General features: G+C 36.2%; 1 protein-coding gene across 1 annotated transcript; it reads right to left on the reverse strand.

The window, feature by feature from the left end:
• Positions 1–78,809: 78,809 nt before the first annotated feature.
• BMP5 (bone morphogenetic protein 5) lies at positions 78,810–196,091 on the reverse strand. The gene is made up of 7 exons (XM_060021356.1): positions 195,391–196,091; positions 140,024–140,216; positions 116,024–116,172; positions 95,899–96,093; positions 84,243–84,319; positions 82,828–82,938; positions 78,810–79,079 (listed from the first exon to the last, which is right to left on the reverse strand). Exons 1-7 carry the CDS (start codon positions 195,878–195,880, stop codon positions 78,930–78,932), a joined length of 1,365 nt encoding a protein of 454 aa, XP_059877339.1. The 5' UTR covers positions 195,881–196,091; the 3' UTR covers positions 78,810–78,929.
• Positions 196,092–268,851: the final 72,760 nt, after the last annotated feature.

Here is a 268,851-nt window from a genome sequence, read left to right on the forward strand (position 1 = left end):
AAGGTGCTACACTGCAGCTACTATAAAGTACTGGCAATACAGAGGTGTAGCAAATGCTCTTTCAATTCTTTTCTTCTTCTTTTGTAAGAAAAGCAAAACGGTGTGAATATTCAAACAAGATGCCTTCCAAAATTTTGACACTAGTAAAAATCTGTAAATGCTAAGTTCGTTAAATAGCCTTGCACTGAGGAAGTGCTGATGGCAACAGGGTAGCCTAAATGTCTGACTTTTCCTCACCCCTTCTGCATGGCCCATTTCCAAACATTTCCTTCACTCACTCTACACATTTGCCCAAACTTAATAACGTCAGTGCAGGCCCAGCATGAGACCGAATGTGGAGACTAATCTTTATAGCACCTGAAATATCCAAAGTTATTATAATCCTCATACACTTTCTCTCAAAAAATGCTTCAGACAAACATGTGTACTAGAACTCTCCAGTTTGCAAAATGTTTAAGTTGTCCACTGTTTTCATGTAAGAACCACAAGTGAAAGCTTGTTTTTAAGAATATAAATAGTTTCTTAACAAAGGAAATCGAGAAACAATTTAAACTGCCTATCTTGATTGAAATTAAGTTCATAAGAGATGGTTCCCATATGCAGGGAAAAATGTTATGTCTGCTTTTGTATTTGCTTAACACTTGGGGCTTATTTATGACTTCATATACTTGGACACAGTGGCAGTTAGCACATAGTTACAATGGTGGAGAGAGGTGGTATTATGGTAGATATAATCTGAGTGTTAGCAAATGTCATCTAATTGTTATTTCCTAGGCTTTATCAAGCCCGGATAACAGAAAAAGTCAATGATATGACTTTACAAAATATGTCCTGTATAATACTTTAACAGTCTGAGGTATACTGTAAGGAGAAATTTACCCCTTTAAAACTCACACATCTAAACCCAAGACAGTTTTTCTTACAATACTAAAATCTACTAATACCTACTGGCTGCTATTTTATTTTATTTTATTTTATTTTTAACATCTTTATTGGAGTATAATTGCTTTACAATGGTGTGTTAGTTTCTGCTGTATAACAAAGTGAATCAGCTATACATATACATACATCCTCATATCTCCTCCCTCTTGCGTCTCCCTTCCACCCTTCCTATCCCACCCCTCTAGGTGGTCACAAAGCACCAAGCTGATCTCCCTGTGTTATGTGGCTGCTTCCCACTAGCTATCTATTTTACGTTTGGTAGTGTATATATGTCCATGCCACTCTCTCACTTCGTCCCAGCTTACCCTTCCCCCTCCCCATGTCCTCAAGTCCATCCTCTACGTCTGCGTCTTTATTCCTGTCCTGCCCCCAGATTCTTCGGAACATTTTTTTCTTCTTTTTTTTAGATTCCATATATATGTGTTAGCATACAGTATTTGTCTTTCTCTTTCTGACTTACTTCACTCTGTATGATAGTCTCTAGATCCACCCACCTCATTACAAATAACTCAATTTCGTTTCATTTTATGGCTGAGTAATATTCCATTGTATATATGTGACTGGCTGCTATTTTAGATTCGAAAGGATTTTTGAGATTTCTCTGGTTGGGCATTCCGTTACAGTCATTCTTCAATTAAAATATGTCTTAAATGTGTCACAGAATGCTATAATCCTACTTCAGACTATCCCTGCTATCAAATGATTACATAAAGAGGTATTTATTTTGCCAAATAACCTAATCACATCTATTTACAGCTCAATCTTTAGTAATTGAGAGTAAGTGTGAAGCAACCTTCAAATGATAATATCACAGTGGCAATGCTCTCTTTCCATGGCTGTTCACATGCATCTTGTCTCATTCTCACATTTATCCCATAAGTAATGATAGGAAGCATATATTTTAGGCATCTTGGCTGACTCAGTTCTTCCACCTGTCATGTGAAAGATCCTAATATTAGGGTCTGACAATGATGGTGGTATTGATGATGATGATGACTTATCTGCAGGCACCTAGTGAGACTGTGTCCTTGTACCACAGACTAGACTCAAGGACACACCGCAGCCCCCAGAATCTTCCTACAACACCATGCTGAAAACACCTACATGGTATGTTAACAGCCAGAAAGCTACCTCATGTGAAGAATTATTAACCTCTCTGGGTCAGGACATCACCTCATGGATGGCTGGTATTTTGAAAGGCAAGAGCTATGGCTGAGATAATGTTACTGACATTATCCTGATGCACAGTGAGGCCAAACAAACCAAAACGTCCGAGTTTGGAGCAGAAAAATGTTTAGGCAGGGCCATGCAACGAGACGGTGGCTTGTGCTCAAAAACCCCTAACTCTCAGAAGGGTTTCAACAAAGTCCTTTTAAAGGCAAGGTGAGGGAGGGGCATGGCTGGTTGTTACAAACTTTCTGGAGTCAAAATCCTTTCTTCTGGCAGCTGTCCCCATAGGTCAGGTCATGATATTCCTGTAAACCTCCAACAAGAGGAATGTTATACTCTGTTCTGCAACTTTTTATCTCTATATGAATGGACTCTTAAAGGTCAGAGCCCTGAGAACAGGCTATCCTGTATATTTCAGACTATAGGCAACATTCTTTTACAAAAGGTGCAGAGCCAGCATGACTAAGCACAGGCAACAAAGCACAGGGTTAAAATAAAAGGAACAGATCTAATATAAAGCCAGATTTGTTTTTCCCTATTACAATAATATTAAGTAGGGATTTAAATATTTGGCATGGGCCAATATATTTACTCTGGAAGGGTCATTCCAGGTCTATCCTTGCCTTTCTCTTCTAAATCCTTTATCATTATTCTTCACCTAGATTAAAAATGGAGATATAGCTGCAAAGACTTTTGAATTTACCAAGGACAGGAAAAGACCAATGGCACAAGCTGTAGAGCCCCATTGCATATTATTATACACACCAGAAAAATGGCATGTGGAATAAAAGAAAACACAGGGGATAAATACAAAATTTATTTATGATTTATGGTCTTAAGGGGACCAACTAGAAGGACTAGAAGTGAAGTAATAATAAAACGGACCTGCATTGTCAGGTATAGAGCTTGTGACATCCGACCTGCCTAGTGATACTGAGCAAAAAAGGAGAAGCCACAAAGAGAAGGTGGCTGTTTTGATGGGATGTGATCTCATTCACTGCCATTTAGTTTAAAAAAAAAACTAGTTTTCTATCATTTAGAAAAACAATCATCTTATTGACGTTTCAGTTTGCTCCTGTCCTTGGAAAGTACAGAGTCTGAAAAAAGACACAAGGCTTCGCCAGAATTCTCTGTATTAACTAGTTAGGAAACAAATGAGATGGGGGAAAAGGAGAAAAGGAAGAGAGTGGACAGATCCCCAACACATAAGTATTATTAAATATTTATTTGTATTTTGTATGATAAGTTGGGTGTAGTTTCTCCTATGAATACCCACATGCACAGTGCACACCCATGTACCTCACTCGCTGGGCTTAGGTGCCTCGTGTGTTCTCTACGGTGTTGCTATTACACTCTAATTGGCTCTGGGTCATGTGGGCATCACGTTAACATGCAGGCTCTGATTTAGGAGGCTTGGGCTGCAATGAGGTACCCATGTTGCTTGTGCAGAGATCACACTGTGATTAACACTGCTTCTTACTCCACATTAGCTTAAAACTGAAGGTCTTAATAGCACCTGCTTTCCTTTCACAGAATAGATTGTAATAAAGAGGTTACATATTTTCCCTTACTAAATTTCTAATGAGGACTTGTATCTCCAAAGACTAATTTCCCACTCTAAGCAGATAATAGCCAAAATGAAACGCTATAATAAGGAGCAGTGCTGCAATATCTTCAAGATAGATATTAAGCAGGTGGTTTCATAATGAAATCTTCCAATAAAAATGGTGAAATAATGGAACTGAAGACTGTCTACTTACACACTCCAGGGTCTACAGAGTTGCAATTCTTTTCAAGTGAGTTTTAGCAGCAGTTGTATTGTTTTTCAAATAAAACCCCTCATACCTCTGTAGTCAATATCCAAACATATGAAACAAATCAATGGGAAAGAGAATGCCTTTCTTTGGACGGTGTCCTTGTGTAATGATGCTAGAAAGGTTGTAAGTACCACTGGGAAAGTCCTCTGGTGTGAAAACAACTTTTCCAGGAAAAATGCCCTGTTGCATTAAACCAAGCCTGAAACTAGAGTCTCACACATAAAGCAAAACACAAATGAGTCTTTGCTCGTCAAGACTTGTTTTCAGCTCAATTAACTCTGTCCCTTTCAGTCCATTGACCACAATGCCAACAGTGATTTTACTTAAAGATCACATTTATGATGTTGCTCTCCTATCCAATGAAACCTTCAGTGCTTTCCACTGCTTTAGAAAAACTGCACGTTTTTATTAATACAATGCTCAAGATTTGGAATTAAGCATGCCTTTTAATTTACCCTATGACACAAATCTCTTGACTACCCTGTTTTATGTTCTCCAGCTCCAAAATAAGGACATGCAATTCAGCTGAAAGAAATTTATAAGAAACTATTTAATTAGATAAGGTTTTTTGGCAAAATGATTATTTGGTAAGAAATGAATCCCACAAAGTACTTCCTTTGAAACATCACTGAGAATTTTTATTATCTCTTTTGACTTTTTATTCAGAATTTTTGTTGGTTTTGAAAGATTTTATACTTGTTTGATTTTTCAATTTCATTTTCATTCAAATATTATTGTTTTTCCCTATTTATATTAGTCATATTAATTTAGTTTATAAATCAATATGTATGTGTATGCTGGAGTAATAAGACATATAAACTCAGTAGAAATAAAATAAAATGAAAATTTATACATGTTCAAAATATTACACCTAAATATTACACCTAAAGCAAGTAGAGAAATAAGAACAAAAAACCCCCAAAGTTAGCAGAAGGAAAGAACTCATAAAGATCAGATCAGAAATAACTGAAAAAAAATGAAGGAAACCATAACAAAGATCAATAAAACGAAAAGCTGGTTCTTTGAGAAGGTAAACAAAATTGATCAACCATTAGCCAGACTGATCAAGAACAAAAGGGAGAAGACAAATCAATAGAATTAGAAATGAAAAAGAAGTAACAACTGACACTGCAGAAATACAAAGGACCATGGGAGATTACTACAAGCAACTATATGCCAATAAAATGGGCAATGTGGAAGAAATGGACAAATTATTACAAATGCACAACCTTCTGAGACTGAACCAGGAAGAAATAGAAAATATGAACAGACCAATCACAAGCACTGAAATTGAAACTGTGATTAAAATTCTTCCAACAAACAAAAGCCCAGGACCAGATGGCTTCACAGGCGAATTCTATCAAACATTTAGAGAAGAGCTAACATCTATCCTTCTCAAACTCTTCCAAAATATAGCAGAGGGAGGAACACTCCCAAACTCATTCTACGAAGCCACCATCACTCTGATACCAAAACCAGACAAAGATGTCACAAAGAAAGAAAACTAGAGATCAATATCATGGATGAACATAGATGCAAAAATCCTCAACAAAATACTAGCAAACAGAATCCAACAGCACATAAAAGGATCATACACTATGATCAAGTGGGGATTATCCAAAGAATGCAAGGATTCTTCAATATAAGCAAATCAATCAATGTGATACGCCATATTAACAAACTGAAGGAGAAAAACCATATGATCATCTCAGTAGATGCTGAGAAAGCTTTCAACAAAATTCAACACCCATTTATGATAAAAACCCTCCAGAAAGAAGATATAGAGGGAACTTTCCTCAACATAATAAATGCCGTATATGACAAACCCACAACCAACATCGTCCTCAATGGTGAAACATTGAAACCATTTCCACTAAGATCAAGAAAAAGACAAGGTTGCCCATTCTAACCACTATTATTCAACATAGTTTTGGCAGTTTTAGCCACAGCAATCAGAAAAGAAAAAGAAATAAAAGGAATCCAATTTGGAAAAGAAGAAGTAAACCTGTCACTGTTTGCAGATGACATGATACTATACCTAGAGAATCCTAAAGATGCTACCAGAAAATGACTAGAGCTAATCAATGAATTTGGTAAAGTAGCATGATACAAAATTAATGCACAAAAATCTCTTGCATTCCTATACACCAATGATGAGAAATCTGAAAGTGAAATTAAGAAAACACTCCTATTTACCATTGCAACAAAAATAATAAAATATCTAGGAATAAATCTACCTAAGAAGACAAAAGACCTATATGTAGAAAATTATGACACTGATGGAAGAAATTAAAGATGATACAAATAGATGGAGAGATATACCATGTTCTTGGATTGGAAGGATCAAAATTGTGCAAATGACTCTACTACCCAAAGTAATCTACAGATTCAATGCAACCCCTATCCAACTACCACTGACATTTTTCACAGAACTAGAACAAAAAAATTTACAATTTATATGGAAACATAAAAGACCCCGAATAGCCAAAGCAGTCTTGAGAAGGGGAAAGGAGCTGGAAGAATCAGGCTCCCTGACTTCAGACTATACTACAAAGCTACAGTAATCAAGACAATATGGTACTGGCACAAAAACAGAAATATAGATCAATGGAACAGGATAGAAAGCCCAGAGGTAAACCCACAAACATATGGTCACCTTATCTTTGATAAAGGAGGCAAGAATATGCAGTGGAGAAAAGACAGCCTCTTCAATATGTGGTGCTGGGAAAACTGGACAGCTACATGTAAAAGAATGAAATTAGAACACTCCCTAACACCATACACAAAAATAAGCTCAAAATGGATTAAAGACCTAAATGTAAGGCCAGATACTATCAAACTCTTAGAGGAAAACATAAGCGGAACACCCTATGACATAAATCACAGCAAGATCCTTTTTGACCCACCTCCTAGAGAAATGGAAATAAAATAAAAAATAAACAAATGGGACCTAATGAAACTTCAAAGCTTTTGCACAGCAAAGGAAACCGTAAACAACATGAAAAGGCAACCCTCAGAATGGGAGAAAGTATTTGCAAATGAAGCAACTGACAAAGGATTAATCTCTAAAACAGATAAGCAACTCATGCAGCTCAATATCAAAAAAACAAACAACCCAATCCAAAAATGGGCAGAAGACCTAAACTGACATTTCTCCAAAAGATATACAGATTGCCAACAAACACATGAAAGAATGCTCAACATCATTAATCATTAGAGAAATGCAAATCAAAACTACAATGAGATATCGTCTCACACCGGTCAGAATGGCCATCTTCAAAACATCTACAAACAATAAATGCTGGAGAGTTTGTGGAGAGAAGGGAACCCTCTTGCACTGTTGGTGGGAATGTAAATTTTTACAGCCAGTATGGAGAACAGTATGGAGGTTCCTTAAAACACTAAAAATAGAACTACCATACGACCCAGAAATCCCACTACTGGGCATATACCCTGAGAAAACCATAATTCAAAAAGAGTCGTGTACCAAAATGTTCATTGCAGGTCTTTTTACAATAGCCAGGATATGGAAGTAACCTAAGTGTCCATCAAGAGATGAACAGATAAAGAAGATGTGACACATATATACAATGGAATATTACTCAGCCATAAAAAGGAAAGAAATTGAGTTTTTTGTAATGAGGTGGATAGACCTAGAGTCTGTCATACAGAGTGAAGTAAGTCAGAAAGAGAAAAACAAATACTGTATGCTAACACATATATATGGAATCTAAGAAAATAAAAAATAATGGTCAGAAGAACCTAGGGGCAAGACGGGAATAAAGACACAGACCTACTAGAGAATGGACTTGAGGATACGGGGAGCGGGAAGGGCAAGCTGGGACAAAGTGAGAGAGTGGCATGGACATATATACACTACCAAACGTGAAATAGATAGCTAGTGGGAAGCAGCTGCATAGCACAGGGAGATCAGCTTGGTGCTTTGTCACCACCTAGAGGGGTAGGAGGGAGGGAGATGCATGAGGGAAGAGATATGGGAACATATGTATATGTATAACTGATTCACTTTGTTATAAAGCAGAAACTGACACACCATTGTAAAGCAATTATACTCTAATAAAGATGTTAAAAAATAAAAAAAATCATAGTATTCTATGGAATAAATATAAATAATAACATAACATTTTCAATTATATTAAAAATTTTTAAATTACCCCATTATAGGTAACCTTCAATGAGTTATCTTTGGAGAAAATGGCAGTGATTATTTTAAAAACAATGCTATCAACATATTTTAAAGGATTAAATTTATTACACCATGTTTCTATTAGAACACCTATGGTTGTTTAGGTCACAGATGACATTATTTAAAATCAAGGTCCAAGTAGGTTTAAATGCTGTGTGGAAATTCTGTCTTTTATCATCTATGAATTCTCGATCCATGATAAATGGCTTGTATATGGAAACCTATTGACACATTAGAAAACCTCAAAAAAGTGAAAGCTTTCCCTTATGAATTACTTGTTGTATCTTAAAAAATGTTGATTCAATTTAAATAATTGTACCTTATACCCAGAAAGATATATGCAAAATGTTTTAGGTAGCTTAAGAATCAGACATATTGTATTTTAACCTATAAGTACAGAAGTAAATATAAATTTGCCATTTTAATATGAAGCCTTCACTATTTAACAGAAACAATAAAGATGCATCCTATAAATAATGTCAGTACCTCTGACATTAGTGCTTGGTGTAAGACGTTGTTTCAATTTCTCATGGGCAATGGACCAAATCTACCTACATACATTCCCATTAGCTTTTCTGTTCTTAAAAGAATTTAAAAATCCACCCTTTGGCAAGTTCCTTTGATGACAGCGTCCGCTTTCTCATTGTGTTCTCAGTACACTCTGCACTGCAGTGTTATCAATCATCCTCTCACCTCTGTTGCTGCCTGCAATGTCTCCTCTCTGAAACCTGAAATGTCTTAGGTTTATAGAGGAATCCCATCACCACCTTTGCTGTCTGATCTTAACACACTCAAGTGACTTACTCTGTTGGCCAAATATATATATATATATATATATATATATATATATATATATATATATAAAAGCAATAAAATCGAAACATTTTATGGTTGTTAATATTGTCAAGATTTATATTTTTGGTCTAACACACTATTTGCAGATTAAAGTGAGGAGCATTATCTTCACAAAAGAACAAACTATCTGTTCATGATTTTAGGCAAGAAGACATTTATTTTTTCTTAATCCAGCCCATGGAAAAGCATTTCCTTTTATGTGGCCTCAATGAAGTAAAAACATCATACTCTAAGCAAAGAAATCATGGCAAGAACCCCTCACTCTTGTGAGCTGATGTTAATACAGAAAAGAGACTTCATGGCTGGAAGGCTTCCGTGGTATTAACCAGGCTAGGGGACTGGGAGGTGCTGAGAGGGGTCCTGCAGAGCAACAGGCCACAGGAATGCAAATCTCCCATGGAGCCAGGAGTGGAGCCAGCAGGTGGCCTTGCCCGCACATCTGATGTCAGCCCGCTGCTGGGCTTGGGCAGTGGAACATCTGGGAAGGCCTCTGGTGCTTCTCGTTAAGTAGAACACAGGCCACACAGTGTTCCTTCCTACGGGAAATCCACCATCAAAACAGGTATCTTCTGTACACTGAGGGTCATGCTCATGATACAAAGAAATGCGGGCATTTACCTTCAATTGTGTGGTAGTTTTAGCCTCACACATTTTCCATATGTTATTTCAGCATTTTATGAACTATATTTCTTTGGCTTTTTCATGACTGACCAACATGTTCATGAGGGAAGAAATGTGTTCTTTCAGTTCCTTATGATTAATGCTTTATTCTTTTGAGATGCTTCTATGTGAAGGAGTTTTGGAATAACCATAACACAACTTTTCAAAATGGAGTTATAGAAGATTAACCTACCACAGAAAGAAGTGTCATAGTATAGAATTAAGTTATTTTCTGAGGTCCGAATCTAAAGCCTTAATTATTTGAAACCGTAATTCTACCTGGAAGTGTGTGTGCGCGCATGCACACACACACACACACTGAATATATCAGGTTATGTAGAACAAAATACTGTCAAAAACTACTTCAATCACCACTCTTTTTTTTTAATTTTTAAAAGTTGCTGTGTAGCTTCTTTAATGTCATATAAAATAGATTTTTGAAATCAAAAAGTAGTATTAGTCATAGTTAATACACCAATCTTTAAGAGCCTAATAAGAATGAAATTTCTTAAAGATATTAATTATGCATAGTAAATATTTAAATTAGAAAGGCCAGCCAGGGTAGTAAGGGTTTTAAAGTTTCATTTAGAATTTCATGACAATGATCTTATGATTTAATCAGGTTAGTATTTTCCTCCTTAAAATATCTGTGAAAGGCAGAATTTTGCTTTCAGAAGTAAAAATGTTCAATGTCTTTGTGGGAAAATATGGATTTTTGCTGGAAATAGGTTATGCTTCCCTATACAAGTAATTGGTTGATATAAATTCTAAATTGTAAAGTAATGGTTCATTTTTTACTAAAAGTCTAGTAAAGTATTAAGAGAACCATACTAAGAACTTCCTGAAATCAGGGATTATTTATTTTATACCCACAGCCATACATCGGTGTCTAACCCATGATAGGTGCTCAAAATGTGTTTGTTAAATGAAGGAAGGATGGAAGGAAGGAGGGCACTTTTGATAAATGATAAAAAGAGTAACAATATAAAATACAAAAATGGCACATGCCAATATAATAAAATATATGCAATACACAGAGGACGATATAATTCCCTCCATTCAGAATCCAAACTTTTGAGCGAGTTGTTTAACATTCTTCAAAATCCAGTTCTATCTAGATTCTGGCTAACGTCCTATGATTCTTTCCTGATAATTCCACCTCTATCCCTATGTTTCTCACCTGTTTGAGTGCATCAAACACACCTGTAGAACTTCTTCTATATCCACATAATAGAGCCCACTCGAGACCCACTGATTCAGGCTATCTCAGTGAGGTCCTTCGCATATGCACCATATATGAGAACAGTAAGTGTTGTTCTCATGCCCAGCAAACATCGGTAAGCACTGCAGTAGTCACACCCAACAAAGTGCTTTTCTTTCAACATACATCTTCTTACTTCCACACTTTTGCTTATGCTCTTTTCCCCTTCTATTTCTAATTGACACTTACAGATTCCTTCTAAGTTTCATATCTCTCCCTCCCACACTTAAGTCCCTGGAAAAAATGAATTGTTCACTGCTGTCTCCTCAATCACTTCATCTGTCCATCTGTCATTCATGAGGTTGGATTATTCTAGAACAGTTTGCAGCACATTAACTTTGGTTGCAAGCCCTCAATTGCCAGCCAATCCCAATATAGACCATGACTAGAAAACTGCTGAGGTTATAAGGGACTTTCTTTTAGGGACTTAGATTGGGCAGACAAGCATCGTCTTCTCTTCACTGAGAAAGTCCTTCCACACTAAGAAGACGTCTTGAGCTCTGGGACCATAGCTGAGGGTGCAGCCTCCCCAGGCATTGGACACATCTATCCCTCCCACGGCCCTGAGAGGGAGGATCCCAGGTCTTGCCCTCCTGGATCAAGTACGTTCCACTTAATCAATTCCTGGCGTGAGTTTCTCAGTGGGCTTCAACCTCCAAGATACAACCTGTGTAGGGATTATCATCAAGGAATTTTGAGAAACACAAAGGAACTCTTGTTTTCCATCCCACTAAAAAGGAGCCTAGAATTCAGAACACAGGTCTATATAGACACCTTGGGGCTCTTCCAAGGGGCAAATGTACCTGGCATGCTTTTCTGTCTCCATGGCAACAAAAATAAACCACAAAACAACCTCTCAATATATTATCCCTCCACACAATTTTAAACTAGTTACATGGATAGATATCTGTTTTTCTCTCTAAAATGTCAATGATCTTGTTATAAGATTTATAATCATTCATTCAAAAATACATATTAAGCAACTACTCTAAATGTGCTAATGGTGTACACAATATGTACACTGTGTAATACACACTGTGCTAAATGCAGGTGACAAGAGAGAGAAAAGAACATCCCCACCTTCAGGATGCACATAATCTGAAGGAAAATTTGTGCAAGTAAACAGGTAATTACAATGTGGCATCCTGAATGCTGGACCAAGGACAGGAGGTTGGGAGTGTACTCGACAAGAGCTTTGCACCAAGGTTTCCTGCTTTAGAATCCAGTGCCTGTAGATTATTGGTGCTTATGAAATGTTCATTTTATGAACTCAATCATTTTTCGAAAGCTTAAATGAAAAGTTTACATTGTGCACCTCCCTCAACACCCATTCTTCAAGGTGGATGAACTCCTACCATGTGGGGGATAAGGATGAAGCAGTTAGAAAGATAATTTTCTTTCTTGATTATAGAATTAAACTCTGCTGCCGTGAGAATGAATACTTATCTTTAGGACAGGGGAGTGTGAAGAGGGTCTACAGTTATTTTCCAGACTATGTGGAGAATAAGCCACACCAGTGGAGAGCTGTCACTGGAATCAGAAGAATTCCAGGTCCCCTGGTGAGATGTAGAAGGACCAAGCCCAGCACTCCCAGTACCATTCAGGAGGACGTGAGTTTTAATGATGAATCATATGGGGCTTTGGAATCATTCGTCTCTTGATTGATTAAGGTGTAGTGATGAGAAGGTGATGAGTCCTCAGGCAAATCAATCCTGCCACTAAATTTGGAGAAAAGTCTGATAAAATTATAGGTTGAGTGGTGGTGATGTAGAGAAAGGGACAAGGTCGGAAATTGAAGACACGTTACCCCACAACAGATTCCCTGCTCCTTCTTCTGGGGAAGAGTAGTATGTATTTAGGGACCTGGGTCTGAAGACTCTAGGCAGTGACCAGTCATAAAGTAAAAAGTTTTCCATGATGCAGCTAAGAGCAGTATGGATGGGCCGATGAGACTAGGGTGTGGCTTAGCTCGGAAGAAAAATATAAGAGCCTCTCCCACCCACCCTCAATACACCCTAAAGGAAAGAAGGAGAGGTGGATGATTAGTTACTCTAATTTATTGTAAGCAAAATATACTTTTCTGTCTCTCTGCCTCCTATTTATTGTTACAAATGACCCTGTGTGACTCCTATGCTAGCTGTATTGGTAGGTCATATGTACTTCTGCAAGAGGATATCCATCAGGGGTATTAAGGAATATGTATAACAGATTTTGTTCTGAGTAAGTGTGACAATAAATAGCCTCAAATTTACTGTTACAGAAATAAAGTTGCTACTTCAGAATTCAGGTATTTATTCAGAAATACTTTCTAGCTATGTAACATACTGGTGGAATTGCTTTACTTCTGTTCACTGAAATTTGGCACTTACATCATTGTATTTACCAGTTCATATTAATACTGTTCAGACAGAATAAGAAAGATGGCACTCAACTACATCTTTAACTAGAAATTTATTTTGTGTGCTGAAAATTTATTATACTATTCAAAAGTGCTAACAAAAAATGTCTACACCAAGATAAGTGGAAGAGAATAGAGAAAATTTGACTCTTTCAAAAACTTTCAAAGAGTTTTTTGAAAAGGTATGATAGTATCTTCTGTTTGATATAGTTTTTAACTGGTGACTCAGACTCTGATGGGGAAAGGGAGTCTTTCAATACTCCCCCATCCTTGGGTTGTCTCCTGTATTTTGTCTGAATCTATTGAAGGACTGAGGGGCTTGGGTCATCTCAATGTGGTAGAGAAGCAAGCCCTGTGACCACGTAGTACCCTCTGAATGCGTGCTGAATTCTCTGCAGATTCACAAGTCTGATCTGGTTCCTGGACAATGACCACTTAGATGCAATTACACTGCGGTACCCAGAGGGAGCTGTTTCTGGAATTAAGTAATCATCTGGGAGAGGAACTGGGTTGAAGAGACTAAATGTAACATCGTCCTTTCATAGGAACAGGGACAAGACATCCATAGGAACAGAGGTTTGGCAGAGTGTTCCTTGTGATAGTTAGGGAACATGGATCCTCTGCCGATTACTTCTATTTCCTCAGTGAAATAGCAATCAAGGTCATCGCTGGTAGTTTGGAGGGGAGACGCATATTAACGGTTTAAGGAACTATAATATGACTGCGGCGAAAAGTCCCAGTTGAGGTTGGTGGTCATTGATTTATTGGGAAACCAGTCAACACAGCCATATTTTTCTCCCATCATATTGAGTCTTGTGGCCACAGTCTAGAGTTGAATCCAATCAAGAGGTTCTTTGAATAGGCCAAAGGTAGAATAAGAGGTCGAGGGAGGTTACAATGTATTCTGGGGAGTTATGGTCTTGATGAGCTTTTTGCTGGATAAGGAGGGAAATCAGGACTTGAAGGAGAGAGAAAGGTAAAGGGACTGGTGGAGAGAAAGTCCTGTAGAGAAGGAGAATTACTAGAGTTGGAGCATTAGAGGGAGTGAACTGGAAAGTTGTAAAGGGAAGTATGCTTGAAATTAGATCTGTTCAGGTACTGCAGTTATAATAATGTCTAAATTTGACAGTGGGTATTGGTGACTGTGGAAAATGGAAAATAAAAAAGTGATAATTTGACTACATATGAATCTGAAATTATTTTATATCAAAACATCACAAAATTACAATATAGAAACACATTAAAATTTTTGCCACATATATGATAAAGGGCTAATAAATTTTTTAAATAAATATAACTTTTAAATCAATAAAGAAAAGAAAAACATCCCATATTCATTGCAATCACGGACTTAGGCAATTCTCAAAATAAGATATAAAAATTGATAATAAACACATGAAGAATTATTTAAGCAAATTAAAGTATCTGTCAAGTTGGCAAAAATATTTGTGAATTATAACTCCCAATGTTGGCAGATTTATAGTAATAAAATCATTCTCATACAATGCTGGTGAAAGTTTAAATCAGAACAACTTCCTCAACTTTGGCAATCATTTTTACAGATCTCAAATATGTACATATCCTTTGACCCATGAATTCTGTTTCTAGGAATTTGTTCTAGGACACAATGAGAAATATTTTTGAGGTAAAATTGACATATAACATTATATTAGTATAGGGTGTATAACATCATGATTTGATATTTGTATACATTGTGACATAATCATCACAAAAAGTCTAGTTAACATCCATCACCATACAGTTACAGAATTTTTCTGTCTTTTTTTTTTGTGCGTGTAATGAAGACTTCTAAGATCAGCTCTTTTAGTGACTTTTTAATATGCAATACAGTATTGTTAACTACAGTCACCATGCTATACATTACATCCCCATGACATTTATTTTATAGCTGGAAATGTGTATCTGATTATTTTTATTTCAGCATTTATTTTGTATTATAATAATGAAACATTGAAATCATCTTAAATTTTGAAAGCACCTTGCAGGAAATGGTTATGTAAAGGTAGATGTAATGAATCACAGGGCAATCTTTGAACATCATTTTCAAATAAAATTTAAGAACCAGGGAATCTTCATAAAAAAGTCCTAAGTAACAAAAGCAAGCAACAAAACTGTAAATACCCAGTTTTCTCCCCAAATAACTATGTGTATTTGTGTGTGTGTGTGAGTGTGTGTGTGTGTGTGTGTGTGTGTGTGTGTGTGTTCAGGGGTGTTATGTATGCAAACAATTACATACATGAATCCTGGAAGGAAAGTCTTAGTAGTGCTTATCTTTGGATGCTGGATGACTTAAAAATACCTTTCAATAGTATTCATGCTCCACCCCATATAGGAACACTCAGCTACATTTTGAGAGAAGTCAATTTACAAGAAGCAAGGATGACAAAATTAGAACGAGTGTGTGTTGACATTATTTGGGTTTCTGGATCCAGTCATGCATAAATCCAGCTCCCCGTTTGCCTTTCCCGAAATTTTGTTAAATATACAAATATGTTACTCATACTTTGTTTTTTTGTTTTGTTTTCTTTTGCTTTTTCTTATGTAGATTTAGCTCCATTTTTATCAGTTGAATCACAGTGATAGAAAGAGATTAATATAATCGTTATTATGGATTAATAGCTATGAATTCTCGGTACATAAATCTTTGTCTTAATTTCTTCCAGTTTCCTTATTATAGATTCTTAGAAGGGACTGAGTGTGCCAAAATCTTACTGGCTGCTGTTGCAGTTAAAAGAACCATGACATTGTCATCCTGGATATAAGCAGGCTTTGAAAGGGTGACAATATGTGGGTGTGTGTTCACCATTTCAAGGTTTTGGCCCCCAGTTTTGAAAGTCAAGAAATTGAATTTTCATTAGTGAACACAAGATATAGAGAGAACAATATCATCTTTAGTAGGAATGCCAATTTATGGAATCAGGACTATTACTTTCAGGTCAAATGAAATATTCATGGCAGTTGATCAGTGCAACTCCCTACAGGGGAGCCAAATTCTTCTACCTCTCAGGACCATTTGGCAAAGTCTGAAGACATTTTTAATTGTCACAACTGAGGAGTACTACTGGCATCTAGTAAATTGAGACCAGGAATACAGCTAAGCATCCTACATTGCATAAGACGCAGCTCCCCACCCCCCGCCACCAGCCATGACAAAGTCCAAAAAGCCAAGATTTTAAAACCCTGCAATAAAGACAAACACTAGCCCAGTGATGCAAGGAATTCATCCCAACTGACCCTTTATCTTCTTTCACAGGAAGTACCAGAGGTACATTAATACTTTGTTTTAACCTTTATGTTCCCTGTTTCTAGCCTCCAAGCTGACCATCTATCATCTCTTAATTCAGAAGCCTCCAAACAGACTACAATACAGTTGATTAGATTTCAGCTTTCTTGGTTCCAAATACATTCCATTCCTGTCTCCCTAGGATTATAACAAAGTCAACTTAATTGGAGTTTTAAGGTATGGCCATCGTGCTTCACTCACATAGAAAAGCTGGATCATATGATGTGCGTATTTCAGCTTTCGTAGAAATTGCCAAGTTGATTGTATCAGTTTACTTTCCTTCCAACAGAGTTTTCTTCCTTAACCTAACAAATACTTGGCATTTTCAGATTTTAAATATGTGTTGATCTGGATGTAAAGTAGTATTTCATTATTGTATTAATAAGCATTTTCCTAAATTCTACGGCAGTTGAGAATTTTGTCAATAGTTTATTAACCATTCTGCTTTTTTCTTTGGCAATTTGCCTATAGTAGTCTTCTTTCACTTTACTATCAGCTTTTTTATTTTTTTTTTTAGTATTTCTTATTGACTTCCAGAAATCTTTATATTTCCTGGAATCTAATTATTTTTTCAGTTTTATATATTGTAAAACCATTCAATAACATTTCTTTAATGACAGCAGTCCTCATGATTGAAAAAACATTTCAGATCATTTTTAGTCTAAGAAAGTGTGTACCTGAGTGTTGTCTCCAAAAAAAAAAAAGAAAGCTACTCTCTAATAGTTTAGTTTACTAATCTCATAGAAGCAAAAATAATCATCAAATGTCATGTTTTAACATCCTTTCACTTTTAATAAATATTTTCAAACTATATAATTTTCTAGTTTTATATATATGTCAAGGCTCATTAATCTGTTTTTTATTTTATCTTTGAATTTCCTTTAAAATACAGATCTTCTGTAATAAGTTCATCAATTATTATTTATATTTATGTCATTTAAGGTAGTCATAAATGTTTCATCCAAGGATTTGGAAATAAACGGTGATGTTATTTGCTGGAGTTTATCTTTACTCTGAGAAAACTACAACAAAGATTTGTTTTATTTTATAAAGAGATGAATGGCATGTCTCATTTACTTTTTCAGCAAATATTTATTGCATTCCCACTGGGTGACGAGTGGTGTTCTAAGTACATGGAATACACTAGGATACAAAAAAACACATAATTCCTGCCCTTATGAAGCTGACCTCGTGGAGAGAGAGGCAAGCAATGAAGTGGATAAATACGTAAAATATGTTAGCTATTGCCTAGGACAAAAGTTAAGTCCAAAAAGTGAGTATATGTGTGGGAGGTGACGAAGGGGAGTCTGAGTTTCTATAGAATCTCCCAAAAAAAGCCTCACTGAAATGACATTCATGGAAAGATGGAAGGTTGTGGATATTTGGAAGAAGGGCATCTCAACTAAAAGGCAGATCGAGAACAAAGGTGCAGAAGCTTGAGGCTTTAGGCAGGAAGCAACGGTTGGAGGGGAGGGAGCCAGGGAAACAAGGGAGAGGATGTCAGAAACATAATGGAGGAGCCAGATAAGGTTCTCATTCTCCATAAAATGGGAATGTTTGTAGTAGAAAGCGACCACATCTGACTTCCATTTTAAATGGATCACTGTAGCTTCTGTCTTGAGGAAGGTCAGCCAGGAGACAAGGACATAGACAGGAGGAGCATTTAAGGATGGAAGTACCTACACTTGTCTCTCCCTCCCTCCCAGTTTCTTTTTAAGCCCACTCCAAACAAACATTTGCCCTCACCCTTTGTCCATTAAGAGTAAGCATGACCTCCACACAGATAAGTCCAGTGCTCAGTTCTATGTCCTCACCTTAATGGACCTCTTAGGACACTGATACCGAGTAGGACCCCCTGGGGATACTGGGCACAAAAGCCTTCCTGTGTCCCCTGTTTCTTGATTACAAGAAACAGGCTTTATTCAGCCTCCATGACCTTCCCTGAGTTCCAATGGAGCAGGTCCGAGCATTTATTAATTAGGGAAGGGAGGGGATGCAGAGACAAGGGAGGAATGAACAGTCAAGAGAAACAATAGTGCAGCCTTGGGAGTAGAGTTCTGGGTCCTCATCAATGGATATACACAACAATATCTTTGAGCTGTTTTGCAGATACTGAAACCCCCACCAGGTGGGAGAAGTTAACTGTATGCTGCCCACACGCACATAGCCCACAAACTGGTTGGAACCAGAAGGTTGATGATGCTGACTCCCGCTTACCTCACCATCAACCAATCAGAACCATTACTGTAAAATTCCTCACTACGCCCTCCAGGTTGGGACACACAATTTTGAGGGCATTAGCCCACTGTGGCCCCCTTTGTTTGGCAAAGCAATAAAGCTATTCTGTTCTACTTCACCCAAAACTCTGTCTCCGAGTTTTAATTTGGTATTGGGGTACAGAGGCCAGATTCAGCTTAATACGCTTTTTCACTTGGCTTCCAGGATGTCACAATCTCTTCATTTACCTCCTAATTTACCTGCTCTTCCTTCTCAGCTCCCTTTATTTGTTTCACCCCATATCCCCAGACACCGCGTGTGCAGAATCCCAAGGCTCATTCTTCATCTTCTTTTCTCTATCTGCACTGACTTCCTAGCTGATCTCAGCCAGTCTCCTGGCTATAAATACCATAGAAATGCTGACAGATCTCAATTTCTATTTCTACTGAGATTTGCTATTGAATTCAAACCTCATACATCTAATGATCTGTGATATTCATCCTCAGACAAAACCATTCTTCCAGTTGTTTAAGCTAAAAACTTTGGAATCTGAATTTAGGGCTAGAAAACTAGGCTACAGACATGAGGGTTATCACAGGTGATTTTCAAGGAATTTCCCTAAAAATTACATTTTTACTTGTCTCTAGAAGGATAGCCATGAAAGGAGTCCCTTCTATGTTTAAACAGCACCCTTCACCACAAATGTACTTCTTACCTACATCTTAACTACAACCTGTCATAACTGAGTGTTTGTTGCTCAGTCTGTCCATGTGATAGTCGAATTATTTGCTCAATTCAGTTTAAAATAAATCAATTCAGAAAACAATTTAAAATTTTCTATGTGTATTGAGATTCATTTGCACAGAAATGACAATAACTTTTACCAAAGTGACTTTTCCAGAGGATTTCCTTTCCCACCCACATAAATATATAAAGAGGAAGCCTCTGGGCCATTTTTTCCTACTGCAAAGTAGAAAGATGGCAGGTCTCCAATGCGTGTGAATAGTGTAAGTGGTAAGCCTGGATGATGTAGGGACAAAAACCAACTTTTTAAGTCATCATATTTCATGGCCTACACATCTTTCTGGCACTGTCACATCTTGATTTCATTTTAACCATTTTTTTCAGCCATTTACAAAATAAAAACGCAAGGCTTTTACAAAGAAAGATTGAGAAAAATAAATCCAGATATAAACAGTACGTCTGCAGGATTGTTAGAGCAGCTCCAATTATAATGAAAGCAATGCTTTCAAGCTTTCTTGCATTATGAACATAATGCTCCCAGTATTTCAGAAGCCAGGAGTCTATTTATAATGGTCTTGGCCTCACTATGCCAAATCCTTAGCATGCAAACTGAAGCCAGAAAATCAAGGTTCCAAATGACACCACATAGAATGCCAAGGCAAGTTTCTTTTCCATTTCCCAAAGCCTAAGAAGACTAAGAATTTAGAAAGCCCAGCTAAAAAATACACTTACCCTTCAACCTTCAAATGTGTGAAATAAAAAACTAGCATTTGATCTCTATTTCTTGATTTAAATCTACATAAAGCAGTAGTATATTAAAAGATGTAAGGATAAAAGTGCCGGAGAACAAAGTACTGTGATTATACCTGCCTTCTGTAAATCTCAGGTGGTGAAAGAACAAAATGGATAGATGATTGATGATAAACACTGAACAACCATGGTGTGTTACTGAGTAAAATTAGCTGAGAACCTTCCTTTCCACGTAAATCGTAATGAGAGTATTGGTTTTCATATCCACGTGGTATTAGGCCATTTCACAAACTGAATCTCCCAAAGTCTGGAACTGAAGCTATTTTTTTTCCTCTGCTTTCCATTTCAACTATTGAATTAGTACCAAACTTTCACTACTGTCTGTTTATTGCTACCCAGGTTAAAAGCTATGAAGCTCTGAACATTTCCTTTATAAAAATATCTTTCTTCCTAATAGTATTAAAGTTTCCTTAGCCTCGATAGTTCCAAAGTGTCTCCTAATACAAAACTGAATTCTACTCTTTAATTCCGTATCTATTGGAAACAATAAATTAATGAACATTCTGTTTAGCAGACATTGGCTTTTTAAAATTGCAATTCAAGGGAGATATCAATGTATACCTTCTTCTACTGAGGAGCCATAGGAATGATCGAATCTAACACCGCTCAGACTCAAGACCCTCTCCAGATTCCCCACACCTTGCAGCCAGGGAGAGCCTCATCCAAACCTCCAGGCAAGTGACTGGAACTAACATGATCCCCTTCAGAGCATGTCACCACTTCAGAATCTCTTGTGTTGCTCCAGGATCCTCTCCTTATCGAGAACTCTTAAAGGATTTTTTATGATTTGACAGTTTCTAAAGAGGGCAATGCTTAACAATAAGACATAAATTAGGAGTTTGGGATTAACAGATACAGACTACTATATATAAAACAGATAAACAGCAAGGACCTACTGTATAGCACAGGGAACTATATTCAATATCATGTAATAACCTATAACAGAAAAGAATGTGAAAAATAACTGAATCACTTTGCTGTGCACCTGAAACTAACACAACGTTGTAAATTAACTATACATCAATTTTTAAAAATGGTTAAAAAAAAGATAAGGGAAGGGGACCATAGCCAAGGAATTCAAGTGGCTTCTAGAAGCTATGAATGGCCAGCATGGAAATGGGAACCTTAGTCCTACAGCTGTAAGGAACTGAATTCTGTTAACATCCTGAATGATCAAGGAAATGGATCCTCCATCAGAGCCTCTAAAAAGAAATGCAGCCTTGCCAACAACACTTTTATTTTAGCTTAGTGAAACCCATGTTAGATTTATAACCTATAGAACAGCAAGATAATAACTTTGCGTTGTTTTAAGCCTCTAAAAAAAGAAGACATACATTGTATTGATGGCATTTCCAGCATGCACATTGCTTGTCACCTTCCATGGCTGGCTGTTCCTACTCCTGTGTAATAATGGAGATTACAAACCAGCCTTTCCTCTACCACAGTGCAATGAATTGGATTTAAAGATACTTAGGATCAGTTACTTAACCCAGAAATATATATATGACATGGAAATGCTGTCTTCTGGTGGATGGCCCTCATTCCTTATGGAAGCCTTCTTCTAAAGCTAGAACATTTAAATTCTTTCCTTCTTACACTTGGCTATTATCTACTTCCCTTGCCCTCAATAGAGTCCTTTCTCTACAATTCCATCCTGATCCTAATACTTAACCAAAAGCTCTCCTCTTTAAAGTTATTTTGTAGTTTTCACTAATCTAAAAGATCTTGTGAAATTATATTAGAAGACAATAGGCATTCTAATTCATAAAATGAGAATCTCACAGATTACTTATTTTAGAAGCAACCATAAACCATCTATCAAAATTCTCAGCCTTTTCTTATTATAGCACTTGACTTGGTTTAGCTTCAGTAAATTCAGAAAGCTCTTTCATGTGATCTAATATTTTCTCTCCACTTCAGCAGTATTACTCCTGATTACTAAGGTTTTTGATCTATTAAATAATCTGTTACCTTTTCAAACTTACCATTCTTTAAGTATTTTTGTAATACAACTCCATGTAATTCATTTCCACACAATTAAATAAAATTCAGTTTAACACTGTTTTTTTTTAATTGGAAATATTTTTCAATGTGTTTAAGAACAAAAACTCAGTCTAGATTTTCAAAATGAAGAGAGGATAAAAAAGAAAAGAAACACTAGTATTGTATCATACTTTTAAAACTTTGAAATGATTACCTGAGCAAGATGTGAGTAAAAAACTCACAGAACAAGAGACAGGGTTTTTCTTGTTATAAAAGTAGTAATAGAAGGGAACTTTTTCCACACGTTTTAATGGTCTACTTATGCATTTTATGTAGAATTTATGAAGTTCTACTGCAAGATGAATAGCATCAGAAAAACCATTGACACCATGTTCAAAGGAGTTGGAAAACATAACATGTGTGGATTACCCATCTTCTTTTCAGCAAGAAGGAGCATACATTGATTCTTTTGAAAAGTGCCACGATTAAAGGGCTTGTGGGAAGACTTTTCTGAATTTACATGTAGGTTCACATTCATAGGCCCTTCCACTGGCCCTTTCCAAATCCCCACAGTGTTGCCTTAACGTCAAACATCATACACTACCGTTCTGTTCAACAGCAATGATGGAGCCAAATTCATGTTTCTTATTTTGAAAACTGTGTATTTTTAAAGAGTTTGATCCATGCCTTCTACCCATGAGTCAGTGAGAAGTATTTTCCTGAGGCCAGTGAAAGGAATGAGGTAGGGGCAGGCAAGGCAGGAGAGTAAGACTGGGGGGAGGTGGAAGATGTGATACAAAAGGGAGAAAAGAGTGAGAAAGTGCTCCTTGGTACCACTCCCACTTTAGCCTTGAGTGACAGAGACACGTGCACTGCTGGGCTCCCCGAAGCTGAAACAAGAAGGCAAAGAGGCAATAAGATGGACTGGACTTGCGTGCTTTTATTTCCTAGAACCCTGTAGGTAGTTGTCAAGCTCACTTCACAATTACACACACACACACACACACACAGACACACAGACAAAATCAACAGAAGATTGTGAATTCACTTACATGCTGTTTGGTAAGATTTCTTAAGGATGGTTTTAATCTCCTTTGACATTAGGTTTAAAATTGATTCTGAGTTATGTAACTTTCTTTTTCTTTTCTTTTTTTTTTGCGGTAAACGGGTCTCTCACTGTTGTGGCCTCTCCCGTTGCGGAGCACAGGCTCCGGACGCACAGGCTCAGAGGCCATGGCTCACGGGACCAGCTGCTCCGCGGCATGTGGGGTCTTCCCGGATCAGGGCACGAACCCATGTCCCCTGCATCGGCAGGCGGACTCTCAACCACTGCGCCACCAGGGAAGCCCTGTAACTTTCTTTTAATGGCTCATCTTAGGTACAGGTACATTTCTCTAAGAAATATTCAACTTAAACTCATGAGTGCACATAAGCCTCAGGATACTTTTTAGTAGGTAGGTTGGTTTGTAACTAGACTTTTTTGTTTTTATTAAAAATGAGACAGTATCTTTCAAATTCCCTGATACTTAATTAGGGAACTATGCTTATTTTTCAGAAATGTAGGTAAACATTGGTCAGGAGGAAGTTTGAATAAGCTTCATAGATTGAAGTCTGGAGATAATAGTGAACTATCCATCTGAAAAGTACTTAACACACTTATGGAAAGACATGTTGTCAACTGTTTGAAAGCATTCATTAAATTTGCCAGGAACCATTGCCAATATTGGTCTGATGACATTTTTGGATCTGGAAGCCTGTGATATTAAAAACATTTGAAAACAACAAGGTCCTACTGTATAGCACAGGAAATTATATCTAATATCTTGTGATAAACTAGAATGGAAAAGAATATGAAAAAGTATACATATATATTATATATATATAAAAAACTGAGTCACAGTTTGCTGTACAGCAGAAATTAAACACAACACTGTAAATCAACTATACTTTAATAACCTTTGAAAAAATTTAATGAAAATATAAAATTTACCCCTGAAAAAAGATTGTACAAAAATAAACACTTTTGATTTTATCTTCCTTTAGACCATACATGTGATTTAAAATTTTAAATTGTGAAAATGTTGAGTAATCTTTTTGTCTAATGCCTGGGGATTCATTTGATTTTTTAAAAGAAATGCCAATTTTTTTGACCAATTTTATTTTGTCTTTCTTTCTTTGGAGTGTTTCTTTTTTCCCCCTTTGGAGTGCTGCAATGTATAGGAAATTTTGGCATTCATAGAGCTACTAAAGGAAGAGAGATTGGATCAAGATTGAAAGTAACAATGTATAGAATATACAAAATGTCTCATAGAGCTTCCTGCATATCACAAGCTCTCAGTAAATGATAATAGGTTAAAACTCTTAGTTGCTCTCATGTGCCTTTCTATGCTTTTACTTGTATAATCCTCACACTGTGAGGGAGATGGGGAGATCCTTATCCTCATTTTACAGACAGAGAACTGAAGTGCAGAGAAGTTAGGCAATTTGCCCAAGGACAGACAGCTGGTAGATGGTGGGTGGCGGGGGGTTGGGAGTGTGGGGGGGCTTGAATTCAGCCATCTGCTGGCTGGATAAATACAATGGATCAAAAGGGCAAGTTTGCCAACAGCAGAAAGTGACCACAACATGGTGCCAGATGGGCTGGAGAGCTGCGAAGGGAGCAGATCACAGGGATGTGTCAGCTGTTTGAAGGAGTTTTCTCTTAAGGACACTGGGACATCACTGAAAGATTTGAATCATGAAAGTACATGAACAAACATGACATATTATTACTTGACTGTGCTGTGGAAAACCAATAAGAAGCAAAGTGGATCTCAAGCAATTGGTTAGGATCCTTATATAGAATCTAGGAGAAGAGACGTTTTCCAAGTCCAGGAAGCTGGTGTGGGAGATAAAGAGATGCTTTGGGGAAGCATTTCATATTCTAAAAGTGTTCATTCTCCTCTAACTAAAATTCACATTCAAGAAAGTTCCATTACCTGCTGAGGCCACTTAAAGGAACTGAACACTGCAGTATAAACACCTAATTTAATCAGGTCAAAATTCAGCATAAATGCATCTTCCTTGAATGATGATCCTGAGTTAAGATGCCCTTGATAAATGCTCCAATCATCACCTCTCATAGCATTTTTAAATAGTGTCTTTATGTAATAGTCTTTTACTATCCAGTCTCCTCTTTGGAGCCATGAGCTCTTCAAAAGCCACATGCCATTTGCCCTTGGGTGCCCTGATTTGGCACGGTGCCCATCAGTCATTACTTAATTAATGTTTTGTGGCTTTGGAATGGAAAAGGAGAATGTAGCTGCATCCCAAAGTGGTTAATTAGCTCAAGCAAATTTGTACCTGGGAAAAATTGTAGTGTATATGCCTTTGGGTAAGGAGCTTTGTGGTGTGTGTGTGTGTGTGTGTGTGTGTGTGTGTGTGTGTGTGTGTGTGGCAGGAGGAAGGGAGATAAGATGTCCTTCCTTCTTTAGGAAGTTATCTCATACTACTTAATAAGTCATTACACTAGACAATGAATTCCGTAATATGCATTTTTTCTCTTGTGCAGCCTCACGTCTACCTAAATCCATGATCCCCTCTTGTCATAACCTACACAAACGCTTTCCACACTTTCACAAAAGATTCCATATTTCACTGGACTTAATAAAATCAAAGAAATCCTTATGGAGAAAAGTCCTGGGAAGAATGATGTAGATATGTGAATTACAGAGTGAACAATAGAATCTTGTGCCCATATATACTCATTCTCTGTCAGTAATTAGAAATAGTTCGTGAAAGAAGTCAAATGGTTTTCTACCTCCCTTGACCTCTTTCTAAAGTCAACTGGAATTTATAGTTTTGGGTAAACATTTGTTGAATTTATTGAGTGCCTGTTATATGCAATTTCTATAAGGGCTACAGAAATAAAATTTCTATTCAAAATAAAAGAATGTCCCTCCCAAGAAGATGAAATTTGTGTAGAAGCTTATATAAATAAAATTTATATTCTAATGACTTGAGGAAAAAATCTAGCCACCCAGGGAATTCTTATCCTTCTTGGAATGCTCCTAATCACAAATTAGTAATTACATCAAAACAAAGAAAAAAACTAAAGATTCACTGAAGAGCAGACTAGATTTTCTAATCCAGCATAACTATAGAAGTAAGCACTGAAATCATCATTTTGACTTTGCTAGAGACCATATTGTATGATTTATAAAGGATTTATTTTGAATCATAGCAGATATAGGTTCTAATCCTGTCCTTTACTTACCATTTGGGGGGGTCTCAATTCAGTTATCTATAAATAAGGACAATAATGCCCACTTTCAGTTGTAGGAACTGAAGGAAATAATGTATATTAAATGTCTAGCATCATGCCTACTTACCACACGATAGCAGTTAGCCATAATCAACAGACTGACAGGCAGATCCCAAACTAAATCTGTATTTGAGACCTGAGCTATGGATACTTCAGATTAAGCTCTGTAGCACATTAGTTGGATGGGGAATTTCAGGGAATAAGCCAGAAGTGGTAGAGAAACAAGAGTGGGGGAGAGGTGCTTAGTGTGGGCTGCATTTTTATGAGTGTGGTTCCCCAGTAGAGATGTCTTTCTTGGGTGGGAGGAAGAATGAGGGAGATAATGATATTCCCAATAAATCCAGAAAGACTGACCATACTGAATACACATAAGGGCTGAATACAACCAACTGACAAAAGTTTTGCTCTGTAATACACAGAGTCAATGACAGGCAATTTGGAAAGAGTTTGGACCTATGCACCCATGGTTAGTGGCTGATTTCCTCAGGCATGTGGTGATGCACATAACACCCAGGAAAACACAGCAGAGCCCTTGAGCTCCATCTCCTCTCTCCATGTCTCCTTAACTCCCCTGTGACTGGACATTTAGGAGACATGGAGAAAAGAGAAGCATCTCCTATATTTATCGTCATAGAGCATCTACTTGATAACATTTATGATGCTATGTCTGAGATGCTGATTCATCTCTGGAGGTGGAACATAGCCATGGAGAGAATGTAGGAGAGAAATCCAACAAAGGAAGAGCAGCTGTAGTGAAGACATAGTCACTCTGAAATATAAGTCACTGAAATCGTAAAATCCAATTGAAATATTTTTTGAGACTAACATGGTTATTAAGGGAGAAAAGGCAGGTTTATGAATCAAATTCTGGATTGCAGAATAGTTGTTATATTTAGTTAAGATCTGTTGCTAAGCTTCTCTGTCTGGAAAAGGACCAGTATATTTCAGATCCTCTGTAACAAGTCACACCAAGAGAAATGATGGAGCGAAACAAGCCACCTACATATATTCGTGACTTTCCATTCAAAGAAGGTGTTTCCATGCTGATATTTAAATAAATGCTACCCATTAAAATTTACATCACAGATTATAACTCTGGGATCTTCAATAACTTTACTACCAATAAGCAAAATGAGAAGGAAATCATGGGACCATGTCAAGCTTTCACAACAATTAAAAGCTGAAAATATTAGCAAGTATTTAAAAGATTTTCAATATCCTCTGCTTGAAAGAGAAAGAAAGAAAAAGAAAAAAAGAAAGAAAGAAGAAAGAAAGGAAGAAAGGAAGAAAGGGAGGAAAGAAGAAAAGGGGAGAGAGGAAGGGAGGCAGGAAGGAAGGAACGAAAACTCAAAGAAAAACAGATGCAAACTATATCTAAATGTCATTAATTCTTGAAAACTATTTAACTGTCCATTTAACTAGTAGCATTTTGCCAAAGAAGAGCCAAAAATGCCTGAAAGTAGCTAGAAATCCTTGTAACACTCTAAATCTCAGCCTTTCTTAGAGAAAATTTTATGGCTGAAATGGTGAACTCAGAGAATTAGCTGCTTTTCTCCCTACATATTTCATTGATAAATGACTTTTGAATTTAAATCATAAAGCTAGTAAGATGGATAAATTACTAATAGAGAGGAGAGGGCTTTTAGATTGGTTTTGTAACTTTAATAACATGAAGTAGGTGACAGCTCTAGCTAGCTACAATGCTGAGAAATACCCACTGTATGGGTTGTTACCATGGATATATTATGGACACCAAGATTAGTGCTGGCTGAGGGAGTGTTTTGTTTCAAAGAGATAGAGATTTAAAGAGAAATAAATACTATTGGTATCATTTCTGGGATAGTTAAATATAGATATTTTAAATACACACTTAGAGTATATTCACTACTGTGTGAAAGTAATTTTTAAATAAAATGCCGTGAAACTTTGGGGACAGTATATCGTCTATTTCCTTAGGGGTGACAAATTAAAATATTAATGCATTAAGGCAGTGTATCAAAATCAAAAAATCCCTGCTAAGTTTGGTATGTGCCCAAATCCATATGTTCTTTTCAGTGTGTACATAGGCTCCAACATTCCCGCTAAAGTTTAGAGGAGTTTGCTGCACCTGAAACTAACACAACATTGTAAATCAACTATATTCCAATAAAAATTTAAAATTTCAAAAAAAGAGGAGCTTACTGTATATATACAAAGTATACACTCTTAAAATTTAAATGTTTGTTCTTAGCCATAAATGATTTTCCTCTTGTGTATGATATATAAGGTTAAAATAATTTTTAAAGGTGTATGTATATCTTGAAAATATGCATGACATATATGTATGTTTATAAATGTGGCCTCAATACAGCAGGTCCTTGATAAATATTTTATTACTTCCCATCGTAGCATCCCCTGCAGGATGGTCTGGCTTGATATCAGAGAACAATGAAAATACAGAGTACATCACACAAACTGACTGCAAGGAGTAAGACTCTGCTTGATGAAAAAATAATACTGAACCCTTATTTTTTAAGATTTCTCATGAATTTATAAGGATAATTAGACTGTTCCCACTTGTGCAAGTTATGGAAAGTGAGTTTTCAATGTAAAACAATCCTAATGAGGAGAGGGTCAAAAAATGTTATGAATAAGAGCAAGGATACAGAGAGTAACACACTTTCTTTTAAAAGTGTGATATAGTTGCTGCAGATTTTCCTAACATTTGGGGTCAGGATGTGAGGCCAGGCAAAAGGGCAAAGATGATTCAAGACCAGTAGATTTATTTACTTTGAGCCAATTATAATGAATATAACATCAAGGCTGTTTACATTTCTGCTGTCATCCATATGCATTAGCGCCAGGTTAAGTGCAAGCCGTGAGCCCCACGATGACTTCATAAATCTCCACTGTCCTTAGATAGCAAAATCCAATGCCCTAGCCTTACTTCCTGGGAATAACCTTTGATCTTCAGATCAACAGTAAAAATAATTACTGGCTGTGGCCAGAGCGGGATTAGTCATTTTGGTTCTGAGTAGCTGCACAGCTGGAGACAGATGTGCAGATCTCCTGCACGGATCCTGAAGCATCTTCCCCAAGCGTTTATATCATGCTCGTCATTAGTTTATCAGAGGCCAAATGTTTCTCTTTGGTAAACGTGTGTAAAACATTCTCAGAATTTCAAACAATAACAAATCAGGGCTGAATGTGGCCAAAATGCAAAATGGAAATCTCCCATCTGTCCAAATCAAACTGCTGTATTATCAGAAGATGAAGGCTAAAAACAATACACACACACACACACACATTATTTTAATACAGATTTCAATAATTTATTCATGAAGAAAATAATATTCAGAGAAAATGCCAAAAGTTTAAATAAGAAGAAAATTACTTAAGATGTGCTAACTTATGACATTAATTTTTATAGTTAAATTGGTTTTTATTCTTTTCCTTCTTATTTCTCCATATAGTTATCAATATTATTTTTAGGAAAAATAATCTACATGAATACAGTACCCCATGCAAAAGTTTATATTTATTGTTGATAGCTTTATATGTCATTTATTCAGAGATTATTCATTCATTTATTCAGTAAGTATTATTTAGAGTCTAATAGGTGCTGGGTGCAGTTGTAGGCATTGGGGATACAAATGTTAACAAAACAGAATGTAACTCTACAGGCTCAGAGGGAAGACAAATTCTACTGACAAGAGACAAGCAGTAAATAAAGAAATAAACAAGCAACAAAACTGAGAAATAGGAGAGTGACAGAGGTGGGTGGGCAGCCTGCTGTAGATAAGGCACCTGTCAAGGTAGACCTCCCTGAAACTAGTGTCTCCTGGTGTAAGGTTCAATGATGGAAAAGAATCAATCATGAGAGAACTGGGGTTAAAAACTGTCTAGGCAAAATGAGCAGCAGGTGCAAAGGTCCTGTGGGGGAATGGATGTGATATGTTTTTTTTTTTTCTGATTTTTATTCCCCACCCCTTCTTTTACTGATAAAAGAATAGCAATAAAATGTCTATACACTTTCAAATGCTGAAAAGTTTATGTAACACATAACAATACTTCGTAATAATCTTTTTTCTTTTATAAATCTTTTCAAAGTCCATTCATCACAGCATAGAAATCGCCACTACAACATTTTGTCCCACTTTTTTCAAAAGTTTGATGAAACTCAGTTTTCACAGGATCTTTTCTTTCTCGTTACTTCTTCCTTCTTCTCAGATATGCTTTTTCTTCTTTTTTTTCTTTTCTTTTTTTAAAATTTTATATGTGTTTTTTTAAGGAACAGAAATCCAGCAAACCTGATCTCAGAGAACTTGCAGGCACTAATTTTCACAGGGCCTTAGAGGATATGGTAAGGAGATCTGACTTTATTTTACACATATTTGGGGTTTTCCTAAGCATATTTTGAATCTTTTCCCCCAAGGATCATGGATAGCATGGAAAGGCTAGAACTTTCTCTTTATAAGTTAATGAATAAGAAAGAAAAATAGGTACAGCGAGGCCTATGCTAACATTAAAAAAAAGAAAGTCACTTAACAGACTCTTCTTGTTCTGAAAAAGAAATATTTAATCCAGCCAAATTCTTTTCTATCTCCTTAGGCTGTTGTCAAAGACAAGGCAATAAGGGAAATTTCAGGTTAGATATCAAAACCTGTCAAAAACCTCTTGGGGCTGATTTTTACATTTTATTGAGTTTGGCTCCTGGATGGTCTGATTTGCCAGGACTGCCTTTACTTGGGTGTCACACAGACACAGACTAAATAAATTTGAAGTATTTCAGGAACTCTATTGTTTTGATTCTGGTTGTTCACTAGGGCTTATCCCACTTCTTCCTCACTTGAGAAATGACCATTCAGAGGTCACACCTTACTTGAAACTAGCTTAGGATTGACAAACTTTTTAACCTAAACAATAAGTTCCCAAAGAAGTGAATAGCATTTTACTAAAGAATTCATTAAATTAGTATTATTTTAATTTAGCTTCCCAAAGTTAATAACCTTATGCTGATTAAAATCCAATATGTGACTTGTAAAAACAATTAGAAAAGTACAAAGAAAATCTCATATATAATTCCATGACCTAGAGATAACCACAGTTAATATTTTTGTTTTTACCTCCCAGATATTAAACCTTTTTAAGTCTACCTACTTTCTTATTACCTGTTCGCTTTTTTTGTTTTTGTTTTTAACTTAATTTACAGGGTTGCATATTCTTCTAAGATACAGAATTATTGATGATAATTGATGAACCACAATTATATAACAAATACCCTACCACCAGACCTTAAAATGGTTCTAAATACTCCCTTTTATTTAAAAAAGTTTTCTGAAGCTATAAAACTCCTAGAAGAAAACATAGGGGGTAAGCTCATTGACACTGGTCTTGACAATGATTTTTTTGAATTTGACACAAAAAGCAAAGTAAACAAAGGCAAAAATAAATAAGTGGAACTACACCAAACCAAAAAGCTACTGTACAGCAAAGGAAACCTCAACAAAATGAAAAGGCAGTCTACAGAATGGAAGAAAATACTTGCAAATAATACATCTGATAAGGGGTTAATATCCTAAATATACAAAGAACTTATATTGAATAGCAAAAAAAAAAAAAAAAAACAATTAAAAATTAGGCACAGGACCTGAATACACATTTTTCCAAAGAAGACATACACATGGCCAGTAATTACATGAAAATGTGCTCAGCATCACTAACTATCAGAAAAGTGCAAATCAAAACCACAATGAAATATTACCTCATACCTGTCAGAATGGCTATTATTAAAAAGACAACAAAAAACAAATGCTGACAAAGATGCAGAGAAAAGGGAACCTTTGTGCACTGTTGGTGGGAATGTAAATTGGTGCAGCCACTATGGTAAGCAGTATGGAGATTCCTCAAAAATAGAACTACCAAATGATTCAGGAATTCTACTTCTGGGTATTTACCTGAAAGAAATGAAGACACTAACTTGAAAAGATATATGCAACCCTATGTTCACTGTAACATTATTTACAGTAGTCAAAATATTGGAACAGGGCTTCCCTGGTGGCACAGTGGTTGAGAGTCTGCCTGCCGATGCAGGGGACACGGGTTTGTGCCCTGGTCCGGGAAGATCCCACATGCCACGGAGCGGCTGTGCCCGTGAGCCATGGCCGCTGAGCCTGTGCGTCCGGAGCCTGTTGCTCCGAAACGGGAGAGGCCACAACAGTGAGTGGCCCGCGAACCGCAAAAAAAAAAAAAAAAAAAAAAAAAAAAAAAAAAAATATATATATATATATATATATATATAGGAACAACCTAAGTGTTCATTGATCAATAAATAGATAAAGAAAATGTGGTATATATATACAATGGAATATTATTCACTATAAAAAAGAAGGAAACTGCATTTGCAACAACATGGATAAACCTAGAGGGTATTATGCTAAGTGAAATAAGTCAGAGAAAGACAAATAACATATGATCTCACTGAATTATGAAATGCAAAACAAACAAGCAAAAATCTGAATTAGTAATTCTTAGATACAGAGAACAGATTCGTGGACAAAATAGGTGAAGGGGGTCAAAAGGTACAAACTGCCAACTATAAAATAAATAAGTCCTTGGGATGCAATATACAACATGGTGACTATAGTTAATAATATTGTGGTGTATACTTGAAAGTTCTGAGAGAGTAAATCTTAAAGGTTCTCATCACCAGGGAAAATATGTAACTATATGTGGTGATCATTTTGCAATATGTGTACATATTGAATCATTATGTTGTACACCTGCAACTAATACAATGTTATATGTCAATTTTATCTTAATTAAAAAAAGAAGGAGATTATCCAGCCCAAAACGTTGATAGCACAAAGGTTAAGAAATCCTGGCTTAGAGTAAGAAATAGATAATCTTTGGAATTGAATGAGATCTGTATTCTCTGTGGACTGGAGAGCAGCGGTAGTTGGTCTACAGAGCAAGAGAGGAAAGAAAGAGTTTCTCAAGAGAAGTACACACAAGAAAGCTAACAACTTCCTAGTCCTTGGTTTCTATAAGTTGATGGAATGACTACATTCTTACCTCTGGCTCCATGTGGTATGGAAGCATTACATAGTATCTTTGTATTAATTCCTACTTAAAATAGTCACAGTTGATGTCTGCTACTTGGTCTTTCTTTGGACTTTGCCTTAGGAAGTAGTTCCAAGAAAATGCACATTTGGTGCAGAATGTAAGTGAAGGATTAGTGATTAATACACAAGCAAAAAAAAAAAAAGAAGGAAGAAAAAAACTCACCTCAAGAACAAAATAATTCTACATTGGGAAGTGGAAAGAGCAATTAAATTAAATTATTAGTGAATACTAAATGTGAAAAAATGTATTTACAATAGGCTTAAACTTGTAAAGAGGGCAATAGAAATAAATTTAAATAAGTATATGGGGTGAAGTAAGTTCCCCTTTATTTTAGGCTAGCGTATTATATATCCTGAGTCCAATTTCCTCATATGCAAAACCAGGGTAATAAAAATGATATGATTTCAAAAATGATATGATATCCCCTTTCACTTGAAATGAAAGAAAACCAAACTCTGTTTTATGAGCAATTTATGGCACAATCTTGAATCAGAAGAGCTCCTAAATGTTAAATACGCCTAAAACCAGCCACTTGTTTGTTATCAGAACTCTCTTTCTTCTTCACTCCTACTCCCAAATCTCTCCCTCATTCATTTTTTAATAGCAGTTTTCTTGGGATATAATGTATATACCATAAAGTTCATCCTTTTACAGTGTATAATTCATGAGGTTGTGCAAACCTCTCCAATATCTAATTGCAGAACTTTTTCATTATCCCAAAACAAACCCCATACTTATTAGCAGTGACTCCCCATTCTCCCTGCCCCCAGCCCTAGTCACCCAATAATCCTCTTTCTGTCCCTACAGATTTGCCTATTCTGAACATTTCATATAAATGGAATGGCTTCTGGCTTCTTTCACTTAGCCTAATGTTTTCAAGGTTCATCCATGTTGTAGCATGTGTCACAGCTTCATTCCTTTTATCTTTATTGCTTCACTGCTTCATTTTTCTGATTATCTCTGGAGACCAAAGGCCTCAGCTTCTCTAGTCCACATGGCTGCCAAAAGATCTGGAGCTTAACTTTTTACAGATTCAGTCACTGAAGAGAGAATGGCTCCACTCTCTGGGACCCAGACACAGAGAGAGGAGCTCTGATTGGTTAAACTATGGCAAAGCTCATCTTTAGACCAATCAACAGGTTAATGTGTGAGTAGCCAACCTTGGGTTCCCCCTAGGTACCAATCAACTGTAGTCAGGGAAACAGTACCAGGTTATGAAAACGTCTGATTTGAGGAAGCCATGTGGAATAAAGATGGAATCATATATGGGAGTTACATTTCCCAGAATATTTGGGGATGGCTGAGTGAAGTGAAGAAATAAATTGTTCAGTGTAATTCATATGTCCAACTAGTGAATAAGAAAATAAATATTTTTAAAAATTAAGTATTTGCCAGTATAAACTTTGTCAATTGGTTTATCCAAGAAAAGGTTAAGCATTCTAGAGAAATAGTGAAAAAAAAAAAAAACTAGTTGCCAGGATTTTGATTAATAGAGATCTATAAGTAATGAACACTGGTAACAACTCTAGGTGATTTTTTTCTAGGAAAGTGTAGGGTTTTGTGGGATGGAGTAGAAATGAAGGCCAGATGAACAGATCAATGAAATGGACAAATAAGTCTGTGTATTTATGCAGTGGAACACTGTATAGCAGGCAGCAATAGATGAGAATCTCAAAAATGTACTGTTGAGTGAAAGAAGTCACAAATAAAATATATAGTATAGTTCTATTTATATAAAGGTCAAAAACAATGGAAACAAAGTAATTTATCAAGATTGTGTATACAGATATAAATATATATATATATTTATAAAAGCTGTGAGACTAGCAAGTGAATTCAGCATGTGGTTATTAACTGATGGGAATAAGGAATGACTCTGAAAGAGAGCTAGTAAAGTAGGAGATGAACTTCTAGAGTTAAGGTTCTTTCTTTCACTGTGACAGGGGCTATATGGACATATACTTCTTATTGTTTTTAAATTACACATGTACATTTTCATTCACTTTTGTGTATATGATATATTTCATAATTGTTTTAAAAATGTGTCCACCAAAACAAATAAGAAGGGAGGAGAGAGAGAAAAAAAGAATATGAGAATGAATTACAGTTTTGTTTTTGTTTTTTAGGAAGTCAAGTGTTCCAAACTTGCTGACCTTTTCTGAAGTGATAACTGGCTAACATTTATATGTTGCTAAAGGTGTATATGGAGTGGGTGGTGAAGAAAATGTTTTATGTGACCTTCAAGATAAAGATAATGTTTTTAAGAAGTACATGAGAGGATATTTTGAGAATTCATTTTAGAAAATGTTTTTATCATTCCAAGATTTGGTGGTCAAAAATAATGTGTATCATCTGTAAACTTTATGTACATACTTTGTAAACTTATGGGAAAAAGGTGTTTATGAAGTACTTTTAAAACAAGATTTTCAGTGAGAACTTAGTTTGCTAAAATCGTTAAAAGGTACAACTTCAAAATAGTTTGCAAGAAAAACTGATTGATATCAAAGAAGATAGAAATTTAATAACCAAATTACAGCAAAAATGTTGGATCAATGTATCATTTTGAATTGTTGTTTCTAGCTGCCAGCTTCAAAACCAAGCTTAAAAATAAAAATCTTGAAATCAGAACAGACCTTTAAATTTCTGTCACACATTATTAAACAAAGATTCTAAAAATAATTGTATAATTAATTCAATTACATTGCACTTACTGCAGTATTAGTATTGATAAATTGGTTTTTACCATTAATAAAGTAAATTAAAACTTTATTAAAATATTTACTTCAAATCTATAAATTTATGGGGCTTCCCTGGTAGCGCAGTGGTTGAGAGTCTGCCTGCTGATGCAGGGGACGCGGGTTCATGCCCCAGTCTGGAAAGATCTCACATGCCGCGGAGCGGCTGGGCCCGTGAGCCATGGCCGCTGAGCCTGCACGTCCAGAGCCCGTGCTCCGCAACGGGAGAAGCCACAGCAGTGAGAGGCCCGTGTACCGCAAGGGGAAAAAAAAAAAAAAAAAAAAATATATATATATATATATATATATATATATATATATATACACATATATAAATTTATTCCAAATTTATTTCAAAATCTTATTTATTTTAAAATTATAATTTTATCTCCTTTTAAATGTATATTTTGTGTACTGCATAATATTTATTGTCTGCTATTCCAGTGGTTTATGTGTATCATTTACATATGAATAAATATGCAATATTGTATTCATGCTACAAAATTTTAATAAAAGTTCATGATTTTTAGAAGTTTGGAGACCAATGGTCTAAAAATCTTCCTATCATCACATGAAATTTTAAATTTGGGTTTCTTGCCCTTAACCATGTGGTGAGTAAACCAATATCAGCCATCAGGTTAATTATACAAGTATTCAAGTTCCATGTCCCTTGTCATACAAATCTGTATTCTTACACCATCTTTGTGAGGTAATTGTTTTGAATGTTCATATAATTTGCTTCCCCTTTTTTTTTTTTTAGCCTTTAAATTTTTTAATACAAAAATACTCATACACGATCTTCCAAACACAACTTCTGACCTTAAATGCTATTTCCCCACAACCAGCAATTTTTAAATCTACATTTCAGTATCTTCCCCCAGAAGTGAATTTCAAGTTTTTAAGTCTGTCAAAACTGGCGGTAGCACCTGGTACCCCGAAGGCGGAGCCTGGCCTCATTCCGTGAGACACCAGTAGGCACATTAAGGTTTCTGTTTAATTTCACATCTCAACAGGGTGCGGTGGGCATGACGCCTGTGGACATAGCACTTTACTCATTCATCAAACGCTACGCGTCTCACAGGATCAAGAGTTTGGCAACTGACAGTCGTCTGTATTAACTTTCATAAAAGCAGGCTTATCTTTTCTTATTCCTGGATGCACGGACATACGGCAGTTCTAGAAGATGGCGCTGCTTGGTTCTTTCTTTAATCTGAGTTTCTAGTCACTTGCATAGAACTTGCAAATGTTTTCTGGCTTTTCACTATTCGAGGTACCAGTTATTAAATAGTATGTTATGTAGACTATATGTGACAGAATTTCTAAGCAGAAAGGAAATGAATTTAGGAGAATGGATACTTTTTTTCTTTTTAATTTTATTGAAGCATATTTGATTTACAATGTTGTGTTAATTTCTGCTATACAGCAAAGTGACTCAGTTATACATATATATACAAATTCTTTTTCATATTCTTTTCCATTATGGTTTATCACAGGATATTGAATAGAGTTCCTTATGCTATACAGTAGGACCTTGTTGTTTATCCATACTATATGTAATAGTTTTCATGTGCTAATCCCAAACTCCCAATCCTAGAAGGATGAACTATCTAATATTGTGTACATTTATGGTTTAAGGTCCTTTGTAGTTCTAAGCCTTGCAAAACATTTTATATTCGCCTACATGAAACATCTCTTTTTTCTGGCAAATAATTTGAGAGTCAGCAGATACACCAAGTATCATATGAAATTCCCCTTGTCTGCCTCAGCCAAACTCAGCCCAACTTTCTTCTGCTCTCTCCTTCTTGAGTAAGTTTCACTAGATTTTAAAATATTATTTTTTTATTAAAATTATTTTTTAAGAGTTTATGTTTGGCTTAATCAGTGAACTCTAAATCCTTGAGGACAGAGACTATGTCCTGTCATCTAAACTTGTCAGAGATAATCCAAGATTTATTTTTCAATAAATAAATTAGTTATACAGTCATTATTCCTTACATCAATGTTTCACAAAAGTGTTCAAAAGAATAGTACTACCTTGAAAGTCCCTATGGAAAAAGAGGTCCATTGCCAAATATTCTTTTGCAGTGTATATTTTCTTACTAGAAATTCAAAATGCACAATGGTCTATTAAAAGGTCCTGAGAATGCCTACAATAAATAAAACTGTTTAAATTTCTTTAACTCAGTATTTCCCAAATACATATGTCAAATCTCTTTTTTTTCCCCTAGAACACATATTAATGTCCTATGGATGTGGTTTTCCATGCAATATTCCTCTAAGAAACGGTATGTTATATTTCTGTTGTTAAATGTGCATGCAGAGAAAGCAATCAAGGGGAAGAGCTAAAATTATACTTATGTAATTCAGCAGGCTGTTTGCAGCTAAAGCAAAGGAAATGAATTCTAAATAGTTAAATTATTTACCCATGTAGAAAGATGTCATTGGTTTATATTAAAAGCACATGTTCTAAATTGAGAGGTAAATTCTATTCTGTATACACTGGTTGGGGGAGGGGGAGTTTTGTAGCTTGACTTGTCTAAAAATGATTATAATATAATAACCAAAAAAAGTTTTTAAGGCTCACTCTGCACTCCGTAGCCCTCCCTCCCCCTGCCTGAGTGAGCCAGAACCCCCGAATCAGCTGCTCCTTTAACCCTGTCCTGTCTGAGTGAAGAACAGATGCCCTCAGGTGACCTACACACAGAGGCAGGGCCAAATTCAAAGTTGAACCCCAGGAGCTGTGCGAACAAAGAAGAGAAAGGGAAATCTCTCCCAGCAGCCTCAGGAGCAGCGGATTAAGTCTCCACAATCAACTTGATGTACCCTGCATCTGTGGAATACCTGAATAGACAACGAATCAACCCAAATTTAAGAGGTAGACTTTGGGAGCAATTATATATATACATTTTTCTCTTATTATCTTTTTGTGAGTGTTTAAGTGTATGCTTCTATGTGCGATTTTGTCTGTATAGCTTTGCTTTTAACATTTGTCCTAGGGTTCTGTCTGTCTGGTTATTTTGTTTTTTTAGTATAGTTTTTAGCATTTGTTATCATTGGTGGATTTGGTTGCTCTCTTCTTTCTTTTTTTTAAATTACTTTTAAAAAAACTTATTTAATAATTATTTTTTATTTTAATAACTCCTTTATTTTGTTTTATTTTATCTTCTTCTTTCTTTCTTTCTTTCTTTCCTTCTTTCTTTCCTTCCTTCTTTCTTTCTTTCTTTCTTTTCTCCCTTTTATTCTGAGCTGTGTGGATGACAGGTTCTTGGTGCTGCACCCAGGCATAAGGGCTGTGCCTCTGAGGTGGGAGAACCAAGTTCAGGACATTGGTCCACAAGAGACCTCCAAGCTCCACGTAATATAAAATGGTGAAAATCTCCCAGAGAGCTCCTTCTCAGTGCCAAGACCCAGCTCTACTCAACGATCAGCAAGCTACAGTGTTGGACACCCTTTGCGAAACTAGTGAGACAGGAAAACAAACACACCCATTAGCAGAGAGGCAGCCTAAAATCATAATGAGGCCACAGACACCCCAAAACACACCACCAGACATGGACCTGCCCACCAGAAAGACAAGATCCAGCCTCATCCACCAGAACAGAGGCACTAATTGTCTCCACCAAGAAGCCTACACAACCCACTGAAACACCTTAGTCACTGGGGGGCAGACACCAAAAACAACAGGAACTACGAACCTGCAGGCTGTGAAAAGGAGACCCCAAACACAGTAAGTTAAGCAAAATGAGAAGACAGAGAAACACATAGCAGATGAAGGAACAAGGTAAAAACCCACCAGAGCTAACAAATGAGGAGGAAATAGGCAGTCTACCTGAAAAAGAATTAATAATAATGATAGCAAAGATGATCCAAAATCTTGGAAATAGAATGGAGAAAATACAAGAAACTTTAACAAGGACCTAGAAGAACTAAAGAGCAAACAAACAGTGATGAACAGCACAATAAATGAAATTAAAAATTCTCTAGAAGGGATCAATAGCAGAATAATTGAAGCAGAAGAACGGAGAAGTGACCTGGAAGATAAAACAGTGGAAATAACTACCACAGAGCACTATAAAGAAAAAAGAATGAAAAGAATTGAGGACAGTCTCAAAGACCTCTGGGACAATATTAAACACACCAACATTCAAATTATAAGGGTCCCAGAAGAAGAAGAGAAAAAGTAAGGGACTAAGAAAATATTTGAAGAGATTATAGTTGAAAACTTCCCTAATATGGGAAAGGAAATACTTAAACAAGTTCAGGAAGCACAGAGAGTCCCATACAGGATAAATCTAAGGAGAAACATGCAAAGACACATATTAATCAAACTATCAAAAATTAAATACAAAGAAAAAATATTAAAAGCCTCAAGGGAAACACAGTAAATAACATACAAGGGAATCCCCATGAGGTTAACAGCTGATCTTTCAGCAGAAACTCTGCAAACTAGAAGGGAGTGGAGGACATATTTAAAGTGATGAAGGGGAAGAACCTACAACCAAGATTACTCTACCCAGCAAGGATCTCATTCAGATTTGATGGAGAAATTAAAACCTTTACAGACAAGCAACAGCTAAGAGAATTCAGCACCACCAAACCAGCTTTACAACAAATGCTAGAGGAACTTCTCTAGTCAGGAAACACCAGAGAAGGAAAAGACCTACAATAAAAAATCCAAACCAATTAAGAAAATGATAATAGGAACATACATATCGATAATTACCTTAAATGTAACTGGATTAAACGCTCCAACCAAAAGACACAGACTGGCTGAATGGATACAAAAACAAGATGCATATATAGGCTGTCTACAAGCGACCCATTTCAGACTTAGGGACACATACAGACTGAAAGTCAGAGGATGGAAAAAGATATTCCATGCTAATGGAAATCAAAAGAAAGTGCAGTAGCAATTTTCATATCAGACAAAATAGACTTTAAAATAAAGACTATTACAAGAGACAAAGAAGCACACTACATAATGATCAAGGGATCAATCCAAGAAGAAGATATAACATTTGGCAATATTTATGCACCCAACATAGGAGCACCTCAGTACATAAGGCAAATGCTAACAGCCATAAAAGGGGAAATCAACAGTAACACTATAATAGTAGGGGACTCTAACATCCCACTTTCACCAATGGACAGATCATCCAAAATGAAAATAAATAAGGAAACACAAGCTTTAAATGATAAATTAAACAAGATGGACTTAATTGATATTTATAGGACATTCCATCCAAAAACAACAGAATACACTTTCTTCTCAAGTGCTCATGGAATATTCTCCAGGATAGATCATAACTTAGGTCACAAATCAAGCCTTGGTTTATTGAAGAAAGTTGAAATTGTATCAAGTATGTTTTCCAAGCACAACGTTATGAGACTAGATAACAATTACAGGAAAAATAATCTGTAAAAAATACAAACACATGGAGGCTAAAGAATACACTACTTAATAACCAAGAGATCACTGAAGAAATCAAAGAGGAAACATAAAATACCTAGAAACAAATGCAATGGAGATACCATTACCCAAAACCTATGGGATGCAGCAAAAGCAGTTGTAAGAGGGAAGTTTATAGCAATAAAATCTTACCTTAAGGAACAAGAAACCTCTCAAATAAACAATTTAATCTTACACCTAAAACAATTACAGAAAGAAGAACAAAAAAACCCCACAGTTAGCAGAAGGGAAGAAATCATAAATATCAGAACAGAAATAAATGAAAAGGAAATGAAGAAAATGATAGCAAAGATCAATGAAACAAAGCTGGTTCTTGGAGAAGATAAACAAAATTCATAAACTATTAGCCAGTCTCATCAAGAAAAAAAGGGAGAAGACTCAAATCAAAAGAATTAGAAATGAAAAAGGCGAAGTAACAACTGACACTGCAGGAATACAAAGGATCATGGGAGATTACTACAAGCAACTATATGCCAACAAAATGAACAACCTGGAAGAAATGGACAAATTCTTAGAAAAGCACAACTTTCTGAAACTGAACCAGGAAGAAAGAGAAAATATGAACATACCAATCACAAGCAGTGAAATTGAAACTGTGATTAAAAATCTTCCAACAAACAAAAGCCCAGGACCAGATGGCTTCACTGGTGAATTCTAGCAAACATTTAGAGAATAGCTAACACCTATCCTTCTCAAACTCTTCCAAAATATAGCAGAGGGAGGAGCACTCCCAAACCATTCTATGAGGCCACCATCACCCTGATACCAAAACCAGACAAAGATGTCACAAAGAAAGAAAACTACAGGTCAATATCACTGTGAACATAGATGCAAAAATCCTCAACAAAATACTAGCAAACAGAATCCAAGAGCACATTAAAAGGATCATGCACCGTGATCAAGTGGGGTTTATCCCAGGAATGCAAGGATTCTTCAATATAAGCAAATCAATCAATGTGATACACCATATTAAAAAATTGAAGGAGAAAAACTGTATGATCATCTCAATACACGCAGAGAAAGCTTTCCACAAAATTCAACACCCATCTATGATAAAAACCCTCCATAAAGTAGGAATAGAGGGAAATTACCTCAACATAATAAAGGCCATATATGGCAAACTCACAGCCAACATCATCCTCAATGGTGAAAAACTGAAATCATTTCCACTAAGAACCAGAACAAGACAAGATTGCCCACTCTCACCACTATTATTCAACACAGTTTTGGAAGTCTTAACCCCAGCAATCAGAGAAGAAAAAGAAATAAAAGAATCCAAACTGGGAAAGAAGAAGTATGTTCTCACTGTTTGCCAATGACATGATACTATACATAGAGAATCCTAAAGATGCCACCAGAAAACTACTAGAGCTAATCAATGAATTCGGTAAAGTAGCAGGATACAAAATTCATGCACAGAAATCTCTTGCATTCCTATACACTAATGATGAAAAATCTGAAAGTGAAATTAAGAAAACACTCTCATTTACCATTGCAAGAAAAAGAATAAAATATCTAGGAATAAACCTACCTATGGAGACAAAAGACCTGTATGCAGAAAATTATAAGACACTGATGAAAGAAATTAAAGATGATACAAATACATGGAGAGATATACCATGTTCTTCGATTGGAAGAATCAACATTGTGAAAATGACTATACTACCCAAAGCAATCTAAAGATTCAATGCAATCCCTACCAAACTACCAATGGCATTTTTCACAGGACTAGAACAAACAAGTTCACAATTTGTATGGAAACACAAAAGACCCCAAATAGCCAAAGCAATCTTGAGAAGGAAAAACAGAGCTGTAGGAATCAGGCTCCTGGACTTCAGACTATACTACAAAGCTACAGTAATCAAGACAGTACGGTACTGACAAAAAAACAGAAAGATAGATCAATAGAACAGGATAGAAAGTCCAGAGAAAAACCCAGGCACATATGTTTACCTTATTTTTGATAAAGGAGGCAAGAATACACAGTGGAGAAAGGACAGTCTCTTCAATAATTTGTGCTGGGAAACCTGGACAGCTACATGTAATAGAATGAAATTTGAATACTCCCTAACACCATACACAAAAATAAACACAAAATGTATTAGAGACATAAATGTAAGGCCAGACACTATCAAACTCTTAGAGGAAAATATAGGCAGAACACTCTATGACATAAATCACAGCAAGATCCTTTTTGACCCACCTCCTAGAAAAATGGAAATAAAAACAAAAATAAACAAATGGGACCTAATGAAACTTGAAAGCTTTTGCACAGCAAAGGAAACCATAAACAACACGAAAAGACAACCCTCAGAATGGGAGAAAATATTTGCAAATGAAGCAACTGACAAAGGATTAATCTCCAATATTTACAAGCAACACATGCAGCTCAATATCAAAAACACAAACAACCCATTCCAAAAATGGGCAGAAGACCTAAATAGACATTTCTTCAAAGAAGATATACAGATTGCCAACAAACACATGAAAGAATGCTCAACATCATTAATCATTAGAGAAATGCAAATCAAAACTACAGTGAGATATCATCTCACACCAGTCAGAATGGCCATCATCAAAAAATCTACAAACAATAAATGCTGGAGAGTGTGTGGAGAAAAGGGAACTCTCTTGCACTGTTGGTGGGAATGTAAATTTTTACAACCACTGTGGAGAACAGATGGAGGTTCCTTAAAAAACTACAAATAGAACTACCATATGACCCAGCAATCTTACTACTGGGCATATACCCTGAGAAAACCATAATTCAATAAGAGTCATGTACCACAATGTTCATTGCAGTACAATAGCCAGGACATGGAAGCAACCTAAGTGTCCATTGACAGATGAATGGATGAAGAAGATATGGCACATATATACAATGGAATATTACTCAGCCATAAAAAGGAAAGATACTGAGTTATTTGTAGTTAGGTGGATAGACCTAGAGTCTGTCATACAGAGTGAAGTAAGTCAGAAAGAGAAAAACAAATACCATATGCTAACACATATATATGGAATCTAAAGGAATAAAAAATAATGGTCAGAAGAACCTAGGGGCAAGACAGGAATAAAGACACAGACCTACTAGAGAATGGACTTGAGGGTATGGAGAGGGGGAAGAGTAAGCTGAGCCAAAGTGAGAGAGTGGATTGGACATATATACACTACCAAATGTAAAATAGATAGCTAGTGGTAAGCAACTGCATTGCACAGGGAAATTAGCTTGGTGCTTTGTGACTACCTAGAGGGGTTGGATACAGTGGGGGGCGCAGGAGGGAAGAGACATGGGGATATATGTATATGTATAACTGATTCACTTTGTTATAAAGCAGAAACTAACACACGATTGTAAAGCAATTATACCCCAATAAAGATGTTAAAAAATAATAATAATATAAAAATTACATTGTTTTAACATAATCAAATCAACAGAGCTCATAAATCCAGCACAATTGTCTGTTGCCCTCTGTAGTGTCAGCCTTAAGAATCTCCATATTTAACCTAGAGACTGTCATACAGAATGTAGTAAGTCAGAAAGAGAGAAACAAATACCGTATGCTAACACATATATATGAAATCTAAAAAAAAAAAAAAGGTTATGAAGAACCTAAGGGCAGGACAGGAATAAAGACTCAGACGTAGAGAATGGACTTGAGGACATGGGGAGGGGGAAGGGTAAGCTGGGACAAAGTGAGAGAGTGGCATGGACTTATATATATTACCAAATGTAAAACAGATAGCTAGTGGGAAGCAGCTGCATAGCACAGGGATATCAGCTAGGTGCTTTGTGACCACCTAGAAAGGTGGGATAGGAAAGGTAGGAGGGAGACCCAAAAGGTTGGAGATATGGGGATATATGTATATGTATAGCTGATTCACTTTATTATAAAACAAGAATTAACACACCGTTGTAAAGCAATTATATTCCAATAAAGATGTTAAAAAAAAAAACCTAAAAGATCTCCATATTTAATATCACTGGACTATGTAGGGATAGTTCACCAAACACAGTAAAATCATTGTCTCCTTTTAAATGTTGACCTCAAAGAGCATTATGAATTTAACCACCAATTTATGCTTCAAATTTAGATTTCAGTTCTCTTCTTCTTTTATTCTAAAGAAAATCTATTCTCAAAGGGTGTAATTTTTTAATTGCTGAAGTTACTGAAAAGGACTTCATTGGGTAAATGAATATTTTTAATTGATAACATTTGTCCTGAAATAAAAATTGACAATTAAAAATCGGTCTCATTCATAACCTATAATGGAAAAGAATCTGAAAAGAAATATATATATATATATATATATATATATATATAACTGAATCACTTTGCTGTACACCTGAAACTAACAGAATATTTTAAGTTAACTGTACTTCAATTTTAAAAAATTGTTAATTTAAAAAAATCCATTTTGGACTTCTGACCTCCAAAAGTGTAAAATAATAAATTTGTGTTGGATTAAGTCACTAAGTTTGTGACAATTTATTACAGCAATAATAGGAAACAAATACAGCTAAAGACAAATGATGTTGAACATTTTTTCATATATTTATTCACCTTTTCATCTTTGGTGAGCGGTCTGTTCAGATCATTTGCTCATTTATTAAATTAGGTTGTTTGTCTTATTGCTGAGTTTTACGAGTTCTTTGTATTTTTTGATACAAGTCCTTTATCAGATATCTTTTTTGCAAGTATTTTCCACCAGTCTGTGTCTGTCTTGTATATTCATTCCACAAATACCTTTGTAGAACAATTTTAATTTTAATAAAGTCTAACTTTTTCTTTCATGAAAAAATGTCAGTCTCATTCCTTTATATAGTTGCCATGGTGAGGATGATTCAATGTGAATTTAGCCATGAATATATTAATTATGTGTGATATTCCTAAGATTACATATTTTATTAACTCAAGGAGATTACTTAAAGAAAATACCTTTTAGATGAATAAATAAATTGCAAATAATTAGCTATATTTATGTATTCCTTCCAAAGTTATCAGTAATCTATATAACAAAGCAGAATGAACATCTGTGAAAGATTAATTCTTAGAGTATATGTGTGGATAGCAAACCAGCTTAAAAGTTTGACTTTTTTTAGTGCCAGAAAATATTACTTGATGGGTGTTTTTTCACATGGAAAAACAATGAGTTATTTCATTCAATCTCAACCAGGTGATTTATGGGAGATGAGGGGGGCAGAAATAAACACAAAAACATAAGAATCTAAGCCATAATGCTTTGGAATTCTTTATGCTACTGAGGGACCCAATCCAAATGCGTTAATATAGATTCTGCAAACTCTTAACTCTTTACTCCCATGGAAACCTTCAAAACTACAAAGGGAAGAAGTAAGTTTCAATTTTCTGTGTATTTTATTTTGTTTCTTGAGAGACAAGGTCAAAGGAAAGTATTCTTCCATTTAAAGAAGCCTCAGAACCAAGGGGAACATCTCTAATAATGAGAAAAGAATTACAATTTTCTGCCCTTCTAAATGATTAAATTACCTGAAATCAGTACAGATGTAATATGAATGACTATTAAATCGCCAAGAGTTAGGCGGAAGTGTCAGCACTCTTTTAATTTCAAACTATCTCTAAGGAACTCTCTGTAACAGATAAGGGAAGAAGGGGGTGGGAAAAGAGATGGGAAAAGAACAGAAAATAACCCGAACTTTGTACATATTTTTGGACCACACACTTGCTTTTTGAAAACTGCTTTCCACATAGCTTTCTTTCCTGTGCAAACGGTATTAATCATAATTATATGATTAGTATAAATATAGACTGGGACGAGAGTCAGGTATTTAACAAATGAAGTTTATAGGTGGAAAAAGGGGAAGATAACTTTATTTCTAAATGCTGAGGGATGCAATGCTTTTTTCAAACATGATGAATCCCACACATATTTTAATACTTAGTTTGCTGGCTTTTTTGAATTACTTATTAATGGCATCTACTCTGGTTGTAGTAAAATTCACAGCTACTTCTTATTTCTATATACACAGCATTATCACTGTGAACATTTCAACAATTTACAGATTTTGACCTAAATAACTTAGTTTTACATTTTTTAATTTGGAAGCCCAATGACTTGAAATAACACTATATATTCATTTCTACACATGTACACACAAAGAGTACTAAAATGTAGACTTGACTATAAATCATGCCAAGATAGAATGCCCTTCACTGTAGTGTCTGTGATCTATATAGTTGGGACTTTGTTTTTAAAAATGCCAGTTTCACAAAGGAAAACATAACCTGTGTGAGAAATAGTCTACTGACTTAAAATTTCACTCTATAATCTAGCTTTTGCTGTTTTTAACACTATCGGGTATAATCATAAAAGTGAAGCTTTAATCAAACTTGGTGTCTTGACCTAATATTCACATTTCAGTTCATTGGATCTCAGAGAATGGGCAGAGAAAGCAAGGGATTACCAAAAGCTGGGAAGGATATGGAAACAAGAGACATTTAAGAGGTCAAGAATGGAGTTGGAAGCAGAGTTTAGTAAGTTCTAGACGTGAGTCAGAATCAGGGGAGTAGAGGACATATCAGAACGTGAAGCACAGAAACCACAGCGGTAATGGAGATGGACTCAGAGCAGGGAGGGTTGTGAGTGGTCACCTAATGTGGGTGTTGTATTGTTGTCTCAGGCTGGCTTTAAGGAACTTACCAGGGATGACCTACAGAAAATCTGGCATGTACAGGACTATCAATTGGACTACCTCATTTTTATATTTCCTTTTCAGATGTACCTGTTTGTTTGTTTTTTTCAGCAAACTAAATTGTAAACAGTTTGAGTAAAGATACTACCTCTTCTAGTTCTTGTCCATTGAAAAGAATAAAATGAAGTGTTGATTTCAGTTTTCGTGTTTTTATTTATTTTTTATTGCTGCCATAACAAATTGCCACAAACTTAGCAGCTTAAAACAATACAAACTTATTAACTCTGAGTTCTGTAAATCAGTAGTCTCAGCTCGTTTCTCTTTTACACAGGCTGTAGTCAAAGTGTCAGCAGGATAGGCTCTTACTGGGATGCTCCAGGGAAGAATCTGCTTCCAAGGTCATTCAGGTTGTTCCTTGTGGGTGTAAGACTGAAGTTCCCATCTCCTTGCTGATTGTCAGCTGTGATTGTTCACAGCTTCTAAAGGCTGCCCACATTCTCTGGCTCATGCCCTCCTTCCTCATCTTCCAAGCCAGCAATGCCGGTCAAGGGCTCTCACCCTTTACCTTCCTCCTCCCGCTGCCCCTCCCCACTTTCCTCTTCTGCTATATCTCTCTGTGTGGCTCTTCTGTCTCCATCTTCTGCTTCTAAGTGTTCATGTGATTACACTGGACACACCCTGATAGTCCAAGATAATCTCCCTACTCTAAGGTCTCCTAACTAGCAATCTTAATTCCGTATGCAAAGTCCTTTAACAGCAGTGCCTAAATTAGTCTGTGATTAAATAACCCAGGCAAGGAAAGCTTGGGAGGAGAGGACACCTTTAGAATTCTTCCTATAACAGTTTTACTAGGAAAAAATTGTATGATCCTGAGCAAAGAAAGCACCTCCCCTTAGATACAGTTTCCAATTGCAAAATTAAGAAATTAGACCAAATAAATGATAACTTTCTTTCCAGCTCTGTGTTTATACCTAAAATCTCCTGACCTTTACAAAGGACAAGCATTCAGTTAGTGCCCAATGAATATTTGTTGTTTGAGATGAAATAAATGACCATGATTGTTGAAAACTGACCTTGTCTCATTTTTAGTTTTCTTTTATAAAACTATTTTATATTAATAAGTTTATGAAATTTATTGTATTCTGCTAGATATATATTCAAATAAAAATTCATATACAATTTTAAAAGAGTAATACAGGCAAAGTTAAAAAAGAAAATTCTACCACCCCATTCCCTACCCACAGATGCTCTCCCAGAATTGGCAAATTCTGCTGTTTACATTATCCAGTGTTATATTTATGATTTTAAATAATATTTCTCCGTTTTGATGTAGAATGTACCTATTGCTTAAACCACTGTAAAATATGAGAGATTTACCAAAATTGCACTTCATTGCCCTCCTCCACTTACATCCCAAGTGTGCTGCTGACTGTGGCAAATTTTATTTTCCAAGATAAGCTCTTTCACCCCTCATCTGACAGTGTGATTTTGCCTCTCCTCCCATTGTGATGTGGGGTGTTCATTCCCTTCCCTTGAACCTCACGTGCTTGTGAAAAGAGCAGAAGTAATGTAACCTGACTTTCGAGGGTAGGTCATAAAAGACAACACAGCTTTTTCATAGTTCTCTTGGGGTGTTCATTCTTGGAACTCAGCCACCAGGCTCTGAAGAAACCCAGATGACAAGGAGGGGCCATGTGTAGAGGTTCCAGCCAGCAGACCCAGCTGAGGTCCTAGCTGACTGCTGGGATCAACCTCCAGACATGTGAGGAAGTAATGGAGATGATGCTAAGCCCAGCCACAATCTGACTGTGGCCACTGAGAGACCCAGAGTAGTTGAGCCAAGTCAATACCTGAACCATGAGAGATAATAATAACATGATTGTTCTTTCAAGATACTAGGTTTTGGGTCAGCAATAGGTAACTTGGACAGTTATATCTACATTTTATATTAACTGTTATTATCACATGATTCTGGACAGAAATGCCATTATAGTTTTATTGGATTTGATGAATAGTTCATTTTATTTTGTTTTCTGATTTTATTTTTTTATATACAATTTTTAAAGGTTACACTCCATTTACAGTTATTACAAAATATTGGCTATATTCCCCATGTAGTACAATACATCCTTGAGCCTATCTTACACCCAGTAGTTTGTACCTCACACTGCTCCACCCTTATATATTGTCCTTCCCCTGCCCCCCTCTGGTAACCCCTAGTTTGTTCTCCATATATGTGACTCTGCTTCTTTTTTGTTATATTCACTAGTTTCTTGTATTTTTTAGATTCCACATGTAAGTGATATTATACAGCATTTGTTGTTGTCTGTCTGACTTATGTCACTTAACATAATGCCCTCCAAGTCCATCCATGTTGCTGTAAATGGCAAAATTTCATTCTTTTTATGTCTGAGTAATATTCCATTATATTATATTATACATTATTATTATTATATATTATCATTATATTATTATAATATTTCATTATATTATATTATTCCAGTATACTTAGGTTTCTTTCATATCTTGTCAATTGTAAGTAGTGCTGCTATGAACATTGGGGTGCATGTATCTCTTTGAATTAGTGGTTTTTGTTCTTTTGGGATATATATCCAGAGTGGAATTGCTAGGTCATATAGTAAGGATGCCTATTCTCACCACTTTTATTCAGTATAGGTTTGGAAGTACTAGCCACAGCAATAGGAGAAGAAAAAGAAATAAAAGGAATCCAAATTGGAAAGGAAGAAGTAAAACTGTCACTATTTGCAGATGACATGATACTATTCATTTTAATATATAAAGAATAAAACAAAAATGTAGTGTATTATAATTACATAAATATACTTTAATGCAGAATAAAGAAAGGGGATGAAGCCCCTAGAGAAGAAAATGCATTCCTATGTCACTAAGTCCCTGAAACCCACAGGAGAATGTCCCAGACACCAAGGTCTAACATGATCTCTACTAGGTTTTTCAGCTTTCTTTTTTTTTCATAGTCATAATCAGCTGTCACTCTTATCTGAAGACATCCTCTTCTTATTGTGCTCTCAATTTTGCTTGAGAAATTTTACCTTCATTAGAGACAAATGAGCAGGAAATATTCTGAGTTTTAAATGTCTTTACATTGTCCTCCTACTTTCTTGACAACATGATTTGGTATAGAATTCTAAGTTGAAAATATTTTTTGAAAGAAATTGAAAGCATTGCTCCATTGTTTCCTAGTGTCCAATGTTATCTTTGATCCATTGATTCATCTTTAACTCATTTGTGTATAATCAATTTCTTGTGTTTAATCAGTTTACCAAAGAGATTTTGGAATGTTTCTCTTCATTGAGATTGGAGACATACATGTGTAGACCTTTCCTAGTTCATTCCTTTGGGAAATTTTGGGTCCTTTCAATTTGAAGAACCATGTCTTGCTGCAGCTTGGGGAAATTTTCTTTTATTATCTATTTGATTGTTTTCTTCCATATTCTTGTCTCTTTCCTTCTGCTTCTGGACATGTTTTTAAATACCTCCATCTTCAATCTTCTCTCAGTTTTTTCTCATGTCATTTTCATATTTGTATTTAGCTCTGCATTATTCCATACTTTTAGATAGATCACTCATTTGGTTTTCTAGCCTGACCCATTTTATTCTTTGGTCTATTCATTTGATTTGTTTCAATTTGGGGAAAAATATATTTATATCTTATAATTTCTGTCTTGATTTCTAAATTGTTCATTCTTCAGGAGCAATCTATTCTTAATTTATTTCTATAATAGTCTCTCAAATCTCTGAATTCTCCCAGTGTTTCTCATGAATTAGCCTCCCAGGGGGCATTTGGCAACATTTGCTTGTCACAGTCATGAGGTTTGCTACTGATACCTAGTGGGTATAGGTCAGGGATGTTGCTAAATATCCTACAATTCACAGGAATACCCACTAGAAAAATTATCTGGTCCAAAACGTCAATAGTACCAAAGTTGAGGAGCCCAGGAATACACCTGTTAGAAATGTAAAATTCCCTTTGTTCCATATATCACTTTTAGTTCCTTTGGTGTTTTTAATTCCTTTGGTGTTAGTGGGTATACTTTCTTCCATCTATTTATGGTGTGTGTGTGTATGTGTGTGTGTGTGTGTGTGTGTGTGTTCCAAATATGTGTTAATCTTAGTTCCTAGTTCACAAAAAGTACAAAGTTATTTCATAGATTTTCTCTCTGGTTGTGTTGTCTATTTTCCCAAAAGCTTAAATCAGAGACCCAACTATTGGTTTCTGTTAGATAGTTGGGTCATATCAACAGGTCAATACACTGTAGAGTGCTTGATTATGGAGTAGGCAGACTACAGATCCCTTTAATTATCAAATTAAAGAGACTTTTACTCTGGGGATAAAGTGATTTACTATATTTCACTACCAGATTTAACTTTCTTTTTTCTTCTTTTCTTTCTCACTCTCACTTTTTTAGTGTTTTCTCAGTGTCTGATATAAAGGTCTGGAGTTATTTCAAAACCTTCTCTACTTCTCTCACAGGCCCAAATTCATTCTAGAATATCTCCCCAGACAGGTGTTAGGTTCTAGCCTTGAGGCAAATACAGCTGTTGTCAGTCATGTTATCCACAAATATGGCAAAGGAGGCAGGAGAGGGAATATGTCTCTTCAGACCCCACTATTACTAAAGCAGTCATTTAATTAATTAATGTCCCTGATGATTCCCAGGACCCTCTCCCAGTCTTTGTATTGTCTCTGATCTTAGAATTTCTCATGGGCACCATTAGGATTGATTTCTTTCACTTCTGGAATCTTGGCTTTGATTCTTCTGCTCTGTTTTCTCCATTAATTCTATCCCACCTGTTTTTTAGCTTCTAGGGTTTGTTTAAACTTTCTGGTCCACTGGTAGCTCTATTTCCTGTTTTCCAATACTATTGTGTTTGGGTTCTTCATTTAAAATGTTGGTTCCAATCATTTTCGTGAAACTATGGGTAGGAGGAGAGGTATTCATGCAAACCAGAAGCTTTCCTTAATCAATTACAGACCTTGGCTTTAATAGATATTCATCATTTTTTATTTCCAAATGCCCTGTATTTTGTCATGTTCCCCCAAAACATATCCTTAGACAATGATTCCAATGTAAGTGTTTTACTGAGGAAATCCTGCTTGGGGGGGAAACCAGCATGGGAGTTTCGATATCCCTCCCCCCAAAAAAACATATCACATTCCAATCTCTGGAACCTATGGATAAGTTATCTCAATGGCAATACGAACTTTACAGCTGTGATTAAGTTAAGGATCTTGAGATAGACAGATTACCTGGATTATCCAAATGGGCCAAAGGCAATCACAGGCACCCTGGAAAGTGAAAGAGGGAGACAGAAGTCAGACTGAGAGGGATTTGAAAATGCTGGAAGATGGCCTTGAAGATGGAAATGAATGAAGAGCCCACAAACTGAGAAATGGCATCTAGAATCTAGAAAAGACAAGGACACAATCTTCCTGCAGGGCCTCCTGCTCAATGACAGCACTGTTAACACTTTATTAGCCCAAAGGAGCCAATTTTGGACTCATGATATTCAGTTTATGTAATTTTAGCCAATGAGTTTGTGGTCATTTATTATAGTGGTAATAGGAAACTAATACATCGGCATGCTAAAACCTCAGGGAAATCCATCAGAGCATCTCTGATCTGGTCCCACAGGTGCACCCTGCAGGGCTAGAACTGCCTCACCTGGAAGGGGCCTGCAGCTTGGAGATGCATATGTGCGCCCGTTGACTCTTAGTTATAGGTAAACCCCCAGGTTCTTCTGGCTCTCTGCTTGAGGTGAAGAAAACACAAAACTGTAAAAAGGGTTCTTGGACTTCCCTGGTGGCACAGTGGTTAAGAATCCGCCTGCCAATGCAGGGGACACGGATTCGAGCCCTGCTCCGGGAAGATCCCACATGCCATGGAGCAACTAATCACGTGTGCCACAACTACTGAGCCTGTGCTCTAGAGCCCGCAAACCACAACTACTGAAGACTCTGTGCCCACAGCCTATGCTCCACAACAAGAGAAGCCACTTCAATGAGAAGCCCACACACCGCAACAAAGAGTAGCCCCCACTTGCAGCAACTAGAGAAAGCCCGCACACAACAATGAAGACCCAACACAGCTGAAAATAAAAATAAATAAATAAAATTTTTTTTAAAAAAGTGTTCTCGGATAAGCACTGACAACATTCACTCTACCTCTCTTCACCCCATCTTCCTTTTAGACACTCTGTCATTGTGCGTTCCGGATTTCAGAGATGTAACACCTCTCTAAATGTCCATTTTCCAACTCTCAATCTTGAGCAATCAATTGATTTTTCTATGGTGATAATTTCTAGTTTTCTATCTAGAACAGTCAGTTTTTTCTAAGATGTCAGTTTCTATTTCTTGCAACATAAGATTTGCACAACATGTCAGGAAAGAACCTTCAGAATATGTAGGGAATTTGGTATTGGCCATCTGACTGAAATAGGGAAGAAGGCAGCCAAATTCTCACTAATATTTCAAGATGGGACTCAAACAGCTCTTAACATGAAGTGATGGAACCTGATTAAAGGTATTTTCTAAGGTCATCTGTTATCAAGTGTCCTTTGGAGGTAAAGATCTGGGGTATTGTTAGTTTGGTACTAGGGAACCATGTAAATGGTATAAGGAAATCAAAGATTAAGAGGTGAGTAATTACTTTTGAATTTGCAAAGTTTACAGGAAAAAATAAAACCCCACAAATCTAAATACTAAATTATAAGCTCAAAGAAAAATTGAATAACACACATTCTTAAGTCTAGACCACTGTCCTTTACTTAAAAAGTGAAAAAACCTAAATGAGTTAGATGGTTCCATTCATTCTTTCTTTCATCAATTCATTGACACCTGAGCAATATCTATGATATATTGACACCTGGGTAGTTGCTAGAAATAACTGGGATAATTCAACACACACTCAAACAGTCTTTGCCTTCTGGAAGCTTACAGTCCCATACTGTAGGACAGATATAAAATCCTAAATATAAGATACATATATACTTAATAAATATAAAATATTTAATATATTTAATATATTAATTGAATACTTTGACCCTCATTAGGCTAATGTTGATAAAAATACAATTCTGGCAATTAAATCATTAAATTGGCTCAAGAGATACTGTGTTTGGTTAAGGAATTACCTTGAAACTATGGTACTGTCAAAATATCCAGGTACAAAAACTTAGGTACAAATTCCTTCCCACCAACCCACTCTTCTTGGTTCCACAAAACATTTCCAATCAGCTTTTGCAGAAAAATATTATGTCTCATCTTCACCATGTGAAAAAGTAATTACCTACTTCATTACATCAATGTGGTACTTAAACATGTAAAGATTTGACCAGCTGTTTACTATTTCACCCATCTTCCATTTCCTTCCTAGTAAATTAATATGGAATGTGGGTAATTGCATGATGGGAATTCAAAGCTCTCATTGATTCAGGAGATGAGGTTTGAAATTAATTTTTCATATTAACACTTTATATGATCTTAGATTTTAAATTGTTGATTCTAATCCCATTGGCAAAATAAAATTATTTTCTACCCTATAAAGTATACTCACTTATATTCCAACTAAAAAACAACCTCAAGTTGTAGCTATCTAGTGTGATTGAGTACTTAAAATTACATTTCTTTGATTATTAGGATTTTTCTTGAAGATATTCAAGGTTAAAATTTAAATCTAAAGCACTTAATTTTCCTGGAGTTTAAATTATATCCAAAGATTTTAGGGTAAGGTTGAGGTTTTAGTGTCCTAACAAAATGTTTATAAATCAACTCTATAGCTCCAGTTTTTCAATTCTGTTATATATGCTGAAATCCAGATGAGAGAAATTGTGATTAAATTAGCCAGAACTACAGGTCAAAATTTTAAAATTTTAGTACATTATTTGTAAAAGATCCTCATCTAAATTAAACTAATTGAGATGCTTGGTAAACTAGATATATGGGCCAATTATCAATTTCTTCTTGCTCTTTTTGTATTGATAAAAGCATATAACTTTTTTTTTCTCTGCTAATATAAAGACTGCCAAGGGCATTTATTTTTATTGAACTCCCTTTTCACTGGTTTTATATGGCATACAGAATTTTTAAGCAAGTCTCAATAGTTAATTATTTCTTCTACTATTTTGGAGGTTATTTATATTTTATTGTTGCTGCTAATGTTGTTTTTGTCCTAGAAAATGTCAGACAAAATACCATTTCTTGAACTTCTGTGAGATACAGTATAGCCAGGGGTCCCAGGCCAATGTTACAGAGCATAAGTCCTTGAGAGGTGAGCCCTGGACAAGAAAAGTACAGTATGTGGCAACATAAGACTCACCTATATAAAAGAATCTTCCTCTCTGAATAATTTCTGTAATTCCTATTACCAAACTACTTACGTTCAAATTGTAACTACAGTTTGTATCTACCAATGTAATCTTTAATCTGTTGAAACTGAAATACATTACTTGAGCTTGGATGAGACATTAAACTAGTGACACCACATTTATGATTTCCCAGACATAAATACAATAAGAACAGAACCAAACAAAACTGGTAACCATTAGTATATGGTATTTGGTTGCTCCAGCAGTGCAAGGAAGAGACAAAAGAGGATTCTGGCGGCAGGGACCCATGCAGGCATGTCTAAACTGAACTCTTGAAGGGTATAAGCCTTCCAGATACCTGGGAGAGAAGTAACCAGAATAGGTATGATATTCTAAGAAGGAAATATTCAAGAAGAGGAATGGGTACAGGTGAAGGGCAATGTAGTCTTTCTACTCTATCATATTTCTCAAGATCAACTAACATAACAGGGCAACTAGTTTTCTAATGTATTTTATTCATCATGGTATGCTCCTTTGGAAAAGTTTCCAGTTATAAGGATTTCTAAAATGAAACTATTTTATCATATGTCTCCCACCAGAGAATAAATAATTAACCATTTTTGTCAAAAATAACCTATGTTCATTAAAACATATAAGGAACAATGGCCAATAGTTATAAAGATATTCATAGAACAAAATATACCAGCTGATAGAAGACAATATCTAAGTATCAGGATCCTTCTACCATGTAATTAAACTACAAACTACCCCTGTTTTCTAAAAAAAAGAATTTTAACTTTAAAAAAATAAAATAGGGCTTCCCTGGTGGCGCAGTGGTTGAGAGTCCACCTGCCGATGCAGGGGACATGGGTTCGTGCCCCGGTCTGGGAAGATCCCACATGCCACGAAGCAGCTGGGCCCGTGAGCCCTGGCTGCTGAGACTGTGCGTCCGGAGCCTGTGCTCCACAATGGGAGAGGCCAGAGCAGTGAGAGGCCTGCGTACCACAAAAATAAATAAATTAATTAATTAAATAAAATAAAAGAATTGTGATTGTTAGTATTCTCTTGACACAAAATAAGGGGGAAAATTTTTATTACCCTTGGGAAATAACTCAACTTTCAGCTTCCTATAGTGACAATTTGGAATTTGGGAACTTTCAACAAAAATTCACCAGTTGTTCTTTATTGCCATGAGGACTAATGGGAAATAAAGTATGTGATATAGTACTATATATATATACTGGTTACAAAATTAAAGAAAAAGAAATTTTGAAACTAATTCCAACTGCAAGTAAATGCTGTTTGTTTAAATAATATAATAATAATTACCTTTGTGATTTGATAACCATATTGAAAATTATTTGACATGTAGAGCAAAAATCAACTTTGATTTCTTTTTTATCCTAATGGAATACAGGATGTGATTCTAAGAGTAGATCTTGAGTTTAATTCCCTTGGAAAAATAATAAACATATGAGAGATATTGGACATTGACATTCATTCTAGAAATAGCTGTATGAAACAGATCTCTGCACTTGTCCAAAACTAAAATTTTTGAGAAACCAGAGCATAGTGATACCCACAACTCAGGGCTAATCAAAAAGAGAAGAGAGACCTTGGAGCAAAACTCCACCCAATGTTTATAGCTCTGTATCAGTAAGCTAAATCCACAGTAATGCTGTGTAACAATCAACCCCAAACATCTCAGCAGTGTATGGAATAAACATTTATTTACTCACCTGTCTTCAAGTCACCTGTGGGTTAGCTGATCTAAGCTGAGCAAGACTTAGCAACTCTGTTGATCTTGCCTGGGCTCTTTCATGTTTGCATGGTTTCCTAGCTTCCAGAGTTTCTTATCTTTCTCCTGGAACAGCAAGCTAGCCTAAACATATCCTTATGGCATTGGTAGGGGCGCAATAGAGAAAGCCCAATTGTGCAAGTACTTTCCAATGATTTTTTCATATCACACCCATCAATCTTCCATTAGACAAAGTAAGTTATGGGCTCAAGTTCAAAGGCAAGAAGTGTGGAAACACACTTCACCTTTTAGTGAGAGGAACCTCACAGTCCAATGACAAGGAATGTGGATACAGGGGAAGGTGAATAAGTGGATCTATTAACACCATCTACCATAAACCTCACTTTAGCACATAAAAATCTGCTCCTCTGGCTTCCTTCCCTCTTCTCTAACTCCCTGTGCCTGGAGGAACTTCACATTTGTTATTGGTGGTTTTCATTTGCTTTTAGGCATACCTTGTATCACTTAAGCCATTCACAATTAATTTACATAGAATCAAACCCCTCTTGATCCATAAAGACACCACTGGGAAAGCAACTGTTCCAGAAAGCCTACTTAGGGAAGTGATTAAGGGGAAAGTGGTATCTGAGGTTATACACACGATCTCCTGGTGAACTTATGCCCACTGGCATGGAAACAAACCTGGGTTAGCCTGCTAACAACATGGGCCTGGCCACCCTATCACTCCTAGCTGACAGGAGCCTGCACCAACTGCCAGATGGGAATGAGGCTGCTTTAGAACATCTGGCCCCAGCAGATGCATCAGCTGACTGTAGCTTCAGGAGTGAGCCCAGGCAAGATCAGTAGAACAATCACAGCTGAGTCTAGTCCAAATGACGGATCCACAAAGTTGTGAGCTAATAAATCATTGTAGTATCCCACTAAGATGCAAGCCTATTCTTTTACACAGCAAAAGCTAACTGAAACACAATGTACATATATATTTTTAAAATATTATTGAACTCATCCACTTATGTTACCATTCATACTAAGAGATAATGTTATGGATAGCCCCATCCTTAATTAAAATCATTTTCCCATCCCTTTGTGATAATTATTTTCTTGAATTTTGACTTTTTGTTTTATCTTTGCTATACTTTTTTTAAAATGTATTTTTATTGAAGTATAGTTGAATTACAATGTTGTATTAATTACTGCTGTACAGCAAAGTGATTCAGTTATACATATATACACATATACATATGTTCTTTTCCATTATGGTTTATCACAGGATACTGAATATAGTTCCCTGTGTTATATAGCAGGACCTTGTTGATTATTCATTCTATATATGCTATCTTTGCTATTCTTTAATGTATGTACACCAGAAATATATTATTTGATTTTATTTTGAGGTTTATAAAATTTACATCATACCATATATAATGTTTTACAATATATTTTTTCAACATTATGCTTGTGAGATTTGTCTATAGAGTTGTGGCTGACTCATTTTCCCTACTGTACAATACGATCTGTCTATTTTCTATAGATAAACATCTCTGTCTTGTCCAGGTTTTTAGTTGTAACATACAGACATTTATTTGTTTGGTTGTTTATTATTGTCTGCTAAGGTAAACAGTTTTGGAAAGGCGGAGTCAAGATGGCAGACTAGGAGGATGCAGAATTCACATCTCTTCAAAACTAGGGCATCTACCAGGCATCAGTGGGGGACCATGGACACCTAAGGGGATGGGAGGAACCCCCAGCGACTGAGTAGGACGTGGTGTGTAGGGGGGAGTGAGGGGAGAGGAGAAGTGGAGGAGGGACACGACTGGCACCTTGAGGACTGGCTGGGGGAGGGGAAGGAATCCCCTGCCTTAAGGGGGAAATTGGAGGACCATTGGGAAGGCATAGGATCAAAAGGGAGCGTGCCCAGGTTTCCCCTGCCCACTTGGCCACTGGGATCCTGCTGAGATCCCAGGCCTGATCCTCTGCCCACCGAAGCCCCCTCCTGCCATGCAGGTCTTGAGGGAGTGGGAAGGAGGGAAGGGGGAGCAAAAGTAAGGCCAGACATCTGGGAATGGCACCCCTGAAGGGTGGCTGGGGAGGGGAGGAGTTCCTATACCCAGTGGGACCCACCCTCTGTTAGGGGTCCAGTGGGGACAGGGAAGACCCTGGGGGAGACCATGGGGGGGGGGACTGTGGAACGGAAGAGAATGCGGCCAGTGTTTTCCCTGTTCACTTAGGCACCGGGGAGCCTGTTGGGCTCCTGGGCCTAATCCTCTGCCCTTGAAGCCTCCCTCCTGCTGTGAAGAGCCCAAGCCCCGCCCCTACACCCCCACCCACGGCCCTACTGCTACATTTGGAGACCCCCGCTTAGAACCCCTCCAACTGTGCTGGGCCTAAACCCCACCAACACACCCTCATCCAGAGCCTTACCTCCCAACTCTGGAACTTCACACTCCAGAGGCGCCCCTTTGGACATGCTGCCTCTCCCCTTCCATGCAGGTCCTAAGCAGAGGCCCTGCCCCACACTTGAATGTTGCCCCACTTAGGCCTTGTCCAGCTGAGTTGGTCCTGAGCCTAAGCCCCATCCCACACTCAAACGTCATTGCCCCCCTCCCAGGTCCTGCACCACCCTAAACCCTGCCCCTGACTAAGTTCCATCCCTGCCTAAACAATGCCCCTATAGCCAAGGTTTTTTTTTTCCTTTGTTTTTCTTTTTTCCTCTTTTAGATTGGGGTTCTGTTTTAACTTGTTGTTGATTCATTTATATTTTTATTTTATCTAATAAATCTTTTATTTTTCTAATTTTATTTTATTCTTTATACTTTGTTATTGTTCTGCCCCTCTTGGCTTGATCCACCCACCCCCCCCCCTTTTTTTTTTCTGTTGTGGCTTTGTTTTACCTGGTTATAGTTGTTTCAATTATATCTTTATTTTTCCTAATACATTTTTTATTTCTAATTTTATTTTCTTTTTTATTCTTTGTTATTGTACTGCTCCTTTTTTCTTTTTCTTTTTTTTTTTTTTTTTTTTTTGCTGCACCACATGGCTTGCAGGATCTTGGTTCCCAGGCCAGAGGTCAGGCCCAAGCTCCTAAGGAGGGAGCTCCAAGTCTAAACTGCTGGACTAACAGAGAACCTCAGACTCCAGGGAACATTAATTGGAGTGAGGCCTCCTGGAGGTCCTCATCTTGGCACAAAGATCTGGCTCTATACAACTGCCTGCAAACACCAGTGCTGGACGCCTCAGACCAAACAACCAGTAAAACAGGAATACAGCCACACTCATCAAAAAAAAAAAAAAAAAAAAGAAAAGAAAAGGAAATGACAAAAAAATAGTTACAGACAAAGGAGCAAGATAAAAATCTACAAGACCAAATAAATGAAGACAAAATAGGCAACCTATCTGAAAAAGAATTCAGAGTAATGATAGTAAAGATGATCCAAAATCCCAGAAAGAGAATGCAGAAAATACAAGAAACATTTAACAAGGATCTAGAATAACTAAAGAGCAAACAAACAATGATGAACAACACAATAACTGAAATTAAAAATACTCTAGAAGGATTCAATAGCAGAATAACTGAGGCAGAAGAACGGATAAGTGAGCTGGAAGATAAAATGGTGGAAATAACTGCCAGGGAGCAGAATAAAGATAAAAGAATGAAAAGAATTGAGGACAGCTTCAAAGACATCTGGGACAACATTAAACACACCAACATTCGAATTATAGGGCTCCCAGAAGAAGAAGAGAAAAAGAAAGTGTCTGTGAAAATATTTGAAGAGATTATAGTCAAAAACTTCCCTAACATGGGAAAGGAAATAGTCAATCAAGTCCAGGAAGTAGAGTCCCATACAGGACAAACACAAGGAGAAATACGCTGAGACACATATTAATCAAATTATCAAAAATTAAATACAAAGAAAAAATATTAAAAGCAGCAAGGGAAAAGCAACAAATAACATACAATGGAATCCCCATAAGATTAACAGCTGATCTTTCAGCAGAAACTCTGCAAGCCAGAAGGGAGTGGCAGGACATATTTAAAGTGATGAAAGGGAAAAACCTACAACCAAGACTACTCTACCCAGCAAGGATCTCATTCAGATTTGATGGAGGAATCAAAAGTTTTACAGACAAGCAAAAACTACAAGAATTTAGCACCATCAAACTAGCTTTACAGCAAATGCTAAAGGAACTTCTCTAAGTGGGAAACACAAGAGAAGAAAAAGACCCACAAAAAAAACCCCAAATCAATTAAGAAAATGGTAATAGGAACATACATATCCATATCAATAATCACCTTGAATGTAAATGTATTAAATGCTTCATGCAAAAGACAAAGATGGGCTGAATGGATATAAAAACAAGACCCTTATATATGCTGTCTACAAGAAACCCACTTCAGACCAAGGGACACATACAGACTGAAAGTGAGGGGATGGAAAAAGATATGCCATGCAAATGGTAATCACAAGGAAGTTGGAGTAGCAATACTCATGTCAGATAAAATAGACTTTAAAATAAGACTGTTACAAGAGATAAGGAAGCACACTACATAATGATAAAGGGAACAATCCAAGAAGAAAACATAACAACTATAATTACTTATGCACCCAACATAGGAGCACCTCGATACATAAGGCAAACGTTAACAGCCATAAAAGGAGAAATCGACTGTAATGCAATAATAGTGGAGGACTTTAACACCCCATTTACACCAATAGACAGATCATCCAGACAGAAAATAAATAAGGAAACAAGCTTTAAATGACACAATAGACCAGATAGACTTAATTGATATTTTTAGAACATTCCACCTGAAAGACGAAGAATACACTTCCTTCTCAAGTGCACATGGAACATTCTCCAGAATAGATCACATCTTGGGTCACAAATCAAGACTTGGAAAATTTAAGAAAATTGAAATCATATCAAGCATGTTTTCTGACTACAACACTTTTGAGATTAGAAATCAATTACAGGAAGAAAGAGTAAAAACACAAATACATGGAGGCTAAACAATGCACTGCTAAATAACCAAGAGATAATTGAAGAAATCAAATAGGATATCAAAAAATACCTAGAAACAAATGACAATGAAAACATGATGATCCAAAACCTATGGGATGCAGCAAAAGCAGTTCTAAGAGGGAAGTTCATAGCAATTCAAGCTCACATCAAGAAACAAGAAAAATCTCAAATAAACAACCTAACCTTACACCTAAAGCAACTAGAAAAAGAACAAAGAAAACCCAAAGTTAGTAGAAGGAAAGAAATCATAAAGATCAGAACACAAATAAATGAAATAGAAACAAAGAAAACAATAGCAAAGGTCAATAAAACTAAAAGCTGGTTCTTTAAGAAGATAAACAAAATTGATAAACCTTTAGCCAGACTCATTAAGCAAAAAAGGGAGAGGACTCAAATCAATAAAATTAGAAATGCAAAAGGAGAGATTACAGCAGACACCGCAGAAATACAAAGCATCCTAAGAGACTACTACAAGCAACTATATGCCAATAAAATGGACAACCTGGAAGAAATGGACAAATTCTTGAAAAAGTACAACCTTCCAAGATTGAACCAGGGAGAATTAGAAAATACAAACAGACCAATCACAGGTAATGAAACTGAAACTGTAATTAAAAATCTTCCACAAACAAAAGCCCAGGACCAGATGGCTTCACAGGTGAATTCTATCAAACATTTAGAGAAGAGTTAACACCTATCCTCAAGCTCTTCCAAAAAATTGCAGAGGGTGGAATGCTCCCAAACTCATTCTATCAGGCTACCATCACCCTGATACCAAAACCAGAGAAAGATATCACAAAAAAAGAAAATTATAGACCAATATCACTGATGAACATAGACGCAGAAATCCTCAACAAAATACTAGCAAACAGAATCCAACAACACATTAACAGGATCACACACCAAAGGATCAAGTGGAATTTATCCCAGGAATGCAAGGATTCTTCAGTATATGCAAATCAATCAATGTGATACACCATATTAACAAATTAAAGAATAAAAACCATATGATCATCTCAATAGATGCAGAAAAATCTTTTGACAAAATTCAACACCTGTTTACAGTAAAAACTCTCCAGAAAGTGGGCATAGAGGGAACCTACCTCAACATAATAAAAGCCATATATGACAAACCCACAGCAAACATCATTCTCAATGGTGAAGGCATTTCCTCTAAGATCAGGAGCAACATGAGGATGTCCACTCTCGCCACTATTATTCAACATAGTACAGGAAGTCCTAGCCTCAGCAATCAGAGAAGAAAAAGAAATAAAAGGAATACACATTGGAAAAAAAGAATTTAAACTGTCACTGCTTGCCCATGACATGACCCTATACATAGAAAATCCTAAAGATGCCACCAGAAAATTACTAGAACTAATCAATGAATTTGGTAAGGTTGCAGGATACAAAATTAATGCACAGAAATCTCTTGTATTCCTGTACATTAACAACAAAAGATCAGAAAGGGAAATTAAGGAAACAATCCCATTTACCATAGCAACAAAAAGAATAAAATACCTAGGAATAAACCTACATAAGGAGGCAAAAGACTTGTACTCAGAAAACTATAAAACAGTGATGAAAGAAATCAAAGATAATATAAACAGATGAAGAGATATACCATGCTTTTGGATTGGAAGAATCAATATTGTGAAAATAACTATACTACCCAAAGCAATCTACAGGTTCAGTGCAATCCCTATCAAATTACCAATGGCATTTTTTACAGAAATAGAACAAGAAATTTTAAAACTTGTATGGAAACACAAAAGACCACAAATAACCAAAGCAATGTTAATAGAAACAGAGCTGGAGGAATCAGCTTCCCTGACTTCAGACTATACTATAAAGCTACAGTAATCAAGACAGTATGGTATTGGCACAAAAACAGAAATACAGATCAATGGAACAGGATAGAAAGCCCAGAGATAAACCCCCACACATATGGTCAGCTTATATTTGACAAAGGAGGCAAGAATACACAATGGAGAAAAGACAGCCTCTTCAATAAGTGGTGCTTGGAAAAATAGACAGCTACATGTAAAAGAAAGAAATTAGAACACACTGTAACTCCATACACAAAAATAAACTCAAAATGGATTAAAGACCTAAATGTAAGGCCAGAAACTATCAAACTCTTATAGGAAAACATAGGCAGAACACTCTATGACATAAATCACAGCAAGATCCTTTTTGACCCATCTCCTAGAGAAATGGGAATAAAAACAAAAATAAACAAATGGGATCTAATGAAACTTCAAAGCTTTTGCACAGCAAAGGAAACCATAAACAAGACAAAAGGACAACCCTCAGAATGGGAGAAAATATTTTCAAATGAAGCAACTGACAAAGGATTAATCTCCAAAATATACAAGCAGCTCATGCAGCTCAATATCACAAAAACAAAAAATGCAATCCAAAAATGGGGGGAAGACCTAAACAGACATTTCTCCAAAGAAGACATACAGATGGCCAACAAATACATGAAAGGATGCTCAACATCACTAATCATTAGAGAAAAGCAAATCAAAACCACAATGAGGTATCACCTCATACCAATCAGAGTGGGTGTCATCAAAAACTCTATAAACAGTAAATGCTGGAGAAGGTGTGGAGAAAAGAGAACCATCCTGCACTGTTGGTGGGAATGTAAATTGATACAACCACCATGGAGAACAGTAAGGAGGTTCCTTAAAAAAACTGAAAATAGAACTACCATATGACCCAGCAATCCCACTACTGGGCATACACCCTGAGAAAACCATAATTCAAAAAGATACATGTACCACAGTGTTCTTTGCAGCACTATATACAATAGTCAGGAGATGGAAATGACCTAAGTGTCCATCAACAGATGAATGGATAAAGATGTGCCACATATATACAATGGAATATTACTCAGCCGTAAAAAGGAACGAAACTGAGTTATTTGTAGTGAGGTGGATGGACTTAGAATCTGTCATACAGAGTGAAGTAAGTCAGAAAGAGAAAGAAAAATACCATATGTTAATGCATATATATGAGATTTTAAAAAGCGGTATGGATGAACCTAGTGGCAGGGAAGGAATAAGGACTTGAGGGCATGGGGAGGGGGAAGCGGAAGCTGGGATGAAGTGAGAGAGTAGCATTGACTATATACACTACCAGATGTAAAATGGATGGCTAGTGGGAAGCTGCTACATAGTATAGGGAGATCAGCTTGGTGCTTTGTGATGACCTAGAGGGATGGGATATGGAGAGTACGAGGGAGGCTCAAGAGGGAGGGGGTATGGGTATATATGCATACATATAGCCGATTCACTTTGTTATAGTGCAGAAACTAACACAAGATTGTAAAGCATTTATACTCCAATAAAGATGTGAAAAAAAAAAGGTAAACAGTTTTGTTATAAGCCTTCTTGTATTGTTTCCTAGTTCAGATCTCCAGAAGTGTTTCCATAGTGAATATTTAGAAAAGGAACCATTAGGTGGTAGAGTATATGTGAATATTCTTTACACGATTAAGCTAGATTGTTTTCAAAATTATTTTACCAACTTACACTCTTATTAGCAGCGTAATGATCCATATTCTCTCCCACACTCAATATTAAAACATTCCTTGATAAAATCTATTTGCCAATCTGGTGTGAAATGTTATCTCATTGTGGTCTCTGCTTTTTTATAAATGTTGTGAGGTTGAACATTGTCGCTTATATTACTTGGCCATAACTCTTTCTTTTTGGGGGAAATGCCAGTTCAAACTTTTACTAATTTTCTATTAGATTGTTCCTATACTTTTTTCTCAACAATTGTTTTAATTTGTATTGTCTTTAGAGTGTGTCTCATGTAATTTTAATAAGTAGGAATTTAAAATCTTTCACAAGGAAAGCTACTTTTCCTAGACCATCAAGAATGACACATGTGTCAATTTACACAGCTTTTTCAGGTCGAGCATCTTTCTAATTTCATTTTCTTTTTCACAAATAATATTAGAGTTAACTGGTTTAGCGTACTTATTTCCAAACAGAGGAAGCATTTGTCTTCCTGATGTGATTGTTTGGTCCTTTCCACATCTTTGTTAGTAGAGGCTTGAAAGGCAAAGTGAGAACACAGACTTCTTCAAAATGTTCATTCTAATTAAATATTCAGCAGACTCGGCTAAACTTTTCTGAATCAATTCCCACAATATCATGTACGATACAGCACTTCCTAAGAGAACTGTTAGAAACCTAGAATAATAAAACAAAGAAAACACAGAACATATTTTAAAGACTTCTCCAGGCTCTGAGGCAAAATTTGAGGCACTGATATTTAAAGTTAGTAAAAATTGAAATAAGAGCAACCAGCACAGATTCTAGAAAGGTATCAGAAAAAAAAAACCCATATGTTCTACTGTTATAAATAGTATTAACACGTGGTACATGATTATATCTAATGATAAATAACACATCTTAACCCAATAATAGTATTGTTCACCTACAGAATAGTTACACTAATACTGCAACATCTAGAAAATGTTGGACTAGTATTCATATTGTTTCCTTGTAATATAAATTATGTGGTGTTAGTGTGTGCAGTTCTCTAGAAAACAAACTTTCTTACCAAGTAAGTCCTAATGCAGAAAAAACTTCAGTTTTACAAACAGCAAATAGTTATACTTTAGCTCGAAGTAAAGCTATGTAAACCAAAGAAATTTTAATAATATGCAAAGGAACTTACAGCCAAGGAGTTCAGGCAGAATTGTATCTCGTCAAAGTTGAGAAATAGGGATGATGAAAAATCAACAGCACTTCAATAGAGTTTTTCAAAGTATTTTCTTGGAGAGCCATTTCAATGTTCAGTAGTATTTTAAATGCTTCCCTTATGTCTCTCCTAAAACTTTAATGCTATCATTAAGGCTCTTACCCCCCCCCACCCCATTACACATATAGAATTGATAAAAGATAATGCATGACTTAAAAAAATGTTTTTATTGAACTATAGTTGATTTATAATGTGATAATTTCTGCTGCACAGCAAAGTGACTCAGTTATACATATATATACATTCTTTTTTAATATTCTTTTCATTATGGTTTATCACAGATTATTGAATATAGTTCCCTGTGCTATACAGGAGGACTTTGTTGTTTATCCATTCTATATATAATAGTTTGCATCTGCTAATCCCAAACACCCAATCCATCCCTCTCCCTCACCCCCTCCCCCTTGGCAACCACCAGTCTGTTCTCTATATCCCTGAGTCTGTTTATGTTTTGTAGATAGGTTCATTTGTGGCAAAATGCATTACTTTTTAATTTGTTCTTTATTAAGGACTCATATGCATATAACATTTATATCAATGACATTTCATACAAACAGTTCCCAGATATTTAGTTTCATCTATCTGTTTTATCTCACTGCCCTATTCACATTCCAGAAGCTCCTTGGACTCTTTTAAATGCACAGCAAAAATTATTATGACAAAAGTTATATAAATATGTTTAGTACATTAATACCTACATTTTATTTTCTGCATAAATTATAGGGAGTTCTAATTGACTTTTCTCAGTAAACAGAGATAAGGTGATTCATAAAGCCCCCTGGCAGATGGGAGCAGAACCATGATTGTCTTCATGTCAATACCTGTTTCTCACAGGTAGACCTCGTCGTGAATGAGCTGTGGGTGAGAAAGTGAGGAAGGGTTGTCATTCACTGCAGTATCTCTATCTGCAGTGGTGACCTCACTGATCATGTGGTTTTAAACACCATCACATGTTGATGACTTACGGATTTATATGTCTGGCCAGGACCTCTCCTGTAATCTCAGGACGCCTGTTTCTAACCGGTCTCTGGACCTTTCCTTCAGAAATTAACATGTCCCAAATCAAACTCTCAACGACTTGGTGCAATCCAGCCTCGGCTGAAGCTCAGTAAGTGGTCCCCCCTTCCTTCCCCTTATCCAGGCCATGTTCATAGGAGAAAGACCCTGGACTGCTCTTCCCAAAGATGCTGCAGAAATCACTTCTCTTGTCTCTGTGCTCCCTTCTGTTTTTTCTCTATAGGAACGAGGCAGCGGCACTTCCTTCCTTACAGAGGCTTTTTTCCTCCTATAATTGAGAAGTAATCATCCTGTGGGCCCCATTATGCTCCTTGTTTTATCCAGAGTAGAATTAGAGATTCCGGTTCAATACCATGATGGGTAAGATCCTGAATTCACCTCCTCCCAGGGGCGCACTGAATCTACAGCTATATAGGAAAAATGTCCTCTGAAAAAGACATAAAAACTGGTGAAGAGACCCCTTCACATGGGACAAACGAGAGGGAAACCCCCCGGAAGGGAGTAGGAAAGGCTGGGACAGTCTCTCTGTGAATCCACCCCAGATGCAGGGACCCGCAATTGGCAGGGAGCTCACGCCCGGGCTTCCCCAGGAGCAAAGCATCCTTCCCCACGTCCGGTACCTGAGAGAGGAGCCCGCAGAACATGCGCTTTAGAAACTAAGTGGTTCCTGCACAAAACCCGTGGCCTGTCATGAGCTGAAGACGCCTCCTCCAGTCTGCGCAAGGCTTGCCGCCCAGCAGAGGAGGCCCTAGAAAACCGCCCGGGACTTGATGCAAGAGACACCCGTTTGCTCATTTTAAAGCACTGGTCTGAGGACTGGGGACCGCTGAGACCCTCCAGGATGGAGGCCAGGGGGCACATCTTCCCGCTACCCCTCCCCCCTCTGCCTGGATTAGCCAGCAGGGGCCATCTCTCGCTCGTTTTTTTTCTTTAAATTTTTTTTCTTTTACCTATTTTTCTCCGTTTTTCTTCCTTTTTTATTCTTTTTCTTTCTTTTTCTTCTTCCTTTTACTTTTTTTCCCCTTTTTTCATTGAGGGCCATCTTCCCACTCTGCCTCTGCCTCCCTCCAATGGACATCCCCTCCACATCCTCCAGAGGACCAGTATCTCCCATGTCTGGTGCCCCAGTTTTTATATCTGGTGACCGGTGTCTGTGGCTGCCACCCAGGGGATGCCCTTTCATCACCTGGCTCTGGAAGCCATGGGGGGGCTTGCTTTCCTGGGTCCCATGGGACTGTGACGATGAAGAGACAGTTCTTGGCTGGCTGCCATCCCAGGGCACTGCACAGACAACAGCCTGAGACATTGTCATCTTATCATCATAGCTGCAACCTGAGGGGCAGGCTTCTAATGAAACACACATCTAAAGGCTGACAGTAAACATTTCCTGAGAACTCGGAGGGTGGGTACCAATTTTACATAGGCTGCCCTGCTTCAGAGCACCAGCGTCTCTTGGAGGGGAGCTTGTGTATGTCTGCTGCCCTGAATTTTGCAGCTGCCCCCAGGGGACATGTCTGCATCATCTGGCTCTGGTGCCCAGGGGGCCTTGTGTTCCTGAGTCCCACAGGGCTGTAACAATCAGGACAGGGTTCTTGGCCAACTACCACCCCAGGGCACTGCACAGACAGCAGCCTGAAACACACCCCTAGCCTTTGTCTGAAAGAGGATGACTTGCTTGTCCTGGAGTTTAACCCGAGGGGCAAGCTTCAGGTTCAACACACATCTAGAGGCTACAGGGTGCCCTCAGTGAAGGTGGGCTGGGGAACGCCAGCTTTGCAGTCTCCCTCTGCCTCAGTGCAGCTCACTCCCAGAAAGGAGCTTACACATTCCTATGGAGCCCCGATTTTTGCAACAGTCGCCAGGGGACACCTCTAGATCTCCTGACCCTGAGCACGGTTTATGCTTCTGGTCCCACAGGACCTTGTATATTTGCATCACTTAAAAGCTGCTGCCTGAGGGTCAAGCTGCCAATCAGCCTGAATCTAGGTGCTGACTGAGATCCTCCCCTTTGGAACACTGACTGTCTTGGCACACCTTCAACTATTGGGAGCTATTCAAGTAAAGTAGGCTGCTTGGACAATCACAAAAGTTTGAGAGCTGGCCAAGAGCTAGGGCAGGGCTGAACAATGAGGTTCATCATCTTCTCAAGGCCAACCCTACAAGACTGAGAGAGGGGGGCTGTTTCATCTAATGCATAAAAACCAACACAGCAAGTCAAGCAAAATGAAGAAATAGAGGAATATGTTCCAAACAAAAGAACAAGATAAAACCTCAGGAAAAACAAACAAACAAAAACAAAAACCTTAATGAAATGGAGATTAGAATGGAATGCCCTAAAAGTGAAAGATATTTGGGGGACATTCATTTTAAAATAAGGAATCTCGAGACTTCCCTGGCCATCCAGTGGTTAAGACCCCATGCTCCCACTGCAGAAGGCATGGATTTGATCCCTGGTCAGGGACCTAAAAACCCTGATGCTGCTTGGTATGGTCAAAAAAATTTTTTTTAATAAAATAAAATAAAATAAGGAATTTAATCCCTTCTATCTCAATTTTGACAGTATTGCCTTTATGTTTGCTGTTTCCCATTAAAGTAATACATTAAGCTATTCATTTCCAAATCATTTCTAGAACATCAGCTCCAAGAATATCTTCATGATAATTTTTAAGGAATTAATAAATGAGTGGATATGGTAAATGTCTTCATCTTACAATGTAGAAGGTTTTTCCAAATAACTATAGTAGCCGGCATAATGGGAAGCATGTCTCAGAAGCAAGAGGGCTGTGGTGGCTTATTAGAGGGATCAAACACATCTGGTTTGGTGTATTTGGTCTTTTTGAGGGAAGTAGCAAATGAGAAGGGCCTCCAGGAATAGGTAGAATATCACCAGGCAGAACTGAGGGAGGGCATTCCCCAGGAATGAAAAAAATGTTATCAAGGTCAGGAAGCTGTGTTCACATACTGGGGATACAAAAAGTACTTTAATTTATTTTGACTTAGTAATAACACTAGGAGGTTTGTATGAGATGAGATTCATTGGATCCATTATGTTCAATAGCCAAGATTTTTCAAATATTTTTCCTTTTTTTCACAACATCTTTGGAGAATTGCTTATTCATTTCCTTATGCTTTATTTCATGTCCTAAGTAGGACACCTTAGACAGGCTTACTGACATCAACAAGTGTTGTTGAGTATTGTAGACCTTCATCTCAAAGACAATTAGTTTTCAAATGACCAGTCTTAATAACCTTAAGAAATAATATTATATGCCAAGGTAAAATCTTTTTTTTGTTTATTAATTTTAAACAGGCAATTTTAAAAGCCATTCTAGAAACTATTTTATGAGAAGACTTGCCAAAAATTGAATAGGCAACAACAGTATGTCCTTTTTAAAAATTTTGTGTTTTAATTACCATTTTATTTCTCTTTATCTCATTTCCTAAAATAATTTGTTACAATTATCTAACCTTCTGTAGAAAATTCTAGATTAAAAAAATACAGAGTAATACACCATAATTTTGAAGAATGGAGGAAGCACAAAGTATAATAATGTGTTTCCTATCCTTCTAAAGGAATTTAGTGGTGGAAAAAAACCCAGAAAAACAATTATTAATCTAACAGTATGTCCTTATATTCAAAAGGAAGCGCTCTATCCCCACAGATGCAATCTTTCTAAAGGATGCACTCTGTTCATTATTTACTTGCATATCTCAAGAAAGACAAGGGAGAAATAAATTCTTCCAATACACCCACATATTCTTGTCACCAAAGTGGTTCGACTTAGCAGCCTTAGTTTTTGAAGTTGGGTGAAATGATCGATTTTCATACATTTTCCACATTTGCTGGAAAATAATGTGTATTCTTCAATGTTCTCTACATGTTAATTAATTAATGTTTGTTAAATGGGTATATTTGCTCTATCTTCGCTGATCATTTTTCTCTTAATCTGTCAGTTAGCGAGAGAGGTTTGCTCAAACCTCTCACTAAAAAGGTACGGTTTTAATTTCTCCTTGAAATTCTATCAATTTTTACTTTGTATGACTCTGAAATGGAATCCTATGTCTTACATCTAAGCTTAGAAATGACAATAGTGATTACAAGTTTTATTGATATGTTTTGACCCTCATTTCCCTAGAAATGGCTTAATATGATTAACCCAGTTTTGCTGTCATGAGTATTGCCTGATATATATTTATCTTCATTTTACTTTCAACCTTCCTGTGTTTTTAAGTTTTAGGTGTGCCTCTTTTTTTTTTTTTTTTTTTTTTTTTTTGGTGGTACGCGGGCCTCTCACTGCTGGCCTCTCCCACTGCGGAGCACAGGCTCCGGACGCGCAGGCTCAGCGGCCATGGCTCACGGGCCCAGACGCTCCGCAGCATGTGGGACCCTCCCGGACTGAGGCACGAACCTGCGTCCCCTGCAGCAGCAGGCGGACTCTCAACCACTGCGCCACCGGGGAAGCCCATAGGTGTGCCTCTTTTGAACAGAATGTAACTAGTTGTTGAAGTTATTATTTTAAATCCAATCTGGTAATAGTGATCTTTTTAGTCCATTTACATTTAATACTATATGACCATGTCAGATTTAGTTCTATCATATTATTATATGCAATACTTCCTTTTTGCTATGTTTCTTTTTATCCTTTTCTCTTTTTTTTATCTTGTTGAATTGATTACATTTTACCACATTGCAATTATTCCCTCTACTGGTTTAGAATAGATGTCAGCATACTACAGTCTATGGGCCAAATCCTACCTACAACCTGTTTTTGTAAATAAAGTTTTATTGGAACAGATCCACACATATTAGTGTACATATGGTGGATGGCTGCTTTCACACTGCAGTAGCAGAGGTAGGTAGTTGCAACAGAAACACAGAGCCTTAAATATTTATTATCACATTTTTTACTGAAAGAGTTTGCCAACCCTGGTTCAAAATATGCATTGTGTTCTGTAGTTAACAGTCTAACTTAATCATTATCATCAAGTAAAATACAAAACATATATTTCCGACCATCCACCTTCCATAATACATTCTATAGTTGTACTGTACTTTGCTGTAGTTAACCCTATTTAATGTCATTTAACTCTCTTGCTGTTATAAACCACAATTATTAGACATTTTTATCTTAATCTATCCCCATGTTTACTATTTTCTTGTTCATCATATTTGTATACATTTCCTTTTGGGGTTAGTTTTGGCTCTTTCTGAGGTAAAACCTTTAGCAGTGGCTTTGTCATTGGTGGTAAATTCTCATTTTTCTTTGCCTGAGAATATTTTTCTTTTGCCCTAATGTTTGAAATAGTTTTGCTGGGTAGAGAATTCCAAATAACAGCTATTTTTTCTGAGCAATTTGAGGATAGTGATTACCTGTTTGCCCTCAAATTGTCCCCAATTCTCTGGAATATAGATTAAATTGATGTTATTACTCAGTTTACTTTAAGTTCTTTTTGACTTTCTCTCACTTTATCTGTCTCAAAGCTGCCTTCCAGATAATTCCTTCAGATCTGTCTTTCAGCTCACTACTTTTCCCATAACATATCCCATAAAGTTTAAATTAAGTATTATATTTTTCCTTCCCAGAAGTTCTATGGGTTCATTTAAAAGATTTTGTATTCATGTTTTTATTCTCTCTTCTTTAAAACAATACATCTTTATATAAGTATGTGTGTATATGTGTTTCATTTAAATAAATACACTTACAAGTGTGTATGTATTGTGTGTTTTAATGAAGAAAGTATAAAGATACATAATTGAAGACATCTTAATTGGCCTGTGGCTCAAGGTAGAAAATTATTTTCCTAGTTTGGGCTTTTCCTATAGGTATCTGCAGGATGATAACCACTGTAGTTTTTTTAGGTCGGTTCTATTGTATTTCACCATGTAGTCACAATGAACTGGGAAGAAAACATTGACCACAACCCACTGAACCATCAGCTTAGGTCCTGTTTCCAGATGCTTAGTGAGGAGGCTGTTTGGCAGTGTTTCCTCTCTTACCCTCCTATATATAAGCCACAGGATTTGAGGCTGAAGTGCATCTCCCCATCCTCTCCCCACTGATTGGAGGCTAGCTGCCTCTGTAAAGTTGAAACTAAGATGCAAAGGTTAAAGTGCATGTTTTTAAAAGTCTGAAGTTTCTGTGTAATTTTAAAGGCTGTATCTGATCCAGGTTCTCCTGTCTTTGAAATCCCCATCTTTCAAACAGCTTCTAACAAATATGGCAAGAGACTTGGAAGTGATTTTTGCAGAACCTTGGCTTTTTAAAAATTGCTAACTTGGATAGAGTGTTACTTTTCTGCGTACATAAGAATAAATATTAGCATTGATTGTTACTTTCCTACTTTTTCTCCAGTTATGATCTTAACCAAACTTGATAAATTTCAGCTGTATAGATGTATACTTAGCGATGTATCTACTTTATCATCAAAGGCATCTTCACTTGTAAGTTCAAAAAGTTCCAGCCACCGCCCCCCCCACACACACAAAAAAAACTGCAAAAGGAAAAACATAGAAAAGCAGGTAATCTGAGAGCAAGACTGTATGATCCATTGAGCAGTTGATTGAATGGTTATGAGACAGTGACCTGTGTTTGGGAATGAGGATTTCTTCTGCCTTGAATGGAGCTACAGAGGAACCTAATCATTCACTGTAAATGTCTTGAGAAATGAAGTTTGCCAGACTGTATAGTAGCCAGTAGGCACTGGCTCAGATTTAATGATGGTGATACAGGGATTATAAAATGACAGTTCTTTACTTGAGAAAAAAATAATTTTGCATTTTCTTTTTTGTGTATTCTTTCTTTACTTCAGTGCAGACAATTTATATTTGCCTTAGTTTTAAAGAACATGAGTATTTGTAATTGATGCCCTTCTAACTTCAAAAAGGATTAGGACCACTTTACAAAGCAAAATACCTATAAAGGAGAAAAATTAAAAACATACAGACAAAGAAACCAATACATAACTAGCTAAAAAGAACTGAAGAGTTTGGATCCTGTTAAAATAGGCCAAATTATTCTGATTTCTGCTAATAGCTTGAGTATTCAAAGTAATACTAAGAATTTACTATAATAGTTATTTGAGAATAATGTAACAGGCCATATGTGCACATATATGTGTATATATATACATACACACTATATATATATATATATATATATATATATATATATATATATATAAATGTGAAAATACTAATGCCAAATATCTCCCTTTTTAAATGAAAGAGAATAAGTAAGGTAATTTCCCAACCTAATCATATTTTTGCTATTTTAAAAATTTCTTTGGGGAATTCCCTAATGGTCCAGTGGTTGGGACTCCACGCTTCCACTGCAGGGGGCACAGGTTCGATCCCTGGTTGAGGAAATAAGATCCTGCAAGCCACATATCATGGCCAAAAAGGAAAAAAAAAAGAAAGAAAAAGGAAAAGAAAACAAAAAAAGAAAAATTAAATATTTCTTTGTTGTTTGAACAGATCAAGAAAATATTTAATTCATGGATGGTTGCTTTGCTCATTTAATAGTGAGTTATTTATCAACAGCACAAAAACTAGTTTTGACAATTAAAAACATGTAATCCACAAACATTTTACATCTGATATGCTTATAGTCTCAATTTATGACATTTCGTATCCCTCTTAATAAAAACAGCCAAATCAAGAAGCACAATAAAAACTAGCATCACAAGTTTAATGTATTTTAAAACATAGAAATATATTTAAACAACATATTTAAAGAATAATATAATAGACTTTCGTTTCTTATTCTTATAATGGTATACCATTAATTCAAAAATATATTACTTAATGTACCCCAAATAGAGTTATTATCAAATTTACTTTAAGATAAACTGTATTTTAAAACTACATTGCAATATTCCTGAATCACGAACAAATCCATAACATTTTAAAGCTATTTCTGATACAAATTTTACTTAAAAAGTCCAAAAGGGTGATTAATAAATGGTGCTTTATGAATATTTTAGATGGACTGTAAATAATCCTAGCCGTGGAGCCCACATAAATAGCAAGTTTTCCACTAAATGTCATTCTTCCAAAAGTCAGTGGGTTAAAGACAAGCCTTAAAAGGCAGAGAGAGAAAAGGGAGAGAAAATAAATTAATTTCCGAGGGAAGAACACACATGCACATACACACAACAGAACCTTCCCATTTGGAATTATTTGTGCTTGGAGGAAGGTTTACAAAATCCCCCTCGAAAATAAGGTTTTCAATGAGCTCATTCTCCAAGATATGCAAAATGGATTTCAGCTGTTCTTTCAAAATGGCAATTCTGTCAAAGCCATTCTGGGATTTGGGGTAATTTCCTCCAGTTGAGTTTCAGTGCTTTTACCCTAAATAAAATTCCTTGCATCCCATCAATCAGCACACTCAGTTATAAAATAGAGCTACAGAAAATGGCTCTGTAGGCCTCTTTGCTCGGGTATATTTTATGCATGCAGTGACTCTTGTCTGTGGGGAGGGTAGGGGAGCACATGTAAATGTTTCTTTATTTTGGACTGTTTTTAAATCTGAAAAAATGTCTGCAGCAGTAGTGTTCTAGATAATAGGCAGACATGATTTATTTGAGGTAAGAAGGTTGTACTATGCTTTTTTAGTGTTAACTTGGAAAGTTATGGACACAGGCTCAAGTCTGTCTCCACAGAATTCCTGAAGCTTTGAGCTCTTTGAAAAATTTACAACCCATGAGCCAAGAAGGAACGCTTTCCTACAGTTACACCAATTCTGTTCAAACAAATAGTTATGACAATTATGTGCAACCTTTCAGCTTCTGTGTTCTGCCTCCCATTTATTTATTCAAATCCAGTTCAACATTTCACTTTATCTAACGAAGCAGAAACTCTCAAAGAAAAATTGTGTTCCTCCAAGAATTTTTGTTTGGGGTGGTTATTTTGTTAAGTTTTATTTCTAAATAAATATCCTATCAGAGTTTTCATTGGCACAGCCTAACCAAATGCATTCAGTTTCCTTCAACAATACTTAACAGTCAAAGGAGTTCTGCCTAATTTCAGAAAATTATGTAAAAAGTGTAATACTTTAAAAAATGTTGAAATGGAATTGGACTCAGCATATCCTATTGAAAGTTAGATTGTGTGATCTATTGCATACTGCAGTGACCTATAAAATACATTTTATTGAAAAGGCATCCACAAAGGAGAATATATACCTTTAAATAAATAAAAGTGACTATATACATGATACTGTACATAGGTTAGAGAGATGAAATGAGCCAGACTAATTTTATGAAATTCCCCTTTTATCTGAAAGGATACTTTTTATTGTAGTCATAAACCTTAACACAGATCTTTTTCTTATTACCATTATTATCTAATATTAGTGGCAGCCACACGAACGCACTACCATATTTCTGTATTTTTTCAAAATGACATTGGAGCTGTCATCAAAGTACAACACAGAGATGGCGTTTAATTTGGTTGGCGCGCAGCAAGGCTTTGGTACGTGGTCAGGAAACATCAGATGAACCTGGGGGGGAAAAACATTTTGTTCTTTAAGAATTAAGATAGACATTTTGTCTGCAGCTTGAAAGTAATATTCTTGTTTTATCACTGACTATCAGCACCCCCTTAAGCTACCTCTCTTTCTTCTGTTTATGTTCCATGGCAGGGTGGGGTAGGGCTGGTAGTGAAGGGTGTATTAAGTATTAACACCTAGACTCGACCCACCAGTTCTAATTACATGTTGGCGCTTTAAAAAATATTCTACCAAGGAAGGAAAACTCTCTCTATGGAATATTCAGTGGAAATTTTCCTGGAGGAAAGAACATGGCAACTAGCACTGGGTTGCTTTTGGTTAAAATGACCACTTCTATTTACTTCATGAGAAATACAGAAGTTCTAAATGCAAAATCAATGAAGCCATACCACTGCACTGTAGAAAGATGTGGATCTAAGAATTATTTTTGAAAGGATAACTAAACAGTAAATCAATAACTTTGTTTGACAATAAAATTAAAAGCTGTGCCAACTCTTCATTTTCCATGATAAAGGAAGCATACAAATCACAGCAAAATAAACTCCAGGTAAAATCCAATACTTGCTTTAAAACAATGATTTCAACTATTCTCCCCATAAGTTCTTATCAGATTGGCCAGAGTGTAACATCCTTTGACTTGCTTTCTCCCCTAGACAAGTGCCAAAAAGCAGGCTAAGCTAAAGCAGAGGCAAGGAGCCTAGATATTTTAAAAATTAAATATCCATCTTCCCCACCAAAGCCTGAAAAGGCAAGCTGTACATGGACAATGAAATGCTTAAGTAAAGGGTTTGTTCTCACTTTGATCAGACTGGCAGGTTTGCCTCTGATGTTCAATAATCAAGGAAGGAGCCAGAACACTGTACCCCATTTCCCACCCACCCCTGCTGCCCCCAGCCCTTCCTCCAGAGGAGTTGATGGGAAGTCCCACTGCAGAGTCCTTAGGGATCTACAAAGAGAAAATACAGCTCTTAGAATCTTGGCTGCACAACCTCCTGACTGAAATGATATAGGAGCCCTGCCTATGGACAGACACAGCAGGAAAAATGAGGTGATCAGACACGGATGTGAAATTTCCTAAGACCTCACAAAACTGCAAGCTGGATGGTTTCTCCCAATTTCAGATGCAGCCTGCAGCCCTCCTCGGCTTTAACGTCCTCAACTCTCACACCAGTGATGGATAACCCCCTGCTTCAAGGACTGCCTCACCAAGCCATCACTCTGAAAAAATGGGATTGTTCTTCAATCATTTCTCAAACAGTTGTCACAAACCTGCTCTCCTTTAACAACAAACACGTCTGTCTTCTTGTTTCATGTCCTTCATAGGACAAACACAGAGAGTGTACAATGGCGGGGCGGGGTGGGGGGGAACCCACCAAACTTCCCACATCCCTTAAAGTTCTGGGATGACTTTATGCTCCACATCCCAGGACAGTGATCCAGACCAGGGTCCTGTTCCAAGTCTGTGTCAGTGTTTTAAAAAATGTTTGTTTTTAGATGCTGCCTTCTAGACTACAGTCCTAAAAGTTGACAGTATATAATTATATATTTTTTAAAAAAGAAAAAAAGAGAGAGATGGGGGGTATTTGACAAAGAGTTTTTTCCATACTTAAGCATTGTATAGCCTGAGGGAACTTGGATGCATATCTAAGGAAACACAGGAAGCTCTCTAAGTCATTGACAGTACAAAGAGCTTAACTGCTGGGAAATTAAGTGGCATTTCTCTATAGGCTAATAGTGGCTGTTCTGTCGTGACTAGGCAGAAAGACAGTGACCAGGCCTCTTCCTTTCAGGTGTGAGACAGCAGCGCTCCTCTCTCTGCGATTGTTTTCAGATGACTCACGTTTCAGAATGTGAATTCTCATACAGAAGAATAGAAGGCTGGACTCCACAGACATTCTTTTCCTGGAGGAAATTTGAATACAATATACCCTTCCTTGTACCACATACCTGCTCCAGTAATGATATTCTATATCAAGAAGTGCTTATATTTATAGATAGCAAAGATGAAGGAATATGAGAATTTAAAATAGCCCCAGGAATTTACTCTATATTTTGCATATGGCAACCTTATTGGTCAAGAATCAATAAAAAGAAGAATATTTCTATGGCACTGGCAACATCAAAGCAAGCATGAGCGAGCCTGCTGGTTGGAATTTAGACTCTGGTTCTTCACTTTAGACAGTGAAATAAGAGCCATAGCAAACTAAGGTTTTCTTTAAATCAATATAAATGTTGTTATCAAGAAGGAAATAAGAGTTTCTCCCTAGACATATGGGTTTTCTGGGTATGATATATCAAAGAAATCTAGGGTGGAAAAATCGGTGTTGGGGAAGGATAAACATGAGCAAATGTTTTCCATTCATTATTAAAAAGCAACCTGATAATTTTATGTGATTGTATTCTGAAATAAATGCATATCTTCAAACTTGGGCAAAAAAAGAATATTTATAAATGACTACCTTTAAAAATATATATTTGTTTTATCTCTCTATTTCCTCTCTAATCCAAGGTTTTGACAATATCTATGCTTTACTTGCCATAGATATGTATCTTTGGTGTCTAGCTGTCTTGCAGTACCTCTGAGGTCAGAAAGATGCCAGCAAAGCATCAAGTCAAATGATTTAATCTGTCAATGTATACATACAGTTCTTTATTCATAAGGAAACTGGGATGTTATTTCCATCAGCTTTAAATTGTAAATTAAGTGTGAAAAAAGGTAATCTTCTGAAGAGTTAACTCCTCACAAATTCTAATAGTTACTATCTCTGTTGGTCATAAACAAGCCTCACCCACAAAGACAGATGTTCTTCTAATAGCTCCTGCTCTCCTACTACCATCCACCAAGTGACTCTACTCCCATCCCATCATTGTCTTGATTCTAAAATAATGTGTTCCCTTCCTTCTGTCCTAATAACTTTTAGTTGAAATGCTCCTATGAACCCAAACTTTAATGTGGGATCACATCATGTAGGCTATGCATCTTCTAGAAGCCTCTCCCTAGTCTTCCAGAGGCTGACCTCCCCTCACCCCACATATCAAGTCACACACAGTAAGGCAGGCACATCAGACTCTCAAGGGTTTTCATGAGCTCATTAGATACAGTATGACCATTTAGAGATGATGAAATAAACATTTCATTATCTTTTTCACAAAAATAAGCCTAGATTATTAGAGATTAAGTCACTGTTATATTCCTAAGTGTGGAAGGGACAAAAGGAAGGCTAATTTCCACCTTAAAGATTATAAAGAAAAAAAAGTATCAAAAAATAGAAACCAATCTTCTACTTATACTCTATAATACATTGAAGAGCTTCCATAATACCAAAGTACGTTATAGAACATTCTTAAATGATGAGAGAAAAAACCCTCAGATGAAATTCAGTACAACTGTCATTCAATGCTTTTGCAATGACTGCTAATGAATTGTTAGGTTAGAAACAGCGCCTGTGTGGTTAGTCATATTGTCTAATGAAAAAATCAGTACACAATGACCACTTTATGTGATTACTCCAATTTTCCTCGCTGAATCCTTCCCCATTCTGGAATCAGAATTATTCTTTAGGCCAGCCTAAATTTCCTGACTATATCGACAATTGTTACTTTGGCACAATTGTTACTTTAGGAGTTTGAGAAGAGAAGAAAATGCAGTTCTAACTATAAATGGATGCTTTCCTTTGAAATAACTTTATAGGAAGTTTGCATAATAAACCACTTTCCATCCTGCAAAAAGAAAGCATACCAGAGTCTGAACTATGGCATGGTTGGTGGCATTCATATGGGCATTGAGTGGAAAAGAACATTCTCCATCACAATAAAATGCAGCATATCCTTCTGGTGCTATAATCCAGTCCTAAAATGCACAAGAAGAGAAGAAGAAATAATATCACCAAAATAAAAACACAGAAAATCAATTCTTAAAGAATAGTCAAATATAATTAATATAATATAATATAATATAATCTGGATTGGTTTCTCTTCTTAGTCCAACAATTACTGTAATAGGACAGCCTCCCCCAAGTCCTTAATTTATGGTTAAGTTAAAGTTTACAACAAAAGTATAAATATTTTCACAAGAAATTGTCCTCTGTAATTTCTCCCAAGAGGTCACTGTGTAAGATATTCATAGCCTGTATTAACCCATGTATTCATGAATAAAGCCTTAATCATGAAATAGCATTCTAAATATTGTTTAAACAGGAAATGATGAACTCTGGAAAGTTCAAGTGAACCAGAAAGGAAAAGAAGAATAAACTTAATTGAGATCATTCTCATTACTTCTTACTAACTCATTCCTGCTTTAGAAGCTTGACAAGCTCCTAAAGCTGTAAGATTTGTGCCTTGTCCTATTTTTCTTTCCATTCATGTGTTAACTTTATAGTCTCTTTAAAAGAAATGAATTGGAGAAAATTCCTGAGCACTGTACGTGAAAAATTTTAGGAAGCTAAAAAGTTGGCACTTATAATGGTGGCCCTGATTTTTTTTCCAGAGACGTAAAACTTGTCACCGATGTAAAATTATTGAACAATTCATGTAAATTTAAAAATGCTTACTTGTTAATATTATTTCTCAGTATAATAGCTCATATTCTGAGGATCCAATGTAATGGAATAATGTAATCTAGGCAATCCAATTTAAACTATTTCAACACAGAGCCATTAAAAATCATTTTGGTTAAATCCTCCTTCCCACCCTGTTTGTGAAGCAGATATAAAAGAAAGCAATAAGATTTTTAAGTACAAGAAAAAAATTTTTTTCTGTAGATCTACCTTATGACAGAGACATAGTCAAGGATTCTATTTCTTATACCAATAGTTTGGGACCATAGGAGGCAAATGGAAATTGCTTGAGTTAATCTGAAAAATGGTATTAAAATGAAAACTTGGGGATATTTAAACAACAGGGTTTTTTTTTTCACTCTCTAAGTGTGCATTTCTTCTTCAGCATAATTGTTTTTTTTTAACCATAAACTCTGTTATGTTTCAATGGTGAAAGGATAATGGAGAAATAAAAATGATGTGGATAATCTATATACTGAATAGTCACGTCGAAAATAATTGGTTACTGTATAGGAAAAATTACTGACAAAGACTCTGAGTAATTCAGGATTGATAATAAAGCAAAAAAGAAGCAGCCATGTTGGCTGACCATTCTTACCTGCCATCCCAGATCCCGGAAGCTCACGTAGAGTTCATGCTTCTTACAGGCTTGTTTTTGTTCACTTGTGTTATAGTCTGAAGATAAAAATCAGATTTTCAACAAACGGCAGTCTATCAGGTATACTAATATTTCTTTTGTGAGTTCACTGATAAAATCAAAAGGAGGCTGTATTTGAAGTCGTGAAACATGAGTTTGAATCTCAAAGTGAAAGCCACTTACTAGCCACGTGAACTTCAAGCAAGTCACTAGCCTTGAATGTTTTCTTCTGTAAAATGCAGACAACACCATGTACCTTGAGAAGTTCTAATAAGGATCAGGTTGTATCCTTTGTGTTGTGATGGTGAACAGCCTGACACCTGGCACTCAATGAATGCTTTCATTAATTCACTCAAACTACAGTGGTGCTTACTATATTCATGTATATTAAATATTCAAACAACACTTCTTTTATTCTTCCATGAGACAAACACTGGGAGAGGACCAACTGGGATGCTACAGAGTTGATTTTATCTTAATAAATATCTCAAACTCAGGATACCCGAAGTGGAGCTTCTGATTGCCTCCCCCCTCACCCCCAAACTAGTTCCACCTATAGAGGACAGATAGCAACTTCCCAGGCAAAAGAAACAAACACAAAAACTGGAGTCAAAACGTACTCATTTTATTTCTCACCTCCACATCCAATCTGTCAGGAAATCCTTACACATTTCACCTCCAAATACATCCAAAATTCACCCACCCTCACCACCTCCATGATGGGTTCTGGTCCAAACCAGCACCATCTCTCTCCTGAATTACTGCCACATCCTTACTGCTATTCTTCCTGCTCTGCCCTGCCCCAACCCACCCCCATATCAAAGCAGCCAAGAGTCAGCTCAATTATGCCACGCTCCAGCAAAATGTCCCACCGCGGTTCCCATATCAGGCCATGACGTCTCCTTGTTGTTTTGCGCACAGGTCCGCTTTCTCCCACCTTGGGGTCTTCACTCTCATCCCACCCCCCTTCCCTGCAATGCTCTTCCCCTGGATATCTACTTATCTAAGTCTCAAAGCTTCTTCAGTTCTTTGCTTAAGCATCATCTTGTCAACAAGGCCTTCACTGACTACCCTATTTCAGATCCCAACTCCCACTCCGATATTTCTCTCCCGCCTTGCTCTGATTTTTTTTTATCCATTTTGCTGATCATCTCTTAATATGCTACGCCATTTACTTATTTATCATGTACTTTGGTTCTTGCCTGTTTCTTCCCTCTAGAATGTCAGCTCCCCAAGGGTAAAAATCTTGTCTGGTCCCATTTGGTGCTCTGATATACCCCAAATCTCAGGAACAGTGCCTGGCACACAGTAAGTACTCAATAAATATTTGAGGAATCAAAGAATGAATTCCTCAGAATATTCCAGAAATGACTTGTAGCAAAGAAAATACATGATTTCCAGGACTTATTTTGGAATATAATCTGAAAAACCCATAACCTTTGATAACTGATTAAAGGAATTAAGAATAGAGAATCCCCAATCACGTCTGGAATAAAGTAAAACACTGCAGAAACACAAAAAATCTCTCTATATTATTGTCTCTGGGGTTTATTCATAATTTATATAAATAATATTCAAAAAGCTAACCCATTTTAATTATTTCTAACACAAATAAATGAAAGAGGAAAAAATTTAGGGTGATGGGAGCCACAAAATAATTTATTTTCAAAGAAGACAGCTAATGTTTTCATCTAGGAATAAATGCTACTTTCACTCTGACAGTTGTCTCTGGTAAATCAATGTAGCAGTTCACTGTGAAGAGCAGCCTGTCTTAAGGTGTCACCTTCCAGTTTAATTATCCTCAACCTCTAAGAAAATGTAGGCACATCAAAGATCCAAGGGGCCTGTCTTAACGGGCCCTGTCGTCTGCCTTTCACAGTGACTTCAACTAATTATTTATTTAATGTGAGTCTAGAAAACAAGATGATGATTAAATTTGAACACAGAGACTCTTTTACTTCTAGATCAGAGTTATTCCTGTGTGCAATTACCTTCATTAAAACAAATTAAATATATAGATAATGACAGAAAATGGAGAAAAGGGAATTTATTTGAAACTTAGCATTCTTCTTCTTTGGGTAAACTTTTCTCCTAATTGAAATAGCAAATGGAGTTAAGTTTGTCCAGGCAATAAACAAGGGTACTGTAATAATAAGTATAATACCATGAAATGGATAAGTTTGAACCCTGCATCATTTTTAGGGAAAAGGAATAACTAATTCTAATATTAGTTTGACTGCATAAACTTCTTATTTTTTTTTAATTTATTTTTGGCTGTGTTGGGTCTTCATTTCTGTGCGAGGGCTTTCTCTAGTTGTGGCAAGCGGGGGCCACTCTTCATTGCGGTGCGCGGGCCTCTCACTATCGCAGCCTCTCCTGTTGCGGAGCACAGGCTCCAGATGCGCAGGCTCAGTAGTTGTGGCTCACAGGCCTAGTTGCTCCGTGGCATGTGGGATCTTCCCAGACCAGGGCTTGAACCCGTGTCCCCTGCATTAGCAGGCAGATTCTCAACCACTGTGCCACCAGGGAAGCCATGCATAAACTTCTTGATATTTAGAATTTTTTAAAAATAAAGTCAGCTATGCATTAGACCAGGGACCAGCAAACGTTTACTCAAAAAGGACAGATAGTATATATTTCAGGCTACAAGTTTCCCCCTCTCAGTGACTCAACTCTGCCCCAGTAGCATGAAAGCAGCCGTAGATAGTATGTGAATGGATGGATATGGCTATATTGCAATAAAATTTTGCTTATGGAGCCTAAAATTTCAATTTCATATAATTTCTGAGTGAAACAAAGTATTATTCTATTTCGAGTATTTTTCACACATCTAAAAATGTAAAAACCATTGTTAGCAATTGGGCGGTACAAAAACAGGCGATGGCTGGATTTGACTCTTAGGCCTTACTTTGCCGAACCCTGCATCAGACAGTCATGGGAATATTTATTCATTTATCCTTGTCTTAATGAAAGGCATGGAATGTGAATAAAGACCTTATAGCCAATAACACATGCAAGTATATCTGAAAAGCCATAAACTATGTCTAAGGTTATTTGAATTCCATGTTTATAAAAAAAGAAAGAAAGTCAAACTCAAAAGTCAAAATAGATCTGTTTCATCTATGCAGCTTTTCATGCAGGCTCAGTGATGTATATAATGTAACATCACATAAAGGTAACGAGCAATAAATTTATAACAGAATCTTGTTCCAAGAGTCTGATTTCATAGAGCATTAGGACCATATGCTTAGTCTGTCAGAAATAAAAATGAATGGATACTGAGTAAATGTTGTACCCAAACCAGCAAAGTCTGCAGTTAGGTTTACTAAATGGTTGGCAGAATAAACTGTGGGAGGAAAGGCAAAGAAATTAAATTTATATCTTTAGAAAATAGTGATTGGCAGCCCTTCAAATATGAAAATGAGATGGACATGATGCTGCTGTTGACAAACCTGCGTAGAAATGAAGAGTCGCACCAGAAACTACTAAACGTTCTGGAGCCACAGCCAACACTAGAAAAGTATGCTAGCATTCCTCAACCACAAGGCAGGTATCACAGACACGTATTTCCCTCTTAATGGTAATAATATTGGGAAACCAGTTCCAAAATATTGAAAATATTGTTAAATACTTTATGCCAATTTGTTTATGATCAATTTCTGGAAACAATGCAAATTTATTTATATCTTTACAAGCTATATTTTTTTCTTCCAGTTTTATTGAGATGTAATTAACATACAGCACCGTACAACTTTAAGGTGTACAGCATAATGGTTTGACTCACATACATCATGAAGTGATGATCACAGTAAGTTTAGTGAGCAGTCATCATCTCACACAGATACAAAATCAAAGAAATAGAAAATTGTTTTCCTTGTGATGAGAACGCTTAGGATTTACTCGCCTAACAACTTTTGTATATAACGTACAGCAGTGTTAATCATATTCATCATGCTATATATTACATCCCTAGAACTTATTTATCTTATAAATGGGAGCTTGTACTTTTTGATTACCTTCATCCAGTTCCCCCTCATCCCCCAATAATGCAAATTTAATCTTTGTCTTAGTTTGATTTTTCTTAATTTTTGATTATTTTGTCATAGAAAAAAAATTAAATACATGATTTAAAAAAATCCTGAGGGCTTCCCTGGTGGCGCAGTGGTTGAGAGTCCGCCTGCCGATGCAGGGGACATGGGTTTGTGCCCCGGTCCAGAAAGATCCCACATGCTGCAGAGCTGCTGGGCCCGTGAGCCATGACCGCTGAGCCTGTGCGTCTGGAGCCTGTGCTCCGCAACGGGAGAGGCCACAACAGTGAGAGGCCCGCGTACTGCAAAAAACAAAACAACAACAACAACAACAAAAAACCCAAAAACCCAAAAAATATCCTGTGATCTACATAGGGTTAGGGCTTCAATGGTCTGTCCAGTACTCCCTGAAGAAACAACCTAATAAAGAAACACATGCTAACCTAGCTATGAAGGGCACAAAAGAAATAAGTCCAAAAAACTCCATATACCAGTATGGGTTTCTTTTTTCTTTAAAATCTAGCATTAGTGTCTTTAAGGAATAAAATGTAGGTGAATCTGTAAAAGAGAAGAAAAAAATCCAAAATAGAATTTAACATTTAAATACATCAACAGCTTAAGCCAAATATGATGAGATACTGTGTTTCAAAGCAAAGGAGATGTCAACATTCTCTTACTTAATTCCTAGAGGGAGATAACGGACGGACGTCAGCACCCACAGCTTCAGGATGTTCATTAATTCATAGAAAATGAAAATGACAAATGAATGAAGGTATCAGAGGTAAAATAGCAGGAATGGTGTTACCGTAGACTGTTCAATACTGTAAATTTTGATATGGCCTTGGGGGTAGATAAACCCCAAGCAAATAGCAATCCCCCCCAAAGATGAGGGATTTCAAATGCCACTGCTACTCTCGCTTAATCTCCATCTCCCACATCCAGTGAATGACTCGCCCAAATTTACGTATGACCCAGTAGGAATTACTGTTATTTATTTATGTAGGGATAATTGTGTTTGTCTATGTATGAGTGTGTGACACAGAACAGGCACCACAACATAATAACTGTCTGGTGTGTTTGCTTAACTCTGCTTAGCAAAGCCTCTGTGGGTGATGCAACAAACATTCTCACCTTAGAGCTCGTTGACATAAAAACCCATCCACAAACGTGAGTCTCCGAATGCCTACCAGACATCTATGTGTGAAAGTTTCCCAGAGGCCGCCGACTCACTATTTTTGTTTCTGACCTCATACTCCTTACATTCCTTCTACTTGGTTAACAGGATAACCAGTCATCTAGTGGCCCAAGACAGAAAATTGAGTACGTTTCTCGATTTTCTTTCTTTTACCCTCCTACCCTGCATTAAATCCATCCCCAACCCCCTTTAACCAACACACCTCTAGCCTAGTTAACCTAGCAGAAGTGCTTTGCACTCTTGGTCACCTCACACTACCCGGACATCCTCTTTGGGAATTTGGTCCTAGGATAACCCTTCATCCCTGTCTCCTCCTTCCTCTCTGACCTTAAGTCTTTTGCCTAGTTTATGGAATTCCTTTTTCTCCTTTGTCTATACTAAAGTGCTGATGTTCCCACTGGGGGCTCCATCCTTGACGTTTCTCTCTTACCCTGGTTTCCATGGCAGTGTCAAGTCCTGTGCTTCATCTAACCATTGGGGCTCATAGCTGCGTCTTTTTCCTACACCTTTCACTTACTCTTGACACGCCCATTTCTGGAGTGCTGCCGGCTCCATTCCACATATTTTGGTTTCTACTTCCTCTCTCTCCAATCTATAATCTTCACTGTTTGGGGTATGGGACTAGACTTTTAATCATATTTTCACGTTCAGTTTTACCCCTTGGCATCTCATCCATCATTTTGATGCCAAATTGAACTTTTTAAAATGTGTTTCTGATTGTGAGACTCCTTTTTTTCCAACTGCCTGCACAGAAGCATCATAGTTCCTGACCATCACACACCTACACGTTATGACTTGGTCCCTGCATGACTTTCTATCTGACATCACACTGCTCTCGCACAAGAACCTGCACACCCGACAATTGGACACTGGTACGTGGTTCTATAACTGTGCACATAAGTCTGAAATAGCTTCACCCACCCCTCCATTTCTGGAAAATGTCTATTCTTTCTCATGAGTCACACACTATCCTTACTTCTCCCACACTACCTTGTACCTACTCTAGTGGAATTATCTCCTGATTAGTACTAGCGGGCATGTCTTTCCCATTGTCTGTGGGAGCGCTTTTTAGGAAGCAAAATTCTTATGCTACCCATCTTTCATGAGCATATAGTTAATACTTGCTTGTCACATTGTGGGTGCTTATTTAACACTGAATAAATATTTTACAATGAACCATGCCCAGATAAATTATCTCTCTAGAATTCTCTCTAGATAGAAATTTGACAATAAGTGACCAGGGGTATGGGTACTGATTAGAGAAAGAGGATTTCTAGTCTTCTCTGATGTAAAAGTCTGAACTTTTTAGGTACCAGTTCTGAAAAACCAAACCTTAATTTGACAAATAATAATGATAATGCCTAAACCTGAATGAGTACGTACCGCTGTTCTCCATTCTTTACACACATTAAATAACTAATTTAATCCTCACAATTCATGTAATTTTACCTTATGAGGCAGGTATTAGCATTTCCACTTCACAGATGAAGAAACAGACACAGAGAGACGTGACATGTCTCCGAGATTACACAACTAGGAAGTAGTGGACAGGGTTAAATGACAGAATGATAGATAGATAAATGTACAGATGGATAGATAGATGAAAAACATCTATCAGACTAGATCTAGGAACCAAAACAATTGTCGTCTGAGAAGGGATTTTCAAAATTTTGCATATTCAGGGCACAGATACCAGCTTTTAGTGTTAATTACTGGAAAAACCATGTAGATTAATACCATTCTCACACATGCAGCTTTGCAGGATTTTCACTGCAGCATTGATTTTGAAAGCTCCAATTTAAAAACAACCAAAATTTCTTTTTAAGAGTGACGTGATTAAATAAACTCTGATACAAGCGTTACTGAATATATTGTAGCAGTTAAAAAAAAAATGAAGTCACCATTTTGAAAGATGGCTGAAATACGTTGTTTAAAAACACATAAGACCAACTATATGACAACAAGAGTGAATCCTAAGGTAAACTATAGACGTTGGGTGATTGCGATGTCTCAGTGTAGGTTCATCTTTGGAAAGAAACGCACCATCCTGGTGAGTGATGTTGATAATGGGGGAGGTATGCATGTGTGGAGGCAGCGAGTACATGGGAAATCTCTGTACCTCCCTCTCAATCTTCTTGTGAACCTAAAACTGCTCTTAAAAAGTATGTAAAAATAGGAACCCTCCTGCACTGTTGGTGAGAATGTAAATTGGTGCAGCCACTATGGAGAACAGTATGGAGGTTCCTTAAAAATCTAAAAATAGAACTACCATATGACCGTGCAATCCCACTCCTCAGCATATATCAAGAGAAAACTATAATTTGAAAAGATACATGCACCCCTATGTTCATAGCAGCACGGTTTACAATAGCCAAGACATGGAAGCAACCTAAATGTCCATTGACAGATGAATGGATAAAAAAGATGTGGTAAATATATACAATGGAATATTATTCAGCCATAAGAAAGGAAATAATTCCATTTACAGCAATATGGATGGACCTTCAGATTATCATACTAAATGAAGTAAGTCAGATAGAGAAAGACAAATATTATGTGATATCACTTATATGTGGAATCTAATAAAAATGATACAACTTATGTACAAAACAAAAATGGACTCACAGACGTAGAAAACAAACTTATGGTTACCAGAGAGGATGGGGGGAGGATAGATAAATTAGGAGTTTGAGATTAAAATATACACACTACTATATATAAAATAGATAAGCAATAAGGACGTACTGTATAGCACAGGGAACTATATTCAATATCTTGTAATAACCTACAGTGGAAAAGAATCTGAAATAGAATATATATGTGTGTGTGCATATATATACATATGTATATACACACACACATATAGAACATAACAAAATATATTCTCCAAAAGTGATGTATATACGGAGGAAAAGATTTGGAAGTACATGTATCAAGTTGATACTTGTGTATCAGTATAACCTATCTCAAAAGAATTAGATGTAGGTGATCAGAGGAGAATTTTAGCTTTATTGAAGACTTGATTATTTTTAAATAATGAAAATGTATATTAATTATATAATATAAAACAGTCTAAACAAATAATCCCAATTAATTTTTCCTTCTGGTTTTAATATTTTTGTCCAAGAGGCATGATTTTACACTGTATCCATTAGGCAAGAGATAGTGCCTGTCAAAGAGCTGGGAGTTGCAGAGTGTCCCCATTTTATTTATTTATTTATTTATTTATTTATTTATTGGCTGCACCATGCACGCAGCATGAGGGATCCTAGCTCCCCAACCAGGGATCGAACCCTTGCCCCTGCAGTGGAAGCGCGGAGTCTTAACCACTGGACAGCCAGCAAAGCCCCAGAGTGTCCCCATTTTAATGCCTCTTTGAAAGACTTCTTAAGAAATCACCATGGTTCCAGGCAGGGCACCAATGATTGGATTCACCTTCAAAGATCCCTAGTACCAAGCTTGCAATAAGCACCTTTTCAAGCAGTTCTGCAGTGAATCAGGACTTGCCATGTGCCCTGTAAACTCTTAATGTTCTATTTTTTTCGGCACTGATATAGTGCTCAAAACAGCATCTTGCTTTTGGTAGGTTCTTTAAAATCTTATCAACTTGGTGCCTTTCCATCTTAAAGGGTGGCTCCCTTAACATTTAGCTAATGCCTACATTTTCTTACCCCCAAACCCAAGTTCAAATGAAAATCAACTGTGCTGGCTCATCGTGAAACAAGCAACATCTTTCACAAAGTGTCTGCTCAACTTTCTTGCCAAAAACCTGAAGAGGACCAAAGAGGGAGGATTTCTGCAGAAAATCTGGGAGCAGTGGTTCTGTGCATAGGCACCTGAAAAAGGAACTTAGTTTTTCCCATACAGGCAACACGTTAAGGTCTTCAACGTGTGTTTGTGAAGTTGCTATTTTGTGTTAGACCCTGTTCTAGGCTCTCCACAAAGAAGAAAGAAGAAAGAAATGAGGTAAAGGCAGCAAGAATGACCTGGGTTCTCCTGCACTGTTGGAGACTTTTAACATTTGAGGATATGCTTTGCAAAAAAAAAAAAAAAAAAAAATGCAACCAAGCAAACTTCTAATACGACTCTCTCCCTTCTTCCTCCTGGCCCCGTTCTTAGTTATGGAGTCTTCACACAGTATTTTATTGTAAAAGCCTAGTAGTATTACAGCATTTACTATTTATATTTGGATAATTTTAAAATTTCACTGGCATTTCAAGTCTCCTAAGTATCAAATTTTATGTTTATATTAACCCCCTGTCTTTCAGGCCAAATCCTATGAGACTTTTTCCCGTCTGCTTGATTACTAACTATTGAAAGGTTAAGTCTCATACACACAAACCAGCTACTTTCTTTCTTCTTATTATCAAAATATGAGCATGTTCCAAAACCATCTACTGCATATTTCACAGAAATGGGTGCCAATGACACACCTTTTAAAAAGAAAATATTGGTCTATATTAGAATAATTTTGTACTCTGAATGGTGTTAGGAAACTGATGAAAAGTTACGTGATTTCTGTGCCATGTGTTTTATTCATCTCTAGTTATAGAAGCACATTTGTTACTTGTGGTCAGGAAGGGAAGATAAATAGAGTTCACCAATAGGGAGAAGGATTCGGATGATTTCAGTTGCTGGAACGCCTCTGCCAGAGTCATTATGAGCTCTAATAATACGTAGGCAACTTATCCTTTTTCCTTTGTAATTTCCTCAAAAATTATTTACTAGTCTATTCAAGATTTAACAAATCTTTTTCTTAATGCAGTCTGCTACATTAAATTAAAAACATTTCAACCCATTTCAGAACCATTCTACATGGAAAGAAAAATATACAACTTTGACAGGCTAGTATTTACAAGGAAGAAAAGGTCTTAGAAAGTTATTTTTCTCCATCTTTCATATTAAGCCATTACAATGTTTGCCAAACTAAATATCTTGTGAAGATTTTTATAAAATAGCCTTGTAATAAGGCACTAATATCACGTTTTACTTTCAAGTGAAAGAGACACAGTTAAACTTACTTGATGGAAAATTATTTTAAAACATGGCTTTCTGCGTAGCATGTAATTCAGTATAATGCAATTCCATATAGAACTCTTCCCTCTGCTTCTGTGGCTAGATGCACAAAACAGACTTCTTTCTAACACGATTCTCCTGTACCTGCACTCTAGGAGGGTTCCAGTGAGCTCCACTTAGTATTTTTGTTGAGTGTCTCAGGTTCAAAAAAAATTCTGTATATTCTTGTTTCATTTATAATCATTTATAATCTTATCTATCACTCATGCATATTGGAGTAATAAAAAATTACAATATGACTTGTCAGTTTCTAGCAATTGGGAAAAAAATGAAGATTTTTTTCAGGAATAATGGCAAACACTGTCTAAATGTGTCTTTTTGGAAGAGCAAAACATTCTAATTTTCTGAAATACCCTATGCAGAGGTCATATCTGTTTTGTTCACCAGCTCATTCACTGTGCCTCACAAGTACACTGCATATGGTGGCCATCAACATAGAAGAATACACATTTTACAAATGAACAAATATGCCATACTAGATGGAATGTTCTAGGGCAAGGTTTCCCCTTCAAATGGGTTTATTTTTCATATAAGACAATTCCTAGGAATAAAATAGCCATCATTTTCATCTAAGAACAGCTTATGAAAATTTGTTGTACCAGGACTAAACAAGGTACTTAATGGTATAAATTATATTATTAAATTACTTCAGATTTTCTCAGATGAGTTCAGATCAACTGTACTTTTATCTCCCTTTCTATCAATTAATAGATTAAATTGCAAGCACAGTGGGATCAATTGTGCATTTGTAACATTTTGTTCGATTTCACATATGCAGGTATGTGTACACACACACTCAAAACAAATTATCTAGATAACAGCACTCCAAATAATTAATGGAAATATAAATATTATTTCAGTTACCATAAAATCTTCCCTGCTTCTCTTGTCATAAAAAATTTAAACTTCATGATTCACATGTACTGTTTTAAGTACCAAAGAAATCTTTTTATTTTGAGTATACCTGGTTACCCATCTATATTTGAGAGGCCCTGGAAAGGTCAGCTCACAAGTTGTGGAGTTCAGTTTGGGTTAGCCTTTGTCGATGTAGGCATTCCGTAATTTTATTACTGCCAGCTTGATTTTAATTTGAACTGCATCTTTCAACATATGAAGGCAAGTCCTACTTACAGTATTTTAAAATGAATTACTGAGTGATTTGCTGATGAAACATTTGGGGGATGCGAGAAATACCACTGGATGATTTAATAGACCAAATAAAGGTATATCCAGAGGGTAAACTTATTGTGGCTACTTGATTTGCAACACATGACCCCACCACTTTCTGTGCAGAACTGCTGCTCTGGTTTTTGCTTACCTCCAACACTGGACATTCTGGAGGAATCCTGATGAGAGCCGGATTTATTGCGGTTTTGATTTTTCCGTTTGTTGGCTGCTCTCACAGATCGGAGAAGTACCTCGCTAGCCTTGAAAAAGGCCACCATGAATGGTTGTTTTGACTGAGGCCCGTGTCTTCCCACGAGACCAGCCGACTTTACATTGATGCTGTGTCCTAGAACAGAGCGAAGGAGCACTGGGTTTATGAAGAAGAGATGAAGTTTACCTGATGGGAATGAACTCAGAGGGTACTTGCAAAAAGGGTGACTTTTTAAAACACTATCAGAATGTTTTCTCTGCAGGCCAAAGATTCTTATAAACATGGAAAGTTTACCATTACAGACAATTATCCATGCTTGATTTTCCATTTTGTATCCCTCTTTGGCCACAGAACACCGTCAGGCCTTCACTGATGGTCTCTTCTCAGACCTGGAAGTTGGCAATGTTCTAAATGGAAAGGCTTGACTCCCATTAGCCTGGAAATGTCCACGTTAAACAGTAATTTCAAAAAATTAGCTACAGGCGCTTCTGCATTAGGTGCCTTATAATTTTCCTCCATGTGATAAAATCTGAAAGGCTGGCTGGGTGTTTCTATTTTCACCAGCTTCTTTGGAGACTTTCCAGTGTTAATTAGTGTTGATAGCCTCGCCCCCTCACCTCTGGCCTGTGCCCATCGATCTTTACAAAGCTGTGATCTACTTAAAGCTCTTCAAAGATCCTTCCAGAACCCCTGCTGGGATGGAGATTTGCTGTAAGCTCCAGGTCTTTCTCCATGTAAAGGATTTTGAAGCAAACATGAAAATTACGGAATCCTTCCCCTTCTGAACTTGGACATGCCCGAATTATGTTTACTGAAAGGATTTCAGAAGATGCAAACCAAGCCTGGAGATGCTCAGGAAAGGAGAAAAATTCCAGGTGAGCTTGGATACTCACCTTGGTCTCTAAACCAGCCTGTGTCCCAGACCCTTTTGAGCCCCTGGAGTGGTTGTTTATCAGAAAAGGAGTGCACCCAGGGCCTGGGCAGGAATGGGTGAGAAGTGTCCTGGAGACTAGGAGTAGATGTTGATAAAGTATTTCTCCTTCTGGCATAGCAATAATAATTCTTATCATTATAAATGGTAAGTATTATCATTATAAAAAAACATGTTTGGAGCCCATGCTGTGTACTCTAGGCATTTTTCTAAGTGTTTTCCATGCATTATTTAATGTGATTCCACAAATACCTTAGGAGTTAGATATTACTGTTCCCCCTTTTTACAATTCACTCTTGCTATGATCTTCTCATTTAAAATAATTATCACAGAAAATTATATATATGTATATATGTGTGTGCATATATAAAGAAAACCATTAGTTAATATTGAATTCAATGAAAATCACCCAGAGAGGACAAACTGTTTAACCTTAAGTTGTACTTTTAGGTGAGAATTACTCAAAAGTCACGCAAAAAAAACAAAAAAATTCTACTCCAGATACAGAAGTTACCAATCTTTTCAGACTAATATATCATGTGGTTTCAAATACGTGCATGATTGGCCCTGCCTTGCACCCAGAAAGATGTGCCAGTTTTCTTAAAATATTTATTCAGTCACGACTGTGGGGTAGCCTCAGTCCATTCTAAGACCTGACCCACCTTGGAAGAAAAGGAAATAGGTCCCTAAAATCAATGGCATTTTAGCAAATAAACTCTTGCTCTTAACACAGTTTATTTTGGCAGCATAAACACTTTTGTGTATACTTGTATTGTGCAGGGACCCTCTACCATCAGAAAAGGAGACTGTGTTATGTGAGTCTGTGCAGCTGTTGGGAGGAACACAGAGGTCCTTTAAATGTGGAGATATTGGTTAAAAAAAATGCGTGTGTGTCAATGCAGGCAGCATCCATCAACGTCCCCAACAATTGCTCATTGGGAAAACTTGTTGCTTTCTTACAAATATGAAAATGGCCACCGGCTTCCCAAATGCCACTTCACTCTGTCCTAGCAGAGAAAGAACTTTCAAATAATCAGAGCAGTAAACCTTAAACAAATAAGCGTATGGGTTTCTCTTTTAAATGCAAACTTACAGTGGCTCCATGCCAGAGTCTATATTTCTTAGAAAAACTATATCACTGGCATAAATGAAAGAGGCAGTTTGATTTGTGGTTGGAGTAGTTTCCATTCTACTTCCACTGTAACAAATGTATTAATTCAGCTCAGACTTCCTCCTTCTGGCAGCCCTTTTGCTGTAAAAAGAGAAATTAGAAGTTCCAGCCAAATACCATACCTTGAACTGACCCACCTCAATACATAAACACTTTTACAACATGTTTATTCAGGTGTAGCACTTGAAATTGGTTTAAGATGTTTCCAGTGACAGAGAGTGCAGCAAAAGAAAAAAAAAAAAAAAAAAACAGAACTGAGAAACTTGACTGTGATGGAAGAGAATAACTGGTGATCTGTTCTTTAAATTTTGGATTTTTTTTTCAGTCTTGGAGCACAACATAAAAAGTATTTGTTGAGCTCTAAGTTTGATGTTTTAATGAAGTGATAATTTAACAGGAACAAAATTTTTACTTGTATACATGGATGACTGCAGAAATAATTTTTAATATATGATCTTTCTAATACTGAAATAGGTTGCCACACGATGGCCATGAATGGAATGCAGTAAAATCAGTTTTCCATTCATCACAATACACACTGACCCTTTTCCAGTTAAATAAGCATTGAACCCAGAGTTCCAAGTTTCCTTGGGTTTGCAAGAGGATTCCTTTTGTTATTATTCAAAAGACTTTGAATATTTTCATTTTTATCTGTGGAGAAAGAAGACTGCTCTAAAGATTTATATTTTGAAAACTGTAAAGATGTGTGTGTGTGACAAATATGGGTTTCTTGGGCTTTACAAAGGTAGATATTGCGTGTGAAGCAAAGTCCCCTTCAAAGCAACGTGAACTCCCTTTAAAATAACTTTTGATATTATTAAGTTTCCTCTTGGTTTCCTTTCCACTTCAGCAATGATGTGACTATTAAGATTCCATAAGTTCATACTTACTCAGTGGCTCTTGATCTTGAGCTACACTGTGGAAGCATTAACTATATGACCTTGTCCTTCAGACACATTATACCTCCCTTGATTATGTTGACTGAACCTTTTGAATAGGGCTGAACAGTTATTTTTCTTAGAAGTGCTAATAGAAACCCAGACTATATTGCAGGTATTAAAAATAGTGACTATTTTGTAAAATCTATTTAACAATGTTGAATTTTATTATTAAAGGTACAGGATGTTTTAGATACTGCAAATATATCAGTAAAGAAACCTACCTAAAACATTTTGATTTAGGAAAACTCTATGTAGGTGTGTATTACTGTGGTTTTATTTTTCAAAGCTAATCTTCATTTTTGACTTATTAAAAAAAGTAGGTAGGAAACATATATACATTAAGGATTGAAAATACAGTGGATAGCAGATGCAAACTATTATATATAGGATGGATAAACAACAAAATCTTACTGCATAGCACAGGGAACGATATTCTGTATCCTGTGATAAACCATAATGGAAAAGGATGAAAAAGAATAAATATACATATGTATAACTGAAAAAATAAAAAAGAATATACAGTGGAAATAAACATAACCTGGGGTAATAAAAAGAGCATTAAAATAAAAGGGTGATAAGGGACACCAGCTGGAATCCAAGCTTAATCATTTTAAGATTCAGACAAGTTTAGGCATAGCTAGAACATGGGTAAGCTAAATTCACCAGGCATATATTAGGAAGAGAATAGAAAAACCTGAAGGGAGAGAACTCATCGGAAGGAACAGGTGAACCCCTAGAGTACAGATTCAGAACAATGTCCCAGTGAGTATAAGGAAGCAGGGATTTTGAGTCTGTAACTCAGTGTTCCTTCTGGCCTTGCTCCAATGTTTGCATGATTAACTTCTTAAGAACCAGGGGATTCAAGAAAATCTAACAGACCTATTTTTACCCAAAGTCCCTGTAAAATCCTGGGAGGGCAAGGGAGCCCTACTTTGGAGTTTGGTTAATGGTGTGATACAAGTGGTGGCCAAAGATTCTTCCTACTTCAGAAGAGTGGCTTCTAAGTAGCTCCACAATGGTACAAGATGGCAGCACCAGAATGTAGGTAGGTCCAAGATGAGTTCCTGTACCAGCATCAGCTTCAGAGAGTGGTAGCAGTTCAAAGGCAAGCAAAGCAGCAATTTCATGGCATTGGGAGTTTTAAGGTGGATAAAAAACTGTCCCAAAGTGAGAGGCAGGGCAAATGATGGGATGAAATGGTCCTAGAATAAGAGGACACTTCCCTTGTGTCACATCTGACATTATACACTAGGAAGAGGGAAGGGTAGTGATCTGCTAAATGGGTGGGGTGAGAGCAAGAGAGGGAGAAGAACTTGATTGCTGGGAGTCAATTCAAGTTTAAATACACATGGGATCTCCCACACAAATGGGAGAGGAGATAGAAAAGTTTCTTTGAAGGATATACCAGCATTCCAGTGATTTCACTGATGACAGCTGGACCCAAAGAAACATGGTGCCCAATTATCCCAGGTTTCTGTATCACAGAATTCTTGAATCATAAAATAAAAGGGTGATGAGAAAAAATATGGGAGTCCAGAGTTTGATACGGGCAGAGGTATCATCTCTTGCATTTATGAAAAGAATGCCCATTAAATCTTTCCATGTGAATGTTTTTTAGAACTATTCCTATCCTGGCCATCTTGTTTTCATCTCGAAATTACTCAACAGGTACTGAGGGAAGAGAAGCAATTTGAGAAGCAAATATATGGGCATTTCTCAGTTTTATTAACTACAGAATGAATAAAGGTGGGGTTAGGATGGTATCATCTAAAGAAATAACTATTCTTTTCACACAGGTATCAAGAAGATAGTATGTGAGGCTGGCGCTTTGACTTACACATTTTGCCATAACTGAAGATGGATTCAAGACATCCAGACCTTCTCCTCTGATCCTTATGACTTTATATAAGCCTGGGGGTCAGGGTATTGTATTCACATCTGCCTAAGGACATAACTAACTATTTTCAAATTTAGAATCATCAAGACAGTAGGCTGGCAAGCCAAAGAGCCATCCCCAACTCACTAGTTTTGTATTTCAGACCATTCTTTTTGGAAAATGTGACTTTCAAAATGTTTATTTCTTTAAAAACAGGGTTATTAAAGGAGTCTCTGACAAAACAGCTCTTTAGAGACATGTTGATGTTATAAGGACAAGTGGTTCCAAATATGAGCATTTAGTTTCCTTCCAGAATACACAATTTGAAAAACATTCACTTGAGGATTTATCAGAGTCTAAACGTTGATATCACTATAAGATGTTAGCATAAATTCCACTGTTTTCTTTCCTATAAATCCACAGTATTGAACACTTAACCCAAAACACCTGTGATGAAAGTTGTGCACAAATTACCTTTTCAAAAGACGCTTACAGCATCCTTTGTGGACTAGTTCACAGAAAACAAATCACTGCGCTGTTTCTCATTCACATATTCTCTTGCTCTTTGCTTAGTTTCAATCTGTGATTAAATCTGATTCTGGTACTCTTAAATTATAGTTTCCGTGGCTCTAAATTATACTGGAATCATACCCTTTTTAGAAACAGATGATTTAAAATGTGCAGAATTCTCTACCCGGCATATAGACTAAATCATTTTTATATCAGATTTTAAGGAATGTGGGGGAGATAGAATTTTGTCTACTTAAATTCCATATACGTTTTAACTCAGTGAAATCTTAAATTAAGCAAATTGTAATCTTGCTATGAATTTCAACTATGTCATACTTTGATGAAAAATTTGCATAGTTTCTAGTTTTATAGTAAAAGCACAGACCTACTGCCAGATATTTGAAGTATCATAAATAAAATTTTACATTCCTGCTCAGAATTTTCCTGATTTTAAGATGGTTTACATTGCCTTACAATCTCAAATGAAAACAATGAAAAGCTGGGATTTTAAACTATTTCAGTGATACTGAAAACTCCCAGTAATGTGGTACTGGTTAAAAAATATATTGGTATTGAACTTCAGAGTACAAGGTAGTTACATTTTTTTTTTAGTGATTCTTCATGGTGATTCTGGGCTTCTGTTTAACAAGCCAGGCTCATCATGCAATTTCTTTGCTAGATCTTTTTATTTTCTTCTTTATCCCAACATTTAAAAGAGTAAATTAAAAAATAACCACTTTGTTCTATATAATTATATGTTGACAATTATACAGTCATTATTAAAAAGTAACAGGACTTCCCTGGTGGTCCAGTGGTAAAGAATCTGCTTTACAGTGCAGGGGACACAGGTTCAATCCCTGGTCAGGGAACTAAGATCCCACATGCCGAGGGACAACTGAGGGACAACTATGTCCACACACCACAACTACTGAGCTCATGCACCTCAACTAGAGAACCTGCATGCCACGAACTACAGAGCCCACACACTGTGGAACCTGCACACCACAACTAGAGAGAGAAAAACTTGCACTCCACAACTGGAGAGAAGCCCATTGCCACAACAAAAGATCCCGCGTGCCTCAATGAAGATCCCATGTGCCGCAACTAAGACCCGAACGGCCAAAAATAAAATAAAATAAATAATAAAAATAAAAAGTATCAAAAACAAAAGAAGGGTCAAGTGTAATAACATGTGTGAATAAGGATAAGATTCTGTAGCTGATGATAGAGAAGAAACATTGGGGGTATGACATCCACAGAGGGCAACAGGGGACCATGTCCTGACGTGCTAACATGAATGGGGGGTTGAGTATTATCTGCAGACAAGAAATGTAGTTACAATTCCTGGTAAATTCCTGGTAACACTGCAATAGAAGAAATTCATTTTCCTCTAGGATTGGAGTATGGGAAGGATAAAGTTTAAAGGAGGAAGAGATTTTTTAAAGAGTTTCCGTTCTTTCTAAAATGTTTATAGAAGGGATTCTCATGCCCTGCCGTCTGAGAAAGTCATGGGGATTAGTAAAGAAATTGGGATATTTGGTCAGAAACACGGGTATGATGGCTCAAAGCGTGATGGGGGGAAAATGCAAATAGTTGAGAACTGTAGCTCAAGAAACTTCTGAAAGGTGGGGTGGGGGGTTGCTTGGAGGAAGAAAGGCCAAGAAACATAAAGGAGAAGGGCCAGAGGTTTAGGCCTTGTTGGGGAAGCTTTCCAGAATATTCAAATTTTTTATTGAACGGAGGGTGGGGCTGAGATGATGGAAAAGGATTAGTCTCCTTCCATGGGATGTGGTCTGAAATGTGGAGGCTTACTGTCTCAGGCGTGACAAGTCCCACAAATGCTTTTTACCGGGACCCTATTTTCAGCTAGTGGAAATATGAATCTCAGACTAGGAATTGTAGTTCACCTTCACATAAGCACTTACTTACTTTTTAATAGCTCCTCTCTTTATATAGAGAGCCTTTCCCCTGAGGCCCTATGAGTTTTACAGACATCATCTGTCACATGCCCCCAAAAGATTGGTTAGCTGTTGATCTTACAGGTCTCATTTATTTTAAGAAAGCAGAAACATTCTTTTCACAAAACCATGGGAAGAGTGAATTATTTTTAGTCTCTTTTCCAGTTATTATGTGACTTCTTAAAGTAAAAAAATGTGTACACACACACATATACTTCTTTCCTTTAAAATCACAGGGGAGTTAAATAAAACTATAATGAAAGCAGGGTTTCAGCAGAAATCAACCAAAACGTCTTCAAAAACTATTTTTACGTGTTAAGATATCAATGAAGAAAAGCTTTTAGACGTCAAACGCATTTGAGTTTGTTTCATAGCAGTGAAATTAATTTCAGACTCTGCATTTTATCTCTAGTGGATTAAAGTAGACTTTGCAATGAACTTAATGCAGTTACTTGGGAATTTATGAGTGTCTAAAGGAAACATTCTTTTTTACCAGCTTATATGATATATTATTCAAAAAGAACTTTTATCATACAGAAAAACATAGTTCATTAAATGTTTGACCTTCCCTTTCAATTTGATACATGAACCTGTGAAATGATCATAAGCTATGTCTAGAATCTTTAGAATAGTCAAGGACTACCAAAATGGAGGAGAAATAAATCATTTTGACACTTAATAAAGAGAAAGAGTGAAAGGAATTAAATGTGTTTTCCAAAATACATAGTGAAGGCCTGATACTGAATACGTAATGTATATACCATGATAAGTGTCTACTTTTTGCCAAAAAAAGAAAAAAAAGTGGAATTAAGACATTTGGGACTTAGTTCTTTCCTTCACATATGAAGATTGGATCACAAAACATTCTTCTGAGCAAAGAGAAGCAGAATCTTTCTTCACTTTTTCTCATGTCTCTGGCAACAGCAGAATGTGAGCTGGCCTGCCCCACATAAGGGACCAAGTGAGACCTCACGCCACTATGATTTCATGGTGGAGCCCAGAGCAAAAGCATCCTTCTGACCTGCCCACATGCAAAATAACAGTTGGGTTCCCAGGTGTTTATCTTTTGGTCAGCATGGGTCAGAAGCAAATCTGATCTCACAGCCTAAATAGAACTATCATGTTTCGATCAGTTTATCACCGCACAGAGAAATCATCTGAATACCTCCACTCATAAATAGAGCTGGTACCCAAAAGTCATAAGAAGCAAGCCTTTCAAAAGCATCAGGGAAATTGGGATTTGGGAAGGTGAGCCAGTTCAGTCCTTCTGAAGTTAAGAAAGAAGCAACAGCTGCCATTTTGAAGCTTGGTAATTTATCAGTTGTTTTACATACATCATCTTATGTACTCCTCCCCAAAAAACAATGGTTACATTTTTAAAATGAATAAAATAAGGCTCAGACAAGGGTCATGCTTTTAACTCAGCCCTGTCGACCCTAAGTACTACCCTATTCCTTTAAGTACACAGAGTTCCCCTTTGTTAGAGATTGTTTAGGGCTGATGCTTTCCTGTTGGGTCTCTGCTCCCCACCTTGAAAAGATTGGAGGAATCCATCCATCTCCTGGGTCTGGCAGTTATACACATATTGTGTTTGTCAAGGACACTGTGGTAGCTGCTGGTTTTGTGATGTTTAAGGTCAGACTTTCCTTCATAAGTGGGAAGACCATTCAACACTCCTTCCAACCATGACAACACAGGTGGTCCCCCCCTACTTTCCATTTCCCTCAAATTGAAACTTGACAAGTTCGACTACAGAGAAGTTGGAATCCATGTTCAAGGAGCTGAGACATGTAATTTCCCTATCAACGTATTTTCCATCTAATTTCAAGTTTTGATCCCCACTTGTAATATATACCGTTGGCTTTGGTGGGTAGATGCTTTGGTTTGTTTTGGTTTTCCTTTGTCCCTGTGAGTCTACACCAGTTGAGTCAAAGTTTAGCCTCAGCACCAGTGACTGCTGATGCCTTAAAAGACTAAAGGCTCTCTCTTCTTCCCATTGTGCTCTGTACTCATGAAGCAAAACCAGCACTGCCCTTGTTCTGCAATATGTCTTTAAGAAATATGTTCAGCGATGTTAAACTTATAGGGGAAAGAACAATGAAAGAGACGGAGTTAACTCTGAACGATGAGAATACAGAGAATCTCATATTCTGCATGGCCCCAAATCAATACTACCATGAACATATTTACCCCTCATATCATTAGTCAAAGCAGAGTTAGAGCCTAGAATAGAGAATATAACAAACAACAAAAACTGGAATATGTTTCTGACCTTGGGATTTGTTTGGCAAGATGGGTGCTCCACAGTTACTGTTTTGAATTAGGGAAAATCCAAAACAGAAATACAGATGTCGCCAAACACTTCCATATCCCTTTTCATTAAGGGAAATCTAAAAAATGGTAAAATACCTCTTTCACCAGATAATGAAGGAGGACTAACTCCTGTTTTATCCGCTTACTTTAAATCATTGATTTCAAAATTCTTTTTCATGTATGTTTTTAGGTTGTGATGCTAAAATTTGGATAAGCAAATGATGTTTACCAAATGGCTCTCATTCAAATGTAAACATATTATAACTTAAAACAAGGAAGTTGCCTTTAAAACCTGGTTTTAAAACATTGTATATATAATAGACATAGTAAAACAGCAAATCCAAGTTTTCCAATTTATTACTGATTATATTCTATAGTCAAATCTATTTTTAAAGAAAAACCATTTTCTCTCTACCAATCATTATACAAAATTAAACTAGGCTCTGGACGCCCATTTCAGAGTACCAACCAGAGAAAAATACAATAGAGATAACAAAATGGATATAGATATTTAAAAAGAAACCAGCATCATGATTCTTCATTTTCTAAAGAACTAAGGCATCTGTAAATTACATTCAAACCATTTTGTTCAAAATATGAAGTTTTAGCAAAGCAGTTATGGCTCACCCTCTGCTCATAGGGAAACAAAGTTAAAAAGCAAAGCTAAACACAGTGAAAAATTAAAAATGTGTTTTATTTCCCAGAGATTTTTCTTTTCAATTTTTTGAGGAAAAAATTACCTCAATATGTGCTCCCAAAAATACAATTCAGGGAGTCCTCTTTAGGGCTGGAATAATACCAGGTCACCTTCAGCCTTGATGCTGGGAAGGGGGAATGGCGAGATGAGAGAAAGGAAGAATTTCATCCAGACTTTTTGCAAAATAATCAATTAATATGTTTTGGAAACTGCATGCTTGACTAGCATGCAGTTTGCTGCACCGTGATTGAAACTACAAACTTGAGTACCGGTTGACACTTACAAAGGATGGTGGGGGAGGTAGACATGAGGATTCTATGATGGGGAGTGTGGATTAAAGACAGTAAAACAGAGGAGAGAAAACAGAGAAGGAGAACCTAGCAAAATACATTAGTGAGCAACACAGGGCACAAAAGGAGGGGGACATTCATTACAGAATTCAAAATAAATTAAATTTGGCTAAATTTAATTACATGTTGAAGCTGATCACTGGAAGGAAAATAGTTACTTTCTTTCTTCTTTTCAGTCTATAAATTTATCAAATTAATGATAATTGTGTAAGGAGCTAAAAGAAATACTGAAGTAGTTAGATTTTAAAAAAACAAAAAAATATGGTAAAAATGCTGTCACCTGTTGTGGGTCAGATCACAGTTAAATTCCAGACAGAAAATATAAAAACCCAAAGGTAATTACCAACAGATCCAACATAAAGTTCAATTTTGTTCTATAACAATCATTATTAATAGCATGTCCTGTTTGGAAATTATAAAAATGCATTAACTTTTTTCAGTTTGGAATTTATATAAAATTCATATCATTTGTGAGGTCATAGTGTATAAGATCTGGATCTGGAAGATCTGGAAAACACATCATTTTTAGGTTCAAGGGTAAGATTCTTGAGCTTTCTAAGGCTGTTTCCTTGTGTACAAAATGGGAAAATAGTAAAGATAAAGTAGACATTCCACTTAAAAAGCTCACCAAATGACTGGCATCTAATACGCTCAGGAAATATTAGGTCCCGTTAGTTATTAATATTATTTTGATTGACCACCACAGCAAATACATGGTTTGAATATTTATTTTATATGAACTACAGATGAACCTAGCAAATAAAACCTGAATTAATCATGAAAACTAAAAAATACGAAATATTAGCATGGAAGAAAAAAAAAGTACTGCCAAAATCAGGGTTTAAAAAAAGCAGCTATTTGTATAGACAGAAAATAATTTTTGCTAAGTTGAGTGAGTTTGAAATACATAAAGTATAGTTTATAAAAATCGTATATGACTAAGAGAATTAATAAGAACTTAGGTTGAACAAAGTAGAAATTTAACAGTGCTCCTATATTTATGTTTAGTTCTCTAGCCATGAAAGGCATATTGATGATTTTGCTCATTTTTATGCAGTGGGAAAGGAGCAAAAATCTGAGCACACTGGAAGGATCTATGTTCTCTGATGTGCTTTAAGATATTACACAAGTTAGAAAATCCATAAGTCACAGCTTACGTGGGTTTGGAAAATTAACAAATACTGATCTTAAACCCCAGAGGAAATCTATGGCATATTTATTTTCAGTAGAAATCTAGTCATTTTTACCATAAAGATACAGGAATTCTTCTCAGTGGAAACTCTTCTGAATCATTCACATAAAATGACCAAGGCGGTTGTTTTGCTTAGCTATCTTTTAAATCTCTCTTATGGCTTGATTCATATCAAAAAAAAAAAAAGACTTTCTTAGAAACTGACATATTGCCATAGATTTATTTATGTTTTAGTGTTTTTAAAATTCTATAGAAATATGATAGAAACAGAAGCCATTTTAAAACGTTCTGGAGAAATTTAGATAAAGTTTTACATTTCGTTATGATACTGAAAAATATATTGTGGCACTTAAAGAAAAAGAAAATATAATTATACTTAAATGTTGTATAAGAGCTCTCTAGACACCTTAATAATTATAGATGTTCAGCTATGAACTTATCTGATCCTTCACGTGATCAGTTGGGAATTTGTTTATGCCTGGGTATTACCCCTCTTTGTATACACCCACGCACACAAACACACACACACATTTACCCCAAAAGATGTCTAATATTTCTTACTTCCCTTTATCCATTTCTCCATCTCTGATTTTATATAATATCTTAAGTTTTGGTTTGAATGAAACTATTTAATACCAAGCTCCTTAAGATGGTACATATCTATTCACGGTACCCTCTCTGAATATAATATTTATATGTGTATAATGCTTAAAGTGTAAATATATAAATTAAAATTACCTGAGAAATTATCACAGGCAATATAATAATCCCCAGACAAAAGGTCAAATAAATAGTGAATTCTTCTAGTCACACGAGCTCATTCCCTCACAATACAAATAATTACATAGCCATTAACTCCCAGGTCTTAGGCACTTTATTCTTATGCCTTCAATCTGCCCTTTTCACACATTGATTTAATTTCTGGACTACAGGGAAAATTTAATTTTACTTATTCACTGTATTTATTTAAGTATTTGAAGATAACTATTCTTCAACTGTCCTCCTAATTTATTCTTAAATATTCATCCAAAAGTCAAGCAGGTATACTCTAATTATCCTCAGCATTAAACATAAAGAAGTACTTCATTTATACTAATATTTATGTAAAACAAACATAGGAGTATATGTTCCTTTTTCCTATCAGAACATTTAGCAAGATATGCGATTTTTGCAGTTTCTTGGAAGTAGAGACTCTCATTTATTTGTTTGAAACCAATTGTCAGCACCATAAATTCAGCAACAGGGAGCCATATGGTTTTATGAACAAAAAAGACTTAATTGCTTTAAAAGATAAAGTTCAGATAAGGGAAGAGAATATTATCAAATCTCAAAATATTTAAGAGATCCTCCGATAAGTGGACATAATTCAACTTTTTGAACTGAGATACATAATAATGAGAAACTGTAGTCAAAACAGCCGGACAAAAAGAAAAATATCACCCTTGATCTCTGAATTTCTTCTGCTACTTATTAGCACTATGTCAGCTGATATTCAGATTAACCAGCCACATAGATCATTTGACCCTTGAGACAGATAAATAGTCATCTGACAACACAAGGGCTTAATTTGGAAAATTTTCCCCCGAGTTAAAAAAGACTGTGTTTGGGAATCTGAGGATAACACAGCAAACTTATTTAATCAGATACTTGCATTGAAAAGCAGCAGATTCCAGGACTTAACTAAATTTAAGCAGATATCTCATTAAGAACTCCTCATCTCTCTCAGAGAGATGCTCACATTTAATAAAAGTAAAAGAATATCAAGTTAGTAACTCACATATTAATTTAATATATAATGACATGAGGACTTTAGATTATAAACTAGATTTTTCTAATTAGGAGTATATATTCTGTAATTCGAAAGATGTCATGGAATTTTTGAAAAATCTGATTTAAGACAGCATATTTAGAAGCTACCACAGCATATTGCAATTTTGGAGAAAAATTTTATCAGTGCTTTAAACTACTCTTCACATAATAAGGAACAATAGAAATAAGCAACAGTTCAAGGTTGTAGAAAAAGAAAACCTAATCCCATTTCTTATTAATGTAGGTGTGGCAGTTGTCAATTTGCAAGAATGAGCCCCAAAATTCCAAGTGGAAAGGTAGAGAACATGGCAAAACCCTGGGTAATAAAAGTTTTAAAATACTCACTTTCAGTTTAATTGTACTGATAACTGAAGTTAAGACCCTTTTTATAATTTGAATAATAATGTTGGTGGAAATAAAAGAGGATGAAATTGTTGGTGCTTTTAGAAAAGCTCTGAAATATCAATATATTTATGTACATATATAATTTCTAAAAATGGAAGGAAGAAAACTTTTGTGTACTAACAAGCAAAAAAATAAATAAAAAGCTATAACTTTACCCCTTTACAATGTCTGGGAAATATAGCTGCTAACCAACACGGGCTATATCCTGAGGAGGCAATAATTACAATGGTTTGTTTCCTTGACTTTCAAAGAGGTCTTCTATGATGTGTTTCCAATCAATTCATAGAGTATCTTCATTTTCTGATTTTTTTTATGGGAAATATCACTTATGTAGTGGGGATTTTATGCAATTTGCTAAAAAAGTTAGCACAACATATATTAGGAGTTCTTGGGTCCCACACTTTAAAAAAGACGATCAATGTTTTTTAACCATGTTTTCTATGAGCATTAAACTACTGCTTGTAAGAAGCCATGTTGATGTGTAATGTTTGCTAATAGGTTTATGAAGCCAAATGATAGTAATTTACACTGAGGCATCTCTGGGTTGAAAATTTTTTCTGATAGTTATGTACGCCAGCCTTTAATCAATTATCCTCATATATTACCCTATAACAAGGGTCGTTATCCTTATATTCATTGATGCAGTTAGTTATCTCAAAAATAATCATGTCACTTTTTTATAAGAATAAAATTGTTGGGCCTCAAGAAAACTACCATATTAAGTACTAATAATTTGATATTCTCCAGTGCCTATGAAGACCTAGCCAATATAAGCAATCAATTGATCATGACACATATCTCTGAATGTTCATTTCTGTTGGCTTCATACCCTAGATCAGAGGTATTTAAAAGCTTCCTACCAATAATCATTTCATCAACCAAAATTATTAGACTTGCGCCTAATAACATAACTATACACTATGCTTCCAACTCAAGATTTAAGAACATATATCAACAATCTTACCTCTCTCCGGTGGACTATCATTTGTGAATTTATCTAAAGTCTTATTAAATCATCTGTAAAATCTCCACAATGAAAGAAGTGATCCTAATTTAAGGAGTACCATGTAGAGTTAATTCTCTATGCATTTTCTCTTTCAGTTCAACTCAAACACCTTTATTCCTGTCTCACCATGTTCCGGGTACTATTGCTTAATATAGTCTCACACTGTCCTTGGAAGGTAATTACCATTACACTCATTTAATTAACGCTATGGCTAAAATGTAAAGTATTTTGGCAGAGCCAAGATTTGAATCTAGTTTTCCTAACGATTTCTCTTAGAATTTATATTTCCAAAATGGAGGGATCAATTCTATTCCTTTATTCTCTTTATTTAAATTAAGTATCAAAACCTTAAACTCTAAGTTATAACAATAACTATAAATTTCTTTATATTATATTTAAGCATTAATGATAATGAATTTAATTTGATAGTTTCATACCTCTGAAATCTTTTTTTCTTTCTTGATTTGGCTACAAAATTTAGTGAAACTTTGAAATCTCTGACTTTAAATCTGAATTTTTACCTTGATACGCTTGGAAATTACGCCACAACTTTGTCCAAAGAAAAACGGATTTTAGAGTCTTATTAAAAAAGAACCTTATACTGTTTCTTGGACATTGAACAATACTCTGACAAAACAACATTTTGATGACTTGAATACAAATGAATCAGAAACATACGGATTGAATTTTCCTTGACATATAAGTGGGTTTGAATAGAAAGGAAAAAGTCATTGGCAAAATTTACTCTGAGTATTGCCAAACCTAAAATGTCTGAAAACATAGGGTTTTTAAAAAGACATTCTAATGATCCCAAAAATACTATCTTTGTTTTTCCATCTCTAAATTATTCTATAAACCCAAATTTGAAAAAAATGAATTAATTTACTTGGAAGGTTTAAACTATATAAAGCATCAAACAATGGAAAATTACACTGTTTGGGGAGAAAACCCAAGTCTTAAAAGCTAGATTAAATTGCTATCTGGGTAATAAACTCTGTGTATGTGTATATATATATATATATATATATAGGACATATGTATAGTAGATATATATATAGGATATAAATATATATATAGGATATGATACCAATTACTGTAGTTTTATTAACAATTTTAATAAGGATCTAACAAGCCAGGTAATTAATGTATGTTTATAATTTAGGGACCTGAACATCTTAAATTATAAGACAGACCTAAATCTACTCATTTGCTGCTAAAAAAAGAGTACCTATTTTATCATAGAGGGTTATTAACCACCATGAGGGAGTGTTAGAAAATTCTGAAACTGATTTAGCACAATTGGATACAACCACTTGTATGGAATTTCTAGATTTTGCCGTTAAGAAGCAGCAATGTTTCCTTTCCATTTGCTTGCTCATATGTTTGCTTTATTTAGCTGAAACAGACATTTGGAACTCAGAGAATTATCTATTCTGCATGAAAAAAATCAATAGACTATCCTTAAACTCTCCTGCCAAATCCATGGCAGTTCACTTATCAAATTTCTAAAAAGAATATTTTACAAACTGACGTACTTTCCACAGGTCCTCTGAGGAATCATGATGCTACTTTTGATTTCAACAGTCTTTTGATTTCCAAATATATTTAGATCTCTTAGCTATTTTTTCTTTGTGGAAGCAAGATAAACAAAATTTATTAACTTATATCACTGACTTTCTCCTCACCTTATGATTGAAACGATTTTAATCTGTACCATGGTTTGTGGTATAAAATTCAGTGTTACACCAAATTGGTTTGGTTAATAATCACCCCAATTTACAGTTTGGAATGTCTTCTTAAGAGTAACATGTTCGGGCTTCCCTGGTGGCACAGTGGTTGAGAGTCTGCCTGCCAATGCAGGGGACACGGGTTCGTGCACTGGTCCGGGAGGATCCCACATGCCGCGGAGCGGCTGGGCCCGTGAGCCATGGCCACTGAGCCTGCGTGTCCAGAGCCTGTGCTCCGCAACGGGAGAGGCCACAACAGTGAGAGGCCCGCGTACCGCAAAAAAAAAAAAAAAAAGTAACATGTTCATATATGTAAAATAGATAAACAACAAGATCCTGCTGTATAGCACAGGGAACTATATTCTATATCCTGTAATAAACCATAATGGAAAAGAATATGAAAAAGTATATATATATATATATATATATATATATATATATATATATATATATATAACTGAATCACTTTACTGAACACCAGAAACTAACACAACATTGTAAATCCACTATCAATTAAAAAAAAAGGAGTAACATGTTCAATGACAGGTGGTCCATAAGAGCCTTTTAAGTCACAAACTCATTCAACAATCATTCAAAACATGTTTTTAATACCTACAACCTGCACGGTGCCAAGTACCAAGGGTACCATTGTGAACCAGAAATACACATCCATGACCTTATGAAATGGATATTCATTCAAATATGTAATCATGAAAGTGTTACTCTGATCGATTAAAGCAGCAAGTCTAGTTCTTTAATGACCTGTGGTCAAGTTACAAGAATATACACATAAATTAGATGTCATGTGCCTTCCATCATTTGTCTCCAAATCACTTTCCTAATAGCATCTGCAATCATATTTATACATGAAAGCTGTTCTAGCCAAATCTGGACTGCAGAATGTTCTAGACAACACCATGCCTTTTTGCCGTTCTATGTATTTACTCACATTGTTTCCTCATCCAGGAACTACCTCTCTCCTCCTTTCTCACCACCACACCCTCTCCCTCCTCATCTTCATTTCTTGAAATCTTACCCAGCTGACCTAGCCCAGAAGTTACATGGACCACAGTTCTTTGGCTCCATTTGGACTTAACCATCTCCTTACGTTTCCTATAGTGTCTTAATTATATCACTATTTTTAGGATTTAGGGCACTTTAGTCTTTCTTAAGTAGCTATATTTGTCTGTCTCCCAGGTCATTGTCTCCTTAACACTTTGTCTTGCATGAATAGACACTCGAAGATTTTATGTCGAACAAATGAATAAATGAATAATAGTCAACAAATGAATTTGAAAGGAGACTTTCCTGAGTTCCATTTTTTCACGACTTCCAATTACTTTTGCTGAGAAGTAAGCATATTCAGATTCCATTGTTGCAAATAAAAAGTGATCTGTCTGCTCTGGCTTAAATACAAAAGGCCAGCTTGTCTAGCATATTTAATCATTTTAATATTTTCATATCAGACAATATTAAAGAACCAAAGAAGAGCAACAAAAGGCTGTGTATCTCAAACCTAACTTTTAAAAAAAGAATTTGGAAAACTTTGAAAGAAGTGAAATGTTAGTTTATTTTAGGCTCCAAAAAATCACATAAATAATATGTCATTTAAAGTAAAATTACCCCTAAAATATAAGAGAAATCAATCAAAGGAAAAGGATAAACAAAATATAAAGTAGTTCTCAGAGAGAAAAGGATGACTTGAAAGCAAGTTAGAACTAAATAATATAGGGCCCTCCAATTTCTTCCCCTAGATACAGCTTCCTGATCTTTAAAAGACTGTAGCTCGAATTTGCTCACTGTTCTGCACTCAGAGTCCATTGGACTCTTAGTGTGTAGCGAAGTGCATTCAATAATATTATGTGCTGACTACCTCATGCCTCACTCAACTGCAAGCCTCGTGAAGCCATCTCTGTACTTGCTCACTATTTTATCTCCAGCATCAAGCCAAGCACACAGCACATCGCTACTCGGTGAGCATTTCTGAGCATAAGAATAACATCTGGAGCTTCTCAAAAAAGATTTCCTATAGACCTGTGGACTAAGAATGACACCTGCCATATCAGTAAACAAAGGATGTTGCAGCCAACAAGCTGCAGCCACCCCAATGGTGAGCCCTGAGGGAAGTTGGAGTGGAAACAGGATGCCCACCATCAAACCATCAGCCACTGCAGCTGCTCCCTGATGGTGCACCCTGAGGAGACTCAGGATGAGAAAGCGCATGATACTGACCCCAGACAGCTGAGATGCATATCAAAGGAATGATTTCAGACTCTTGCATCTTCCCATATATAAATCTCTTAACTTGAGATGCCTGGTTTTCTTTAATTAACAATAATCTTTTGATGTTCTGACTACCTGGTCTTTGTTGTAAAAACTCCTGTATATCCTGGCTCCTCCCCTACCTCTTTGGAGCTCTCCTTTAGAGCTATCTGAGAGGCTGTGTCCTGGGCTTAAGTCCCCAGTTTTGTCCACCAAGTAAAATATAACTCTCAACTTTTAGGTTGTGCTTTTTTTTTTTTTTTTCAGTCAACAGATCCCTCCCAGAAGTGATTCTGGAGCTGTTGACTTTGACCAAATATTATAATATGTTAAGACCTAACTCAGTATCATTTTCTGCAGTTTTTTATGACTCTTTTGTTCCATCCCCATCCTCCTCTGTATTATAGTAGGTCCTTTGTCTGTTTCCCTATCATCTATTTTGATATATATTTCTTTTTATAAATCAGGTTTTTGAGACATACTTTGAATATGGTAATATCCATTCTTCTTTAGTGTACAGTTCTATACATTTTTACAGATTATATAGTTGTGTAACCACCACAAAATCAAGACATAGATCCATGGCATTTTATACATCGCTTTCTTTTGGTATTGTTATATCACAGTTGTTCTACTTGTTTGCATATATGTCTTCAACACAAGACTAAAAACTGCAAGAGCAGGAACAGAACTTAATTCTTTACCCCCCACACCCACTGCAGAGCCTGACAATAAACGTGTGTTCGGTAATGTGTTTATAAATAAGTTAACTAATCAATATATTGCCCTATCTTATAGAATGCACCACTTTGCACATTGTGTGTATAAAATATACATTGGTTAAATCCCACAAAAAGCTGTAACTCTCAATGTGTCCAAACCATAACTCCCCAAAATTTATGAAATTCAGTGCTTACCATCTCCTGTTTCTGCACAGAGTTGTAAGCCCAAATTGTTCTGTGGATTAATCACCCAATGATTGCTGGTCACAGTGATATCAAAGACAAGCCAACCCACATCTAGAGCTTGGGCCTTTCTTGTGTCTAACAAGAACAGATCTGCATCCCTAAAAGAAGAAAGAGAACAGCAAAAAAGAGTTACATATTTGAATGAAGATCATCATTTCCTACACTTAAGTGAAAACACTGCAAAAGCATTCTTACAATAACAGGAGTTCATTAAAGGATAAGAGGAACAAAGGACTCAAGTGATGAGTAATAAGATACAGAACCTTTTATTGCTGGAATCTCAGCCCAAACCTGGTGCAGATTAGGAATATCTGACAGTAATTTCCATTTGCCTGCTCTTCACTGTCAAGTTTCCTTTACAAAGGGACTTAGTGGTCTTGGTTTCGTCCCTGATAATCAGTGTTTTCCCAAACCATTACCTATAAGTAGCAGTACACTGGCAAGTACACAAGCAAGGGTTAAACTGAATAGAGACAGAAGTGAAAGTAGCTGCTCCAGTCTGGACGGATGTGGATTCTCCAAGGAGATGGAGGGCAGGCAGGCTGTGATGCAAGCCTCTGTTTTAGAGGGAGTTTTCCTTTTGTTTACCACTTTCATTATACTTTTTTCCATTTTTATTACATATATTTTTCATTTTTATTTCATTTTCTATTTTTATTATATAATTAATTATTTTATGGATCCCAGAGGCCAAGAGAGGGTCACCAAGTATACCACTGGATTAAGGGAGAAATCCCATAGATTGAGCTATGGCTCTTCCCTGACTCACTTTAACACTTTCTTTGTGCACAAGTCCCCTGGGGACAGTAGTACCTATGCATATAAACTTGTATGTTTTAGGATAATCTCCACAGTGTTACTGTTATTAACATTTATCAATCTTAACTTTAGTATTAAATTTACAAATGTATGAGTATTTGTCAAACTATAATGAATTATTTTATTTATTATGTCCTTACTACAGGCAGCTTCTGAGCTAAGTGCTACATCTTTTTGATGTTTAGTCATTATTTTAATTTGTTTTATTGAAGTATAGTTGATTTACAGTGTTGTGTTAATTTCTGCTGTACAAAAACATGATTCAGTTATACATATATGTATACACATCCTTTTTCATATTCTTTTCCATTATAGTTTATCACAGGATATTGAATATAGTTCCCTGTGTTATACAGTAGGACTTTGTTGTTTATCCATTCTATATATAATAGTTTGCATCTGCTAATCCCAAACTCCCAATCCATTCCCCCCCCCACACCCCTCTCCCTTGGCAACCACAGGCCTGTTCTCTATGTGACATTTAATCTTTACAATAGATTTTTATATTGATGAAATTAAGGCTCAGATAGGTTGATGGTAAAAACAATGGAACTCCATCAAAGTAGAACAGAAATACACTATTATGCATTTTATGATTGTGCTGAATCTGACAGCATATTATTCATATGAGGAAGATCAGAGCTTTGTCATAATAAGCTATGTTAAATACTATTCTACTGTGTTTTCCATCTATCTGTATCTTAGAAGTCACTTTAAAGGTGGATTACAAAATGTAAAAAACTAATTTTGGATAAAATCAAATCATGCATATTTATTATTTTCTTAGAAAAAAATCTATAATTGAAAACTGAACTATAGCAGAAGTAAAGAATATCAGTCAATATTTTAGAAGGTACCGCTCCATTTCTTTAATTAAACTTGATTTATACCATTCTTCCATTAACCTAGAGAACTTAAAATTAATGTTTTATGATCAATTATATTGTCCAGCTACCGTACACCAAAATATGCAGCTTTAATTCTCCTTCACAATTTTAATCATAGTGATTACCAAAGGAGGGTTACAGACACTTTTTCACATCCAATACAGGAATCAGTTTGAGTCACCGCAGACATACGACAGGCATATACTACAATTCAATGAAAAGATTAATTCATTCCACTTGAATTTTAAGGACCCATTATTTTCATAGTGTGTGGAATGTAAATCAAATTCTCCCTCTTCCTCCTAAATTGGAAAACCTACCAAATAAACAGAATCTAAGAAAATATGGATTATTCTTAAATTTTTGAAATATTTAAAAAATGTCTTTGAGACTGTAATCTTGGAAGTAACTTAATCACGTTATCAGCTTCTTAAACAGAAGAAAGATTCACCTTGTAGCTTGGAAAATACACAAGTGCTACCCTGCTTTCAAAGCCTGCTTTCATTTGAAATATGGTAAAGATGTTCTAATAAACTCTGCAAAGCATAAAATGCCATCCCTTGGTGTGATATAAATAAACATTTGAAAAACAAAAAAGAACAAAGAGGTAAATTCTGAGATCAATTTCAGCTAGTTAACAAATATCTTTATGTAGTTATTTAGGTGTGTTTTCTATTATTTTTAAATTGTGCTACTTTTCCAGAAAAAAAATTTCTCTAACTATTCATATTCAAGTCTCAACACTGTTAAGCATGTCTATGAGGAAAACAGTTTCAGTTTTAATGAATATATTTAGAAAAAGCATCAGCCAACAGACCCAAGCAAACCCTAAATACCTGAATTTCAGTGATGCAAATCTAATTCATTGGAAGATAAACCTAGGCCAACAGTATGATTTGAAAAAATCCATATATTTCTAGTTCACCTCTGAAAAGTTATGAATGATCGGTTGTCTTCATAAGCTTCATGGATTCCTATTCTTGAGCAAAACTATTTTATTTTTGACTGTTAACTTCTATTCTTTAATTTCTCCTCTTTCCTTTTGTGTAAAGAGCTCTTCTGCACTACCTACAGACAAGAGAATATGCTTTAGGAGAGTCAAGTCTGTTTATTTTTTTTTTTTAATTTATTTTTTGGCTGTGTTGGGTTTTTGTTGCTGTGTGCGGGCTTTCTCTAGTTGGGACGAACAGGGTCTACTCTTCGTCAAGGTGCGTGGCTTCTCATTGCAGTGGCTTCTCTTGTGGAGCACGGGCTCTAGGCACACGGGCTTCAGTAGTTGCAGCACACGGGCTCAGTAGTTGCAGCACGTGGGCCCTCGGGCATGCAGGCTTCAGTAGTTTTGGCACATGGGTTTATGGCTCACGAGCTCTAGAGTGCAGGCTCAGTAGTTGTGGCTCACGGGCTTAGTTACTCTATAGTATGTGCAATTTTCCCGGACCAGGGATTGAACCCATGTCCCCTGCATTGACAGGTGGATTCTTAACCACTTTGCCACCAGGGAAGTCCTCAAGTCTATTTTTAATAAGCACAGTGGTAATAATTTTGTAATTTTCATTCATGTAGCAACTTTCATAACAGCATCTTAAAAATAAATTCCTATCCATTCTGTAGAAATCGAGACATGATTTCTTTGGAAGTATAAAATTATTCCACTAAAGAAGAGCACTTACCTCCCTGGAAGTAGCAGAATATACTAAATATATCCTATAAGCAGTATAAAATAAACTTGTTAAAGTTGCCTTGCCTTAACACTTTTACCATTTTTTTAAGAAATTCTTACAACATCTAATAAAAGAAAATTTAAAATATTAATGCATTTAAAAGGAATGCAGCACAAAGAAAATATATATGTAGAAAAATATATTCATTTGTAGCAGAAATAAATCCATAATATAATTATTTTATATGATGTACAATTACAGTAATGAAATTAAAATTAAAATCTGCATTCTAGTAAAGGAAATAAAGTCCACCTACATGGACGTATGCAAGCATTTCAGAATGTTACTGTTTCAGTACCCTAAGGCTGCCATAACAAAGTACCAGAGCCTGAGTGGCTGAAACAGTAGAAATTTATTGTCTCACAGTTCTGGAGGCTGGATGTCCAAACTCAAGGTGTTGGCAGGGTTGGTTCTGTTGAGGGCTGTGAGGGAAGAATCGCGTTGGCTTGTAGATGGCTGTTTCCTCCCTGCATCTTCATATCACTTTCCCTATGTGTATATCATTGCATCCAAATTTCCCATTTTTATAAGGACACCAGTCATATTGGATTAATACTCACCCTCATTTTAATTGAGTTACCTCACTAAAGAGTCTGTTTCCAAATAAGATCACATTCTGAGATACTGGAGGTCAGGACTTCAATATATGGATAGGGGAGAGAGAGGAACATGGTTCAACCCATAATACTATTTTAAAATATTTTTTAAAGGCAAGAATAATCCTGGATGTGAACATTCTGTGTTTATAGACATTATAGCAATTGCCCACATTGAAATATTTTCAAAGACTAATACGTGAAAGTCAATTTATATTGATCAAAATAACTCATAATAATGAAAATTTGTATTTTTCTTTTTCAGATAGAATTTGAACCTTTGTCTTGAGTATGATACAGATCAGCATAATAATTTCTCATACAGTTAAATGAATCTATCATGCAGTTGTTAAATACAGAGTCATATTGAACAGATAAAGGATTTGCATCACTCAGATTTATTGGATATGAAATATATAGATATACTGAATACAATTAATCACAGGCAAAAAATAATATGTAGATATGTAGATACAGTTAGAATTCAATACAAATACATGTGAACATATCTTACTTCAATCATGACCAGAGGTTTAAACATATATTTTCATGGGAAATTGGTAGGGTTGAAGATACTGCTTTGCAAGGGTGCTTTTTATTTTACTGAGAGAGGAAAGGGTTTTGTATACATGCCTTGGGAGCGTCAAAATACCAAAAGGGTAGGAACTTCACTAAAGACTGAGCAGCAGGAGCCACATTTAGCAAAATTTGAGTTATCATCATTCTTACCACTCTTTTAAAAATAAAGAGTCTTACATATCTAAGACTATGACACTGGAAGAAATAAAGTGTATTGTAACAAAATAAACTAGAATTTGGGGACCAGACGGAGCTTGAACAATAAAGGAATTCCTCAGCCTCTGTTTCCCCATGCCTAAAAGATAGTATGATAATCACTGCCTTAAGAGATTTTGTGAAGACCAAATGTAATATAATCTGAAGATCTATCTGGAAGAGAGGAAATTATAGTTGAATCTTTACCTAGGATGTCAGACATTTTTCTCAGAAATAGAACATACAATCCTAAAATTTGTACAGAAACACAAAGACCCAAATAACCAAAGCAATCTGGAGAAAGAAGAACAAAACTAGAGGCATCACACTTACAAAGTTATACTAATCAAAATAATTTGATATTGGCACAGAAACAGACACAGAGATCAATGGGGCAGTATAAAGAGCCAAGAAATAAACCCACATATATGGGTTAATTAATTTACAATGAAAGAACCAAGAATATACAACGTGGAAAGGCAGTCTCTTCAACAAAGTGTTGTGAAAACTGGACAGCTACATGCAAAAGAATGAAACAGGACTGTTATCTTACACCATACACAACCTTAACTTAAAATGAATTAAAGATTTGAATGTAAAACCATAAAACTCCTAGAAGAAAACATAGCCAGTAAGCTCCTTGATATTGGTCTTTGCAATGATTTTTTTTTGGCTCTGACACCAAAAGCAAAAGTGACAAAAGCAAAAATAAACAAGTGGAGCAACATCAAATTAAAAAGCTTTTGCACAGCAAAGGAAACCATCAACAAAATGAAAAGGCAACCTGTGGAATGGGAGAAAATATTTGCAAATCATATATCTGATAAGGAGTTATTATCCAAAATATATAAAGAACTTATACAACTCAATAGCAAAAAAAAAAAAAAAAAATCTATTTAAAAATGGGCAAAGACATACAGATGGACAAGTACATGAAAAGATGCTGAACATCACTAATCATCAGGGAAATGCAAATCAAAACCACAATGAGATATAACTTCATACCTGTTAGAATGACTATTATGTATTAAAAAGACAAGAAATAACAGGTGTTGGTGAGTATGTAGAGGAAAAGGAACACTTGTGCACTGTTGGTGGGAATGGAAGTTGGTGCAGTCACTACAGAAAACTGTATGGAGGCACCTCAAAAAATTGAAAAAAAAAACAACTATCATTTGGGCCAGTAATTCTGGTTATTTATTGAAGAAAATGAAAACATTAACTCAAAAAGATATACACATCCCCATGTTCATTGCAATATTATTTACAATAGCCAAGATATGGAGACTACCTAAGTGTCCATCAACAGATGAATGGGTACAGAAAATGTGGCATATATATATATATATATATATATATATATATATATATATATATACACACACACACAATAGAATATTATTCTGCCATAAAAAGAATGAAATCTTGCCATTTGTGACATGAGTGGACCTTGAGGCATTATAATAATTGAAATAAGCCGGATGGAGAAAGACAAACACTATCACTTATATGTGGAATCTAAAATAAAACAAAACAAAAACAACAAACAAACAAAGCCCAAGCACATAGATTAGTGGTACCAGAGGCAGGGAGTGGGAGTGAAAGAAATGGGTGAAATAGGTCCAGAGGTGTAAACTTCCAGTTATAAAATAAATAATTCATGGGACTGTAATGTACAGCATGGTAAATGTCTATAGTTAATAATACTGTATTACATATTTTGAAAGTTGCTGAGAGAGTAGGTCTTTAAAGTTCTAATTACAAGAAAGAAAATTTCTAACTAGGTATGGTGACAGAAGTTAACTGCAGTGATCATTTTGCAATATATGCAGATATTGGATCATTATATTGTATACCTGAAACTAATATAAAGTTATATGTCAATTATGCTTCAATAAAAAATACTTAAAAACGAACTAACAACAACAAAAAAATGTGTGAATTAGTGCTTTTGTTAACATAATATATCTGATGACAGCATTATACACAGACTCAAAAAAATGCTACTTTTATAACAACATAGATGAATCTGAAGACGATGAACTTTGTAATATCGTGATATATGATTCAAAATATGGCTATAGTGATGATGTCAAACGTGCATGTGAAAAGTTTGAAAAAAGTCTCTACATAGGGCTTCCCTGGTGGTGCAGTGGTTGAGAGTCCGCCTGCCGATGCAGGGCACGTGGGTTCGTGCCCCAGTCCGGGAAGATCCCACATGCCACAGAGCGGCTGAGCCCGTGAGCCATGGCCGCTGAGCCTGTGCGTCCGGAGCCTGTGCTCCGCAACGGGAGAGGCCACAGCAGTGAGAGGCCCATGTACCGCAAAGAAAACAAACAAAAAAAAGTCTCTACATATATATTTTCAAAGTGAAACAAGGAATATGACTACATTAATGAAATTTTATATAATGTGATTAAAATATGTAAAAATAATTATATTAATAGACGATTATATCTTTTTACTATTTAACTGCTACTATCATATTCATTATATATCTATGTCTATAAACACATCCAATTATATAAATATTCAATTTCCTCCTCTAATTTCTTTGATCTTTAACTTGAGTAAACCAAATATTTTTATACGATCGTATCATATTCTTCTTCATGATCCTTCTTATAATCAGGTACACAAACATGCTTAGTAACATACTATGTGGTTTTGGATGCTTGAAATGTTAACTCCTTCTACTTTCTACATAGCTGAATAACAGAATTAATGAAGTATTCTCATTATAAGCCCCAAATAAAAATTATAACCAGGAATGCCTGGGAGTCTACCTCTGAAAGTGAACAAAATAAATCACTGAATGCTAGAATTAAGTGGGATATAAATTATGTGCCAAACTGTTATTTGATTGATGAGAAAACTTAAAGAGAAATCAAATTATTTCCCATGGTCACTCACCCAGTTGGAAGACCAGAACCCAGGTTTCTATATTCCATTTTCAGAACACTTTCTCTTATATCACTGTAGCTCCCTTTTTAGTCCCAAACCATCCTTTAACTGCCCTCTTTACACTGAAAGATAATTGGTTTTTGGATTGGAGTACTGAAAGGTTGAGCTGAGCTACCAGCCTAAAACAAGGTGGTAGACATGGAGCCAAGGAGTGACCATGTAATCAAGTTAAGATGAGGTCATTAGCATGGGTCTTAATCCAGAATGACTGCTGCCCTTATAAGAAAAGAAGAGACACAGAAGGAAGACAGCCATATGAAGACAAAGGCAGAGATGGAACTTATGTTGACCCAAGCCAAGGAATATTTGGAGCTACCAGAAGCTGGAAGAAGCCAAAAACAATCTCCCCCTAGAGGTTTTGGAAGGAGTATTGTCTTAACAAAGCTTTGATTTTGGACTTCTAATCTCCGGAAGTGTGAGAGAATAAATTTCTGTTGTATTAAGCCATCCAAGTTTGTGGTAATTTGTTACAGCAGCTCTAGGAAACTAGTACACTCCCCTAGTTTTCAGAGATTAAATATTTCATATTAAATAGGAGGTGGTCAGCAATATCAAATACTGAGAAGAATGGGAAGAACAAAAAAGTGTCTAGAAGATTTGGTAGCAAGGAGAACGTTGGTGGATAATCAGTAGAGTGGAGTTATCAAACTGCAGTAGGTTGAGGGGTGAATAAAAGATAAGAAAGTGATGTATTTAAAGCAAAGTTTTATAATATGAACTTCACTAAAATATGGAGAATAGAAATAATGTGGAATAGTAGGAACAAGGACAGTCAAATAGAGGGATTTTTAGTAAACACAAGAAACATCAAATATTTATAGGACACATTTAAATACATATTTAAAAGATAGAACATCTTATACTATTTCAACACAATAAGAAATGTGAGTGGACAACACAGAAAATCTTCCAAAATAAGCTTGTGCTTGATTACTTCTCTATGACAGTGTCCTTGGAGTTCATGTGTATTGTGAAAACTTCTTTATAGATGAAATCACTTCTCAGCAGGGGGAATTAGGTAAACTAATATACATCAGATGAGTCCTTGGATGGGACCCCCATTCATCTTTTGCAAAAATCTATTTTATCAAGGATATTGTTTCATAGGCTTGTGGCAAATAAATCCTTCTGCTTGTTTCTAAATATGGTTAACAAACAGTTCTCATTGGTATATTTTTACTTGAGCAGAAAGTGTAGAACTCATGGCTCCTCTGAGAAGTCTCATTATAAGTTTACCTTTATAAAGAAAAGATTGTAATTATAGGTGGAATTGATATCTGCTAAATTTCAACAATGACTTGCTGTACTTAGGCTTTGCTTAGTAATAGAAAAAATTATTATGCCCTTTAAGTCATCTTTCTGAGGTTTTGTTTATTCTTTAAATGAAGATTAAAATAAAATCTACCTCATAAATCCCTTGCAGGGATAAAAAACTACACAAATAAAAATATTATGCAAATTGCTATAATTGCAGTTTTCTTACCAAAACACATTTATGACAGGTAAGTATGTATATAATAAGTTGTATATCTTATGCTTCATGACAAAATTAGGGTCAGAAGTGATTTATGCAATCATTACTGTCAAAGTTCTTTAATAACCTGCACTTATAAATTTTAGATATAGAGATTCATTCATTTTCTTTAAATTTAGTAACATTTATTGATACATATAGCCCATAATGACCTTTTGTCCCTAAATTCCATTAGAGGCAAAAAATGAAGTTGAAAACATTTCAAAAAGGAAGTAAAATTATTTATGTAATCAACAAAAGATAATGAAAGAGAAATATTCTTTAGATTTTTATGGTTTCAATTATATGTATGCATACATATGTATGTATATATAGACATTAGAGAGAGAGAGAGAGAGAAGAAACAGTTAACCAGGAGCATAAACATTCTACTGTCTAACCAAGAAGCTCTAAATCTTGCCAAGAAAAGCTTTGGGAAGTTGTCTGGAAGATATACAGATACATTTCAGAGCAAAAGTTAAAATACTGTTCTATTTCCACGAGGCATGAACCTTACAGAGAACAGAGATATCTACACTTTTCCCAAACTTTCTACTAGTAAGACGTTTTCACCTCTTTCCATCTCCTTTTGTCTCTGAATAGCTTATCATGCCTAGTAGAAATGTAATGATGGCCACCCAAGAAGAAAGCATACATCTTTCTCTGGATATCTGACATAAATACACCACACCATCTGAGAAACCTGACATACAGCTCTAAAACAGAGCACATTAACAATGGATGCAAATTAATCAATGATATTCTCTGGGGCTTATAATGTCAAAATCTTCTCTCATGTGCAATTTCAGGTTTAAAAGTGTTAGAATTTGACTTTGTTAGCTGATTGATATTTTCAGATGGCAATTATTTTTTCTCCCAAAACAAATGTGAAATAACAAGCTTCTGTAAATCTCACAGAACACCAATTTTCAGAATATCTAATTCAATGCTGTATTTACATTTAAAAGGCACATATGCAAGCTGGTAAAATAGTAATATTAGATGGAATTGAATGGCAAAAAATGGGAAAACAAGTTGAGTTCCCACTATGAAAATTCAATAACTTTTCCCTCTGTGGAATTTTTTAAATTGCCAAGATACTGATAATGTTAGCAGGTTTCCTGGCACTATATCATTCCATATTTTTCCCTTGCAGAGAGATCTAAACATGGGCTACTGAATACACACACACACACACACACACACACACACACACACACACACGGGAGAGCGCCTCACTCAACAAGAAGCAAAGAAGTGAGACTATTACATACATAGTCCAACCACTTTTAATGCCCTCTAATGAATGAGTGATACACCCAGTTCAGGTTCCTAAGATCTCTTCCATATTATGACTCTTACGACCCCAAATATGAAATAGTCGGAGAAAAATTGACTTCATGGCATAAATTATTCCCATAATTTAGGTTTATAACTTAAATCTACAACTAGAGCAGTATTTCTCCACCTCAGCACTAGGGAAAATTTGGACCAGATCATTCTTTATTGGGTAGGGGTGTGTCCTGTTCATGGCAGAAGGTTTAGCAGCATCTTCCACTACCTACCCACTGGGTGCCAGTAGCCCTTCATCCCTCCACCCTCGCCAACTGGGACAACCAAAAATGCCTCCAGACATTGCTACATGTCTCTTGGGGGCTGAATCCCCTCAGCTGAGAACTTGAACTAGAGCTTGATCCCTGCACACTGCAGAAACACAAGCCATGCTTGTGTGCTCTCCTATATACCTAGAGCAGTCGGCACTGACCGTCTGAGTGTTAGTTATGCAGCTCTCAAGAGCTCATGAAATCTCCCTCGGTGGGAATTGTCGATGTGTATCCTGAAGTATGTCCACAGAAGAATCAAAAATCTTAGAGAAGCAGGAGGGGGGAGATGATGTCAATGTGAAACTGACTGTGGACTTGAATGATGACAGCTCAACTAAATATATCCAAGGGAAGATGACAAATGACAGCTAGCAGGCTGGTTTAAAATATTTTCGCAGTGGAGCACAGAAATTGATATTCATAGCAGAACATTAGGAAAAGGTTGAATTCTACACAGCATATTTTCTTTTGGGAATATATAAATGTATATATTGTGAAAAAATTAATTCAAGGAAAGCACTTAGCGTGGTGCCAGATGCATGGTGAGTGCCCATTAAGTGGGCAAGTGCTGACTGCTTTTCTTAGTAGTAGGACTACTAGCATTGTTCTCACTATTTAATTCTTTACACATTTAAACATTTTAATGCTTAGGAATATTTCTCCTAGGTGCCCTCTCTGTCTCTACCTCTCTTTCTCTCTCTGTCATTATAGAAAGTTCTCCTACACTGTTGGTGGGAATGTACCTTGGTGCAGCCACTGTGGAAAGCAATATGGAAGTTCCTCATAAAAGTAAAAATAGAGTTACAATATTCTCCACTCCTGAGCATATATCCAGATAAAACTATAATTCAAAAAGATACATGTGTACCTATGTTTATAGCAGCACTATTCACAATAACCAAGACATGGAAACAACCTAAATGTCCACTGAGAGATGAATGGATAAAAAAGATGTGGTACGTATATACAATGGAATATTACTCAGCCATAAAAAAGAACAAAATAATGCCACTTGCAGCTATATGGATGAAACTAGGGAATATCATACTAAGTGAAGTAAGTCAGAAAGAGAAAGACGAATACCATACGATATCACTTTTGTGTAGAATCTAAAATATGACACAGATGAGCCAATCTATGAAACAGAAATAGACTCAAGTCATAGAGAACAGACTTGTGGTGGCCAAGGTTGAGGAGGGGTGGGGGAGGGAAGGACTGGGAGTTTGGGGTTAGCAGATGCAAACTATCATATAGAATGGATAAACAACAAGGTCCTACTGTATAGCACAGTGAACTATATTCAATATCCCATGATAAACCATAATGGAAAAGGATATGGAGAAGAATATGTGTGTGTATACATATATATATATATATATTTATATAAAACTGAGTCACTTTGCTGTACAGCAGAAATTAACACCACATTTTAAATCAACTATACTTCAATTTAAAAAAGTCAAAGAAATAGACTTAAAAAAAAAAAGTTCTTTCTCATCTTCAAAGGCCCAACTCAAGGGTGAACTCCTCCTAGTGGCTTTCCCCAAGGGCCCTCACCCTTCCATGTGAAGAATTAATTTCCCCTTCATTTGTATTTTGTATTCATTTGTACAACACGTAGTACATACTTACATCATACTGCTTAGCGCATTGCATTATAGTTATTAAAGCCTGTGTGTGGCAAGCTAACCCCAACCCCTGCCTCAGGCTATGAACTGTAAGGATCTTATTTACTCTCCTTGTGTACCCTGTGCTGGCCACATGTAAGTTGCTCAGGAAAAGCATGTCCAACTCAGCTGAATTATCTGGAAAATTCAATCATGTGGAAACCTCATTTCCCAATAATGCCAGATACGTGAGGAGTGACTGAAGAGAAATGCCTTCTACACAGAATTTGGGGCTGACAGCTTCACGTGAAAAGATTAAATGAGTGAAACGATGTGTATTAAGTTTTTACCAAGAAAAATAAAGATTTGGATAAATATCAGAACACTTTTAAATGGCACGCATTGACATATGAGTAGGGATAAACAGGGAGGTGGGAGATAGTAGGAATAAAACATATAATTTTAAGAGTTTTAGGTCTTGCTAAGATAAATAAGTGCGAAAAGAGATGACATCATGGGTCTGTCTCTTTCATATTTGATCACATAACATTGTCAAAGGATTTCTAGATGAGATGGTTAACAGACCAGAGAGCGTCTTGAATATAAAACATATCTATAAAACATCAGTCTAAATTACTTCAAGGATCCCCACCTTGAAACTCCTAGATGATATGTTATGGGAAGTGAGCTTTAAATATGTGAAATTATACACACACACACGTTTGCATTGTCAAATGCACTGCCTTAAAGAGTACAGTCTGCACTGACTTTTCAATTGTTTCTTAGTTTAATTCAAAACACTATTACGCACTACTATATATAAAATAGATAACCAACAAGGACCTATTGCATAGCACAGGGAACTGTAGTCAATATCTTGTAATAACCTATAATGGAAGAGAATGTAGAAGAAAAAAATATATATGTATATACACGTATGTGTAACTGAACCACTTTGCATTATACCTGAAACTAACACAACATTGTAAATCAACTATAGTTCAATAAAAAATTTTTAAAAAAGAAACAGTACATAAATAAAATCCACAAGTTTGAAGACAAGTTTTAAGAGGTGACCTTAGGCTTGAAAATGTCTAGAGGTACAAGTTTATTTTCATATATCCATTTTAGTTCTTGATTTGATAACTATATGAAAACATAAATACTCAACAAATAATATTTGGATGTTAAAATGTGTTTCTCAAATTGAAATTCTTTCCATTTTACTGTGATCACATGATATATAAATGAAGTATCTTTAATCCTTCCTCCTCAATTTCAAAGAATTAAAGTCAAGGTTCCCAATTGGCAGGAATATTTTCCATAAAACAGGGGAAAGAAAAAAATTTATTTATCTTCATTTGCTGTGGAAAAAAAAATGCCTCTTGTAGCTTAAGAAAAAAATAAGAGCAACTTATTTTTTTAATCCTTTATTTTGTTCAGTTTAGTTTTGATTTTTGCCCCTCTCTACCTGGAAATGTTTGGATGGTTATTTGGTAAAGAAACATGTAACATACTGTTGTTTCATTATCTTCACTTGCTCAACTATGCTTATGCTTGTTTTGATTACAAAAGTAATTTTCACTATAAAAATTTAGAAAGTACAGAAAAGGGGGAAAATTAAAATTTAAAATTACCTGCAAGCTTTCAATGAACACTTGCTGCTTCCTTCCAATCTGTTTTCCACATGAATTCATCCTAACATAATTATGTATATTATGTGTAAATAAAGTTTGTTTCCTGTTTTGTTAAATTAACATTACAGCCTGAGCACTTTCCAGTGTTACTAATATATTTTTAAAATACAATTTCTACTTGCTCTATGAAGTATAGCATTTCCATTTTCCATGAAACAAAGTGCAACTTTTTCTCTTCTGTTTAAAATTAAAATGTTCTCAGTCTATGCTATGGTAACCAATAATACTGTGAAAAACATTTATATGTGAATCCTTTTCTAATTTTCTATATCTCTGATACTTCTGTAAAATAAATTCATAGATAAGCAGTTTCCCATCCTCTTGAACTGTACTTTTTTTTACATCTTTATTAGAGTATAATTGCTTTACAGTGTTCTGTTACTTTCTGCTGTATAACAAAGTGAATTAGATATGTGCATACATATATCCCCATATCCCCTCCTTCTTGTGTCTCCCTCACACCCTCCTTATCCCACCACTCTAAGTGGTCACAAAACACCGAGCTGATCTCCCTGTGCTATGCAGCTGCTTCCTGCTAGCTATCTATTTTACAATTGGTAGTGTATATATGTGAATGCTGCTCTCTCACTTCATCCCAGCTTACACTTACCCCTCCCTGTGTCCTCAAGTACATTCTCCACATCTGCGTCTTCATTCCTGTCCTGCCCTTAGGTTCATCAGAGCCATTTTTTTTCTTTTTTTAGATTCCATATATATGTGTTAGCATACTGTATTTGTTTTTCTCTTTCTGACTTACTTCACTCTGTATGACCTCACTACACCTCACTATCACTCACTACAAATAACTCAATTTCGTTTCTTTGTATGGCTGAGTAATAATCCATTATACATACGTGCCCCATCTTCTTTATCCATTTATTGGTTGTTGGACAATTAGATTGATTCCATGTCCTGGCTATTGCAAATAGAGCTACAATGAACATGCTGGAACATGTATCTTTTTGAATTATGGTTTTCTCAGGGTATATGCCCAGTAGTGGGATTGCTGGGTCATATGGTAATTCTATTTTTAGTTTTTTAAGGAGCCTCCACACTGTTCTCCACAGTGGCTGTATCAATTCACATTACCACTAACAGTGCAAGAGGGTTCCCTTTTCTCCACACCCTCTCCAGCATTTATTGTTTGTAGATTTTTTGATGATGGCCATTCTGAATGGTGTGAGGTGATACCTCATTGTGCTTTTGATTTGCATTGCTCGAATGATTAGTGATGTTGAGCATCCTTTCATGTGTTTGTTGGCAATCTGTATGTCTTCTTTGGATAAATGTCTATTTAGGTCTTCCACCCATTTTTGGATGCATTGCTTTTTTTTCTGAAATTGAGCTGCATGAGCTGCTTATATATTTTGGAGATTAATCCTTTGTCAGTTGCTTTGTTTGCAAATATTTTTTTTCCCATTCTGAGGGTTGCCTTTTCATCTTGTTTATGGTTTCCTTTGCTGTGCAAAAGCTTTTAAGTTTCATTAGGTCTCATTTGTTTATTTTTGTTTTTACTTGCATTTCTCTAGGAGGTGGGTCAAAAAGGATCTTGCTGTGATTTGTGTCATAATGTGTTCTGCCTATGTTTTCCTCTAGGGGTTTTAAAGTGTCTGGCCTTACATTTAGGTCTTTAATCCATTTTGAGTTTATTTTTGTGTATGGTGTTAGGGAGTATTCTAATTTCATTCTTTTACATGTAGCTGTCCAGTTTTGCCCCACCACTTATTGAAGAGGCTGTCTTTTCTCCATTGTATATTCTTGCCTCCTTTATCAAAGATAATGTGACCATACGTGCATGGGTTTATCTCTGGGCTTTCTATCCTTTTCCATTGATCTGTCTTTCTGTGTTTGTGCCAGTACCATACTGTCTTGATTACTGTAACTTTGTAGTATAGTCTGAAGTCCAGGAGCCTATTTCCTAAAGCTCCATTTTTCTTTCTGAAGATTGTTTTGACTATTCGGGGTCTTTTGTGTTTCCATACAAATTGTGAAATTTTTTGTTCTGGTTCTGTGAAGAATGCCATTGGTAGTTTAATAGGGATTATATTGAATCTGTAGATTGCTTTGGGTAGTATAGTCATTTTCACAATGTTGATTCTTCCAATCCAAGAACATGGTATATTTCTCCATCTGTTTGTATCGTCTTTAATTTCTTTCATCAGTACCTTATAGTTTTCTGCATACAGGTCTTTTTTCTCCATAGGTAGGTTTATTCCTAGATATTTTTTTCCTTTTGTTACAGTGGTAAATGGGAGTGTTTTCCTAATTTCTCTTTCAGATTTTTCATCATTAGTGTATAGGAATGCAAGAGATTTCTATGCATTAATTTTATATCCTGCTACATTACCAAATTCATTGATTAGCTCCAGTAGTTTTCTGGTAGCATTTTTAGGATTCTCTATTTATAATATTATGTCATTAGCAAACAGTGAAAGTTTTACTTCTTCTTTTCCAATTTGTATCTTTTAATTTCTTTTTCCTCTCTGATTGCTGTGGCTAAAACTTCCAAAATATGTTGAATAATAGTGGTGAGAGTGGGCAGCTGTTTTGTTTTCCTGATCTTAGAGGAAATGGTTTCAGTTTTTCACCATTGAGAACAATGTTGGCTCTGGGTTTGTCATATATGGCTTTTATTATGTTGAGGTAGGTTCCCTCTATGTGCACTTTCTGCAGAGTTTTTATCATAAACAGGTGTTGGATTTTGTAGAAATCCTTTTTTGCATCTGTTGAGATTATCATATGGTTTTTATCCTTCAATTTGTTAATATGTTGTATCACATTGATGGATTTGCATATATTGAAGAATCCTCGCATTCCTGGGGTAGATACCACTTGATCCTGGTGTATGATCCTTTTAATGTGCTGTTGAATTCTGTTTGCTAGTATTTTGTTGAGGATTTTTGCTTCTATGTTCATCAGAGATATTAGCCTATAGTTTTCTTTTTTGTGTGATATCTTTGTCTGGTTTTGATATCAGGGTGATGGTGGCCCATAGAATGAATTGGGGAGTGTTCCTTCCTCTGCTATGTTTTGGAAGAGTTTGAGAAGGATAGGCATTAACTCTTCTCTTAATGTTTGATTAAGTTCGCCTGTGAAGCCACCTGGTCCTGGGCTTTTGTTTGTTAGAAGATTTTTAATCAGAGTTTCAATTTCAGTGCTTGTGATTGGTCTGTTCATATTTTCTTTTTCTTCCTGGTTCACCCTTGGAAGGTTGTACTGTTCTAAGAATGTGTCCATTTCTTCCAGGTTGTCCATTTTATTGGCATAGAGTTGCTTGTAGTAATCTCTCATGATCTTTTGTATTTCTGCAGTGTTAGTCATTACTTCTGCTTTTTCATTTCTAATTCTGTTGATTTGAGTCTTCTCCCTTTTTTTCCTGATGAGTCTGGCTAATAGTTTATCAATTTTGTTTATGTTCTCAAAGAACCAGCTTTTACTTTTATTGATCTTTGCTATTGATTCCTTCATTTCTTTTTCATTTATTTCTGATGTGATCTTTATGATTTCTTTCCCTCTGCTAACTTTGGGTTTTTTTTTTTTTTGTTGTTCTTCTTTCTCTAATTGCTTTAGGTGTAAGGTTAGGTTGTTTATTTGAGATTTTTCTTGTTTCTTGAGGTAGGATTGTATTGTTATAAACTTCCCTCTTAGAACTGCTTTTGATGCATGCCATAGGTTTTGGGTTGTCGTGTTTTCATTGTCATTTGTTTCTAGGCATTTTTTGATTTCCGCTTTGATTTCTTCAGTGATCTCTTGGTTATTCAGTAGCATATTTTTTAGCCTCCATGTGTTTGTATTTTTTACAGTTTTTTTCCTGTAATTGATATCTAGTTGCATAGTATTGTTGTCAGAAAAGATACTTGATACAATTTCAATTTTCTTAAATTTACCAAGGCTTGGTTTGTGAACCAAGATATGACCTATCCTGGTGAAAGTTCCATGAGCACTTGAGAAGAAAGTGTATTCTGTTGTTTTTGGATGGAATGTCCTATAAATATCAATTAAGTCCATCTTGTTTAATTTATCATTTAAAGCTTGTGTTTCCTTATTTATTTTCATTTTGGATGATGTGTCCATTGATGAAAGTGGGATGTTATAGTCCCCTATTATTATTTTGTTACTGTCGATCTCCCCTTTTGTGGTGGTTAGTATTTGCCTTATGTAATGAGGTGCTCCTATGTTGGGTGCATAAATATTTCCAAATGTTATATCTTCTTCTTGGATTGATCCCTTGATCATTATGTAGTGTACTTCTTTGTCTCTTGTAATAGTCTTTATTTTAAAGTCTATTTTGTCTGATATGAGAATCACTACTCCAGCTTTTTTTGATTTCCATTGCATGGAATATCTTTTTCCATCTCCTCACTTTCAGTCTGTATGTGTACCTAAGTCTGAAGTGGATCTCTTGTAGACAGCATATGTACGGGTCTTGTTTTTGTATCCATTCAGCCAGTCTATGTCTTTTGGTTGGAGCATTTAGTCCATTTACATTTAAGGTAATTATCGATATGTATGTTCCTATTACCATTTTCTTAATTGTTTTGGGTTTGTTTTTGTAGGTCTTTTCCTTCTCTTGTGTTTCCTGCATAGAGAAGTTCCTTTGGCATTTGTTGTAAAGCTGATTTGGTGGTGCTGAATTATTTTAATTTTTGCTTATCTGTAAAGGTTTTAATTTCTCAGTCTTATCTGAATGAGATCCTTGCTGGGTAGAATAATCTTGGTTGTAGTTTTTTCCCTTTCATCACTTTAAATATGTCCTACCACTCCTTTCTGGCTTGCAGAATTTCTGTTGAAAGATCAACTGTTAACCTTATGGGGATTCCCTTGTATGTTATTTGTTGTTTTTCCCTTGCTGCTTTTAATATTTTTTCTTTTGGTTTAAGTTTTGATAGCTTGGTTAGTATGTGTCTTGATGTGTTTCTCCTTGGATTTATCCTGTATGGTACTCTCTGTGCTTCCTGGACTTGATTGACTATTTCTTTTCCCATGTTAGGGAAGTTTTCAACTATAGTCTCTTTAAATATTTTCTCAGACCCTTTCTTTTTCTCTTCTTCTTCTAGGCCCCCTATAATTCGAATATTGGTGTGTTTAATATTGTCCCAGAGGTCTGTGGGTCTGTCCTCAATTTTTTTCATTCTTTTTTCTTTACTCTGCTCCCTGGCAGTTATTTCCACCATTTCATCTTCCAGCTCACTTATCCGTTATTCTGCCTCAGTTATTCTATATTGATTCTTTCTAGAGTATTTTTAATTTCAGTAATTATGTTGTTCATCACAGTTTGTTTGATCTTTAGTTCTTCTAGATCCTTGTTAACTGTTTCTTGTGTTTTCTCCATTCTGTTTCCGAGATTTTAGAGTATCTTTACTCTCATTACTCTGAATTCTTTTTCAGGTAGGTTACCTATTTCGTCTTCAATAAATTTGGTCTTGTAGGTTTTTACCTTGCTCCATCATCTGTAACATATTTTTTGTCGATCTTTTTTACTTTGGTTTTTTATGGGTGGTACTGTATTCTTGTCTTACTGGTTGTTTAGCCTGAGACATCCAGCACTGGAGTTTGCAGGCAGTTGGATAGAGCTCGGTCTTGTTGCTGAGATGAGGACCTCTGGGTGGCCTCACTCTGATTGATATTCCCTGTGGTCTGAGGTTCTCTGTTAGTCCAGCGGTTTGGACTCAGAGCCCCCACCACAGGAGCTCAGGCCAGACCTCTGGCCTGGGAACCAAGATCCTGCAATCATGTGGCTGGCGAAGTAATGGTCCCTAAAAGACATGGACATCCAAGTCCCTGGAACCACCTGGCTGATGCACAGCAATGGGGTCCAAAGTTGCCAGAAGGGCTGGGCAGTGGCCTGAGGAGCACAGGGTGGCCTGGTCTCCTCAGAGTCAGAGCCAGGCCATCTGCATTGCCTGCAGCACCCAGAGTGTCAAGGACTCCACTTGGGCTTGACAGAAGTCTGCACCCCGGATTCATGTCTGAGGCCCCTTGAACTGTATTTTAAAGGAGAATTTAACTATTTATCTAAAACTTGGGTTTTCAGGAACAAGTTCACAGATAGCTCCAACTGCTCATAAGTTGGGTGGTGTTCATTTCATTACTAGACTTAAGAATGTACCAATTCCTTTCATATGAATCAAAGATCAGCTAATTTTTTATTAAGGAAAGTCACCTAGCATCATTTTGCTTACTTTATCTTAACATAAAGAGTAGCAAATGGTAGCTACTGTTATTATAGTAACCACCTACTTTTGGTTACCCTTTGTATACAACCCTCTAAATCCTAGTAAAATAGTTGCGCTTATTAAGCTGTTAACTGATATATTTATTAAGTATCAGCTCTCGTCTTTGCATTGTGTTAAGCACCAGTCTTTCCCACATCATTTGAAATATTTTTATTGTTCTGAAATACTTATTTTTGCTTTAATTTTTGTCTATAGATTTTTAAACTGAGACTCCAAGATGTACATCAATTTCCCCATGTGGGAATTCCGAAGACCCTGCTCTTATTACTATATGCTACCATTTTCTACAAAGGCTTTGAAATTCTACACAGAAACCTGAAATACACTAAGAGGCGTATGTGCTGTTTCTATATCTTACGTCCCTTAAATGTCTTTCTTTGGCAGAGAAAGTGGAGTGTTAAAAGGGGATCCTAGATTTACAGACAATTTACAGACAATAGCACAGGGTTGCATTTTCTTACACTGTGAATTAATGAACCACTGGCAGTGGATGACTGCCTTTTTCAAAGATAAGGAAGGCATTTTGTGAGAGATTCTCCCACCTGGTCAATGATACATAAAATTGAAATGTACAGTATGCATGTGTACATTTGTATGTTTCAGATATTGAAGCAAATAATTGGGGGGAAAAATTCCATACCCATTAACAAATACACAGAAGACAATAGGTATAGCATAACCCTACAGGAGAAAATCATAATTCAGCAACAATACTTAATAGTAAATGTTCAAAAAATGTGAACTTGGTAGAATTGAATCAATATTGAATTGAATTTACTGAATTAAAAATTTCAAAATAATTTTCATTAAATTGAGTAGAATCCTATCCAATCTCTTCCACCCTAGAGTCTGGAATTGTAGAGTGAGACAACACCAATCAAAGAGGTACATGTACTTTAGATTTTAGAAATCATTTTCAAAGATTTAGGAAAAGTATCAGTGAAATTCTGGATCTTAGAGTAGATTAAGTACACATGTTAAAATAAGTAAAGTCTTAGCCAAATTATACCCAAGAATACTCAAAGAGCAGGCAGATGGAGTTGTAGAAACATTGAGAATAATATGTTTAACATCAGTTATAATTAGAGAAATACCAAAGTTTCAAGATAGACAAATGTTCCATTTTTAGAGAGAAATGAAACTTCCAAAAATTATGAGATCTGATTAAGCATCAATACTCATAAATATTTCAAATGTATTATTAATAAAAATCAGCATGGGTTCATTCATAAATAAATCTATATATTCTTATCAATGGACTCTTCTATCAGTCCTTTATTCTCATCATTGTTATTATGTTTTAAATTATGTAACTGTAGTTAACATACTTAGAAAATAGAGTGAAAGAAACCTCAAAGGGTAGCTAGTTCAATGGATGACATTCAAAAATATCCTGAGCAGGGCTTCCCTGGTGGCGCAGTTGTTGAGAGTCTGCCTGCCAATGCAGGGGACACGGGTTCGTGCCCCAGTCTGGGAAGATCCCACATGCTGCGGAGCGGCTGGGCCCATGAGCCATGGCCGCTGAGCCTGCGCCTCTGGAGCCTGTGCTCCGCAACGGGAGAGGCCACGACAGTGAGAGGCCCGCGTACCGCAAAATATATATATATATATACCCTGAGCAGATAGAACAATGGACCTAAATAAAAGTTAGGACCTTTAATTGTGATCAGTGTAAATGTCTATACTTAGTTTCAAACAATTAATTAATAAATAGGGGCTTGCTGTACAAACATTTCCTGTAAAAAATACTTGGTATGTTGAATAACCAAGTACAAATTCAACTTTCATAAAAATATATTGTGAATGGTCAAAAGGTAAGATTCAAGTATTTTAGGATATGTTCATGGAAGAAGTATCCCATTCACGGGTAATGATAATTTCAGAACTGTATCAAACAAATTCATAGTGCTGAGACTAAAAAAAAAAAAAAAAAAAAAAAATCACTTAAGACACTATCCCTTCTTTAAGGAGCTCACCAGCCCAAGTGTGGAAACAGATGCAGAAAAGAAGAATTATAAATAAAATATTTGTTAGCTATGGCAATATAATTAGATGGTATTTGGAGCATTATTTTCAATTCTAGTCATTTAATTTTAAAAGACACCCCCATTATTTAGTATTTAAAAGAATAATGTAGTATGCCAGGCTCTGTCCCTGTGAGAAAAAAATTAGTATCCTCATTTTATAACTGGAACCACAGGACTGAGATTTAAAACAAAAAACAAAAAATTCACCCACAGACAAATAGCTAGTACATGTTAGAGCTGAGAAAAGAACAGAGATCTTTCTGCCTTGAAATTAGTGCTCTTAAAATAACAGTAATACAGAGATCAGTATTTATTAAGGTGTGTCTTGCTAAACCAGTGTTTCATAGGATATTAAGTATTACAGACCCAAAGAAAAAGATTCCATAGTCAAATAATTTTGAGGAAGACTAGGAAAAACCGAATTGACAAGTTTCTTTACCATAAAGACCTTGCAAGACTTTACTATTCTGACATGCATGGTGAATCTCCTAAAACACTGTCTAACAAGTAGACTTTTCAAATGCTTTTGACCCCAGAAGCTTTTTATTCTTTTTCTTCATTGAGTATTATGAGGGGCTAGTGTTCTATGGAACACCCATTGAGAAATCCTACTCACTAGAAGACCAAGAAAAATCCAAAGGCCAGGAACTAGAAATATTCAGTAAGGAGAGAAAGAGGCCTTAGTGAGCTCATGACAGCTGTCTTTAAATATTTATCTCATCAAACAAGGACATAGCATTTCATCAAAGGGAAAATCTAGATTTAATGAATGGAAGACAAATTTCACCTCAATATAATATTCCAATAAGAATTTTCTTTAAAAATGTAAGAGCTGTCCAACAAAAGTGCTAATCATTTGTAAAAGGTGTTACCCAAGCAATTTCTGCACTGGTCTGAAAACACCACTAAAGTCCCTTTCTAATTCTTATATGTGATGGCTCATTTGCAGTAATTATCAGCTGAGGTTATCATACATTCAGTATTTCAGATTCTCTGTCTATTTTTGTACCATTTTGAATTAAGCATTTTATAGACAGAAGACATACAGGTTAACTGTCAGAATCTATTGCAAATACAATGTCTTCCATCAAAATCCACATAACACTACACAGAGTTTACACTATGCCAGGGAAAAATAAAGCCACTCTTCTCCAATTTATAAAACAACAAGTAATTTAAATCATCTTAATTATAAATTTCATATGTGCAGAATAAAATGAAAGTTTTCTCATTTACAAAATGAGGTGAAGGGCCTGAAAATCACATACAGGGGAGCATGAGACCCTCTAGCACACAGATTGGTGTAAGGAGTAGGAAAAAAAAGCTGTGAAATGTACAAGACACATTTCAGATCAGTTACATGTATCTTTCATGTGTCTATACCTGCCTTGATGCCATTACACTCAAAGAAGCATGATTTGATAGACCGCGTGGGTTATCAATGGATTTTACTACAATGTAACATTTATTTGCTAGGATAATAAGTCAGATATAAATTTGATACCTATTTGTGTATTCCTTGATGATCTGATATATGCTAATCTTAATTGTTTCATTTTCAAATCGGCTGTTGCTCCGGTCCTTATATATCCTGAATTCTGCTGCTGTCACTGCTTCTCCATGAGGAATCTGAGTAAGATCAAACCGGAATTCTTTGTAATGCCTTCGCTGGTGAGAAAAATCCTTGTCTCTTTCAACTGGAAAAAAAAAAAAAAAAAAAAGGAAGTAAAAAGTTAGGCCTTTATAAAGTATGGAAATTAATGGTAAATTCTTTCACTTTGAAAACAAACAAGCAGGATGTTATAAAACTGGGAAAACATAAAACCACAGACTCATATGTGTTTCCAGTTGAAGGAAATTCCACAAACCAACAGCCTTTAGTTCAAAAGCAATATAACCTCTGTGGTTTTATACAAATTCCTGGCTCCTAAATGGAAAGGTTATCCAAAAATGTTTTTAAAAGTGAAGGTTGTAAAGTTATTACTAGTGTGTATCAAGTACCAGAACAGAGAAGGGTTCATACAGGAATTAGCACTCTGTGATAGAAAGCTCCAGAGTTCCAGGTGAAGTCAATGGTGAGATTTAGCACAGTCGAGGGAGGAAAGTCGGAAGGAGGCCCGAGAAGCTGCTGGCACAGCTGGGGCTGTGTTTATGAAATTTTAGAGGTCAAGGAAACAAAACAAATGCATTTTCACAAGAAAGATTGTTTCTAAAGTGTCTTCCCCGGGTGATGTTTTTCCTCCTTTTAGCAAATGCAAAGCTCTACCTTTTTTAATGCACTTTCATTAGTTCTTATAGATTATTGAGTACAACCCCCCCCCCCCCCCCCCGTGGTGCAGCATCCAGTCTCCCAAAGATCTCTGTTCTTATGCAAATTTGAGAGAGGAATATATTTCCGCCTTCAGCAACCTTCCCACCAAATGAGGTCAGAGAATTTTTCCTCTTGGGAATATTAAGGAGTGTTGAGGGATTCAGGACAGTGTCAGGCATATCATTACATAATCCAGCCTTGTAAAATGATGTATTATTGGATACAGTCTATGCTTGTTACTGAGCAGTGTTCTTGGCCTTTCCTAATCAATAGAAATTGATAAAGAGGCCAGACAAGAAATTCAGACAAGGCTTTATTGGGGGCCCTGCTATAGCAGGGGGGAGCAAAAACAAGTAAGAGTTTTCCTTCCTTGCTCCCAAGTTGGGGCAAGCTGGTTCCTTATATGGGGTGAGGGTAGGGGTGTGTCCAGGAGTTGGGCCAGAGGGGTGGCTTGCCCACCGCTTACGTGGTGTTGTGTGCAGGGGGCATGCACAGTACCTTGCTTTTGCTCCTGACACCCTGTTTTTGCTCCAGGCTCTTCAGAAGTGGCAATTGGGTTTTTGGCCTTTTTGTATCTTGTTGTCCATAATTTGCCCCAACTGCTCATGAACGCAACTATATTTAGTCCCTTATAGGTTTTTTTTGTATTTTATTGCTTGAGGAGAGATGTTTGTCCAGGTGCAAGCACTGCAACAAAGGGTCCCAGGTCCCAGGTCACAGCCTGTCTCATGCTGGGTACCAAAATCTTTCTTAAGGAACCACCTATTAAAAGGGTTCATTTTTAGTAATGCAATATCATTTGATGGAATTAAGTTTCTCAGTGCTGGTAGGTTTCTCAAAATCTCAGTTACCTAAGATAATATAGGACAGATTACAAAAAAAATTCACTGCAAAGCATTGTGTTCCAAGTGTCTCACAAACCTACAATAATTTTTTAAAATATATCCAGTGACATTTCATTGCTGAAATGTTGTTACAAGAAGATAAAAGATGTATGCTATATAAACAATTCACAATGTTCAAATATTGGATTAAGACACAAAAAATATCTTTAGGAGGTTAATTGAAATGATACCAACACTGCTAAAAATATATGAAACTTGGGATCCTTAACTAGAGGAAGGGTCAAGGTTAAGGAAGAGAGAAGGCAATCATGATCATTGAGGAGTGATTTTTGGGAACCCAGGCTGCTGGACTCCTAAATTCTAGTGCCAGACAGGGCTCCATGTCTGAGAGGAAGTTCATGACAAAGGAACCCACAATTCCTTGCCTTCATCCTCCAAAATAATCTCTGGTTTATTTTCTCCAGAGGAGTAGGAGATGGTTTAAGAGAGCTAGGAGCTCAGCCCCACCTCCATCTCAGATACCTACACAAGCAAAGAGGAAAATGTAAGCTACACCTGGACTTGGTGAGAACAGTGCTCTCGGGCTGCCTGGCTACACCAACACCACCTGCCATGACTCATGAGGTTTTGTTTTATTTAAGTATCATTATCTTGGTCCTAAGAGAGGTCCATTCCCCTGGAGAGAACATTAATTAACTTTCCCTAAATAAGGAGGATGACTACATTTTTAAGATCCTATTTTGGTCCATAATTTAAACCTCTTTTCTGTCTGAGCTCCAGCTGGCGTTAGTGTAGACTGCTATGAACGGGTCTCCATCTCCAAAGTGTAAGGACAGAAAACACCTACAAACTGGATCTCTAATAACTAGAGTGTACGTATGAATATTAAAACTAGCCACAACTCTTGTTTACAGAAAAACTACATTTTTTTTTAAGAATCAATTTTATTTATTTATTTATTTTTGGTTGTGTTGGGTCTTTGTTGCTGCATGCAGGCTTTCTCTAGTTGTGGCGAGCGGAGACTACTTTTCGTTGCAGAGCACAGGTTCTAGGCGTGCAGGCTTCAGTAGTTGTGGCACGCGGGCTCAGTAGTTTTGTCTTGCAGGCTCTAGAGAGCAGGCTCAGTAGTTGTGGCACACCGGGCTTAGTTGCTCAGCAGCACGTGAGATCTTCCCGGAGCAGGGCTCAAACCCATGTCCCCTGCATTGGCAGGTAGATTCTTAACCACTGAGCCAACAGGGAAGTCCCAACAAAGAACTACATATTTTTTTTTAAGAACTACATTTAATTCACTGTAAAATTGTCTTTTCTGATCCTAATTTAAACAAAGTAGATGACATCATGAAACAGTATTTAAATAGAACCGCTCTAAGCATTTTATTGATATTAACATATTATACTTCATAACAACCTATGAAGTAGGTTCTATTATCTTCCTCATTTTGAAGATGAAGAAACCGAGGAGGCAGAGAAAAGAAATACCTTGCCAAAGAATTTGAATCCAAGCATTTGATGCCACCAAGCTATGGTTCTTAAATGCCAGGATAGGCTGCTTCTGCTTCTAAACTACTACTTTGTCCTAATTTACTAAGTATTTATGCTTTAATAAAGATCTGATAAATTAGGAGTTTGGGATTAACAGAAACACACTACTATATATAAAATAAGTAAAAAACAAGGACCTATTGTATAGCACAGGGAACTATACTCAATATTTTATAATAACCTATAATGAAAAAGAATATATTTATAATATATATTAATATATGTATGAATCATTTTGCTGCACACTTGAAACTAACACAACATTGTAAATGAACTATACTTCAATTAAAAAAAAAGAAAAAGAAACAGAAGAGTGATCTGAAATCTTGCATTCACAAGTCCAAAATCCAAAAAGCTCTGAAAACTGAAAATTTGGTTTCAACTTCATTTGGCAGAAGAACTGGAAATTAACTGATTTGAGGTGACTTTAAAGTCCCTATTTATCTCACTTTAACTTACTGGTTTGCTGCAGAAATGTTCCTGGTGTTTGACTACGTGACACTGTCCCAGACTCTGCTTGAGGAGTTCCATACTTTATGATCTAAGCATTCATCAGTCATTCAAAAATATATATTCTCTATTCTGAAAGTCAATATTCAAAATTCTAAGTGATAACAATCATTATTCAATTTTTCATTAACAATCAATTTTATATTTGAAATTTAGACAAAAATAACTATAGTCTTGGGCATAAGGGCTTTGACATAAGTTTGTTAGGGTCCAATCTAAAGCATGCACCTGCATAATGCAGATGAGTATTGAATTCATATTATGTAAAGTCATCTACTGTTCTGGAATCCCCTGTGAGATGTTAGTGTAATAAAGTGGAAAGCTAGAATTTCAGCTGTTATTATAAAATTTCAGCTTTCTGATCCAGGCTCTTTAACCTAACCCCTTAAGGGGGCAGATTTTCAAAGAGTTTAATAAAATTTTATATTAAATACACCACACAGAATAAATTTGTAGTGCAGATTTGTCCAGTGATTCAAATTCCTATATCCTACTGCTTTGAATTATAATTGCCCTGGTAAATTCCATGGGACATGTTGCAGTGAGTAATGGAATAAAAGTAGTATTTATATAGCGTTGCACTCCTAAAGATGGTAACAAATATTCACAAGGTAATCTCAGTTACCTAGGGAGGTGTCAAATATTAATATCCCTGACTTAAGAATAAGAAATTGGGTGATAAAAATATAAATAAATAAAATACATTTATGCCAAAAAAAAAAAAGAAATTGGGTGATGACAGCTAGGCAATAACAGATGTCTGTCTTCTAAAGCCCATTGTAAATCTTTGTTCAATGTCCGTACCACCTACATAATGACATCCTACTTAGAGACTAGTTCGTTGTTAGTACAGGTGACGACCCTTGAACAGTATGGGGTCCAGGAGAACTGACTCCCTGTGCAGTCAAAGAATCTGCATATAACTTTGACCCCACAAAAACTTAACTACTAATAACCTTACTGATAACACAAACAGTTGATTAACACATATTTTGTATGTTATGTGTATATCTACATATATTTTGTGCACTCATGACATACCTAACTTTCTTTTAATTTTCCTGATATTTCTAGGTTATGCTGTTCATGTCTGAGTTTTTTAAATTGCTGCAAATCTCCAAAAAATTTTCCAATATATTTATTGAAAAATATCTACATATAAGTGCACCCGTGCAGTCCCACCCATGTTGTTCGAGACTCAACTGTATATTCATACAATGTTAATCAGCAATATACAAAAATGTGGAGAACATGTGGAGAAGCAAGGGTTTGATCATCAGTGTGTAATTGGCGTCTAACACAATACAATGCCTGATCCGAAGAAGTCTTCTAATAAACATTGGCTGAATGAAAGACTATGAACAGATCAAAAGCTGGTTCTGTCTTTTCACTCAGCACCATCCTGCTGCATTTCCCATTGACTGAGACCATGATAATTTATTTAACTCTCATTTGGTAGGGCATGTATTTTATTTAATACTCACTTATATCCATAAGTTTCTATTACTTACTCAAGAGCCCACAACCTATAATTGGGAGAGAAGAGATTTCAACCCAGTGTCAAGATTTCAACTCGCAAAGCCCTCAACAACAGGACCCTGTGTGTTTGTTTGTTTTTTCTGGATGTAGTTTTGTTTTTTTAATCTAATTATCCCCTCAGGAGAGTTGATATTTCAATGCTTACATTCTCCTCTACGAGATGCTCCTACCCTATAGAGGATGCCATACTCCGCTCCTTCTAGAACTCATTTCCTCCAATCTTTATCTTAGCAAAAGTTGTATCATATTCACTTATTTAATACTGATTCCATTTATTATCTAAGAAAATGTTTATGAATAAGCAAGTGATTGTATTCATGACCTGAATTAGCATTATATAATATCTCTATTAGCATGCAACTTTTCCTACAACTATATTTTAAAAACAGCACAACCAAAACAGATGAAAGAGAACAGACACACACATTTCATATTCCTTAGATGTAAGCTTTTTATAGGAGCTATCTTTGCCTTGTTCATATTGTGATGATTTTATATATTAAATATATTATGTTTCTCCATAAATTACAGTGTGCTGTATAACACATTGCAATTGTAAATGGCTTGAGAAGCTTAAAACATAAGCAAATAAACAAATAGAAAAAAATCATTATAATGTATACTATTTGGGGGTTTTGATTCATAGTATATTAAATATTTGGACATTTCAACTCACTTTTTCATTTCTATGTTACATCAACAAAACCATGTGTGAGTTTCCAAAACATCTTTATTATCATTTCTAATAAAATCTGTGTTACCAGATTAAAATCTGCCAGACTCCATAAAAGTCATAATTACGTTCCTATTTAGTGCTAGAAGAGATCTCCTCATTCCCAGACAAGACAAAAAAAACCAAAGTGAAACAAACAAACAAAAAAAAAAGCAGAAGGGTAAGCTCACTCAAGCCAGACCCAGACTTGTCCAAGGAGATAAAACGACACAAGGGTTAAAACAGGCTGAGACCAAGAGGTTAACACTTGTCTCTGGTGGAGACCATTTCCTCATCCCATACCATAGACACCATTTCTCTCACTTGAAGTGGAAAGGAGAGTTTAGGAACAAATATAGCTAGATTTAAAACACACATCCTATATCAGTTGATTCACCTTTGAAAACTGCACTTAAAAAGAGAACACATGTATATGTATAGCTGATTCACTTTGCTATAAAGCAGATAGCAACACACCAAAAAAAAGAGAGAGAGAGAGAGAACACAACCACCTGTCCAGACGGCTATTTTCATAACTTCTTACATATCTAACCAGATCAACAGACTGTATTTTGCCAAACAGCCATGAAAACATGACACTGATGCCTTGCACTCATCTCCCACTGTCATTTATGATACATGCTTGTTTTGAAGGTCGTTACATGTAAACCAGTGACTATCACCATAAATTAAACAAGCCCATCAACACAGAGTTGTTTATTTACCTGAGCTGATAGTGGTCCACAGTGCTCTCTACAAAAATTAAAGAGTTGCTTTCTGCATATACATACACACCGACTTACAGAAAAGAAACCATCAAAAATCAGCAAAATTGATACAGCTTACCACTCAAAACATGATCATAACGATGGTAGGGAATGTACCTCCTTCTGTCTCCAGGAAGCAGGTTTTGTGTCTTCCAAACATTTCCATCTATGAACCAACTAGAACAACTGAAAGGTCACCTACACTGACAGAACCAGAGAATGAATTTATTTTTATAGGTTGGTTTTTTAAAACAGTGGCAACATCAAAGAATACAAGAGGTAAAGTATGAATCAGAAGACTCACATTCCATGAGTCATGGGCTGAGAGTGAAAAGAAACAGGATCGCCTTTATAGAAGCACCAAACTACATTCTAAATGCTCTAAATTGCCAAAGTTCTGCAAAGATTAAGCTTCTTGTGTTTAAAGACAAGACGTACGCTGAAGCCTTTTATTTTTGAGATATAACTTAACAGAAGTTAATGACTGATGGCAGTCTCTTTTCTCCAAACAGACACCTCTCTGAATGACTTTATCATAAGCAGAAATTGGATAGAAATGTCCTGACTAAATATTTTGCTGTCTACAGTATCTGAAGAGTAGAACTAATTAACAGAGGATTGCAGTTTTATCTATTTAGTGATTTATCTGCTGTCTTAAGGGGATGCATCCATGGGCAATCGGTCTTAATCTCCCACACAAGGGCTGTAACTTGGAAGATTCAAATAGAATCAGTAGCTGCAAGACAAAGATAGCGTTTTCCCAGGAGTGCAGCCAGCTGTTGAAAGAATACAGATCATTGTTTGCTGCTGAGTGCAAAAAATCATTAAGAGATTACTCATAGAATTATTACTTATCTGTGTTACATTTTAAAGTGAAAGAAAGAAAGCAAAATTATCCTGTGACTACGAAGATGTCTCCACAAGAGACTACCAAGATCCCGCAAGGCATCTTTCACTGACTAGTCCACTGAGAAACATAAACTTGGTCCTATAAAGGTCTATTCATTGGTCAGTGAATGCACATGTTACGTGTTTCTTTGAAAGGATAACCATCCCAGAGAGTGTGGTAAACTCCAGATTCCAGAAACCCTAAGAGCCTCTTAATACCACAGCCATGTGTGACTTGAAAAAGGGAAAATTGTCCTCCTGAGTGGTTTGTTTCAAAGAACAATTTCAATTGACTTTCGAATGTCCTGTAGTTGAAATACTCTTGCTGGTATTCATAAATGCTTCATGAATACAGTTTTATAAGGAAGAAAAATTGCAAAAGAAAGGTGAGATGGTTAAATAATTTAAATGTTGTCCTATGATAGCTAAACAAATTAATTTCCTGAATCAATTAAATACACAACACATAATTTTGAAATTTACAAAATTGAATTAATGATCCAATAGTTATATATTATTTTGATTTAAAAAACATGAATGATTTAGGGACACAAAGAATTAAGTCTTAAAGAGAACAGACTTGTGGTTTCCAAGGGGGAGGGGGCTGGAGGAGGGAAGGATTGGGAGTTTGGAATTAGTAGATGCAAACTATCATATATAGAATGGATGAATAACAAGGTCCTACAAGATCCTACTGTATAGCACAGGAAATTATATTCAATATCCTGTGATAAACCATAATGGAAAATAATATGAAAAAGAATATATATATATGTATAACTGAGTCACTTTTGCTGTACAGAAGAAATTAAACACAACGTTGTAAATCAACTATACTTCAATAAAATTTTAAAGAAAAAGAATTAAGTTTTGTGTAAGACAGCTTTGGAACAGGGAGGAAGATGGTCTCAAGGTCTACCCTCCCTCCTCAGACTGGATGGGCCCAGCACTCAGCCCTCAGGGGTTAGTAGAATACAATAATAATAATAATGATACATGTCAAGCATTGGTATGAAAACTGATATGTTCAATAATAAATAAACAATAATAGCAATAATTATTGATTTCTTAAAATTAATATATTTCAATTTTTTTTTTCTCCCTTATTTGATCCAATCCCAATCCTGGCTGTCAGGGGGCTGCTTTTCTCTTTCTCACATTCCATATATACTCATCTTGATTATCCTAAAAATAGCCACTGTGATCCCTCTAACTTTATTCAAGCCCCAAATATTGATTGGATAACTGCTCTGGGCCAAAGCCTAATAGTTAAGGAGATTTGAGAAGCAAAGAGATAGGAGCTCAGGATGAGAAGGACAGATGTAGAAAAGTACCATTGTGGCACAATCATGTTGGGGTTTGGGAGGGACATGTGTGGGGGCAGAATAAGAAAGGAAGGAGCAGCAAGCTGTGCAGCAGGCTTCAAGGGGAGGTCATTTTGAATTTGGTCTTAAAGGATTATCACCAGGGAGAGAAAGGAGTTCACATAGATGAAAAGAGATGTGAAAGCTTAGGGCCAAAGGAGCGAATAATAAATTGTTCATTGTCATCGCACATGTTGGGTCTAGGGTGGACCTGGACCCTAGACCTAAGATCCTCTAACTTAAGATGCTTCCCACATGTCGGAGGTTGAAATCCCAATTCTACTTAAAACCTCCAGTTTGAATTCTACAAAGACTACTTTGAAAACTCTCACCCTCTTCCTCCCTTTCGAATACAGAGCTGTCATGATGGGACCACAGTGAACAGTTGGATTTGAGGTGAGAAGAATTTGAATTCAATCTTAGTTCCCTAACCTATTAAAAGAGTGTGATATTAGAAAAGATACTCAACATCCCTGAGCCTTTATTTATCCATCTTTAAAATGGAGGTCAATCATGAAAGACCTTCTCCACAGTGTGCTGTAGAGGTTAAATAATATTTGAGAGAGAGGATCATAGCATAATGGCTGGAACAGAGCAAGTTCTCAAAAAGCAGTGGCTATTGTGTGAATTATTTTCTATTTGCACTGTAATTATTATGTCACCTTAGATTAATCCCATAGAGTAAGATACTTCATAGGAATATCCATGTTTTTCTTTTTGTTTTATCTCTTACCTTTGTATTTCTACATATACAACAAACAGGACTTTTAATACAGTAAATAGTCAATAAAAGTTTAATTGTAAAAAATTGCTACTGGCTTAAAACGTAGCCACGCTGATGATCAAAATGTCAATTTCTTCATCTGGAATATAGATATATTAATAAAGGTGATGACTATTACCATTTTTTAATTTTGTTATAGTGTTTTAATTTTGTTATAACAAAATTAAAGAGAAAATTTTTTGGTTTTTTAATTTTGCTATATAATTTTGTTATAGTGTTATAGTTTTTAATTGTGTTATTTGTTTAGTTATAGCTATATAATTTTTACATAGTGTTATAGTAGCATTAAAAAAATCAGTCTAGATTTTTACAAGAGTGGGTAGTTAGAAAATAATTGTATTTACTTGATACCTTGTTTAGATATTTCACATCTACAAGGTAGAGAACACATTTTTGACATTCATATATTATTCACCAATCCAATCAGATTAGCTGGTTCTGACATACTTCCTCTTTAAAGGAGTCTGAAAGTCACTTACTTTTATCCCTGAAGACAACAATACATCCTGACATATAGGAAATATTTTGTTATTTTTTTGATTATAGGCATTTTATACAGGAAATAATTAATTGGAATTTAAAGCAAATATTCATCTTTTGTGGGTTGGATATTAATGTTAAACTTCAAAAATCAGTTTAGAATTAATAATCACAGAGGATGGTACCTGATTAATTCATTTTGCGTAATAAAAAATGAGTACTTAATGATGAGTAGATATGCTTAGCATGTAAATAATGGATTTCAGTTACACTATGTATAAATATTTGAGAAAGTTTGTGTTTACCTACAAGAAGTCAATGTAAAAACACAACTATCTGATAATCACCTTTTGGTAAATATTTATCTCATGTTTTCTTCAGTGGAAAAATCTGTGGGGTTTGTAGATTGCCTGGCAGCTAGAGGTCAACCATTCCAATCTCACCAGATTTCACTGAATGACTTTGTGAATCCTTCTGCTCCATCAGTAAAATAAAACAGTCCATCTTTAACCACCTGAAGGTGATAGAGGTTACAGTAAGTGATATACAGCAAAGAACCTTCCTTTATACTTGGGTACAATGAAATGATAGTTTATCTACAATGAATACTTGCAGTTATCTGACAAAAACAGGTCAAAGGTTTTGTGAGTTTTCTTCTGAAATTGCTCAAGGCCTTCTCTAATGACTGATAATTGAAAACAGAGACTGGGACTCCCAAATGTGATAGGTGACAGATGAGCAGTAGATTAATGCCAATACTTGGTTAGGAGACACTAAAAGTTCAGGGGTCACAGGAATTAGCCATTGTGCTACTGTGAAAAGACAGACATCAAAAGTCTATTATCCCCTTAATAGCTCTTCCCTGAGCCTGAAATCTGTTCTCACTTGCTTTGGTTATAATTTAGAGATCTCTCGATGCCATGATACACATGATGTCAAAGTGAAACCACTCACCCTAAGTGTATCAATAGTTAGGGTTTGCATGTTTTTATTTACATAGTAAAAAAAAAAGATTGTTTTCATATCACATTCTTAGTGTACTCTGCTCATTTTGGAGAATTTCAGAAACATCTTGTCCAGAAAAAAGAATAGTTATACTTAATGGAGAAGAGGAAAGCTAGAAAACTTGACATTAAATGTGTACAGAATTTCTCTATTTCTCTATGGGGGAATTTCTCTATGGGGGAAAATGAAGGAAGTTTAAGACAGTAGAAAGGATATGAGAATTTCTGTAGCTGAACAAACAAATAAATGTCTTTCTCACATGAGCTCCTTTAAGTTTTAAATCAGTATGATAACTTTTATAGAGTTCACTCAAGTTCAATCTGTGGTTCAATCCATCATTTTGAAACAAAAGCAAACTCTACATTTTTTTCTGCCTGATGGGTTGCATCAGTGAAGTTTGGTACAGGAAGTTTGGTACTTGAAACTGGATCAAGTTATTAGAAACACAGTTACATGGTTTTACAGGTTTTCAGGAAAAGGAATAAAATGATGTATATGGATGTATTACCTATATACGCTATACCTAATATAAAGGTACTTGATTTATCTGTTCTGCTTAGGCAAGAACCACAAGCAGCCACTGGTGGCCCATGTTTGCTTCCTACCATGTGCGTATAGCTGTCTGCCTCCAGCACCAGATTTCAAGCTTCACAACAACAGCTTTGCTTGGTTCATTACTGGATACTCGGCTCCTACCTCAGTCTCTGGCACACAGTAGGTGGTCAATATACATGGGAAATGAACACTATAAAAATATAGGCATATATGTCTGATTCTGGTTCTGTTTGTTCGTTTGTTTCAGGAGGGAGAGTAAACGCAGATCCCATTAATCCAGCTTAAGCAAAAACCCCTCCACCATTTATTCCTTTTTTTTTTCAATTGAAGTCTAGTTGATTTACAATTCAACCATTTATTCTTGGATGAGTCTTGCCCATGTTTTGAAATAGTATTCTTCCTAATGATATATTTCTTTTTCCCTTTCTTCTTTGAAAGGAATTCAAATAAATAATGATAACTTAGAATGCTAATGTCTTATATTTATTTTGTTTCCACTAGCTATACTGGTACTTAAAGACATAGGCTGGACTAATAGAATCTCTGATTCTTCAATGGACATATTATTCTTGAGGAAGGAGAAAAAGGTAATAGAAAAATTAACATTGGTCCATTTTATGGTTATCAATAGAATTGTACTTAGAATGATTTGCAGAATAAATTGTAGATGGTAATATTTATGCACTTTTGATTATAATATAATAATTTATACATTCTGATTAATTTTTCTCTATTTACATGAAAACATGAATTTCATTCCTCTACAATATGTATATGTAATATAAGTCTTTGATAACATGTTCATAATATTATTGATGTTCTTCCCAAAATATTGAAAATAGTTGCTCCTTTCAGAAATATGCTTTGTTTTAGTTAATTTCTTTTTTGTTAGAAAAAATTTATTAGAACTGCTTTTATTTGGTATGTTTTTCTAACATCATCCTTGAAAGTGAAAGTTCATTTCATCCACCTGAGTATTTACAGATAGAAACCGGAATGCATAATATATGACCTGTTTAACATTTCTTTACAGCACATTATTAAAACTGTGAGTTAGATCAGTCAATACATTGTATTAAAAAAGGTTTTCTAAAATTGGAGACCTACTTAAGAACATGTGCTAGATTTAATAAAGATGTAACAAGTGCCAGAATCAATAAAGAAATCACATGACCTTCCCACATTTATGGAATGAGACCGCATTGTAGAGTCAAGGGACCCTTAGTGGTCTCAGGTCACAGAGTTTTCATGTGAAAAGTCTCATATTTTTGTTGATCTGGTTTCACACTCCTGGGTTTTTCCTTTGTATTGGGATTTCAGGCCAACCACAAAACTCAGAGCAAAATTCTGAGAAGAATCATTGAGCAGTATCTGGTTTTGAGTTCAAACTATACAAATCCTCCAAGATTCTTAAGATGCACACCTGGAAAGAACAATAAGTCTTCTGAGATCCAGCTCAGATGATCTCATTTTAGATTCAAATTTAATAACTTCCTGAGTCTCCAATCCAATTTTATATTAATTATCAGATGGCCTGTTTTTTGATGGTTTTATTGCTAATAGTTGGACTTGTTCTCAATGTTACTTCATAATCCATCCAACGAGCCCATATGTACTGTTACATAAAGAGACAAATTCAGCAATGGGAAAAGCTAAATACCAACCTCATTTAAACCACATATTCCTCCAAATGGGCAGGAACTGGTGAGACCTAGTACCAGAAGTGAGTACGAAGAGCAGGTATGAGTGTGGGGTTAAAATAAGAATGTTTGAGTATTAGATGTTTAAGTAGCTGGTGGATCCATAGATCACCCTCTACATCTGTGCTAATGAGTGCTCTGGCCGCATGAGCAGAAATTTGGAAGTTTTCTGGAAAACTGGCATCACCAGCACAGTTGAGAATGTAGTATTCTGGAAACAAAGGAACTAGATCAACCCATGCATACTAAATGCTGAGTTCTGGGCTTCTTTCTCCACTCAATTTCTGGAATGTTGACACCCAGGCCTGTGCCTTCCAGATAAGAGAATGAAAGGGTCCTCTCATTGAAATCTGACCATTCCCAGAAGAAAGAATAAGTCTCCACAAAATAGCAAAGCAAGAATATCTTAGATAAAAAATAATATCAAGTTCCACCCATATGCTAAGAGCTTCTAATCAGCTTTTTAATCTCTTGCAATTAAATAAGAGCTGACAAGCAAAGATCACTAATAGCTGAGAAAATTCTCTCCCTTTAAATATAGAGATAAGAGTAGATTTTTTTTAAAAGGAACTTGTAGGTATTTCATAAAAAGAAAAAAAATTACTAAAAACTACCATAATATCTTTTGAGAGCCAAGAGAAGCTTTTGCACCCGTGAAACAACAAGATGCTGTAAAAGACAAATACTCAATGCTAAAACATCTCTTGGATATGAAGTTGAAAATCAATCTCAGTTTGAAAGATTAAGTTGAAGAAATTTTCAAAAAGGACAGCAATTAGTCAAAGGAATGGAAAATAGGAGAGGAAGACTGAAAAAAAAAAGAAAGAAAGAAAGAAAAAAAAGCATTAGTTCAGAATTAGCCCTAATAATAGTAGTTCCATAAAGAGAGATCAGGAAACAATGAAGAAATCATCAAAGAAATAATTCAGTTCACTGATCCAAGTGCAAAAGTCTCAGGATTGAAAATGTCTGCTTTGTAGACAAAGCGAAGTTTCTACTAGTTTCTGGACACAAAATACAAGCTACATACATACATAGGGATCAGGAATCAAAATGGATTTAGACTTCTCAAAAACAACACTGCCATCTATGCCTTCAAAATCATGATGAAAAATTATTTCCGCCCTAGAATTCTATATTCGACTCAATTATCCATCAAATATGAAGGTATAATAAGGATACTTTCAGACATTGCAAGGTGTCCAAAACTTGATTCCCAAAAAATATTTCTTTGGAATTTCCTGAAGAATTTGCTCCATCAAAACATCATACTAAGTAAGTCAGACAAAGAAAGACAAATATCATATGATATCGCTTATATGAGGAATCTAAAAAAAAAACAAATGATACAAGTGAACTTATTTACAAATCAGAAGCAGACTTAGAAAATGAACTTATGGTTACCAGGGGGGAAGGGTGGCATGAAGGGATAGATTGGGAGTTTGGGATTGACATGTACACACTGCTATATTTAAAATAGATCATCAACAAGGACCTACAGTAAAAAGTAAGAAATAAAAATAAATAAATAAATGCTTCACAAGTAAAAAGTCAAAAAGCAAACAAACAAACAAAAGCAAAAAACATACCAGCCAGAAAGAAGATGAAGGCATAAGCTACAGGAAAGAGGAGGTTTGACAGAGGAGAAACAAAGATAATTCACAGAATGATGATGAAGGGAGATCCCAGGATGACAGCTGTGCTCTGGACACAGCGACAAACAGTCCATATTGGAGCCATGCGACTCCACAGAAAGATACCTTAAGGCTAACATCACAAGATCCCATTTCCCGTTCAAACCATCCTTTGACTCTGACAAAGTCTAGGTGAACCTGAGCCAGACTTGGACCCAGAAGTAGCTTTCCTTACATGTATTTATGAAGTTTCTGCTCTCTCCTCAAAGTCCTGCTGTCTGGGTCATCTGAGAATACTCACTTTTCCCATAGAAGTATTTTGTTTTTCCTATTTTGATGTATTCCTCCAAGTTGGCCGTTGATGACGCTGAGACCAGAAGCTGAGACTACAACACAGCCCACATGCCCTCATGCATTTCAGCTGAGTGGGTCATACCTGGCCTCACCACACTACAGCCCCCTAAATTCCCAGGACACCACCTCCCCAGGGAGGACAATTAAAAACTGCCAAGCAAACTGAACCAGAATTTTATTCACAAGCTCTGTTTAGCTCATCTTCTGACAACATTCGTCTAAACACTTTGACTTAAATAAGGAGTTTTGTGCTTCCTATTAGTTTTAATAATAATTGGCTTTATATTTACTTATATGTGAAATACATCCAATTAAAATAAAATACGTCATTGAGGTAGAGAAAAATAACTTAACCAAGTTCATGTTTACTGTGATCCTTGAAGCATGCATTCAGATCCAGTTCTGACCACATCAGCGCCTCTTAGGAAATGTTCCCAAGAGGCTACAGAATTTCTTTTTGAACGTTTATCTTTATCCTCTGCCTCGGTGTTTATTCTAATTCCAAAACTCTACTGTTTCTCACTTTACCTTTGGACGTCTTTCCTTTATGAAGAAACCACAGAGTGATTTGGAATATCTAACACCAGGAAACATTTTCAGTAATCCTAATGTGTCGATCACCACAGTACAGAATATTTAGACTCTGCAAAACGCAAGCTTTATTGCTACAATCACACTTAAGTACACCAAGAATGGCTCTTGTGTGGAAGCAGAAAATACACTTGAAATTCTGTTTTGCTTTTCTCACCCCTAGATGTAGGTTCACTAGGGCAAACTAGCATAATCCTGAAAGCATATGAACATCACCAGTTTATTCTACATTGCTCTTAACTCACAGTGAAAACAAAAGTAATCCCAAAGCTAAGATACATTTCACACATTTCCAGTTAAACTAGTTTCCTTCTTTTTTGTTTTTGAAGGACACCAGCTAAAGCTGAAAATAGTCATGGAAAGAATCATTCAGTGAAAGAGAGCGGACGATGGTCATGGAAATGGTTGAGGAACCCGTTGAAAGAGAAACTGAATGCGTATATAGAGAGTAAGGTGTTAATAAAGCTTATTAATATTCATGACCTGATACCTTCAAGCAAGAGATGCCAAAAGAATATGTCAACCAAGAGCAACATCAGAAGAATAAAGCAGAGTTTGTGTGTTAACTGTCTTAATGATGGAGCAGAAGTTAGACGCTACGGGGTCTCCTTTCTTCTTACTCAAACCACACAGGACACTATATTCAATCATGGAATCCTGATGAATTTATGAAGCTTAGCCTCAAAGCCTTAGAATGTTCAGAATCAGTAGTAATAATAATTATTATAAAATTATAATAACTAACATGTATGAGACATTATGCTAAATGCATATAATCTTATTTAATATGATGTATACTTAGTGAGAGAAATTCAGCTAACGTTTATTGGATGTTTATTATTCAGCCACCATTTCCAGCAGAGAAGTTTAGGGAACAGAAGGGAGGTAGAGAAGGTAGGAACAAAAAGTTATCAACAGAAAAAGACTCACAGACATAGAGAACAGTCTTGTGGTTGCAATGGGGCTGGGAGGTGGGGAAAGGATGGACTGGGAATTTGGGATTAGCAGATGCAAAATATTATATATAGAATGAATAAACAACAAGGTCCTACTGTATAGCACAGGGAACTATATTCAATATCCTGTGATAAACCATAATGGGAAAGAATATGAAAAAGGATATATACATGTATAGCTGAATCACTTTGCTGTACAGCAGAAATTAACACAACATTGTAAATCAAATGTACATCAATGAAGTTCTATTTTATTCAATTCAATCTTCTCTCATTTTATTGAACTTTTGTATGTGGCAGATACAGTACCCCGTGTCATGGAGAATACACCCCTCCCCAAAAAGTCAAACTTACAGTTCACATACACATATTTAAGCTGACAACACAGATGAGGTTTCAGAAACAGATTCTATAATGTTCAGAAGGTACCAAGCAAATGGTACAAAATTCTGGGTGCAGTTCGTTTGAGAAGACTTTCTTGTGAATAGTAGTCTCTATTTAGTCACTTGATGTAACCCAATTGACAGGGAAACATTCACCTTTTACTTAATTTACTGTCTAAAAAAATAAATGTATGAGAACCAAAACCCTGTCCCAAATTCCCTCCACCAAATTCCCAACAATGAAAAGATAAGAAAATGCAAGATTTCATCAAAAGCAAGTATAATATGAATTGGGGCAAAATGTCCTAATTGAGCGGAGGTGGTCTCTTTGACTTAAAATGCATATGTACAGGAAAACTTGGACTTGGTTAAGCAATGCTGTTTTACCTTTTGCACTACATACTACCTTGCAAATAAATTCAAATGCCAAAGCGCATTTCATTCATATTTGCTGAGCACCCATTTCATGCAAGGTTCTCAGCTTGAAGTTGTGCAGGAAGCATCAGAATATATATTATAAGCACGACTTTTGTGCTCAAGACTAAACTACATTGTTCAGAGCTCAAGGGTATATAGTTCTATTTTTCCATCTCCCTCTACCTGAGGCTTGAATTCTGTCCAGTTTTCAGGCACCTATTTTTCCTTTCCAGAAAGCCAACTTTAGCCTTCATTGTGTTCAAGAGGAAAGGCAACAGAGAGAGAGCCGATTTGCAACACTTGAAAAACACTTCAGTGGCAAGGGACTGAGAAAGGAATTTTCTGTCAGAAACTATTTGGAGGAAAGTGTTACAGTTTTCAATTTAAATTTAAAGCCAAAGAGAGAGCTGAACTTAAAGTTAAATGGCACTAATTTCGAACTAATATTTAGGCACATCTACACCGCTGTTGGTATGTTTGCAGTACATTTTGATTTAACACAAATAAAGCACTGAATTTGTTCTTTCTTCCTTCAATAGTAAATGGAATAACAATACCATCTTATTATTTATTTAAGCGTAGGCTACATGGCACAATTTTCCCAACAAAAACAAAGCAAAACAAAACAAAAACAAATTAACACAATTTGTGAACTTGGTTTAGATATCTAGAAAGGCTCACAAAAATATCAGAGAACAAATAATTATTATAATTACAAATGGTGCTTATTAAGCATTTAAAGTATACTATGCAATTAATTAAGGGCTATAGATGCCTTTTATTAAATACAGTATACAAATCTATAACTAAAATTCAGAATAACCTAAAAAGTGATTGTTATTAAATGTTTTCAGCAAAACTGTTAACATTAAGAAGTAAACATTAACCAAATCCGAGACCATATGCATACATAGCACCTTTTACAAAGACTAGAGAGCCTCTTTCAAAAGCAAAAACAAGCAAACAAACACCTTCCTCCAACACTCTAATGGGGTTTAGGTCTAGCAGTCCAGCCTGAAAATCTAACTTGATAAGTCTTGGTGAACAAAGTTTTGTGATGAATCAGTGGTAAGAATGAGATTTTTAGTCCACTGACTCTAGATTCCCAGTTGACAGGCTCTAGGCTGTAGAGACCTGAACCTCCCCCCAACAAACAAACATAAGTAAGTATCAGTGGAACACCTTCCAGATCATCTGGTTTACCCTCCCACCCTTCAGCCTGGTGCCAACTAACATATTTCAAAAAGCATTGTCAATTCTGGACTTCCATGGCTGTACTTTGGTAATTTATTATTTCAGTGCGAAACATCAGTGTTAGGAAGTTGATAGATCTATCTTGAATAATATCTCACAGCATAATTTAAAAACACTTCTTCCATTGAACTTGAGGGATATAAAAATTCAAATCATAAGAAATTGTGGAAGACTAGAATAAATAAATAATAAACAAAGATCTTTAAATTAATAAAGCATAATGTTATCAAATGTGCATTTTTGGTATTAAAAGTATGGGAAGAAATACTGAAAATTCTATAACTACAAAAAATTTTAAAATAATCCTTTATATTTTATAAAATATAACTAATTTAGATAGATAAATGGATAGATAGATAGATAAAGATAGATGGACAGTTATTTTGAACCAAATCAGTCCAGTCTTTTTAAGCTATCACATTAAATAGTGTTTTAAAAGCTTCTGGAGGTATGCTCCCCATCTGGACTTCCAAGTTACTTATATCATTTAAAAAAATATTTCTCTGTCTTATCGTTACCCCAGAGAAACATCTATAGGATCACACATTTCATGGTGCTTTTGCTGCCATACCTCTGTGGAACTTTATAAATACCAATGTGTTCCACATCCCTTTTCCTTTTAATTGCATTTTGTAATTTCACACAACTCAAAACAAAACTTTAACAAATAGGTGTATAGAAATGACAGTGAGGACAAATCTTAGAGGACTATTAGATTGACCCATTTTGAAAAAAAATGTATCAATAGCTGAAGTGTTAGGAATCTTTCTCTAGTAGATATTAATACCATGGTTTTTATGGGAATGATATTTGACTAATTTTCCCAGTGTAACCTGTTCACCACAGGTCCTTTAATAATTATTATTCCATTTGATGTTTTAACTTATCTCCTAAATTAGACTGCTTTAAATATTTTCTAAAATGAAAATATGGTAAATATGAAATGATGGAGAGAATGATATTTTGCCTTCTTCTTTGCTCACTGATACATGTTCCATTTTCTTTCTATTCCATCTCCTAGGTGACTTTTAGGACATACTGAGTATCACATATCATTTTAATGAGGTGCCTTCACATTTTTATTTCTTGTGGCATTATCTTCTTAAAGCTTCATAATCAATAAAGCTTAAAGCTTCTTAAAGCTTCATAATCAATCTTGGCAGAGGCCAAGAAAAAGACAGGGGACCAAGAGTGAGACTGCATAAAGGTTGCTGATAGTCCAACAAACTCAGAATGTAGTAAAATGACACCTACTAGAAGCTACTATAGGCCATCCACACCCAATAAAACTTCCCTCCTTCCTTCACTCTCTCCACTCCCCTTCCCCCATCTCCCTCTTCCATATATATATATAAAATAATCAGCAAAATATAAAATGAAAGGAAATGTCTTTTGGAGAAGAATATATTTCAAAGTCCCACATGTTGCTATTTCATTTAAAAAATTTTATTCTAAACACATGAGTAGCCTCACTCTTACCAACATGCATGTTTTAATCCATGGTAGAAGGAGGATTTAGACAACTCATTCACACTGAGGTAAAATGTGAATATATATATATATATATATATATATATATATATATATATATATATATATATATATATACAGAAAGAGAGAGAGAGGGGAGTTACTTAGTTTTTTCAGGGTCATAAAGATATTGTCCTATATTTGTCTAGGGGCATTATAATTTTAACTTTTTCTTTTAATTCTAGGATCCATCTATAATTATCCATTAGTATGTGTATAGTGTGAGGTAGGAATTGAAGTTCATTTTTTCTAGATATTTACCCAGTTGTTTCAGCCCCGTTTGTTGAGAAGATTATCCTTTCCCATCCTTTCCTTTCCTGTATCCTTTCCTTTCCTGTATCCTTTCCTTTCCTATATCCTTTCCTTTCCTCCTTGGCACCTTTGTCAAAAATTCTTTGAATGTAATTCTGTGGGTTTATTTCAGCATCTCTACTGTTCCATTGCTCTATTTGTCAGTTCTTACTCAAATACCACATTGTCTTAATCACTGTAACTTCATACTAAATCCTGAATTATATAACAAGTCTTCCATCTTTGTTCTTCTTTTTCCAAGAACATTTTGGCTATGCTAGGTTTTTTGCGTTTCCATATACATTTCTAAAGCAGTTTGTCAATTTAGAATTTTTTAAGGCTATTGGTATTTCAACTGTCATAACATTGAATGTATAACTCAAGTTGGGGAAGATCGTCATCTTAACAACATCGAGATTTCAGTGAGGTCAGTCTATCCCTTCATTTGTTTAAATCTCCTTAATTTATTCCAGCTATGTTTTATACTTTTTAGTATAGAGGTCATATATCTTTTGTTAAATTTATTTTTGATGCTGTAGTAAATACTGTTTTAAAATTTTATTTTCCAATTTTTGTTAGATGCCAGGATATGAAAATACAATTATTATTTTGTACTGACCTTGTACTCTGTGACTTTACTAAATCCACTAATTTTTTGGTTAGTGATCATGTTGAGTTTTTAAAAGGATTTTGTACATGCTCATGGTGTCTGCAAAAAAAGGATGTTTTACTCCTTCTTTTGTAATCTTTGTGACTTTTATTTCTCCTGACATGATTTACTGGCTAACAACTCCAATAACAATGTTGAATAGACATGGTTAGCATTCTTATTTCTTAACTTAGAGGGAAATCACCCAATGTTTTACCTTCCCGTAGAATGTTAACTGTAGATTTTGTGTAGATGTCCTTCCCAATAGTGATATTATTTGCCTGACCCTGGAGATTTTCTTCTAATATTTCTTAGAATGCAGTGGCCTTGCTTTGAACTCCTCCTCTTTCATTCATCTAAAATATTGATATATCATTATTTTAGCCATCGTTGTAAATGATATATTGCAGAGAATCTGTACGTTTCTTTCTTTAAAAGCTGTTGAATTTTGTTTTGATAGAAAATTAAATTTCTGATAAATCCTCTTAATTCTATCAGGCTTCATGATTAAGAAATTGTGATTTCTTAGAGTGGATCTTAGTTTGTCTTTAGTTCTAGGGTATGAGCCCTACTTTAAGCATCCTTACTCCTAAGGTATGGCCTTTCTGGGGTCCTAACTGAACGTCAGCGAGGTCTCTCCAGCACTAGCTGGGCTGGATCTCCCGTGCCACCCAGGACTTGATCTCTGGTTCAACAGTGGCAGCTGCTCTCGGCTCTCTCCCCAGAGCCTCAACCTGCACAAGTAGAGGCCAACCCTTGACCAAGTTCTGGAGGGGAGCTCAGTGCCTCCACACAGCTCACTCATCTACCCTACCTTTCCCTGAAAACTGCAGCTGCCCCAGGAGCCCCAGACCTCAAACACCTCCTTTTCCCAGGCTGCTGCTCTCAGCCTAGACTCCACCTTCCTGCATTAAGGCCTCCAAACTGCTCCACACAGAAAATCAGGGAAGGGGTAGGTCTCACCTGTGTGTTTCCCATTCCTTTGGAGATTATAAGCCTCCACTGCCCGACATCCAATGCCTAGAAAAGTTGCCTCAGATATTTTTTTCCCAGTTTCTTAGGTTTTTTTAGTTTGTTTTATTTTGTTTTTTAATATTGAAGATATAAGTTTAAGACCAGTTAGTCTGTCAAGGTTAGAGAAAAAATATGTTATTTATGTATTTTTTAAATGTTTGAGCTAGAATAATATATATCAACATTAAAGAGTTATTTTTCCTCATTCATCTAATTACTTCTTTGCTATGAGGCTAAAATCTGCATCCCTGTACCAGAGGTAGTCTCCTAAGAATAAATATCATTAAATCTATTCCCTGGCCATTGATACCACTTTTTATGAAAACTTTAAAGCCAAAAAATAAAATAAAAATAAAGTAATACTTTTCCAAAGTCTTTTTTCATAGGCTTATTAAATTAAAAAAAGAAAATGATTTACATGATGACATTCTACCATGTAAAAACACCTTTCTACTTTTTCTTTGAGTATCCTCAGTTGGGATACATGATTTTTAGGCTCACTGATAAATGATTAGCTTTTAAAGCAGACTGGCTGGTTCATTGGAATGCTTGGAACAAGTATAGTTTTTTTTAAGTTTCCTTTAAATAGTTAATCATTTAAGTATTTTACAAACTGTATAAATTAATACATTTCTGAAGTCAAGAAATACAGCCAACTAAAGCATAAGTATACATCTCTATAATGGCATTTGGAGCAAAAACTTCAATAACTTGCATACTGGCATAATCATTTGATCGTGCTTGATGTAATGTTTTCTCCCAAGGGCAGAATTTATATTTTTCTGCATGACTCTAATATATAGAGTCATGAATTTCACTTTGGTTAGACTGCATTTAAAGAACGAGATGGTTCTTCTATAAGCACAATCATTTAGGAATAATGAAAGCTGTAAATAAAATTTAAATAAGTATAAATCTAAGGGACTTCCCTGGTGGTGAGTTGATTAAGAATCCACCTGCAAATGCTGGGGACATGTGTTCGATCCCTGGTCCGGGAAGATCCCACATGCCTCTGAGCAACTAAGCCTGTGCGCCACAAGCTCGTGAGCCTGCACTCTAGAGCCCGCGAGCCACAACTACTGAGCACCGCAACGAAGAGTAGCCCCCACTCGCCGCAACTAGAGAAAGCCCGTGTGCAGCAACAAAGACCCAACGCAGCCAAAAAAACAAATAAAATGTAAAAATATATACATATAAATCTAAAAATATAAATTATGTTTAGATAAAAGGGTTTGTAATAAGTCAAGTTGCTACTGAAGATAATTTGAGCACCTGATGAATTTTTTATATAAGATTTGTTTTTCAGGCTTTGTTATTTCAACCTTAATAGCTGAAAAGCAGACATGAATAATAGACTAGTATCTACTTTGGTGAAATTTTTTTATTCTAATAACAAAAATTAGGTACTAGTTTTGAGCTGAGACTTTACAAAATTATTTTATTTAATAAAATGGAAGAAGTATTATTTACACTATGCAGTGGAGTAATCTGATATTCAGAGAAAAATATAATTTGAAATAGAAATTATTTATTTGGTGTTCTATCATATCAAATGCAGTCTTTGATTCATAGTATTCACTTAATAAATGAATGCTGAATAAATTAACAAGGCTTTTCAGTACTGTCTGAGCCAAGATTCAAATGCAGATTTTCATGGCTTTTAATATACTGCCCTAAATAATATTCTGCAGGAAATTTGAATTCTCTGAATATTTTAAAAATTCACATTATCATACTTCTGTTTAAGTAAAAAAAAAATTGTCTTTGAATTTTAATTAGGTATCAGTTACCAGGTTTTTTATAAAATGTCAAACTTGACCCTCAGTAGCTCCATCTCTACCAACACATACACTGAGAGAGGACAGAGGGAGAAGCCTACAAAGGAATCAGCATTTATGCTACAGGATGAGTTGTTTTTTGTTTAAAGATGTTCCCACCCACCCTTTGGATAAAACGTTGTCTTATTTATCTGCACACAGCAGGAGCCAAGGAGTTGATTGCTCTGTCTTCTCCATTAAGCTACTTCCCCCGCTAAGATTTTGCATCCAGAAGTTTTGCAAGCAGAGTTTGGAGATGGTCCACTGATAATTTATCAGTCCTTTTAACTGCACTGCTGTCACCATGCCTCATCAATCGAATTTTGATTTGGATAATTGAATAAAAACGTTGTCAGGTTTTCTTTCCTCTGATCAATCTGAAGAGAGCGAGTTTTTTTTTTAAATTAAAAATAACAACTATCAGCTGAGGGAAGATATAGTATCATAAAGTTATACAATTTTATAGCTACAACAGATTATGCATATTTGTGAACTCTTTTTTTTTTTTTTTTTTTTTTTTGCGGTACACGGGCCTCTCACTGTTGTAGCCTCTCCCACTGCGGAGAACAGGCTCTGGACGCGCAGGCTCAGCGGCTATGGCTCACGGACCCAGCCGCTCCGCGGCATGTGGGATCTGCCCGGACCGGGGCACGATCCAGTGTCTCCTGCAACGGCAGGCGGACTCTCAACCACTGCGCCTCCAGGGAAGCCCTGTGAACTCACTTTTAAGACTGTATATTTAAACTAGAAGCAATTTCCTTTTTATGATGGCCTTTTTCCTTGAGAGTGATGTTGTGAGTTCTACAAAGAGATTACATTGTTTTCCAAACTCCAAAAACTCACAGCAGATCGTTATAATTCAACAGCTATTCAATAAATGGAATACCAATACTTTTATTAACAATTTTATAAATTACATAACTTACTGAAATTTCGTTTTCTTGCCCTTTAAAATCTAGTAAATGTACAGTTTAACTCTTGCTATAAGTAATTTTGAAATTCTACAGAGAAATACTTATGAAACTTATCTAAGAAAAAGCTATAATGCTGTTTAACACCTACCAAAATATTTTCTAAAAGACTTAAATGTTTAGCTAAAATGATATATTTTGAAATATTGATTTTGACATGTTAACTTCATTTTAAGTTTATCAAAAGCCAAAACATGACACCTTGTATATATCATGTAGCTTCAGTTTAATTCACCATGTACATGATGGTCAGCTGTATTTATTATTTCCTATACACATGATAAACCATAAACAAATGCTATTCTGCAAGTTACTTGAAACATACTAAACTTTGAAATCCCCTAGAGGACATTCACCAAATGTTATGGCTAATATCTTTAACCTGCACATGCACAATAATGAGAAACAGAGCTGTCATATTTACTTCAGTGGACACTTATAATGAGATTTATATTTTTGCCGAGAAATCCGAGTTTCACAACAAATCAGATACACTGAGACAATGAAAAATAAACATGGAACTTTATGAATTATTCCAAGATATAATTCTACCATACAAATTACTTGACGTCTGTAAGTAACTAAATCATCCTATAGCAAATTCATCTGAAATGTAAAATGAGTCTATAAAGCAACTCTTGAAACAAAATTATCGTCTGGATGCTTTGATGTAAAGAAACAACCAGAAGGTGGAGGGATTTCCATGAAAGTGTGAATATGTGACAATTCATTTACTGTGAAAATGAGAGTCTCCTACTAGCTGTAAGATTTTTTTTACTTACTGAGCAGAGCTATAGATGATAGCAATAGAGTATTGCTACTTGAAAAATAGTTAAATAGCCAATATACTTACTTGGATTAAAATATGAGGTTGATCCTATCACAAAACCACAAAAAGAAGCCTTTCAGAGAAACTCAGGGAAGTGAGAATTGGTTTTCTCTCATACAGAGATAGAGTATCATGCTTCTGTCCTTCTGTAATTTGGAGGGTATACTGTGTACCTCCTCGGCTCAGTTTACTGAAGTTCTCATTATCAGGAAACATATACTGTACCATTAGGTAGCTGTTTTAACTCCTCATTCTCATACTTTTCTAGAACCAAGTATTTGGGAAGAAGAACACCAAATCCATTTCCTTCTCCTCCCCAACCCCCACCCCCACCCCCAATGTTCCAATGAGACAGGCTGGGACCAGGGACCTGGAACCCTCTGCTGCAGGGCTTGCACCTGGACAAACATCTCCTCAAGCAACAAAACACAAAGAAACCATAAGGGACTAAAACTAACTGCGTGCATGTGCAGTTGGGACAAATTATGGACAACAAAATACAAAAGGACCAAAAACCCAACTGCCACTTTTGAAGAGCTGGGAGCAAAAGCAGGGTACAGCACATACCCCCTGTACTCGACACCACCAAAGGGGTGGACAAACCACCTAAGCCCCCACTCTGGCCCGACACCTGGTCCTGACCCTACCCTCACCCCAGATAAGGAACCAGCTTGCCTCCCTTAGGGAGTGAGCAAGGGAACCCATTACTTGTTTTTGTTCCCTTCTGCTGCAGCAGGGGCCCCAATAAAGCCTTGCCTGAACTTCTTATCTGGCCTCTTATCAATTTCTATTGATTAAGGAGGCCAAGAACCCTGGTCGGTGTAACACTAAGGCACAGAAAACCTCAGAGAACACAATGCTGTCCCTAGAGTTTGGAAATTTACAGAGCTGTGACATTTAGTAGGAAGACCCACACAGGAGTCCCTTCCAAGGAAGAACTGTCTTGGGCCCCACATCATCTTTGAATGACCACCAGACTCAACCTTGATAAATACAAACTGGGCATTCTTTAGCACATAACAATACTGAAGAGTTTTTATAAGAACTTACAGGAAAATACCAGTAATTTAGTGAAAGTTCAACATGGAGAGGGAAGTCTGACTTGAGTAAAGACATTGTCTTGAAATTATTGAAGTACTGACTTGCTACTCTATACTGTAGCCAATGTATAATCTAAATGTTATACACTGATAGTAAAATAAAATGGAAAGGAAAATGCAAGTACTGATTGGATAATTTTCGTTTTGGTCATATTTTACTTATTATTACTGAGGACACATGGTAATTGTTTGGAATGGTCCTCACTAAATTATTAGAGAGAAAGGCTGCCCAAAGTAGGCTAGAACAGATGGCAACCCAAAGGGCTCCTGAGGGCATTATTTACATGCTCACTGGGAAGATTATAATAGTTCCTCATTTTCTCCACCTCAATAGTTGGTCATTTTTCTTGTGTATCCTGTCTTCAGTTAAACTTGAACTCTTATCCACACACTTATTACCATCCTCTTTCTCTTATCGTGTGCTAATGTCCCAGTTTCTTATCACTTTACACTACTTTACATGTTCCTATCTCCCTGAATGTCTGCTCTTTTATTTCAATGTGTTTTTTTCAATAGAATGGCTTCTGACATCACGTCTCTTAAATTCCAATATTTTCATTTCTAGTAAGTTCAAACAACTATTTTATTGTTTCATCTACTAAAGCAAGACTCAAGTCTTTATATATTTAAATATATAATATTTTAAAATAGTTTTCATTTTATTCTTCCTGTATATTACATTTAAGCATCAGTTGACATTTTATAATTAAGTGTAGGTGTATTATGTTTGGGATACTTTTCATTACAGAAAAGTAAATATTTAGAGTTAAAAGGTAGTTTCAAAATGAAATCTTAGCTCTAAGGCAGAGAGAGGAAGTGACCCCTGAGGGCTAACTATGGACCAGGCCTGTCCCCAGCCTTGTGTAACGACAATTCCATTATCTCCTATAGTGGGAATTACGTTTCTACTTTATAGATGTGGAATCTGAGGTTCCAAGAGATTTATTTGCCCAAGTTTGCAGCTAGAAAGTACTGGAGCTGGAATGCAAAGTCAATGCATTCTAAAATACACTTGTAGGAATTCCCTGGCAATCCAGTGGTGGGAATTTGGGGCTTTCACTGCTGAGGATGCGGATTCGATTCCCGGTCAGGGAACTAAGATCTCGCAAGCCGCGTGGCGTGGTCAAAAGTAAAAATAAAAAATAAAATATACCCGAGCCCATCTAGTTATCTTCACCAAACCCAGGATTCACAAACATAACTTACCGTCTTGGCCTGTCATTCTCAGCCCTGGCAGACTCCACACTTTCTTTCCTGCTAAATATCTTGTAATGTGTCTTTTTCTATCTTGAAATAAAACTCTTAGATAATGTATCCTACCCACCTTCATAGTTTCCAAAACATCAGTATAAAATCAATATTATAAAGTAATTTATAGGTACAGCAGAAATGGTCAGAAGTTTACATCACCAGAAATGCAACAGCCTAAAATGTACACTTACACTGCCATCAGTCATATTATTTATCAAAATGGAAAAGGGTGCCTCTTAAAATCTTGGACAAAAACAAAATTAGTATCATCATCCTTTGACTTACAAAATAAATGCATTAGTGGAGAAATCAGTGTGTATAAAAATGTCAAAATATTTGGTATTTTTATGCTAAATGGGTTTAGAATCTAGTTTTGGTTTTTCACGTACAGGAATGTCCAGTAGGAAATTAGAAATTTTTGTAAGAAGCAGAAAATTCTGCACTGTGTGGAATGTCCATTTTTATATGGTGTTTAGCACCCCCACTAACAAAATAACAGTGATACAGACCAACATTGTGAAAAAAAAACTGCACTCCAAAATTTCAAAAAGGGGCCAAGGGCAAGTCACATCACGCCTATAGATTTTTTGTAGATATCACTAATATTCTTAATGAAAAGTACTTTTAATTTTATTCCAATTAATGTTTCCTAGAAGGATAAATGATTCTAACATTTGCGGTTTGACTCTTAAGCCATTATTTTTAAAACAATTTTTAAAGACTCTTATTTACTTTCTTAGTCAAAACTTCTGGTGTAGCCTAAGTTCCATTTAGACTTCCTTGTGTGAGGCCAAAAGTTTCTACTTCCACCCAGAATGCTTCTTTGTGTATCTTTCTATAACACTGCTTGTAAAATGTTCTGTTTGTTGTTCTGTTTCCTGGAAGACCACCCTAATGTATGAATAAATATCCTGCAAAAATTCAGCTGACTCCTGGTTTCTGGTTGACCAATTGCTGTCACTGGTGTAATCATTCAAAGTCCAAAAGAATGCAAATTTGTAAACAGAGAAAACATTGCATCCCAGTCACTACATTTTATTCTCTATCTTTTGACTCTATCTTTTGTCACCACTCATAATTTGATATATTCATCCTGTTCATAAGCTCAATATAAATATACACATACACTTATACACACGTACGTAAGTCATCTACAAATGATAGATGGGATTCCTGTGAGAAGAAAGTCCTTGTTTATCTCATTTCCTACTGTAACCTCAGGATTGAAAACAGTGCCTGGTACATAATTGGAGCTCAATAAATATTTGTTGTTGAGTGAGGAGCTGGGACTTTGTGGTCAGTGGATGGCCACAGAGGACTTTTTCGCAAGGCATACTATCACTTCCTAGCTTTCAACTTCATTTTCTGTAAGTTCTCTCATGTCTGTCAGCCCTAAGACATTATGGCTTGACTGTGCTGTGGGAGCCATTTTCCTCTTCTATCCAGTCAAAAAGACTGGGGATTAAACCAGCGCTTAAAGTGCCTCTAGTCTGAGCATGATCCCCTGTAAATCTTAACTGAGAAATTAGGCAGATGCTGCTTGAATATCTTTGGTGACAGGAAACAAACACTCCCTGTAACAGTGCACTTCATCTTTGACAGCTGAGACTGTTACAAAATCCTTCCTCATCTTGTGCTCAACTAGGCTCACCAGTAATTTAGTGCTATTGCCGGTTATGTCAAATTACACTTCTGTGCAAAAGCAATTCAAATATTTGAGGATAATGATTAGCCTTACTGCATTTTTCCTTTCTCCAGGCTGATCATTTAATCAGTTGTTTATTCCTTCAGGAATTTTTTTTTTTTTTTTTTTTTGTGGTACGCGGGCCTTTCACTGTTGTGGCCTTTCCCGTTGCGTGGCACAGGCTCCGGACGCGCAGGCTCAGCAGCCATGGCTCACGGGCCTAGCCGCTCCGCAGCATGTGGGATCTTCCCGGACCGGGGCACAAACCCGCGTCCCCTGCATCGGCAGCCAGACTCTCAACCACTGCGCCACCAGGGAAGCCCCCTTCAGGAAATATTTATTGTGAGCCTACTGTGTGCCACACACAGTTCTGGGGATTGGGGGTGGAGCAATGAACAAAACTGACAATCCCAGTCCTTACGGAGTTCATATTCTAGTGGTGAAAACTGTAATGACTGACTAAGAATTGATGAATACAGAAATAACATCAGATGGTGATAAAGGCAATTTATGTGTGTACGTATGTATACATACATGCATGCATGCATACATTCATGTAGAATAAGAGGATAGAGAGTAATATGGGTGCTGTTTTATTTTTATTTTTATTTTTATTTTTTTCTGGTCAAGGAAGGGCTCTCCGAGGAAGTGGCAATTAAGTAAAGTGAGAGTAAGCCACATACATACTCTGGGGAGGAACATTTAGGCAGTGCAAAGACCCTGAGGCATAATGGTGTTTGACTCGCTTAAGGACAAGCAGCTTAGAACCCCAGTGAAATGCAGGAAGAGTTAGGGCAAAATGTAGTGAAGCGAGCCAGAAACTGAATTACTTAGGGACGAGGAGTTTGAATTTTATTCTGTGTAATAGAAAGCTTTTAGATTTCCTTCAAACGCTCCTGAACTAATGAAATGATTTAGAACACGCTCACAACCTGCAGTGATCTCCCAAGAATTTATTGAACTTTCTCTACATGTCTTTTAAATCATGGAGACGGGAAGGAAATGAAAACAGTCCTAGATTTTTCTGATCAACCATTATAATAGGACAATTTCCACCCAATTCTTGATAATCTACTCTATTAATAAAGTCTAAATTGTATTGCATTAAATACATATACTTTCTATCAAGCGTTTTCTCTTGAACTTAGGGTCAAAGAACATTCTGAAGTCTTTTGCAGCACACATGGTAATTGTCAAGATCTGTCAGTGCTGTATTTTTCTTTGCTTTTAGAGCGAAGCTTCCAGTTTCTCTCAAATACATCTCCTTTTCTTAGAGGACCTGGATTCAAATTGCAGTTGCCATTTACTAGTTGGGCAACTTTGACCAATGACTTAACTTTTCTATATTTTAATTCTCTGTAAAATGGGGATTAATAATAGTATTTATATAATAATGATGTTGTTGAGGATTAAATGAGATAATAGATATAAATTGTTTAGAACATGCCTGGTGAATGATAAGCAGTAGATAAGAGTTAATTCTTTTCACCTGACATGAAGCCTATACACATATAGAGGTGGATTTATATACATTTATAGACCATATATGCATTATAGATTTCTTATATACATATCTATTCCTCTCCCTCCTTCCCCTCCCTCATCCCTAACCAGGGGTGCTGGGCCCCAATCACACATGCATGCTCTTGTATTTCCACACCACTCTACCCCACAGAGCTCTATTCCAGTGCAAGCCTGACCCCACATAAACCTTATTTGGTGTGCGTTTTCCACCATCCCCTCTGTCTACTCACAGCAATATGCTCTTTTCCAACAAAAGCACTCACAATAATGCTTATCTGACAGCAGCACTGCCATGTGCTATAAGCTATGTGTTTGTTGTCATAAATTCTTTCATCAAATATTTATTTAGCATCTACTAAATGTATATATCTGGAGGCTGTTTGGCATGTGGTTGGATAGAATAATTTCCAATCCCATCTTCTTAACTTATTAGTAGTGTGACTTTGGGGAGGTTGCTTAGCTTCTTCAAACCTCAGCTTCCTCATCTGCAAATGGGGCATAAACAACAGGACATACATGATATAGTGTAGAATGGTTCAAAGGATAAAATGTATTTTCAGCATCAAGCATTTTGTGGATTGCAAAGCACGGCCATGGTAAAAGGTGGCTATTACCATTATTGTTTTGATCTTTCTGTTGTGTTTTGTTTGCATCTTTTGCTATTTTAACAGAACAAAGAAAAAGGAGAGCCATTTATGATTTTCTTCTCTTAATTTTCCCCATTCCAAACGGATAGGCAGTTCTTTGTGTGAACTTCTCCTTCAGGGGATGATTGTGTTTAATGACAGACAAAGAAAACCTTCCTGGCTTTTTTAGGCCTGTAACTTAATGTCACTGATGGGATTATGCTAGGTGTGTCAGAGATGCAGAGAGACTAAATGCTTTTGAAGGGAGATGGGCAGGAACCACAAGATGGAACAGAAAGATTCCCCGAGACCATGGAAGGAGTCCAGAGCCAGGTCCTTCTTGGAGATAGTGGGTGATAGCACCTCTGAAAGGAGTATGGAAAGTGGGCTTCCAGCCCCAGGGAATATTATTGGAAACTTTCTGGAGAGAGAGACTGGCCACAGAACCACTGACCCTCATAGGAATCTGTGGGCTTGGAAAATAGAGAGGACTTCTGCTTTTTCTTAACAAGATTTTGTATCATACCTTTAAAACATGTGCCTATATAATTTTGGTAAAAATAAGAATCAACCTAGAAGGATTAAGAATTACAAAAAGTACTTGTTCATTTTAAACACTAGTCATGTCTACATCGTTATTACTCTGATCAGATGTCATAGAAAGCATCTGATAAGAGGCAATCTACCTGTTTCCTCTAGTAAATCACAGGAAAAACGACTTTAAAATTATGAAAATCTTTCTTTTTTTTTTTTTGCGGTATGCGAGCCTCTCACTGTTGTGGCCTCTCCCGTCGCGGAGCACAGGCTCCGGACGCGCAGGCTCAGCGGCCATGGCTCACGGGCCTAGCCGCTCCGTGGCATGTGGGATCTTCCCGGACTGGGGCACGGACCCGTGTCTCCTGCTTCGGCAGGCGGACTCTCAACCACTGTGCCACCAGGGAAGCCCAAAAATCTTTCTTTTTAAGATTGGGTTTTGTCAGATTTTTAAGAAGTATATTTTATTTCAAAGATATCTTGAGTGTATCAGTCTACAAAAAAGTTGAAGATTACATTAATTTTCCAGTAAATTCAGAAAAAAAAAGACACTAACCCAAATTTTCGTATCTCCCGTTATCAAAAAAATTTTAAAAAATAAACTTCAAGTACCAAGCATCTTTAGTAAAAAAAATTAGAAAAAATTTCTGTTTATATATCTGTCCTCACTGGAATGAAATTGACCTAATTCAGGAACTAAGCTATTTAAAATCTTGCTTTGCAAATAATAGGTGCTCAAGAAAGAGAGAAGAAGGAAGAAAGATTTGCAGAAAACTCTGAAATTTATATGAAATGGAGATAGTAAAATGATTTTGGTGTAGGTATTTTAATAAAATCTATTTCTGATGATAAAAATACATACACATTATATACCACTTGGAAAAAACAGTAACAAAGTATATAAAGAAGAAAATTAGAAAATCACTATGAATTTAATTTCCAGAGTTTAAGCTAATTAAGAGTTTGGTTCATTTTTTCTCAGGTATTCTGTGATATATTTTTAAAACGTATGCATAAGAGATTATATATTCCTTAACAGTGGTTTGATCCATATCTGTATTATATTCCCTCTTTTTTCAATTAGAGTCTTGGTGCTTATTTTAATTTATATAAGCTCATTATACAGCTAGTATGTTAACATTTATATTCTATATTTATTCCAAATATATATTTTTTTAATCCAACTGGTTGTTGTTCTTCTATTTTTATTCCCCTTTTCTTATGTGGAGAAATTGCTCATTTGTGATATAATTAAATCTAGCTCTCTTTTTCCCAAGTTTTTTCCACTTCTGTTAACAGCAGAATTTCTTCCCACAATGAGTGCTTCAAAGTAAACATTAATATGTACAGCATGGTGACTACAGTTAATAATACTGCATTGTATATTTGAAAGTTGCTAAGAGAGTGGACCTTAAATGTTCTTATCACAAGAAAAAAATTTGGTAGCTACGTGTGATGAAAGATGTTAACTAAATATATTATGGTAATCATTTCACAATATATACGTATACCAAATCACTATGCTGTACACCAAAAACGAATACAATGTTACATGTCAAAATAAATAACAATTAATAAATTAAGGTATTAACTAATAAACATTAATTCCAATTTGATTTTTAAGTGTGCATTTATTGTATATTAAATTATAATTTATGGTAGTGTTTGTTTCTTAGCTATCCTGTTTCATGGATATATACCCTGTTATATACAAATACTATACTACTTCTACTATCATAGCATTATAATATGTTATAATACTTGACAGGGCTTTACAATGTATATTAACATATGGTAGGACATTCCTAAACTTCCTGTTCAACTAGGTCTTAACTAATTTTCATTTCAAGATGAACTTTATATATTTTGTCAAGGTCCAGGGAAGAAGATCCAGTTAAGAGTTTTAATTGGAATTATAATAAGTCTATATGCATGTAAAAAGACAATACTTTATATCTCTCTTCTCATTCAGGAAATAGTTTGTCTCTGAATTGATTTATACCTTTTTTTTTAATTTATGTAAGGCTTTAGTCATAAAGGTTGTACACATTCTCGTGGAGGGTTCCAATTAAACTTTGTACATGTGTTGGTGTTTGTTGTTACTTCTGTCATTGGGATGTAATTTTTTCATTACAGTTTCTAACTGGCTGTTGTTTATTTTCATGAAATCTGTGTATTTTTAATTTTAGTTTTATTTCTGCACATTTAGCCAAACCAATTTTATTCTAGTACCTTTTCAGTTGATTCCTAAAGTGAACAATAATGTTAATGGTATATAGTTAGACGTGGCATTTTCCAGAACTCCCACATTTATGTTAATTATTGATGGTGATAACCAGCACACTTAAGTGTTTCTGCTGTTGTAGTTAGGCCTAATGTGTTAGGCCTAATGTGTAGGCCTAATGTGTAGGCCTAATGTGTTAAAATGTTTGTTTTTGATATATGATAGATTTTACCATGTGAGTAAAATATTTTTCTATTCCCAGTTCTCTCTCTCCCTCTCGCTCTCTCTCTCTCTAACAGGATTGGGAATTGAATTTTATTGTACACCATTAATTTTTTATGAAGATCATTGGGGTACCAAGAGTAGGCTGTTAGAGCAATCCATGCCGGGTCTAGGAAAGAAAGGGATTCATTAAAGACAATAATAAAACCAGCTATAAGTCATTCTGCTTTTCATTATCACCATGCCTCAGCAATTCTCAGTGATAAAATACTCCTCTCAGAAAAAATGTTGTGTTGATCAGAGTTCAAAAAATTGCTGTTATTACTGTTGCATTTTCATAATTCATATGTGAGTTTCAAATTAGCACATTTTTATTTTGTATCCTTTAATAAACATTTCATTATGTGGATGTTAATGTGGAGAACTGATGGTTATACAGCAAATCCCAATGCACATGGGTGAGTAAGAAGTTAAGTTCAGTTATATATATATTTTTTACAATCACTGTGCTTTCATTATTTATACTGAATATACTGTTTAAATACAGGAATGCATAGTATCACATGACTTGGAGACAAATAGCACCCAGAGTGAGCCTGAACAATTCTGAACTTCAGAAGTTTTTACCAAATATAACAGAATTTTTTAATAAATTTTCTGAATATGAAGATATTTTAGCACAAAATTTTCAAATATGAAAACTTTTGAAAACCACTAGAAATAACCCAAAGAAACACAGACAGACAGTATTGCAATTTTCAGAAAAGTGAAATGGGATTTTTACGCATCTCAAATTTATCCTTTTGTTTTAAGACCTTCCTTAACTATTTGTATATCTCTTGCTGTGCTGAAAGAAACTTCTCAAAACTATAATTTACAAAAATTATACTTTGATAAAGTAGGAGTAACATAGATTGATGAAAATGGCTATACTGATACTGAAAATAATTATAATGTAATTGTAAATTACAAATTACAAAAATAATATAAAAAGATTGCTTTTAACAAAATCATTGACAAAGTTGCAGAAGAACTCTAATCTTGTTTCTTATGTATTTGACCAATATTGATATTTGTCAGTATTTTTCTTTATTTTCCTTTATTTCCAAAAATGTATTAATGTAATTTAAAAGTGTTAATCAAGTACCCCTTTTCTTATTATACTGTATTTTTTTATTTTTTATTATTTTATTAAAATACATACATATATATATGTTTATATACGTCATTCAATAAGGAAATTGTTCACTGTATTTTCTTTGTGGTCTTATTTTACTGGATTGATTTCATTATTATTATTGAAAATAATTTGTCAGACAGAGGAGCCAGGTGTATGACTCTGATTGTCAATATTCTAGGTATGCCATCAATCAAGATTATGTAAGTCTTTGAATTGACAGATTCCCTGATACTAAATTATCCATTCATTTTTAGGATCAAACTCATTTGGTAAAGATACATGACTATTTTAAATTAATTTAAATTTGCAAGTATTTTAATTAAGACTTTGCCACAGGATTCTTGATTTTGATTTGCAAGTAATTTTAACTGAGATTTCTGCCATGCAGAAAAAGACTCTTTTTCATATTTTCCTATCCAAGTTTGCTAATTTATTAAAAATTACTTTGTAGCTATTTTTTTTAGCATTCTGGACCAGTTTATTTAACATTTGCATTTCTGTTTCTTAATTTGTTCACTCCCCTGTCCCAAATGACAAAGCTCCAAATCTTTGACAAAATAATATTTTAATCAAATTTTCAATAACTACCAGTGTTGTTTACCTATTCATATTTCTCATTCTTGAGCTATCTCATTAAGATTTTCAACTTATTAGCATAGAATTAACATAGTACTCCATAAAGTGTTGTCTTTATAATTATATATCATTTACCTATTTGTTTTCTTTCCATTTTATTTATTTATTTAATTTTTTTTGTATAATAACATTTGCCAGAACCTCACTGATCACTTGGCCTTTCACATTAACAGCATTTAAATGAATTAATTCATAGTTTGTCTTCTAATTCCATATATTTTTTTTATTTCTGTATGTTATCCTTTCAGGACTTAATGGGGCATGTTGAATAAAATACTTAATTCATTAATCTACATTAATTTCTATTTTTTTTCCTTTTAGTATGAATGCTCTAAAGGCATGAATTTATCCTAGAGTATAGCTTTGGCAACCATTCTTATGTTTTGATAAATTTTCATGTATGGTATTTTCTAAAATTTATATCTTAAACATTTAATTTCTTTCTTAATTTGTCAAGAAATTTATTTATTTATTTATTTGTAAATTTATTTATTTTACTTATTTATTTTTGGCTGCACCAGGTCTTCATTGCTGCACACAGGCTTTCTCTAGTGGCAGTGAGTTGGAGCTACTCTTTGTTATGGTGTGCAGGCTTCTCATGGTGGTTTCTCTCGTTGCAGAGCACAGGCTCTAGGCATGTGGGCTTTAGTAGTTGTGGCACGTGGGCTCAGTAGTTTTGGCTCACAGGCTCTAGAACACAGGCTCAGTAGTTGTGGTGCACGGACTTCATTGCTCCACGGCACGTGGGCATGTGGGATCTTCCCGGTCCAGGGCTCGAACCCCCGTCCCCTGCATAGGCAGATGGATTCTTAACCACTGCACCACCAGGGAAGCCCAAGAAATTTATTTTTAAATAGAGTTATTATGTATTTTATGAATATTCAACAGTAAATATGGCATATAAAATAACTGCCTCTTTGTAACGTACTTTCACAAGTAAAACCTGCCATTAGTTCTATGGCTTTTGACAAATGCAGAGGTCTGTGACCACCACCACAACCAAGATTCACAACAGTTCTATCAACATCCTTCAGCTTCTCTCTAATCAAACTCTTGTCTATCTTTACTCCCTGGCAAACACTCATCTGTTCCCTATCTCTATAGTTTTGCTTTTCCTAGAACTTCATATAAATAAAACCATACAATATGGGTCTGGTGGTTTTTCACTTAGAAAAATGTAATTTAAATTCATCTATATCTTAACATGTATCAATAGTTCTTTCCTTTTTATTGTTGAGAATTCCATTGAATGGATGTGCCACCGCCTGTTTAACCATTCAGCCACTGAAGGACATTTAAGTTCTTTGCACTTTGGGGCAATTATGAAGAGAGCCTCTGTAAACATTTATGCACAGGTTTTTATGTGAACCTAGGATTTCATTTCTCTATAGTAAATACCTAGAAGTGAAATATCGGGGTCACGATGGATAGTGTATGTATAATATTATAAGAAACTGCCAAGATTTTTTTCAAAGTGGCTATGTCATTTTGTGTTCCTACCAGCAATTTATGAGAGCTCCATATCTTTACCAGCACTTGTACTGGGAGGTTTTGTTGTTTTGTTTTTTCCTTTTTAGCTATTTTTATGATGTGTAGTGCCATCTTACTGTGCTTTTAAATAGCATTTCCCTAATGACTGATGACGTTGAACATGGTTTTATGTGCCTATCGGCTTTCCATAACTTTTATAATATTTTGGATTTATGTATCATCCAATTAGTGATTTATGTAAACAGTCCATGGAATCTCAGAAAAAGTATATACTCTACACAATTTGATACATGTCAAAATATTTCAAAGTACAATCCTTGAGATATGTCAATTAATTTAACTTCATTAATTGTATTAGTCAGGTACATTTTTGTTTTATATTTGTGTGTGGGGGGTGTGTGTGTGTATTCTATCATGCAGTTTTAATTGTATGGTAGGATTTCATACTACAAATTTGTTTTTATCAATTTTTACTTCCACTTTTAACAATTTTTGTTTTGTGCATTTTGATTTATTACTTCCCATATAAAGATTTGGCAATGCTGGAGTTTTGTTGTTTTATATAGTCCGTGATCATAGTGACTTGCTCTGTTCGATGTCATTCATTTTTTCTTGGACCTTAGACTTGCTGATATAAAATTCTGACCCTTAATTTCTTCTGCTTGTATATCTGTGATATACTTTATTCCTTGATTCAGAATTTATCTAATTATTTGATTGTCACTTTAGCTGAGTTATTTTAGCAGTTAGGACACCATCGTACTAATATTTGGATTTCTAACTGTTGCTTAAATGTCTTTTTTTAAAACTATACACTATGATACAGTATTGAACTTTTCAGGGCTAAGAGATATTGATAAGATGATGAACACATGTAATGAAAAATCATGATTTAAAGACCAGATTTAGCCAAAACAAAAGTGCAGGCATATTCTGGCACTCTTCCTAAATCTCAGATGTAGCTATCAGCCAAGAAGGTACTAAAGAGGTCAAGGTGCTGGAAGTGGGTCATGAGTATTCCACATCATTGTGATCATTTAAACAAGGGCTGATGGCAAAAGTAATTCCAAACCATCTCGGGATTCTGTGAAAGAGATTTAGACTCAATAAACAAACTTGATACTAAACTAGAAAGTATGTTTTTTGTGGGTAAATGCAGGCAATGGCTAATCAATTTAAAAATAATGTGCATATTTACTTAGTGCTCTTTCTCTCCAATCCTCAAATGCCACCTTTAAGTACTATAATCAATGAGATACTTATACCCCTCTGCCAGCTCTGTTCTTAGATCATCTGTAAATGCATGTTTTATAATTAAATTACAGGAGATTATTTGGGTGTAAGGTTATTTAGACCAAATTTATTTGTTCAGCTGATTTTAATTCTCAAACTGTGGTTCCTTGAAGACTATGAATTCCCCATTCTTCTTGATTTCTATTCCAGGAATCAGCTACATTGCACCTCTGAGCAGTTATTTCTAGAGTGGGATGTGGATGGAATATTTTCCAAACTCTTAAATAACGGAGTGTTTTCCCATGAAAGTGAGGTGGAAAGCGAGAAATCAAAGCATAAAAATTTTAAAAATTAGAAGTGAATAATTATTAAATACCTAAGCACAGGAGGAATTTCTAGGCATAAGCAACAATGAGATAAAGTAACTAGAAAAATGAACAAAAATATCAAAATAGGACTCCCCAAAGAGACGATATAAATGGCCAATAGATATATAAAAGAATCGATCTTAGAAGAAATACAAATTCAAAAAAAGATGTTTAAGATTATCAAGAATGTAAATATATTAGATTTAATTTAGGTTTCAGTATGATAAAATTGTTCTAGCGTTTACTGTTGGTGCAAAGAGTAATTGAAAGAAGTTTACTGAAAAAAAATTTAGTAATATTTTTCAGGAGATTTAAAAGACAGTTATACCTTTTTTTCTAATAATTCACTTTTTAAGAACAGACTCTAAGAAAAAATGATCAGAAATTGTGAAAAATGTTTATGAACACTTATAGAGAGAGAGATATCCATTGCAATGGAATATATAATAGTAAAAACTGGAAAAATTACATGCCCAACTATAAAAGAATGTTTACGCAAATGAATTTTTCAGCTGAAATATTACTGTCGTTAAAAGTATGCCCATAAAGAGCATGCAAAGAAATGAGAAAAGTCATATACTAAAAAATCAAGAATAAACTAAGGGTACAACATTGCATAAACATTGCTCAACTCTATGAAAAATGTATGTTTGAAAAGTATGGAAAGAAATATATAAAAATATAAACAATGGTCATTCTAGATAATAGAATTTAAACTTTTTCCTTCTTTTTTTTAATATCTCATTAACTTTTTTATATTGAGTACATATTGAAACAGTAACATTTGGATATATTGGATTAAAGAAAATATATTATCAAAAATAATTTCAACTGTTCCTCTTTAGTTTTTCTTAATGTCATGGATTTTTTTCTTTTTTTAATTTCTTTTTTTTTAAATATCTTTATTGGAGTATAATTGCTTTACAATGTTGTGTTAGTTTCTGTTGTATAACAAAGTGAATCAGCTATATGTATACATATATCCCCATATCCCCTCCCTCTTGAGCCTCCCTCCCACCCTCCCTATCCCACCCCTCTAGGTCGTCACAAAGCATCATGCTGATCTCCCTGTGCTATGCAGCAGCTTCCCACTAGCCATCCATTCTACATTTGGTAGTGTATATATGTCAATGCTACTCTCTCACTTTGTCCAAGCTTCCCCTTCCCCTCCATGTCCTCAAGTCCATTCTCTACGTCTAAGTCTTTATTTCCTGCTTAATTTTGGAAATAAAGTGGCCATGGTGTCAGCAAATTAGCTTATCATAATGCTCTGCTTGCCGTATTTCCAAAATGGCTTTTATATAACAGGATTTCCACGTGGAAGAGCTTTTGTCAGAGTGAGTTCCCTGTAATCCCAGGTACCCATGGTGCTCTGTCAGAAGAGTTCCAGAGTTCAATGTGCACAGGAAACCCTATAACCCACATCCTCTTTGCAGAGATTCACCATGCCCGTTAGCATAATAAAGATACTGAGAAGTCTCCTCTTGGAAATATCAAACTCTATTTAATTACTGTTTCTCAGCATCCTTCAAATTTATTTGACTATAAAATTTCAGATTCACTCCCTAGAAGGACTTGAAATGCTTTCAATGAAATCACCTTACAAATACTAAGAATTCTGATTAAAAAGAGTCAGTGATTGAAAGTGCCCAAGAAATTTAAACAATCATGATTCAGCATGGGCTTGAGTTATTATATGTCAATGAAGTTAGTGAAATTAAAAATGATTTTTGATCCATTCATAAACAATAATTTTATCTTCTGACCTTCTAAGTACATCTCAGTCTAAATATTTAGAAGTCAGATATTGAGATTGTTCACACTTCCCCTTACTTTACAATCAGGCCATGGGTTGATTGGGTAGGAACAGTTAGGTAAAGGGAGGAAGAGAGAGAAATAAAACAGAATTTTTAAAAAGAAACAGGTGCCATCTTAGATGCTCATCGTTACTCTGCAGATACCGCTTGACTTGCTTTTCAAAGCAGAAATTAGACCTCAGGCATTTTGCTAAGAGTTGATACATGAACAATCATCCCTGCTTTTTACAAGCCCTTTTTTGATTTCTTGGCTTGGTATTGAGGCTGAGGGCAGCTGAAACTGAGGGCAGCTGCCCTCAAACACTTCATCCCAGAAATACTTTCTCTTGGAAAAAAAATTAATTATCCCCAGGTCTTAGCTTATAATTTATAAAATACATAAGAAGCAGAAATAATAGATTTAACTTTGGTGTGATATAGGGGCAATGAGTGAGTTATGTGAAAGGCACTCACTTTACACGTGCAAGAGATTAGGACTGTAGCTGCTACAGATCAAGAGATATGCATTCAGTGTGGAGTGTTCAGTTATATAGCATACAGAGGAGACTTCAGCCACAACTAGCAGGATGGAGCAGAGGCTAGCTGCCAGAGTTCCCATCTGCAGCAGCAGGAATTTCCTCACTTGTAGGTAGATGGTTCTGTAGCCCAAACTTCTAGTCTAGTAGGTATCTCATGACATTCACTGACCAGTCCAGGATTGGGTCAGAAAAGCTGTGACAAGGCACTCATCCTTAGGTGCAGGGCAGCCCTGTTATGTGTCCTCCTACACTGGCCAGCACTTTCATAGTTTTCCGGCATCCAAATGAACTCATGATTTTTAATTCCAACCTCCAACCATTGTTTTTGAGGCCTGTTACTGTTTGCAACTTTGAAATTCTACCTCTTTTCTAGTTTGCCAAACGTTACTCCTGTTCATCCCAAGTCTGTCTTTGGAAGGTGGGAATCAACACAAATCCCCTTTCCATTCCTCATTACTGGCCAGCTGGTTGCATGGCACAAAGGTCAGTATCACTGGTGTCTTCAAAATGCTTGCCTCCCTCTGCCTTATGAGTATTATGAGGATTTGCCTCCTTCAGAAGGCCAAAACATCCCAGTTCAGAAGAAGGCCTGGAGGAGTCCAACTCCAGGGATAACACTCTTGGTAAGTTCATCACTAGAAATTTTTTTTCCCTAAAACGTAAAGCATTACTAATGAAGTAAAAATATTCCAAATCCAATATGGGAAGTGTTGGAAAAATATGTAGAACTTGATAGAATTCAAACCATGTCCCAACCAACAGTCTTCCCAACAGCATCTACAAAGGCAACACAGTACAGCAGGGAGCAGCTTAGATTCTGAATCCAGTTCCTCCTCTTACAAGATGTAGTACTTCGGACCAATGCCTTAACATCTCTGGATCTCAGTTTCCTCATCTGTAAAATAGGGTAATTTTGTGGGAATTAAATGTTAGCACTTGAAATGCTATTAGCACTCTGTCTGGTAATTTATAAGCACCAAATAAGTGTTAGCTGTGGAAGACAGTGAATTTCAGTAGAGCAGAAATCATTATAAATCTTAAGGGCTTCTTTTATCATTTCATTTTGATGATCTGGTGTTTGTTGATATGAACTCACAGGTAAACACCAGTCAGGGGCATGGTGCCCCAGGAGACTTAGATCCACATTTTGCTGTATAAGTTCATTTCATTGTCACAGCAGATTGTTGGTAAAGAGTAAAACAGTGGTAAAATATTTGTCAATGTTTCTCAACAATCAAGTTGAAGTAATAATGGTCTAATGCTCAGGATCCTGAGTAGATTCAAAGACATGTATCCAAGAGGTCTGTATACCAATTCTTGGAATTCTCTGTTATTCCCTACATGATAAAATGTGTCTTCAATGACTCATTATATCCTGAATCCACATCATGTGCAGTGTCTACAGTGACAAAGGAGACACTGAACACAAGCTTGTTAGCACACAAATTAAGAAGTAAGTTAGGGTCTGGGGTCAAAATTTAGACAGATCAAATAACTTAAAGTTGAAAAATTGTATGACCTTTACCCCTATTTCCTAAGTACAGCACAAATAAATAATGAATGTTTAAGCCACACTTAGGTCTGGAACATGCAGTAAGCATGCAGTGTAAAATGTGAACCTTCTTTTGAGATATTTCCCCTAAAATCACCTAGTGATTTTAGGGGAAATATCTCCTATTGGTAAAGTTCTACTCGCTACACAGCAGGTTTCAGAGTCCCTAAGCTTTGCTGAAGATTGGTTCTACCTCTGCCTTATGCTTTTTGGACTAACAGGCTTCCTTAGGTTCTGTTTGCTGGTAAGAAACTCTTTTTTTTTAATTGTCTTTAAAGTTATTTAGGTTTGAAAACTATTTTCTCTGCACACAAGAGATTAATTCTGCCTGGTTATTTCAACAACAAAGCAACACATTCTTTTAGATAATGTTTGTTAGTGCTTTTCTTTTTACTTGGTGCTGGAATTTTTGTGTGATTTCTTGAAAGTTGGTGACACTGAGCAAAAGAATCCTGGCACAAGAATCAAGAACTCTGGGCCTGGACCTGGTTCCTCTTGCCCTGTGATCTTGGCAGTGGGACAGGCAGAGTCTTTCCACAGTGCCTGACCCAATAGTAGGTAGTCAGTTCCATTTGCCCAATGACTGAATGAATGACCTGTCAGATCTCCAGTGCTCACAGATGTGTATTGTGGGGTCATATCCACTTCCCTGAGTGCTGTATGCTAAAGTGATGTAGAAAAGTGAAAACGATGATTATTGTTGTTAGAAGTTGCACTGCTGTCTATATATTTCAAAAGTAGGTTACCTAAGCTAAAGAATAGTGACAAAGAACAAAAAAAAGTATAGTCAGACAGATCGTGGTCCTAGTACTGATTCTGCCATTTACCAGGTTGGTGACCTTTGTTAGTTATTTAACCTCTGATGAGTCTCAATTTTCACACCAATAAATGGGAACAGAAAAATATTTACCCATAAAACTGAGACACAGATTAACTAAAATAATGCGTGTAAATCACTTAGTCCAGTTCCCAGCACAGGAATTATACTTAATTGTTGTCATTGTTGCTACAACTATACTATCATTTAAAATTATGTGACAATGTCATATACTTTAAATGTACCACATACACACACAAAAAAAAACAATGATAAACAGCTTGCTTAATTCTGATAAATTCTCCCTCCAAGTAAATAACTGTAAAATGCTAACTGTTTTTGATATGGCAGTATGGAACAAAAAAATCCTAATTGTTGATTTGAACATGTCAATAAATTTTGGAATCCATATTTTAGTTTAAGAACTTCACTCACCACAATGAAAACTTTAGCAAAGAGCATCGTAATGACTTATCTTTAGCATGTTATCAAATAATGAAAAAACAATAAATCCATATTTTCCCACTCAACATATTAGGAAATATCATAAGTCTATGTGATGACTTTATAATATGGATACTGTAATCAACAGAGGTCCACAGTTCATGCATGGCCTTTTGTGTGACTTTTTGGATAAAACTCATAAATTCCCATCCTGCTTTAAAATATTATAACAAGAAGCAATTCAGGAAAATTAATAAAAGGATCTGACTGTCATCTGAAAAACAAAAGAAACACCCAAAGAAATAGTCTAGGAAAGTCAAAATGCTTAAGGCTGAATTGTTTGAAATAGAAACAAAATGATAATAATAATACAAATAGTAATGAGAACAGCTACAAATTAGAAAATCATAAATTCAAACATGATCTGATTAACAGACAATACTAAAAGTGCCAGGATTGAATGATTATTTGAACAGAGTGGCTTTCCTCTTTTAGAGTTCAGGAGTTTATTCACCAATATTTTCATCATGAATCAACTTTTTGCAAAATTAAAACTAAAGAAAAACACAAGTTGGCTTCTGAAAATAAGCTTTCGAACTCAAGATTTTTTCTTCCTGTCTTTCAAAAGGGTCTTTTAGAGAATGCCCAGCCTTCACCACCACTTGTTTTCTAATTCTATATTATCACTTTGGCCTGCCATCAGCTTCCCCTTCTCCATAACAAGCAAGTAATATCTGGAACTAAAGTAGAATGTTGGGTTCGTTCTAGGAAAGGGACCAAAAGTAACTGAAAAGCACCTTTCAGCAGCAACTCACAGAAAGTGTTGCCTTCAGGTGATCACAGGGAAGCCCCACAGTTACCCAAAGGCTCAGTCATGAACTGACCTTTCCTTGGACACCCCAAGGAGGGAGCAGAGCCCATCAACTGACCAATTTGAAGACAGAGTCCCTGAAATTCAAGTTCATTTTCTTTTGGATGGAGCAAAAGTCATGTGCATAATGTTCCACAGTTTCAGATAGAAAATTATCTGACAATGTCTGGTGGACTGGGCGTAGAACACCAACTGAAACATTAGAACAGCATGGATATCCCTCTAGTAGAAGGAATTATAGTAGCAATAGGGATCGTTAATTGCATCCTTTGCTCATGTCGGCTCAAAGACTTATACCCTTGCCTTATTAAGTCCTAACTACAATTCTGCATTATGATCTCCACTTTACAGTTGAGGGAATAGTCCCACGAAGTGAACTAGTTTCTTCAAAGATATGCAGGTGTTAATGCAAAGCTGATTTTCGAAACAGTGTGACTCCAAAACGCTTACACTTAAACCCTCCTGAGAGGGTTAGAGAACCAAATAACCCCTCCTCACTCTGAGCAAAGAAAACATCTACAAAATATTAACCATAAGGCTTATAGAATTGATGACCTTCACCTCTTCCTCACTAAATGAGTCTTCAATGTCTGCATCAAAGTTATTTGCAGAGGAGCCTACATAATTTCCAAGTCGAACTCACCCTTCCTCTGCTTTTGATAATTATAGAAGTAAAAGCAGGTTAAAATTTCCATCCTTCAAAGCTTTGAAGGGGAACAGTTTATACTGGAAAGAAGCTGTTCTACTCAAAGCTCCTCTGGGATTAAAGGGTAGGGGAATGGCTCTGGCCTCGAGGCTTAGAGGTTGGTTATTTATGAGAACTAAACAGCAGACACACCTGCTCCCCCATGAAATTCCGCATCTGTGAGTCACAGGAACTCTGCTAGGGGAGAGGAAAGGTAACAAAGAAGAAAGACAATCATCCGAATTTGCCTCCTCCTGAAATGAATTTTACCTGCAACATGCACTGTGGAGAATTTTATATGGTTCCACTCAGAATTCACAAAACTTTAACACACAGTCATGGGTCGTTTCAGGAAGAATGACATAGAATTGAGAATCAACAGGCCTAGAGATTGAAAACACATATTGCCCTTTATATTTGCCCTATGAGTCTGCATATATTCTAGCGCTTTCTTTACTGAGTTTTGTGATTGGCAATGGTAGTCTGCTGTTTGTATTGTGGCTTTTGTTTCTAGTTTCAGTTTCCTCTAAAACAGTTTTAATATATCATGTGAAATTACTGATCCAGATACAATTTAAGAATTTTTTTTCAGCATGCCATGCCTGTTTTTGCCACTTCACCAACTTGTGACATAATTAGTTCTCACACCATATTATGATTATCTCTTAAATTTTGCAATAAATTGACCAGGACAAGGATTAACATACCTATCAGTAACTTGCACTGAAATTGAAGTGATTCTAGAACTCCTGTTGACTAAACATTCAATATGCATTTATCCAGTTGTCCCCAATATCTTCAGTTGGTGTCTCAATATACACTCTCCCTGTTTCTCTGCTCAGCTCTCTACATGGAGAGGCTGACTTTTCAGGAGCTGATCCAATGGGCTCCACGGCCCTTGGCTTTCAGTGAAGATCAGCCAATGGGAAAGGCAGCAGAAAAGTAAGGTCTGGGTATTTACTGCTTGACTTCCCTCCCTGCTGAGTCCATAGGGGTTGGTTGCCTGGCTTCGTTCTCACAAAGGCCACTGTTCCCGTCAGGGTGCCTTCCCTCTACAGTCCTCCTCTAAGCTTTCTGGTAACTGTTTCTGCTCCCGTTCCATCCTAGGAGTCATGAAAGAAGGCTCCCCTGCTTTTCCACATTCTGCATTATCTCCAGTTTTTCCAGAAAACCCCACCTACAACATTAGAAATATTATAACATTAATTAAACTCTCCTCAAATGATGCACTTTGTGCATGTTGTCTCTTTCCACTGGGGATAAGAAAAGGATGAATAGGGCTTGATTCCTGCTAATGTAACATGTCATCAAATATGTACTCAAGAGGGTCCCGCATCGGGTCTAATACCCTGCTGCCACCATCTTGGAATTCTTGATAACTCTTAAACAAGTGGCCCCATGTTTCCATTTTACACTGGGCTCCGCGAATTACTTAGCTGCTCCTGCAAATGTGGTACAGATGTTGGCTACAAATGAAATTCCAGTAACAATAACGGCCATTTCGAGAGGTCTCACTAGGTTCCAAATACTCTTCTTAAAATTGTATGTGATTAACTCATTTAATCCTCTCAGTACCCAAGGAGGAAGGTGGTATTATTATCAGCAGCACTTCTTAGGCAAGGAATGAAAGGCACAGTGAGATGTAACTTGCCCAAGGTCACCCTGCAAGAAAGTGTAGACTCTGGGATCCTAATGCAGGCATGCTGGCTTCTTCTATGCTACTCTGCAATTAGGTTTCATTTATAATTAAATCTTAAAGCCGTTTGAGCAGTAATATGCCATGGACTCAGAATTCTGAAAATAGACTGCCTCTCCCTCTATAGGAAGGCTACTAGCAAAGTTTCACTGAGGACAGGAAATCTGTGTGCAACAAATAATATTGAATTTCTCATATCAGGACAGCATAGCTGAAGGGGTCTGTAAATGTTAATAAATCTTTTGATGTTGACATGTTTCATAGGCCTGCATAAAATCTAAGTGAGATTTGCATCTAACCTCTTTAAACTATTTTCTTTATTGCAAACAACTTAAGGAAAGCTGTTAAACCACAAGAACAATAAAATTGTTATTTACTTCCAGAAAGAAGTTAAATAAACACAATATGTAAGAGATAATATAATTAGATGTATTTATTTCTAAAATGCAGGGTTGTTTTTGTAAGGCAAGCCCCAAGACTCCATTGTTTATGAAAAGTAAAATGAAAGGACACATCATCGTAAAGGCAAGGATCTTCATCATCTTAGAAATTATAAAATAATTATTAAATAATTAAACCTTTGTTTCATTTCTATACCAATCAAACAATTTAACATTACACAAGGTCTGGGTTTCTATGTTTTGTATAATGTGTATGTAATTCACTGCCTTCCAAGTGTAGATATGTACTTTCTTTGGTTATGAAGGTTTGTTGTTATTTCCCTTTCTCCCAAAACCACTAAAGAACCTTCTTGCAAATCTACAAATGACATTTTTTGCTCATTTTAAACATGGTACACTTTAACAGATTTTGTTTCTACCTTATTAGATTATCATTTTATCACAGCCGTTTAGATAAGACTCGTACAAACCTGGGGTTACTACTTAGTTGAGTAGATTCTTGTAAACATCTCCAAAAAAGGCAGGTGAATACTCCCACTATGATTTTTATCACACTGTCATAATTTTAAGCTCCATGACTGGATCTTAAACATTCCCGTTAGACATCAACATCACAACAGCTTCCTTCTCCCCCCAAATAAATGAGCCAGTTGTCAGGACTGACTGGTGTATTTTAAAGGATATCTTAGCCAAGGGTATTATTTTAAGAGATGAGCAAATGGGGAAACCCCACAGCCCAGCCAATAAAATATGAACTGAAGGTGCAAAGAAGCACTCATAAATATTCCCTAGAACAAGGGATGCATTGTTTCCCTCCCAGCCTTTCAGTGGCTCCTCTGATCTCAGCCCCTCTCTGCATCAGGGAAGCCTCTTCCTTTAACCTATGTTTTTTTCAAGCTGAGTTACTACGTTATTTATGACTGTAAATGTGAGTAGCCCGTCTGTGTGCTCCTTGTACACACATACTTGAGAGCGCCCCCTCTCTTTGCCCCGCTTCGGTGTTTCAGTCCGAAAGGATGAAAGGATTTCCCCCTGGAGCCGATGTGGCTGGGAATGTGGTACTAGCAGCAGTGTCAGGATGAGGTAGACAGAGGGTTTCCCCACAGCCTCCACCTGCGAGGCCCAGAGACGGCCCCTAACACTCATTGCGTTCATTTTCCTCCTTTCCAGGGCTTTAAAAAATACTTTTACTCTCTCCATCTCATCCTCATTGTTCTCTGTCTCCAACCATTACTCTTGATCTCTTTATGCCCTCTCAACATCTCTCTTCAACTTAACAAAGGAAATCCTCATTTCTTTACAGACGTGCCACGAGTATTCCATAAAAATTCTATTAGCCAATGGGTTTTATAAACCAAAAATGGATCGCATTTTTGATTAGCGTTATTTTTGTTCAGTGGTGCGTTTTTCCCTTTTTTTTTTTAACTTGCCCTTGAATTTCCCCTTTTAAATTTTAATACTGTTATAAAATAAGAATGGCAAAAACAATTAAATTCAGTCCATGGGATCCTGGGGGAGAGGTGAGGAGGCGAAGATGAAAGGCATGGTAGAGAAACAGTTAAAGGGGATGCAACAGCCAGAGAGGTTCTGATGCCCTGGGGAGCTTTTCTCCTGATGGGTGGAGGCTGCAATGGGCCCATCATAACCTTTTCCTTCTCAACAGAGAGAAAACAGGAGACTGTACCTCAATGATGGAGCTGTGACGAATTGATTTTCAGCTCATCTAAGCCTTTAGCCACGAAGAAACAAGGACCAAAGGCAGACCCCAGGAAGGGTGGGGGCAGTCAGGAGAGGGATGCCAAGAAAGCCTGAAGCTGGAGAGGCCCTAGAACTACAGAGGAAAGGCCAACAAATGGGAGGGGCAGGAGGTGGGGAGGAGAGAGAGAGGTGATATTGCAAAAATGGAAGAATGAAAGGGAAGGAGCTGGAGATGGTGGGTGAGCAGCCCCAAGCCCTTCTACAGGTGTTATCATACCTTCTTCTCTCCGGCCATGACTTCTGATTAAACTTCTAAAACTAGCGATTTGTGAGTGACCGTTCAAACGTGCAAAAAACTTCTATTTAAACTATGATTATAACTATCTCTGCAGCCATGCCCATCAATCAGCAAGGACATAGCTTTAGAGAAGAACGAGAAGCCCCCTGGGGTGCGTTCATGAATGCCAAGGGTTGATGAAGAAGAGAGAAAAAGGTCTCCACCCTCAGTGACTTCTTTTCTCTTCAAAAGTGAAAAGTTGTAAAGAATGATTGTTTTACCCAGTATTACCATTTGTGATTCCAGGCATAATCCATGAATATGTACTATAATGGTTTTAGATCATCTTTCCTTCCATCCCATCCCCCTTTCCTCAAAAAAAAAATTTGTGTGTGTGTTTATAGGTGTGTTTACGTTACACAAGTGTTAATAACCCTGTTGGAGAGACTACATAGATAGGCATCTTTAGGTAGATCTGTGTATAAATTCCTCTCCACTGGGCACTTGAGTCAGCCAAAACCAACAATAAATATCAAAGATGTCTTTCAAAGCTGTCAACTGAGGGCATAAGCATTTTTTTTTCTTCCAATACCAAGGGAGTTTAATGATTTGGGGAAATAGGGGAGAAGGGTTTAAGCATTTTTTTCTATTTCATACCTTAACATGTTAAATATGTTGTCATGAAACATGAAAAAATGTAAGCATCACATTTTTATACTTCTATGCTTGAGAATGAATATACATTCTTGAACTGTATCTGAGTATTTGACTCCAAACCAACTGATCAAAGCCCATTAATAAACCCAGAGTTCTTTATCAGGGAAATACATGTTGACAAAGAATAATACAAAAGTGAATTTCCTATGTTGACTGATTTTTGTAATTTCCTCTAAAACATCTACAATGTTATGTCATTTTAATTTTATGATCACCAAGTAATCAAATTGGTTTCTAACTAAAAGATCTTAGAAATACACTACTTGTTTATGTAAACTAGAGATACGCTTAAATGTTGCAAGCAACTTACCTAATCATTCTTTTAATTTGCAAAGGTATTTGATATATAAACTAACCCTTAACATTTTTGAAAAAGAAAAAATTTACCAGAAAGATATTTTTGTTACTAACTAAATAGTGTGGAATTGACTAAGCAAAATTCCACTGATATTCATTAGTTTTAGAGAGAAAGCAGAGAAGTCAATCTGTAAAAGTTATAGACTATGAGACTGACAAAAGTTGGCCTAAGAATAATGAATAAAATAAGGTGGAAAGTTTCTCTTCACACAATTAATAATTAATATTTGTTTCTTCAAAGTGAACAAATACTAAAATAATTTAAAGGTCAGAATAATGTGTTTGGTTTCATATTTAGTTGTTTACATTGGCCTTGAGGCCATTTATTCACATTTTATTTTTTCTTCTAGTAAATTCTACTCTATTTTATGCTTATGAACATAAAACTAATCTCATCTGAAATTTTAAAAAATAGATTTTTTTAAATTATGATTCAGAGTTTGAATTAAATTTAATTGTTCTTGGTGAGCAAAACTTATGTTGGAAAAAATGTCTTTCTGAATGACAAGATAATTGTAGAAAATCCATTATTTGACTTGAAAATGACACAGCAGGCATTAATAACAAGGATGCTACTAGATCCATTTTATATAATTCAACTTGTTATGGGAAATGTCAATAGATTCTTTTCACATTTTTAAATATCAGGTGACTTCCTCAGTACAAATCCCTTGCCTCTTGCTAATTTGATCATTTGCCCTCAATCTCTACTATATACATATCTTTTAAGATACTAAAAAAATAAAATAAAATCCTCTTGAGTCTTACAGAAAGTGAAAAAAGTTTACGATAATATGGGTTAATGAATTTTACAGTAAGAAGCACTGAAATTCTTAGCACCGTTAATAATGATATTACACTCTTACCTTTTCTAAGTATACTTTGACCTATTTTATTATGGAAGAAATATAGAAGTTAAAGCTTTTTACTAAGTAGTGATTGACTATAAGCTTTGGACGTATTAGAAGGCATGGTCTAAAGATAATAAAATAAAACTGTGGGTCAATTTTCCTTAGAGACTACTAGGAAAAACTCACTTAGTATCACAATCAATTTGTCAGTAATTTCATGTGAGACATTTCGTTTGGAATTATTAAATGAGGAGAAAACAATACGGTCTATTATTGAAGATAAATCACTACTCAGCAAGTTAAGCATGATAAGAATATATAAATAAATAAAAATTTTCTGAAGCTTATATTCAGTATTGTTTCTCTAGTGTAAAATGAATAATTATATTTCATGGTATAGTTAATAAACTGCTTTGTTATTATAATCCAAACAAATAATCAAAAGTCTACTGATTTAAAAATATAAGTATTCTTTAATGACAAAAATGGTCCTAAAAGTCCTTGAATAAAACTCTTTATTATTGGTTTTGGCTTTCTTATTCTATGTAGATTTATAAAAATCAATGGTGCACGGGTTCAAAAATCATACTTCATTCCTTTCTGAAAAAACAAATACACTCTCTTGTGAATGATCAAAGTATTCAATTTTAATATATTATTAGAAAAGATTCATGACTGAGCTATTGTTTTATAAAGTACATAACATAACACATTCTTTCCTGTCAGATTTTAGATGACCTGAACTGATTTTTTCAGTGATTTATTTTATGAATATGTAAATCATGCTAAATTGCATTTTTTCTATGAAAATATTAAAACTTACTTAAATTAATGAATAAGCTTGAGAAATTGCTACAAATTCAAACATACCATGAGTCACATTTGCATGCCACTCATGAAGAAAAAGCAAACTAATTTAGAATTAAGATATATTTTAATGGCTTGAAAGTTCCAAAGGAACCTGTTAATTACATGTAGAAGAAAAGGCCCCCATGACACCCGATTAAGGCAACCAATGATGACTTACTAAAACTTATAATGAGAGCTTTGTCTCCTGTAACGTGAAACATATGATTTATTAGGCACCTTATCCTTCCTGCTAGGATTGCTCAGAGCAAATGATCAGGGCATATTAAGCAACACATATTATAAAAGCATCATGTGTTATTAAGATTTGTTGCTATCTGACTTTTCAAAGAATATTTTTTGAGATATTATTTGAGGAAGTTTTAAATTAGGTGTGTAATAAAACGTCAATTTTAAGTCCAAGTAGATTGCACTTTTAAAATAAAGTTTTAAAAGTTATAACATTAAAATTGATTAAATTTATTGATTAAGTTTTGTCTTCAAAAATAAATACACTCTATGTGGTTTTTTTTGAATGTTTGAAGATAGTAAATTTTCACCTTCAGTCACTACTAAAAAATTTAAAGAAAATTACAGCCCCTGTAAAATCATTTTAAAGTGGTGACTCTTTAATATTATTGCAAGATGGAATACTGGGCACTAACTTATCATGTGATATTGTCAATATCAATTTTCTAGGTATCGTCAGTATCAGCACTAAAACATAATTTTTAAAATTATTCTCTAACCATCCTGTTAATTAAAGAATTTTTCAATTGAAATTTTTTTATCTTAAATGACAAGGAAAGTTCTGTATAGGTAAAGCATCATAGCATGTTTTACATTTCTCTTGCCTCTGAAAAAAATCAAAGAAGTATAATATATTTTAATCATTACAGTCAAAAAATGTTAGATTGAAACTTCTTTTCCAAAATATTTTTCACAGCATTTCAGAATCTATCCCTGAAAGTCTTTGATAGTAATCTTTTACAATATTATTTAAACTTAATTAATTTCACATCAATATTTTCACAGTAGTTTCCTCACTAAAATGAGAGTTCTTAAGTGGCATATAAATTACACTTATATGCCTTTTAAATTACTAACCAAAAAATGGTCCAGAATGTCACTTTTACTTTTCCATCTGTAAATACTTGCATCATCATCATCATTATTATTATTACTATGACTATTATTTTGCCTATAACTTAGCTATCCTCATAAATTCTCCTTTTTTTAAACTATTGCCTGTTTATTCATACATTTAAGCGAAGTTGAAATTTTAACAAGATGTGAAAAGACCCAAATTTACCCAAACGATGTGTTTAATTTTAGCTTTTTATATTAAATATATATATATATATATATACATATGACTTTGTTGCCTAAGGCAAAATCTTATTTTATGTCAATGAAAGAAAGGAAACAGAAGCTGGAGAAGAGAGTTATAGAAAATGACTATATATAAACATGACCACCTACCAGGCAGCTACTTTACCATTAGGAAAACGTCCACTTCGCAATAACATAGATTAACAAATAAACGAACAACATACCTAAATTGACAAAGCTCATGACCATGTCAGCATCATTCAGAAAGTTGGCATCATGTAGGCTGGCTAGAGGAGGACTCTGGGTGGTCAGGGGAGTCGTTCGAGACAACTGGATGCGGCGAGGGTACCCATTGGGAGAGGCTGGGGAGCCCTTCCTGGCTCCCCTGGTCTCTGCTGCCAGGGATGCCCTCACAGAGTACTCCGGCTCCTCGGGGTTCTCCTCACTGGCCATGGCGTTGTACAGGTCCAGCATAAAGAGAGGTGCAGAGGAAGCTTGTTTTCCAGGTGAAAATGGTCTGGGTCTGTGAGGCAAACCCAAGATAGAAAGAATTTCCCTCTGTATTTCCCGTCTTTCGTGGTTCCGTAGTCGTCTATAAATAAAACTGGAGTGAACATGATTGTCTCCCAAACTTCCTTTCGCAGAACCCACTAGAACCCAGCAGCTCCAGAGGAAACCCACAATACCCCTAAATAAAAATACAGTCAGATGCATTTTTGTCCAAAAGCAAAAGTTGATATTTTTTAGTCGTTCTTGTCCTCTTACCAAAAACAAAAACAAAAAAATCTAAGTTCTTAGGAGGTATATTTCCCCAGTAGCTGAAAAACAAATTTACCTATTCTTCATGACAGTGACATTTCTGAACACACATCCTCATTGATTTTCCTGCCCTAATTTTAATATATTGGAATATGTCAAGATTAGTTATTTCTAAGAAAGCTGAAACTCAGATTTCCAGTTATCCACAGTTGTTAAGAGTTTTTGCTGCATGGATAGAGCAGAAGACGGCTAATATTATTTGATCAGATGACCTATGCATTCCTATATCAATATATGATAATCAGGCCTTTGGTATTTGAATGAACGGAAGTTGATCTTCTAATAAACTGTAGTTCCCAAAGTGATCTTCACTTGCTCTTGAGTTCTTCTCAACCCTTGAGCTCTTTCCAAGACAAATCCTGACTTCTGAATCACAGATCTATGCTGATCTGCACCTTGGTGTTGGAATATATATTTGTCCGGCAGCTTGGTGATAACTTTAACATCTTTTGTGTCGTCTTAGGGTAAAACAAGACTCAAGGTTGTACTATTCAAGTCAATGTGTTTTCCTGAATTTACTTGCAAACCTTCCTGAAAGTCCCTTCACTCTCTTTCTCCTTCTTACTGTTAATTCCACCTCCAGCAGACACAAATATACCAGCCCTCTTCAAGGGAGATCTAAAGAGTAATGTAAGCACAACCCTGCTGGGAAAGAAGAGGCTTCTCATTGTAATTTGAAACTGGTAAAGCAAAAAGAACTTAACCCCTTTGCTACCAGAAAAGACTTCATTTTCGCAATTTTATAGGCACGCATCTGACACAGCACAGTGATGCATGGAGCATATAAGTTCTGCGGGGGAAAAAGCCAGTTTTCAAGCGGCAGACTGGAAATTTGGTCACCAATTTTATAGAGGACCCTTTCAGATCTTTCTTTTAATAGTACACATTTAATACACTTCTATATTAAGTCTCAGGTTGTGGCTGAATTAGCATGAGATGTCTCCGTTCTGTATTTGAGATTATTTCTAGTTTTTATAAGTTATTAAAGCTTACTTCTTGAAAAATAAAAGGAAGCGTCATAAATTGAGGTTAATTTGTTGTTAATGACAGCCAGATCTCTTTAGAATAAAATACAGTAGAGAATTCACCACCAGAAAATATATTCTAGCTCCCAAAGCAGTAGTTATAATAATTCCATAATGGTGATGAGATAGCCCAGGTATAATGATCTTCAAACATCAAAATTTTAAGCAGAAAAGTGTATTCATATTTCTCTTGTTAACTCGGTGCATTTGAAATAAAAATAGCCTAAGATATGGTGTCATGATTCTCAACTTTCAAGTCATTTCAGTTGAAATGTAAACTGACTTACAAATTAGATATTTCCCATAAGTTGTACTCAGTACTTTGATTTGCCTTGACCCATGCAAATAAACACAAGTCAAATATTCTTCATGACTACATGCAGACTGAAATTTGTGTTTTTAAAATCTGATGGGTATAATGGGGAAAGTGCACACCTTTCTAAAATACCATACTTAATCCGGGGAAATGAGCAAAGTAGGTGTTTATCCTTAATGTTTAATGCCTTTAAAATTTGGAAGTCTACAACGTTTTTGTGCAGCTATAATTTTCCTTACAAGCTCTCCCTTAACCTTAGGGCTCACAGTACTTTCATTGTCTGGGATAGCATTCTGATACCAGTTGCAGATTTATCGAGCAAATTCTCAAACTATTATGAAATTTTAATGTTTTTCCTTTACTCTACCTAGAGGCACCCGGTTTCTTATTTAATTTCTTTTTAAATATTTCCTCTGAGTGTCTAAAGCAAAGCCATGTTTCTCATAAATCTACAATTTATTGGTGAAGGCAAGATACCAAAAGGGCTTGTGGAATCTTATTGTCTGCATAATTTTTCTTATGCAAACTTACTGCAAACTTGATGACACTGTTGAATATTTGCCCTACTGAAAATACTTTATTAATAGCCAGGTAGGATACCACAGTAGCAGACCCAAATACTGACATACATGGAGAACGTCTGTAGCATCGCTATCCGTTGAATAGCAGTAGGGCAGTTTGAAAGGAGGTGAAAGAATACCGTTTCAGTAAGAAATGGTTGAAACCACTAAAATTTTTGAAACTGTTGATTTCATATACAAACCAAACTAAGAACTTTTTGGCCATTGGTGCAGATCCAAATCAATTACTTGGGGATAAAAAAATTTCTCCATTTCTCTTCTGCATTTATTAAACATATCCCAGATAAAGGATACTACAGTTTTTCTCTCTACATTTTAGAAGCAATGATCAAGGTTATGAATTCGCTTCCTGTCTCTAGAGCACAGCAGAGTTACAAGTAAAAATTGGTTACCCTTGAGGAAGAAACAATTCTTATCTTCCACACGTGCTGACTTTTTTCCCTAAGATCCAACAGAAAAATAAAAATAAAAATGAGTCTAGGTGTCACAAGTCCCCCAAACTCATTTTCCCAAAGTCTGATTTATAATATCAATCAGTGTAATTGTAAATTAATTGCTTCAGAGGTAGGCACAGAGCCTACCTCTAGACTGGAAATCAGTTGCTAGCATTCTTGGTCAGAACTTCTCGTATCCACCCTCCCCCCACCTTCCCTTCCAACTCAGACTAGATTTGGCAAACATTCATTTTTCAAAAGGATCAACATGTGCAAAGAGAGAAAGAAAATAAAGAAGAAAAAAAAACCTTCCAGGAAGAGAGGGGAAATGCTAACCGCCAAACGAAAAGTCAGATTCATTTTTAATTAAAAGTAAAGGTGTTTTACCACATCGTTGGGATTGCCGGGTTGTTGTGTATCTAAGTAAATATGTGAGAGCAATTTAGAAGATTAAGTATTCTGCAATGGCAAGGTATAAACGTTCCAAATTTCAGAGCATGTATTTAAAAGTCGCATAAGTCACTGAACAGACTGAAGAACTATATTCAGTATGAAATAAGTTGGGACAGGAGAAACATCCAGGGCATCACAAGAATTGTTCCTAAAGATAAGCACATTCCAAGAAGAGGGGCCTTCGTAAAAATCCACCTCTCAGGCGTAGTATTTGCCTGAGGTATATACTAATATAAGAAGCCTTCTGGTGGGAAACACCAGATAATCGAATGTATGGAAGAAGTCCTTCCCCACTGCCATTCCTCCTGTTCATTTTTCTCTTTCCCTCACAAAAATTGGACATATTTAGTCCATGGATATGCAAACTGACAACGGATAGACTGATCCCATTTTCCCCAGCCCTTCAAAAGAAAGTTGGAGCATTTGTAATTCTGTGCTGTTCTGGGTGGGTCTTTCTACTTCACTCCGGGTTTTGTTGTTGTTGTTATGTTGGTTTCTCCTTGAAACAAAAATTCCTAACTGAAAGATGTGACTGCAGTGAAAGACAGATACCCAATGTCAGTGGTGTCTGCACTTCTAAATTATCTTTTAAGTTTGAAAACAATTCAAAATCATCTGAATAGGATCTTAAAATTCTTAAGCAGAAGCTATCTTAGATTGCGTTGGAGGAAGTGAGGGGTGAGAATGCTTAGGAGGTTGAAGAGGCTACAGCCATGGGAGAGTCCAGGGGAGACACCATCTTCTAGAATCTTCTTGGTGAACACATGCACAAGTGCAGAGCAGAGCAGAATCTGTGATATGAAATTGCTCTCAGTTCACTCAAACATAGCACATATACAAACAGAGAATATGGTGTGCATAGGAAAGGTCTGAAGGAAAAAAGTGGTGTTACAACACCACCATCTGACTTGGATTTGCCTGCAGTAACCTGAAAGGGATTGTAATTGTGGAGGCTATACCAGCCTCCACTTTCTGTCCGGTTAATAGTTGTTAAAGAAACCTTGGAGATGAAAAATAAAAGATAGTGACCCAAAACGTTTAAAATATTTAGTATTATTTTTTTTAATGAATGGTGACATCATGTAATACTTGTAAGTGAACAGAGGTTGTGTCAATATGCTTTGTATTATTACATGTTCCTAAGATTGTTTTATATTATTTCATTAGAGTAGGTAGTCTAGCAGTTACTTAAGTGAGAATGAACCAACATTTATCATTAAAAAGGAAACGGTGTTAATGAAAAATACTGTTCTAAGGATTCATCTGACAGATAGACTCGAATTAACTGACCCCAAGACATTTGGTAAGTCAAATGATTAGGGGAGATATTTTATCCATCATCCAAATTGACAGAATATTTAGGTAGGTTGACCATTAAGCAGTTATATAGTTAATCATGAAAGAATAATCTCATTTGTAGAGCACTTTATAATTTTAAAAACTCATTCACAACAACTCAGCATTTGGAATGATTTATTCATTCAACAAGCATTTATTGAATGCCTATGTGTGACTACTATGTGCTATATGCTTTACATATACAAAGAAATCAAACAAGATACTTGCCCTCACAGAGTTTACAAACATATATTACAGTTTCAGTTGATTTAAGGGCATAAAATTATTGTTTAAATGTGGTTGTTAATCAAGAGATATTTCTACTTTTTCCTTGAGAGTTTAGCTAGAATGCAAGCAGCATAAAAGTAGGGGCTGAGTTTATTTTGTTCATCAGTGTCAAACAGTACATATTAGCAGCTCAATCAATATTTGTTGAAGAGACAATTTTTTAACAAAGATGAACAATATTCCAGGGACTTTTTTAAGGGCAATAGTCTCTGGAAACATTATAAGTTACAAGGATTCATTAAACACACTCGTTTACAAATTGCTGTATCTCTTAACAGGTAGGCTCACCTACACCAGGGAAGGTTCCTTTCATGAGGAAACTGGTCTATTACAGGCCTCATCCCACAGCTGTGAATCAGAGTGCAAATGTCAAAAAAACATCATGTAATGAGTCACATTAGCACTTGCAAAATACCTTGGTCTATCATTACAGGGAGCTCTGATGAGGTGACTCCCCACTGAATTAAAGTGGCCTTTGACCCAAAAGAGCAACTTCTGTTCCTGTCAATTAATATCTCATTCCTTTGACTTGTAATGGCTTATTTGTTTAATTTAGTTTTGGGTTTTGGTGCTGTTTTTATGACCCATATTACAAGGCAAGAAGCCATGAAAGTGACCACTTTTTATTTAACAGACATTAGCAATGAACACCACATCTGCCAAGACTCGAGCAGGTATATACAGAGTTGAGACACACACTGGGACGAAGTGAAGTCTGAAAATGCCTGAAGCGTGGGAAGAGGCGTTTGATAAAGCATGCTGGGGAGTCCCAAAGTCAAAGTCTTTCAACCCACATTTTTCATCCTTCACACTTTAGCGAATGGAAGACTCTAGAAGTATCTGCCAACATACTAACCAATTCAAAATTTGTAGGAGTCTTACAGATCAATGAAAGACATGACTACCATTGTATCCCCATAATTCCCACAAACGGTGATTTAGTCCTCAGTGGAAAATACAATTTATAAATGTCACTAGTCATGATATGTTCAAAATGAGACAATTCAAAGGAAATTTTTAAATTATTTACCTAATACAAACGTGTCTCAATAGCATACTTAGTATTATCTATAATGCTTTAATTAAATAGCCCTATTTTTCTACTTTTTTTTAATAGGAAATAGACACTATTTCATACACTCCTCATCAAACATTTTAAGGTAAAGCTTTAGGATAAATTTAGAGTCTAATGAATTAGCCCCAATTATATCACAAAAACTGTCCAACAGCAACAGAAAAAAATTGTGTAAATGTCACCCAAGACCCATTCCTATTCTGCAACATGAGAGGATATGAACTCTGTTCCCTAAGACAAAATATGCTGAGGAAATATAACTAATAATGAGGAGGATGGACATTAATGATTAACATTCAAGCTGTAAGCATATAACACTATCCCTTTAACACATAAATTCTCAAACCAGGTTACACATTACAATCATAAATGGGGATCAGGGAGAACTTTTAAGAAATACTAATGGCATTGCTAAGAGAGGAGATCTTACTAAACTAGACTTTTTATATTGATCATTTTGCAATATATACAAATATTGAATCACGTTATACATCTGAAGCTAATATAATGTTGTATGTCAATTATGCCTTAATTTTAAAAAGCACACACACACACACACACAAAAGCTAATGGCTGGACCACACAGAAGACCAATTAAATCATAACTCTTAAGGAGACATCAGTATATTTTTTAATGCTGATTAATAAGTAGCCAAATTTAAGAACCCCTAACAAGTAGTCTTGGCAACATTCAAACCACTACACACATAAGAGGTTGTTTCAGTATCACAATAGAGTTTCCAAATTAGAACAAGACCTTTGATTTTTCCTTGACTGCTGCTAAGATTCTCTGGTATGCAATAAACTGTTGTTTAAATTTTTAAAGACATACAAAATGCTTGCATCTAAAAAACCTTTCGCACCCGTTTATACACTAAATACAACTTATTTAGCACCTACTATAGCAATGAATAAAACACACAGCCCCCGCTCTTTCCAAATTTAGAGGTTAGTTGTTTCTAGAACAATTTCCTTAGATATCTGTATTTGAATGTTGGGCTTAAAATGCAATTTCTTAGACACACAATGCTATTGCATCACAGAAAGAATATATTCCTCAAAATGACATCTGTTTATCGCACAGTCTTCTTTGCTCTCATTTCCAGTTCCTTCTTGGATTATAACATAAGGTGAATCGCAAGGGCTGCTCCATTACATAACTCTTTAAAATTCAATTTAAAAAAATAGTCATCTTAACTCACATAGCAGGTGTCCTTCATGCCTATACTGGGTATGTTCATTTCTGAAAATTTCCTACTGTCCTGGTTGTTGGAGGGTTGTGTGTGTCGTGTGTGTGTGTGTGTGTGTGTGTGTGTGTGTGTGTGCTCGTGTGTGAATGCACGCAAGTTCCTCAGAGCTGCACATGCATTTCTGAAGTTCCCTCTGGCACTGGGACTTCTCTCCATCTTCATTTCCCAGGTACTTTTTATATTTAAGAGCTATTGATTTTCTCTTCTTCACCCTTGCATTCTCTTGATATCTTTTGTTCTTCCATTTTACAATAAACTCTTTATCTTGGTGTCTCCATTTTTAAAAGCCTTATCCTGCCTAGCTCCCTTATCTAGAACTCTCTTTCAAGTATGTGACTGTTTCCTTTATCTCTCACCTTTCACCACCTCTCTCTTCCTGCAGGGTAATCCTACCCTCCCCCTTCCTAATCTCCACTTCTTTCTTCCTTCTAGAATGGTTGTATTTTCTATCACTGTATGTTCATTAGCAAGGCAGTGATAACACTAAATTGCAGTACAATAATATTCTTCCCATTGGATAAATTCATTTTACTTTTAAGCTGTTTCAGGAGAAATAGAAGAAAATATTGTAACCTATCAATCCAACTCTAGATCAGTGTTTTCAGATGCAGATACAAATACTTTTGAAACGTTCACAACTTTTTAATATTTCTGGCTAATATATTAAAAATAGCAACAATAATAACTCTGAATTTGAATGTGATATGCAGTGTTATAGTGAAAATATAAGAAAATAACCTAAATAGGTACTGAAATTATATCCTGCTGCCAGGCCACACCTAGCATAATGGATAATTATCTTTGAATCCAAAGCATTAACTTCTTATTCTCAATGTTTTTATATTCTGACATGAGATACATTTCTTTAATAGAAGACCTTAATTATATATGTAGTATGATTTAATATTGATAAATGATACGATAATGATGATGATTGATAAATGATATGATAATGATGATAATGATGATAAATATGATTTAATATTGTCTTCTAAAATGTCTTTTAATACTTTTCCTAGAAAATTCTCTAGATATAATGTTTATCAATTGTATGTTATCTTCCAATTATTTTAAGGAAAAGAAAGTTAAGCCAAATCATCTACAATTTCTAATGTAATCCAGGAATTCCTCATATGTAGGTATACGACTCATTTACATATATTTTCAAACATGCTTTCTAAATCAGTTAAAGGCTCATTAGATAAAGACCAATCTGATAAGGTCCCTTAAACTGAGTGGTTTATATGCAGCATTCAGGACTGCTTAAGCTTTTCAAGTGCTTTCTAGGTGGGAAAAGTTATTTCCCTGGAAGGCTGGAGCAGTTCAGTTACCCTGAGCTTTTCTCTCCTAAATCTATAGATGTTAATGGATGCTTGATTCCAGGAGAACTTGCTGGCATGACCCCTCTAACCAGAATGAAGTACTGAATTATTCATACACATGGAATCAGAAGCACTTAGAAGGGTAAAATCAATAACTACAAGGCATGAGCTTAAAACTCACTGCCCTATAATATATACTGCACTATAATCTATATACAATTTTCTTTGCAAGTATCCAAATGCCATCTGGATGCTTGAATCTTTTCCTAGGCACCCACTATACTTTATCACTTAACACGTGCTCAGAGAATGTCAGCCAGGAAACTAGATTTATATCTTGGTTTTGCCACTTAACTCTCTGAATGACCTTGGAAAAGTCATTTTGGAATCATCCAACTAGAGAATAAATAGGAAGGAGGAACTTTTTGGAATCTAAGTTTCTTCACCTGTGAAATCAGAAAAAAACAAGACCTCAGCATGCATAAGATTGAGCCCATTAAAGGAGAGAATACATGAATAAATGCTTTGTAAAAGTTGATGTATTTCATAACTCATCATGGGCAAGTGGCCCAGTAGAATTCAATTTGTGTAAGCTTTTCCATTGGTTGATACTCACTGATAATTGGAGACAATGTTTGTACCACTGTTTAATCACTGGATGGGGAGAAAAACACTTAAGAATTACTATGAAAAGATCATTCTCCCAAAGAAGGTTGTGATGTCTACAAATAGAAAAAGGTAGACAAAGCCAGGAATTTTATGGTTATCTTTACATACAATTTCCTAACAGCTCAAAGGACACAAAGCCTCTCTCTCCTTGGTGATATCCTCTCCCTGTTTTATCAGCCCATCTCCATTCTGGTCCTAGGGTATCCCAGTGCAGTGGCCAAAAAAAAAAAAAAAAAAAGAAGAGCCTTGATTGGCTAACTGCTCCTCCACTGCACAAGAAAGAAAATGTAAAATGCACATCTACCCCGAGATTTTCCATTAGTGTTAATGGAAACTTGGTGAGTGAAAAGAGGGGAAGAGTTAGCTTGCTTAGCTTTGACTCAAGTAAGCCACACATGACGAAGAACTGGGAAGAAGGATTGTCAAAAGCATACGGGCAAAGACAAAGGAGAAGTTTGCTCTACACAATTTAGAGCACTAGGTTTCAGATCAGAATTGATTCAAGCAGTTGTCCCAGTACTGCCCACTTTGTTCCAGGTGAGAAAGGTCACTTAACACCTCTGCTTCAGTTACTTCATCTTAAAAAAAAGTGGCATTGCATTTATTACTCAGAATGCCGTCTTTGAGAGATGTACTGAACAATTCTAACACCTTTACAGAGCGGTGATCCAAAGCATTTAGCAACAGAATAAGCAAAGATATTTTAATGGCCCTGGTGATGCAGAGAACTTATAGTATGCAGTATTTTCCAAGCAAATTTAATGAGCTGACTGCTGTTTTGCAAAACACACCCTAGGACTAATCTGCAACCAGCACATTTTGGGAAAGAATTAATCTGTGTCTTGTTATCATTGGAAAGGCAAGATAAAACAGCGATTAAGAGCCTAGGCTCAGAAACCAGAATGAATTTGAATCCTGGCTCCACTATTTCCTAGCTGTGTAACCAGGCTTTGCCTCAGTTTCCTGATCTGTAAAATGGGGTTAATTGCAGTTCCTCCCACATAGGGTTTTATAAGGATTAAATGAGTTAATAAGTGTAAAAAAAACTTAGCACTGGACCTGGCACATAATAAATAATAAATGTCAGTTACCATTAGATTTCACTGCTTAGTGACCAATTCCTGGAGGACAGGATTTTCTTCAGATGTCTCACTAGACCTACCCTTCACCCCTCCCCGACCCCCGCATGCCTGCACACAGCATTTGGCACATAAATACCCAATAGAATGAATGTTCATTCATCTGTTTCAAAAATGTTTACTAAGCATATATCTGTAGCTAAACAACAGCAACCATTAAACAAATCAATAAGTATTTACACATCTAATTACCTGACTCATGCAGCATCAAAGTCTATGGAAGGTAGACCATGATTGTGACTGGTCCACAAAAGTGTTTTCACGTTGATAATGCAGCATAACAAAATTCATCCACAGTTAAATACACAAAAGGTCCAAATGCTAATCTCCTAAAGGACGTTTTCTTGTGCCAATATGACCTTTACCATCACTAGCCAAGGGCAGCAGATGAGCTATAATAAAGGAATCTAGAAATAGGTGCTTTTAATGGTAGTTTTCTTTAGCTGAAAAGACAGTTTCACTTTTTCAGATTGTATAAATACCTTGAGAAATACTCCATGAACAAAACCAATCGTAATACAAGTCCAAGGTGAAAAAATCAGTTCATGACTTTCTCTCCTCTTCCTCTCCTTGACCAACTGGAGACAATTTTATTGTCACTTGCATTCTTTCAATTGACAAGAAAGGACACAGAAGAAAGATGAAATAAAAACTAGTCAAACCTGTTCTGTCCTAGAAATTTTTCTTAGGTTAGATGGTAAAGGAGGTTTAAAGGAATAAGTAAAGTCATTTAAAAAGACTTTGCCACTAACACAGATAACTGAAAACAATGTTTACTCATTTTGATAAATTCAGGTATAAAAACTAATTTTGGCTCACCAACTAAAAACAGCTATCATTTAAGTACATAAAGGCTGTCTTTGAAAGTAATTTTAAAGTGAAAAGTACTATGGATGGTTCATTAATTTTTAGTCAGTATTATTTGCCAAATATAGCCAATTATAATTTTTATATATAGTAGGTGGACAGAGATAAAATCCCCAAGTCCAAAAATGTAAACATAATAAATGGAAGAGTTTATTTTTTCCCCACATTTATGAGAATAAAAATGAAAGTTTTCTGGTGTTCGGACCAAACTCAAAACAAGATTCCTCAACTTCTGTTTTAGAATTTTGATGCCAAGCTTTAGCTAAGGAAGTAACAATCCACAGCACTGTTGCGAACCTCTAAGAAAGAGGGTTTTATGCAAATACTGACAGGCTCTGACCACCAGAGGCAATAGAAGGCGCCACCGTAATTGCAGTCTCCTTAAGACATAACTTATTTCAGTCTAAGAAGGAGAGCCAATATTTTGTATTTTAATTAAGAAATCTGGACTTTGTTTATAATAATTGACTGTTAGGTCAATTCTTGCCAGGATACACTCATAAAAGAGTTTTTGCCTCATGTAAGCTTTCACTTAAGATTTTGTAGCAGATTTAGGATTTGGGATTGAAATCGTTTTCAATTACTTATTTTAGTTGCTTTCATTGTAATATTAATAGCTTAAGAATATATTTGCATATATTTTCAACCTACTCATCAGTGGTCTTAAATATTTATTATTCGCTTGTTGAAGAAAAATTTTAATCATAGTGATGAAAATATTTTGTCTGCTATGAACACAAAAGCCAAATTGTTTTCCTCATTAACTAGTTAGACCTGAAAATGAACCTATGCTTGCATAGTGTTATAAAATGAATCAATTAATATTCAAGACAGAGTAGACCAAAGAGATAATTGAATAACAAATGGAATATCTTATATGTGAATCACCCATATGCTGATTTTAAAAATGTCCGGTTATTTTTGTTGTTTCTTTGGCTGTTCAGGTTAGTGCATTCTATACAATAAATCCTTTAAAGTTCCTGTTGTCAAAAAAAATTTTTTTTCTTCTCAATCATAGTTATCTTTTGGCACATGTGATAAGAGTAATATTGCTTAATGTTTGTTTTAAGTGTAAATTAAAGACAGAATACATCTGAAAATTATACCTCTAGAAAATGAGGTTCCAGAGGAAACCAAATGGAACACTGCCACCTTTTGGTTATACAAATTGTAAAGCTGCAGAAGTTCACTGTAGGTTTTTTTAATGAAAATGTGTAGACATACTTTCAGCTTTTAGAAATAATAATCCTATCTCTGTTGGTATGAAAATATCCATCTTTCGTTTTTTGTTCCTCAGTTGTGGTCCTTTATTTTTAAGTATTTTGCAAATTTGTCCCCAAACTCTTGAACTTTAGAACCTGGAAACAATTCTTCCTGTTTATTTTGTAAAGAATGGCAAGTAATGACCCAGTAATGAAAAACACAAAGGGACTTTTATATCCTAGGGCTCTGTTGTGAATATTTCTATTACTTCTCTTTATACCAAACCACACCGCTACCCGACAGAACAGGATTTTTCAATGACACACTCAAATTCCCTGAATCACATATTGCATTTCTTTCAGCTAGAGGGATTTATGCCTTCTCACCCATAAGTATTTTATGTATACAGTTTTAAATTATAGGGTAAAAGAAATGATACAGTAGGTGCCTAGGTACATATAGGGACTAATTGGTGGGTGAGAAGAAATAAAGGCCTATATATAGACATAGATTTTATTTAGGGCAGGATCTGAAATTATGATGTTTTTCTAAGCATGGGGACAAAACAAGGAAAATAAAGAATGGAAGAGTAGACAGACTTTATAAATAAAGTAAATAAAGGAACTGGTTGAACAGCATATTATACTATTTTTTTAGTCCAGTTCCTACAACATGGCCCTCTGGCTATAAAAGTAGAAAAACAGTAAATAACATATAATCAAAATAATAATAAAAGTATACATATGAATTTAAAGAAAAGAAAGAGAAATTCCTGGGAGCCAGCAACAAAGGAGAAATGAAAAACAAAACTTTGTAAAGTGACTCAGTAGATGTTCAGGGGGTCATTAGACTCAAGGAAGGCCTTATTACTAGAGGCCACAGACTACATGCCTATTTGGGATAAGAACATTACCTTGGCACATGTGAATTTAGGTGCAGGACCTGAGATCCCTATAAAAAGCTAGGAAAATGAAAGAGTGACTCCTGAGTGATAGAGGAAAGGGATAAAATCACTGGGGAAGTAACAAGGATATTTGATTTGGCTTGAGGATCTTAGTGGGAAAAACAAAATTCCCCTTTAAAAATTAAAACAAAAGACTTCACGATACTAGTCTTCAAGGATGATAGTAGAATCCTCAAGCTTAGAAATTAAAAACAAAAAACAAAAAAACTAGTCCTAAACCAACTGAACAAACATGAGTACATAGCATCACTTCTTAGGGTGCACAGTATTCCAACAGAGGATATCCTTACTGAAGAGAAGTTCAAAATCACAAATTACAAACTGCACAAAGAAACAATCTAACAATAGCAGGAGTCATCAAATAAAACAGCAAGAGGTGTTGCCCATGCCAGCCTAGAGGCAGTGAAGCCAACTGAAGTAGACTGTTTCAAAATATGCTTAAAATGGAGAAAGAGACAACAGAAGAAATCAAAACCATATTTTTTTTTTTAAAAAAAAAAAAGCAGGACATTTTAAAAAAGAATAGGATGATTTGGAGAAAAAATTTAATCGAATTTTTTTTTAATGATTACCAAAAATTTTTTGAAATCAATGAATGATTTAAACAACCAACAAGATACAACTGAAAGAAAACTTAATGAACTAGAAGATTTATCTGGGAAGTTTACCCAAATGCACTACAAAATATAAAGTGAAAGACATGAAAAGGAAGTGTTGGAAATCTCTGCAAAACATTATGGCAGGTTTCTCTTCAAGAAACTTAGGGTCTTGGTCTCCAATGTAATATTTTTAGACAGATTTTAGGAACTTCTACCCAGATGATCACCACTGCTGTACTATCAAATATTGCTTGAAATAATCAGAAAAGGATTCTATGTGCAAGTTGCCAAATAGTGTTTTTAAAATTATTGAAGTGAAGAATTTTCACATGATCTACAATGCAGAAATTTGAATTCTTCAAGACAATTCTAGCTTTGCAGTTAGGTCCTCTTGAGTACGACAAGCAGCCTCTAAAATAGCTTCCTGGTATTTGTGCCCTAGTGTAATTGCCTCCCCTCAAATGTGGGTTGAACTTATCGACTTGCTTGCTTCTATGAGTAAAAGAAGTAATGGGGGTACTTCCCTGGTGGTCCAGTGGTTAAGACTCCACGCTCCCAATGCAGAGGGCCCAGGTTGGATCTGTGATCAAGGAACTAGATCCCACGTGCTGTGACTAAGACCTGGAGCAGCCAAATAAATAAAATATATATTTTTTTAATTTTTAAATTTATTTTTGGCTGCTTTGGGTCTTCGTTGCTGCACATAGGCTTTCTCTAGTTGTGGTGAGTAGGGGTTACTCTTCATTGTGGTACACAGGCTTCTCGTTGTGGTGCTCGGGCTTCTCATTGTGGTGGCTTCTCTTGTTTTGGAGCACTTGGACTCTAGGTGCACAGGCCTCAGTAGTTGCAGCACGTGAACCCTAGGGTGTGCGGGCCTCAGTAGCTGTGGTGCATGGGCTCAGTAGTTGGGGCACACTGGCTCTAGGGTGCACGGACTTCGGTAGTTGTAGCGCATGGGCTCAGTAGTTGTGGTGCACAGGCTAAGTTGCTCCACGGCATGTGGGATCGTCCCAGATCAGGGATCAAACCCATGTCCCCTGCACTGGCAGGTGGATTCTTAACAACTACACCACCAGGGAAGTCCCTAAATAAAATATATATATATAAAAAAAGAAGAAGTAATGGGATCTTACTTCCAAGATTAGGTAATAAAAAAACTGTGGGGTTTCCCTGGTGGCGCAGTGGTTGAGAGTCTGCCTGCCGATGCAGGGGACACAGGTTCGTGCCCTGGTCCGGAAGATCCCGCGTGCTGCGGAGCAACTGGGCCCGTGAGCCGTGGCCGCTGGGCCTGCGCGTCCGGAGCCTGTGCTCCGCGGCGGGAGGGATGCAGCGGTGAGAGGCCCGCGTACTGTAAAAAAAAAAAAAAAAAAAAACAAAACTGTGGCTCCATCGCAGGTGCTCTCTCTTTCTCCCTCTCTGGCTCTCTCTCCCGAACCACCAGCTGTCCTGTCATGAGCGCATTCCATCAGCCTATGCGGAGGCCAGTGAAATGAGGAACGGAGGGCTTCCAGCAACCACACGAGTGAGCATGGAAGCAGATCTCTCCCCTCATCCACTGCCATCAAACCATCAGAGGATACCACAGCCACCACCACCAGCTGAACTGCAGCATCATTAGCGGTCTTGAGCCATAGGCATCAACTTAGGCTGGGGTCAGATTCCTGACCCACAGAAACTATGAAATAATAAATGTTTTTTGTTTTAAGCTTCTAAGTTTGGGGGTTATTTGTTATGTAGCAATGTTTCTTACATGAGTGAGATGTCCCTTAACTTAGGAAAAGTATTTGTACCAGTATTTCACCAACCATAATGGAATGTGAAATTATATCACCTGAGGGTCCAGTTTCTGAAGAATATGGGTCAACCATCAATCAACTTTACAAATATCAACTCATCAAAGAAATTAATATCAAACTCTGATTTCTGATTTTTAAAAACTGCTAAGAAACAATCTATTTAGAAAAGATAATCTAATGGGCATGTCATCCATCCACTCCTTGAGAAAACTTGATCTAAGGGTGAAGTGTAAAATAAGCTATATTAGCTTAGAACATCTATAATATTGATGTTGAGGACACTGTCCATCTCTAAATATATTCCTCTTAAAACATCACATGGAAAATTTGTTTTAAAGTTTAGTACCAGGGGAAAAATGTTTCTTCTGTAATTTCATTCATTCATTCTTTCGCTCAATAAATATTGTATTTATTGTCTTACCATAAGTTAGTCATTTAGATTGGTACTGGGAATACATTTGTTAGGAAAAATAAAAGGTGTCCTGCTCTCATAGAAGTAAAAGTCTAAGGAAGAAGGAAACATTAAACAGCTGATCACAAGTAAAAAGATGATAAGGTGGAAGATTTAACTAACACTGTAAGATGACAAATACCAGACATCAAACATAAAATTGTTCAAGGGAGGTTTATAAAAACCAGTTAAGCATTCCATAAGTCCTTCACCTCAAGAGTAGCCAGTGGTCAAAAGTAGAGAAAACTGCTAGTGTGTTGAGGGTCCCTCTTCCTTTTTAGGGGAGGGTGTCTGCTTCTAACAACAAACTGAATTACAAGGATTTCAATGAGTCCTTCAGAGGACTTAACATGTGTGCCTTAGAGTTGAGAGTTGCAATGGATGGTGTTTTACTCCCACTTAGAAAATGTTAAAGGCAAGAAATCATTTGTTAATGGTTCCAATGGTGAGCAAAGGACAGTGGCTGAGTTGAGATGGGCTCCTATTCCAAGAATTCAATAAAGCAAAAGTTATTTGAGGGTTTTCTATAGACCAGATTTGGGCCACAGATGGTGGAGAGTCAATGTGTTGAACTGTGTTAGGATCCAGCCCACAAAGGCTACCTCGAGAGTGACCTAGCTATAGCAGACAGACCTTAGAAGCCATAATCCTGTATGATCTCATCTTAACTAGCTACATCTACAAAGGAAATTACATTTCCAAACAAAGAGGCATTCTGAGGTTCCAGGTGGACGTGTAAGCTTTTATGACAAAATAAACAAAAAATAATTTACATTAATGATGATACAACACTAAAGACAAAAGATAGATAGATAGGTGCATATACATGTGCATATAAATATAAGCTCAGGCATTAATATAATTGCAAAATGTACTTTCTTGGGAAAAAAATTTATTTTCTTATTCTGAGATTTTGCCTTTTCTGATTTTTTATATTAAAATGTGTTTTTATGTTTAGTACATTATAGTGAGAGCAGATGGCAGTTCTTTTTTTCATTGGCCTTAAATAAATTTAAAATCTAGCAACTTTATGTCACTAGAATTTGAAATTTTATTGGCTTATGAAATCTAAAAGTCTGGGGGTCACACAGAATCTAAGGATAACACTTTCATATGGGCTGCTAGAGGAGCAAAAATGCAGAAAAATACTCATCAAATAACAAAGGTACTCTCTTTCCACTAATACAATTGCCTGTTTTCCTGCTTTTTACTCTGTTGCCCTCACAGCTGCTAAAATTGTTTTTATTCCTATTTTTACCTCTGATCTCTACACCATATTTCTCAATCCATTCACTCTTCATTGTCTTACTCATCATAGTTAAAATGATTACTTACTTCAGTGTGACCATTCACAAGGTCTCTGAATTCCTCATCTCCTTACTTTCTATTATTGAATGAAAAATTCTTTCAATTCTATGATAGTGCTTCACAATTTTCAAAAGTTTCACACACATGATTTCATATAATCCCATACTAGCCCTTTTTCCCCCATCCCAAATTGCCCCTCCTCTCTACCCTCTCCCCACTGGTAAACACAAGTTTGTTCTCTACATCTGTGTTCTCTATATCTATCTCTTTTTAGATTCCACATATAAGTAATATCATACAGTATTTGTCTTTCTCTGCCTCACTTATTTTACTAAGCATAGTGCCCTCCAAGGGAATCCATGTTGCTGCAAATGGCAAAATTTCATTCTTTTTTATGGCTGAGGAATACATCATTGTGTGTGTGTGTGTGTGTGTGTGTGTGTGTGTTTGTGTGTGTGTGTGTGTGTTTTCTTTATCCATTCATCTGTTGATGGATACTTAGGTTGCTTCTATGCCTTGGCAATTCTAAATAGTGTTCTATGAATAGTGGGGTGCATGTATCTTTTCAAATTAGAGTTTTCCTCTTTTCCAGATATATGCCCAGGAGTGGAATTGCTGGGTTATATGGTAGTCCTATTTTTAGATTTTTGAGAACCCTCCATACTGTTTTCCACAGTGGCTGGAGGAATCACACTCCCTGACTTCAGACTATACTACAAAGCTACAGTAATCAAAACAGTAAGGTACTGGCACAAAAACAGACACAGAGACCAATGGAACATCTCCTTAAATTTTTAACATTCCCATCTAACAGAACTAATTCCTCAGGTCATGCCTACTGACTGTATTCTCTGCCTCTGTTCACAGCACCATGCTCCATCAGCTGGGTCCTCACCATTGCACCACAAGTCATTTATTACCAGATTGCTGCTTCTGTTCACAGCACCATGCTCTATCAGCTGAGTCCTCACCATTGCACCACAAGTCATTTATTACCAGATTGCTGACTCTGTGTTTAATGTGTTCCCAGTGGCTCCTCCACTAGCCTAGTCTTCTCAACCTTCCACCCCAATTCTAAACTCACCTTACCATCTTCAGCTGATTGTCATAACTTACTGAGAACTTTTAACAAACCTGAAATGAATCCCCATTTTACCTCAAGATGATTCCATGCCTCCACCTACTTTCTTTTTCTTTTCCATATTCTGTGAAAAGATGCCTTGACCTCTCCCATCTCCTCCACTTGCAAGGATCCATACGTCTTACTTTGCCCAAGATCATCCTCTACCACTCATTCCCTTTTGGATGTTTTCCACCATCAGCCATTGTCAGTCATTGGACAAACACACACTCCTTACAAATACACATTGGTCTCAGTATAACACAAACTCTTTGCTTTCACTTGCCAGTCCTGCAAATTATCATTCAATCCCTCTCCTATCCGGACTTCCACAATTCTATCACTATGCATTTTGTCAACTATAGTATTAAGATTTTTTCTCCACCACTTAGCTGAAACTGTTCCCTTACATGTCAACTGCGATATCCTAATTATACTAGAAAATGAGTTTTCTCCATTCTTGATTTCTCTGATAGATCTCAACAGCATTTTGACACTGTACAGTAAGTCCCCTACATATGAACCTTTAAGTTGCAAACTTTCAAAGATATGAACATGCATTCGCATGTCCAATCACATAAGTTAGTTCACATGTCTGGTGTACATTGTCACGTGCATGCATCCTCTACAAGTGGTTGTGCTTTTGTGTACTTTACCGTACAGTATTGTATAGAGTACGGTAGTACAGTATTTTTATTTCAAGCCCAGGATGTCCGGAAGCAAGCGTAAAAGCAATGGTGATGTAGCTGCTACTGCTAAGAAGCACCAAGTGAAATGGTGGAAACAAAAGTGAAAATAACTGAAGAACCAAAGAGATTCATGACACAGGAAATGGCAAGGGGATTTTCTTTATTTGAGGAAGCACTGTTAGTTTTTGAGGCACAGGACCCGAATATAGAACAGTATGTACACGAAGTTTGCAGCAGCCATTCAGAATGCAATCCAGTGCTAGCGTGTTATCTATGATGAGAAAAAAAGAGCTACTACCTAGACATCACTGGATCATTTTTTCAAGAGTGTAGATAGAATCCAGCAAGGAACCTTTGCCATCAACATCAGGCATGAGTGAAACTGCAGCTTGCCTTTCATCTCCTATTGCTGATGATCCTTCAGCTCTACCATCTCCCACCTCCTCTTCTTGCCTGTTCACTCAATGCCAGCCCCTGTATGCCAGCTGTTATACTGTACTACTGTACTTTTCAAGGTACTGTACTGTAGGATTAAAAGTGTTTTCTTTATTTTTGTGTTTGTTTGTTATGTATTATTTGTGTGAAAAGTACAGTACTGTATAGCTGATTGTGTTAGTTGGGTACCTAGGATAACTTTGTTGGACTTACAAACAAATTGGACTTATAAATACCCTCTCAGAATGGAACACGTTTGTATGTAGGGGACTTACTGTAATTACAATATTTAAAAATGTTGACTCATTATTTCACCATGAAATTTTTTCTTCTGCTGAATTATATGGGACTGATTCTCCTCTTTGTATTCTAGGGAAGTTTCTGACGCACGTTTTTCACTAGCTCTTTGTTTTCCACTGCTCCTCTAAACACACACACATATGTATATGCAATTATATATAATTTTATAACATATTAACATAATATATATGTAATTTTACATGTATGCAATTATATATATTTTATAATATAGCATATGTTATATATAATTTTATAATATAATAATATAGTATGTTACATATAATTTTTATAATTTAATAATATAATATGTTTTATATATACATGTGTATGTGCGTGTATATATATATATATATATATATATATTTTTTTTTTTTTTTTTTTTTTTAATCTCAAACTTCTGTGATTTGGCCTCTTTCAGCCTCACTTTGCCTAAAGAGATAAAGTCTACTTTTCATGTGTTAGCTAACACCATCCTGAAGGTTATGACCAAACCAATATTTTCAGTCCTGACTTATTTCTCAACTTCAAGTTCCACATCCTCAGTTGTCCATTGGGTACTTAAAACTGAATAAGCCAATGCCACCTTGGTCTCAATATATAAAAAATGAAATTTATTTGGTCCTCTTTAAAACTAGAGTCCCCTTTATCCCATAAAGGCCCTCATACCCTATAGTCACTGCCTGTTAAGTGCTCTCTACTCTGATACTATACAAGACCTTGGATATAGATACAGTTTCTATCCTTAACAAGTAACATAGTTTCTACCTTAGGTCTAGTGGAGAAGACAGAAGTATACCATTTGGTGTATTTTCAGAGAGCTAAGCCCAGATTGCTGTAGGTGCCTATCTCAGACTATAGATGATTCTAGAAGAACTTCTGAAAGGATGGTCTCTAAGCTATGTCCTGAACAAAATGTAAATCACTAAAAGAGCTCTTGTTCCTATTTTCTTTGAGATTATTTAACAACAGTACTCAACCTTGTGTGTGCATCACAACAACCTGTAGAACTGTTCTTCAAAATTGAAATGCCTGAACCACAACTGAAAATCCTGTTCAGCAGGTCAGAGTGGTGTTAAAACCATTTTATTTTTCCAAAGTCCCCGACTTTAAACCTTCATACTCATTTAGAATATCACTGATTCCTCCCTCATTGGAAAGAACCAGGATCAACCACAAAGGGAAAGATTTCCTCTGAACGTGGGAAAGAACTTCTTGATCACAAAAACTGGAAGAATGCCCTGGGCTGCTCTCAGATGTTCACCCTTAGATGAACCTTCCAGTATCTTTCCCTCAGTTATTGGGATACCACCTGTAATGTATTTCTATCAACATGAGTAAGAGTTGTCTTATCTCTTATGCCTGTCTCCTCCAATAGATAATGAGCTCCTTGAAAGCAGGGATTTTTGCTTTTTCCTGAAATGTTTATAAATTAATTAATTAATGGAAATTAACCAAATGAACACTGTCTAAGAAATATTCTAGGAAAATGCAAGAGCAAATATGCAGAGTCCTAAAGATCAGAAGGAGCATGTGCATTCAAGGGTAAGGTGTAAGGATGGCTGTGGCCAGGGATAAGGCTGGGGAGGTCAGCATGACCCAGGTTGTAAAGGGTCTTGGATCCCATGCTATAGTTTTGGGACTTTATCCTAAAGGTTATGAGGACCCTTGTAAAATGTTTATAAGTACATTGAAATTAAACAAATTTAAGTCATAATTTAAAGTCACGTACTCAGGTAGGCAAAATTTTAACATCATTTTTCTATAATTTCACTTCAAACTCATTTTTTAATCTACATTATCATACTGTAGTGAATTCTATGGAAACATGATTAGTTCTAATTTAAATGCTTTCTACCCAAAATTTTCCTTCCACTTTCCTTTCTCTTCAGGGGTATTTAATTTTATGTAATGAAAAGAAGGCGTCTGGTCTCTGGCCATTGGTATCTGTTCATGCTGTCATCTACTGAAATGCAGAGTCAAGCATGGCTCCTGGGGTCCTAATTGGGTCAATTAGATGAATGATATTACCATTTGCCAAGAAAGAGGATAGACAAATAAGAGCAGGTCTGAGGAGGGATCAGAATGGAGAATGCTATCTTTGCAGAGCTGGAGAGACAATCAAGAGATTAACTCAAGCAAGTAGGTGGGCATCTGGGGTCTGGAGATCAGGAGAAAGAGCCAGGTTGGTGATTTGGGATTAATCAATGCCATGCCTGGGAAAGGTAGATGCTCAATAAACACTTGTCTAAAAAGCATTAGAAGTGACTGTTGAAACAATGCCAGTGCAAATATAGAATAATAAGATATAATGGCTGAAAACAGAAGGTTAGGAAACACCAGTATATATGAAACAGGTTAAGGATGCATTCATTGTTCTTTAAAGAGCAGCTGTGTAGGAAAAGAAACAAAGAAATAGTGATGTCACAGAATCCAAGATAGCAGAGCATGCAAAAGGGTGGGTTAGATACAATTCTCAAATAGTTTAGTGAGGTCAAGTAAGATAAGGAATAGAAATCATCTGTCACTTTAAGCCACAGATCGATCATCAAAGACATTTACCTAAAAATTTTCAGTGGTGTGACCTTGATGGAAACCAGATTTCAAAGTGTATGGAAAATGAAATAATGGAAATAATAAATGAAAACAACCATTTTATGAAAAATCTGAAAAGGAAAAAGAAGGGGAGAGATAGCTGTACTCAAGGAAAGTTAAAGTAAAAGAAAGTTGGATATTTGCCTGCCTTTAGAATTGCAGAACATAATTTTTTCACTAGTCAGTTTAATTAGTCTCAGATCTTGGGTGATAAGCTTTTCTTCATTATCTATCTATCACCTTTATCAAAATCACTTGCTAAATTCTCTGAGTTCTTTCTGGGTAGCAGTTTCCACATTCGCTTATTTCATTCTCCTATAAACACTTCTCTAAAGCATGAAGGCGTCACTGTCTTCCTTAGCCACCTTTTACAACAACTGAACTTGATCTTACTGAAGTCTTGCTTTGGTCAAATCACACACCTCCAAAACCTTTTTTTTTTTTTTTCAGTGCTTTCCTATTGCCTATTAAATAAAACAAACACTACTTTTATTTATGGAGAGAAAAAAACTCAAAATTGTTGCTCAGTTCATACAATTAAACATTTCTACAAGATGTTACCACTTTTCATGCCATTTCCTCCACCTAGAGATAACGTCCTCTCTTTTTTCTCCACTTATCCAAATTCCACTCACCATCTAAGGCTCAGGCCAGATGTCATCTCAACAAGGATATTGGCTTTGATCTCCTCAAGTGGAAGTGAACCCTCTTTCCCAGGCAATCTGGCAGTCTTAAATTTTGACAGTTTCTATCACAGTTTTCACACACCATGTGTGCTAAAGTGATTGTTGTGTTTAACTCTCCTATCAGACAGAAGGAGCTTAAAGATTGAGAGTTTGTGTATTTCTCAGCCCTCACAGAGCTTTATACAGTAGATTTCCAATAACACCAGTAAATATGTGGATCTGTTTGTCAGCAGTATTAATGCAATAAGAATGAGGAAAAAGGTCAGAAAGGTCAGGTGCAAAAGAGTGGAATAAAAAAATTTTACTATCTATTTAGTAATTGCAGTATTCAAATACCTCTATATGTACAAAGACTTCTTAATTAAGGCTGTGAAAAATAAGTTTAAAAATAAATTCCATATACACAAATAATAATGATACTAATAGTAGGATCCCCAATATACATTAAAAACACCATGGAACTGTGCACTATGAAGGGATTCTATGTCTTCTGGGAAGTGCTGGGTTTTTATCCTGAAGGAGTGTAGTAGTGAATGAGGACATTAAGAATGATGGTCCAGGGCTTCCCTGGTGACGCAGTGGTTGAGAGTCCGCCTGCCGATGCAGGGGACATGGGTTCGTGCCCCGGTCCGGGAAGATCCCACATGCCGCAGAGCGGCTGGGCCCATGAGCCATGGCCCTTGGGCCCGCGCGTCCGGAGCCTGTGCTCCGCAACGGGAGAGGCCACAACAGTGAGAGGCCCACGTACCGCAAAAAAAAAAAAAAAAAGAATGATGGTCCCGTGGAAATTTGTTGCACTAAGATGTAATTCCCATTTGATTCAGAAAATAAGTTTGTAGCATATTTTATGTCCAAAACACTCTGTGTTAACATAGTGTGTAATAGAAAGATGGTAAGATACAGGACGTCCCCAAGAATCTTATAGTCTAATAAGACAGACAGGAAGCTGTTAACAGCAGGAGTTTATTGCTCCAGCCTCGAAGGCCCAGCACCAAATTTAAGATGTCCATGGTGGTCACCAGGGATCCCAATCACGGCCCCACTGTGGTCCCCAATTGGCTGCCATCTGAGGTAGCCATGGCAGCAGCACCTTGACCTACACAGACCAGAACCAGAAATCCCCCACTGGACACCTCCTGTGGCTCCAGCTGTGGCTTCTCATCCTGTGGAGCTAGGGCCTCCCAGGTGTGATGGCTGCAACCCAGGGGTGACAGCTACATCACAGGGGTGATGGCTGCCGCCTAGTGCAGAGGATAAGCCGGGCTCTTCCTGCATCCTGCCAACATTTATGCTATCTCTTCCCCTCTCATCCTGGTCTAATGCCCTTTAACTCAGATTTATTGTAGACCAGAGCTTTCCAGTAGAAACAGAATGCAACTCAGTGTCCCACATATATAATTTTTAATTTTCTATGAGCTACAACTTTAAAAGGTATAATGAAACTAGTGAAACTTGTTTTAATAATATATCATTTAATCCAATGTGTCCAACATATTAGCATTTCAACATGTTATCAAAAATTTATTAATGAGGTATTTTGCTCTTTTTATACTAAGTCTTTGAAATACAGTGTTGTATTTTATGCTTGTAGTACATTTCAATGCAGACTAACTACATTTCAGCCACATGTACATAGTAACCACCATGTTGCAGAGTTCAGCTATAGACATTTGATATCCATGGGGAGACTGAGGTAAGAAAAGGTACTCAACACAGTGGATGTCTGCCTTGGCCACCTTAGACTAGCCCAGTAACTGGATTCTGGCAGGGGCATGTGGTCCTCTGAGCCCTGACAGTGGGAATTATCATGCATACACTTATCTTTAGGAACTGGACATCCTAAACAATGTTGAATATAAACAGTGATACAGAACATTCCTCTTATTCCTGATTCAAAAAGGAGTGTATCTAACTCTCCCCATTAAGCATAAGTGCTTTAGATTACCAGTATATACTGTCCTCTATTTTTAACCTGTTAAGGTCTTTTTTTTTTTTAATCATCAGTGCATCAGTGGGTTTTGAATCTTATCAAATAATTTATGTACTTCTATTAAGAAAAGTACATAGATTTTTTTTTCTTTTCTTAATCCATTAATATCACAAATTCATTAATAGACTGTATAATATTAAGCAAACTTGAATTTCTGGAATAGTAGAATTTCAGTGGGTTTTGGGGTGTTTTTTATTGGGGGGGTTGGTTTTTGTTGGGTTTTTTTCTTTTTTTTTTTTTTTTTGGTTTTTGTATATCATCTAAATTCAGTTTGGCAATATTTAGCTTGGGATTTTTGGCATATATGTTTAGTAGTAGATTGGCCTGTAATTAACTTTTCTTTTATTGTCTTTATTGAATATTGATGTCAAGATTATTATAGCATTATAAAATGTGGAGGGGAATATTTCCTGATTTTCTATTGTGGGGAAATATTTGTATGACTGAAATGATCTAGTCACTTAAAAGTTTGTAGAACTCACTTTATAAAATTGCCTAGATCTGAAGTTTTCTTTTGTGGAAAGATTAACTAATGATTCCATTTCTTTAAAAATTATAAACTACTCAGGTTTTCTATTTTTAAAAAACCATAAGAAAAGACCAACTGAAATAAATGCTTTACTAGAGATGCAGACCTAACTGCTGTGGAAACATCAGGATGAAGATCACTATGGAGAAATGGAAAAGTGGTTGCAGCCCTGACGTATGGTTTGAAAGAGGAGTGAGATGTGATAGAGAACTATCCCTAGTGGTTCTCCCAGGTGGGGCAGGAGAAGGGGCAGAGATCTTACACAGTGTATCACATGAGCAAAGTTTCCAAAGCATCACCTTCAATTTACATAATCCATTCATGGAGGAGCAAGTGGTCCAGCCTGGGCGTGCTGTGCAGGAAAATAGAGAGCAAGATGAAAGGCAGGCTGAAGATTTGAATTCAGGGCTTAAGTGTTTGGACCTGATCTTGATAATTATATGTAGGATGTCAAAAAAAATACAATTGCTTCCTTATCTTTGTTCTTTGGCAGATTAGAATTGCTTAATGACATTATGAATCAGCACGTACTACACTTTTCTAGGCTACTTTTCTCAAAATTTGTCAAAGCTAACAACTCCCCTCTTCTATTGTGTTCTAAGAAGGTAACTCTCTGAGGGACTAGCCAATACTTATACCACATCTTGAGTGGCTTTGCCTTTTAAATTTTATCTGAAAGGAGAGAATCAGGCCCACGATTAACCACTTATTTCCTGGGATAAGATAATTATTTTATTTGGAAAATAATAATTTTATCTGGGAAATAGAAAAGTGGAAAAACATAGAAGTTGCTTCAAAACTGATTGAATATATATCTAAATTATCATTTTTTATTTTATTATGACTTTAGATTATTTCTATCTTAGCCTGTTTAATATTAGAAATTGCTATGAACTATTATGATATGTAAAGAATGAGTTTCTAGCAGATTCCTGGCCCCAGGAATTTAGCAGCTTGATAACTGCTGGGGGAAGGGATAGAGCTACAGTTTATTGACCACTGGTATGTGCCAAGCACTAAGCTAAGTGTTTTGCGTATATAACCTTATTCACTCCCGATGATAACTCTATGAGTTAGATATATCATTTCCTTAGGTTAATGATGTAGCTTCAGTTCTGAAATGTACACATTCAATGAATAATTGTAAATTTTGTGATGAATTCAAAAATAAATAAATGGCATGTATGGTCTCAAAAATAGTTGTTGCATAAAAAATATTTAATAATATATGGAAGGTCGTACATGTACCACTTAGCAGACACAGAATTGAACCCAGGTCTTGAATCCAAGAACCACAATCCAAAACTTTGCAGCATGGTTTATAAAATACAATATTGACTAAAATGAAAGGCTAATTGTTATTTGATAAATCTAGATTTCTTATATGTCTGTAAACTATTTAATTCAGCACTAGACACATTAAAAAAATTAGTTGATAGTGGTCATTATTACTAATATAATTAATAATATTAAGACAAGCCTAGTCAAAATATTAAGCAGTAAAATTTCTATTTAAAAAATTGAATTACTGTGTTGGAATTCACCAGATGACTATAAATTCTTCACTGCACTTTGGAATAAAAGAGCTCTGGGGAGAAGGATCTATGTGAAATGGATACGGAGGCTTTGTGTCTGCTGCAGAAATGCAGTAAGGGTAGGAGCCAGGCATTCTTCGGAAAAGTTCATAGTATTTGTTTTTCTTTTCCCCAGTCTCAGATTTCCAGAGGGCCCAAACATAAGCAAAGAAGAAGAAAAAAAAACTAAAGAGTTGAAAGGTAAGGTTTAGATAAATGTGACTCATTTGTTCAGAGAAAGAGGCTGAATTCCAAAGAGATAATGGGAAAGAAGCAGCCCTGAGAACCAAGGCTGTCAGAGAAGAGCCGGGCTGGGTCTGGGTTTTGAAAAGCCATGGAAGCAAGTGTCTATTATAGCAGAAAAGCCAAATAGAGATTTCGATGGCAGGGAGAGCTTATAAACCAAGAAATAGTTCAGAATTGGTTAGGGAACCCATGACAGCAGAGAATGATACAGTCTCATTTCCCAACTAGATAGCAGCCAAGCTTGAGTATTCAACGTTTGGCCAAAAGATACCAAGACAGATGATTTTAAAAGTACACAAACTAAAATAAACAGTATTTAAGATAAAAATCCTTGTGGTCTTAGGAGGTGATGTTTAAAAACAGGGGAAAACAAAGGACAGAAGCAAAGCTATATCTCGGCACTACTCTCTATCAGCAGAAGAACAAGCAAATGAGAGGCAGAAAATAAATATAATTAGTAAAGAGTAATGATGCCAAGACCTCTGACTTTAGAAAAAGTTACTTCAATGCCTAATTCAAAAGGAATGGTGGTAAATACAAGCAACGAAAACATTTTACCCAGAAGAAAATTATTCCTGTGAAAAACATTTAGTAGGGGGCTTCCCTGGTGGCGCAGTGGTTGAGAGTCCGCCTGCCGATACAGGGGACACGGGTTCGTGCCCCGGTCCGGGAAGATCCCACATGCCGCGGAGCGGCTGGGACCGTGAGCCATGGCTGCTGAGCCTGCGCGTCCGGCGCCTGTGCTCCATGGCAGGAGAGGCCACAACAGTGAGAGGCCCGCGTACCGCAAAACAAACAAACAAACAAACAAACAAAAAAAACATTTAGTAGGGACTTCTCTGGTGGTACAGTTGTTAAGAGTCTGCCTGCCAATGCAGGAGACACGGGTTTGACCCCTGGTCTGGGAAGCTCCCACATGCTGCGGAGCAACTAAACCTGTGGTCACAACTACTGAGCCTATGCTCTAGAGCCAGTGAGCCACAACTACTGAGCCCATGCACCACAACTACTGAAGCCCATGTGTCTAGAGCCTGTGCTCCACAACAAGAGAAGCCACTGTAATGAGAAGCCCGTGCACCGCAATAAAAAGTAGCCCCCACTTGCCGCAACTAGAGAAGGCCCACCCGCAGTAACGAAGACCCAACGCAGCCAAAAAAATAAATAAATTACAAAAATAAAAGGAAGCCGTTTAAACAAAAAAAGAAAAGCATTTAGTAGTAAAGAACTATTAAGTAACAAAGTATCTAAAGAGAACTAATTTCTAAAAACAATTTATTAAGGGACCCAAGGAAGAGATCTCCTAATTTAGTTAATCTTGCTCCAACTGAAATTTGAAATAAAACATTTCCCACAGACGCAGAAATAATCTATTCCTAAAAAAAAAAAAAATTGTCTTACAAATGTAAGACACCTATTCATTTTTTTCCCACTTAGGAAACACCCAGGCACTGGGCTCAGCCTCCAGGGAGTAATGAAGGGTAATGACCCTAAGTTCAACCCAAGCTTCCAAGGTCCTGACCAATAGGAGGAAGCGGGTACATTTAAACTTTTTTCTAGACACTCTGTTTCTGTTCTGTTTCAGTTTTTTGTTTTTGCAGTGGTGTTTTGTACATGTATTAACTTAATGAAACCAATACCACACTAATCATTGTTGGAGCTCATATGTATCATTAATAATTTTTCCTAATTTGATCTGAGTCCTCAAGAAGACTTTACTCTTTATTACAGAAAGGCCTTTCTTTACCTGAAAAGGTCACTCTTTTCACAACCTTGTGCTTGAGCCAGAATTGGACGGGGAGGAGAAACAGTAAATCTCCTTAGCCATTAGATAAATGAATTCTCACAACAGATTTTGTAGACTAGTTTTCCTGCTTATCAAAACTGACCCATAAGAATTTGAGAAGGGAAAGAATCTCCTGGCACTTACAGAAAAGTTTAAGACAAGAAAATTCACTTCGTACCCCCAAGACCTTTAAGTAGCTAAACTGTAGGTCATGTTTCTAAGCATAGAAGGAAATGAAGTCAGGAAAGTGGGATGGGGCCAACGTGTAGATGATCCCGCTTTCCATGCAAGAACATTTAGTCTGTCAAGAGTGGGAAGTGAAGTTTTTTAGGAGAGAATTTACAAAAGGGAACCCTCCTATGCTGTTGGTGGGAATGCAAATTAGTGCAGCCACTGTGGAGAACAGTATGGAGGTTCCTTTAAAAACTAAAAATAGAGCTACCATATGATCCAGCAATCCCACTCCTGGGCATGTATCCTGAGGAAAACCATGGGTCGAAATGATACATGCACCCCAATGTCCACAGCAGCACTATTTACAATAGCCAGGACATGGAATCAACCTAAATGTCCATCAACAGAGGAATGGATAAAGAAGTTGTGGTATGTATATACAAAGGAATATTACTCAGCCATAAAAAAGAATGAAATAATGCCATTTGCAACAGCATGGATGGACATGGAGATTATCATACTAAGTGAAGTAAGTCAGACAGAGAGAAACAAATATCATATGATATCACTAATATGCAGAATCTACTAAAAAAATGATACAAATGAACTTATTTACAAAACAGAAACAGACTCACAGGCATAGAAAACAAACTTATGGTTGCCAACGGGGAAATGGGGAAGGGATAAACTGGGAGTTTGGGATTGACATATACATACTACTATATATGAAATAGATAACCAACAAGGACCTACTGTATAACAGGGGAACTCTGCTCAATATTCTATAATAACCTAAATGGGAAAAGAATTTGAAAAGGAATAGATATATGTATATGTATAATTGAATCACTTTGTTGTACACCTGAAACTAACACAACATTGTAAATCAACTACAGTCCAATATAAAATAAAATTTTTAAAAAGGAGAGAATTTTCATAATCAATTACCAATGTGGAAGAGGTTGAAATAGGGGAACATTGAGAGGAGGGAGACCGGGTGAAGGTAATCCAGGGGAAAAGTTAGAACTTGAACTAGAAGGAGAATGGAGAAGAGTAGATGGTTTTTAACTGAATTGCAGGGATGGATTAAAAACAATTTTAGAAATAAACAGTTTTTTATTTTGTATCTCCCTTTTGCTTGGTTTAGATTTGTGACCAATTTTCCTACCTGTAAAATTGAAGCACCTTAGTCAATAGGATTTACCAAATTTTTATACCAGTCATAAATAAAAGGCTTTTAATCTTTAAAAAACAAGCAAAATGTTGGGAGTTAAAAAAAAAAGTCAAAACTTTAAATTGGCAAACTAATGAATAAATTATTCAAAGTTTGCCTTAAAAAGTGATATTTGAGGAAGTAATAGTGTTGGAAATTTTATTCAACTGTTGAATTTAATTAAAGCACCTCCTTAAATAGTGACCAATAGAATCATTACTTAATTATACAATATATTTCTTTAAAATGTATAGCTCACCCAATCTATAAGGGATTTCAAATATCTGATAAATGTAATTATATATAATAGAATGGGGGGAAGTTAAACCCCAGAAAGTTAAATGCCATAAAGGAAAGCAGCTATAAATACTACCGAAACATGGGCTTATATCATTCTTTCAACTAAGCATTTAAAATTAAGTACCAAACTTCCTGGAAGCATTAATCATTTTTTAATATTGGGGAAAATTCTGCATCAACCATTTCATCTTAAATTCTCAAAAATTCTGTCATCAGTCATTTCACTTTAAATTCTCTATAGTCAGACTCTTTCAAACTGATATTTAGATATATCGTTAGATTTTCAACCAGACTCTCAAGCAGCATCTAAATCATCACATTCCCCAGTAAACCAGGAGCCCGTACTGGCTTCTCTGAAGTGCCTATTAATGACATCATCATTTTTTCAAAACGTAGTAATCCATATGCATTATCAAAATATAAGGCAATAGAGAAAAACACACTGACATAAGCATTGTTAAAATTGTATACACATTTTCAAATATGTTCTATACATGCGTGCATATTATTTTTTAATGATATAATATTTTACATATTATTCTGTGACCTACTTTATTACTTAGATTGTGAATCTTTCCATGTTCAAATCTATGGATTTATCTCTCCATTTTTGGTTACTCTATTCTATTGGGTTGGCCAAAAATTTCATTTGGAACATTTTGGCCAACCCAATATTTTGCTGAATTATATAGATTTGTTCTAATTTGCTACCTTAGAGCTAAACAAGTAAAACCTTTGCTCATACACTTTAACATGCTTGTCTGAATAGTCCCTTAATTATTAATAATAGTGGAATTGCTGGAAAAAGATATTGTACTTTTGTTTTTACAGTTCTAGTAGATATTACCAAATTCCCCACTTAGAGATTTGGCCAATTTATATTTCCATCAGCAATGAATGAAAGTTCTTCTTTTCTAAAATGTGGGTCCTTGACCAATAGTATGTTTATTCTTTTTGTTTCTACTTACATTGTGTGAATTGCAAATACATATTGTCTCAATGAGTCACTGTAACCTTTCTTACCACCACCACTATTGTACGTGTCTGCCTTATCCCCACCAGGATGATTGCATAGCATCCTAACCCATCCCCAACTACCAACTATTTACCCCCAAATCATTTTACATGCTCTTTTTCTCCCTCTTTTTTCCTTTTTAATATCAGAATTCTAACCATGTTATTCTCACATTTAAACTTCTCATTGCCTCCTTTTGTTTGGCAAATTATGTACAAACTCCAGTGTATCACGCCATTCATAAGAAATGAATTGGGCTCCCCTGGCGGCGCAGTGGTTGAGAGTCCGCCTGCCGATGCAGGGGACATGGGTTCATGTCCCGGTCCAGGAAGATCCCACATGCGGCAGAGCGGCTGGGCCCATGAGCCATGGCCACTGAGCCTGTGCGTCCGGGGCCTGTGCTCCACAACGAGAGAGGCCACAACAGTGGGAGGCCCACGTACCACAAAAAAAAAACAAAGAAATGAATTTATGAGACCCTAAGATTGTTGACACACATAGACAAATGGCAGAAAAAAAAATCAATCCTCAAGAGCAAAGGATAACCTCAACCAAGGTCTCATCCCCCTCTGACTCCCACCCTTGACCTTCCAAACACAGATACATGCAGAAACCATGGGAGAGAATCAGCAATGAGGGGAAAAAAACAAGCAGATTTGATCTCACAACACCTGAGATATTGAAGTCTTGAATACAAAATATTAACATTTTGAATATTTAAAGAAAAAGAATAAATTAAAAAGATGAAAAATTAGAAGTCTACTAAAAATGGACCAAGTATATTTGCAAAGAAATAAATAAATTTTTTAGAAATATAAAAACATACAGTCATTAAAATTACACATAGTTATTTACTTACAAATTAATTACAATTAGTTATTTACTTTCAGTGTGTGAAAGTAAATATTTACAACTTATATTACTTACAAAGACCTTATATCCAAAATATATGAATATTTCCTCAAATCAATAAGAGAAAGGCAAACAAGTCAGTAAGTGACTTCAACAGACATTTTGCAAAAGGGGACAAGCAAGTGGTTAGTAACCATATGACAATCATCAAGGGAATAAAAATTATAACTTGAATGAGATTCCACTTCCCACTTTCCAGAATTACTAGTGTTGACTACAGGAACTCTCATAGATTGATTGTGAAAATGTAGTTGGTATAATACGTTGGAAAAGAATTTCACATTATCTACTAAAGTTGAAGAGGATTATAATCTATGAATTTCACTGCTAGGTATAGATCGAAAAGAAATGCCTACACACATACACTGAGAGACAAGAAGGAAATGTTGATAGTAGCGTTATTTGCAATAGCTTTAAACTAATAATGACTCAAATTTCCATCAATGAAAGAATGTGGCTTACTCACATGATGTCATGCTATACCAAAAATTAACAATTGTAGTTATGTCCAACACTATAGGTGAATCTCACCAAAACAATGTTCAGTGAGAGAAGACAAAAACAAAATATATATTGTGTAATTCCATTTATATAAAGTCAAAAAATATAATTAAGCAAAGTTAACCTATGAAGTTAGAATTCAGAATAATAGTTACCTTTGAGGAGGAGAGTAGAGATTGAACAGAAGTAGATTTGCAATGAGAGAAGCTTCAGGTCCCTCACTTGCATGGGCCCCTTTCAAGGTCCTAAGGAAACCTGATCAATGTGCTCACATGATCATATGTTTTTGTAAAATGTTTAAAAGAAGCACACTTAACTGCAGTTGGTTGAGACTGATGGCTCATTCCTGTCCAAATTCCGGTCTGTCACATTTCCCCTTTTATTGGATGCCTTAAGAGAGGTAATGGGCATTCAAGGGATCCGTCTAAAAGGTTGAGTTGGCTATTCACTTAGTTTGACACTAGTGTCAAACTCGACTGCCTAGTGTCTAGTATATTTATTTAGTTCACAATTACTTCTGTGTACAATTAAGTTATTGCTACCATTCCCATGCAGGACTGGCTTCCAGGAATACTTCTATCACTCAACATGTTGACTCCTTAGCTTTGTGACCTAACGGTGTAGAGCCAGAGGTCATATGACAATATAAGTGTATCCTACAGTGCTAGGGTCTGGAAATATTTGAGTAATGGAGAAGAAACAAGGTAAAATGAACAGAGCCAGAATTTAGTCCAGGGAAACTCTTCCAATCATGATGTATAAAATTATAGGCAGAGAATTTATTTCTCAGTGATGTCTAGTCAAAACAGAAGTCGTCTCTCAACAGAAATATACCAGATAATGCAACATAAACAGTATAAAGCCACCACAAATACGTTTTTCCTTTTGTGCTGGGAATTAAGAGAAATAGAATTTATTAAAATTCTCAGATTTAGGAAACTGAATAAATCCCAAGCAGAATTTAAAAAAAAAAAAAAGGAAAGAAAACCCACTATTAGAAACATTGTGGTCAAAATAAACCGAACTTAAAAGCAGTGAGAAGGAAATGAAAGATTACTTACAAAGGAAAAAAAAACTAAACTTGCAGTTGAACTGTTCAACAGCAACACAGAAAATAATAAAATAGTGGAATCCCTTCAAATTTGGGGAGAAATGTCTCGCATATCTCAGTGCACAATTGTGTTTCCAACAAAACTGTTTTTCAAGAACAATGAAAAAAAGACTTTTCATACAGAAACAGAGTTTTATGAAAAAAAATTCTTAAGAGTGATTCAAAAAGAAAAGAAAGGATTTCAGCAGGAAGGGTTGAGATACAGGGAGGAATGAGCAGAGAAACTGGTAAAAGTGTGAATATATACAAATAAGCCTTACCTATGAGGAAGAAAGAAAAGAAAGAAAGAAAGAAAGAAAGAGAAGGAAAGAAAGAAACTAACATTAGATAATATCCTGAGAGAGTAAAGATGTTGATTCACTTTAAAATTCATTATTTTAGGCTGCATGTTATAATTTCTAGGATACTAATTAAAAGAATAGAGAGCAAATAAATCAGCTCTAAACTAGAAAGAGAAAAAGGTGAAATAGGGGGGCCAAAAAGAAAATTTAATCTAAAAGATCGCAAGAAAGAAGAAGAAAAATAGGAGTGGAAAGGAGAGAGTAGTAGAGAAAAGGGAAGAAAGAGAGAAGAAAGGAAGGAAATGAAGAAGAAGGGAGGGAGGGAGTTGTTCAAGGACAGGCCATACAGGTCACAGAGGAGATGTGCTGGAATTCAGAAACCACCCTGGATTGAAAGTCAGAGACGAAAAAAATTTCAACTGGCAGATACCAAGTGTTGGCTTCACAAGGAGGCAAGAGCTACTGTGGTGAAGATGTCACAATAGAAACAGGTCAGGAAAAAGAATGGTGTTCACCAAAAATTCTTTGAGTCTCCTCTGCTACTAATTCACGTTCCAGTCTCCGAATTACTGACAGTGCTCGATCTCAGAGTCACCCTGGGGTTTTCAGAGCATCCTTGGAAGTTTCTCATGGTCCCTTCATGGTCACCCATTGATGTATGAGACTTCCTATCCAACAAAATCTCAGATCGTAAATTGAAGCTATCAACCATAGATAATAACTCTACAGACCTCAGTTTCCACCAGCCCCAACACTTGCATTACATGGGATTTAAAATCAGAAGATTATTTTGAAAAATGGGAGGCAATTTCTTGAAATATTTTTAAGGAAAACATATTTTTAGAAGGTTCCAAATTAGGCAAGTAAATGAAACTGGAAAAGAATTATTCTCTTATCTTTTTTTCTCTTTTCTATATTAAAGAGAGACAAATGATTAACATTTTTAGTTATAATTTGGGGTCAAATTCTGAGCTTTTGTAATTGTATGAAAAAAAGGAGAGAATATATTAGCAAAATATATCAGAGACAAATGATCAGATATCATAAAATATTAAGGCTTTATAAATTGATAAAGATACAAATATACCCTATAGGAAAATGTATAAATGATATGAGTAAGTAATTCATTACAGAAATATAGATGGGCACTAAACATGATAAAATGTTATTTTCAGTAGTAACTGAAGAAATACAAACTAAAATGGGATATCACTCTCAAGGATCACATTTGATTAATAGAAATATACAATATTATCCAGCTACTATTTCTCATAATTACAGTTTATCATATATAAGGGTGTTTTATGTGATTAAAATAAATATGATTGAATTATGATTTATTTAACATTTTTAGTTTATGAGATCTCTTTGAAACTAAGCTCATTTCCAATTGCTTACTCTTCAACACCTGAAACTCAACATATCGAAAACTAAATTCATCTTTCCACCAAGTAGTCTCTACCCACCACTTTCTCCATCTCAGTAGATAGATACGCTATCCTCCCAGTTCTTTGGTCAAAAACCTTCCCATCATTCTTTATTTCACTCCCTTATCCAAAATGAAAAGAAATTCTGTCGGCTCTCCCTTCAAAATCTATCTTGGACTGACAATTTCTCATCACCTTCACTGCTGGTGGGATGGTCCGAGTCACCATTATTTCTCGTTAGTATAATTGCAGTAGCCTCTTATCTGGTCTCTCTGTTCTACTCTTGTACCTCTGCAGCCTGGTACCAACAAAGCAGCCAGAGTGAAATTCTTAAAATGTAAGTCAGATCAAATTACTCTTTTGCTCAAAACCCTTCCCTGGCTCCCCATTTCACTCACATTCAAAAGCAAAGTCCTTATAATTGCTTCTGTATTAGTCAGAGTAAGTAATGATAGTTTCCTGTTTAAAAAAGAAATCTTGAGGGCATAAGTGTCACAATGTGATGTAGGTTGGTTGGCTTTCCTAGATGTCTCTCCTCCCAAGGGTAACTCAGGAACCTAGTCTCCTTCCATCATGTGACTCTTCTGTTCCCTAAGGCCATCTTGGAGCACTCTGCTGGATCTCCTCCACCCAACTGGCCAGTAAGACACACAGAGACAGAGTCAGTTAGAGGAGGTGAGAGTGAACTTGCTGAGAATATGACTGTAGGGTTTAAGGGCCACTTTTAGAAGAGGTGTAAGTCACTTCTGCCCACATTCTGTTGGTAAGAATTCATTTTGTGTCCCCTCCCAGGCTACAGGGAAAAATAATGTAACTATGTGTCCATGGGGATGGGGCACCAGCTCTTTCCTCTGCCTGGATCACTGTTCCTCAAAATATCAAGATGATGAAATTTTTCATCTTCTTCAAGTGTTTGCCCAAATGTCACCTTCTTACTGAGAGCTTTCAGACCATCCAATTTATAGTTGCAACCTGTTATTCCAATCACTTTTTCCCTACTTTACTTTTTTATTTTTCCAAAGCATATATGTATATCATTTCCTAATACAATTTACCTATTTATTACGGTCACTGCATGACAACATATGATATAATCTCCACCATGGCATAGATCTGTGTATGTTTAGTACTTTGACATACCTTCTTTTTGTTGTTGTTGTGGACCATTTGTAAAGTCTTTATTGAATTTGTTACAATATTGCTTCTGTTTTATGTTTCTAAAGTTCCATTACTTCCTGTCTGTTTGCTCTTATGTTACAGGAATCCCAGCTAGGTATAAATCCTTCTCATTTTAGGATTTAGAGAAGTTCAGGACAGATGAGGTAGGCACAATAATACATCTGCATAAAGACAATAATCTGTGGGAAGGACATTAATCTAAGGGAAGTAAGGGTGGCACACAAGATTGGGCCAATATCAACACACTCATTATTAGAGGATCCCAGTGATTTCTGATACAGACTTCCTTCCCTACCCCTGAGGATTTATGTCTGATCCCAGGGAGAGAGGGAGCTACCAGAAAGCAAAGATAAATGACTGCATCACTGAAATTCTGAGTATTATTGGTGTACACACCATAAAGGTAGAGAGAAAGAATTTTCCATATTTTTGGTAACACACCATAGCTGTAGAGCCTGAGGACCATCAGCTCTCCCAGCACGGGAAGGGTTTCCACAGCTCACAGAGAAACTGCCGCTGTGCCAGCTCTTCATCACTGAATTTTCAGTAGGGAGGTTAAACAGCGGGGTTGGCAGATCCATGAAAATCCTGTAGGTGGTATCAATGGCTTTGCTACTCTTCTAGTTTGGGCGGTGAGGGGAGCAAAGCCATCCCAAGGCAGAAAATGAGTCTGATATCTTTTAGGATGAAAAGAGGCAACAAGGATAAAATAGATCATCGACAAGTACCTATTGTATAGCACAGGGAGGTCTACTCAATATTCTGTAATAACCTATACAGGAAAAGAATCTGAAAAAGAATGGATATATGTATATGTATAACTGATTCACCTTGCTGTACACCTGAAACTGACACAATATATTGTAAATCAACTATACTGTGATATAAAATTAAAATTTTAAAAAAGAAAATAAGAAAAAAAAGAAGAGGCAACAAGGTGTACACACGCACACACAAATGAAGCTTTTGTTGGCATTCAGTAGCTCTAGTAATTCACCAATAGTTTTTTTGAGCACATGTAACCAAATCATTTCAGGAGAAAAAAAAAATGGCAGATGGTTACTGTACCCAAAACACCCTATTCTTAGATGGTGTTTAGCCCCCCTAAGGAGTCCTATAAATGGTTTTAGTGTTGGAGAATACAGTCTAAGAAATAATGTTTTTGAAAAATATGATCCTGTATTTACTTCCAGTTTTTTGTGACTTGGCATTAAGATTAAACAAGTAATGGGTATCCTGTGGTGACATGAATGTCTGTTATCTTCCTATCTAATTGAGCCTATAAACTCCTTCAGGCTTAGTTATGAATTCCACTCAGTACCTAGCACAGTGCCTCATACATCATAGGTAAAAAAGATGTGTGGTAAATGAGTGAATACTCTTTACTTTTACACATTTTCTTTTCTACCAAACACTCACAAACATACATAAACCTTGCCAACACTATAACTTACATTAATTCAAATTCGACTAATGCAGAAATTGTAAGAACAGGATTTAATATTTGTCCTGAGCAAACCCAAAGAACTTGCAAATTTATTTTCTTATTTAAAATCACAATACTTTTCTCAGGTAGTAAAAGTAGTGATTGTTAGTTTCACATTATAAATGAAAATTTGGTATCAATCGTTTATTTTTTCTCAGTTTATTTAGTTATTTCACCCTGGAATAGAACTAGAGAAAAAAATTAAATTAAATAATTTGACAATAAGTTTTGTGCTAATTTCTCTAAAATATGGTATGTTCTTGAATGTCCACAATACTTCTGATTATGGTTTCTTTTGAAAAATATTTAGAGGGGTTAAAATGATTTTAAAATGTGTAATTATGGATGTAGCAGAAAGTCCTTTTTTCCTTTGGTAGAGTAATTAGAGTTCCTTTTTGGAAAATAAAAAGGTGAGTAAATACATCAGCAATTCCAATGGGTGTCTTTAAATACTAGCTCTGCTGATTTCAAAAGAAGCAAATGGTACCATATTTTGCCTTTATGCTCTCAAGAGAGAGCAACCTCATATAAGACCTGTCTACCTTGAAGACCACCTAATGTTTTACAGCTACGGTGTCTAAAGAAAAACATGACAAAAACATGGCCTGAGGCAGTACCACTTTTTGAAAAAATGTCCCTAAATCACAATGCATATCCTACACTTGACCAAATTTGCATGCTTTCTATATTTGCCAGTAACAGTAGCCATTTAATACTATTGGAAAATGTATACACACATATATACACACATTTCTTCTTAAAATCACATCCTATGAAATTCTTAAAAATAATATTCACCACAGATGGACTTCTGATGAGGTTTGAGTCACAGGGACAGAAAAATCTGCTAATCTCCTATCAGGCAGAGTTAAATAACAGTGTTACTAGAGACTCTGATGATTTGGGAGGAAAATTTAATAATGACATAAATCAAATGTAAAAATAATCCTCTAAGGAAACTTACTTCATTTGGGAGAAAAATAAAGTTTCACCAGTAACCATAGTGAGTTGATATTATTGCCGTTGTTTTTATAAGTTGTTGCCATGACTTTTTTGACTTTGGGGCTAGATTTTACTTCAAATACAACAGATGGCAACGATTACATTTCTGCAACTTTTTTTTTTCTTGAATAACTAAACAGAGCACAATAAAATAAACAGTCATACACACTAGAGAGTTTCATTTTGTTTCACATTTTATTAAAACTAAAAGTGAATAAAGTAACTCAAACCAAATATAAAATGAGACCTCCATGTATCCCAAACTTTACCCACAAACTTTAAAATATCCTATTTTTTACTTCTTTCATGGTTTCAAGCAAACTAAAATAAAATGGAACAAAAATATTGTAAGGAAGAAAGTTTGCAACACCAATGGCTCAAATCGGAAGCAAATGTTGAAAGCCTAGGAGAAAGTCCCTCTGTATCTGTCTCACTTGCTACAAAATTTTAGAAACCGGAATTTGATAGAATTAAAATCTGAAAAAAAGAATCTTATAATGGAATTTTTATACCAAAGATATTCAAATTTATTTCTTAGTATTATGTGATATCTGTCGATATCCTGAATTTTCCTTATCATGACCTCTCCAAAAAAAGAAAATTCGGGTAATTTTTTAAATTCAAACTAAAGCTTAAAAAAAAAGCCAAATTATGATTACTGTTCACAGGGCATATTTTTAAATTAATTCTATAAGGATTATTTAATCAAAATGGCATAGTTGATGGGAAATATGCTCTAATGAACAGAGCACTTAATTTGAAGTTAGGGACCAGATTTTGTTTCCAGATATTTAAAATGTTGATGTGTGTCCTTGGGTAAATCATTAAACTTTCATTCTTTATTTTTCCCATTCTGATAAATGAAGATAATAAATTCTCTGATAAGATAGAATTTGTAAATTATGCTCAAATGTTGATATATTATAATTAGATCAGGACTTTAATGCATCATAATAATATCAATGTTGAAACTCTTAGTCATTTCATTGGCATAGATAAAAGTATTTCTTCAATAGCATGTGGAATGGTTTCTCAAGTGCCAAATTGCCTTTTTAATGATCTCATCGTGATTTCATCCTTTGGTTAAGAGCTTGAGAATTTAATGAAATAAAGTATTCTGATTAGGCAATACCCAAAGTATTTGCCTATAAAATTTTTATTTTAAAAACAAATCCTGCAGAAATTCAGCAAAATTACTAAAGAAGACCAGCAAAACCAATCTTAGTAATGCTTAAAGATCTAATCCTTCTAGTAAGAATAACTGACACCACAGATCAATACTTAATTACTAAGTATTACAGACCCAAGGCTACTGATCTGAGAACAAATAGACTGAAGTTTCATATTCAAGACATGTTTCCTGACTATAAAAATAATACTTGATGGGTACTTCCCTGGTGGTCCAGTGGTTAAGACTTCACCTTCCAATGCAGGGGTTGCGGGTTCAATTCCTGGTCAGGGAGCTAAGATCCCACATGTCACGGGGCCAAAAAACCAAATCATAAAACAGAAGCAATATTGTGACAAATTCAATAAAGACTTTAAAAATGGTCCACATCAAAAAAATATTTAAAAAAATAATAACTTGATGATGATTTTTAAAATTCAGAAAAATAGAAAGAGTAAAAGAATATGATAAGCATGCATAATGTTCCAAAACAAACTGTTATATTTTTACTATATATCCTTTCAAGATTTTTCTCTATGTATGTGCAGGAAGGCCTCTATTTACATATGCTTCTTTCCTGGAAATGTATTTAAAAGTTAGAGGTCTAAAATAATCAAATTTTAAAATAGTACATGTAAATAAATCAGGTTATATTCACAAAGAATTAAATTCACACATGCACAAGTGTATGCCACACACATCACAAAGCCTCCTTATTACAGTTCAGATGGGCACAGGTAGACGAGAAGATCACAGCACACAGAGATCTCCAGGAAGACCCATGCCCTCTTGTCCAGAACTGGCCTCTTCCCTCCCTCAATCCTTCGGCAGGGCCAGAAGCAGGAACTCCTCAACCTCCCAGCCTGGATAAGCTGAGTGCCTGGATGGGTGGTGGGGAGAAGGGGCTGGTCTTCCCTTGCACACAGTCTGACCTGATGAGTCTCAGCCAGCCCTGCACGCTGTGACCGTCAACATGAGTGTCCCAACTTAGCTGCCTGTATGCAAAAGATCCAAGGCCATCTGCCACTCAGTCTACCCTCATCCTGCCCTGACTCCACCATGCAGGAATCATGTACAGTAGGAGCAAAGTTTGAATCATCTCTTCAGATAGTCATGCGCTTCCTGGAGCTCCCTTAGCAAACAAGATGGGAGCGTCAAAGATAAGGGCAGCCCAGAAGGCTGGGTCAGGGTTCTTCTGCAAGACATGGGGATAGCAGGACCATAGACCAGCCAAAACATACTATCAATGCTGTGGCAATCTGCCCTTTCCTGGCACCCTACTACGGAAGAACTCGAAAGCATTCTGCAAAAATCAACTCTGTACATTACTCGTAATGTAATTACGTGTACATTAATCATATGAACTTGTATGCTGTAGAAATGTCATATAATAGGTTTGTATACTGATATATTTATACATATATATACATATATATGTATGCATATGTTTAATGATAACACTGGACTATGTGAGCTTATTTTTTTTTAATATTTGTTTCCCCATGTTGCTCATTGTATTGTTACTCTCACTTACATTAAGAATTTTATCTTTGCAGGGTGTGGAGAAAAGGGAACCCTCCTACATTGTTGGTGGGATTGTAAATCGGTGCAGCCACTACAAAGAACAGTATTTAGTTCCTTAAAAAACTAAAAGTAGAACTACCATATGATCCTACAATCATACTCCTGGGCATATATCAGAGAAAACTCTAATTCGAAAAGATACATGCACCTCAATGTTCATACCAGCACTATTTACAATAGCCAAGACATGGAAACAACCTAAATGTCCATTGACAGATGAATGGATAAAGAAGATGTGGTATATATACAATGGAATATTACTCAGCCATAAAAAGAATGAAATAATGCCATTTGCAGCAACATGGATAGACCTAGAGATTATCATACTAAGTGAAGTCAGACAGAGAAAGACAAATACCATATGATATCATGTATAAGTGGAATCTAAAATATGATACAAATGAACTTATTTATAAAACAGAAACAGACTTACAGACATGGAAAACAAATTATGGTTACCAAAGGAGAAAGGAGGTGGAAAAATTAAGAGTTTTGGATTAACATATACACATTACTATATGTAAAATAGATAAACAACAAGGTCCTACTGTATAGCACAGGGAACTATATTCAGTATCTTGTAATAAATCATGATGGAAAAGAATGTGAAAAAGAATATATATATGAATATACACACACACGTATGTGTAGACATATATATATATATATATATATATATATATATAAACTGAATCACTTTGCTGTATACCAGAAACTAACACAACATTGTAAATCAAATATACTTCAATTAAAAATTTTTTTTATCTTTGCATCATGGCATCCAGGGGGAATTTTATTCCTACAGGTGAAAAGGAAAAAAATCACATTTTTAAAAAGCCAGGAGAGCTACTGGAGGGAGAAGAAAGTGCCCACCTAAATATTCCTGATGTAACATCCTAGGACATGGTGGGGCAGAATGGTTGCAAAACTATTTCCAAAAGGATTGCACAGGAACACCTGATGGAATTTGGAGTTAGGAAATCCAGGGTGAGGTCAGGATCTTTCCAGCTCTTAATGGACATAAGATCTTGGAAATGACACTTAGGTTCTCCTTTCCTCCGTTTTCTTAAGACTTTTTTGTGGATTAAATCAGTCTTTAATCCACTCCTTCCTCAATACTTTAAAAATGCATGTGAGAATAGAATTCATTGATGGAGACAAAACAGGCCAGGAAAAAAATGAAGTTTGGAATGGGCAGAGGGTAAACAGAGACAAGACCACAAATGATCTCTGGGGGAATGTAGCCAGAGAGATGGTGGAGGTGACCCTGAAGTGGAGGGAGAAAAGGGTTTCAGGAAGGAGAGAGGATGTCTCAGAGAAGTCAGGAATGAGAACACAGAAAATCATCTGTTGTCATTTTAGTTTAGTCAAGAGAGAAGCTTGATGGCAGTGGAGGTGGCAATCATACACAACTCTTTTCAGAATCTTGAAAGCGAAGGAAAGAAAAGGGATGGTGTCTGTCAGCCAACTGAAATCTATAGTTTTCTTCTGAAGAGTGGAAGAGGATCTGGGATCTTCACTTAATTTATTAGTCATTTCCTCCTTTATTCAAATATTTCCCAACAGAATTCATAGAAAGTGCACCAACCTGCATGAAACTCCATTGTTAAACAGTTATGTCAATCACACTCAGAGCTCTAAGTACATAAAGGATGATAGTAAACTCCTCAAAGGTATGTGACTTATTCATCTCTGCAGCTCCAGAAACTATTATAGTGCCATTTTTGGTATCTAACAAATGCTTAGGGCTCAACATCATTGAAGATCCTTTATGTCACTGTGCTAAGAAAAGCTCAAAGAAGGGTTTGGAGGTTGTTTATTTTGTTTTTATTTTAGGAAGATGGCAATTTAACTTGCTTATGTACAACAATGAAACAACAAAGAGAAACGTGAAAATGAAACAACCAAGAGAAACATACAGAAGAAAGGGAGAGATTGCTGACAGACTAAAGATCACCAAAGAGGTGACAGAGGATGGGATCTGGGACCCAGATAGAAGAAGAATTCTTTTCACAGAAGGGGGCGGCGGTGATGGAGATAAGAATGTATACAGATGCAGACAAGGGTCTCTGTGACTGAGTGGGAAGAGTGGAGGAGGGTGACAGGCAGGAATTTGAAGGAGTTTCAGTCCATGAAGTAGGCAGGTTATCTGCTGAGTGTGAGAGGAGGAAGGGGCACAGTCTGACTCCAGTGGAGCTTCAATGGCTTGGAATAGTTGTTGAGGGTGATAAACTGTTTGAGATCAGGAAGTGAAAGCACCTTCTACACTAAGAAGCCAGAGAGGGATTTTCCTGGTGGTCCAGTGGTTAAGACTTTGCCTTCCAATGCAGGGGGTGCGGGTTCGATCCCTGGTCAGGGAGCTAAGCTTCCACGTGCCTTACGGCCAAAAAACCAAAACATAAAACAAAAGCAATATTGCAACAAATTCAATAAAGACTTTAAAAATAGTCTACATCAGAAAAAAAAATCTTTAAAAATAAGAAGCCAGAGACATGTGCTAACTTAGGCTCTTAATACTATATATGTAAATGTGGTCACATGACATAATATAAATGCGTCTGAAATGAGAAACCAAGTTTATTAATTTAAATACATGAAGACTTCTAAATTGTACAAGAAAGGAAAAAAAACTAAAATAGTAAATTTGTAAAACCTGTGAGCATACAAATCCTAAAAGAAAAAATGGAAACAAATACTGCAAAAAATTCTTCAATGATGTCAGGAATCAAATAATATATGTCAAGAATCAAATGTCACCATTTCTGTCTTTCAAATCAGCAAGTGGTTTTCTTCTATAAAATGTACCACATGAGTAATATATGTTCACCTAATTTAAAAAGTTAATAATGGAAAGACCCTGAAGGAAAATCAATTCAAAATCACTTGAAATTCAAACATAGGGAGATATTCACTATTTAAATTTTGCTATATCTGCTTTCAAATTTTTCCTATGCACACACATATATAAATGTGTGCCCACATTTAGAAATATACAGAAGTATCACATATATTTTCCCAAAACTTGCTTCTTTCACTTAATGTACCACAAATATCTTTTCATGTTAATAAATATTCACACAATTATTGTTAATAGCCATTTATTATCACAATGTAAAAACAAAATCTATTTAACAAAACATCTTTTGGATATTTTAATTGTTACAATTCATTCCTATTACAAAGAATCCTTCAAGGAACAGTTTCCTACATAACATCTTGGTGCATCTGTGTAATTATTTCCTAAGGGAAAAAAATTTTTAAGTGAAATTTCTAAGTCAATGATTTTGCCCATTAAACCCTTTGAAACAAGTATCCTCCAGAAAAGTTATAACAGTTTCTGCCCTAAGAGCAGTGAGTGGAGTTCTTCATTTCCCTACATCCATGCCAGTACTGGGTATGGTTCTTTAATCCTTGCCAAGCTAATAAACAAAATATGCTGTTACTTAATTTGCGTTTCTTTAAAAACAAATGAGATTGTAATATTTTAACTCCTTTTAATGGTCATATGTATTCTTCCTTTCTAAATTGCTAATTAACATCCTTTGTCTACATAAGGTAAATATTTTTAATGGTGATAATATTCAGTGCCAACATCACCAACTATTGGTTAAGTTCAATCATTGTTGTCTTAGCTATGCCTCATATGCTGTTTAACCCATTCATTAAATTTTCACCTTCAAAAATTTCATGTTATAGATGTTCCTTTAATGCTTTTTTATTCTTGCTGGTTATTTTATTTCTTTCCTTCCTGATTTTCTATTTTATCTTTGCTTTCTTCAAATAGTTCATAATTTAGATTATTAGGTCCTCAACAATAGAAATTGCTGTTGCTGCCACTTACTTTCTGTGTCAGTAGTTTGTTTCATTTTACATTTGGTTTCTTTTGAATGTGAGCTTCTCTTGGTGCAAAAAGAGTTTGAATTCAGGGAGGAAGGAAGAAAATGGGCATTTTGTAATAAATGACAAAACACAATTTGTCACTTCTTTTTGTTAGGAATTGTCTGAATTTATGTAACTTAGAGAAGTGCTCACTGCTCTTCCTTTGTTTCAAATGGAGAATCTCCCTCAGCAGGTTTGTGAATGGAAGTGACTATGGATGCTGGTACCCCAGGCCCCTAATGAGGTACCCTGTGCCCCTGCCACACTCCTCAAGACACTGCCTCCTCTCCATTTCCAGATTCTAGAAATTTCTATAAGCTTATCAGGCATGTTTCCTCAGGGCAAAGGCAATGCACAATAATTTCATCAGTATTTTTCTTAAGTCTGTGAACCCACCATATAATTTCAGGGTTCATGCCTCCAAATTTTCCCCCGACTCTGAATTAGTTGGAAAACCATTCAAACTAAGGGTTGGAAAACCCTCTGTTTTTCGGACTTCAAACAGTAAGAGATAAAATTGACAGAGGTTTTGAGAAACAAGTCTTAACCAATTACTCTTTAAACCTGGTGCAACGATCCTATTAAAAGCGTGACTTCTGAGCACCCATTAAGTGATGAAGAAGGTGGGTAGGGGAGCAAAGAATTAAACCAGCTTGAGAATTAGGTATAAAAGAGAACTCTGAGTGTGGTGATGGGCAGATGGAAAGGGCTGGAAGCAAAGAGCTCAGAAGCCCACAGAGTTTTTGAGCAAAATGTGTTATCTAAACAACCAAGAGTCCAGATGATGAAAAAAAAAAAAGTGATTGATCGATACTTAAAGGTTCCTAAGGGACACTAAACTTTCACTGCCTTTAAAAACTAGGGCAGGTTATAAAGGTATATGGGCACCTTTAAAACAGCCATTTCAGACATTGGCACAGAGGATGTGGGTAAGGAAAATCAATACAGAGGGCAAAGGAAAGAGGCACCAAAAATACTGGATAAGAGATTCTATCCTACAGAACAGAATAGGAGATCAACCCACTTTACAAAGAGAGCTTTCTACACAGGATTTCAGTACTGCTGTGGACCAGTGACTTCCGGAGGACTTCCTTCCTCCCGTTTTCCCAGTAAGAGCCTTACTGAGTTTATCCTTTCTTGATCACTACTGTTCATCAGGTGTGGGGAGTGAGGAGAGGGAGGGATGACTTGCTGTTAGCGTGTAGATTAAAGGATCAAGAGCAGGCAGGTGTGGTCTTGATGGAAAGGACCACAGAGCCTCATGGACCTGGGCTGATGCAGTGACTGCCTGGGATTCCACACTGTCCCCCTGGAGGAGGGGGTGAGTGTGGTCTTCGTGGCAGAGGGGAACCTGCCTGAGCTTTGGTGTCCAGAGGAAAGACAGTGGCAGCCTAGCCCATATGCATGCATTGCTATCTACTCCCCAGCCTTTCTTCAGAGAGGGACTTTTGTGAAAAAGTTTTATCACCTCTTGAGAGAGAAGGCACACCCTTGACCATGTATGTGGAATTGATGTATGCTGCTTCTAAGCCTAATCCCAAGTGTCTCTTGAACCTCCTTGCCTTTATCTTCATGTCTGGGACCAAACGCTTCTAGGATGGAGTCACTGCTGGATGGAGGCCCAGTCCCTGAGTGACCGTTGTGAAGACAGCCACTCAACTGGCCTCAGACCGCAACGAGAAATAAACCACTAAGACTTGGCATAGGTGAGGATGTTGTTTACTCTGAATAACACAAAGCAGATTGTTTGGCCGCTCCCAAACCAGGTCGTACCCTATAACTGAACCAATGAAGTGCGACCTACTGTAGACACTAAACTTTTAGAAGAATGTTTCTGGGGGGCAAAAGTGAATGCAAAAAAGGCAGTAATGGACTTACAACTTCCTCCCATCATTTGCGTGTTAAACGCAAATGATGTATCAGCCCTAGAGCAGGAGAAGCAAGGTGGGGAACGTGGGGGCAACCATGGAACACAGGATGGCTGTCCTGGATTTAACATGGAATAGGCACTCTTTTTTTCTAAAAGTCAGCTCATGCTTTGAGAGGAAAGGCAGGTCCATGGATGATATATTGATACTGGCTGAGACAGGCTAATGGTATGTAGGAGGCCACCTCAACATCCAGGAACTTAGCTGGAGCAGACATTAGAGAAACAAGGCAACCAGTGTAGATGCTGCTACATTCTGGAAACTTCAGGATTTACAAAGACCTATGTGGTGTGCCCGGGAGGCATCTGCACCATAATTTGACCACACGATGGTGAAAATGGAAAGTTTTGGAGACATAAAAATAAAGAAGAGCTGTGGAAACTTCCTAAGTCTCCTCTCTTGAGGATGACTTGTGGTTTCAAAGTTACAAATGTATCCATTTGGACTCATGGCAGCTCATATGCCTTATAATAAGTCCTTTACTGTGTGGTATGCCAAATACCCTAATCTGGCAAGAGCTGAAATTTGTACACACTAACGCAGATATACAAAAAAAAAAGTGCACTTTTAAAATTCAAAGATGATGTCATCTTTCTCAAGTTTCCATTTCTACTCAGTGGATTAAAAAACTCTTTCAAATATTTTCAAGGGACCTTGGTCCTTTTAGGTTCAACAGACTCTTTGGGGTATTAGTAACTCAGATTTTTTCATTATACAAACTCATTGAGTTTTTAATTATTCCCTTCCTCATTCTTCCTATTTCCCTCCCAAGAGAACCTATGGTTTCAGGGTGTTAAGCTACCTTCCCCTGCAATCACGCTTAACCCAATGAGTCACTGAGAATTTTCTGCCAGTATCTGCTGAAAGGTACTTTGTCCCACCTGCTTTATTTGGTCTCTGTGCTAGCATCAGCTGAGCTGCCATAGAATGAAGACAAATTTTCGGCAGCCCCCTTATATATTCTGGTTCTTCTAAGCACTTCTGTGTCAGCTGGCAGAACACACAGGGAACTTCTGAGTGGCTGGGACACCATGTCCAGTTTGTGAGGCTGTGAGACTACCATCTCAGCCTGAACCTAGACATCTGCCTCAACCAGTTCCAATATATTGTCCTGCCTCATCATTCTCAAGCCATACTGAGTAGAGAGCTTGGAATTACCCAAGGTCTATCCAGAGATTAGTGGCAACCTTGCTTCACCAGCATTGTCCTCTACCTTGTCTCCTCCCCCAGGGAGAGGAAGCTCAGACCCTCAATTCTAGTCCCTGACTTAATCCCCACCCTCCCTCTCTTTCTCTCCAGCTCCACCACCCCGCAGGGGACAGGATTTCCATTTTCCATGGCTGTAAGATAGGAATTTACCTGATGATATATTCTTCTTAGATGCAAAAAAGCCTCAGTGCAGAATAGCTTGAGGGGTTGCAGAAGAAACAAGGTAACGAAAGCTGAGGGCTCACCCTCCCTGGAGGAAGGGACTTCATGGTTTCATAGTGAATTTGGGGAGCAATCCAAACTCTGGTAGTATCTTTCCAAGGAAAATGGATACCTACTTTCCCACGTTCATAGAGGTGGAGTGAACGAATTGTAAAGTCCCAAACTGAGAGACTACTCTGAGCAGCTTATAAGAAGACTCAGTAAAAGAGGTCAGACGCAGAGTCGACGGCGTTAAGACAAATGAAAGTGGGACAGCTGGAAGAAACATCTGACTAAATTGTCAAATAAATTATTTTCTTACACATGATATCTAACGGTAATAAATCCTTTATGAGGAAAAAGAACCCACTATACACCCTTGTATAATTTTGGAGGATTTAATAAAAATTATATAAATAGAGGGCATGGGTTCAGTAATTCTCAGTGTATCTAGAAGCCTTTGAAAATATAAGGTAAATCTCCTCTATAAATATTTTTATAGATAAATACTTGAATTGGGTAAGTATATCTGAAAATGAGAGTCAAAATTCTGGTAGCCAGTGGACAAAAACCAGGTAAATAGTACCCCCTATAACTGTCTTAACCCTCAGTTCTCTCCAACCATTTGGACCTTCTCAATTTTTCTAAAAAAAACAAAAAAACAAAAACCTGCCTCAGGGTCTTTGCACATCCTGTTCCCTTTGACTGAAAAAGTCCTCCACCCCACGTATCACAGAGTTCCCATGCTCCATTCACTCAGGTTTCTGCTCAAATATTAGCCCATTAGAAAAGCATTTTTGGACCAAATTTTATAAAAATAGTACCTCCTTTCAGTCTTTACCTTCTTGTCTTCTTTATTTTTCTTCAAAGCTTCTATCATTACCTAATGTAATAGCTATGTATGTATCTGCGTACTATTTTACCTAATAGAATTAGAATCTGTACAACCAAAAACTGTATGACTTTGATGAAAGAAATTGAAGAAGACAGAAATCAATAGAAAGGTGTTCCATGCTCATAGATTGGAAGAATTAATATTGTTAAAATGTCCATACTACCCAAAGCAATCTATAAATTTAATGCAATCTCTATCAAAATCTGAATGTAGTTTTTCACAGAAATAGAACAAACAATCTTAAAATGTGTATGGAACAATGAAAGACCTCAAATAGCCACAGCAGTCTTGAGAAAGAAGAAAAAATTTGAAAATATGGGGGCTCCCTAATTGCCAACTATATTACAAAGCTACAGTGATCAAATCAGTATGCTACTGGCATAAAAACAGACACATAGGTCAACGAAACAGAATAGAGAGTCCAGAAATAAACTTAGAATTCTAGAATTGTAAATAATGGTAATTACATGCATATCATAACTTGGGACTAATAGTACTTTTTCAGTTTCCAAAAGTGTTTTTGTGAGGATCAAATAAGGTAATAAATGTTAAGTTTTTCTGAAAATGTTATTTTGGTTAGTGGAAAATATTGCATAAATGTGATATTATTTAGGTTAAGGATATATGGTAAAAGTGACTTAGTAAGATAAATAACAGCTAATAAATGATATAGAATACAAACAGATTAGAGAGTCCCTGAATAATCCATATTATGTATCAGCACTTACCAGATTATCTATCCTTTTCCTTTACTTATCAGGATACAACCTTCATTAACATCTCCTTCTACTTTCTTCTCTTTCTCAGTATGACAGGTAGACTTTGAATTATTTCCTAGATTATATATTCCCCAAACCACTTCCATAAAAATGTGTCTCATATGTAAAAGCAAAACCGGAAATATATTCTACTAAATATTATGACTTCTAAATTTAATTAAACCATGTTGGAGAACATAGGAAATCTTTTTAGATCACAAATTTTAAGAGGAAACAAAAACCCTATTTATAGAGGGACACAGGAAAGTTTTGTACTTGGGAAGGCCCCACAGGGTCCTGCTCATTCTCATGCCTCCTTGAATTAGTACAACTAAGCAAAAGCAATCGAATACAAAGTAAAAGTAAAAGAAACTGATCCAGTATGGAGTCAGATTTGTTCTTCCCAATTACACATTGAGTTTCTGCAATGGACCAGGCATTGTAATAGGCAATAGAGAAACAAGGATATTCCCTGTCCTCAAGGATCTTCCCTTCTGGTTTGTGAGGAAATGTATAAACTCCATGAAGCCAGACATTTTTGACTGCTTTTTACTACTGAAATCCATGACCCTAGATTAGTTCCTGGTTCATAATTTTCAGAAGGACTGGAGCAGAGTAGAGATGAGAATGACTCTCATAGTTATAGCAGCTTGGAAATCCTGAACAGAAGCCAGTCTGACAAGGTAGAAAACTGTCTGACTGGTCGGGTCTTGGTGTTCTGGCCAAGTGTCAGGCCTGAGCCTTCAAGGTGGGAGAGCCAACTCCAGGACATTGGACCACCAGAGACCTTCTGGGCCCACATAAAATCAATCGGCAACAGCTCTCCCAGAGATCTCTGTCTCAACACTAAGACCCAGCTCCTCCCCAAGGCCAGCAAGCTCCAGTACTAGATGCCCCATGCCAAACAACTAGCAAGGAACACAACCCCAGCCACCAGCAGAGAGGCTGCCTAAAGTCACACTAAGTTCACAGACACACCAAAACACACCATCAGATGAAGCCCTGCCCACCAGAGGGACAAGATCCAGCCCCACCCACCAGAACACAGGCACCAGTCCCCCCACCAGGAATCCTAAACAAGCCACTGAACCAAACTTACCCACTGGGGGCAGACACCAGAAATAAGAGGAACTGTGAACCTGCAGCCTGCAAAAAGGAGACCCCAAACACAGTAAGTTAAACAAAATGAGAAGACAGAGAAATATGCAGCAGATGAAGGAACAAGGTAAAAACCGACCAGACCAAAAAAATGAAGAGGAAATAGGCAGTCTAACTGAAAAATAATTCAGAGTAATGACAGTAAAGATGATCCAAAAATCTCAGAAATAGAGCAGAGAAAATTCAAGAAATGTTTAACAAGGACCTAGAAGAACTAAACAGTAAACAAACAGTGATGAACAAAACAATAAGGGAAATTAAAAATTCTCTAGACAGAATCAATAGCAGAATAACTGAGGCAGAAGAACTGATAACTGACCTGGAAGATAGAATAGTGGAAATAACTGCCACAGAGCAGAATAAAGAAAAAAGAATGAAAAGAATTGAGGACAGTCTCAGAGACCTCTGGGACTACATTCAATGAGCCAGCATTCAAATAATAGGGGTCCCAGAAGAAGAGAAAGAGAAGGGTCTGAGAAAATATTTGAAGAGATTATAGTTGAAAACCTCCCAAACATGGGAAAGGAAATAGTCAGTCAAGTCCAGGAAGCACAGAGAGTCCCATACAGGATAAACCCAAGGAGAAACACACCAAGACACATATTAATCAAACTATCAAAAATTAAATAAAAAGAAAAAATATTAAAAGCAGCAAGGGAAAAGCAATAGATAACATACAAGGGAATCCCCGTAAGGTTACCAGCTGATCTTTCAGCAGAAACTGCAAGCCAGAAGGTAGTGGCAGGACATATTTAAAGTGATGAAAGGGAAAAACCTACAACCAAGATTACTCCACCCAGCAAGGATCTCATTCAGATTCAACAGAGATATTAAAACCTTTACAGACAAGCAAGAGTTAAGAGAATTCAGCACCACCAATCCAGCTTTACAACAAATGCTAAAGGAACTTCCCTAGCCAGAAGACATAAGAGGAGGAAAAGACCTACAAAAACACACCCAAATGGGACTTCCCCAGTGGCGCAGTTGGTAAGAATCCACCTGCCAATGCAGTGGACATGGGTTCGAGCCTAGGTCAAGGAAGATCCCACAGGCAGCAGAGTAACTAAGCCCGTGTGCCACAACTACTGAGCCTCTGCAGTAGAGCCCATGAGCCACAACTACTGAGCCCATGTGTGACAACTACTGAATCCCACGAGCCCAGAGCCCATGCTCCATAGCAAGAAAAGCCACTGCAATGAGAAGCCCACGCACTGCAATGAAGAGCAGCCCCTGCTCACCGCAACTAGAGAAAGCCCACGTGCAGCAATGAAGACCCAACATAGCCAAAAATAAAAAAATAAATAATAAAAATAATTAGTATAAAGAAACCAAAAACAATTAAGAAAATGGTAATAGGAACATACATATCAATAATCACCTTAAATGTAAATCGATTAAATGCTCCAACCAAAAGACACAGACTGGCTGAATGGATACAAAAACAAGACCCGTATATATGCTGTCTACAAGAGACCCACTTCAGAACTAGGGACACATACAGGTTGAGAGTGAGGGGATGGAAGAAAATATTCCATGCAAATGGAAATCAAAAGAAAGCTGGAGTAGCAATACTCATATCAGACAAAATAGACTTTAAAAAAACGACTATTCCAAGAGACAAAGAAGGACACTACATAATGATCAAGGGATCAATCGAAGAAGAAGATATAACAATTGTAAATATTTATGCACCCAACATAGGAGCATCTCAATACATAAGGCAAATGTTAACAGCCATAAAAGGGGAAATTGACAGTAACACAGTCATAGTAGGGGACTTTAACACCACACTTTCACCAATGGACAAATCATCCAAAAAGAAAATAAATAAGGAAACACAATGACACATTCAACCACATGGATTTAATTGATATTTATAGGACATTCCATCCAAAAACAACAGAATATATTTTCTTCTCAAGGGCTCATGGAACATTCTCCAGGATAGATCATATCTTGGGTCACAAATCAAGCCTTGGTAAATTTAATAAAATTGGAATCGAATCAAGTATCTTTTCTGACCACAATGCTATGAGACTAGATATCAATTACAGGGAAAAAAAACTGTAAAAAATACAAACACATGGAGGCTAAACAATATGCTACTAAATAACCAAGAGATCACTGAAGAAATCAAAGAGGAAATTGAAAAATACCTAGAAACAAATGACAATGAAAACACGATGACACAAAACATATGGGATCAATTTACATTCCCACAAATACTGCAAGAGTGTTCCCTTTTCTCCACACCCTCTCCAGCATCTATTGTTTCTAGATTTTTTGATAATGGCCATTCTGACTGGTGTGAGATGATATCTCATTGTAGTTTTGATTTGCATTTCTCTAATGATTAATGATGTTGAGCATCCTTTCATATGTTTGTTGGCAATCTGTATATCTTCTTTGGAGAAATGTCTATTTAGGTCTTCTTCCCACTTTTGGATTGGGTTGTTTGTTTTTTTGTTATTGAGCTGCATGAGCTGCTTGTAAATCTTGGAGATTAATCCTTTGTCAGTTGCTTCATTTGAAAATATTTTCTCTCATTCTGAGGGTTGTCTTTTGGTCTTGTTTATGGTTTCCTTTGCTGTGCAAAAGCTTTGAAGTTTCATTAGGTCCCATTTATTTATTTTTGTTCTTATTTCCATTTCTCTAGGAGGTGGGTCAAAAAGGATCATGCTGTGATTTATGTCATAGAGTGTTCTGCCTATGTTTTCCTCTAAGAGTTTGATACTGTCTGGCCTTACATTTAGGTCTTTAATCCATTTTGAGTTTATTTTTGTGTATGGTGTTAGGGAGTGTTCTAATTTTCATACTTTTACAGGTACCTCTTCAGTTTTCCCAGCACCACTTATTGAAGAGGCTGTCTTTTCTCCACTGTATATTCTTGCCTCCTTTATCAAAGATAAGGTGACCATATGTGCGTGGGTTTATCTCTGGGTTTTCTATCCTGTTCCATTGATCTATATTTCTGTTTCTGTGCCCGTACCATACTGTCTTGATTACTGTAGCTTTGTAGTATAGGCTGATTCCTCCAGCTCCATTTTTCATATGGAGACCAGTATGGAGGTTCCTTAAAAAACTAAAAAAAGAACTACGATATGACCCAGCAATCCCACTACTGGGCATATACCCTGAGAATGCCATAATTCAAAAAGAGTCATGTACCAAAATGTTCATTGCAGCTCTATTTACAATAGCCAGGACATGGAAGCAACCTAAGTGTCCATCATCAGATGAATGGATAAAGAAGATGTGGCACATATATACAATGGAATATTACTCAGCCATAAAAAGAAACGAAATTGAATTATTTGTAGTGAGGTGGATGGACCTAGAGTCTGTCATAGAGTGAAGTAAGTCAGAAAGAGAAAAACAAATACTGTATGCTAATACATATATATGGAATCTAAGAAAAAAAAAGGTCATGAAGAACCTAAGGGTAAGATGGGAATAAAGACACAGACCTACTAGAGAATGGACTTGAGGATATGGGGAGGGGGAAGGGTAAGCTATGACAAAGTGAGAGAGTGGCATGGACATATATACACTACCAAACGTAAAGTAGATAGCAAGTGGGAAGCAGCCGCATAGCACAGGGAGATCAGCTCAGTGGTTTGTGACCACCTAGAGGGGTGGGATAGGGAGGGTTGGAGGGAGGGAGACACAAGTGGGAAGAGATATGGGAACATATGTATATGTATAACTGATTCACTTTGTTATAAAGCAGAAATTAACACACCATTGTAAAGCAATTATACTCCAATAAAGATGTTAAGAAAAAAAAGAAAAACATATGGGATGTAGCAAAAGTAGTTCTAAGAGAAAAGTTTATAGCAATACAATCTTACCTCAGGAAACAAAAAAAATCTCAAATAAACAACCTAACTTTACACCTAAAGCAATTAGAGAAAGGAGAACAAAAAAACCCGCAAAGTTAGAAGAAGGAAAGAAATCATAAAGATCAGATCAGAAATAAATGAAAAAGAAATGATGGAAACAATTGTAAAGATCAATAAAACTAAAGGCTGATTCTTTGAGAAGATAAACAAAATTGATAAACCATTAGCCAGACTCACCAAGAATAAAAGGGAGAGGACTCACATTAACAGAATTAGAAATGAAAAAGGAGAAGTAACAACTGACACTGCAGAAATACAAAAGATCATGAGAGATTACTACAAGCAACTATATGCCAATAAAATAGACAAGCTGGAAGAAATGGACACATTCTTAGAACAGTACAACCTTCCAAGACTGAACCAGGAAGAAATAGAAAATATGAACAGACCAATCGCAAGCACTGAAATTGAGACTGTGATTAAAAATCTTCCAACACACAAAAGCCCAGGACCAGATGGTTTCACAAGTGAATTCTACCAAACTTTTAGAGAAGAGCTAACACCTCTCCTTCTCAAATTCTTCCAAAATATAGCAGAGGAAGGAACACTCCCAAACTCATTCTACAAGGCCACCTTCACCCTGATATGAAAACTAGACAAATATGTCACAAAAAAGAAAACTGCAGGCCAATATCACTGAGGAAAATAGATGCAAAAGTCCTCAATAAAATACTAGCAAACAGAATCTAAGAGCACATTAAAAGGATCACACACCATGATTAAGTGAGGTTTATCCCCGGAATGCAATGGTTCTTCAATATATGCAAACCAATCAATGTGATACACCATATTCACAAATTGAAGGAGAAAAACCATATGATAATTTCAATAGATGCAGAAAAACTTTCAACAAAATTCAACAGCCATTTATGATAAAAACTCTCCAGAAAGTGCACATAGAGGGAACCTACCTCAACATAATAAAGGCCATATATGACAAACCCACTGCCAACATCCTTCTCAATGGTGAAAACCTGAAACCATTTCCTCTAGGATCAGGAACAAGACAAGGGTGCCACTCTTAGCACTATTATTCAACATAGTTCTGGAAGTTCTAGCCACGGCAATAAGAGAAGAAAAAGAAATAAAAGGAATCCAAATAGGAAAAGAAGAATTAAAACTATCACTGTTTGCAGATGACATGATACTATACATAGAGAATCCTAAAGATGCTACCAGAAAATTACTAGAGCTCATCAGTGAATTTGGTAAAGTAGCAGGGTACAAATTTAATGCATAGAAATCTCTTGCATTCCTATACACTAACGATGAAAAATCTTTAAGAGAAATTAAGGAACCACTCCCATTTACCACTGCAACAAAAAGAGTAAAATACCTAGGAATAAACCTACCTAAGGAGAAAAAATACCTGTATGAAGAAAACTATAAGACACTGATGAAAGAAATTAAATATGATACAAACAGATGGCAAGATATACCATGTTCTTGGATTGGAAGAATCAACATTGTGAAAATGACTATACTACCCAAAGCAATCTACAGATTCAATATAATCCTTATCAAACTACCAATAGCATTTTTCACAGAACTAGAACAAAAAATTTCACAATTTGTATGGAAACACAAAAGACTCTGAATATCCAAAACAGTCTTCAGAAAGAAAAATGGAGCTGGAGGAATCAGGCTCCCTGACTTCAGACTATACTACAAAGCTGCAGTAATCAAGACAGTATGGTAGCGGTACAAAAACAGACAGATAGATCAATGGAACAGGATAGAAAGCCCAAAGATAATCCTACGCACATATGGTCACCTTATCTTTAATAAAGGAGGCAAGAATATACAATGGAGAAAAGACAGCCTCTTCAATAAGTGGTGCTGGGAAAACTGGACCGCTACATGTAAAAGAATGAAATTAGAACACTTCCTAACATCATACACAAAAATAAACTCAAAATGGATTAGAGACCTGAATGTAAGGCCAGACACTGTAAAACTCTCAGAGGAAAACATAGGCAGAACACATTATGACACAAATCACAGCATGATCCTTTTTGACCCACCTCCTAGAGAAATGGAAGTAAAAACAAAAATTAAAAAATGGGACCTAATGAGACTTAAAACTTTTGCACAGCAAATGAAACCATAAACAAGACAACCCTCAGAATGGGAGAAAATATTTTAAAATGAAGCAACTGACAAAGGATTAATCTCCAAAATTTACAAGTAGCTCATGCAACTCTATATCAAAAAAAAAAAAAAAAAAAAAAACAATGCAATCCATAAATGGGCAGAAGATCTAAATAGACATTTCTCCAAAGAAGACATACAGATTGCCAACACATGAAAGGATACTCAACATCACTAATCATTAGAGAAATGCAAATCAAAACTACAATGAGGTATCACCTCACACCAGGCAGAATGGCCATCATTAAAAAATCTACAAACAATAAATGCTGGAGAGGGTGTGAAGAAAAGGGAACCCTCTCGCACTGTTGGTGGGAATGTAAATTGATACAGCCACTATGGAGAACAGTATGGAAGTTCCTCAAAAAACTAAAAAATAGAACTACCATATGATCCAGCAATCCCACTACTTGGCATATACCCTGAGAAAACCATAAATCAAAAAGAGACATGTACCACAAGTTCATTGCAGCACTGTTTACAATAGCCAGGACATGGAATCAACCTAAGTGTCCATTGACCAATGAATGGATAAAGAAGATATGGCATGTATATATAATGGATTATTACTTAGCCATACAAAGAAATGAAATTGAGTTATTTGTAGTGAGGTGGATGGACCTAGAGTCTGTCATACAGAGTGAAGTAAGTCAGAAAGAGAAAGCAAATACAGTATGCTAACACATATATATGGAATCTAAAAAAAAAAAATGGTTCTGATGAACCTAGGGAAAGGACAGGAATAAAGACGCAGACGTACAGAATGGACTTGAGAACATGGGGAGGGGGAAGGGTAAGCTGGAACGAAGTGAGAGAGTGTCATGGACATATATACACTACCAAATGTAAAATGGATAGCTAGTGGGAAGTAGCTGCATAGTACAGGGAGATCAGCTCGGTGCTTTGTGACCACCTAGAAGGGTGGGATAGGGAGGGTGGGAGGGAGGCACAACCGGGAGGGGATATGGGGATATATATATACATATAGCTGATTCAGTTTGTTATACAGCAGAAACTAACACAACACTGTAAAGCAATTATACTCCAATAAAGATGTTAAAAAAAAACCTACTTATAACTAATGACAAACAAATGCTCAAAATATTAACAATGATATTGAACTCTAGTGCAATGAAAGAAAGAATAGACTAAAATATCAGATATGACAACACATTAAAGTGAGAAACACTCTACCTCATACATGACTTCATACGTGACTCCCCAGGGTTGGAAGCAACCCCTAAAACTTGAATAACTTTTCTAAACTTTTCTGCATCTTCACATCACCCTTAACACTTCTTATTTTATATTTAGGTAAACATTTTTCCTTCTCTGGTCTTCCTATCTTTTGAACACACTGGCCTCTTCCCAGAATACGTAACTAACAGCTGTAAAATCCATTCTAGTATCATTTATGGCTTTGAATTCAAGCCCGTAAAGCCAAGAAACCTAAAAGTAGACTATTATTTCTTAGAAATACAGGCTTACTCATACAAAAAGGTAGTATGAGTAGCACAACCTGTGATAATGGATGCCAATGATCTAAAATAAAAAGTGAATATTTTGTCCTAGCATTGTTTTTACAACCACTACCTGGTATTCTAGTTAGGGACTATTGGGCCAATCAACAAGGTGTTTAATGGGCTTAGTGAAGTGCCAATTATGTGATAAAATGCACCTGGTGGAAAAGCTTCTCCAGACCCTCCTTCCTCCCAGGCAGACACACAAGCCTTGAGCTCATGCATTTGGATCTAATATTATTTTACTAAATGATCAATTTATCTTTTGCTTGTTATTTTTTCTCTTTACAAAGTTAGCACATGCTTATTGTAGAAAAGGCAAATTATATCAAAAGTATTGCATATCAATATAATATTAAAAGATGAATATCCTCATCTCTAAAATAGAGGTTGTTATGGGACCTGCTTCAAAGGTAGCTGAGAGGATTCAGTAAGTTAAACATATAAAGCACTTTCAACAGTGTCTAGAGTTTAATAATTGTTCAATAAATGTTAATTGTCATAAATATTGTTAATATTACTGTTAATATCATTACATCTGGAGTACCTAAGATGGTTCCTGAACAAAATAGGCACTTAAGAAACGTTCAGTAAATTCACCATTGAATGAAAAATGGGCTGGTCATGAGCCATTTGGTTCTTTATTAATGATGATAATTCCCTATTCTGCCCTGCAGATAGGTTCATCTGTACCATTTTTCTAGATTTCACATATATGTGTTAATATACGATATTTGTTTTTCTCTTTCTGACTTACTTTACTCTGTATGACAGACTCTAGGTCCATCCACGTCTCTACAAATGACCCAGTTTCATCCCTTACACAGACATAGACATTGGGAGATTGGGATTGACATATATACACTACCATGTGTAAAACAGATAGCTAGTGGGAATCTGCTGTATAGCACAGGGATCTCAGCTCGGTGATCTGTGGTGACCTAGATGGGTGGGATGGGGGGAAGGAGGTCCAAGAGGGAGGGGATAAATGTATATTTATAGCTGATTCACTTCGTTGTACAGCAGAAACTAATACAACATTGTAAAGCAACTATATCCCAATAAAAAAAATAATGATAATTCCCAAGAGTGTCAGGATGGGCCCCAGCTTGGTGCAGAACTCTGACCAGCTAGAGGTCGAGTTTTAGCAAATCAGTTTTTAGTTCTGTACACGTGTGTTCTAAGATGGTTTCAGTGATTCTCAAGGCATCCAGGAAACTCAGGTGATACTTGAATACTGTGTGCTTGCTCAGAATGCAATTGAGAATTAGCAAGATTTAGTAAAGGACCTACTCAGGGTGCCATTCCTGCTCTGTGACCTCATAGCTGGGTGGGTCTGAAGATCTTACACCTGATGAATCTGTTTCCTTGCATGTAAAATAATGGAGGTAATACCAGAGATTCAAAGTGCTGGGATTATTGTGGGTGCTCAAGAAAACTCTGTTTACTTCTTTTAATTCCACCATAGAAATTAATAACTCTCATCCCTAAACAGGTAGGGACCAGGCAGAGGCAGAATGGATCTGTTACAGTCACACTCTGTCAAGCTTCTCAACTGTGAGACAAGGGAAAAGTGTCTAATTCAATCCAGTCACAAGAACACTTGATTAAACCAAGCCTCCAGTGCCAAGAGGGATGTCTTCAGTGCCAGGATGCCAAGGCTCACACTGCAGTTGCCAAAACGCACCCACCTCACACTATTATATTTAAAATAGATAACCAACAAGGACCTACTGTATAGCATGGGGAACTCTACTCAACATTCTGTAACAACCTAAATGGGGAAAGAACTTGAAAAAGAATAGATACATGTATAACTGAAATCACTTTGCTGTACACCTGAAACTAACACGACACTGTTAATCAAATATACCACAATATAAAATTTTAAAAAATTTTAATTAAAAAGATTTTTAAATGCATGGACTATAGTCAGTGATGAATGTGCAATAGCAAAAATAATAAAAGTTTAAAATTTAAAAAAAAAAGCAATGCACCCACCTCCTTCTCAGCCTGGGCTGCCTGGGAGCATCTTCATGTCAGACCTCTGCTGATCCTGGGTCACTGCTAAACGCCCACCTCTCTGACCATCTTTCCTCTTCCTGTATGGTCACTTCTACACTGTTAGGTACAATCCATTTTCCACCATCCTCTTCACAATCAACTACAGTCGATCCTTGAACAACACAGGTTTGAACTGTACCGGATCCAGTGATACACACTTTTTTTTTTTTTTTTTGACTACATACTATAGGACTACACTTTCCACAGTTGGTTGAATCTGAGGATGTAGAAGGAGTTCATATGGAGGGCCAACTGTAAAGTTACATGTGGATTTTGGAATGTGCTGGGGTTGGCGCCCCTAACCCCCCTGTTGTTCAAGGGTCAACCGTATTTGTTTACTGGAGACCTTCATTCTATTTAAACCAAACACATCTTCACTGCCAGCCCTCCCCACCATGCTCTGCACCTGCATTCTTTAAGGAAAACTCGCCTCTCCCCAGACATAGTTCCTGCCACAGCCTTCCTGGGGGGTGACTTCCTTTCCACACCCTAGTCCTTCGCTGCTCCCTGTTCACCTACAAATCTCTGCTCCTATGAAGCTTACGGCTCCTTTCCCGGTCATCTGATTCCTGGTCCCAAATTCTCCCAGATATTTTGCCATCAAACTCCTAGTACTCCTTCCTTTCTACCTGCCAAGTGCAGGGTTCGCCACACTGTAAATGTGAGAAGGAAAAAAACGGAAAGGAAGGAGCGAGAAGCCTGGCTCTCTGGAGCAGCTGGGGTCTGGAGATATTCCCAGAGGTCTTTGAAAACGTATCAGACCTGCACGGGCCTTGATCAAACCCAGCAGGAGAGATCAGCAACACCGTAAAGATTTAGGATATGAACCAAAAAAAAGTCTATTAGGATAGTTAATTATAGGTACTTTATTTGGCAAACAGTGGTATCACTTTTTATCATGCTCACAGTGTGATAAATGCTACTCCAAGTTTCTTACATGTATTAATCAATTCGATTCTTACAACCATACAAGGCAACCATACTCGTATGATACTCATTTTGCAGAGAAGAACTGAAGGCAAGGGGAGATGACATAACCTGCTCAGATCACACTGGCAGGGGGAGGGTTTGAATCTAGGCGGTCTGACTCTGCAGCCCATGCTCCTCTCTGCTGTGCCCATATGTCTCTTTTAAGGACATCCATTCACATAGAATCACTATCCATTACTGATTTCCACAGCTCTGTGTAGAAATTGTTTTTTTATTTCGTATTTGTTTATAACATGAGCTGAACAAAACACACACACACACACACACACACACACACACACACAAATCAAGAACCAGCTTAGAACTGCAATGGTGGTGAAAGTATCATTTTTCATACTCAGAGCAGCCAGGAGTTAAAGTAAGGAGTGTCTAAGAACAAGGATGAAGTATTCAACAGGGAGCTGGGGCTGGTCACTTACTTTCCTAGCAGGTAACATACTAAGTATATGGTATTATTAATATTTAGAGCTCTCTAAGAGCTGTGCTCAGATGCACACTCGACCCTTCTCTCCTCCCTGCTTGTGAGCCAAGGCATGAGACATGAGTACTCTTAGAAAGCCAACAAGTACACAGTCTTTCCAAGCAACTAGTCCAACTTGTAAGATTCTACATTACTTTTTCTTCAGTTCAAATCTCTCTCTGTATTGCTACAAATGATGTAGAGGTACTATTTCAAAGAAATGGCATTTGACCAAATTTCTACCTTTGAATTTTTAGAAAGCTCATCCAATTTTTTTTCCAGACCCACATTTAATGACTGATTAAATGGAAGATGCTCCATATTTATAGCAGATTTGTAAAATCTGTATTGCATTCATAATTGCCTTTAAATTGTCTTTCTGGAGTTAATGGAAGATATTCTGTTCTTCAAATGCTTGTTGATGTGCTACAGTTTTGTAGCAAAACTACTAAAGATTTTGGAGATTATAAAGCACTTCTTATAACTTCTCAGGGTCACTTTACACAGCCTGTGGCTCAGTCAGTATAAACTTACCCACTGCCTGACCATTCACATATTTAATAGTAACATCCATGGCATATTGCATCGAATAATTTTTGAGAAAGCACTGGAAAGCTGAAAATAGATCTTTAAAAATAAATACTTCTCTAGTGAAATAAACATTAAATACACGAAGAGATGAAAAACATAACTGATTTGTAACTTCAAAATATCTATCACATAGGGAGTATTGCATGATTTTTGTCTGCCTTCTTTTCAGAAAATATTTTTCTTTTTTTCTAAATCTTTTTTTAGTTTCCAAAACTTTGGACTTCTCTCTTACCGTGTGCACTCTCGCACGGATCCTGTGGAGACCCATAAAAACATGTTCTTGTATCCCAGATGGCCCTCTTTTTTTTGTTTTCATTTTTTAGAGGCAGTACTACTTTTTTTTTTTTTAATTTTATTTGTCTACTCGCTCCCTAGGTTATTTCAACCATTTTCATGGCTTTATTTATTTATTTAATTTTATAAACTTATTTATTTTATTTTTGGCGGTGTTGGGTCTTCGCTGCTGCGCGCGGGCTCTCTCTAGTTGCGGTGAGCGGCGGCTACTCTTTGTTGCGGTGCACGGACTTCTCATTGCGGTGGCCTCACCTGTCGCGGAGCACGGGCTCTAGGCGTGTGAGCTCAGTAGTTGTGGCTCACAGACTCTAGAGCGCAGGCTCAGCGGTTGTGGCGCACGGGCCTAGTTGCTCCGCGGCATGTGGGATCTTCCCGGACCAGGGCTCGAAACCGTGTCCCCTGCACTGGCAGGCGGATTCTCTACCACTGAGCCACCAGGGAATCCCCGAGGCAGTACTACTTAATAGCAGATGGTTAGCAGTTCCTCTACTGAGCAGACTGTTTTTGGTGTTTGAGAATATAATTCTCCAAGGATCCATGCTTAAAGAGAAACATAATAGCTACCTATGTGTATTTTAGTAGTAAATTCTGTATTAGCTGAAGTCTGAAGAGTGTTTATTAATGAACATCCAAGGAATACTCAGTTTAGAAGCTGTACACACCCACACACACACCCACACTTTAATCCATGGCATTAATTAGATTTGTCAATAATTTTTTACATATGGAAGAGATTAAGAAATACATTTTAAACTGTGAGTTAAAACAGGGCCAGATCTTAGCAAAACCAATATTCTCAAACAGCTTCAAAGCCTCAGCCCAGGCCTAGGTAACCACGGGTCCAATCACTGACTCTCTTTTTAACGTGGCAACAGGACTGGGCTGGTGTACAGGATTCTTGTCCCAGGGCATATCACATAACCAGCATCAGTAACCTGTTTTCTTTAATCACCTACCTGCCATCATCCGTAGATGGCAGTATAGCTAAGTGCCCATCATGGACTGAATTGTGTTCCCCCAAAATTCATATGTGGAAGTCCTACCCACCCAGGACCTCAGAATGTGACTGGATTTGGAAGTAATTAAGAGAAAATGAGTTCCCTCCAGTGGGCCCTAATCCAATATGATCGGCATCCTTGTATGAAGAGATTAGGGTACAGATAGCAGAGAGCACAGAGGGAAGACCGTGTGAGGACACAGGAAGAAGATGGTCATCTCCAAGCCAAGGAGAGAGGCCTCAGAAGAAACCAACCCTGCCAATACCTTGATCTCCGACTTCCAGTCTCCAGAACCGTGAGAAAATCCATTTCTGTTGTGTAAGCTACCCAGTTTGTGGTACTTTGTTAAAGATGTAGGTCTGCTTCCCTGGATTCCAAGCCCAAAGCACCACATAACCAGTCTCATTCCCTATTTTCCTTAATCACCTACCCAGCTAGTCATCTGTAGAAGGCAACACAGTTAAGCTAGCTTTGAGCCCTTAGCATACACGTGGCTTCAGACAACAGGAACTAATTGATTAAGAGGAATCACAAAACTATTTTTGAAAATCAAAGGCTAAGCTCTCTCTTCGGTAGTTAAGAATTTCACATCACTCTGGTTAAAAACCACATGAAGGGGAAAACAAGAAAAAGAATTCATCTTATTTCCAGTGAACATATTGTCAACAGTAATACTGGCAACATTTTCATTTTCATCTCTGTTTTCTATTTCTTAAAGATTATTTGTTCTCTAGTCTTGATGAGTACCTTGTGTGGGAGAGTCTCTTGTCTTAATTGTGCCTTCTTGCACCTCATGTGTCTACTGCAATCCCATCAGTAACAGCTAAGATGCTTGTTCTAATAACTCTGTCTTTGAAAAGGAAACTTCAACTCTTCAATTACTAAGAAAATATCTTCAGAATTGCATGGGATTGTAAAGGCTGTTTTAGCACTGTGAAGTCAAATCTGTCTCATTTACCCATCTACAGTTGCTTAGTATAATCTATTCCCAAGATCATGAAAAGAAAGTGTGTAAATCCATAAATACTTAGTGCTTTGTAAGTTATAGTGAAAAGTGGTTCAGTGAATCATGAGAGACCCCTACTGACCTTTTCAGGTATTATGAGAAATCCATCACCAGACTAACCCTTCTCTGCATGTCCTGGTGCTTGTGAGTGTTTATATAAATCAAGGGCACTTGAGATCTCGAGATCAGTGGTCGTGTCTGATTTATCTTTGTTTCCTAGTGACTACTACAGAGCCCAGTAACTATTAGCAGCCCAATAATATCCATTTAGCAATATTGAGTTGGACTGGCTAGAAGTGAACTGTTTACAAGTAAGAGGCTCCCCACTGAGAAGAGGTTAAATGCAAGGGAATTTATAGAAAGGATAGAGGAAACTCTCACAGTTCCAAGAGTGGGACCAGAGTTGGGTCTTAGATACAACTGGAAGCTGGCATCTGAATGCAGTCAGGGCTCTCTGTCCATCTCTCTGCTTGGTTCCTCTCTGGTCATCTCTTTCATTTCTTCCCTCTCTATTCACTTCTCCAGTCCATACAAAAAACTACAGGGAGACCAGCAGAAACGTTTTAAATGTTGCAGTTTTTCACTCTGTTTGGAAAGCCTGCTTTGATTGGTACCTGGTCCAGATTCTCTAGTGGGGTTGAAGCAGAGGAAGCTGCAAGCCTCAGAAGAAAATGAAGAGCAGACTTTCCCATTGGAGTCCATTCTGTAGAAGAATGAATGAATGACTGAATGAACAAATAGCTGTCAGCACCAGGATATTAAAACAACCTGAGAATACAAAAAGTATAAAAGGACCAATACTGATTCTCTCTGTCAGATGGCTGTGAAGGGTTAATGTAGTCAATTAATTTAGCAAAGGATATATTATCAAAGTGGCGGGAAAATTTGTTAGTAATGGAAAGTGCCAGAAACACTGAAGAAACTGAAGTCTCATTCATAAACAATGATTTGATGGGGAAGCTGAACTGCATAAAAATTCTTAAAGTGTGAACATTCTTTTTCTTTCCAAAAAAAAACTGACAGAAAACTTCAGGGTTCGCGGCCTGACAACCTTGGTGCTCCTTGTGAGCTCTGGGTTGGGGAAGCCAGGGGGTGAGGGGGTTACCTACCAAACCTGGGTTCGCTGGGTGTCACGGGTGGACACTTGGGTCTGAGACGGAGGTGCCCCAAGAGCAGAACTGACAGGTCTGGAGCAGGGAGTTTCAGCCACCCGTTTGTAGGCGATCGCGGAACTGCGCAGGCGCACAAGGCACCGGCTGGTCCTAGGTCTTGGGTGCCACGTTACCCATCACGTCCTGGCACAGGGTGTGCGCTCGCCTCCTACACAGATGCACGCGTGCCAACTCTAGAGGCGCCCGCTTTCTGCTTTTGCCTCCCTTAGATAATAAGCCCAAGTAGGGCAGCCAACTGTGTTTTGCTCAGTGGATGAATGACAGAATTTCTCACATACAGATCCAGCCTGGATAATAGTTGGTGCACTGATAAAACATCCATATATGCCCCATCTTCACATTCATTGGAAGTCCCGTCTGGCTTCCTTTTAAGAGTTATCTGGGGTCTGTAATGTCATGTCTACTCAGTAAAATACACTAATTAGGCAGACCTGGGGCTGTGGGTAAGAGCAGGCCGGGATCAACCGCAAACAAACATTAGGGATCTCTTTGGTGTGATGGAAATGCTCCCAAACTGGATTGTGCTGATGGCTGTGCTGTAATTTTACTAAAAATCGTTGTGCACTTAAAATAGGTAAATTTTACAGTACATAAATTATCTCAGTAAAGGTGTTTAAAAATATTTTTTTAAAAAAGCTTTTATATATAGAATGGATAAATAACAAGGTCCTACTGTATAGCACAGAAAACTATATTCAATATCCTATGATAAACCACAGTGGAAAAGAATATTTTAAAAGGAATGTATATATAAATATGTATAACTGAATTATTTTGTTGTACAGCAGAAATTAACACAACATTGTAAATCAACTATACTTCAGTAAAAAAAAAAATACTTTTTAAATAAAAAAATTAAAATGTGCTTAATAGCCAAAAAAAAATAAAAAGAAAGAAAAGCTGACAGAGATTTATTTCAAATGTGCACTGACTACACATTTGGAATATTGGAAAATTCCAATATTTGAATTCCAATATTGGAATATTGGAAAACAGAGCAAAAATCCCCTTTCTGTTGGACATCTGATAAGTTTGCTTTAGTTTTATGTGCATTGTCACTGTTTTTCCCCCCAAGCAGGATTAGCCTGATTGGGTGTGGATTTCATGATTTTTTGCACAGGATTTCTCCCTCTGTCACAAATCTTTGAGGCATGGCTTCTAGAAGTTTTCTGAAGAATTAAAACAATATTTCAGCATCATCCCATCTCCTGCTGCATAGGTTCTCAGTAAATATTTGTTGAAGACATGAATCTCCTCTGCTTACTTTCTCAACTCTCTGGCAGCAAACTCTGCAGTTTTCTGATCATTTCTGAAGTGGAAAAAGAAGGGGGTGACTAGTGAAGTGTAAAGAGCAGAAAATGAGAAGGTTTATATGATTTTGAAAGTCAGGGAATTCTATGATAAAATTCTAAATGGCTATGGGTTGGATATTTGGCCTGCGCTTTAGATCAAATTAGGTTTTCTGGGAAGTGCTGACGTCATATGATGGATACCTATAGGCTTCGATGATTCTACAGCAGCTGAGTGATTCCCTAATGTTCCTGTCCATCACCTAGAACTAGCAAATGTTCAAGCCACAGACTTGTGTCAGCAGAGACCAAATCATCAGAAAATATCTCAGTTCTTTAAAAACTTTGAAAGCCTGATAATTTCCAAGAATTTCTAGAAAATAAGGTAATGAAATAACCACTAGGAAATTTCCAAAGACCAACATGCCAACTAGCCCTCATCCTAATGAAATGTACATGAGATGTCTGCAAGGTTGACAAAAAAATACCATCACTTGGTCTGCGTTCTCCATTTTTCCTGTGTATTCCTAGATTGACTGTGATAAGGTAAAAATATACCTCCCTCCTCCCCTCCTTCACCCTCTCCTGGAGTTCTTGCTTTATTTCTATTTCTACTTAGTTCTAGTTCTATTTCTCCTCCTCATCTTCCACACAATGGTCGCTTTAACCAAATAATCTCTCATTGTCAAGAAAAATCCTGGATCATGATTTGCATTTTCCTTGTTTTTACTGAATAATAGAATTGAGGTATTACAAATCCTACTGGTTTATCCTGTAGAGCTGAAGCATTATTAGTAAGGGGCATGATTTGTTTATGTAGAGATAGGGTTCACTCCACTTCCTCTCTCTGATTCATCTGGAAACTGGGAATTCAATAACCCTTCTCTGACTAAAGCTTACATGGTTCTACCAACACAATTCAAAACAGGCATTAGGTTTATAGATCCTATATAATAAATTTTAGTTCTTAGTTTCCAAATCCCATGAACCATCCAAATAAACTTTAGATGATTTGCTTAAATGTTCCCTTTCAGAGTATTTATTTAAAGTGTACAAGAGCTAATGTGCTATGTTATACTTGATTAATGCCCAGTTAAACATTCCAAATTATAAATTTGGCATATTTACCCAGGAGTTAATTTTCCTTATAAAATAAGGTATAGAGTCTTTATTTCAGTCATTTTTCATGCATTTTATCTTTGAATTATATTATAAAATTGCACCATTGCTACTGAAGATGCATTGAGCTGTTAAATTTCCATTACACAATCATAGATGAAGTCACATTAACACTCAGCTTAAACTCTCAGCTTCAATAGACTTACCAATTACTCATTTTTATTTTGCATTTTCTCAGGATGCTACTGATTTATTCTTCTTCAAAGGGGATTTTAAACGATTTTCATTCCATTCACCATATCTACTCAATATTGTACTGATAATCTAATAGGCTTAGGTATTGTCTTTACTTGTTTTGTTCTCCTATGTAAACATAAGACTTCAGGGCATGTTGATTTATTTGATAATACATTTTAAGTGCCTTATTAATTTAAGCTGCCGATTTTTTCCCTTCATTTAGAATTAATCCCAACTGAATCAGACCTACATTCAAACATTCATATTGTATATTAGGACTCAGGAAAGGTGTTATATAAGGAGACTACCACTATCTCTTACCTTGATAACCAAAAAAGGGATGGTATTCTCAAATGACTTAATTAAATCTTTTGAATGTAGGTTTAATTAATTTCCTAGGATACCTACCATGCCCTTGGGTGATTTATTATTGGTTTCAGATTTCATCTAAATATTATAATTAAAGCTAAGCTCACTAGTTTATAAAGCTCACAAATTTATAAAGTCATACAATTTAATTACTAAATTAGGAACTTTAGTACATACAATTTCAAACCAAAGTGTCTTCTAAAATTCTTGCTCCTTTTTTCAACTCTATACATTCTTAAAAAACTATTTTCTAAATGTTAAAAAAATACTTTTATCATTTTAATAGACATATGTTGTAGAATTGGCTTCTGAGATAGTTTTTGTGATTAAATCTAGTCTGCTTCGGTTTTCCACAGTCCATCTGCATGTTTTGAACAATATAAACAATCTCACCATGGGGGACTATGAAGAAGAGGGTGTGGAGTAAGTCCATCTATTTGGATGCAGTTGAAAGTAAAGAAAAGTAAATGGGACAAGTTGTCTCACTCCCTAACAGTTCACTTCTGGACACAAGAGAAGAAATTCTCCCAATATTTGTATTGTTTCTCAGATTGGATGTGGCTGACTCAACTTGGACTAAGACATTTTTAGTAATCTGAGAATTCACAGAAGTCACAGGAAAATCATTGTGTATTTGATAGGATGAGGGTTAGAGGCTTGGGCCAATTGCATTGAATATTTACATTTCCAAGCACAGGTCCTTCCACACAGAAATTGAAAAAGCAGAAACAAGGGAGGAGATCAAGATGGCAGCGTAGGAGGTTGTGGAGCTCACCTCCCATGGCGAACACATCAAAACCACATCAAGCATACATGTGGAGCAATTCTCACTGGAAACTACCTGGAGACTGGCAGAAAGACTCTTATACAACCAAGGCTGTAAGAAGGATCCACACACAATCTGATAGAAAAGGAAAAGAAGCAATCAGGTGGGGGAGGGGACAGAGAAGAGGAAGATTACATGGGCAGAGACCAGCCCCAGGGAGTAAACAGTTCAAGCTGCATATTGGAGACCCCAGCCCTGGGGTCCAACACTGGGAAGATGAGTCCTCTTGGCTGGTTGGAGGGCCAATGGGACTAACAAGAGGGTTGTGGGAAGTCTGGATTCCTCTCAGGAAGAATGTGCACAGGTTTGCTTACTCCCAAAACAGGGCAGAAAGGGTGGAATGAAACTGACAAAAAAAAGTCACTGGCAGTCCCACGACTGCCCTGGCACACACCCCAGCCTGAACCTAGCAACTCCTCGGGCCCCATGAGATTCACGATGCAGCTACACACTGGGGCAAGGGTTGCAGTGGCCAAGGAGAGAGAAGGGCTGTGAGGCACAAAGGGGACTCAGACCTGGGGTTGGGGGGAACATTACTGCTGCTAAAACAGGCAGCACCTCAGAAGCACTCTGGGTGGCTAACTGCAGCTGGTCCAACACAGCCCATGCCCAGACCCCCACTGAGTACCCACACCAGCCCCACTTGCTCCAGGACTGCTCCTCTCTGGGGCCAGGGTACCGGTTCTGGGAGCAGGGAGAGCACTCAAGGGAATGGATCTGGCTCAGACCTGACCCTCAGGGCTTCTGCTCCAGCAACTTGGGACCTGACCCTCCCTGGTTACGGCAGTGGTGGCCACTGAGCAGAGGAGTGACCCCAGCTCACACCTGGCTCTGGCCCTCGCCAAACAAGGGAATAAACTAAAAGAAGAAAAGAACAGATGAGAACTACAAAAACAACCAGAAAACACGTAAAGAAATGGCAGTAGGTACATACTTACCTACCTACAATCACTTTAAATAGACTAAATGCTTCAAGCAGAAGACATGGCATCCCAGTTAATTTCATACCACCCTAAAGTGATGGAGAACCACAAAAGGATCTTTAAAAGATATTCCCTTTTGGGCTTCCCTGGTGGCGCAGTGGTTGAAAGTCCGCCTGCCGCTTCAGGGGACACGGGTTCGTGCCCCGGTCCGGGAAGATCCCACATGCTGCGGAGCGGCTGGGCCCGTGAGCCATGGCTGCTGAGCCTGTGCATCCGGAGTCTGTGCTCCACAGCGGGAGAGGACACAACAGTGAGAGGCCCGCGTACCAACAACAACAACAAAAAGGTATTCCCTTTTTAATATCCCTTTTGAATATTACTTATGCAATATATATGTATAAAAATACATCCTTCAGCACCTAGACCCACCTTCCAGGTATTTTTTTTTTTTTTTTTGGCAATGCCCCATGGTAGGTGGATCTTAGTTCCCAGACCAGGGATCAAATCCGTGCCCCCTGCAGTGGAAGTGCAGAGTCCTAACCATTGGACTGC

The sequence above is a fragment of the Delphinus delphis genome, chromosome 10, assembly GCF_949987515.2.
Source record: "Delphinus delphis chromosome 10, mDelDel1.2, whole genome shotgun sequence".
NCBI lineage: Eukaryota > Metazoa > Chordata > Mammalia > Artiodactyla > Delphinidae > Delphinus > Delphinus delphis.

What these genes read in the sequence shown, in the direction of transcription:
- BMP5 (XM_060021356.1), bottom strand. Translation starts at nt 195,880, where the DNA reads ATGCATCTGACTGTATTTTTATTTAGGGGTATTGTGGGTTTCCTCTGG. An exon ending in CATGAGCTTTGTCAATTTAG is followed by an intron (nt 140,217 to 195,390) that starts GTATGTTGTTCG and finishes TTTTTTTTCCAG; the next exon opens with TTGAAAGAGACAAGGATTTT. An exon ending in CAGAATGTCCAGTGTTGGAG is followed by an intron (nt 84,320 to 95,898) that starts GTAAGCAAAAAC and finishes TTTTATCTTCAG; the next exon opens with ACTATAACACAAGTGAACAA.